The sequence below is a fragment of the Tachypleus tridentatus genome, chromosome 2 (genome assembly GCF_004210375.1).
Source record: "Tachypleus tridentatus isolate NWPU-2018 chromosome 2, ASM421037v1, whole genome shotgun sequence".
NCBI lineage: Eukaryota > Metazoa > Arthropoda > Merostomata > Xiphosura > Limulidae > Tachypleus > Tachypleus tridentatus.
This window is the reverse complement of record NC_134826.1, coordinates 87,261,742-87,528,785: the sequence shown is the minus strand read 5'-3', so window position 1 is coordinate 87,528,785 and position 267,044 is coordinate 87,261,742. Positions and strand designations below refer to the sequence as shown.

At 32.8% G+C, this 267,044-nt stretch overlaps 6 protein-coding genes across 26 annotated transcripts; 4 read left to right on the top strand and 2 right to left on the bottom strand.

Annotated features, from left to right (window-relative positions):
- Nucleotides 1-32,062: 32,062 nt before the first annotated feature.
- On the top strand, nt 32,063-38,741 carry LOC143244428 (glutamate receptor ionotropic, NMDA 2B-like). Its single transcript, XM_076489057.1, has 3 exons — nt 32,063-33,831; nt 35,357-35,526; nt 37,087-38,741. The coding sequence occupies exons 1-3, from the start codon at nt 33,580-33,582 to the stop codon at nt 37,217-37,219; spliced, it is 555 nt and encodes a 184-aa protein (XP_076345172.1). The 5' UTR covers nt 32,063-33,579; the 3' UTR covers nt 37,220-38,741.
- Nucleotides 38,742-50,710: 11,969 nt separating this feature from the next.
- Nucleotides 50,711-89,986, top strand: LOC143244429 (apoptotic protease-activating factor 1-like). 10 transcript variants are annotated; one of them, XM_076489061.1, is made up of 17 exons: nt 50,712-50,971; nt 52,179-52,374; nt 55,101-55,902; nt 56,576-56,814; nt 56,955-57,125; nt 58,143-58,403; nt 59,571-59,746; nt 63,182-63,308; nt 65,717-65,882; nt 66,831-67,000; nt 69,516-70,139; nt 71,120-71,245; nt 75,586-75,708; nt 76,847-76,966; nt 86,457-86,585; nt 88,638-88,766; nt 89,685-89,986. In XM_076489061.1, the coding sequence occupies exons 2-17, from the start codon at nt 52,207-52,209 to the stop codon at nt 89,967-89,969; spliced, it is 3,816 nt and encodes a 1,271-aa protein (XP_076345176.1). In that variant the 5' UTR covers nt 50,712-50,971; nt 52,179-52,206; the 3' UTR covers nt 89,970-89,986. The 10 variants fall into 10 exon arrangements, with proteins under 10 accessions (XP_076345178.1, XP_076345183.1, XP_076345182.1 ...); XM_076489065.1 differs by having other exon boundaries at nt 56,564-56,814; nt 89,566-89,986; XM_076489062.1 differs by having other exon boundaries at nt 50,713-50,971; nt 56,564-56,814; nt 65,717-65,879.
- Nucleotides 85,359-158,076, bottom strand: LOC143244430 (stromal interaction molecule homolog). 4 transcript variants are annotated; one of them, XM_076489072.1, is made up of 14 exons: nt 157,679-158,076; nt 122,854-122,978; nt 121,221-121,335; nt 119,417-119,528; nt 113,598-113,710; nt 111,620-111,791; nt 111,015-111,105; nt 108,776-109,012; nt 107,343-107,443; nt 104,097-104,266; nt 98,995-99,072; nt 97,962-98,153; nt 95,643-95,919; nt 85,359-86,843 (listed from the first exon to the last, which is right to left on the bottom strand). In XM_076489072.1, the coding sequence occupies exons 1-14, from the start codon at nt 157,842-157,844 to the stop codon at nt 86,819-86,821; spliced, it is 1,974 nt and encodes a 657-aa protein (XP_076345187.1). In that variant the 5' UTR covers nt 157,845-158,076; the 3' UTR covers nt 85,359-86,818. The 4 variants fall into 4 exon arrangements, with proteins under 4 accessions (XP_076345187.1, XP_076345185.1, XP_076345184.1 ...); XM_076489070.1 differs by lacking the exon at nt 85,359-86,843 and adding an exon at nt 88,997-89,693; XM_076489069.1 differs by lacking the exon at nt 85,359-86,843 and adding an exon at nt 92,380-93,270.
- A 307-nt stretch (nt 158,077-158,383) lies between these two features.
- On the top strand, nt 158,384-185,524 carry LOC143244427 (steroid receptor RNA activator 1-like). Of its 4 annotated transcripts, none has more exons than XM_076489056.1 (6): nt 158,384-158,482; nt 170,741-170,902; nt 173,176-173,438; nt 174,716-174,824; nt 178,636-178,706; nt 181,259-185,524. In XM_076489056.1, the coding sequence occupies exons 1-6, from the start codon at nt 158,437-158,439 to the stop codon at nt 181,556-181,558; spliced, it is 951 nt and encodes a 316-aa protein (XP_076345171.1). In that variant the 5' UTR covers nt 158,384-158,436; the 3' UTR covers nt 181,559-185,524. The 4 variants fall into 4 exon arrangements, with proteins under 4 accessions (XP_076345171.1, XP_076345169.1, XP_076345170.1 ...); XM_076489054.1 differs by having other exon boundaries at nt 178,636-178,763; XM_076489055.1 differs by having other exon boundaries at nt 173,161-173,438.
- Nucleotides 185,525-187,303: 1,779 nt separating this feature from the next.
- On the top strand, nt 187,304-233,423 carry LOC143244425 (microtubule-associated protein Jupiter-like). 5 transcript variants are annotated; one of them, XM_076489049.1, is made up of 5 exons: nt 187,377-187,492; nt 222,000-222,096; nt 229,372-229,670; nt 231,528-231,617; nt 232,651-233,423. In XM_076489049.1, exons 2-5 carry the CDS (start codon nt 222,035-222,037, stop codon nt 232,752-232,754), a joined length of 555 nt encoding a protein of 184 aa, XP_076345164.1. In that variant the 5' UTR covers nt 187,377-187,492; nt 222,000-222,034; the 3' UTR covers nt 232,755-233,423. The 5 variants fall into 5 exon arrangements, with proteins under 5 accessions (XP_076345165.1, XP_076345164.1, XP_076345167.1 ...); XM_076489052.1 differs by lacking the exon at nt 187,377-187,492 and adding an exon at nt 220,624-220,928 and having other exon boundaries at nt 231,528-231,667; XM_076489048.1 differs by lacking the exon at nt 187,377-187,492 and adding an exon at nt 220,631-220,928.
- Nucleotides 233,424-252,928: 19,505 nt separating this feature from the next.
- LOC143244424 (uncharacterized) lies at nt 252,929-262,001 on the bottom strand. 2 transcript variants are annotated; one of them, XM_076489047.1, is made up of 3 exons: nt 261,659-262,001; nt 259,525-259,669; nt 252,929-256,102 (listed from the first exon to the last, which is right to left on the bottom strand). In XM_076489047.1, exon 3 carries the CDS (start codon nt 255,350-255,352, stop codon nt 254,801-254,803), a length of 552 nt encoding a protein of 183 aa, XP_076345162.1. In that variant the 5' UTR covers nt 255,353-256,102; nt 259,525-259,669; nt 261,659-262,001; the 3' UTR covers nt 252,929-254,800. The 2 variants fall into 2 exon arrangements, with proteins under 2 accessions (XP_076345162.1, XP_076345161.1); XM_076489046.1 differs by having other exon boundaries at nt 252,929-259,669.
- Between the last annotated feature and the right edge of the window lie 5,043 nt (nt 262,002-267,044).

Genomic DNA, 267,044 nt, shown 5'->3' with positions numbered 1-267,044 from the left:
GCTATTACAGACATTTTCCATTATCTACAAGACTACTATTTTTTACAGACATTTTCCATTATCTACAAGACTACTATTTATTACAGACATTTTCCATTATCTACAAGACTACTATTTATTACAGACATTTTCCATTATCTACAAGACTACTATTTATTACAGACATTTTCATTATCTACAAGACTACTATTTATTACAGACATTTTCCATTATCTACAAGACTACTATTTATTACAGACATTTTCCATTATCTACAAGACTACTATTTATTACAGACATTTTCCATTATCTACAAGACTACTATTTATTACAGACATTTTCCATTATCTACAAGACTACTATTTATTACAGACATTTTCCATTATCTACAAGACTACTATTTATTACAGACATTTTCCATTATCTACAAGACTATTATTTATTACAGACATTTTCCATTATCTACAAGACTACTATTTATTACAGACATTTTCCATTATCTACAAGACTACTATTTATTACAGACATTTTCCATTATCTACAAGACTACTATTTATTACAGACATTTTCCATTATCTACAAGACTACTATTTATTACAGACATTTTCCATTATCTACAAGACTACTATTTATTACAGACATTTTCCATTATCTACAAGACTACTATTTATTACAGACATTTTCCATTATCTACAAGACTACTATTTATTACAGACATTTTCCATTATCTACAAGACTACTATTTATTACAGACATTTTCCATTATCTACAAGACTACTATTTATTACAGACATTTTCCATTATCTACAAGACTACTATTTATTACAGACATTTTCCATTATCTACAAGACTACTATTTATTACAGACATTTTCCATTATCTACAAGACTACTATTTATTACAGACATTTTCCATTATCTACAAGACTACTATTTATTACAGACATTTTCCATTATCTACAAGACTACTATTTATTACAGACATTTTCCATTATCTACAAGACTACTATTTATTACAGACATTTTCCATTATCTACAAGACTACTATTTATTACAGACATTTTCCATTATCTACAAGACTACTATTTATTACAGACATTTTCCATTATCTACAAGACTACTATTTATTACAGACATTTTCCATTATCTACAAGACTACTATTTATTACAGACATTTTCCATTATCTACAAGACTACTATTTATTACAGACATTTTCCATTATCTACAAGACTACTATTTATTACAGACATTTTCCATTATCTACAAGACTACTATTTATTACAGACATTTTCCATTATCTACAAGACTACTATTTATTACAGACATTTTCCATTATCTACAAGACTACTATTTATTACAGACATTTTCCATTATCTACAAGACTACTATTTATTACAGACATTTTCCATTATCTACAAGACTACTATTTATTACAGACATTTTCCATTATCTACAAGACTACTATTTATTACAGACATTTTCCATTATCTACAAGACTACTATTTATTACAGACATTTTCCATTATCTACAAGACTACTATTTATTACAGACATTTTCCATTATCTACAAGACTACTATTTATTACAGACATTTTCCATTATCTACAAGACTACTATTTATTACAGACATTTTCCATTATCTACAAGACTACTATTTATTACAGACATTTTCCATTATCTACAAGACTACTATTTATTACAGACATTTTCCATTATCTACAAGACTACTATTTATTACAGACATTTTCCATTATCTACAAGACTACTATTTATTACAGACATTTTCCATTATCTACAAGACTACTATTTATTACAGACATTTTCCATTATCTACAAGACTACTATTTATTACAGACATTTTCCATTATCTACAAGACTACTATTTATTACAGACATTTTCCATTATCTACAAGACTACTATTTATTACAGACATTTTCCATTATCTACAAGACTACTATTTATTACAGACATTTTCCATTATCTACAAGACTACTATTTATTACAGACATTTCCATTATCTACAAGACTACTATTTATTACAGACATTTTCCATTATCTACAAGACTACTATTTATTACAGACATTTTCCATTATCTACAAGACTACTATTTATTACAGACATTTTCCATTATCTACAAGACTACTATTTATTACAGACATTTTCCATTATCTACAAGACTACTATTTATTACAGACATTTTCCATTATCTACAAGACTACTATTTATTACAGACATTTTCCATTATCTACAAGACTACTATTTATTACAGACATTTTCCATTATCTACAAGACTACTATTTATTACAGACATTTTCCATTATCTACAAGACTACTATTTATTACAGACATTTTCCATTATCTACAAGACTACTATTTATTACAGACATTTTCCATTATCTACAAGACTACTATTTATTACAGACATTTTCCATTATCTACAAGACTACTATTTATTACAGACATTTTCCATTATCTACAAGACTACTATTTATTACAGACATTTTCCATTATCTACAAGACTACTATTTATTACAGACATTTTCCATTATCTACAAGACTACTATTTATTACAGACATTTTCCATTATCTACAAGACTACTATTTATTACAGACATTTTCCATTATCTACAAGACTACTATTTATTACAGACATTTTCCATTATCTACAAGACTACTATTTATTACAGACATTTTCCATTATCTACAAGACTACTATTTATTACAGACATTTTCCATTATCTACAAGACTACTATTTATTACAGACATTTTCCATTATCTACAAGACTACTATTTATTACAGACATTTTCCATTATCTACAAGACTACTATTTATTACAGACATTTTCCATTATCTACAAGACTACTATTTATTACAGACATTTTCCATTATCTACAAGACTACTATTTATTACAGACATTTTCCATTATCTACAAGACTACTATTTATTACAGACATTTTCCATTATCTACAAGACTACTATTTATTACAGACATTTTCCATTATCTACAAGACTACTATTTATTACAGACATTTTCCATTATCTACAAGACTACTATTTATTACAGACATTTTCCATTATCTACAAGACTACTATTTATTACAGACATTTTCCATTATCTACAAGACTACTATTTATTACAGACATTTTCCATTATCTACAAGACTACTATTTATTACAGACATTTTCCATTATCTACAAGACTACTATTTATTACAGACATTTTCCATTATCTACAAGACTACTATTTATTACAGACATTTTCCATTATCTACAAGACTACTATTTATTACAGACATTTTCCATTATCTACAAGACTACTATTTATTACAGACATTTTCCATTATCTACAAGACTACTATTTATTACAGACATTTTCCATTATCTACAAGACTACTATTTATTACAGACATTTTCCATTATCTACAAGACTACTATTTATTACAGACATTTTCCATTATCTACAAGACTACTATTTATTACAGACATTTTCCATTATCTACAAGACTACTATTTATTACAGACATTTTCCATTATCTACAAGACTACTATTTATTACAGACATTTTCCATTATCTACAAGACTACTATTTATTACAGACATTTTCCATTATCTACAAGACTACTATTTATTACAGACATTTTCCATTATCTACAAGACTACTATTTATTACAGACATTTTCCATTATCTACAAGACTACTATTTATTACAGACATTTTCCATTATCTACAAGACTACTATTTATTACAGACATTTTCCATTATCTACAAGACTACTATTTATTACAGACATTTTCCATTATCTACAAGACTACTATTTATTACAGACATTTTCCATTATCTACAAGACTACTATTTATTACAGACATTTTCCATTATCTACAAGACTACTATTTATTACAGACATTTTCCATTATCTACAAGACTACTATTTATTACAGACATTTTCCATTATCTACAAGACTACTATTTATTACAGACATTTTCCATTATCTACAAGACTACTATTTATTACAGACATTTTCCATTATCTACAAGACTACTATTTATTACAGACATTTTCCATTATCTACAAGACTACTATTTATTACAGACATTTTCCATTATCTACAAGACTACTATTTATTACAGACATTTTCCATTATCTACAAGACTACTATTTATTACAGACATTTTCCATTATCTACAAGACTACTATTTATTACAGACATTTTCCATTATCTACAAGACTACTATTTATTACAGACATTTTCCATTATCTACAAGACTACTATTTATTACAGACATTTTCCATTATCTACAAGACTACTATTTATTACAGACATTTTCCATTATCTACAAGACTACTATTTATTACAGACATTTTCCATTATCTACAAGACTACTATTTATTACAGACATTTTCCATTATCTACAAGACTACTATTTATTACAGACATTTTCCATTATCTACAAGACTACTATTTATTACAGACATTTTCCATTATCTACAAGACTACTATTTATTACAGACATTTTCCATTATCTACAAGACTACTATTTATTACAGACATTTTCCATTATCTACAAGACTACTATTTATTACAGACATTTTCCATTATCTACAAGACTACTATTTATTACAGACATTTTCCATTATCTACAAGACTACTATTTATTACAGACATTTTCCATTATCTACAAGACTACTATTTATTACAGACATTTTCCATTATCTACAAGACTACTATTTATTACAGACATTTTCCATTATCTACAAGACTACTATTTATTACAGACATTTTCCATTATCTACAAGACTACTATTTATTACAGACATTTTCCATTATCTACAAGACTACTATTTATTACAGACATTTTCCATTATCTACAAGACTACTATTTATTACAGACATTTTCCATTATCTACAAGACTACTATTTATTACAGACATTTTCCATTATCTACAAGACTACTATTTATTACAGACATTTTCCATTATCTACAAGACTACTATTTATTACAGACATTTTCCATTATCTACAAGACTACTATTTATTACAGACATTTTCCATTATCTACAAGACTACTATTTATTACAGACATTTTCCATTATCTACAAGACTACTATTTATTACAGACATTTTCCATTATCTACAAGACTACTATTTATTACAGACATTTTCCATTATCTACAAGACTACTATTTATTACAGACATTTTCCATTATCTACAAGACTACTATTTATTACAGACATTTTCCATTATCTACAAGACTACTATTTATTACAGACATTTTCCATTATCTACAAGACTACTATTTATTACAGACATTTTCCATTATCTACAAGACTACTATTTATTACAGACATTTTCCATTATCTACAAGACTACTATTTATTACAGACATTTTCCATTATCTACAAGACTACTATTTATTACAGACATTTTCCATTATCTACAAGACTACTATTTATTACAGACATTTTCCATTATCTACAAGACTACTATTTATTACAGACATTTTCCATTATCTACAAGACTACTATTTATTACAGACATTTTCCATTATCTACAAGACTACTATTTATTACAGACATTTTCCATTATCTACAAGACTACTATTTATTACAGACATTTTCCATTATCTACAAGACTACTATTTATTACAGACATTTTCCATTATCTACAAGACTACTATTTATTACAGACATTTTCCATTATCTACAAGACTACTATTTATTACAGACATTTTCCATTATCTACAAGACTACTATTTATTACAGACATTTTCCATTATCTACAAGACTACTATTTATTACAGACATTTTCCATTATCTACAAGACTACTATTTATTACAGACATTTTCCATTATCTACAAGACTACTATTTATTACAGACATTTTCCATTATCTACAAGACTACTATTTATTACAGACATTTTCCATTATCTACAAGACTACTATTTATTACAGACATTTTCCATTATCTACAAGACTACTATTTATTACAGACATTTTCCATTATCTACAAGACTGACTACTATTTATTACAGACATTTTCCATTATCTACAAGACTACTATTTATTACAGACATTTTCCATTATCTACAAGACTACTATTTATTACAGACATTTTCCATTATCTACAAGACTACTATTTATTACAGACATTTTCCATTATCTACAAGACTACTATTTATTACAGACATTTTCCATTATCTACAAGACTACTATTTATTACAGACATTTTCCATTATCTACAAGACTACTATTTATTACAGACATTTTCCATTATCTACAAGACTACTATTTATTACAGACATTTTCCATTATCTACAAGACTACTATTTATTACAGACATTTTCCATTATCTACAAGACTACTATTTATTACAGACATTTTCCATTATCTACAAGACTACTATTTATTACAGACATTTTCCATTATCTACAAGACTACTATTTATTACAGACATTTTCCATTATCTACAAGACTACTATTTATTACAGACATTTTCCATTATCTACAAGACTACTATTTATTACAGACATTTTCCATTATCTACAAGACTACTATTTATTACAGACATTTTCCATTATCTACAAGACTACTATTTATTACAGACATTTTCCATTATCTACAAGACTACTATTTATTACAGACATTTTCCATTATCTACAAGACTACTATTTATTACAGACATTTTCCATTATCTACAAGACTACTATTTATTACAGACATTTTCCATTATCTACAAGACTACTATTTATTACAGACATTTTCCATTATCTACAAGACTACTATTTATTACAGACATTTTCCATTATCTACAAGACTACTATTTATTACAGACATTTTCCATTATCTACAAGACTACTATTTATTACAGACATTTTCCATTATCTACAAGACTACTATTTATTACAGACATTTTCCATTATCTACAAGACTACTATTTATTACAGACATTTTCCATTATCTACAAGACTACTATTTATTACAGACATTTTCCATTATCTACAAGACTACTATTTATTACAGACATTTTCCATTATCTACAAGACTACTATTTATTACAGACATTTTCCATTATCTACAAGACTACTATTTATTACAGACATTTTCCATTATCTACAAGACTACTATTTATTACAGACATTTTCCATTATCTACAAGACTACTATTTATTACAGACATTTTCCATTATCTACAAGACTACTATTTATTACAGACATTTTCCATTATCTACAAGACTACTATTTATTACAGACATTTTCCATTATCTACAAGACTACTATTTATTACAGACATTTTCCATTATCTACAAGACTACTATTTATTACAGACATTTTCCATTATCTACAAGACTACTATTTATTACAGACATTTTCCATTATCTACAAGACTACTATTTATTACAGACATTTTCCATTATCTACAAGACTACTATTTATTACAGACATTTTCCATTATCTACAAGACTACTATTTATTACAGACATTTTCCATTATCTACAAGACTACTATTTATTACAGACATTTTCCATTATCTACAAGACTACTATTTATTACAGACATTTTCCATTATCTACAAGACTACTATTTATTACAGACATTTTCCATTATCTACAAGACTACTATTTATTACAGACATTTTCCATTATCTACAAGACTACTATTTATTACAGACATTTTCCATTATCTACAAGACTACTATTTATTACAGACATTTTCCATTATCTACAAGACTACTATTTATTACAGACATTTTCCATTATCTACAAGACTACTATTTATTACAGACATTTTCCATTATCTACAAGACTACTATTTATTACAGACATTTTCCATTATCTACAAGACTACTATTTATTACAGACATTTTCCATTATCTACAAGACTACTATTTATTACAGACATTTTCCATTATCTACAAGACTACTATTTATTACAGACATTTTCCATTATCTACAAGACTACTATTTATTACAGACATTTTCCATTATCTACAAGACTACTATTTATTACAGACATTTTCCATTATCTACAAGACTACTATTTATTACAGACATTTTCCATTATCTACAAGACTACTATTTATTACAGACATTTTCCATTATCTACAAGACTACTATTTATTACAGACATTTTCCATTATCTACAAGACTACTATTTATTACAGACATTTTCCATTATCTACAAGACTACTATTTATTACAGACATTTTCCATTATCTACAAGACTACTATTTATTACAGACATTTTCCATTATCTACAAGACTACTATTTATTACAGACATTTTCCATTATCTACAAGACTACTATTTATTACAGACATTTTCCATTATCTACAAGACTACTATTTATTACAGACATTTTCCATTATCTACAAGACTACTATTTATTACAGACATTTTCCATTATCTACAAGACTACTATTTATTACAGACATTTTCCATTATCTACAAGACTACTATTTATTACAGACATTTTCCATTATCTACAAGACTACTATTTATTACAGACATTTTCCATTATCTACAAGACTACTATTTATTACAGACATTTTCCATTATCTACAAGACTACTATTTATTACAGACATTTTCCATTATCTACAAGACTACTATTTATTACAGACATTTTCCATTATCTACAAGACTACTATTTATTACAGACATTTTCCATTATCTACAAGACTACTATTTATTACAGACATTTTCCATTATCTACAAGACTACTATTTATTACAGACATTTTCCATTATCTACAAGACTACTATTTATTACAGACATTTTCCATTATCTACAAGACTACTATTTATTACAGACATTTTCCATTATCTACAAGACTACTATTTATTACAGACATTTTCCATTATCTACAAGACTACTATTTATTACAGACATTTTCCATTATCTACAAGACTACTATTTATTACAGACATTTTCCATTATCTACAAGACTACTATTTATTACAGACATTTTCCATTATCTACAAGACTACTATTTATTACAGACATTTTCCATTATCTACAAGACTACTATTTATTACAGACATTTTCCATTATCTACAAGACTACTATTTATTACAGACATTTTCCATTATCTACAAGACTACTATTTATTACAGACATTTTCCATTATCTACAAGACTACTATTTATTACAGACATTTTCCATTATCTACAAGACTACTATTTATTACAGACATTTTCCATTATCTACAAGACTACTATTTATTACAGACATTTTCCATTATCTACAAGACTACTATTTATTACAGACATTTTCCATTATCTACAAGACTACTATTTATTACAGACATTTTCCATTATCTACAAGACTACTATTTATTACAGACATTTTCCATTATCTACAAGACTACTATTTATTACAGACATTTTCCATTATCTACAAGACTACTATTTATTACAGACATTTTCCATTATCTACAAGACTACTATTTATTACAGACATTTTCCATTATCTACAAGACTACTATTTATTACAGACATTTTCCATTATCTACAAGACTACTATTTATTACAGACATTTTCCATTATCTACAAGACTACTATTTATTACAGACATTTTCCATTATCTACAAGACTACTATTTATTACAGACATTTTCCATTATCTACAAGACTACTATTTATTACAGACATTTTCCATTATCTACAAGACTACTATTTATTACAGACATTTTCCATTATCTACAAGACTACTATTTATTACAGACATTTTCCATTATCTACAAGACTACTATTTATTACAGACATTTTCCATTATCTACAAGACTACTATTTATTACAGACATTTTCCATTATCTACAAGACTACTATTTATTACAGACATTTTCCATTATCTACAAGACTACTATTTATTACAGACATTTTCCATTATCTACAAGACTACTATTTATTACAGACATTTTCCATTATCTACAAGACTACTATTTATTACAGACATTTTCCATTATCTACAAGACTACTATTTATTACAGACATTTTCCATTATCTACAAGACTACTATTTATTACAGACATTTTCCATTATCTACAAGACTACTATTTATTACAGACAATTTCCATTATTTACAAGACTACTATTTATTACAGACATTTTCCATTATCTACAAGACTACTATTTATTACAGACATTTTCCATTATCTACAAGACTACTATTTATTACAGACATTTTCCATTATCTACAAGACTACTATTTATTACAGACATTTTCCATTATCTACAAGACTACATTTTATTACAGACATTTTCCATTATCTACAAGACTACTATTTATTACAGACATTTTCCATTATCTACAAGACTACTATTTATTACAGACATTTTCCATTATCTACAAGACTACTATTTATTACAGACATTTTCCATTATCTACAAGACTACTATTTATTACAGACATTTTCCATTATCTACAAGACTACTATTTATTACAGACATTTTCCATTATCTACAAGACTACTATTTATTACAGACATTTTCCATTATCTACAAGACTACTATTTATTACAGACATTTTCCATTATCTACAAGACTACTATTTATTACAGACATTTTCCATTATCTACAAGACTACTATTTATTACAGACATTTTCCATTATCTACAAGACTACTATTTATTACAGACATTTTCCATTATCTACAAGACTACTATTTATTACAGACATTTTCCATTATCTACAAGACTACTATTTATTACAGACATTTTCCATTATCTACAAGACTACTATTTATTACAGACATTTTCCATTATCTACAAGACTACTATTTATTACAGACATTTTCCATTATCTACAAGACTACTATTTATTACAGACATTTTCCATTATCTACAAGACTACTATTTATTACAGACATTTTCCATTATCTACAAGACTACTATTTATTACAGACATTTTCCATTATCTACAAGACTACTATTTATTACAGACATTTTCCATTATCTACAAGACTACTATTTATTACAGACATTTTCCATTATCTACAAGACTACTATTTATTACAGACATTTTCCATTATCTACAAGACTACTATTTATTACAGACATTTTCCATTATCTACAAGACTACTATTTATTACAGACATTTTCCATTATCTACAAGACTACTATTTATTACAGACATTTTCCATTATCTACAAGACTACTATTTATTACAGACATTTTCCATTATCTACAAGACTACTATTTATTACAGACATTTTCCATTATCTACAAGACTACTATTTATTACAGACATTTTCCATTATCTACAAGACTACTATTTATTACAGACATTTTCCATTATCTACAAGACTACTATTTATTACAGACATTTTCCATTATCTACAAGACTACTATTTATTACAGACATTTTCCATTATCTACAAGACTACTATTTATTACAGACATTTTCCATTATCTACAAGACTACTATTTATTACAGACATTTTCCATTATCTACAAGACTACTATTTATTACAGACATTTTCCATTATCTACAAGACTACTATTTATTACAGACATTTTCCATTATCTACAAGACTACTATTTATTACAGACATTTTCCATTATCTACAAGACTACTATTTATTACAGACATTTTCCATTATCTACAAGACTACTATTTATTACAGACATTTTCCATTATCTACAAGACTACTATTTATTACAGACATTTTCCATTATCTACAAGACTACTATTTATTACAGACATTTTCCATTATCTACAAGACTACTATTTATTACAGACATTTTCCATTATCTACAAGACTACTATTTATTACAGACATTTTCCATTATCTACAAGACTACTATTTATTACAGACATTTTCCATTATCTACAAGACTACTATTTATTACAGACATTTTCCATTATCTACAAGACTACTATTTATTACAGACATTTTCCATTATCTACAAGACTACTATTTATTACAGACATTTTCCATTATCTACAAGACTACTATTTATTACAGACATTTTCCATTATCTACAAGACTACTATTTATTACAGACATTTTCCATTATCTACAAGACTACTATTTATTACAGACATTTTCCATTATCTACAAGACTACTATTTATTACAGACATTTTCCATTATCTACAAGACTACTATTTATTACAGACATTTTCCATTATCTACAAGACTACTATTTATTACAGACATTTTCCATTATCTACAAGACTACTATTTATTACAGACATTTTCCATTATCTACAAGACTACTATTTATTACAGACATTTTCCATTATCTACAAGACTACTATTTATTACAGACATTTTCCATTATCTACAAGACTACTATTTATTACAGACATTTTCCATTATCTACAAGACTACTATTTATTACAGACATTTTCCATTATCTACAAGACTACTATTTATTACAGACATTTTCCATTATCTACAAGACTACTATTTATTACAGACATTTTCCATTATCTACAAGACTACTATTTATTACAGACATTTTCCATTATCTACAAGACTACTATTTATTACAGACATTTTCCATTATCTACAAGACTACTATTTATTACAGACATTTTCCATTATCTACAAGACTACTATTTATTACAGACATTTTCCATTATCTACAAGACTACTATTTATTACAGACATTTTCCATTATCTACAAGACTACTATTTATTACAGACATTTTCCATTATCTACAAGACTACTATTTATTACAGACATTTTCCATTATCTACAAGACTACTATTTATTACAGACATTTTCCATTATCTACAAGACTACTATTTATTACAGACATTTTCCATTACCTTCAAGACTACCATTTATTACAGACATTTTCCATTATCTACAAGACTACTATTTATTACAGACATTTTCCATTATCTACAAGACTACTATTTATTACAGACATTTTCCATTATCTACAAGACTACTATTTATTACAGACATTTTCCATTATCTACAAGACTACTATTTATTACAGACATTTTCCATTATCTACAAGACTACTATTTATTACAGACATTTTCCATTATCTACAAGACTACTATTTATTACAGACATTTTCCATTATCTACAAGACTACTATTTATTACAGACATTTTCCATTATCTACAAGACTACTATTTATTACAGACATTTTCCATTATCTACAAGACTACTATTTATTACAGACATTTTCCATTATCTACAAGACTACTATTTATTACAGACATTTTCCATTATCTACAAGACTACTATTTATTACAGACATTTTCCATTATCTACAAGACTACTATTTATTACAGACATTTTCCATTATCTACAAGACTACTATTTATTACAGACATTTTCCATTATCTACAAGACTACTATTTATTACAGACATTTTCCATTATCTACAAGACTACTATTTATTACAGACATTTTCCATTATCTACAAGACTACTATTTATTACAGACATTTTCCATTATCTACAAGACTACTATTTATTACAGACATTTTCCATTATCTACAAGACTACTATTTATTACAGACATTTTCCATTATCTACAAGACTACTATTTATTACAGACATTTTCCATTATCTACAAGACTACTATTTATTACAGACATTTTCCATTATCTACAAGACTACTATTTATTACAGACATTTTCCATTATCTACAAGACTACTATTTATTACAGACATTTTCCATTATCTACAAGACTACTATTTATTACAGACATTTTCCATTATCTACAAGACTACTATTTATTACAGACATTTTCCATTATCTACAAGACTACTATTTATTACAGACATTTTCCATTATCTACAAGACTACTATTTATTACAGACATTTTCCATTATCTACAAGACTACTATTTATTACAGACATTTTCCATTATCTACAAGACTACTATTTATTACAGACATTTTCCATTATCTACAAGACTACTATTTATTACAGACATTTTCCATTATCTACAAGACTACTATTTATTACAGACATTTTCCATTATCTACAAGACTACTATTTATTACAGACATTTTCCATTATCTACAAGACTACTATTTATTACAGACATTTTCCATTATCTACAAGACTACTATTTATTACAGACATTTTCCATTATCTACAAGACTACTATTTATTACAGACATTTTCCATTATCTACAAGACTACTATTTATTACAGACATTTTCCATTATCTACAAGACTACTATTTATTACAGACATTTTCCATTATCTACAAGACTACTATTTATTACAGACATTTTCCATTATCTACAAGACTACTATTTATTACAGACATTTTCCATTATCTACAAGACTACTATTTATTACAGACATTTTCCATTATCTACAAGACTACTATTTATTACAGACATTTTCCATTATCTACAAGACTACTATTTATTACAGACATTTTCCATTATCTACAAGACTACTATTTATTACAGACATTTTCCATTATCTACAAGACTACTATTTATTACAGACATTTTCCATTATCTACAAGACTACTATTTATTACAGACATTTTCCATTATCTACAAGACTACTATTTATTACAGACATTTTCCATTATCTACAAGACTACTATTTATTACAGACATTTTCCATTATCTACAAGACTACTATTTATTACAGACATTTTCCATTATCTACAAGACTACTATTTATTACAGACATTTTCCATTATCTACAAGACTACTATTTATTACAGACATTTTCCATTATCTACAAGACTACTATTTATTACAGACATTTTCCATTATCTACAAGACTACTATTTATTACAGACATTTTCCATTATCTACAAGACTACTATTTATTACAGACATTTTCCATTATCTACAAGACTACTATTTATTACAGACATTTTCCATTATCTACAAGACTACTATTTATTACAGACATTTTCCATTATCTACAAGACTACTATTTATTACAGACATTTTCCATTATCTACAAGACTACTATTTATTACAGACATTTTCCATTATCTACAAGACTACTATTTATTACAGACATTTTCCATTATCTACAAGACTACTATTTATTACAGACATTTTCCATTATCTACAAGACTACTATTTATTACAGACATTTTCCATTATCTACTACAAGACTACTATTTATTACAGACATTTTCCATTATCTACAAGACTACTATTTATTACAGACATTTTCCATTATCTACAAGACTACTATTTATTACAGACATTTTCCATTATCTACAAGACTACTATTTATTACAGACATTTTCCATTATCTACAAGACTACTATTTATTACAGACATTTTCCATTATCTACAAGACTACTATTTATTACAGACATTTTCCATTATCTACAAGACTACTATTTATTACAGACATTTTCCATTATCTACAAGACTACTATTTATTACAGACATTTTCCATTATCTACAAGACTACTATTTATTACAGACATTTTCCATTATCTACAAGACTACTATTTATTACAGACATTTTCCATTATCTACAAGACTACTATTTATTACAGACATTTTCCATTATCTACAAGACTACTATTTATTACAGACATTTTCCATTATCTACAAGACTACTATTTATTACAGACATTTTCCATTATCTACAAGACTACTATTTATTACAGACATTTTCCATTATCTACAAGACTACTATTTATTACAGACATTTTCCATTATCTACAAGACTACTATTTATTACAGACATTTTCCATTATCTACAAGACTACTATTTATTACAGACATTTTCCATTATCTACAAGACTACTATTTATTACAGACATTTTCCATTATCTACAAGACTACTATTTATTACAGACATTTTCCATTATCTACAAGACTACTATTTATTACAGACATTTTCCATTATCTACAAGACTACTATTTATTACAGACATTTTACATTATCTACAAGACTACTATTTATTACAGACATTTTCCATTATCTACAAGACTACTATTTATTACAGACATTTTCCATTATCTACAAGACTACTATTTATTACAGACATTTTCCATTATCTACAAGACTACTATTTATTACAGACATTTTCCATTATCTACAAGACTACTATTTATTACAGACATTTTCCATTATCTACAAGACTACTATTTATTACAGACATTTTCCATTATCTACAAGACTACTATTTATTACAGACATTTTCCATTATCTACAAGACTACTATTTATTACAGACATTTTCCATTATCTACAAGACTACTATTTATTACAGACATTTTCCATTATCTACAAGACTACTATTTATTACAGACATTTTCCATTATCTACAAGACTACTATTTATTACAGACATTTTCCATTATCTACAAGACGACATTTTCCATTATCTACAAGACTACTATTTATTACAGACATTTTCCATTATCTACAAGACTACTATTTATTACAGACATTTTCCATTATCTACAAGACTACTATTTATTACAGACATTTTCCATTATCTACAAGACTACTATTTATTACAGACATTTTCCATTATCTACAAGACTACTATTTATTACAGACATTTTCCATTATCTACAAGACTACTATTTATTACAGACATTTTCCATTATCTACAAGACTACTATTTATTACAGACATTTTCCATTATCTACAAGACTACTATTTATTACAGACATTTTCCATTATCTACAAGACTACTATTTATTACAGACATTTTCCATTATCTACAAGACTACTATTTATTACAGACATTTTCCATTATCTACAAGACTACTATTTATTACAGACATTTTCCATTATCTACAAGACTACTATTTATTACAGACATTTTCCATTATCTACAAGACTACTATTTATTACAGACATTTTCCATTATCTACAAGACTACTATTTATTACAGACATTTTCCATTATCTACAAGACTACTAATTATTTATTACAGACATTTTCCATTATCTACAAGACTACTATTTATTACAGACATTTTCCATTATCTACAAGACTACTATTTATTACAGACATTTTCCATTATCTACAAGACTACTATTTATTACAGACATTTTCCATTATCTACAAGACTACTATTTATTACAGACATTTTCCATTATCTACAAGACTACTATTTATTACAGACATTTTCCATTATCTACAAGACTACTATTTATTACAGACATTTTCCATTATCTACAAGACTACTATTTATTACAGACATTTTCCATTATCTACAAGACTACTATTTATTACAGACATTTTCCATTATCTACAAGACTACTATTTATTACAGACATTTTCCATTATCTACAAGACTACTATTTATTACAGACATTTTCCATTATCTACAAGACTACTATTTATTACAGACATTTTCCATTATCTACAAGACTACTATTTATTACAGACATTTTCCATTATCTACAAGACTACTATTTATTACAGACATTTTCCATTATCTACAAGACTACTATTTATTACAGACATTTTCCATTATCTACAAGACTACTATTTATTACAGACATTTTCCATTATCTACAAGACTACTATTTATTACAGACATTTTCCATTATCTACAAGACTACTATTTATTACAGACATTTTCCATTATCTACAAGACTACTATTTATTACAGACATTTTCCATTATCTACAAGACTACTATTTATTACAGACATTTTCCATTATCTACAAGACTACTATTTATTACAGACATTTTCCATTATCTACAAGACTACTATTTATTACAGACATTTTCCATTATCTACAAGACTACTATTTATTACAGACATTTTCCATTATCTACAAGACTACTATTTATTACAGACATTTTCCATTATCTACAAGACTACTATTTATTACAGACATTTTCCATTATCTACAAGACTACTATTTATTACAGACATTTTCCATTATCTACAAGACTACTATTTATTACAGACATTTTCCATTATCTACAAGACTACTATTTATTACAGACATTTTCCATTATCTACAAGACTACTATTTATTACAGACATTTTCCATTATCTACAAGACTACTATTTATTACAGACATTTTCCATTATCTACAAGACTACTATTTATTACAGACATTTTCCATTATCTACAAGACTACTATTTATTACAGACATTTTCCATTATCTACAAGACTACTATTTATTACAGACATTTTCCATTATCTACAAGACTACTATTTATTACAGACATTTTCCATTATCTACAAGACTACTATTTATTACAGACATTTTCCATTATCTACAAGACTACTATTTATTACAGACATTTTCCATTATCTACAAGACTACTATTTATTACAGACATTTTCCATTATCTACAAGACTACTATTTATTACAGACATTTTCCATTATCTACAAGACTACTATTTATTACAGACATTTTCCATTATCTACAAGACTACTATTTATTACAGACATTTTCCATTATCTACAAGACTACTATTTATTACAGACATTTTCCATTATCTACAAGACTACTATTTATTACAGACATTTTCCATTATCTACAAGACTACTATTTATTACAGACATTTTCCATTATCTACAAGACTACTATTTATTACAGACATTTTCCATTATCTACAAGACTACTATTTATTACAGACATTTTCCATTATCTACAAGACTACTATTTATTACAGACATTTTCCATTATCTACAAGACTACTATTTATTACAGACATTTTCCATTATCTACAAGACTACTATTTATTACAGACATTTTCCATTATCTACAAGACTACTATTTATTACAGACATTTTCCATTATCTACAAGACTACTATTTATTACAGACATTTTCCATTATCTACAAGACTACTATTTATTACAGACATTTTCCATTATCTACAAGACTACTATTTATTACAGACATTTTCCATTATCTACAAGACTACTATTTATTACAGACATTTTCCATTATCTACAAGACTACTATTTATTACAGACATTTTCCATTATCTACAAGACTACTATTTATTACAGACATTTTCCATTATCTACAAGACTACTATTTATTACAGACATTTTCCATTATCTACAAGACTACTATTTATTACAGACATTTTCCATTATCTACAAGACTACTATTTATTACAGACATTTTCCATTATCTACAAGACTACTATTTATTACAGACATTTTCCATTATCTACAAGACTACTATTTATTACAGACATTTTCCATTATCTACAAGACTACTATTTATTACAGACATTTTCCATTATCTACAAGACTACTATTTATTACAGACATTTTCCATTATCTACAAGACTACTATTTATTACAGACATTTTCCATTATCTACAAGACTACTATTTATTACAGACATTTTCCATTATCTACAAGACTACTATTTATTACAGACATTTTCCATTATCTACAAGACTACTATTTATTACAGACATTTTCCATTATCTACAAGACTACTATTTATTACAGACATTTTCCATTATCTACAAGACTACTATTTATTACAGACATTTTCCATTATCTACAAGACTACTATTTATTACAGACATTTTCCATTATCTACAAGACTACTATTTATTACAGACATTTTCCATTATCTACAAGACTACTATTTATTACAGACATTTTCCATTATCTACAAGACTACTATTTATTACAGACATTTTCCATTATCTACAAGACTACTATTTATTACAGACATTTTCCATTATCTACAAGACTACTATTTATTACAGACATTTTCCATTATCTACAAGACTACTATTTATTACAGACATTTTCCATTATCTACAAGACTACTATTTATTACAGACATTTTCCATTATCTACAAGACTACTATTTATTACAGACATTTTCCATTATCTACAAGACTACTATTTATTACAGACATTTTCCATTATCTACAAGACTACTATTTATTACAGACATTTTCCATTATCTACAAGACTACTATTTATTACAGACATTTTCCATTATCTACAAGACTACTATTTATTACAGACATTTTCCATTATCTACAAGACTACTATTTATTACAGACATTTTCCATTATCTACAAGACTACTATTTATTACAGACATTTTCCATTATCTACAAGACTACTATTTATTACAGACATTTTCCATTATCTACAAGACTACTATTTATTACAGACATTTTCCATTATCTACAAGACTACTATTTATTACAGACATTTTCCATTATCTACAAGACTACTATTTATTACAGACATTTTCCATTATCTACAAGACTACTATTTATTACAGACATTTTCCATTATCTACAAGACTACTATTTATTACAGACATTTTCCATTATCTACAAGACTACTATTTATTACAGACATTTTCCATTATCTACAAGACTACTATTTATTACAGACATTTTCCATTATCTACAAGACTACTATTTATTACAGACATTTTCCATTATCTACAAGACTACTATTTATTACAGACATTTTCCATTATCTACAAGACTACTATTTATTACAGACATTTTCCATTATCTACAAGACTACTATTTATTACAGACATTTTCCATTATCTACAAGACTACTATTTATTACAGACATTTTCCATTATCTACAAGACTACTATTTATTACAGACATTTTCCATTATCTACAAGACTACTATTTATTACAGACATTTTCCATTATCTACAAGACTACTATTTATTACAGACATTTTCCATTATCTACAAGACTACTATTTATTACAGACATTTTCCATTATCTACAAGACTACTATTTATTACAGACATTTTCCATTATCTACAAGACTACTATTTATTACAGACATTTTCCATTATCTACAAGACTACTATTTATTACAGACATTTTCCATTATCTACAAGACTACTATTTATTACAGACATTTTCCATTATCTACAAGACTACTATTTATTACAGACATTTTCCATTATCTACAAGACTACTATTTATTACAGACATTTTCCATTATCTACAAGACTACTATTTATTACAGACATTTTCCATTATCTACAAGACTACTATTTATTACAGACATTTTCCATTATCTACAAGACTACTATTTATTACAGACATTTTCCATTATCTACAAGACTACTATTTATTACAGACATTTTCCATTATCTACAAGACTACTATTTATTACAGACATTTTCCATTATCTACAAGACTACTATTTATTACAGACATTTTCCATTATCTACAAGACTACTATTTATTACAGACATTTTCCATTATCTACAAGACTACTATTTATTACAGACATTTTCCATTATCTACAAGACTACTATTTATTACAGACATTTTCCATTATCTACAAGACTACTATTTATTACAGACATTTTCCATTATCTACAAGACTACTATTTATTACAGACATTTTCCATTATCTACAAGACTACTATTTATTACAGACATTTTCCATTATCTACAAGACTACTATTTATTACAGACATTTTCCATTATCTACAAGACTACTATTTATTACAGACATTTTCCATTATCTACAAGACTACTATTTATTACAGACATTTTCCATTATCTACAAGACTACTATTTATTACAGACATTTTCCATTATCTACAAGACTACTATTTATTACAGACATTTTCCATTATCTACAAGACTACTATTTATTACAGACATTTTCCATTATCTACAAGACTACTATTTATTACAGACATTTTCCATTATCTACAAGACTACTATTTATTACAGACATTTTCCATTATCTACAAGACTACTATTTATTACAGACATTTTCCATTATCTACAAGACTACTATTTTTTACAGACATTTTCCATTATCTACAAGACTACTATTTATTACAGACATTTTCCATTATCTACAAGACTACTATTTATTACAGACATTTTCCATTATCTACAAGACTACTATTTATTACAGACATTTTCCATTATCTACAAGACTACTATTTATTACAGACATTTTCCATTATCTACAAGACTACTATTTATTACAGACATTTTCCATTATCTACAAGACTACTATTTATTACAGACATTTTCCATTATCTACAAGACTACTATTTATTACAGACATTTTCCATTATCTACAAGACTACTATTTATTACAGACATTTTCCATTATCTACAAGACTACTATTTATTACAGACATTTTCCATTATCTACAAGACTACTATTTATTACAGACATTTTCCATTATCTACAAGACTACTATTTATTACAGACATTTTCCATTATCTACAAGACTACTATTTATTACAGACATTTTCCATTATCTACAAGACTACTATTTATTACAGACATTTTCCATTATCTACAAGACTACTATTTATTACAGACATTTTCCATTATCTACAAGACTACTATTTATTACAGACATTTTCCATTATCTACAAGACTACTATTTATTACAGACATTTTCCATTATCTACAAGACTACTATTTATTACAGACATTTTCCATTATCTACAAGACTACTATTTATTACAGACATTTTCCATTATCTACAAGACTACTATTTATTACAGACATTTTCCATTATCTACAAGACTACTATTTATTACAGACATTTTCCATTATCTACAAGACTACTATTTATTACAGACATTTTCCATTATCTACAAGACTACTATTTATTACAGACATTTTCCATTATCTACAAGACTACTATTTATTACAGACATTTTCCATTATCTACAAGACTACTATTTATTACAGACATTTTCCATTATCTACAAGACTACTATTTATTACAGACATTTTCCATTATCTACAAGACTACTATTTATTACAGACATTTTCCATTATCTACAAGACTACTATTTATTACAGACATTTTCCATTATCTACAAGACTACTATTTATTACAGACATTTTCCATTATCTACAAGACTACTATTTATTACAGACATTTTCCATTATCTACAAGACTACTATTTATTACAGACATTTTCCATTATCTACAAGACTACTATTTATTACAGACATTTTCCATTATCTACAAGACTACTATTTATTACAGACATTTTCCATTATCTACAAGACTACTATTTATTACAGACATTTTCCATTATCTACAAGACTACTATTTATTACAGACATTTTCCATTATCTACAAGACTACTATTTATTACAGACATTTTCCATTATCTACAAGACTACTATTTATTACAGACATTTTCCATTATCTACAAGACTACTATTTATTACAGACATTTTCCATTATCTACAAGACTACTATTTATTACAGACATTTTCCATTATCTACAAGACTACTATTTATTACAGACATTTTCCATTATCTACAAGACTACTATTTATTACAGACATTTTCCATTATCTACAAGACTACTATTTATTACAGACATTTTCCATTATCTACAAGACTACTATTTATTACAGACATTTTCCATTATCTACAAGACTACTATTTATTACAGACATTTTCCATTATCTACAAGACTACTATTTATTACAGACATTTTCCATTATCTACAAGACTACTATTTATTACAGACATTTTCCATTATCTACAAGACTACTATTTATTACAGACATTTTCCATTATCTACAAGACTACTATTTATTACAGACATTTTCCATTATCTACAAGACTACTATTTATTACAGACATTTTCCATTATCTACAAGACTACTATTTATTACAGACATTTTCCATTATCTACAAGACTACTATTTATTACAGACATTTTCCATTATCTACAAGACTACTATTTATTACAGACATTTTCCATTATCTACAAGACTACTATTTATTACAGACATTTTCCATTATCTACAAGACTACTATTTATTACAGACATTTTCCATTATCTACAAGACTACTATTTATTACAGACATTTTCCATTATCTACAAGACTACTATTTATTACAGACATTTTCCATTATCTACAAGACTACTATTTATTACAGACATTTTCCATTATCTACAAGACTACTATTTATTACAGACATTTTCCATTATCTACAAGACTACTATTTATTACAGACATTTTCCATTATCTACAAGACTACTATTTATTACAGACATTTTCCATTATCTACAAGACTACTATTTATTACAGACATTTTCCATTATCTACAAGACTACTATTTATTACAGACATTTTCCATTATCTACAAGACTACTATTTATTACAGACATTTTCCATTATCTACAAGACTACTATTTATTACAGACATTTTCCATTATCTACAAGACTACTATTTATTACAGACATTTTCCATTATCTACAAGACTACTATTTATTACAGACATTTTCCATTATCTACAAGACTACTATTTATTACAGACATTTTCCATTATCTACAAGACTACTATTTATTACAGACATTTTCCATTATCTACAAGACTACTATTTATTACAGACATTTTCCATTATCTACAAGACTACTATTTATTACAGACATTTTCCATTATCTACAAGACTACTATTTATTACAGACATTTTCCATTATCTACAAGACTACTATTTATTACAGACATTTTCCATTATCTACAAGACTACTATTTATTACAGACATTTTCCATTATCTACAAGACTACTATTTATTACAGACATTTTCCATTATCTACAAGACTACTATTTATTACAGACATTTTCCATTATCTACAAGACTACTATTTATTACAGACATTTTCCATTATCTACAAGACTACTATTTATTACAGACATTTTCCATTATCTACAAGACTACTATTTATTACAGACATTTTCCATTATCTACAAGACTACTATTTATTACAGACATTTTCCATTATCTACAAGACTACTATTTATTACAGACATTTTCCATTATCTACAAGACTACTATTTATTACAGACATTTTCCATTATCTACAAGACTACTATTTATTACAGACTTTTTCCATTATCTACAAGACTAGTATTTATTTCAGACATTTTTCATTATCTACAAGACTACTATTTATTACAGACATTTTCCATTATCTACATTTATTACTACATTTTCCATTATTACAGACATTTTCCATTATTTACAAGACTACTATTTATTACAGACATTTTCTATTATCTACAAGACTACTATTTATTACAGACATTTTCCATTATCTACAAGACTACTATTTATTACAGACATTTTCCATTATCTACAAGACTACTATTTATTACAGACATTTTCCATTATCTACAAGACTACTATTTATTACAGACATTTTCCATTATCTACAAGACTACTATTTATTACAGACATTTTCCATTATCTACAAGACTACTATTTATTACAGACATTTTCCATTATCTACAAGACTACTATTTATTACAGACATTTTCCATTATCTACAAGACTACTATTTATTACAGACATTTTCCATTATCTACAAGACTACTATTTATTACAGACATTTTCCATTATCTACAAGACTACTATTTATTACAGACATTTTCCATTATCTACAAGACTACTATTTATTACAGACATTTTCCATTATCTACAAGACTACTATTTATTACAGACATTTTCCATTATCTACAAGACTACTATTTATTACAGACATTTTCCATTATCTACAAGACTACTATTTATTACAGACATTTTCCATTATCTACAAGACTACTATTTATTACAGACATTTTCCATTATCTACAAGACTACTATTTATTACAGACATTTTCCATTATCTACAAGACTACTATTTATTACAGACATTTTCCATTATCTACAAGACTACTATTTATTACAGACATTTTCCATTATCTACAAGACTACTATTTATTACAGACATTTTCCATTATCTACAAGACTACTATTTATTACAGACATTTTCCATTATCTACAAGACTACTATTTATTACAGACATTTTCCATTATCTACAAGACTACTATTTATTACAGACATTTTCCATTATCTACAAGACTACTATTTATTACAGACATTTTCCATTATCTACAAGACTACTATTTATTACAGACATTTTCCATTATCTACAAGACTACTATTTATTACAGACATTTTCCATTATCTACAAGACTACTATTTATTACAGACATTTTCCATTATCTACAAGACTACTATTTATTACAGACATTTTCCATTATCTACAAGACTACTATTTATTACAGACATTTTCCATTATCTACAAGACTACTATTTATTACAGACATTTTCCATTATCTACAAGACTACTATTTATTACAGACATTTTCCATTATCTACAAGACTACTATTTATTACAGACATTTTCCATTATCTACAAGACTACTATTTATTACAGACATTTTCCATTATCTACAAGACTACTATTTATTACAGACATTTTCCATTATCTACAAGACTACTATTTATTACAGACATTTTCCATTATCTACAAGACTACTATTTATTACAGACATTTTCCATTATCTACAAGACTACTATTTATTACAGACATTTTCCATTATCTACAAGACTACTATTTATTACAGACATTTTCCATTATCTACAAGACTACTATTTATTACAGACATTTTCCATTATCTACAAGACTACTATTTATTACAGACATTTTCCATTATCTACAAGACTACTATTTATTACAGACATTTTCCATTATCTACAAGACTACTATTTATTACAGACATTTTCCATTATCTACAAGACTACTATTTATTACAGACATTTTCCATTATCTACAAGACTACTATTTATTACAGACATTTTCCATTATCTACAAGACTACTATTTATTACAGACATTTTCCATTATCTACAAGACTACTATTTATTACAGACATTTTCCATTATCTACAAGACTACTATTTATTACAGACATTTTCCATTATCTACAAGACTACTATTTATTACAGACATTTTCCATTATCTACAAGACTACTATTTATTACAGACATTTTCCATTATCTACAAGACTACTATTTATTACAGACATTTTCCATTATCTACAAGACTACTATTTATTACAGACATTTTCCATTATCTACAAGACTACTATTTATTACAGACATTTTCCATTATCTACAAGACTACTATTTTATTACAGACATTTTCCATTATCTACAAGACTACTATTTATTACAGACATTTTCCATTATCTACAAGACTACTATTTATTACAGACATTTTCCATTATCTACAAGACTACTATTTATTACAGACATTTTCCATTATCTACAAGACTACTATTTATTACAGACATTTTCCATTATCTACAAGACTACTATTTATTACAGACATTTTCCATTATCTACAAGACTACTATTTATTACAGACATTTTCCATTATCTACAAAGACTACTATTTATTACAGACATTTTCCATTATCTACAAGACTACTATTTATTACAGACATTTTCCATTATCTACAAGACTACTATTTATTACAGACATTTTCCATTATCTACAACATTACTATTTATTACAGACATTTTCCATTATCTACAAGACTACTATTTATTACAGACATTTTCCATTATCTACAAGACTACTATTTATTACAGACATTTTCCATTATCTACAAGACTACTATTTATTACAGACATTTTCCATTATCTACAAGACTACTATTTATTACAGACATTTTCCATTATCTACAAGACTACTATTTATTACAGACATTTTCCATTATCTACAAGACTACTATTTATTACAGACATTTTCCATTATCTACAAGACTACTATTTATTACAGACATTTTCCATTATCTACAAGACTACTATTTATTACAGACATTTTCCATTATCTACAAGACTACTATTTATTACAGACATTTTCCATTATCTACAAGACTACTATTTATTACAGACATTTTCCATTATCTACAAGACTACTATTTATTACAGACATTTTCCATTATCTACAAGACTACTATTTATTACAGACATTTTCCATTATCTACAAGACTACTATTTATTACAGACATTTTCCATTATCTTCAAGACTACTACTTTTTACAGACATTTTCCATTATCTACAAGACTACATTTTCCATTATCTACAAGACTAGTATTTATTACAGACATTTTCCATTATCTACAAGACTACTATTTATTACAGACATTTTCCATTATCTACAAGACTACTATTTATTACAGACATTTTCCATTATCTACAAGACTACTATTTATTACAGACATTTTCCATTATCTACAAGACTACTATTTATTACAGACATTTTCCATTATCTACAAGACTACTATTTATTACAGACACATTTTCCATTATCTACAAGACTACTATTTATTACAGACATTTTCCATTATCTACAAGACTACTATTTATTACAGACATTTTCCATTATCTACAAGACTACTATTTATTACAGACATTTTCCATTATCTACAAGACTACTATTTATTACAGACATTTTCCATTATCTACAAGACTACTATTTATTACAGACATTTTCCATTATCTACAAGACTACTATTTATTACAGACATTTTCCATTATCTACAAGACTACTATTTATTACAGACATTTTCCATTATCTACAAGACTACTATTTATTACAGACATTTTCCATTATCTACAAGACTACTATTTATTACAGACATTTTCCATTATCTACAAGACTACTATTTATTACAGACATTTTCCATTATCTACAAGACTACTATTTATTACAGACATTTTCCATTATCTACAAGACTACTATTTATTACAGACATTTTCCATTATCTACAAGACTACTATTTATTACAGACATTTTCCATTATCTACAAGACTACTATTTATTACAGACATTTTCCATTATCTACAAGACTACTATTTATTACAGACATTTTCCATTATCTACAAGACTACTATTTATTACAGACATTTTCCATTATCTACAAGACTACTATTTATTACAGACATTTTCCATTATCTACAAGACTACTATTTATTACAGACATTTTCCATTATCTACAAGACTACTATTTATTACAGACATTTTCCATTATCTACAAGACTACTATTTATTACAGACATTTTCCATTATCTACAAGACTACTATTTATTACAGACATTTTCCATTATCTACAAGACTACTATTTATTACAGACATTTTCCATTATCTACAAGACTACTATTTATTACAGACATTTTCCATTATCTACAAGACTACTATTTATTACAGACATTTTCCATTATCTACAAGACTACTATTTATTACAGACATTTTCCATTATCTACAAGACTACTATTTATTACAGACATTTTCCATTATCTACAAGACTACTATTTATTACAGACATTTTCCATTATCTACAAGACTACTATTTATTACAGACATTTTCCATTATCTACAAGACTACTATTTATTACAGACATTTTCCATTATCTACAAGACTACTATTTATTACAGACATTTTCCATTATCTACAAGACTACTATTTATTACAGACATTTTCCATTATCTACAAGACTACTATTTATTACAGACATTTTCCATTATCTACAAGACTACTATTTATTACAGACATTTTCCATTATCTACAAGACTACTATTTATTACAGACATTTTCCATTATCTACAAGACTACTATTTATTACAGACATTTTCCATTATCTACAAGACTACTATTTATTACAGACATTTTCCATTATCTACAAGACTACTATTTATTACAGACATTTTCCATTATCTACAAGACTACTATTTATTACAGACATTTTCCATTATCTACAAGACTACTATTTATTACAGACATTTTCCATTATCTACAAGACTACTATTTATTACAGACATTTTCCATTATCTACAAGACTACTATTTATTACAGACATTTTCCATTATCTACAAGACTACTATTTATTACAGACATTTTCCATTATCTACAAGACTACTATTTATTACAGACATTTTCCATTATCTACAAGACTACTATTTATTACAGACATTTTCCATTATCTACAAGACTACTATTTATTACAGACATTTTCCATTATCTACAAGACTACTATTTATTACAGACATTTTCCATTATCTACAAGACTACTATTTATTACAGACATTTTCCATTATCTACAAGACTACTATTTATTACAGACATTTTCCATTATCTACAAGACTACTATTTATTACAGACATTTTCCATTATCTACAAGACTACTATTTATTACAGACATTTTCCATTATCTACAAGACTACTATTTATTACAGACATTTTCCATTATCTACAAGACTACTATTTATTACAGACATTTTCCATTATCTACAAGACTACTATTTATTACAGACATTTTCCATTATCTACAAGACTACTATTTATTACAGACATTTTCCATTATCTACAAGACTACTATTTATTACAGACATTTTCCATTATCTACAAGACTACTATTTATTACAGACATTTTCCATTATCTACAAGACTACTATTTATTACAGACATTTTCCATTATCTACAAGACTACTATTTATTACAGACATTTTCCATTATCTACAAGACTACTATTTATTACAGACATTTTCCATTATCTACAAGACTACTATTTATTACAGACATTTTCCATTATCTACAAGACTACTATTTATTACAGACATTTTCCATTATCTACAAGACTACTATTTATTACAGACATTTTCCATTATCTACAAGACTACTATTTATTACAGACATTTTCCATTATCTACAAGACTACTATTTATTACAGACATTTTCCATTATCTACAAGACTACAATTTATTACAGACATTTTCCATTATCTACAAGACTACTATTTATTACAAACATTTTCCATTATCTACAGACTACTATTTATTACAGACATTTTCGTCCTGCCTTTGTCGTGAAATATTTATAAGTCCCGTTTTCATGATGAAATCACTAACGTCACAATAGTAAAATCCATGGTTTGTTAACCTCCTGTAGACATATCACATAACCCTGTGTTACGGTGCTTTTAAAGAAGCAAAACGAACAAGTAAAATTTGAAATGCTCTTTAGGAAAAAATACTTATGCTGCGTGCACGTTACAACATCTCAAAGCAGATACACGTGGATGTTCACGGTAATTAAGCACGATGTATGCACTATTTTCTTGTTTCCTAAACTACTGGTAGGTTTAATGTTTATCTCCTGCTCTCTGTACGATGTGTGTTTCTATATCGTTTGATTTGAAATTATTGAAGCATGAATGTTGAAAAATGGAGACAGCTACACCAGCAAACTCATTTGATCCACAGCCAACTTCTAACTGGAAATTAATCCACGGTTTTCGTCAAACTTCGACCAAGTATTATTTTCAACTGGAACCACCACATTATCGCTGTATGTTTTTTTTAAAGTGAGTTTATAATGGGCTGTAAGAACACCTACGTATTAAATCCTGAAAAAACTTAGATACACGCTGTACAATGTCATTAAGTAAGAGGCACCGCTTGATACTTAATAGATTCGGGGTTCGAGCCGATAGGCGAGGGAATTTCTTTCTCCCTCCTGAATTTTCAAGACATTAACTGAGGATTCAGAGCATGGACACCATGTGCCAGTGCAAATACTATAAATCCAGTTAGTTTTAAAGTTGCAAAGTACCCTTTAAGGTGCGAGATTGCGAAACCGTTTAGTAACAGATAGATTCGGTAACACCTCTCTCTCTGTTTTTAGTTCTCTAGTAGCACTTATTGACTTGTGTACAAATTACTCCGTTCAACACTTTTTTACTTTTTACTTTTTGCGATAGTTGATCAAATCTCCCGAAATTTTATTCTACAAAGAGAACGACGTGCCAATCAATCCGAACATTTTTAATTGGCACCATCTTTACAGGAGAAATAATGCGCTTTTCAAATAACAGTTACGTTTTATTCGATTAATTCTCGAACACAGATAGTTTTCATTTTCCTCCATCCTCGCACGACAGAGTATATCTTTGTTAGATCTTTACGCTTCCCCATTATTTTAATCGAACCTTACATATGCCATCGATAATGAATTGTTCTGTGTTCTTTTTTTTTCCAATGTCGTTTTTATTTTTTTCAAAATACTTCATTAACCGCATTATACAGAAACCGTGGAGACTATTATACTAGGCCTAACTTCCTATATTTAGGCTTTATCAATACCCAGGAATTTATATGTAGGACTCTGTGCCTAATTTTAACAATCGGGAGGAGTACTTTCTCGCATAGTCTACCTTAAGAAATTAGGCCTAGCTGTCTCAATATATGTACATAACGTATGTTACTTTGTTTGTGTGCTTCAACCATTAGTTTTTTACTGTTGTTACTATGATTACTTTGGTTGTACCGGAAAACGATGAAGGAATATAGTTTCGTGATACACCTTTTTGTTTCCTAAAGCATTATATGATAATCACATATATTTACTTCCCCTTTTCTCATCTTTTCAATCAAACAATATTCCAAACTGAGTAGAAATTTATGTTTCAATATTTATTAATAACATTTGACATTCATAAGAGCGGTTTGGTTTCTTTAAAATTTCGTGCAAAGCTACACGAGGGCTACCTGTGCTAACCGTTCTCAACTTAGCAGTGAAAGACAGCTAGTCATCAGTATCCACCAACAATAATTGGATTGAGCGTGACATTATAACACCCCCATGGCTGAAAATACAAGCACCTTTGGAGAGAGGGGACTCGAACCCGCGACTCTCAGACTACTAGTCAAAGACCCTAACTACCTAGCCATACCGAACCTCCTAATAAAGACTTTCAGGGACGTTCTGTTGTTTTCTGTTACTAGAATAGAGTAGCAGCAACCTATCCAGTTCAACCAAATTTTGTTGTTTATTTTAGTTTCTAATTAAGCTCAAAGCTACACAACCTGGTTGTGCCCACCAGGGTATCGAAACACGGTTTCTAGCATTATTAGCCCGCAGACCTACGGCTGCGTCTTGGGAGTACGTTTAGGTTTGTGAGCTGTCTTTAGTTGCCAAAACTAAATAAAAACGTAAGCAGTTCCTCAATAGCACAACACTATGTCTGCAGACCTATAAAAACCGGGTTTCAATACCCGTAGTGGTGCTTAATAACAAAGAGCAACAACAAAACCAAATAACAAGTCGTTCGTTCGTTTATTCATATCTTATATAGAGTACTCATACATTGTAAATGTTCTTAAAAACTGCCTGCCATATAAAAAAGAAAGTAAAACCATACTCGCTTTTTTTGTAACTGATGTAGTTACATTTATCTATTTATGCAGGGGGAACTGAAACAGCTCTAAGTAAGTCATCCTGTGAATGGTGTAATGACATATATTCCAGAGAAAGGCATTATCTACATTTAAGTTAATCGGTTGTTATCTTTTTAAACAAAGCTACATTGGGCTATCTGCTATGCCCACCGCGGAATATCGAACCCCGAATTTTATCGTTATAAAATTTTATCGGAGGTTAGTCAGTTAGTTATTTTGAATTTCGCACAAAGCTACTCGAGGGCTATCTACGCTAGCCGTCCCTAATTTAGTAATGTAAGACTAGAGGGAAGGCAGCTAGTCATCACCACCAACCGCCAACTCTTGAGCTACTCTTTTACCAACGAATATTGGGATTGACCATAACATTATAACGCCCCCACGGCGAAAGGGCGAGTATGTTTGGTGCGACCGGGATTCGAACCCGCGACCCTCAGATTACACAGTCAAACGCCTTAACACACTTGGCCATGCCGGGCCCTCACAGGAGCACCTTACATGTAAGATATTCTGTGATTAGCGTAGTTACGTTTGTCCAAACAAGAGACCTTGATTGCCTACATATGTAAAAACTTTCTCTGATTGGTGCAGTTATGTCTGTCCATGCAGGAGACCTGGACCGCCTCCAGAGATTCTGGCTACAAGGTGTTTGTAAGCCCAGCAAGAACAAACGCAATACCAGCAACCCATTAGATATCAACCAGTTTATGAGTGCTTTCTTATTGCTTGGGTGTGGCGCCGTCTTCACGTTAGTCCTGTTAGGCTTAGAGCACATCTACTTCAAGTATGTACGGCAGCATTTAGCTAAGAAGGACACTGGTGGCTGTTTGGCTCTGGTCAGTTTGGTAAGTACCCAACATTAACTTCGATTTTTATCATCTCATTACCATGGCAATCATTCAGTTCAATTACGTAGTTTTTATTGTCATCCATTTCAGTAACACCTTACAACCAACCATTTTTAATTTTATAATGAATTTGTAGGTCTATAAAAACGTCTTTTGTTTTTTTCTATACACAGAACGCGCAAAGTCGATGAAAAAAAACTTTAAAAGAAGACATGATACAAGTGAAGGAGGAGGTCCAGGTTAAACTAGTCCTCCGAGATCTAAACAGCGACAGTTATAACAAAATACTGTATATTCTCATCTAGGATCTGTTATTCTGGGGTAATATTGTCCGACAAAGAACTTATTTCCCACTAAATCCTATTTCCGGAAATATATATATATTGTACGATAAATCCTTTTATTTTTAATCGGAGATTCGTATTTCCGAAAAATATATTGGTTGAAAAGGAACTAGCTTCCTAACAAATTCTCAACTATAATTTTTAGCACTTATACATTAAATTTCACTATTAATATAATGCAACAGCCAAAAATCTAAATAATTGTGGAAAAATACCAATACGGGGTTTAGTTTGTAATACTAAAACAATATTGAACATGGAAATCACCATATCACGTGACCAGAATAGTTAGTATAAAGTTGTGACGAAGCAGATTGTGTAAGAACTATATTTTGATATTGTTTGGGGTTTCATAGATAGTGTGACGCAACAAAAAAAGTGATCGTTTGGGGGAATAGTATAGGACATTTCTTTTCATTGTAATATAACCATACACTCAGATCATAAAGATGTGTTTATATCAGGCACTTAAAAACCTCAAAACGAGGATATCCATTGTACTCAATTCCATTGAAAAGCATAGGATTGTGGATCAACTTAAGAAGAATAGACCATCCAAAATGAGGTCTAATACAAGTCACACCATAGCCTTGAAAAGTAAGTGCGGCATCTTGTAACAGTCGAGAATCAATGAACGTAAATGTCAACGGCAAAAGCTGTCCATGTTCCACAAGCAACAGTAAGCGACATTAGTCAAAAACTATGTCTGAATAAGCGAAGCAAGTCACGTGTGATTCCACGTCATACCAAAGAAAGGAAAAGCAATATTAGAAAAAACTATATAAATGGTAACTGGAAAAAGTAGCAGTAGTGATACTTTACATAGTGTTTACATACATTGGTAACTGTAAAAGACTCGTGTCATCTTCTACCAGCAAATAGGTTTATACCGATGAAGTTGCTGTCCCGTTGGACTGTTGCGATGGGTACAAGAAAACCATTGCTTAATAAATCAAACGAATTATTAAAAGCATGCAGGAAGGATTGACGTGCTTTAATCTTGACAGCCTTATTGTGAAGTATTGTACGATGGAACCTACACTGTAACAACGATGAGGCTTCAAATCGTTTTAATATAATGTACTTACACCTCTGTAGTCCCCAAATAATTTATTCCCACTCTTTGGCACGAACAACATATATTGGAACATTGTATATTTTTCTCTTTTTGTGTGCAGAGCATGGGTAAGTCGTTAACGTTTAGAGGGGCAGTGTACGAAGCTCAGGACATGCTGAAACGTCATCGATGTAAGGATCCCATCTGTGACACCCAACTATGGAAAGCTCGACATGAGCTAGATATGGTCCGAATCAAGTTGAAACAACTCCAGAAGGAACTGCATCTCAGGCGAGTTATCCAAAAAACCTTGTACAATAGATTAATTTTCAATTAATACTTTAACAACTTTGGTTAAAGCAGTCTTACGAAAGACATGCATCTTGAGTGGATCGTTTTAAAATTCTATTTGAAGCATTTTTATAACAGACATGATTCAGGAGAAACTTCGTTTCAAACATTCCTTATGATTCTGCTTTTAAACAATTGAAGCAGATAGAGGTGTTTCGTTTTCTGTAGAATTATTTAATAACCAATTCTCTTATTTTGCTGTCTTTTGTTTTTCTTTTAATTTAAAGTTCATTAATTATCTATATTTTCTAAAAATGAAAATAGGGTTTATGAAAGTACGAGGGCTGTTCAAAAAAATGGGCGGACTGTTTGAATTGCGCGGCTCCAGTTGGTTCCAGGGGAATCCGCATGGTGTCGCTAGGTTCGCACAGATCAGCTGATTACGACGCCATTTCCCGATTGCAGATATCTTCATTTGTCTATTAGCTACGCGGTTTTAAGTGAAGTGCGATTTTTTGTTTGGCAGATTTCAGAATGAATGACCTGAAGGAGCAACGACTTGCTGTGAAATTTTGTGTTAAACTTGAAAAATCTGCGACTGAAACTTTTTGCTATGCTTAACACGGCTTACGGTGATGTTGCTATGAAGCGTACGGCATGATTCAAGTGGCATGAACGTTTTAAGGATGGTCGACAGTCCATTGAAGATGATGAGCGTCCTGGACGTCCTTCCACGTCAACTGACGACCCACACGTCGATAAAATCAACACCCTGGTGCAAGCAAATCGACGTCTGACTGTCAGGGAGCTTGCTGAAGAGTGTGGAATATCAGTTGGATCTTGTTACGAGATTTTGACCGAAAAATTGAAGATGCACCGCGTTGCTGCGAAATTTGTGCCTCAGAACTCGTGAGTGTTTGGCCAAACACTCGATCACTGTTCTTCCCCACCCCTCCTACTCACCTGACCTTGCTCCTTGCGATTTTTTCTTGTTCCCCAAACTCAAAAGACCCTTGAAAGGAAGAAGATTTGAGACGATTCCCGAGATTAAGGCAAATGCGACGAAGGAGCTGGAGGACATTACAAAAGAAGTGTACCAGGACTGTTTCAACAAGTGGAAACACCGTTGGGATAAGTGTGTGCGTTGGGGAGGAGAGTGTTTTATGACGTCAGTCCGCGTATTTTCTGAACAGACCTCGTATATGCTGCTAACGAGATTCAAGTCAATAAATGATAAGGAAAGCGTTTTATTTCTTCTACTACAAGTTCTACAACTATTTATTATAAATAGTTTTTTCTTCAAATTTGACATCTGTATCTCACAATTTCCTTAGGCCTACCTCACAACGACATCAGTTAATCAAACAACTGCCCTCAATTACATCAGTTTTATCGTTTAAAATTCTGTCATTTCTAGTTAACAACAACACCAGTTACTGTCGCTAAAGTTCCCCTAGGTAAACGTAGATATAGTTTTGTCTTCAATCGCAGCAGTTTTTCATCTTTTACGATTCATTTCGAGCTATTGGATATAATAAAAACTTTTCTCCAATTTTCCAGGACAAGTCCCGTAAATTCTTTAAAACCACGAGACATCACGAGAAATTCCAGAAGCACCAACGAACTCAAGCAGACGAAACTGTATTACAGACCTTTGCGAAGAGAGATTGCTGAATATGAAACAGTAATTTAGAATTGTATTGGCTTTCGTGGGGTCATAATTTGACACATAAACCCGAACAAAACATTGCGTTTGAATTTATGAGAGATAAAGTTTCTCTAAACTTGCTTTAAAGATTAAAGATATGTAGTAATGAAAGCTACGAGCAGTGGTCACGAGCCATGATGAAAATAAGAGCTTTTCAATGGATTATATGAAATTCCACTTTGTATTTTGAGAAAAACTAGTGTATTCCTATTGCATGTTAAATGCTATTTGTTTTTGTCGTGACTGTACAGGTTTGCTCAAATGTCGTAAAAAATGTTATTTTTGCGAGACGTGTAGTCATTTAAAATATTAATAATCTTTTGATGACGTAGAAATTAAATTAACTATAAAGTTCTACACTTGATTATCAAGGTTAAATTTTATATATAAAGATCTGACGCATGTGGTCCACACTTAGCTTCAATTTGCATTCGAAAATCGTTCAGGTGTTACTTTAGAAATATCGACTTACAAAATACTTTCGTAAAACTGCAGTTATATTTGACGTAGGAGAAGTTAGTGAGGTAAAATAATGTATAACATCCTAAGTATGAGAAATGTTCTCATGTCGAAAGGTTGGAATAGCACATTTCCTTACTAACCTCTCCTCCCCTACCAAATCAATAATAAAGTGATCTATACACTCAGTCGCCTAGCAACAGTATCTTTTTGTTGTATTATTCTCGGAGAAGTAGCAAAGATAGAAAATTGTCAAATAGGTATTGTTAACAGTTAACTGTTTTAATTAATATTTCTTCTCAACCTATATATAGTCAAATAGGTGAAATATATATATATATATGGGGTAGTATTGTGACTTACGGTGATGTGTTGTGACTAACTTGTGTTTGTGTAATCATGATATCTTTCATTATTAAAGTACTATAAAAGTAATTACATGGGTAGTTGTAACCCTTCGTCGTAAAAACTATCCATTTTAAAAACTTGTAAACATGTGAACCGTAAGTATTGGAATAAATTGGTTTAATTGATTAAACCAGTCGTTTCTTCCGTGTTGTTTTACAGTGTGCTTTTAGTACATCTGTTAAAATTTGACGCGTGTAATTCTCTTCGTATTTGTAATAACCGTCACGGCAACCGAAAGTGACGCTTTTTGGTTTTGTTTATTTTAAATAATCTGACCTAAGCTTAATATTTCATGGTATTTTGTATTGTAAACATGAAAGCTAATAAGTTAATCAGTCATTCTCTGTAAAAATGTTTACTAGTTTCTACATCATAAAAAGTCTTATTAATAAATATTTGCGTAAATGTTGCGAATATTGATTGTTTGTTTGTTTGTTTGTTTTTCCGATAAGTGTTTGGAAAGAAAATGTAACATGTTTTTACAAGTAAAATTTCGTAACGTTTGACATCGTTGATTGGTTGGTTTGATGTATTATGGCGCAAAGCAACTAGGCTATCTGCACCATTGACATCGTTGAAAGAGAAGCTAGAGCCCATTCAGTAAGCAAACAAGTAAAATAAAATAAAATAAATCAAATAATCCCAGTGTGATGTAGCGTGTGTTTTTCTCGTGTAGGCTCAATTTTTCCAGGTATTGGACAAATTATGACTATTCATAAAAAAAACAAAAAACAGTAAGAAATTATGCAAAATTATGTGGATTATTTGGACAAATAAATAGACTTATTTTTTATGTGTTTAAATTACTGCAGCGTTTAAAATTCACCATAAACTTAAATTTATTTTTCATAACTCGACAGTAAAAACATTATATTCTAAAATCAAGCTGGTTAAAAGCTATAAGAGCGACACCTACTGATTCATTATTTTTACAATTTGTAGTAAAAATTATCGTTAGTTGTATTTATAATAATTTCATCTTCAACTGGTCACGTGGCTCGGCATGGCCAGGTAGGTTAAGATATTCGGCTCGTAATCTGAGGGTCGCGTGTTCGAATCCCTGTCGCACTAAACATATTCGCCCTTTCAGCCGTGGGGGCGTTATAATGTAGCAGTCAATTCCAATATTCATTGGTAAAATAGTAGCTCAAGAGTTGGCCGTTGGTGGTGATGACTAGCTGCCTTCCCTCTAGTCTTGCACTGATAAATTAGGAACAGCTACCGCAGATAACCCTTGTGTAGCTTTGCGCAAAGTTCAAATCATACAAACAAACAAAAACCAACTTGTCATGACGTCATATATTAAATCGTACCGAAACTGGGCTTTTTCGGAAATCCAACGAACAAACTTTAAATGTTGATAATACGTACTTATACATTACGTCTAACATGGTTTTATTACTCTGTTGTAGAACTTCGCTTTCATCGAAATTATACTAGATCCTAAAGGAAAAACAAGTTTAAATGAAATAAAACCAACATTATGAGCTTTCCAACTACGTTAACCCTAACGAGTTGACTATCAGGCCTAACATAACGGACATTTCCTAAGCCTAGAATTAGGTTTAGTTCCATGATTTCTACCAATGTAGGTTTTAATTTTCCAGACTTTTTTTTTTAAGTAAGAGTAGTATTTTTTGTTGTACATTAAATAATCAAAAGTTCACGAAAGATGCGATATTAAATTGGAACTTTTTCGAAATGTAACTTTTCTGTTTCTTGTTAAATGTAACAGAAACAGCCATCCACCAGATGGATCGCCTTGTTGTCATTCTTCGAATATTGTCAACATACAAAAACGTTAGAGGGTTAGCGTTGTTTTTATTGTTTCATATTTTCCGATTCGTCGTTTTATTATAATTGTTAGAAAGCATTTACTACACTTAGTATATTCCCAACTTTTGTTTGTTTGAATACTAAACGGCATCTTATAAACAGAAGAACGACGGCAGCAAAAACGAACATTTGACGCGTATAAGTAGAATGACAAATATTTAATAATTGTACGTTTCGAAATATGTATATTCTACCTTGATAGTCCCAGATGGTTAAAGCACTCGATTCGTAATCTGAGGGTCACGGGTTCAAATTTCCGTCACACAAACATGTTCGCCCTTTCAGCTGTGGGGGCGTTATAACGTTCGGTCAATCCCATTATTCGGTGATAAAAGAGTAGCCCAAGAGTTGGCGGTAGGTGGTGATGACTAGCTGCCACGGCTAGCGCAGATAGCCCTCGTGTAGCTTTGCGTGAAATTCAAAATAAACAAACAAATTAGTCGTAGGTGTAATTGGTGTATTGTTTTGCCAACTTAAGTGACGTTACGGCCACTACACGAACTTATATTTACAAATTCATATTTCTTTACACAAGATATTTCTTACATTAATGACGCCGATCTATACGTGCTTGCCAGTTTCTACAATGAATCTTCATTCACAAATATTCCAGTCGAGGAAACAATATATATAATATTAGAGAAATTTTTATTCAACATCAATGAACGATACATATCGCCGATATTTTGAAGGATTACTTAGCCTTGCCCTCAAAGATAATTATTTTATTTTCAACGGTCAACTATATCACCAATATAGATGGCGATTCACTGTGGTCATCTTTAGGATTGACTCTCGCTGACATATCCCTCCGTTACTATGAGCGTTCTAGGTTAGGCACCTGTCCCGCCCTGTTGTTTTTGTTTGTTTTTTTAATTTCACGCAAAGCTACACGAGGGCTATATGCACTAGCCGTCTCTAATTTTGCAGTGTAAGACTGGAGGGAAGGTAGCTAGTCATCACCACCCACCGCCAACTCTTGGGCTACTCTTTTAGAAACGAAAAGACAAACATGTCTGGTGTGACGGGGATTGGAACCCTCAGATTACGAGTCGAGTGCCTTACCCACCTGGCCATGCCGGTACGTCCTGTTGTATACAGACAGACTGTATAAAAGATATATTGATGATACATATGTTATTACTCTTTCGAATCTACTCCCATCAAACAATTATTGAATTATTTAAATTTGAAAAACTTTAACATTAATTTTACTTGTGAAACTGAAAGAAGAAAGGAAGTTAAATTGTCTTTTCTTGATATCCAAATCAGTTGATTAAATAAGCATTTCGCAACATCTGTTTGTGAGAAGAAGAAACAAGCTTGCATACTCCACTCGACAGTTTTATTTCGAATTCCTTTAAACGTAACCTCACACAGTTTCTCAATAGAACATATTACCTTTGTTCTGACTACTTTTCTCCTCGTACTGAAATAACCACCTTACAGAACATATTAACGAACAACTGCTACCCCCTGAATTTTATTCAAGCCTTAACACACAAGTTCATTTCTCACAAATTTGAACCTCCAAAGTAACCATGTACTGTTGATTGATACCCATTAAGACTGGTCGTTCCTTTTTTAGGTAAACAAAGTTTTAAGTTTCATAGTGATGACACAAATTTTAAGAATAATCAAAAAGCTTTGTCCACAAATTCAGTTACAAATGACATTCAGTTACAAATCATCTTTCAAAATACAAAATATATTCCTACCTAAAGACCTGTTACCTAACCCTATTCATTCTATCGTGTATAAATATACACGTGGTGGCTGTAATGCCACTTACAATGTCTAAACTATACGCCAATTACACTTGGGATCACATAGAAGTATCCAATACTTAACTTCTAATTAGTTAAAGTTTATCTATTATAAATGAACTTTGAAGTTTAATAACACAGCTTCGCTACAATTACATCCGTTCTGAATAACTTGTTTAATATTGTTACAACTGTTGCATCATCCTACATATTCTTGTTTACTTATTTAATAAAATTTTAAGCTTGATAAATTATTGTATCTAATATTTTCCCTGTTGAATATATCTTACTGAGGATGGAATATATGTATTCCGAAATGCCCAATAATCAAATGTTTGTTACTGTACAGAAACGTGTCAAATGTTCCTTCTTACTACCGTTGTTCTAGTGTTCATAATTCGGCTTCGATTCCCGTAGAATACATTTGTTGCTAAATTTCATCTTGCTTGTAAAAAGTGCTAATGTACTAGTATTCCTGGCATCATAATACATGGTTAGTAATGTTTGCCTCATAACTTTCATATAATGATTATAAGGTTTTCATCAACCACCAGATACGTGACCTGAAAATGTTTTTATTTTGTTCTGATTATTAACAAACCTCTGGTTTTTTATTATTTTTTTTTCATCTTATAAATGAAACGGAATGCGGACAAACTTATGACGAAAAGATCACTATTCAAATATTCATTCCTCAAAGTTAGTACTGAGCAAAGGTCCCCCGCTGGGACAGCGGTAAGTCTTTGGATTTACAAGCACAGCAGATGTGGCTTTGTTATAAGAAACCACACATACTAAACGAAGTATAGCTCCCCATTTTTTTTCTAACGTTAAGTATGTTTGCATTTTGGAGTTTGTTTTGAATTTCGCGCAAAGATACACGAGGGGTATCTGCGCTAGCTATCACTAATTTGGCAGTGTAAGACTAGAGGAAAGGTAACTAGTCATCACCACCCACCGCCAACTCTTGGGCTACTTTTTTACCAACGAATAGTGGGATTGACCTTCACGTTAGAATACCCTCGTGGATGAAAGTACGAACACTACTCGTTGATAAAATAGTAGCCCAAGAGTTGGCGGTGGGTGGTGATTACTAGCTGCCTTTCCTCTAGTCTTACGCTACTAAATCAGTGACGTCTAGCGCAGATAGCTGTCGTGTAGCTTTACGCAATATTCAGAAACAAACATATTCCCCCTCCCAAGAATTGTTATTTTGTTTACACTGTTAATGAACCCCAGGTCATTTGTCCATTGTCCACAGATTTAATTAACACCCTTTTCATGCCATGCCCAATTAAATCGTATATTCTAACTAACTTCATTCATCTGTGTTCACCATACAGTTCCGTTTAGCAATCAAACACACATAACCCTATTTTTACCAACCAAACCCTTTTAAACTGTAGCTTGATTGTGTCAAGAATTCAGTAGCCTATCATTGTTTGGCCTTCAAGTTTCTTATTTATTGATGTACAGAAGCTACTTAGGACTTGGTTCGTTATGTATTACGTAACTTTTTAGTTTGTTCATCAGTTATTTTTATTAATATTTTTCTTATAATATTGAAGCTAGTTATCCTGAAGTCTCTCTAATACAGTTGATAGGTTTGATAATTTTGTAGAAATATTAAGTTTGTTGACCGTGGTACTGTGTATATTTTTGTGAAAATATAGTTTTGTATTTACTATAATTTGTTGATATGTTTTTTGTTTTTTTTTTACATTTATCCATGTTATACAGACGTAGTCTACAACCAGTCTAATGTATGTTTTGTAAACACCCAACTTGTCTTCTGGTGAAGCTACTTGGTTCTTACCAGTGAGGTTTCTATGGTAACACTTTTTAACACATTCTGGTTTTTATTTTATTAATATGTGATATCCAGTTTAATTTTAAGTCAAATGTAATATAATACCTTAGAAATTTACTGGTGCTCCTACCTGTAGGACAGTCCTGTCTGAATATTATTATGGTGTTAATTTGCTTGTTTTGTACGATGTTATGAACAACATAACTTGTGCTTTGTTGTCATTAATTTAAATTCTCCACTTATTACAGTACAGTTCTGTTTTGTTTAGTAATGGTTTTATGCTGTTTGTTGCTGCTGTTCGGTTTGGGGGACTCTTTCAGATTACAACATCATCTGTGAACTGCGAACAAAAAACTTTCTCCATCCTCTTGTGTCCTCGTTCTTAAATAACTTTTCTTTTTTCTAATCACTCATTTCGTTTTCTTCCTTCGTCACAACATTTTAGTCCTTCCTATCGACTCCTTTGTTTATCATATTCTCTGACCATCACATTTCATCCTTTATTTCTGTGTTATGTTCATCTTCAGCTTTCCAACCATTCTTCTATTTCCTATAGTCCCTCCTGTTTTCGACATCTCATACATTCCTACTACTATCCATTCTCTATTGACTATCAAGTATCCTTTCTTACATTTTATTTCACTTTCTGTTTCACCGTAACACTAGTTATCTCCGTATAAGTCATTGGTTTATTAATCTGCTTTAACTTCTGAACATGTTGTGAACTTGCTTGCTTGTTTATAAACAATCTGCAGTGAGAAAATAAGTGAAACAGGGTTAATCGAAGTTTAAAATAAGTTTCGAGTGTAATTATAGTTATGTTTTGTGTACAAGCTATCAAAATCTTGCTGTTTGTTAGCTGTGTTTAGGGACTGAACCTCAAATGTCGTGTATGTTTGAGGTCCAGTCCCTAAACACAGCTATTCATTACATGTATCACCATACTAGTTTCTTATTATTGTAGTTAAAGTTTACAGTTTAGTGTGGCGTTATTTAACTTGAAAAGCTTAAAATGCAGATCCAAAAGGCATCCTATCCAGACCCAACGTACTGTATGAACTCATATATACACACATATATCAAGTCTTATGGTGTATAAAGTCTTAGCAAATGAAAGATAATCAACTAGTGAGCAACGTGTGAGATAAGACACAATAATATAACAAATAACCATTATATTATATTTGTATCATCCTTTAATCATTAAGAATGGCTTTACAACAATAAATGTACAAAAGAAAACACAATAAATCCAGTCGAAATGTTATAAACGTTAATCGTGGTGGAAACTCGTAATGGGAGTACTGAGAACAGTGCGGTCAAGACCTGTGTTATTGTTGAGTATAACGAAATTTATGGCGTTCCCTCTTTGTTTTGAATGTATCTGTTTAAGCATATCGGAAATGAAAATGTTATTTACAAATAAAAACTGCTTTCATTTGTGAAACTTTGCCATGTTGTTATATTTCTCGAACTTCCTTCACAACCCTACACCTACCATAGCCCTGAAACAGTTTTAAAACTGGCTGATATTGTCCGATACTCTGGTGGAATTTTATATATCTGTAGTTTAGCACCTACAGTTTAGCTAATGTGTTGGGTATACAACACATTCTTTTGGAGTAAGTTTTATTGTGTTATCTAAACACACTTCTTGTCCCATTTCATGCGGTTTGTAATCTTATAATATTCACATTTATAGTTATTATGTTAAAGGTAATTAATATAAAATCGTCAGAGTTGTCCAATAGGAATAACTATTAAAACAAATTGATAGAAAAACTTAAAATTCCCCCTAACACCGTCTGCATCTTCGTTCTGAGAGATTTTCGAGAACTTGGGTGTTATTGCGCATGTCTCGCAACCTGTGAGTTCGAATCCTCTTCACCAAATAAAGTTATCTGGTCTTGCAAGAAAACTAAGCAGCGGCGCCACTTAAAACTTTTCTTTTGTGGCCTACCTTAAAATAACGATTTGCTGGACTTAACTGAAATATAGAATGTCTGAAGTTGGCGGGTCAGAAAGTTTACGATTTTGGATTTGCGTTTTTAATTGAAGAAGAAGAAAGATAGGATAATTATAAAATGCTAATCACGTGTAGGTTAGTTATTGGCCAATTCAATTACCGAAACCGCTCCTACAGACATTTTATTATGTGATGAAGTCAACGACCAATAAAAACTCCAAATAAACGATCTCAGAATAAAATCAGCCTCCACAAGAAACACAACCTGCAACTCTCAAAATGTTAAAGCAATTAAAAAAAAAACAACCAATTTTGTGGACTTGTTAACACTGCTGTCTTTCCCTTTATTTTTCTCACCAAATTATTATGGACAGTTAGCCCACGCAGATAGCTCTAGATTACCTTTGTTAAACAGATAAAATATAACAGGAAAAAGAACATGAAAGAAAATGGGAATTATGACGTCATCTTTAATGACGGTATTCTTAGCACGAAAGAAAGAGTTTCGTATGTCTTACATGCGAATATTTTTCTATATTTCACGACATCGCTTACCCAGGCATACAATTTTGTTTTTAATTAACCCCTCAGTTAATGAACTTTCACAATGTTTTAACACATTGCTGAATACCAAACTTTCCATTAAAGAAAGCTATTAAAGCAATTAATTTATTTCAAATATTTCCGATCACACTGTTATGGAGAAGACAGTTAAGCTGGCTTACGTTGCAATTCAAACACCGAACTTTAAGGTTTAACTCTTTAAATGTCCCTAAACAGATTTGATGAACTATTTTTGCATTGAATTCTTTGTGGGTCTAATATTTTGCTGGTTACAAAATCTAAAATAACACTTCCAAAAGACAATCGATTTTTCAGTTAATTCTGTTATTACTGATGGTTTCTTTACGTAAAAGTACTGTCAGTATTACATTTAATCGCATCACTATTGAGAGCCTGACATGTCCAAGTGGTTAAAGCGCTAAACTCGTAATCTGAGGGTCGCGGGTTCAAATCCCCGTCCCACCAAACATGCTTACCCTTTCACACGTACAGGCGTTATAAAATAACGGTAAATCCCACTATTCTGGGACAAGAATCAATGCTGAGACACTCTTTGGGTAAGGCCTGGCTTGGCCAGGTGGTTAAGGCACTCGACTCGTAATATGAGGGTCACAGCTTCAAATCCCCGTCGCACCAAACATGCTCGCCCTTTCAGCCGTGGGGGCATTATAATGTGATGGTAAATCCCACTATTCGTTGTTAAAAGAGTTGTTGGGGGATTGATGACTAGCTGCCTTCCCTCTAGTCTTACGCTGCCAAATTAGGGACAACTAGCGCAGATAGCTTTTGTGTTTCTTTGCGCGAAATTTAAAACAAACGTGTCTCCTGTGTAAAAGTACCATCCATATTACCTTTAATTTAGTTTTTAATAACTGGGTCCCCTTATGTAAAAGTTTCATCGATATTACGATCATGACGTCAGAAAACACGTAGGTTCAAGAAGTATTCACGAGCGCTTTCGAAAGGTGGACTTTTCTTTTTCACGAGCAAACTTCAGTGTTAAACGCTTCCATAAAAAAATGAACCAATGTGGGTTCACACCTTGTCTTGGAATTCTACAGAGGATTCATCAGGATCAGGAGACGTGGTCCTGAGGACAGGCAAAGAACTTGTTCACATTTACATCCAGAGGATGGAGGAACCGATTAACTTTCTCCAACTGGGAATCCTGAATATCTTTAGAACTAAAGAGAGATTGGAAATGAAAACAACATTCTCTTAAAATGGCAAAAAAATAATAATTTGTGACTGTACTATCAGGAAAATAAGCCCAGTCAATGTGAGGAGACCTCGATGATTGTCGTACATTACATCACTGAACCATACTCGAATGATTCAATCTGTGAGTGAACAACATCTGACCTGAACAACGCAGCGTAGGGCTAGTCAATATCTGATTGAATGCATTCAACATGTAAATGTTTGGTGTCATCCACACCGTCTCAACGCCGTAGATTAACCATATTGCCCTGTTTATTTGACAACTGACTTTGGAATTGGCAAGCCTTTAATAAACCTACATGGCAAAAATGGTTTCTACACAAATCCTTTAGATTAGCCCACCATTGCACATCATGGCATCATGGACATTGCTTGTACACTTATAATGAAGAAATTAAAAGAGATTTGACTCATCAAGTAGAGAGTTATTCAGTCTTCAGACCCCAGGGCTTCTAGGTTTAGGGGGGAAATTCTCAAAGAACAGGAGAAAAATCCGGTGTCAGAAACAAACCAGGAAGCAAGCTTGCAGATAGGTAAAATCAGTTCAAATGACAGAAAAAAACCACAGCCACTCTAAGTGATCAAAAAAGATGTCCCATACAAACAACCCCAAGCATCTTGCAGATTGAACGAATCTTATATATCTGATGAGGGCTGATAATCCTTTACCAAAAATAATATCATTCATGATTGAAAGGAAACGATCGAAACTGCTAAAGAAAAGCTCGTTGTTCAGAATGTCTATCAGGTGAATAAATGTTTAACAGTCCTCGTAGTTGATTATTTTGTCGCAAAAATAATAAAAGTGGTGAAATTTAATTTTCGAAAAAGTTGTTTTGTAGTTTATACGAATATCTGAAAGTGCCATCTATGCGAACGAAATGTGATATTAATTATTAAAGCCACTTAAAATAGCGATGGAGATTTATTTTTTATTTTTTTAGTTTAAATGTGTTTCAACTCTAACCATTTCACTGTCAAGCATCCTATTTCTTTATTTCTTAAAGGTTCACTTATTTTCCGTCGTGTAATTGTTTTCCCCTCGTTGTTAAATAAACATGTTTAGGTTCTTTTAATACACCTCATTTTCTGCAGATCGTCGACAAAACAACAACAGTATTTTCATGAGAAGACCACTTGTTTATCTAAAGAACGTTACTGACGAGTATTGACTAGAAATACAAAAAAAAATCGTTTGTCAATGTTGATTTCGAAAGACAAGTTACGAATCTATCTCTGGCCTTGTGTCGAAGTGTCATAGTGAAAAATCTTTTGAATAACAAATGAAATGGAAGAATGCTAAAATAAGAACTAATTAGAATACTCACGCCTCGTTAACATATTAGATCTTTAACACTTAACTTTGTCTCAAAATTATCAGATTCAGTCACGTGAGAAGAAAATTAGTAATATATTGTAGTTTCGTGTCGGGCTCGTAATGGCCAGATGCGTTAAGATGTTCGACTCGTAATCCGAGGGTCGCGGGTTCAAATCCCCGTCGCACCAAACATGCTCGCCCTTTCAGCTGTAGGGGCGTTATAATGTAAATCCCACTATTCGTTGGTAAAAGAGTAGCTCAAGAGTTGGCGGTGGATGGTGGTGACTAGCTACCTTCCCTCTAGTATTACACTGCTAAATTAGGGACGGCTAGCACAGATAGCCCTCGAGTTGCTTTGTGCGAAATTCCAAACAAACAAACAAATTATAAAACCTATATTTTCTCTGTAATACTTGCATCTCTATTAACTTACATTTTATTAATTAAGGCATAGTTTAAGTCTCATATGATGAGGTATAACAACTTCTGTACACATTTTCTTTTAACATTCCTCACGTATTGTTATTTGTGCTTGGGATTTTTAATAGCAGATGTAAGCTTTAGCTTGGAATTACGTCCTTAAGATATAGGGGTAGTAAAAATATCACTTTCTTTTCTTACGATACTTATTGAGTAGTGATACCTTCGAGTTTTCATTTCTCCCTGTATTTCTATTATTATTATTAAGAGTTTCTTAACAATGTTAGTGACAATTTCTATAAAATACATTGTCTTTATAATTCAGATAATCCCACTTTGCTATAGAGGAAGCCCATGTTTCACGATTCTTGGTCTCTGGTACTGAAATTATTTAGATATCGTATAATATAATTCGTAGGTCTGTGTAACAGCTGCTATTTTTACAACAGGAAATCATTTTAAAACATATAAAAATCAAATTATAAAGAAGTGAAATTAAAAAAATATCAAACTAATACTGATTTCAAGATAAAATGTGAAGTAAAGGAAAATATCTGTAGATATATATTAATATGTATATAAATAGGCATTAAAGTATTACTCATTCAGTGATGTGAATAATAATAGGTGAAAGGTTGAATATAACCCACACCAGACTGTTTGGGGTAACTGTTCACTTTACACGTCAATATTAATTTCAAAAGACGTAGTTATAAGCCTCCTCGAGGAATGTTGAAATAGCATCTATCAGAAAACTTATGTCTCATTAACCTAGCAGACCTACTATACATTACACATTTTGAACATGTTTGTTGTTTCAAATTTATGAGGTACAGTCACGTGAGAAGATAATTAATATTTTATTTTTGTACTGTGTTACGTAAATAAAACTTCATGATGGACATTTTATCTCATAATGTATTTGGTGCTTACATATGTTGAGACAATATCAACTGTGATTAAGATTAATTGACAATAACTAAGACACTTAATATGATGTAGTTAAAAAATAAATATACTCGTCTTTCTGTCTCGTTTTTTAATTAAAAATTGAAAAAGAAACAGTCTTCCTATGTTGATGGAAGTGAATTAAAAAATTATAAAAGAAACCCTATACTGAATAATATCATTTTATTTCTACTTTCATTACAACTATTTACTCGTGCTATGGTGAAAAAGTTGTTATTTATCAAAATTATTATTTAAAATTACCGTATCGAGGGTTCTTGCCAGCTTATACAACAAAATATGAGTACAATGTGTGCCACTACGTATACGCGTGAAAACAACAAGAAACACCTACAAAACATCTATAAGAAAATATTGCTTACACTTTGACTTTAATAATGACAGGTGTTGTATAATTGTTTGAAACCATCATAATTCAGTGAGAAATGGTAACTCGAATAATATATTGGCTTTCACAGTTATGTCTTAATATTTTTAAAGTTTTTCGTGCCAAAGAGCTCACAAGAATAACTTATTATCATAAATTCAACATATTGAAGTTTCTACGTAAATCTAGCATTATAATTTGTGTAAAAGAGATTTCGAAACACGCATAACCTATATTTTTACACTATATAATACATAAATCTTTATTTTGTGCTTTTTATTTCCTAAGTTATTAACATTTCTGTGACTTGGCAATAACGTAACTAATTTTCAGTGTAAAACAATATTAAAATATAAACAGATGACGCTACTCTTGACAACAAGTATTTGTGACTCATAATTTATCAGAACATGGTTAAAACGTTATTGTATCAACGTGAATGATGAATTCATTGTCTGAACGACCGTATTATCAGTTACGTATGTGATACAACTTATAGATATATAACATTTGTTTCGGGTTTCGAGTTAGAAAAAAATAAATTGTAGTTTTCGTTACTCGCATACAACTACAAGATTATTTTCAGATTACGTTGGACTGTCGAACTTTAAAACTGAAAGTTCCTGTAACAGTGTAAGTTGCAGTATGTATTATAACGTATATTTGCACGATGTATATGGTAATTTTGCTTGACAGTCATTTCATATTGACGTTTATAACAGTTATTATAGTATTACTATTATTAGTATTAGTAGCCACTAGCCAAATAAATTGTGTTGTAAGTCGCAACTTTGTAAATCATAGCTACTAGGTCACATATGTTAAAAGTTTTGGCGTAATAAAAATGAATAACTTAGCAAAAATATATTTAACGCTAGGTGCATATATCTTCTGTTCTAATGATATCAAGTAATATATAGCATTGTTTAGACATTTAGTATAATGAAATTTAGTAGTAACCCAATAGTTCTCAGACCTTGCTTTTTTTTTTTTTTTAAACTGAGGACCAGCTAGTCCAAATCACAAAATATTGTGGACCACCATTTCATGGGCCAATAACTGAGAATTACTAACATATCCTAGTTCATTCCAGAGCTCTTAATCCAACTAAACTAATATTAATTGGCATTTATTTATCCATTCAAGAAAATATTTTAATAATTATGTTAAATGCATTTTATAATACCTTTGAGGTGGGATAACTTCTCAATTTAATATTAAAGTGAATTATAACTGTATTTTATTCTCATATTAATTATTTAGTTCATTCAATACTAATAAACACCAGACAAATTTGTTTTCTAGTATTAGTAATATCTGTTCTAAGGACATTATTGGCAAGGGGAAGAGTTTGACCTTTGTAGTACCTCTTTCAGAATTTATTTTTTATGTAGTGTATGTAATAAATTTAACAAGAGTTTGAAAGAAGGCCTTTAGATTTTTTTAGTTTAGTTCAGTGACTAGGACAGCCACAACAATCAGTTTACTCTACAAGATAATTTAAAGAAACTAAGTCTTAAAACATGTACTTAAGGATGAGATAAAAACAGACCAAATATTTTTGGTCTTTATGTGATTAATTTGCATAAAAGTGACAAAGATTTGACTGAGTTCCGTAATTGAAGTAAAACATGTTTTATTTTTATGCACTTGTGTGAGGCTGGGATTGAACTAGGCTTGTTATATTGGTAAGCCAGTGCTAAACCTTTTAAATTAACAATTTTCTTCCATCGTAACATATCAAATTTAATCACTTTTGGGCTTAAATCATAAATATATACATACGTATCACATGAATGATGTAATGTTACAGCTTTTGTTTTTATTATTTTTGGCCTAGCTATAATGCTGTTTTCATGTGGACTTGAATGTTACAATTTGAAATGTATCTTGTGGTGATGGATTCACAAGAAAAGCATGCTTTATGGAAGGAAAGAGAGACCATATCTGAGGATCTGAGTCCAAAATACATTTTACCCAGTCTTGTTGCTGATGGAATATTCTCTGAAGATGAAAGAAATGTTATTTTAGATGAGGTAATGATGATATGTCAGTAGCTATCAAAGTTTCACATGAAAGAAACTATAAAGCCATTCATATTTCTACTTTCATTATGATTACAGGTCTTATTGTTGTTAGACATGTTGATTAAACCTTAAGGAAAATTTTATTTCAGTTAAAAAATATAAAGCAAGTAAAATATGGAAGTTTTCTCTAGTATAGGTAATTTTCAAACTTACAAATTAGTGGGATAGATTGGGTTGTCTTAAGAAATTTCTTGTGACTGTAGCAAGAAATATTATCCCATAAGTCTATAGGTTGAATTCTGCATGTGGTTGAACAGTCGTTCCACACACAAACAGTTTTATGTGTTCAGGCAGTCAGCTGCAGATTTCAGGAATCATCTAGGTTTTTGTACTATTTTTAGTAACTTTCCCTTGAAGTGATACAGAAATAAGCATTACAAGTAACTTTCCCTTGAAGTTACAGATATAAGCAGAACAACAATTTTTATTTTTAAAAGTTTTATACTTTAATAAATTTTCCATGACAATTTTAAATTAGAATAAATGAAGCCTTAATTAAAGAAAACAGCCAATTTGCATGATTTGAATGTGAACCCTTAAAAAATCAGGGAAAGTAAACAAGCAACAGGAATAAAATATTTTGGGAACTTACTAAATTCATAGACAATATAAAGTGATTTATTTTTTGTACATGTGAATTGTTGCACAACAGACTTCGTGTTTAGGATTAATGCTAGAAATTTATTTAATGCAAAAACATATTAATAATTATTAGGCTAATTTTAGACTAATTTTGTGTTGCCTGTAGGTACACAGGTCACTTCATTATTGAAGAAGGTTCAGTGCATTCTGTAATGAGGCATTTCAATTATTCTCAGTTAGACAAATCTTTCAAGTAATAGAACAAAGGAGTTATAAGATATTCCACTTTGTAAGGTTCATACTGTTCGTAACATGAAATTTAAATCAATTTTCTACAGCTGTTTTGCATAATTCTATATAAATTTGTTTTTAATTTATTTGTTACATTTATTGTGATTTGATATGTTCACTCTCTAGTGTTCAACTTTTTAATGAACAAGAGGGAATCCTCAATAGCTGCAGCACTTGAAATTTGTTTAGGTAGGATTAAAATAATCTATGAACCTTTTTTAATTAACTGGTATTTTTGTATACCGGCAATACCAAGCATTGGGTGTGTGTACACCTGGTCTAATTTTGTTACTTATCAGGATCTCTTCCAGCTTATCCTCAAATGGAAATTATTTTGGGCAGGATTGGAATAAATTAGTCTATCAGACCCTGGGCTTGGTCAATTACATCAGTAGAAAGGGGTTGATCTGAGTCCAAAACTAATTAGATCTGAAGTCAGTTGAGATGATGGGCTTTTGAGTTAAAAGTTTGTACTACAAAAACTCAGAGCCATCCTATGAGTTGCTGTTTCATGGGTAAAAAAGTTAGAAGTATTTTGTTAAAAATTAGGCATGTTGTCTAAGTGACTCTGATACGTTTAATGTTGGTCAAGTGAAAAATATTGTAGAAGGATTAGGTTTTTTGGGCACAGCTGAGTTTAGCATAACGTATGCATTGACATACATGATTACACAGTTATCATTAATGTTTTATGAAGAAAAATGAATTATTTAAATATTTTAGCGTCGGAATTGTTAAAATGAGCAAACATTCATGTGGATAACGTGTCTTCAAACCATGTGAAAAATATGACATGGTACTTAAACAATGATAATTACCAAGTTAGGTACAAGAGTAAAAAGTACAAAATGTATACTTTCCATCAGAGTTAGAATATTAGGTATTTGCAATTTAATCAACTGATTTCCCCATTAATTAGTTAGTCATGTTCTTCAAGCCATGGTACATGCAAGGAAAAAAAAACATTGATGGCAAGAGCTGCCACCCACAAGTCTTCCTGAAAACAGTGAGTAACAGCAAGTTTGGAGGCAGTGGGGATTGAGCCTCAGATCCTCACATTTTGAGCTACCCTTCACCCCAAATTATCAGATCGAACAAACTTGAAGTAAAATAAACAACTTATAAGGCTAAAATTAAAGAGATCATAAATGGTCCACTGTGTAATTTTTTGTGCTTAACAGTGAATATAATAGCAAGTTTTGATCAATTGGTTGGTTGTAATAATTTCAAACAGTATTAACCAAAGTCTTATCTGAATTAATTAATTATTTTTTGTGACAGTCAATTTACTCATAATGTTGATTAAAGTGATTGAGGGTGTATTTCTTCAGTATCAGAAAGGGTAACAATTAGAAATATTAATTCCAGTTAGTTGATTTCTATGTAATTGTGATTTAATCAATTAATTTATGTGACTTTGAGGAACTACTGTTCACTCAGTTAAATCAACCATTTCTGCTGTCTGTACTTAGTTGTTGTTTTATTTATACAGCTTTTACATAAATGACTCTGTGTGTATTCCTTTTATTACTAAACTTTATTTGATGAATTATCTCAAAACACTGCTGGAAGAAAATTTGTTTTTGCTAATACAAGCTAAACCTTTCAATAAAACGTAGTCAATTTGTTTGTTTCAGTTAGTAAAAAACTAAGTAAATTATTCATTTATCTTACGTTTCTTCCTTTGTTTAAATTTATAATAAATACTAACATTCTTTGTCTAATATTAGACTTGGATGGCTAAAAAAAACTGCCTGTAAAAATAGCTCATATATTTTTATTTTATTTTTACAAATGTTTAGGTGAAACGTGAAACACAAACAGCTAAACTTCTGTCACTTCTCTCAAAGAAGGGAAAAAAAGCTTTCAGTAGTTTTATTAAAGCTTTGGAAGATGATGGAGCTTATCCTTGGCTTGCTAAAAAACTCCTTGCTTCAGTTGACAGTGATAAAGTATCAAAGGAATTTGACCAAAGTCTGTGTGATGTATTACGGAAGGGGGGTGTACCATTTCAAATCAATCACCTCCTACCAAGAAAATCCATGGAAGAAGAAATACGACAAGCACTTCAATTGGTGTCTGAAGAGAAAAGGGGATGGGTAGTGATTCATGGCATGATGGGGGCGGGAAAATCCGTCCTTGCTGCAGAGGCCTTACGGAATGAGATACTTCTTTTAAAGTATTTTTCTAATGGGGTTTGGTGGATCCCTGTAGGTAATATAGACTCAGCAGGGCTTCTTGTTAAAATGCAAACACTCTGTGAAAACCTAGATGAAGAGAATCATCCCGTACCTGAGAGTATAGAAAAGGTGACAAATAAGTTGAAAAACCTTCTTCTGAAATCTTGCTACAAAAGAACCCTGTTTGTTCTGGATGATGTATGGAATTCCAGTGTTTTAAAAGCATTTGATGTGGGATGTCCAGTGTTGGTTACAACTAGAAATAATAATATTCTGTTATCAATTAATTCGGGAAGGAAGATTTTTATTGAGGTTGACGAAGGCCTCTCTGTTGATGAAAGCAAAAGCTTGTTGGCCATGTGGGTTAATGCTGATGTAAACAGTTTGCCATCTTCTGTGGACAGAATCTGTGAAAAATGCAAAGGTAAAGAATAAATATTTTTGTTTCCAACATAAGTTAACGTTTATATAAAAAGTATAAGATTTAGAAAATTGTTAGTAATAGTGTATGTCATTATGGATATGCCATACTTATATGTGTTTTCACGGATTTGTTATGTTAATGTGTTGTTATTTTACCATCTTTTTTCATGGATATTGTCTTGTTGTTTATCGATCAATTATAAGTCAGCTGTAACTATTAATAATATGCTTTTGTTGAATAAATTCTGTGAAATTTGTGTTTATGAAATTTAGTTGAATGGAAGTCAACTGCCTGTTGTAGAAACATGCAGAGGATAATGTTTCAAAAGTATTTAATCTTTCATCTTCAGGAAGATTTTCAAAACATTTTCCTAATTTTCTACAACAGGTGTTTGCCATCCATTTAACTAAATTTTATAATAAATACTCTGTCTAAGGAATCTGTCAAAGAATATCTGTCTTTATTTGCATTAAATGGATTAGAAGTACCAGCTCAAGCTTATATATAGTTACAAGATATGATAGTTCAAAGCCAATATTTGCATGAGTTAAAGTACTAGTACTGCAAACTACAGCTTCTTGAAAATTTCAGGATTTTTTTCTCTTAATTTAGTTTTGATTTATTGTTTTTGTAAGTTTTACCTTCAAATTTATTATCTTAGGTTGTCCTTTAGTATTAGTGATGGTTGGCAGTATGATGGCTAAATACGGAAACAAGGAAAGAAGGTGGGAGTATTATCGTCAGTGTTTGGAAGCCAGAAACTTTGATCGTATCCAGGATAACTCGGGAGAGTTAAAGGAAACTTTGTTTGATATCATTGAACTGTGTCTGTCTAACACGATGTCTCCAGAGGAGCGTAACCACTACAATGATTTTGCTTTGTTCATTGATGATGTAATGATCCCCAATAAGGTAAGGTTACATCTTTTAATTACCTTTCCTGGATAGTTTGGAGTGTATTTTGTATTATTTTTTTTAATCTTAAAATCTATTCACATGAAACTAGATAAAGATTGTTGTTCCCCATGCTTTTTTTTTCTTGAAATTTTTAGGTTTTTGAAATACTTTGGGACAAGGATGAGTTTGAAGTGGAAGACATTATGTATAAAATCTGCAATAAGTCCCTAGCTCGAATGGATGAAGATAAAGAGGGTGATAGTTATGTGTACAGTGTACATGACCTTCACCTTGACTATCTCAAGAATGTTTGTAAAGACTTGAAAGTATGTTTAAAGCAGTTTATGTGTTATGTTATTTAGCCTGAGTCATAGTAAGCTAGATATTAGGCCTGAGAGTCATTGAACTAAAACAGATATTAGGCCTAAAAATCATTGTAATAAGCCAGATATCAGGCTTATGAACAAAAATATGAAAGTTTAGGTGTAGCAGAAAATTTTAGGAATATGCTTGATTCAAGCTGGAATTTATTAACAAAAATATGTCAACTTTACAAATAATGAGGTTACTAGATATTACTGTATTAGGCTTTACACACTTATATACCAAAACTGTATGTTCAAAGAATGACTCAAACATGTTAATTGGTTATTCCCCTATGAGTAGTTTATCACATGACCTCAACTGAGCTAAATTCAACTATATCTAGTTATCATTTTTGTTAAAAGCATCAAATAGTCATTAACATCATAGCAATATACTTGTGTTAATATATGCTCACTAAAACTTGAGTGTGAGATGTTTAACAGTATCTGTAATGTTCTAGGTGTTGTAGCTAATGTCGAAAGCTTGCACTCTGTCACCATTTGCTGTTTCTGTAAACTGAAATTACGTCTATAGATATATTAACTGCACATCAATACTGATATTTAATTATCTTGTATATCTTAGTGCATATTGATAAAGTTCAAAGCACAACACAAACAGGTAACTTGTAAATGGTAAGAAACTCCATAATTAATTAACATGTTTGAATAATAAGTCCCCTAGTAGACCAGTGGTAAGTCTACAAGCTTGGTGCTAAAACCTGGGATTCTAGTCCCTGCAATGGACAGAGTGCAAACAGCCCTTGTATAGCTGCTGTTGTTGTTGTTGTTCTCGTAAAGCTACATGAGGGTTATGTGCACCTTGTATAACTTTGGGTTAAAAAGAAAATTAAATAAACATTTAGATAAATAAGGCTGGAATTTCAATTTTATTTACGCCATCTCATTCTTCAAAATCTTTTGTTGTTGTCTATATTATATTTAATAACAAAACTTTTAAAATATCTTTCTTTTAAGGCATTGCATACTAAACTGATTAACAAGTATCTAAAGAAGTGTGAAGAAAATGGCATGAATATTCGCAACTATGGCTTGCTTCCTGTGGATGGGTACATTCATCAGTATATTGGTTATCACATCTACAAAGCTCAGATGTTTCACCTCTTTCCTGAGATATTATTGAATCTGCAATTTATTCAGAAAAAACTACAAATCTGTGGGCCTAGTGTCTTGTTAAATGATTATGTTATATATGGAATTCATTTTAATACTCCAGAGGTGAGTGTTTCTCTCTAGAAAAACCTGAATCTAGTCATGATTAAAACATGCACACCTACACTAGAACATTTATTTAGCATCATTTTTCTTAAATTCATTTATAAATTGGGAAATTAATGATAAAATCATTAAGGTAAATATGAAGTATAATAACAGTACTGCATTAGATCAAGGAAAATTCTTTTGACATAGATTAACTAGCCATTGAAATAGATAACTATCAGAGGAGTACCATCAATATGGTAGTTGAATGGCATCTTTGTATTTGACAAATCTGTTTGTTATTTTTAGAGAATTTGCTTGAAACGTATTTAATAAACTGCATTTGTCTTGAATGTTTTAGGTAATATTATGAAGTGCAGATATTTTGAAGGAAAGTTGTTGAACCAAAACTCTTATTCAAATAGACATTGAATGTTATCCTTATGTTTGACACATTCCACAATTTGTTAACTCAATGCATTTATTATTATTAGGCATAGCATTTCATCCTTGTTTCTAAATAGGAGAACTGTTGAATCATAACATTCATGAAAATGGGTGTTGATGGGTGACCATCATTGGTGTTACTGAGTTAATGAATTAATGTAGGTATTGAGTGGCTTGTCTTTCACTGTTACCCATGTTATTCAAGAAAGTTTAGGCTGTGTTCTCATTAAACTAAATCCTGTATTCATGAATTGAATTCAAAGAATAGTTAGAAATGTAAAGTACAATTTTGAAAATAAAGAACTTGTTGAAAGAGCAATATTTTTGTGATGAGGCTTTCAACTGCTCTAAATGTTGGCATTAATAGAAAAAAAGTCAGCTTATATAGTACATATAGAGAAGCTTTAAATTTTTGAAAATGTTTTTCCAATAACCTGTACATGATTAATTGTATGTGTGTATGTGAAATTTAAAGATTTGTATAAATTTCTAGTAATTGATTTTGATACTTAAGACAATTTTTTATATCATTTCAACAGTCCTTAAAGTCCCTAGTAGAACTGAATTTCTGTAAATAGCTACAAAATAATGAATTCTGCATCTATTATTGGATTTTTAAATGAGGTCTCAGGAAACTAACAACCATGAAATACAGTGTACCAGATGAGCTAGAATTTAGTGATTTAAAATTGTTGTCCAATACTGAAGTATTCTGATGATGCTTTTTTTCTTTTTCAGACCCTGACAGAAAAACAAGACATAGAAAAGTTCATCCGGTGTAACGCACACCATCTCTGTGATAGTACTAAAGACTTTATTCAGTTAGCTCTGTGTCAACCTGAAGAATCAACTGTTTATAAAAAAGCTAGAATATTTGCTGAGAAAAGTGGGAAAAATATATACTTCACCTGGTGGTAAATATGTTGAGAATTTACACTGTTGTTTTTCTCATGTAGATTTGTATAAAATTGTAATTAAAATGCAAGAGTTTTCTAAACACTGTGCTACATTAAATACCTGTTTGTTTAGATGTCAGCTTCATGTATTAAATTACCAATACCCGTGCTCAGTTGAGCCTCCATTTGTGGCGAAAAGGGACTGAAAGTTAAATGGTTGCCAGACTTGATCTGTTCATGTGATTGAGTATTTGTTTAAATTGATCTCTGGTTGGTCTACTTGAGTTCCTTTATCAGCTTTTGTTTAAACTTATTTGGCCAGTTTGTAATTTATCATAACATCAATGACACCAGCAACTGATATGTATATAGATCAGGGGAGCCAAATCAAAGTTCTCATTTATATATCAGTAGGTGTGATAAAACATTATGGTTAGACTATTATGATTGCAACTGTTTCTATTTGACTTGCCAGATGTAGGTTTCCAATGATAAAAAGCCAGATGGGTCTTCAAGTACACTCTGCAGTGATTAATATACAAAACTAGGTTAAATTATTGAAGGATCCGTGAAGTTGTCATGATATACGAAATATTATTTAGTTTAGATATTATCAATTTCTGTATTTTGTGACTGAATATTTTGTTTGTTTAGTTTTGTTCCTAACAAGAGAAAAGCAAATATTTTAAAGTAAATGTTATGACAAGTTTAATTATGTTACTCAGTAAGAGTCTCTTACATTGTGTTTATAACTCATTGGTGTTGAGATTATAGAATGTTGCATGACATTTATTGATGTTGAGGATATATATCAAGCAGATGATTTAATAATAAACATATAAATAGTATGAGATAAGCAGGAAACAGCAGACAAAGAGTCGATGAGAAACAAAGTAAAGTCGGTTAAAACAGATATTCGGACAGAGAAGGAAGGCCTAACAGTTGATATATATTAGAGTGAGGCTAACAGTGTTAAAAGAGATAAGAATTGTTTATTTTTCATCAAAGAGGGTTCTAAAATAATTGAACTACAGGCAGTCTTTCAGACATTGCTGTAACGTATTTAATCAAAGAATCTTTTGGGATTTTACTCCAAATGTCTCTAATACACTCCCATTAAGTTTTTTTGGGAGTAACTTTTGATTTGTGAAGATTTTGATATATAAAATCCCAGATCTGTTCATTTGGATTAAGATTGAGGTTCTTGGGATCCATTGCATCATTTGAATGACTCCAGCAGCTTCTTTCTTGGCTAAGTAATTTCTCTATAGGTTGGATGAGTGGTTGAGGTTATTATTTTGTTAGTAGAATCCTTTATCAATAATACACAAACCGCTTGGTATACCATGTCTGATCATTACCTAATAGTACTTACACTGGTCCATTATTTCATCTATTTTTCAAATATACCCTATTGTCTCAGCAGAAAAACACCCCCAAACCTTCACATTGCCTCCCCCATGCTTCATGGTAGGTACTAATACATTAAGGTAACTATCTTTCACATTTTTTTCTGCCCGGACGTACAACCTACACTTTGAACCAAATATTTCAAACTTGGACTCATATGTCCGTAATACCCTTTTCAAATCAGTAGCAGTCCAGTTTTTGTACTTTTTAGCAGATTTCAGTCTCTTTACAATATTTGGAGATCATAGTAAAGGTTTTTTTTTAACTGCTACACAACCAAATATTCTATTCTTGTTAAGTCTTCTAGATACTGTAGATCTGGACACTTTTCTGTCATTTGGTACATGGTTGTTTATCTCATGTTTGACATCAGTACCAGTCTTCCTTCTGTATCAAAGGCTTCATAAACAAAGATACTTAACATCAGTATCAATGAGTATAGGTGTTCTGCCTTTTTCTTTCATATTTTAAAATTTACTTGTCTTGGTCTCACAATCTAGGGTGTACTTGACAGTGTTTCAAGTCTGCAGTAAATTCTCAAAAAGTCCAACTAGTGCCACATATTGGAATTATAAAGGATAAGTATTCTTACCCTGGTTCATTCAACTGTCAACAGGGATCAACGAAGTATTATCATAGTGTTGTAGTTAACATTCTGTAATGACATGGAAGAATTAACTCCATAAAATAGAAAGACTGACAAAATATTCTCTTATCCTAACACTTTTGTACAGTACTGTATATATTTTCAAAGAAATGAAGTGGGTGCTCTTCATTTGTTTTTCTTGAACTTACTGCCATTAAGTCACAGACACCTACAGTGGAAGAATCCTTAGACCAGTAACAATATGTCCAAATAAATATATGTATTTTTGTTACCACTTAGAAAGTAAGTTTCTAACAGAGGCTATATCCTGAGGAAGTGTTAACATGGTGCCAACAATTAAATATGGTTCTGCTTTACTGTAGGATTTTATAAAACCTAAGATTTCATAGATCATTTGATATAACTTCAGACAGACATAGAACTGATTATGACAATAAGTATCCAACACTTTTATCTTTTAAAAGAAATAGAAAAACTCAATCTTGGACCCTTTTCTACTTCAATAAAAGTTATGTTATTAAAAATATACAGGCTAATAAAATTATTAACTTTTCATAAACAAATACTAGTAGTGTATAGTTCATTTGGTTATGTCATAAAATATTCATTCATAAAATTTATACGTGGTAACAGACAAGTATAATGATAAAGAAACTTATGAAAGGTAAACAATTCCATCTGAGTCTATGGAAATACACAAAGTTAGATAAGGTAATGGGTAATACCAGCAGGTAGGAACATCTTAAATTGAAACATATATTACTGCAATCTTCAAATTTAAAGGTTTTTTGTAATATTTTAAACAATTTAAAAGAAAATATACATTCACAGATGCGAACAGTAATCTAAGGGAACACAGGGGATACCTTAATTGTTTGTAATGGAACAATTCTTTTAAGATAGAACGATGATTCAGAAGCCATATATTGAGTAGTTTTATTGGATTTCCCAGTATTACCAATCTGTAACACTCACGGTTTTTACTGATTTAGTAATAATTTTTGTTATAAATGACACACCATACTGAATAATTTTTAAAAACAAAACTGACAAATAATCCATTTTAAATTAACAAGTACGATGAAATCTTAGATTATTGCCAGAAAGCTTTAAAACCTTCTTTTTTAATGGAATTATGCTTTGTTGGTTGTGGTGTTAAACATTGTAAAAATGTTAAATGACATAAGGGTTGAATTTAGAATTTGAAAATTGAAATTTGTGACCTGCCAGAGATAACTTTTTTCAAAGGAGCTGTTAAACAGTTTTTACAGTCTTTGCCAACGTTTAGTATTTGTCCTAAGAGCTATGTTTAAGCTGACATCTTACAAGCTTCATTTGTAGTTGGTCTGTACTGCTTCTGTATGTCTTGCTTTACATTTGTGTATTTTTTCTTATTTATGATTTTATTTTATTTTTTAACCATCATCATCTTTCAGTAATGTCTCAAGCATCCGCAATTCTGCCAAGCTCTGTACAAAATTACATCTTGGTGCAGTCCATTGTGCTAGGTTCAGTCCTGATGGTACATTTGTGGTTTCTGTTGGTGAAGACAAGATAGTTCGGGTAAGTAAAAATACTCAGAGATACCTAACAAATATATTCCATACCTAAGGTTTAAGAAGAATGAATATAATAACACTATGCAACAAAATTTTTACTTTTTCTTGTTCCCGAGTAGAAAGTGTTATTTTCCAATTGCTTATGCCTAAAGTAAATGGAAAAGATCTATTTTTCTCTTCAAACTTTGCTTTCTGACCTGGGTAATGAAATTTTTAACTTCACCCATTTTCCAGAACATTCCAGGTAGATTCAGTGTTGAGTAGCTGATAGAAAATTTTCTTGAACTTACAAGAACTTTCTAAAATGTTGTAGAACTTATAAGAATTTTCAAGAATCTTTCAGAATTTTCTAGAACTTTCCATAGTAATGTGTACAGGGGCTCATGACTCACGAGGTCAGTTTAGTTCTAGCTGCCTAAGTAAACACACAGACCTATTTGATTTTATCAGAGATGGCATCAAGAAGCTGCAAGCATTCTCCAGAAGCATTCTGCCATGTATGTGGCCAATTTATCAAGACAAGAGTGAAAAAGTACTCTGATAGCATCTGCTAAAATGTGTGAAGCCTACAAGAGATATTTCGGCATGTCTGTCAGGGATCAAGACAAACCCTGGGTCTCCAAGGAGACTTTACCAAGTTTCCCTGTTATCTTTGCCTTTGGGACAGCAGGGACATCGCAGCACACTACAACAGGAAGCTCTGGCTACAATGGACCGAGTTCTCTGTGGAGAGGTACAATATCAAGTGTGAGCCACTGGTGGACCTCCAGAAGGTGTTGTTCCCACCATTGTACATAAAATTGGGTCTTATGAAACAATTTATCACAGCTCTTGATAAGGAGTCTGCAGCCTTCAAGTCTTCTTCTCTAAGCTGTCTGAGGCAAAGGTCAAAGCTGGTGTCTTCGTTGGACCACAAATAAAGAAGATCCTGGAGTACACAGAATTCCCCAAGAAGCTAGGGGCACTTTTGTTGCAGTGGTTTGGGGCTTTTTGGGTAATCACAAGGCCGAAAATTATGTGGAACTGGTTAAGGCTCTGGTGAAGAACTATGGCAAAATGGGCTGCAGGATGTCCCTGAAAGTCCATGTCCTTGATACTCATCTTGATAAATTGAAGGAGAACATGGGAGCAAACTCAGAGGATCAAGGTAATGCTTCCACCAAGATCAAGATATACTGGACTTTAAATGCTGCTACCAAGTTGTGTATAGTAAAAACATGTTGGGAAACTATATTTAGGAGCTGAAACATGAAAATGATTTACATTACAGTCACAAATCTCAAAAAACTACTCACTTCTAAACATTTGTGTTCATTTTTGTACAACTATGGTATAAATACATGTAAATCTTGATTCGAGTTGTTTTATTCAGACCTTATGTAAATGAAAATGTGCAAAATTGTCCATTTTTACATAGAAAATAGGTTGATTTCTAAATTTCATTATCCAGGTCACGTAGTAAAGTTTGAAAGGAATAATGGGCATTTTCTGTACTCTTACAACATAACCAATTACGAAATAACGCATACTATCTAGGAACAAAATTTGTGTTGCACAGTGTAATTAAAGCTTATCGTCTGATATGGAACGTGTTATTTGAATAATTTAATAATAAAAAGTTTCTTTGAGTTTGATTGAGAATGTTTTTTTATAATAATTAAAGTTGAAAGAAGTATAATATCTTTAAGTCTTCAAATAGATTGTATTTGATTTAATTATGCTATTAGGTTTATATTAGATTTTAAAGGATTTAGAAAGAACAGTTTGTTTACAAACTGACTACAGCTTGTGGAAAATTGAACTTCAGTTAGTGGTCTGTCATGAATATATTCATAATACATATTTGTACACAGTTTTATTATTCTTAGGATTTGTGAACCGAAGGAATAAATTAAAACCATTCTACAAACTACCTAAAGTGACTGAACAGTTTAGTTTTTACAGTTCTACCCTGCAACAGAACCTGGTGCTCAACTATGTAAACTTCAGTTTCCAACAAGAATTGTATATATCTCGAAACATATCTCATAATGCCTCATATGAACAGTACTTTTCACAAACTTGTGCAAATTGTTTTAATGAGGCTTTTAAAATTTGAAATTTACACAGGTTAACAGTAATGTCAGGGGACATGCAAAGCAGTTTGCATATTTTAAGACAGTTTTAACATTTATATCTTTCATAACTTGTTGGTGATATTTGTTCGTTACTTATGTTTTTATAACTGTCACGACAGGACAGTTTGACCATTCTTGATTTGGATTTAAAGTTTTCTATAAAATGGCAAGAAACATAACCTCTGTGTACGTATTTACACAAATATCTAGACATTATTATTATGAACTTTAACTATGGTTAAAGATTGTAATTCAGTTCTGAATAAAACTGCAATTTAAAGCTTTTTTATCTCAGGTGTGGGACATCCGGCTGGGATTACAACTTCATTGGTTCCAAGGTCATGAAGGGTCCATAAAATGCTGCTCCATCTCAACCACAGGTTTTAAAATTGCAACTGCTTCTGAAGATAGTACTGTCCGACTTTTCAGGTTAAACTCAAGCATGTTGAGAACTGATGGTAGCAGTACTATTTCCATTAATATGTTTTCCATTACAATGTATCTTTCACTGTTATGTATTGTTGTTATTTTTTTTGTAGAAGCTTACAGAAGATACTCATTATTTTAGGTTGTTAATACATTATATACAGTTGGCTAATCAGATTGTTAATACTTACATTATATATAGTTGGCTAATCAGGCTTTTCAGTGGCATCAAAAAATTTAAGCACTTTCATGAATGATAAGTCAAGCAGTAATTTATTTGTGGCAATTTTTTCAACAATTACTGTTGAAACAAAAAGATGTTAAAAAAACCATTAAAAGTACTGTTTATTTTTAAACATTTCTGGAGCATGTTCAAGTATTCAAGTTTAATTACAGTCATTTTTGGAAGTCGTAGAAATGTGTATGACAAACACAGCACCATTATTGATTTTAATTATGCTTTCACTTTTTGTTCATTCTTGATAGATAAAAGAACTTGGCTCAAATGAATATACAGAATATGTGAAGTACTTAATAAACAAATCGAATTTTGTTTCTCTCATTGTACCCTAATTTTAATTTGTAAATATTTGATAATAAAACTAACATTTTTTTATTTCTAAAACTCTGCATTATTTCTAATATTTGCATTATGAATTGCATACACATTTTGGTAGATTACGTTACCTATTTATGTACATGTAGTAGATCATTGATGAAATTGCATACAAAAATGGCTTTTTTTCCAATATCGTAAAATTGTATTATTAATATAGAGTTTGAACATGAATATGTTTGATTTTGACTCATGTACAGATGTTAACAACACAGTATAAATAAATATATTACTGAGGTTGAATGTGTTTAGTTTGATTTATGTACAAATGTTAGCAACCCATATATATATATATATATATATATATTACTGATACTGATGTGTTTGGTTTTATTTTCTGTAAATGTGTTTCATTTTTATGTTAAAGAAAAAGGAGAGAAAGAACCATTACACAAACGATCATCAAGTAGAAAGAACGTCTTTGAAGAAGATGACAGTTTTTTGGTCTTCAGGGAACATGATGGAGAAGTTAGATGGTGTTCGTTTTCTCCAAGTGATGAACTTGTTGTGTCTGGTGGAGTTGATGGCATTGCCATGGTTAGTACTTCATGGTTTTAAGTTTGATAAATAAAGAAGGTTCTACAAATTTTTATTCTTTAGGCTTTTCTGGCTTACTTATAAAAGCTTCAGGTTTTAATATCCATTTTTATCAGAGTTCTCAGATTTTTATTCAACTGTAGTTCATTCATTTGGTTTTGACTGGGTTGTAAATTATTTTTATTGCTGATCTTAAGAAAATATCATTTACTTTCAAGAAAAAATAATGTTTTCACCAACATCACTTAAACTTATGGTTTTTCTTCTCTATAACATTTTTCTGCATTAGCTCATTTTTTCATCAAAGCTATTTCTTCAAGACTCTTCCAGTTTATGTGATAAGTACATTATGTTCAGTCAATTCATATGGACATGCTTATTATCTTAATATTTTCAAATAATCTGAAACTTGGGAATTTGTTGGTTGCCTGTATTTTGTTTTTCTGTTAAGCATGATTCACATATTGTACAATTAAATCCATCTTTTACCTAACTGTATATTTTGCATTTCTGTCAATGTTTAAATCTCTTTATTTCAAACTATAGTGAACTAAAAACAACATCACCTTACTGTATTGCTCTAAAGAGAAATAGTTCACACCAAGACTATCATCAGTAATGTGATGGAAGAAAGATTTGTTTGTTTTTAAATTTTGTGCAAAGTTGTATGAGGGAAAACTGTAATGGCTATGTCTAATTTTGAAGAGGGCAAGCTAATCAACACTACCCACTACTAATTGTTGGGATATATACTCTTACTTAATTAACGATGAGTTTTCAGTGTCGTTCTTATAACACACGTATGTCCCTAAAATGCAGAGGGGTCATTCCATGTCAAATCATCCAGGGAACTGCAGGTGACCCCCAAAGAATGCCTTGAAAAAATTCGCATGTGCTCATCTACCCATACAATGAAAAACTGCCAAATATTAGATCAATATCTCTAATAGTTTCTGATGTTCAGCCATGTAAAATTCAATTGATTTTTTTTTTATTTTGGGCAGTTGGCTGCTTAAAGCTGCAAGAGTAATTGTGGTAGAAGGCTGAAATTTGTTAAACTGACTGAATTAATCTCACAGAATTCAAAAATGGTCTCAAACCAAGTTTATCTCTCTTAGGATTTTCATAGTGAGGCTGTAAAATCACATGAAAACCCAAAATTGTAAAACACATTGGTTTATTTAATAAGCCATAGCTCTAAGATTTAATATGATACAAAGCTGAATTTTGTTTTCAAATTTCCTATAACATATCAGTTGATAAATCAGCAATTGTTGTAATTAAAAGTCTATTAGTTCTCCTGTAAAAAAATGTGGTTGCATGCAACTTTTTATGATGTAGCTAAAAATAGTCCTACTTTGGGCTAAAGTTTGACCATGTCACCAGTTATTCAGCCTTTTCACCAGTTTTTACCAGAAGTGAATTTTTGTGTAAAACATTAATTGAGTAATACTGAAACAGTCAATAGGACCATGGTTTCCAACATTGACTGCAGAAATAAGATCTCAATATTCCCAAACAACAACTTTTTTTTACAAATATGTAATTCATATAAGTCAATTATTTTATTTAAGCTGCCTGTTAATTTATTATCTTTCACAACCTCGATTTGTTTTTTAGATCATATTCAGAGATGTAAGAATATATGGTAAAAATCTGAAAAGGCTGAATAACTGGTGACATGGTCAAAATGTGGCCTGAAGTAGGGCTATGTTTAGCTAAATCATAAAAAGTTGCATGCAACTAAACTTTTTTACAGATCTAATAGACTTTTCATTACAACAATTGCTGATTTATTAACTGATATAGGAAAGTTGAAAAAAAATTCAGCTTTGTATCATATTAAGTCTTAGAGCTATGGTTTATTACATAAACCAATGTTTTTTTACAATTTTGGGTTTTCAGGTGATTTTACAGCCTCACTGTGCAAATCATAAGAGAGATAAACTTGGTTTGAGACTGTTTTTGAAGTCTGTGAGATGAATTCAGTCAGTGTAGTAAATTTCAGCCTTCTGCCACCATTACTCTTGCAGCTTTAAGCAACCAAAGTTGCCCAAAAATGAATTCGCTAAAAATAAAAAAAAATTAAAATAAATTGAATTTTACAGTGCTGTAAATCAGAAACTATTGGAGATATTGATCTAATATTTGACAGTTTTTTATTGTATGAGTAGATGAGCACATAAATTTTTTCAAGGCATTCTGAAGGGGTCACCTGAAAAATTTTCCAAAATCTGGTTGATTTGACATGGAATGACCCAGAACCCTTTTTGTTTTCTGAAGAAGTGATATATATGAACCTCAGACAGTATACCAATCATTTGACCCTGGAAGAAGAAGCTATGAGGCTTAGACAACCATTACTATATATTGTAAACCTTGTTTTATAATCTTGTCTTATCATAATTTTTTTGCCATTTGGTAGAATTTTTTTAATGTTATTTTAATCAACAGTAACATAATTCAATAAGTTTAGTGTAACAAAACATATTTTTCTGTAATATACGTTTTTCAGGTTTGGTCAGCCATCAACGGAAAAGTTTTCTCGTCACTAACTGGCCATATTTTTCCCATCAATTGTTGTTGTTTTTCTCCTGATGAAAAACATGTAACCACTGCATCTAGTGACCTTGTTGTTCTATGGAACATTTCATCTGGGACACAGTTATTATCATTTCCTCACATGGATCATTCAGTATTATCATGTAGGTTCAGTAATGATGGAAAGCATCTTATCTCAGCTGCAGGCCCATTTATTTGGAAATGGGATCTCATCAGTCAAAAGTTGAAGTGTCAGTACAACAACCTCAGAACTTCCTACTATGTCACATGTTGTGTGTCTTCTCCAGATGAACAGTATCTTGCTGCTGGGACATCTGATTGTGCTGTGGTCATTTGGTCTGCAAGCTCAGACCAGGTAACTGCATCGTTCAAAGGACACGATGAACCGGTGCAAACAGTGGATTATTCCTATGATGGATCTTTGCTGTTGTCTGGATCTGAAGATGGGACAGTTATGGTTTGGGACACATCCCAAAAATTTGATACTTCCATGATTAGTCTGTCAATGGAATTATCGGTTCAATTTCAGGACACCCAACCTGTCATAGCAGTTCCAGACGAAAGCAACAGTATACAAGTAAGAAATTTTGTCATAAGAGTTCTGCTTAGCAGAAGTTTAACAGAATATTCTAACAGAAAAGAAAACCTTTCTAGTAAAGTTGAAGTGTATTGTTACTTAAACTATTGTAAAAATGAATTTTCTTTTCTTATATTAAATGCAAATTAATTGCATTATTTAACAATTATTAATTAGTCGAATTGTTATGAAATGTATATTTCAAGTATTTTCTCACGTTTAATATTCAAAGTGTAGAAAACAATGTTGCTATGGTTACATTTTTTATAAGTTTATCAAGGTTGACAGAGTTAAAGAAAAGTTAACTTGTTCTATTTCTTTCATATCTAATTAATAACGTTTATCAGTATTTAGCCTAAGCTGATTACAAGTTCGATATTTTATGCTAAGTAAACCATGTGTAACTGTTCAGTGTATTTTAAATTCTTTGCATTTAGTTTGTTTTGTTATCATTATTGAACTAACTTGATAACTTCAAAATTCCATCTGAACGGTTCCTCTTTGATCTGTCTAATCTATCTAATTTATTGCATGCTATTGTCAAGTCTCTATGTTGTCTATTACTGTTGCACTATTTTCTCTTTTTTGAGATTATTTTTAATTGAAATTTCTTGTTCTGTAGCTGGATAAGTCTAGAGAAAGCTTGTATAATTCATTAAAGAGGCACTAAGACATTGTTTCTAAAAAATTAGCTTAATCCATGCTGTATTAACTAGGTTGAAAGCTTATTAAAACCCTCTAAAGGTAAATAAAGGGCTATAAATTGACACTTTTTAAGAAATTTTATTACTATAAGTAAAGAAGCCTTGCTTATTTTAAAATAATAAATCTTTTTAAAACTTTTTATTTCATTGTTTAAATTTCTTCTGCCCTAATACATGGTGAAAAGACTAAAACTACATGTTGAATTAAAGATCTTTAATGGTTTATATATTTAAGAGACTGAGCATTAAACATGACAGTTTGAAATCAAAACTTAGGTTATAAAAGGTCGAGAAGGAGTGATGGAATACAAGACTGCCTCTGAAGAAGAAGACATCAGCTGTTGTAGTATTTCCTTAGACTGTAAATATGTAGTTTATGGTACAAAGAAGGGATCAGTGAAAGTAAGTATCTATATGATTGAATATACTGATTGCTTTTGGAAAGGATTTGTAATTAACCTATGTAATATAAGAGAAGAACAAGGTTATAATTTAAAAGTAAATCAAAGAAAATTAAAAAAAAAATCAAAACCAGTGTTACATCTTATAGCTATCATGGTAAATATACTTGATCTTGTACTGTAAGAACACATTTGTTCCATGTGTTTTAAATAAGTAGTTCATATAACTTCTGGTAACAATGAACATACACCAATTGTAGCTACCATCTGTCTGAACAAACCTCTGGCCACTCTGTCTCACATATGTCGATTCTTGTACAATTGTTTGGTTGTCAAAGAAACAGTTGCCATATGGGAAATGAGCGAGTTACAAGCATATATCTTGCTGTGATAAATGAAGTTAAGGTGTGACTGCTTTATGAGCACTGACTAAGTCTTTTAACCCTTGAAGATTGTATTAATTGTCTGTTCTTCTTGTCTTCTGACCCAAAGCAAATAAATAAATAAGTAAAATAATGCCTGATTTTACAGCACATCCATAGTCATATTTTTGTAGTCAGCACAAACAGAATCTACTTAATACATATTGTGTCTAATGGCTACCTTGTGCAGGAATAACATGAAGATAAGCCTTTAGTAATATCTGTGAAGGTCACAAGAGGTTCATCTGCACAAATCAAACATATTCGAAACTAAAACTACTTAAAAGGTGTTAGGTACCATAACTTTTGTTTCATTCTTAATGAACCTGTAATGAAATTTACAAATATTTTAGTTGTCTCAACTGTAAGATATTCCTTCATCAACAGTGGTGAAAACAATTGGTCCATCATACTTTTCACTTAGTGTTTTGTGAGGAACAACACCTTTGCAAATGTTCCAGTTTGAAACCTGACTGCATACATATTTTATCTACTCTAAAGAGACCTGGAATATGTCATGTTTGTCTTTCACTGTGATATACAGTTATCCACTGTCTTGTTTATTTAATACTGCATCTTGGTATTTAAGGGCAGATTCTTTATTTGCTAAAAACATTGTAATATTGTTTGTAGTACATACATAATTAGTATAAACCAGTGGTTTTTAACCTTGTTGGAGGTACTAAACTTTGTAAGTTTCGTACTTGCATTCACTGAACCCTTCGTAATTGGAAAAATAAAATATGATTTTTTCAAATTCAAAACATAAGTAGATATTTTATTAGTGCACAAAATGAACCATGCATCAGTTGCACACAATATCACTGTGTTCAAAGAACAAAACCAAGAAAACATGAATTTCACAAAAAAACAAACACATAACTCAATGAATATTTACTGCAAATCAATGTGACTTTTGCTGTTGCCTTTCAGAAACAAGTTCAGAAATGCGTGGCTTCACCTTGGCAAGTGCCACTTTCATGTCATTTTCTCAACAACGTCTGTTCCTTTTCTTCGTTTTTATGTCTACAATTCTCGAAAAGGATTGCTCACAAAGATATGTTGTAACAAACGGTCAATGTAAATGAAAGTAATTATAGAAAAGAATAAACAGAAATTGCATATTTGTGATATAACCATTCATCTGGTCCACAAATCATGTCATCATTTACAAAATGCATGTTTATACACAGACAAATATAGTTAGCTATACAAGGGACAAAAATAAATTTTATTGTCACAAAATACCAATCAACCCAAATTGCTTTGTTTGTTCTATCCATATTGCCTTCTAGTAATCATGAAAAACTCGCAACATCAGACATGAAAATTAACTTAAAAATATAGCAAAACGATGCATTTATTGATCGATTTATATGGTCTGTCCCAATTTATCATGTCAGAACATGACTTACTGAACTTCAGGATGACCAGATAGATGTATAAAATCATCAGTCATATTCTATCCCGATGACTTAACACAAAACCAAGGTCATTAGTTCACTTAAGACAATTGTAATACTAAGCAAAGATGAAACTACAATGGCAAGAACATTAGCTAAAATGAAAGGTTCTTTTCTTGATGACGAGTTCTTTTATTGTTACCTTAACTGAGAGAGAAGAGGTAGTTCCCTTTTGTAACTTTATTGTCAAAAGGTCCAAATCTATCTGGCACACATTGTAAATTCTCAAAACAACAAAATACTTTAGTCTTAGTTTCAGATGATGGCCATTAAGTGTCTGTGAAATATAAAAGAATATTGATCTTTAGTCCACAAGTGTATTGAAGCTAGTTGTGGCTTTGCAACTATACATTATATGAGTTGTCATTTCTAATAAATCACCACATTTCATTTTTTATAGTCTCTATCAGTTACTTCTGAAGAGTCTTGGAGAAACCTTATTACTTTATTATATATTTTTTTAAATCTTTAATAATCATCTGTTAATCCTGAACAGAGTTCAGCAAGAATTCCATTAATCCTTTTCATATACAGGTCATGGGTCAAAAGCCATGTCATTGTGTTTATTGACTCGCATTCAAAATTTTGTTGAACTTCTATTTTATGTATTCTTTGATAGATTGTTTAAGCAGAGTATTCATGATGAAACTTTTTTAGAATAGATGGCAACTGCCTGTTGTGAAGACACAAGTGTATAGAATGATGTTTTGAAAGTCTTCCGAGGAAATGAAAGATGAAATACTTTCAAAATGTCATCCTCTACACTTGTCTTCACAACAGGCAGTTGCTGTCCATTCTAAAAAGTTACTATTTTATGATTTCTTGCCATTAAGTCTGGTATTAACCTGTAGATTATAATTCAAATGTTCATATTACATAGTTATGTAATTAAAAGTAAATAATAATAATAATAATAAAAAAAAGCACCAAAACATTGATATTTGTGTGTCATGTGGTATGTTGAATGCAGCATTGGTTCAAGTTAGATGTTTTTATATATCAAAATACAAAGCCTATATATTTGTATGAATTAGGAACTCAAATTATTGATATTTATAATAAAATAAGAAGCTCCTGTCTTTTCTGTTTGCTGAGATGTTGCCCACATACTGAATCAGTTTCCCCACTCACCTCTTTACATTTTTGAAAATGGTCCTTAATATATGCTTAATTCTATACATAACATGTGAATAATCAATTAACACCTCAGAATGTCCCCAAAGTGGTATTCTCAGCCATTTTCAAATATATTGGTGTGCTCTCTTTCTTTCGAGACAAACATTCGTGCTGGTAAGTTGTGACTTTAGCCTGTTTAAAATTTCATATTTTTTGGACCCAAATATGGTTTATTAACCAAGTTTGATAAAGTATAAATTAATCCTGTAGTATTGATATAGGAATTTATGATTTTTTTGGTTATTCAAATGTATAGATAAAATCTGAAAAAAATATTTTGTTTCACATTCTCCACCTGCTAAATGTATAATAACTGAAATGTGACTATTTTACAAAGTACTTGTCCACTAAAACAGTCAGTACAAGTCAGTTTGTAAGGGTCAGTTTTATATTCTGGGATATGATAACATAAATATATATACATTGCATTGTTGCTGTTGTTAGTCATTATTAGCCAACAATGACTGAAAGTTCAATGTAATAAAAAAAAAAAATCTATAAATGTATAATGTTATGACATTTAAGCTATTTAGACTAAACATTTGCATACACAAGTTATAATGTGTAGTGTTTTAGAAAGGAAAAAGCATAATTTATATTTATTTCCTAATTTTTTTATGGTGATGAGATTGGTCAAATCTACTGAACATGTGCAGAAATTCTATGGTGAAAATAACAGATAAAATATAAAGATTTTCTTTTAAAAATGTGATAATTATATGAAGGTTATAAAGGTTTCCCTTGTGAAATATGAAGGTTTTCTTATGCATAAAAATATTTTCAGTCTTAAGTTGAAAATTACTCAGCATGTAGGATAAGTCAACATTGGGAAAGAAAAATCTTTAATTAAAAAATCTTAATACTTAATACAAAAACCTGATATTTGTGTTTAAAAGCTTTGTAATGTTTACCAATAACCTTAAGTTTTATTAGCATGTGCATACATTATCAAAATTCATGACATAATTACTCTCATGCATACCTTTGTGTTTTTGAATAGGGTGGATTTCACTCAACCTGTAATGAAAGAATTAAATGGTATTTTTTAAAGTCTGGAAAACTTCCTAAGAGCTTCTAATGGTCATCTGTCAATCATAAAATGCCCATCACATTTCCATTGCTTAATATCTTATATTTGTAAAGTTTATAACTAACATGAATGTTGAAGAACCCATCAGATCTCCATTACTTAATATTTTATTTTTTGAAAAGTTTAAAACAGTAATGTCAATGTGGAAGAACCCTTCAGATCTCCATTACTTTATATTTTATATTTGCAGGTCTTGTGTCGTCCAACAAAAGGTATAAAAAACTTTCATCGCCATAGAAGAGCTGTAAAACATTGCATCTTTACTGAAAAGGGAAATCACTTCATTACTTGCTCAGAAGATTGTACACTTAGGGTGAGTTAACATTGTTTATTATATAGAGAACAAGAAACATTATATAGCATGTTGTATTAAAACAAGATGTAGTTGTCTGGTTTTGTATTTGAACTACTGAAGAAGCTATAATGTTAGAGAATGACAGTAATCCAGTGTTATATCTCTTAAAGAAGGCATGCATTATATCCTTTGGATGTGTTGATTCTGTATTGCTGCTGCTTGTGCAGATTTTGATTGATAGTTTCAAGATGTTTCCTGCAACAATATGTGAGGTAAAACGTTTTAAATAACAGAAGTGTTATGAAACACTCTCTTCAATGGGTATGATGCTATTAAATTGTGGGTGCAGAGAAATGGTGTGAGAATCGGGAACAAGCCTTGTTAAGTACCTTTTTACACTATGTGTATGTAAATGAGCAAAACTTACAAAATATTTATGAACACTACATGAAATACTGTACTTGGTTATCTTAGCTTATATAATACATTTCAAAGGTGTGTGGATCAGCAATCATCAAATCATGAGGGTGCATTTTTATTTTATTTTTTGTACATAAATTATATATATATATTTTATGAAGGTGGGATTCTGTACTGTCATTGCCCTGGTGCTTTACCCAATCTCAAACTGTCTATTTTTCAATTTAGAGTTTTTAATATCTATATTATCAATTTATTTAGTTCAAAAATTAAAAGTAATTCCTTCAAAGGAAGTTTTTTTTTCTTTTCTTTCGGATGAGTTCATAGTTAATAAATTATATTTTTGTGTTTTAGAATATAGAATATCTACTGTATTGAGATATCAACTGTGAGAGAAACTGGAGATAATTCTTAAAATTTGTTAATTTAAAACTATGTTAAAGCTGCCATTTTATGTCTGAGAATAAAAAGAAACAGTACTTTTCCATTCCAGTAGTGATTTGTTTTATTCTTGAACACCAGGGTTCAGCCACCAAGAAATGAAGAAGAAACAGTTGTCAAAATTCTTTCAGCAATGTTAAAAAAACATAATTGTTCAGTTAAAGCTAAAAATCGACCTACGTGGACAGAAATGTGCATGTCTGTCTACAGGTGTAGACTTCTGAATTTTGTTGTTGAATGAATAAGCATGTGTAAGTGTTGGTTACTAATTTCAATTATTCTATATTCAATTTAGGTATGGCAGTTGAGAGGAACATATGTTTCTTGTTTTGGTCACAGTGGTCCAGTTTTAATGTGCAAGGTTTTCAAAAATGACACAATGATACTGTCTTGCTCAGAAGACGGGTGGATTCGGGTGAGTTATCAGTGTGGCCATCTTTCTCGGAAGATGGGTCACTGTGTAAAAAACAGTTCAGATACTCTCTTGCTCAGAAAACAGGTGGATTCAGTTGAGTTATCAAAATGGACATCTTTCTCAGAAAATGGGTCACTGTGTAAGTTATCAGTATAGATACTCTCTTGCTTAGAAGACGGGTGGAATCTAGGAAGTTATTAGAATGGGTATTTTCTTGTTTGCAGACACGAGATCTCATACAGAAAGATATTCTAAAGTACAGTAACTATTCTAACTATTCTAAAATCCAGTTCATGTTAAACCTATGTATCTTGCTTATAAATACATTATGCTGTTTTAGGGTTGTGTATACCATGCATAATTTCAGTTCAGGTGGTAACTATTAATGAGGTTGGTATCAGGTTTGGATGCTCAATATTTCTTTATATAATTACAGTGTTTAACTTATAAGGACTTTTAATGGTTTTGGAAGTCAGTCTCTACAGACAAGTCCATTAGAACCAAGACCACATCCATTTGGCTGTTTCCATGAGTAGATGTATTTTCACTGCTGGTTGCCACAATGGTGAGAGTGTTCATCATGCAATGGGTTTTCAAAACTAATGTTGTTCTTCCAAACCCAAAAACCTGTCTCACTGGTGCAATATTTAATTTTTAAATGAAGACCAAATACAATTGAGCCTGACTTGAGAAAATTTATTTTTTATTAATATCAACAAAGTATTGCCTAAAAATCAATGTAAGGGTGGTCCCATTGAGAGTGTTAGAATGATTGCTTTAAAATATACATATATATTTAAGCTTACCATAATTCTCTAGGTACAAGCATGTTGTATGCATCCAATTTCTAAACTTATTCATATGTCACTGGCCCGGTATGGCCAGGTGGTTAAGGCACTCGACACATAATCTGAGAGTCACGTGTTGGAATCCCCATCACACCAAACGTGCTCACCCTTTCAGCTGTGGGAGCATTATAAAGTGATGGTCAATCCTACTATTCATTAGTAAAAGAGTAGCCCAAGAATTGGCGGTGGGTGGTGATGTCTAGCTGCTTTCCCTCAAGTCTTACTCTGCAAAATTAGGGATGGCTAGTGCAAATAGCCCTTGTGTAGCTTTGTGTGAAATTCAAACCAAACAAACAAATGTTAGTAACTTAGGCATAATTAGTTTATGAATCCGTATGCTGATTAAAATATTGAGTAACATTAATTTATGCTAGGAAGGCCTAAACTAATGGTAAAAATATAACAATAATCTTTTCACAGCCACTTCCAAACAGATAACAAAAAATTAAGATGAAATGAGTTGATATATTATCTTACTGTTTACGAATGTTTTCTTTCAACTTTCATTCTCCTAAGTGAACTCCCAAGTAAGCCTCAAAAAAATGTTCAGGTGGCACCACGTCTAGAAGTCCGGAATTTACGGATTCTACTCATGGTCTTAAAATCCGAAGCCTTTGTGGAATTAGTACCAGGATATATTGTTCAGAGATTTATTTTAACCCTTCCTTTAAAAAATGGGCTACTTTGGGGAAATTATCAGTATTGATACGGTCTTGATCAAAAGATGGGTAGATTATGGTAAGTTGTTAGTATGGATATTGTCTTGATCAAAAGATGGGTAGATTATGGTAAGTTGTTAGTATGGATATTGTCTCGGTCAGGAGATGGGTTAAATTATGGTAAGTTGTTAGTATGGATATTGTCTTGATCAAAAGATGGGTAGATTATGGTCAGTTAGTATGGATATTGTCTTGGTAAGGAGATGGGTGAATTATGGTAAGTTGTTAGTATGGATATTGTCTTGATCAAAAGATGGGTAGATTATGGTAAGTTGTTTGTGTGGATGTTGTTTTGATCAAAAGATGGGTAAATTTTGGTAAGTTATTAGTACAAGTATTGTTTTGATCAGAAGACAGGTAAATATAAGCAAATTGTCTATTGATTTTATTTTGTATTTGAAAGTGACTTATTTCAAAACTTATAAAAGAGGCTAGTTTTTCAATTACACTATGTTATGGTTTTATTTTCAGAATTAAAAATGCAAAACTTCACTGTTTCTTTCACAAAAAAATGTTTGTTAATGATTCCTATTTGTTACTGTTTTGCAGCTTCATATATTTAATCTCATCAAAATTCTCACCACTGTATGAGGATGTTTTAACTGTGTAATGCCAAACATTGGTGTTTTTGTAAATTAATGTTCATGAATAATTTAAAGTTTTCAGAATTAGTTCTTAAGCCGTAATATTTGTATAAATAATGCATAATTTACTTAAATGTATTCTAATTGCAATTCTTTATGTAACCTTTTGTTTTGTTTTTTTCAATTTGCAAAACTAGAATCATTTTCACTTTAACTGTTAAGGTCTTTTATCACTACCAGTTTTTGGTAAAACAGAAGCATTTTTACACCTAAATTTCCAGTCAACACTATTACACACCAAGAAAAAACAAAAGACTGGAGCACTCATCAACTGGTAAAACATATCACTGTTACAGAAGTCGTAACTGCTATTAAAAACACAAAAAACAAAGCCCCTGAAGAAGATGGTATTCAAGCTATCCTCCTAAAACAAGGCACTCAGAGATTATATGAACACCTAACAGCGTTATTTAATCTCTCACTATCAGTTGGATATATCCCCGTTTCTTGGAAGGAAGCAATAATATTAATGTTCCAGAAAGAAGGAAAGCCAGCGAATAAACCAAACAACTACCACCCGATTAGCTTAACCAGTTGTATTGGCAAAGTATTAGAGAGGATAATTAGTAATCGTCTGTCAGTTTACTTAGAAGAAAATTCAAAATTACCAGAAATTCAAAACGGATTTCGAAAAAACCGCCAAACTACAGACCACCTGATTCGACTTACAGAATCAATTACCGACAGCTTCAACAAAAAAGAATGCACTGTAGCTTGCTTTCTCGACATTGAGAAAGCATTTGACACAGTGTGGCATAACGACTTACGACATAGATTGCTTGAAATGGCATTACCCCAGGAAACTATTCGCTGGCTGTCCAACTTCCTGGATAACAGAATGTGTAAAGTAAATGTAAATGGGGCCCACTCAGGGTCCTTTTCACCAAGCAGGAGTCCCGCAGGGAGGGGTTGTTAGCCCTATATTATTTATCATGTGCGTGAGTAATATGCCTCTGTCGGACCTAAATTTAGGTTATGCATCACAGTTCGCTGACAATGTAGCAGTCTGGAAAAGTGCCCCACTCCGTCAATAGCAGCAACGAACCTACAACCAGTCCTAAATAACATCGAAGAATACTGCCAGAAATACAGAATCAAAATTAATATTCCAAAAACCCAAGTCATAGTATTCAGCAGACTGAATAAGCTGAAAAAAGATCCACCAAAACTCTATATGAATGGATCACTTTTACTGACTGCTACTTCTGCTAAATTTCTAGGTCTAACCTATGACTCAAAATTAACGTGGCTACCACATATTAAAAATGTACTGATACGAATCTGGAAAAGAGCAAACTATGCAAGAAGTCTTTCAGGTAAAATCCAAGGAACATCACCAGACAACATACTTAAAATCTACAAAACGTACATTAGACCAACAATAGAATATGCATCACCTGCCTGGAATAACATAGCACCCACACATGTACAGAAACTTCAACATATACAAAATTCTGTACTAACTTCAGCATACAAAGTACCACGTAGCACCTCAACCACATTCATGCACAAGTATGCAAACAATACAATAGCTGAAAGACTCTTGCATAATTCTCTAAAATATTTCAATAAGAATTGGCATAAAAATGACTTAATGTGTGATCTCGACAGATATCACGTACATGATGTAAATGGTCTTAAATACCTCTCCCCTTTTAACATATATTTAAGAAATGTAACACAAGCTGGCCACTATGCACTAGACACTTAGTCCTTGTTTCTTTTTATTTTTATAATTATTATTTTCTTTTTAATCATTATTATTATTATTTTTTTATTATTATTATTATTATTTTTTCTTCTCTTTTTGAATTATTATTCAAGTATTGAATAATAATAATTATTATTACTTTCTTTTCTGTGAGTGTTTGTGTTACTACAAGTAGTAGTAGCATTCTCTCAATCAAGAAAAAGGAGAAAAATACAAAAAAAAAAATATATATGAAAATACAAAAAAAAAAAATTAAATGAAAAACAAAAACAAAAAAAATTTCTTGTTCGTCCATGCATGGACTGAGCCCTGAAATGGACCTGAGTATGATGTTATACTTTTACTCTCACCCAAAGCTTTAATAAAAAAAAAAACCCTAAAGACAGACGCTATAATCGTTCGGGAGGGAGGAAGTGGTCAAATGTACCTGACCCTCCTGGGTATTTAACAACATCAATACCCAAATACCCACACAGTCAAACTACCAGTTTTTGTTAGTCTGTTGTTAACTGTACACGTTTCCCTGTGTACTTTACAATATTGTAGTTTTGTCAAAAGTATGTTCTTTAGATTGTCTTTCTTAAGAAATGCTTTGAGTTCTACTGTTGAAGATTGCCAAATAAGGTGGAATATTTTGCTCTACCATTATGGCTTGTCAAAACTTGTAAACTTTTCAGTAGTAATAATGATGATATTACTCCCCTTGCATGAAGTGAAAATGATTCAGGATGGTTTAACTATAACTAGTTTATATCAAGATGTGCATAAGTTAGAAGTACTTTCTTAACCAACCTGTTTTCAGTATGTCTCCTGTTTTGAAGATAAATATAGTTAGGTGGTTGATGAAAAAAATATTCTCTTCTCTGCTATGTAAACACAAAAGCTATTGTTATTAATGTAGTTACACACTCTGTGTTTACTGTTTTGTTCATATTATAAATAATATGTAATGTAATTTTATAAGATTTGCTTTGGTAAAATTAAAGAAAGACTAGTATATACTGGTAATATGATATACAGATGTTTTTTGGGTTACCTGTCAAATTACTGACTTTCTTTTAAATACGATTACTGCCAGTGGGTCCACATATTGAATCATGTTGAGTATGTTTTTGTTTGTTACAACTCTCACTGCAAGAAAGTGTGTGAAATTACTTACTTCCTGTGTAAAATAAATAAGAGAACTTCATCAATAATTAACAGCCCTCTTGTGGTTTGTAGACTTACAATACTAGAAACCATGATTCGTTACCCATGATGGCCAGAACACAGATAGCCCATTGGGTAGCTTTGTGATTAACTATGAATAAATAAATAGATAGAAGTTAACAGTAGTATTAAATGAAATATTAATAGTATTTTTATTTATATATATTTTTATGTGATATGTAACCATAAAAATTATGAACCAAAAAAACTTCAGGAAAAATGTGTTTAACAGGTTAGTGGGGTCCAGATCACCAGTAATTTTAGGGTTAACATCTTGATGTCAATAGACCACCCTCAAACATCCATATGAACACTTAACCAAAATATTGTTACCTTCATTAATGATCTAACTAATGAAAAGTATTTTTACTTTAATGTAGAATTAACTAAACCAGTGGTGCTTAACCTTGTTGGAGGTACTGAACCCCGGAAGTTTCGTACTTGCATTCACTGAACCCTTCGTAATTGGAAAAATAAAATATAATTTTTTCAAATTCAAAACATAAGTAGATATTTTATTAGTGCACAAAATGAACCATGCATCAGTTGCACACAATATCACTGTGTTCAAAGAACAAAACCAACAAAACATGAATTTCACACAAAAACAAACACAACTCAATGAATATTTACTGCAAATCAATGTGACTTTTGCTGTTGCCTGTCAGAAACAAGTTCAGAAATGCGCGGCTTCACCTTGGCAAGTGACACTCTCATATCATTTTCTCAACAACATCTGTTCCTTTTCTTTGTTTTTATGTCTACAATTCTCGAAAAGGATTGCTCGCAAAGATACGTTGTAACAAACTATATGAGTATCTCTAGGGGTTTCTTAGCAATAAGAGGGTACGCTACACTTTGGTGACACCAAAATGTTGAGAGCGTTCTTGTTCTGAAAAGTTGCTGTTGAACCTGGCTCTGCTGAAGTTTAATGATTTTGTTGAGGTATTCATTGACATTTGCTGTCGCAACACTAAACGTGAACGGCTGTCTCACCCATGCTGGATATGACTCTCTGGTGGGAAAGTATCCATCGAGAGACTTTGCGAGCTCATCTAAGTGCATGGAAATTGCTTGCTTCAGTTCACTGGGTACAGAAATGTCTCCAATTTCAAACACATCTTTGATCTTACTTACACAGTCGTTTAGCAGGGAAAAGTTTGCAAAGTTATCATTCTCTGTTCGTCATTTCCATAACAGAAACTTTTTTTGAAAAGCCTTCAGGTTTTTTCCTCTTCGATGATCTTGACTCCACTGCCCTGCATCTGTTGATTTGATTGAGAGAATTGAAGATATCGGCCAGGTACGCCAAAATGAGAATGAACTCAGATTTTTCGAAGCAATCTGTATGACAATGTTGGTGATCTCACAAAATAGGGCTAATTTCATATGCATGACAAAAACACGATTCAGCACCTTTCCCCAGGATAACCACCAAACGTTATAATGGTACAGAAGTACCTCGAATTCAGAGCCCATTTCATTACACAGCTCTTTGAAGATGCGGTGCTCCAGGGCACTATTTCGCAGAAAGTTCACACAATCCACTACAATTTTAATTCTTCTGCCAGTTTTGAAGGCAAGGTTTTTGTTGCCAATGCATGCCTGTGCAGAACACAGTGCATTACAATGATGTGTGGTGCATCAGCTTTCACCAGCGCACCAAAACCAGAGTTTCGTCCCAGCATGACTGGAGCTCCGTTCAAACAAACTGCAGAAACCATATCCCACAAAAGATCATTGTCTCTGAAGAATTCAACTACAGGTTTCTTCATGTAGGCTGCCTTAGTTGTTGTTGCAAGAGGCTTACAAAATTAAATATCTTTTATCTCGTCGTTCTTCACATAGCACATGAATAAAACAAGCGGCTTAGATTGGAAACTTCGATGGTCTCATCGAATTGAAGGCTGAATTTTGCTGGGCTTGATATCAGATCTGCAACTACTTGAGCCAAGATGCCATTGCTCATGTCATCTATTCTGCTGCTGATGGTGTCATTTGAAAGAGGAATTTGGGATAACTTATTTTCAGCAGCTATTCCCAGCATGTTATTCGCCATCTTCAACGCAGCTGGTTTTACAAGTGCTTCACCAATGATGTGTGGTTTGCCCAGTTCTGCAATCAAGTACGCAACTTCATATGATGCTGTGAGGATCGGTTTGTTGATGGGTACAAAGCCGAGAACAGGTGAAGTAGCCTTTTCATCAAACCTGGCTCTCTTTACCTTGAATTCAGAAAGCATTGTGTTCTTGTATTTCCCATCTCCATGCAGCTTTAGGGAGTGTTCACTTAGTTTTCTGGTGCTAGACTAAAATTGCTGAACTTGGCATTGCAAATCATGCATTGAGGATGCTGACTCCCATCATGTTCCGTTATACACGTGAATCCATATTGTATGTATTCATCTGACCACTTTCTGTTTTTGCTCAACATAGTTAGTATGAAGGGATTGAAAGATCAGAAAAAAATCGCAAATGACGCATGATTACTACAGTTACAAGTTGACTGCTAAGCGCACGAAGTTCCCTGTAGCATGGATATTAAGGCCAAGTGATGTGATGTGATCAGTCACAGCCAATAATGGCCAAGTGGAACATGACATCACGAATCATATGAGTGGGGTGAACGGAACGGACACACACACAGTGTGTGTGTCTTGACCTTCGCTGAGCCCCTGAGACTAACTCACCAAACCCCTGGGATTCGATTGAACCCAGGTTAAGAACCACTGAACTAAACAATATTTTTTTAATTGTCTATTGAAATTTTATATTTGAATCTAAATGAAATATGTAATTTTTAATTATTTTGAAACTATTCATTTCTTCAGTTGTTTACATGAGTTTTATGTGTTCTTATAGATTTCTGTAACTCTTAAATGCATAAATCTTTTTTCATGTTGAGACTCATGGTAACATGTAACAATAAGTTATAGAAATGTTACAGTTCTTTTAATATATCAAATCTAGATAGACATCAGTGACAGACACAATAGATGCATCAGTAAACTTGATACACTGTAAAAGTTGTTGACCTAACTTTTAAAGAAGTTCAAATTAAAAGGCTCATTTCGGAACGGCTGGTATGGGTATTATCACTTTTATTGACAAACATAGAACAACGTTTCAATCTTTCTAGGTTATTTATTTTCAATAAAAATGTTAATACCCATACCAGCTGTTCTGAGATACTTATTTATTTCAAGTGGATTTCTTGTCATCAATGAAAAGGCTCATTTAATGCAAAAAAGTGAAATGGCTATTTATAAAATTTAATTTGCACCTTTATTTGAATAACACACAGCATTCTCATATATACAGTTGGTTACATTTGATATATATTAAATCAAACCTAAATCCTCTTTCTTATCCCAACAGGTAGGGTTAAAATAAACTCTGGCAGAATTTATTTAGATATTCTTTTCCTTGTTGTTGTAGATAATAAATATTTTTTTTTAAATATTAATTGACAATTATCAAGGTAAAGTGAAATGTGCAAAGCAATTTTCAACATTGTGTTCTTGAAAGTTGGAGTGTTTTAATATTGTAGAATGTTATGTTTGTTGTGTTCTTGTAAGTTGAAGTATTCTAATATATTGGAATATGTTTGTTGTGTTCTTTTAAGAATGTTATGTTAAATGTTTTGTTCTTGTAATTTAAGGTATTCTAGTATTATGGAATGTTTAAAAATGAGTTTCAAGTGAACAATTCATTATAAACTGTAATATCTAAAACACAGGTGTTTCAAAAGGTTTTTCACATAATCTGATAAAAAGTCTGAATATATATTTTCATTTTTAATTGTTCTTTGTCATGAAACAAAGTTTGTTTTAATACATTTAAAAATATATTAAAATGTACAATCAACATGTTATTTTGACAATAAAGTTGTTGAATTGTACATAAACTAAAACTGCCTTCTCTCAATATTTTGACCTAAGGATGTTGTCATCTGTGTTTTTAACCCCTTTAATTCTCAATAATCTGCTTCTGATATACATGCTATTCACACTGCATGTACTTATTTTAACAGCAAGTACCACCAAGAATGTTATGTTGCATGTAAGGTTCTTCATTCCAAAAACTTGAAGTGAAATGTGTACATACTCTTGTAACACAACATTCATATCTGAAAGCAAAGTACGTGTTGTTAAAGTGTGATGAAATTGTTTTTGTATAAACTTTGTTTGAAGAGTGTGTGGAAATTAAAATATGTGATTCTTTTATATATATAAATATATATACCTTTGTGTTTAGAGCATTCTGAAGATTTTGTTAGCATTGTATTTGATAAGATAAACAGTTCAGGAAATTTAAAACACTTCTAAATAAAATACTATTTGTTTCTTTGTGATTTCAGATATGGGAATTAGATACCGGCAGATGTTTGATTCGCTGTGATGGCCACAATAAACAGACGGTAACTTCGTGCGATATTTCTCGAGATTGCACATATTTTGCTTCGGCATCTGTAGATAAAACTGTAAAGGTAATCAAATTTTTTCTAAAGCAGAAAGAAAAAGTTCAACAAAAATATTACATTATATATACATGACATTTTTATATCACTTTTCAGCATTAACAAACTATTTTTGTAATTTCAAAATGGTGAGAAAAATGCAAAGTAGTGATTAGGGTGAATGTGGACTAAATTTTCGTATAAGAAAGGTTGGACCTCTTTTTCTTCTTTGGGAGAGGGTGCATTATAGGTGTAACAATCAGCTAATTGGTCTGATCTGAACTTGTTCTAAGGAAAATAATTCTAATTAAAAATTTCTGATAAATTAGCACAGTAGAAACATAAATCACATGAACAGTAATTATATATTTTGTGAGGATGGATTCCCTTTTTTTTTCTATGATTTGGATTTTTTACAACTTGTTACTGTTATCATTTATAATTATTTGTAAAAAATTTTAGTGTTGCATAGTTTGACAAACACAAACTTTCTTTAAAACAGTTAATATATTTTTGACAAATACTAAATATACACAATACATTCACCATATAACTAGTTCATACAGTCACTTACTGTAGACAGATAATGTGAACTACAAGAAAATAGCTTTATACTGTGAGATATGTAAAGAAAAACAAGTCTGAACATGTCTGTTTTAAGGAGTTATTTTTTTGTTCAGTAGTAGCATGACCAAACTGCAATTACTATCATATATTTCAAGTTTATCTCTTAACAAACAAATGATTTCTTTCCACTTTAAAGCTTCTTAAATATAAATGACTTGCATTATTTTAAATAAAAGAAAAGCTATGCATTTTGAAAAGGCCTAACTTATATTTTTATCTTTTGGCTATTGCTATAGTGTGGTTAGCTGGTTTTGAAAAACTTTAAATGACTGGCAATAAAAAACTTTGTAGAAATTGATTTCTCAAACTATTCATTTTTTTAAAAAAAATTGTTTTTTTCAAGGTATCCTTTTTTAAAAATTGTATTTTAATTTTTTATAGAAATTGTTTTCTTAATTCTATCCATTTTTTTTGTTGAAATTGTGTTTTCTTAGGATATCCATTTTTTGTAGAGGAAACAAAATTATGTTAATTTGTTGTTTTTTTGTACTTTTCATGCTACGTAGATTACATTTTCTCAAGCTTTTATTGAATTTTTACTTGAAAGCCGCATAAACTCCTTCCCATAAGTTATCCTGGATTAGACACGTATGGGAAATATCACTTTATACAAAGTTTAAATTATCAGATTGTCAGAGAAAATGATAATTTATTGTTTGGGATATTTCAGGATGAACATTCACATTTGATTTTTTTTTATTGTTATGATAGATAATAGTTTGAGGCTAATGTGGCTACACTTTTAACTCCTTTTAAGCGAGTTTTGGAGTATTTGCATTAAAAAAAATGCACTAAATAGTTTTTTTTTGTTAAACTATATACTTCACACACATTAGTTTCTTATAATATTCTCTGATGTACTTATATTTTGAAGTACTTTCTTTTTGTGTAATTTTTTTTTCACTATTACTAAGTACTGATTTGATAAACATTATGGTCATTTTGATAAATGGTGATTTGTGAAATTTAAAAATAATTGAGCAAAAAATTTTTTATTATAATATTAAGCAGGAACATTTCAAACAAAGCACTTATTTTAACTGGTCACTCATGATGACGTAAAACCCACTTGAAATAAAAGTGTATCTCAGAACAGCTTGTATGGGTATTAACACTTTCATCGATAAGTAGAGAACAACATTTTGACCTTCTTAAGTCATCTTCAGGTTAACAAAGAAAGTTATACCATAACCTATAAACTTATCAGTTACCATTTGACCAAGTGTTTGAAGCCTTGAAAGAGACATGCTAAATACTAAACCAGAAATCTATCGTGACTTAGCTGTAAAAAGAAATTCATCAATTGTTCAGGCCAGTAGGAACACTATTATTTAATGATCAGTAAGGCATCCTCTAACATGTATCATGATACTTCGAGCAGGGCAGTGTTATTTATTTTTTTGGAAAGTACACTATAGAAAGGTATGAAAATGTATTTTGTTTAAATGTTAACAGGTTTGGAAAGAAGACAATGGAAAATTAATTAATGTGAATATAATAGCAAGTAATTCCTGCATAAGGAGCTGCTGTTTCTCGCCTAATGAAAAGTTCCTTGCTTTTGGCGATGATGATGGAGTGGTGCAAGTGAGTAAACTATGTATAATGGGATGAGTACTTGGGCTAGTTCAGTGATGAACTTCAACTTTCTTTGGCTCTGGTGTGTAATTTTGTAGCTCCATAGCAAATTAATGGATTTTGAAATAACTCTTATTTTAAAAAAAATACCAAACTAAATTCTGTATTGTGACCTTTTCTTGTTATCGAAGGCAATAATCAAAGGAAAAAGAAACATTTACAAAATTTATACATGTGGAAAGGATGGTCAGTTATGACCTTAAAAATTTAAAATTTTTTCTTAAGAAGTAACTTTATATGGTAAAGTATTTGTCTGTTATAGACAACAAAGCAAATATGAATTTAGGGGTAACACTTTATTTGCTACATTAATTGTGACCACTCAAAGCCCCTTTCCATTTTGCTTTTTGTTCAAAATTTGGAGGATATGCACTCATTGCTGACTTTGGTTCTGCTGCCGATTGTACCTGTTAAATTGGGGTCCCTTTCTGTCTCAGTTTTTAATTTTTAAGAACATTTACAATATTTATATAAAACAGAGTTTCCACTAACATTTACGAAATATAGTTACAGGTGTCAGTGATTTTTAACTAAAGGTTGATGTAGTGTATATAGTTTAATGATTGAAGGTTGTCACCATTTAATAATCTGGTTAAAGTATTTACTGGTAGTCTACACGTTTCCTTATTTGCTTAGTTTTTACCGTTAGCACTATTTCATTGCATTTTCACTGTAAAAGCTGTTTTAAAGTTCCTTTGAGTAAAGTGAAGGCTTGTGTTTGTCCATAATTCTGTATTTCATCTACAAGATCCTGAAGAATGGATGAAACTTAAGAATCCTAGATGTCAAAGATGCTTACTCAAAACCTGAAAGGGAGACCCCATTTATTTGGTGTTCTGAATATTGTGTTTCTTTCTTCTTCTCCAGCTTGTAAACCTAGATACAGAAGAAAAACAACTGAAGATCTTAGGGTCTCATACTAGTAACTGGGTGAATGATTTGGCCTTCTCTCCTGATTCGAAATTTCTTGTTTCTGTTGCGAATAGCATTAAATGGTGGGACATATCTAAAAATCAACCACTCTTGCAGACCTTTGAAGTGAGAGGCAGCTCTTTACGTTACATCTACCCATCCCCAGACTTTACAATATTTGTGACTATTGACAGTGCTGGTGTACTCTACAACCTTCAACTCATTAAATCATCAGGATGATCCATGTCTAAATGAAACTCCAGGCTTGTTTAGCTTTGTTTTTTTTTAATTTTAATGTGATCAGTGACGTGACCATAATCCAAAGATGTGTATGATATGTTACAAGATTTTTCGTGTAGTTATCACGTTTCTAGGAAAAATAGAAAAAACGATATAAATTTGTGTACAAGTTATTTGTGTCAAAGCTAGTAAGTTTTGAAGTGTGACTCCTGACCTATTTTCACGAGAGCTAAACCACTGGATTATTACTTAATTGTATGATAAGCAAAAATCATTTTCATACGTCAATGTGTACAGGTTCTAAAAAGTGTGTGCTTTAGAAATAATTTACACAATTTGTTTTCATTAATTTGTAATTTCTAGGTAAAGTTCCCGAGTCAGTAATGTTAAACGTACTTTTCTGTTGGAGTCATATAAGTGGTATTATACTCTGTATGATATAAAGTGTATAAATTCTGAGAGAAATGTCTTTACAACTAAAATATATATACACTATACTGAATCTTGAGATTGTTAGACAAAGAGAAATGAACAACAAAAAACACTGTGAAACATACATGTGAGAAGTGGAGAGATGGTTAAAGATTTGCTCTGAGGAAAATAGAAGATTTAGTTGACATTTATACAAATGGTCATCACTGACATTTGGTGAAATCATTTAGCCAAAACACTGACCACAAATTCCTCTCTCTCTTAAATAGGTTACATCCGTTATAGCAGAAGTTACAAATGTGTGAAACGTTATTTTTATATGTTCCATTACATTCTTTGTAAAATGTATAAAGTCACAAACTTTTGGTAGCCAGTGTATGTAATATGGAAGACAACTTCAGTGATGTTTGTTAATGTGTCCTTTATTACACACATTGCGTACGTGTAATGTATTTTGGATGGACTAATCGAGCAAAGGATATTTTTTTGAGAATCTTTAATTTACAGATGTTTATCACCCATTTGTTTCAATATGAAAACCCTGTCAGTTGTGATTAAAAAAACAACAAATTTCTAATTTCCTCCAACATAGTAAGCTATATAACAGAAAAGAATTGAGCTGTTATAACTCTTTCTGTTTGTTTTTTCAAAGTGCTAATGCTGTTTTTTGTTTAGCTGTTATAATTTTATTTTTAAAGTAGAATGAACTACTAATATAAAGTAGTAAATTATTGTACAGAAAACGTTATTTCAACCATGTGTTTCACTTTAAAACCTTCCCACAACAGAATGTATATTAAATTGTATTCCTTGAGTATTAATATGTGTTTACTTCCATAACAGGTGTTATAATACCCATGTTTCTTTTCACTTACTCCTCATATTCTAAATATCATCAGGACAACATTGTGCATCAAAATGCCATTGAAATTGTTTCTCCAGCATATTTCCTTCAATCCATAAAAAGCAGTTTTAGTGACTTGTGTTTCCTTTTTATGGGGAGAAACGTTTGTAAATGTGTTGATAATTTCTGTATTTTATTTCTGCACATTGATAATAACTTGCTTATAGAATGCACTTTTGCTGCTAAATTAATGTGTCATATTTTGTATAAATGTCCAAATATTTGGCAATAGTTTCATTAGATGTGTAACTACTATACTACATGTTAAGCCTAGCTTGTTGGATATGGTTTAATGTAGTGGTTCTCAAGCACTGGTCAACAGGGAGGTTAAGTCTGGTCTCTAAGAAGGTGGGAAACTTTTTTTTTTAAAACACAGCTACTGAAGTATATGGTTTTACTATGTAATATAAGAGTACTTTAAGAAATATAACTGTGAAAAGAAGTCTGAAATCTTGGGAAATACAGTTTTTAACAGAAATCTGTGTGTTTTATATATGTTTTTGCAAAATACATGGTGTCAAATTTTTTGGACATACAAATATTTTTCAATCTTATGTATAAAATTAATTTAAAATTTGACAATATTTCTGAAAACCAGCATTTTCAGACTTGAGAAAATTAATTGGTGTTTGTAAATGGAAATCCAAACAGATTTAGTTAAGTTTCTGTGTAAGTAAAAATGGCTCTGCATGATAGAGAAAAATAAGTTCTATCTTAGTGTAACAGAATAGGTGCTTGCAATTGAGCTGAAATGTCCCATTTTCAGTTTTTTGTGTTATAAATTTGCATCTGAATCCTTTAACTGTTCTCTGATATGCAGTCTTTGTATCGTGTTACTCAAAAGGTTTTATTTTGGCAAAAATAAATGGTATACCTTTTTATGTTGTAGAAAAATGTTAAAATTTAGGGTTGGTTACATCCTAATGAAACATTTTCTCAAAAGAATTTTGCCTTCTGGCAATGGTAACATTCTAGCAGCAAATATTAAAAAACAGAAAAGAATTAGGGTTAATCAGGATCCCTGTTATATATATCTTTATATTCTGTTGTATTTAGTACAGAGAAAATGATAGGTCACATCAAACATTTTTTTTAATTGCCTTCCACATGTACAAAGGCCAGACATTAAAACAAAAACAATATTTACAGTATTAACTTAATAACTATATTTATTTACTTATAACACACATAGGTTTTTCAGAAACTAACAGTGGAAGGTAAATCAATAAAAACAGTCATGATATTGTACAACATTCTAACGTGTGTGTGTGCGTGTGTGTGTATATACGTAGATATACATATTTTTACACCATTATGCTTTTACGGATTTACTATTGAAGACAATATACACAGATAACAATTTTTGTTTTTCTACCTTGCATCATTAAAGTGTTGGAGGCTAATACAGAAACAACTTAACATTATTTTTCCTTATCTCTCTCAGAACCAGAACCCATCATGAACAACATGGTGATAGTTATTGCATTACCAACCAATTTCTCTGTTTACATTTTTCCACCACCAATATTATACAATTGTTATAACCCTCAAAGCATTTTCCTTTTCTTTCCCTTAACATTGAATAAAGATGTTTTTCTTTGCTGTTCCTGAAGACAGTTTCCTTCGTCTGGGGTGCAGTAACTATTGCCCATTAAAGGTTCTTCGTCTGGAATAGCATTTGGAAAGCTAGTGCGAATGTTAGAAATAATAGATGTTGTTTTGCGTCTTCCAATCAAACCGTGATTAGAGGTTTTGCTGTCAACAGTGCATATATCATGGTTATTTGTAGTATTTGAAGATTTATTGTGTTCGGGACTATCCAGATTCGATTCTGACAGAGAAAGTTTTGGAGAAGATGAGTTGGATTCTGTAGGTGAACGATTATTTTCTTGGCTGTAGCTTTTCACTATTTTATAAAGTAATTTCTTTGGTTTGTCTGTTGACTGTGGTGATGTTTCTTGAGAACTGTTGAAACATTTAACAAAAAATTATTTCGTTTTCATTAATTCATCTTTAAGACGGTTTTTGGAATTAAGCACAAAGCTGTACATTTGGCTTTCTGGACTCTGCCCATGAAGGGTATCGAAACCCAGTTTCTAGTGATAGACCTTCTCTAACTGCTAGAAACACTTATCATTGGTAAACCCTCCAGGGGGGGGGTGTATATATATATATATGTATATATATATGCTTTAATATTTATACATGGGTAATTTTAAAACCAATTAACTGTCCTGACTTTATGTTTGCACATAGCATATTTAATTTCTGGAATTTATTTTATACACAGAAGAGTGATAGTTCAGTTCATTTTAAATACATGATTTCAGAGCCTAGTGATTTGTTGCAGAGAATAATATTGACACAATGTAGTTTAAAAACCTTCTAATGGTCTTGAATATTTTTCACAAAATATATTCTATACTAAAAAGGCTAGGGTAGCTATGGATGTGCAAATGTAAACACCTCAGTTTCTGCACATCCTATCTTAAGTCAGGATGATAGTTCTAAAATACTAGTATTAGATACTGTATACATTTACTAAAGAATTCTGGCAAATTTGTTGTTACTACCGACTATCTTTTATTTTTATTGAGTTCAAGGGAGGGATATTATAGAGAAGTCGCAATATTTAAAATGGAGGAATTTTAAAATTAATTTTCAGACTTTTATCAGTTAAGATCACTTTGTATGAGGTGGCTTTTAAAGTACATAACTTGCAGTCTCCTGCTTGCAGGTTTGAATTCTCATTACCAAATATTCTCATCCTTTCACCCATGGTACCATTATAATGTTAAAGTAATTCCCACTATTCATTTGTAAAAGAGTAGCCCAAGAGTTGAAAGTGGTTAGGTTTGTTTTGAATTTTGCACAAAGCTACACGTGGGTTTATTGAGCTACACATCCCTAATTTTGCCCTGTAAAACTAGAGGGAAGGCAGGCAGTCAGTCATCACCACCCACCCCAGCTTTTTTACCAACGAATAGTGGGATTGACCATCAAAGTATAATGCCCCATGGTGAAAAGGGTGAGCATGTTTGTTGTGACAGAGATTTAAACCTGCAACCCTCATATTACAAGTTGAGGGCCTTAATCCCCTGGCCAGGTCAGACCTGTTTGTTTTGAATTTCGTGCAAAGCTAGGGGAGGACTACCTGCACTGGCTGTCCTCAACTTAGCAGTGTCATCACCAGCTGTTGCCACTTCTAGAGTTATTCTTTGCCAACAAATATTTGGATTGACCATCACATTATAATGCCCCTAAAGCTGAAAGGGAGAGTAAGGTTGGTGTGACAAGGATTTGAATTTGCGACCCTCGGATTACGAGTCGAGTGCCTTAACCACTTGGTCAGTGATGAATAGCTGTTTCTCTATAGTCTAGCACTACTACATTAGATTGAATTTTGTGCAAAGATACTAAAGCAATCAGTTAAGATATTGTCAATAAAATCCACGTTTAATGAAGTCATGTTTATTTTGTTTCATTATTGATCTTTCACTGCTAAACAAACCAGCACTCTTCAGAAAACATCACTGCTGTTCCCAACAATTACAATTTTCTTCCGAGCACATTACCTTGTGCACGACTTACTGATTTTTAATTAAGGTCTAGTGAACAAAGGAGATTTACAAAACCCAGTGCTGATTTTATTTTACCCTAATTCTTATTTATAAAACTTTCACCTAGCCCATGGTGGCCAGATTGGTTCAATAACTTGAGTAACCCAAAAAATGGGACAATCTTTACATAGATTTTCTTACTACAACCTTGAAGAGGAAACATCAAGTCTGTTTCACAGCTCCAGTCCAGATTTGTTTCAACTAATGAATCCACAATTTTTATCATCCAACTTTTGAAACAATCTTCTGTTAGTGATGAACCAAAGATAGCCACTAATTACAATATATCTCATGCAGTTATATATCTCTTACCATGTTTTCCTCATTATGATTCTAATAAGATGATGCAGATATGATGTAATAAGTATGAAATGTAGTAATTACAATGATACTCAAGATGTCTACTCATAAATACTGTGTAATTTGCTGGGATTACATGTGTTACACATACAGCATTCTAACTATATATGTGCTCATCACAATATTCAGGGAGAAGACTAAAAAAATTAAAGATATGAGTGAAAATATCATTACAGAAGTTATGTTACTTTACTTTTTAAGACATTTCAAAAAACTAAACAAAACACATTTATATCTCCAATAGTGAAGTTAAGTGTTTTTTTTCTTTTAACAAACAAACACATCTATCCCTATAAGATAGGTGTAATTATATACCAAACATAAAGTCAGTTCCATCTTTTCATGAAACATACATACCTATCCCCAATGGTAAAGCTAGGTCTTTTTTTCTCCGATAATTTTGGGGCAGATATCGAAGAATGCAGAACGGGGCTTTTACTCCATCGACATTCTTCTAGATTTTCATTTTTAGCTACAGGGAGGCAGAACTGATATGAAGTTCCATTTTTTACAAATGCATTGGTGGAAACAGATGTCATGAATTTTGATGTACTTGTCATTGCTGGAGTAGATGGCTGCTCTGAGGTAAAACATGTTTGAGAGTACAAAGGAAGGCCCACACTTGTAACAGTACCTGATGGGAAAATACTGAATGTTCACTACAATTAAAGAGTAAATAGTACTAGAGAATGAACTGATGGATATAACTTTTAGCATTGTATAACAAAAAAAAAAGAGATTATCATATACACCTATTCATAAGTGGCCACTTGTTACAAAGGATATAAAGCTGGAAAAATCAGGTTAAAGAGCAAGTAATACTTAGTATTTGTGATTTCATTACCTGTATAATAGATTCTTTAATTTAAAGATACATTGCTTAAGATATTCTCTAAAATTTAGGAAAATTCCGTAAGTTATCATTGATCCTGATAAGATTATAGAGATGTACATCTTAATGGAAAAGATGTACACACAACAAATAATGTCTTTATGTTAAAAAGAAGGATTATGTGAATAATTATAAACTTTTTGTACAAAAGTAAATGTGTGCAAGTATCTATACATTCTGTTCTAAAAAGGTTCAGAATTGTTAAGAAAGAGAAAGAATAAAAATTAAGAGTGTGATAAGTGTAACAATATCTTAGAGAAACCTTTAAAAAATATTCAGATTTCTGTATTGTTCTTAAGTCTACTTAATTTCCTACAAAATTCCATTGTCCTTCTCAGCATTAGTTTTTGATCTTATCATTTTTCCACAAAACCACAGAATAGTTCTCACATAACTTTATTCGTTCCACGTGGAAATAAACAGTTTATTATTTAAAGATTGCCTGTAGTTATTTTGAAAGTTTAATTTCATTCATAATAGTAGCTGGTCATTTGCTTTGAGACCATAAAAGGAAAGGTCTGTGAGACTAAGTAAAATTTAAAAACCAAAAGAAAAATACCACATGAAACAAAAAATTTGTAGTTTCTTAATAAATATAAACCTATTCACTGGGACTAGTAGACAATTTGTACACAAATCAATAAGAGCATTGTATACTGGCAAAACTATATTGTATGTGTATAATGTTTTTGTTCATGTAGCATATATAGCTTAACACAACAATGGTCAAGGAAGTAGCTAAATTCCTTTCACCCTGAAAATTACTGAACTGGGTCGTTCATCAAGGGTATCACATACACCATCTCCTCAAAAAGCTTATTTTAAAGTGTAACATACAATATAAAAGTGGCAATGATCTTTTTCATTGGAAGTCCAAGCAATACTTTAAGGATACAGCCTTCCTCATTTTCTGATGACCAACAGTACTTTTATAACAAATAAAAAAGCATTATTATTTTATTTATGTAATGTGGTGTTTACTCAGTGTGTACCATTTTCCTGTTACTCATATCTCTTTGACAAACTTATTGTTTTTTTCAGTGCTATATAGTGTCAAGTATTTTTCTCAGCACAGCCTTGCCAACCTAACCTCTTGTTACCTAACAGATTATACTCAATTACTCTAAAGAGAAATCACTGCAATTAAAAATATCACAAGACTACTCAAAATTATATTAATAACAAATATCAATTTAAAAATATTTTTATGTAAAAAGCATTTGACAGTTAAATGATGCTTGCTCACAAAGAACAGGTGAATAAATAACAAAAAACTAGAGAAGGAACATTTACTAGTTAGGTTTTGATGAACCGTTTCTTTAAAGGCTTTATTCTTTTTCAAATATATTTTTGAGATTAATTCAACTCAATAGATACATCTAGTCAGTTTTAAACAAACTCATAAATATCTGATATGACAAGCAAATAAGTTTGTTTTTTTTTGGAATTGCAACTCTTTAAATGCATCAAAATATATCAAGTGAAGAATATGAAAGTTCATTATTTATAAAAAAAATATCAGAAAAATCAATTCCAGAACAGATCACAAAGAGTTTTAACAATAACAAATACTTTCCAGAAATTTGGCAATTTTTTTAAACAGATCTTAATTCAAAAAGAAAACATTTAAAAGAAATATTTTAAGAAAACGTTCTGTTTGTTTATTGGGTTTTGCACAAAGCTGCTTGAAGGCTGTTTATGTTAGTCATCCTTAATTTAGAACTGATATATGTTCCACTTCAATAAATTTCTATCTTACATAAAAAATATATGTATATATTCACCTTCAGAAACTGAGCCATCAGGTGTCAAGAATGCTGAGAGCTGTCCAGCAGACATCAGGGAAGTACTGCTGTCTCGTTTTGTTAACTTGCAAGATGGAAAATTTACCACCAAATGTTCACTTATTGGAGTTACCAAAACTGGTGGAACTGGAGAGAGGAATAATGCTGCCGAATTATGAACCAGCTGGTGGACTGTATGAAAAAAAATTAATAACATATAAAGTGGTCATCAACATGAACAGACGTTACAGATTTCAGTAACATCAGATCTCAATTACAATCACCAAGATATTAACCAGACAGTGCTTAATAAAAGGTTTGGTCATATAACAGAAACATTACTAATTCGACTGGCTAAGAACATTTTGTGTATCTATTTTAAGTACGACTGTACAAAAGCACCCAAAACTTATGATTCTAGGAAAACAGACTTTATACAAGCTATCTTTCAACAAATTTTACACAAAGAATTTTGAACAGTATGGTATTAAAAGAAAAACTAATAACAACACAAATAATCTGTAAATACAGCTAAAAATCAAACTGAAATACATTTTCTTCTACTATCAAATTCTTTAAGAAATAGCCTTAGAACAAATATAGCATGTCAGTATTATCAGTAACTAAAGCTGTATTTATGATACATTTACTCAAACAGCAACTGTTTTGATTTTGTAGTGTATAAACATTACTTTTGTTAAATATATATTACTCACTATCATAATTTAAATGGCCAATCCTTCTCTAATAAATATGCGTTAGTAATTCTAAATTAATGAAAACTTTCTAGGTCATTAGCACTATCAAAACATTTTATGAAAAAAACAATGTTAAGTCTTAACTGGAAAATATCGTTGTACTTGGTATAAAAACTACAGCCTTTTTAGTAGAAGGAAACAGCTGGATCAGAGATAATTTAATCTTAAAATAGAAATAAGTGTGAGTTAAATGCATCTTAAATATATCTGTGTTTTTAAATAGAACCAATTAAAAAACAAAAAAAACTTGTAAGACTGTGATAAATTTATCTCACCTGCTCCAACACCACCTCCAAATGATGAGCTATCTTCGTCTAGAAGTGTAGATTCGCTGCCAGTACGAGTATGTTTACCTGTCAGGAAGAATAAAAAAAATCTATCTAAACAGAATAAGTATGTATTACTGTTCTGAACTTCAGAGGAAAACATCTCACTGGAGTCCATGCTCAGAGTAACTGAAACAACGTTTGTGTCACATTACTTTCTCGTGTTATGAAGGTACTTCAAGACATTTTATGAGGTTTCACAATATACAGGGAGCTGAGTGCACAAAGAGTAAGATGGTAATTCAGCATACTACAAATACAATGTGTAAATGAAAATAAAAATTAAAATCAAAAGTCCCACTTAATGCTATGTAACAAACTTGTAATCTCAAGTTGAAAAACCTACTTCCAGAGTAAAGTTTAATTACCTTTACACCATCATTTATAACTGAGATATATAAAATCTTAGCCTAGGTTTGACTCATATTGCAACTTAAATTGTTTCAAAGTCTCAGTGTTTCAAGGCTACTACTACTATTATGTGTAGAAGAAGAGTGGGGGTAAGTAATGAAACCCCCATTACCATTTTCAGAATTATCAAATATTTCTTTGTGTGTTATTTTAGACTTAATATTTCAACTGTTTGTTACTAATCTTGTGTTTCAGTGTTTTCATGACCAAAATCCTCTAATTAATAAAAGGCAACAATATTAGGAATGTAAGATCAATGAACACACCCTGTAGAGATCTGATCCTCTCCCAGCATCACCTTCCAAATAAATTTAGAAACATCAACCTAATGAAATGTACTGTTGTGTCTTCTAAGTACAACTTATTCTCTTTTGTGTCCTATATCTGTAGTCTGTTTTGTTCCAAACATTTGGTTTAACTGACAGAATTTAACAGTCTTGTAATCAGACCCAACTACATGGAACAGCCTTGAGGATAAACAGTCATAAACACAAGAATTATGGGAAAAACACTTTCAAGCTCTAGACAGGGTGGTTATGAACATTTAATTTTTTTTTTATTATTTTTTTTGTATCACAGTCAAACAGAAAATTATTTTTGGAAGTCAGGAAATGTCTTCTTAAATGCACACTTCACAGCACAAATTATCTGAGTTCCCATCACATTTTGTTGGCAAAACTAACTTAATATGATTCAAAGATTTTTTCTTTTTAAGTTGCTGGAATTCAACTTCACTGCCAGGTTGTATAAAATTAGGAATCTATTCTTGGTTAAAGAATGAATCACTCACAAGGCATGCACATGCCTGGAAGCTTTCTCTACCCAAACAGTTAAAACTGCCCACTACAAAGCATAAAACTATTCAAGATACATTCACCAGTATAGTGATCAATGAACTAAACATTACAAACAAAAAAAAGAAAAGTTGTAACCTGGCTGTTCTTGTAACCATTCCAATTCAAACCCCAAGCAATATTAATCTTTTTGTGAGTTTATTTATAGTTTTTTTTATAACAGAATTAAAAGGATTTAAAGTGGTGATATTACTAGTCTGACATGACATTAATACTATTTTGAAATAATTAAATTTATGACAAACAACAAAAGCCAACACACACGAAACACCAAAATTAACCCCTCAAAATGACTATCTTCTTTTTAATTTGTTAAATTAGCTACACTGTTATGGGTGTAACTGAATTTTTCCCAGGAACTTTCACTCCATATCTATCACTATATTCAGGAGTAACACTAGACTTTCCTTACAACTTCCACTACGTTTCTAGAATTTTAGTTTTGACTACAAATATCAATGTTCTAAGGAAATGTCACTTTTTTTTTTTTTTTCTGGCCAACCCATTTTCTTATAAACTTTCAGCCTGTTTTCAGCACTACTGTAGTGAGTAACACCACTATGTTTGCCACCAGCTTTCATTTCTTTTCTAGTGCTGTAGTCATGATTACAACCACTACATTTCTGAGAAACTTTCACTCTGTTTTTAGTTCTACTGTAATTTGGAAACTAACTTTCTTAAGGGAAATTTCAATCTATGTGTATCACTATAATCTACCATTGGTTTTCAGGAATTTTTATCCTATCTCTAACACTACAGTCACAAATAAAATAACCAATTTCTTTCATAAATGTCATTCTCTTTCTAGCCCTACAGTCTTGGATAAGATAACCACTTTTATTAGGAACCTAGAACTAGAGTCATGGGTAAGATAACCACCATTATCAGGAATCTAGCACTACGGTCATGAGTGAGATAACCACCATTATCAGGAATCTAGCACTGTGGTCATGGGTAAGATAACCACTATTATCAGAAATCAAGAACTACAGTCATGGGTAAAATAACCACTATTATCAGGAATCTGTGACTAAACAAAGAACTAATTATCTAGAACTACAGCAGCAAATAAAGATATTATGTTATAAAGCTTCTTTTCTTCTAATCTTTTTCTTACATGTCCTACATACTACCACTGACCAAGGACCACATTACAATAGAAGTTTTAATATGCTTATTGTGTCCATAAATTAATTATAGTGTTCCATACAGTTAATATATGTAATAGATTTCATGTGTTTATGCTTACAATTATTTAAGGTTGGTAAACTGGTGACCAATTTATGAAGTTCTTCCATGTTGGGAACAACTGCACATATAAGCATTAGTTTTAATTTCAAGTTTCTTGATACATTTTGAGGCCCAAAACCAATCATGTTTCTAGCTTGGAATACAGTAATGTTTGAATGCAAAAATTTAGACTAAATACTGAAAAATGATTTGACTCTAATTCTCTTAGGACATCACAAGCCATGTCTCAAGTTTCTTGTTTATGTCTTAGTCTGTTAAATGTGTGCTCTTAAATAACATTCTACTGATATCATGTTCATTTTCATTGCCAGATCAAAACTTCCAAACCATGTCTCATCAGTGCCATGTTTACTTTTTACACAGTATAATGTAAGCTCTCAAACTATACATCACAAGCAAGGCTTGAAACTAGCAACAGGAGCTGGCAAAAACAAACAGAGGATTCAACCATTTAGCCAAAGATTATAGATACTTACATATTTTTCCCAGTTGATAATCCAGCTATGATTATAAATATTCAGACCAGTTGTAAAGAAATCAAACTTACTACTAAAGACAATAATTTTAAAAAATAGTCAGAAAAATAGCAATTAAAAAACATGTTCAAATCATGTTTCAGTTTTTTCTATTTTTCATTTCATATTAGAAATTTAATCATTTATAGAGAATATAACAAATATGAAAATGAAAACATGAAGCCTCATGGATATTCACATCAGCTGACAACTTATATCTGCTGCAAGCATACAACATACAAATCTTTTTATTCTATTCAGATCACGACTTGAAATGACAATCTAACTTCTTTCAACCTGTTCCATTTATGCACTGAAAATCTAAATTATTTAAAAATATTACATTTTATTTATGTAGTGATGATCTAAGTTCTTTCAAACTTTCATTTCTGTACTGACAATCTAAATTATTTTAAACTGCTTGATCTCTGTACTGACAATCTAACTTCTTTCAAACTGTTCCATTTATGTACTGACAACCTAAATTATTTCAAACTGTTCCATTTATTTCACTGAGAATCTAAATTCTTTTAAAATATTACATTTTATTTATGTAATGACAATCTAAATTATTTTAAACTGTTTCATTTCTCTACTGACAATCTAAATTATTTTAAACTGCTTCATTTCTGTACTGACAATCTAAATTCTTTCAAACTGTTTCACCAATTTCTTGAATGTTTGCTTCCTGATTTTACTGTATACATATATATATATATATATATATATTCTTAAACAATGTAGATCTTATGACTTATTCATGTTTCAAATATTCCCTACTATTTTTCATCATATATAACTCAAACTGTGCTGGACTTACAACATGATGATTTAAGTGCATTTAAAAATTCAATAATGTTAACTGGCAGTAAAATATACCAGTAACACTACGTTTAGTTAAACAACAAATGTAAACATGGAACACCTTGTCGACAACTCTAAGATGGACACCAAAGAAAATAAACATTTTCATGGGAAGTGGAATCAATATACCTTAATAAATGTTAAAACAGAAATAGATTTTTTTTAACTATTGATGCTTCAAGCAACAGCTCTTTTCAGGCCCAGTTAAACTTGAATAAGAGTAGCCAGAAATGTTGCTAGGTAAATTTGGTCATATTTTCATATTGTATTTTTATAGTAATTTTAAAAGAAAGTTGCTATATCCACATGTACAGTAAAAGTAAGTGAACTATCACAAGTGTCATATCCACCACAAAACTTGTCAAATTGCATTTTTATAAATCTCATTACTCGTTTGGGTCACTGAGTGTACTGAGCCAAAGTCAAAGCAACATAAAAGTTGACATGAGGAACAAGGTATGTATGTTAACACTGAATGTCAGAGTTAAAGTTTAAAATGTGGTCTTTGTTTCTTTTATTTTAAAAAGTGAAACTCAAAACATGCTGTACTTTGTATGGTTGTTTCTTCAATTTTAGACCTATGGTCTAAAGTTTTGTTTTTACTGCCACAAAGGTATGTTTTTACTTCAGCAAAACATAACATGTAATCACCCAGTGATAAATATTATATTATAAATATTTTATGAAGATTAGGTTTTAAAACTACACTTACATTTTATGAAAAATCAAAAGAAGGTACATGCAAGAGATACCAGAAACAACAGAAATAGAAACATACAATCTGGGTGAGAAAACCACAAACAGGTATCAAGATACCAGATTAAGTTTTTCATTTTCATCTTGTGCTTCCTATTTGAAACTAGTTTGTTGTGTGTGTGTGTGTGTGTGTGTGTGTGTGTGTGTGTGCACCATGGGATAAAAGTAAACAACTTTTAACATTCAGCAAAGAACTGAAGCTTTCTTTTCTAGTGATAACTTTTATTTTACTGACCTGTATAATATGGGTAACTTTTATTTTACTAACCTGTATAATATGGGTAACTTTTATTTTACTAACGTGTATAATATGGGTAACTTTTATTTTACTGACCTGTATAATATGGGTAACTTTTATTTTACTGACCTGTATAATATGGGTAACTTTTATTTTACTGACCTGTATAATATGGGTAACTAATAAGTCCATTCATACATTCCTTTTGCAGCTTTGACTCTAAGTACTTTAGGCCTGGATTGTGAACAACAGGAAAACCACACAGTTGCTCGATCTGTTGCCACCGATACAACCTCTCCTGGAAATCTTTTGTAACTTCTGATAATGCAGCTCTGGAAACAAGGAGTAACAGAATCTAACAATTAACCCCAGAATACCCCATACAATTCAAATGGCCCCCCCATCAGTGTCTTAAATACATCCACCACATGTTTCTGGATCAACAACTCTGCTGGTTACAGAGTAGCAACTATAAAAGTTATAAAGTCACTTATAAGAAACTTTTAACTGAAACACCATCAGTATCCCATTAGTCACTGCTGAAGTTTCATTTGTATGTTTTTTGTTTTTGTTATCTAGGATATAAATCATTTCATTCATTCTTTTTGACCAGTTCTTTACACAAGATATTGTAATAAGCAAAAAATTATTTGATACATAGACCCCATAAGTAGTAAATGGTATAAAGCATGTTGATAATAGTGAAGGTAATAAAAAGAAAGGTAAAACAATTACCTCTTCTGCACTAACAACTACATCCTTGGTATAAGGCCAAGTAAGCTTAGATTATATATAAAGTTCATTGAAAAACAGATTATGCTATAATAACAAAAATGATTTTAAAATTGCAATTTCTTTCCCATTTGATATAACTTATTTCTAAACACTTGAAAACATCTACAGGTAGATGCGAGACTACAGTCTGTTTAGCTTTCTATACAGTGTCTCAAATAAATAGCATTTTGCACACACAATATCACTCACAAATAATCATTTGCATGAAACAAATTAGAATCTTAAATCCAATGAATTTGTACCAAAAACATGATTTTCAATCATTCAAAACACTATTTGAATTTTGAAATGCATTAATATTTATTTATCTAAAGCAAATTGTATTACTGAACACTTGAAAATGAAGTCACAGTTACTCCTATACTTGACATTATTCAGAGGTTTTTACTAACCAACATGCAGATCAGTCAGTCTATCAACATACACGTTAGTCAATCTGCCAACATACACGTTAGTCAATCTGCCAACATACACGTTAGTCAATCTGCCAACATACACGTTAGTCAATCTACCAACATACAGGTTATTCAATTATTCCTTTCTATTCCAAAATAAAAACTAACAGGAATTTTTAATCTATTTACAGCACAGTCAGAAAGCCAGTTAAACTGTAGTAGTTTTAGGATGTTGCACTGAAGTGTCTCATATTTACTGTGTTCTGAAATGTGTATTTGAAATGATTTTGTACAGAACTAACACAGCATGAAAATAGATTACTGCTAAGGAAGATAATTCTTGTGTTCAAATTTGTGAAACAGGTTTCAGGTAAGTCCCAAATTTCTTTCACATATTTTTTTTAAGAACAGTAACTAAAATGTAAAGAAGATCAGCTTAAGGTGAGCATCTGATGCAACTGTAGCCTAAACAGGTTTCTTTTTACTTTCCACAATGATTGATTGGCTGCAATGTACTTAGCGTCTAGAGAACATTGTAAAGTGCTGAAATGAAGAGGAAAAAGATGTGAAAGGATCAGATAATTAGGGCTGTTTTATAAATAATTACAATTGTCTGTTACGTTCTGCAGTCATTTTAAAATTTATTATTGATTTTATTTTGTATTTTTCAATTTTTCATTTGATTATTTCATTACAAATAGTGTTATGACAAAGAAACTAAAATATAAGATAGACTGTTTTCCTAAAAAGAAGTTCTGACATTTATTTAGGAAGCCACACGGGTTATGAATATTAAATTTAAACCATGAGGATGAAGCATTTTCACTCTTAGCATGAAAATCACCTTTCACTTCATAAAAAATATAGGGACAAATACTTTATTAAAAAGTCTGATATTTTGTACACAGACTTACAATGTTTACAAAGACATTTGTCAAATTTCTTGAAGATGCACTTAATACACTGAGAACTATACTATATATATAGTTTTATGTTTATAAAGTTGACCAAGCGTTAATTATATACGTCTTTAATGATAATGTTTTTTCTTATTTTCTTTAATAACATAATCCCCATTTCAAACATATTATCATATACACATATACTATGGTCTGCACAGCTGTGACAATTGTGTGTTTGTATGACTAGTAAGTACAAATAGCATGTCAAAAAAATCAAGACTTTTCAACTGATACAGAACTGGAAAAAGGTTTGTGTCATATACAGTTTTATTTTGTGTCCATGTCCTAAACAGACTATATTTAAAGTAAAATTACGACAAGCATTTCTCAGGGTGAAGACTGTTTTAGCTATTACACATTCTTTTTACTGTAAACTCAATAAATAACAATGTTATCTTCTTGTGATGTAATAACAATGAACAACTGTTTAACTACAGTATAATAAAGCTTTAAATCAGCACCAAAGAAATTATCAAATTTGAATATTTAATCTGTAATGAAAAACAATTAAGGATTACTTATAACAGCTATAATATATATTAAAAAATAATTTTATTTCTACGAGAAAAATAATATTGAACTTTAAAACAGTTAGGAGCAACCTCCCAGTGGCACAGCAGTATGTTTCTGGACTCACACCTCTAAAAACCGGGTTTTTGATACAGATAACCTACTGTGTAACTTTGTGTTTAGTTCTAAACAAACATATAAACAGTTGGGAGCAAGAAGGAAACTGAAAGAAAAATAGAAACAGTCTGGAGTGCATTTAACATGTCTGTTAACAATGTGTGGTCAACCCTACTATATAGTGCTCAAACATGGCCAATATCTAAAGCAATTGCTAAGAAAGACAGGCATTTGAAATGTGGATCTATAGGAGAGTTCTGAAGATATCTTGGGCAGAACATAAGAAAAACGAATAAGTATTAGAAATTATAAGAACTGAAAAAACGTTTCTATTTTTCTTGATAATTAATAATAGAGTACTTTGGACATACAATTAAAGAAAATGTAAGACAAAGACTTTTGCTGGAAGGAAAAATGAATAGGGAAAGGTAAAAAGGCTGACCAAGGAATATGTGGATGGCACAAAGAAGAGAACAATGGCGCTTCACGATGGTCAACCTGCCTCGAGAAGATGACACATGAAGGACAAAATAAAAGTTTTGTGTTTATATTAGTTTTAAACTATTCAAGTTAATTACAAAAACTGAAAGACATACAAAAACAACTTTATGGAAAAGCAAAGTTCTCACTTAGCTTGAAGAATTCGGTGGTCGATAGCATCAATAGTACTACCATGAGCTATCCTAAAAGCACCAAGTAAGCTAGTCCTCCTCTTTCTTAACTTTTCACACTGAAAAATACAAATAATCAAAAAATATAATAAAAATTTGAAACAATTTTAATCATATTACACTGATAAGTTGGTATATATATATATATATATATATATATATATATATATATACATGTAATAAAAGAGATAAAATTAAATGTACAAAACTCAACTGTTAGCAGCATAGAGATTATTATTAAAAGAAACCTTTACACAAAGAATACAGCTTTGTAATGGATAACTCCACACACTAAATGGGTAATTATTATCAGTTATCTTAAATACAAAAAAACTCCTTTTTTTTTCTCCCTGTAGTTGCATTCAACAGAAGATTGGTCTCATATTATTTTACTAAATCAATTAAATTAAACAGTACTAACTACCTAAGTCTAATAACATACGATACATCATTAAAACTCAATTTTCCGATATAAAATTCATTGGCTCTGTTAATTATTGGTAAAAATGAAATTGTTCCTTGTTCTCAGTTTGTTTCCAAAGGAGAATAAAAAGCCTCTCAGCCCATTTTTAAGAAAAAAATAGTTTGCAACATGAAAATTTGGGTATGTATATGGCCATTGTCAAAAAAAAACAAAGGTTTTCTCCTAATTCCTTTGGCAAACAACCAACTTAAATAAAATCAGAATATTACTGAATCAAAATCAGGTTTATTATGTTTCACAAAGAATAGTTACCAATTTAATCATCTGGCACTTGCTATAAGTGTCATTTAACAACACTGTCCAGAACTTCATATAGTTCACATTTCACTAACTCACTGAAAAATAAGTTAAAATGATATGAATAAAAGTCCTGAAAAATTGGAAATTTTTGTGTTTTAGTGTTTAGAAGATTGAGTTTTGTGTTTCATTGTTTAGAAGATTGAGTTTCGCACAACATTAAAAATACATGTTTGGGTGAAAAATTAAAAACGTTTCACAGGCCATTTTCACAAAAACAGGACCATTATTGAAACTTATGTTTTGATAGATTATAGAAACTCACTGTAATTCCTATCACAAAAATACACATCCATATTACATAAAGAAAAATTGCCAGCCCTGGTGAAACTTGGAAGTAAATAAACAAAGCAGAGAGGGTGATATTATAATCTATGGACACTTGAAGAGAAAATAAAATTGTCTCAAGCACATGTATATAATATAAAGCAACAAATAAGAAGAAGAAACCTTCATCAGAACAAAATGTATGGGAAAATGAAGAAGAGTGCAACATTACAGAAGGCTGGGTAACAAGCAAAGTTTATTAATGAAATATGATTGAGAAGCTTATAGTTTGTCTAACCAGAAGGTTAGAACTGAATTGCTAGTTACTGAATTAAAAATGTACCCCTTCCTTGGCATTGGCTAGATGCTGCTCAGCTCTAACTTTTTTTGCATTATAATGTCGTAGTTCAAGTTCGTGGGTTAGCTGTAGCCAAAGCTGTAGAGCTGGTGGAGGAGACCAGTGGCTTGCTTCTAGTATTTTCTCCGCATGACGTAATTGATCTCGAACCTTTTCTAGTTCTTCCTTCAGTTGCTGAACACTTTCTGGGGCAGTAGTTTCACATTCCACAGTCCTCTCACTCTGGGAAAGAAACCAAAGATTACAGGGATGTTATAGCCATATAATGATAACCAGAAATTTGGATATCTTTGTAGCTTACATGGTTTCCAAAAACACAAAAATAATAAGGGAGCTGTATACTGTTTATCAGCATTTTAATAATGTCCTTTGAAATAATTGTTTAAAAAGTACATTTAAAAAGCCACAGATGTAGTTCCTTCTATGAACTTGATAAAAAAAAATACAGCTGACCTTCACTTCAGATCAATCTTGTATGTGACATTTGCCTGTGTAATAACCAACAAGTACAACTACCATAATAAACAATAAGATTACATTACAAGTACAACTAGTATAATAAAAAATAGAGTATATCACAAGTATAACCAGATACATAATAAATATTAAAAACATATCACAAGATAAATAAACAAAGCTAATTAAACACACCTATCAGTCATAAAGTGTTCTTTCATTCTAATAGTCATTATACTGCATCAAATAATTCTTTTATTTTGCAAGTCATCATTCTTAAGAAGATTATTTTTCACATTGCACTTTACCCCATACAAGAAATTACATATCTCTTTCAACCCAAAATTAACCATATCTAAAAGGTGTTTGTTTTCCAATTCATACAGGGTAGGGTCTTTCATTCCATAACTAAAAATTAAATTTTCATTCTGCAACATAAAAGACCAGAGATTTGTTTCTCTCATTTCATGACTCCAAAAAATAAAAAACAGTATATCATTCCATAACTCAAAAACAGAAACATATTTCTCTCTTTATATAAACTCAACATAATTGAAAAGTATTTTTTTGATTTAAGAATTATCATGCATAAAGGGTGTGACCTTTGACATGTGATTATTATACCCCAAAACTGTCTTCTTTTTTTTTTATGATATAGTTTTGGATGGCTTTAGCATTTAGAGGGATCCACAATGATGTATATATTCAATTAGTACTCAAAGCCCACAGACCTTCAAGACTGTGAAACAGATATTAAGCATTTATACCCATCGAGTTGTTGATATCAGTTGCCAAATTCTGGAGTTTCTGTTAGTTCTGTCCCCAAACCCAATGAACTTCATTTTGTATACCATTTCTGAAGATATTTACAGAGTATCCCATGTTTCATAGAGTTTATCTTCTCTCTGACGTTTTTAATCATATGAAACAAAATAAATCAAAATTCATAAAGTAAAACATGTACTACATAAGTTTTATTTACAATTATTTCAATGGAAAAACTGGTCTAGTCCTTGTAGCAGTTTGTAACAAAGGAGAAACTGTTGTCATTGTAAATTACAATATCTGTTTTATACTAACCAATCATATTCAACGTTTTGAGAAAATTAATCAAACCAATTTTACATGTTAAAAACAAGTGAAACATCAGTGTATCTCATGATGGCTGGTATTAATACTTTTACCAAAATAGAGCAGAAAACAAAGAACGATGTTTTGACCTTCCTAGGTCATTTTCAGGTTAACAAAAAAAAAGGTTAACCTTTCTTGTTTTTTTGTTAACCTGAAGATGTTCTAAAAAAGTCAAAACGTTGTTCTCTGCTTTATTTTGGAAAAAGTGTTAATACCCATACCAGCCATCCTGAGAAACACTTTTACTTCAAATTTGCTTCTCATCATTACGAAGTGAAGCATTAGAAATTAAAAGGCCTAGCCGTTGTGACAGACATAACGTAAACTGTAGATTAAAAGGCCTAGCCGTTGTGACAGACATAACGTAAACTGTAGATTAAAAAGCCTAGCCGACAGACATAACGTAAACTATAGACTTTTTTATCTTGGCTCTTCTTAAGTTATCATTTTGGATTCTAAATCAGAGTTGTTCTCCATCAAGTCACTATCAAAATGGTGTTTCATTTAATACCAGAACTCCTCAGTTGGGTTGGAGAATAAGAGATAAGACTTTAAAAGTTACATGTTAATTGCAAAAATTGACAAAACATTTGATGTTAATAGATAAATTGACTTTTTCATAATGATATTTTCATACCAGATAAATGTCCTTTCCAACCTGCAGTCTTTTCTCTAAGTTCTGTTTTTCAATTGTTACATTCTTCTGTTCTTGTTTTGTCTTGTATAATCTGAAAAACAACAGAAAAAATCACAACAAAAATTTATATTAATGTAACAATTTTATCACAACTTTATTTCATTGCAATACACAATTTAAAAATCCTTATAAATAAGACAGGTTGATGTTTAAAACTTTAAAAGTTAAAGCTGGAATAAGATATTCTTTACAGTCTACTGTTTATTTGTATCCCAAACTGTCTTAATGCAAAATGTCCCATTTTGATAAACAATTATTATTAATTCCTACTAAATGAAAAAACCTATAACCCGAGCAATTTCAAGAGGAGGATCTTTTTACCTAAGGAGCAATCTTTTTGAACTTCTAATTATACACTTCATAATTACTACACCAGTGATAAAAACATTGTACCTGTTCTAAATATTAATCTTACTTCCATAAAAGCTGTGAATAATAACAAAATAAACTTTATCATTAAGTGAACATACAACAAAACTAATTATTCTAAAACGTACAAATTTCTTTGTATATTCTTGGTTCAAGTATAAGATTTAGAAACTTACTCTTCCTGCAACTGAACCAAAGTCTCCTCTGCTTGCTGGAGATTTTGTAAATCACTCATCATTTTATGCAAATGTTTCTGGGAAAACTTATGTTGAACATAAGCAAACCAGCAACCTCCAGTAGCAATAACAAGTGACAGCACCAGCAAGATATCCTTCAGATAATTATAGTCTGTGAAAATTATAAAAACAAAACACTAACTCCACAAGCAGAATCACCTGTAGATAGTTATATTCTGTGAAAATTATAAACACAAAACACTATAACTCCACTAGCAAAATTACCTCTAGTTAGTTATAGCTTAAAAATTACAAAAACAAAACATTATAACTCCACTAGCAGAATAACCTCTAGTTAGATATATTGTGAAAACTATAAAAACAAAACACTACAACTCCACTAGCAGAATTACCTCCAGTTAGTTAGACTGAAAATTATAAAAAAACAAAACACTATAACTCCACTAGCAAAATTACCTCTAGTTAGTTATACTCTGAAAATTATAAAAACAAAACACTATAACTCCACTAGCTGAATTACCTCTAGTTAGTTATAGCCTAAAAATTACAAAAACAAAACATTACAACTCCACTAGCAGAATCACCTCTAGTGAATTATAGCCTGAAAATTATAAAAGCAAAACACTACAACTCCACTAGTAAAACTACGTGTAGTTAATTATAGTCTGAAAATTATAAAAACAAAACACTATAACTCCACTAGCAAAATTACCTCTAGTTAGTTATAGCTTAAAAATTACAAAAACAAAACATTATAACTCCACTAGCAGAATAACCTCTAGTTAGTTATATAGTCTAAAAATTATAAAAACGAAACACTATAACTCCACTAGCAAAATTCTGTGTAAGTAGTCATATTCTGTGAAAATTATAAAAAACAGACACTATAACTCTACTAGAAGAATTATCTCTAGTTAGATATATTGTGAAAACTATAAAAAAAACACTACAACTCCAGTAGCAGAATTACCTCCAGTTAGTTAGACTGAAAATTATAAAAAAAAAAACACTATAACTCCACTAGCAAAATTACCTCTAGTTAGTTATAGCCTAAAAATTACAAAAACAAAACATTACAACTCCACTAGCAGAATCACCTCTAGTGAATTATAGCCTGAAAATTATAAAAGCAAAACACTACAACTCCACTAGCAAAACTACGTGTAGTTAATTATAGTCTGAAAATTATAAAAACAAAACACTATAACTCCACTAGCAAAATTACCTGTCAATAGTTATATTCTGTTGAAATTACAAAAACAAAACTCTATAACTCCACTATCAAAATTACCTCTTGTTAGTTATAATCTGAAAATTATAAAAGCAAAACACAATAACTCCACTAGAAGAATTACCTCTATATAGTTATTCTGAAAATTATAAAAACCAAACACTATAACACCACTAGCAAAATTACCTGTCAATAGTTATATTCTGTTGAAATTACAAAAACAAAACTCTATAACTCCACTAGCAAAATTACCTCTAGTTAGTTATATTCTGTGAAAATTATAAAAACAAAACACTATAACTCCACTAGCATTATTAACTGTCAATAGTTATATTCTGTGAAAATTATAAAAACAAAACTCTATAACTCCACTATCAAAATTACCTCTTGTTAGTTATAGTCTGAAAATTATAAAAACAAAACACTATAACTCCACTAGCTGAATTACTTCTAGATAGTTATAGTCTGTGAAAAATACTATGTATTCCAAACTTAAATTTACAATTCTTTCTGAACAAAATCAATTTAAAAAAGAACAGTAACTGCTGGATGTTACACTTCATTGGTTATCAAGACACACTTGTTTGTTTAAGAGCAAAGATATGTTTGTCCACTGGAGAAATCAAACCTTAGACTTTATCACTGTACGTTCATGAATTTACTACTCTCCCACTGGATGACGTGAAAACATGAAAATTGATATTCACTAACTTCAGATATACTCACAACGAGGAGGACCAAAAAGCACAACATCCATTGCCTTTAGAGCAAGTTTCTGTTTATGAATTGGATCTTTGATTCCAAGTGAAGTCATAAAAAGCTGATCATTTAAAGCCATTCTGAAAAAAAAAAAGAAAACATTTTACAAATATAATAAAAAAAATGAAAAATAACCATTTTATATGATGAAACCTTATAAGAGATGGCTTTGATTTTTAAACATTAGGAGTTGTTCTACTGTGATACTTCCTCTGAATTATAGGTGCACTTTTTAGAAACAAAAAAAGTGAAAATTTTAACATATGTACTTAAACTGTATGATTGTTCTACACTTTTAAGACTACATTATGTTCTACATTTCTCATGAAAACTGTCAATTAAAAAGGACTTCAAGAAATCTTACTGACCTTATAAACCCATTTATCATAAAGAGTTCTTGTATTTCAAGTAAACTTCTTTAAAAGTCAATTAAAGAAGACAGGGAAAAGGACCAAAATGTAAGCTGCAGATGATTGTAATTAAAAATTCAGTTCTGTATAGGAGACCAAAGACAGTATATTGTAGGTCAGTGGTTCTAGAGATTTTCTGAAAATATCAGCTTTTTTTTTCTATCTCAGAAGAACAAAATAGGATTTTATGAAAGATGGAAACTATATTCAAAAGATGTCTTTTTTTTTTTCTTTATCCAATATGGGAACAACTCCACGGACTAGGCATTGTAACACTCAGTAGAAGGGTACTGAGGTTAAATCAGAAGAAATTCTTAAAATATTCTATAAAGCAATTCATCCAAGTACTCTAAAATTTTGAGACAATATGATGTCTCATCAATTATGCCATGTAAGTTGATCTAGCATTTAGTGTTGGCTTCTTTGCTACCTAGATTAGCAGTAACATGAACATGTTCTATGAAATGTTCATGTATTGAATACCAAGGTTTACCTATGTATGTGACCAAACACTGTTCACAACTCATTTCACAGATAGCGTTATTAGGCATGTATTATTCCCTTAAGTCATCAGTCTTAGCAAAGAACTTTGTGGATTCGTGGAATAGGTAAGAATATATTTCAGATTATTACAAGGTTCTTATATGATGGGAATATGGGTCATTCCATGTCAAATCATCCAGGGGGCTGCAGGTGACCCCCACAGAATGCCTTGAAAAAATTCACATGTGCTTATCCACCCATATAATGAAAAACTGCCAAAGATTAGATCAATATCTCTAATAGTTTCTGATTTACAGCCATGTAAAATTTAGTTAATTTCTTTTTACTTTTGGCGAATTCATTTTCTGGAAACTTTAGCTGCTTAAAGCTGCAAGAATAATGGTGGTAGAAGGCTGAAATTTGCTACACTGACTGAATTAATCTCACAGAAGTCAAAAATGGTCTCAAACCAAGTTTATCTCCCTTAGGATTTTCATAGTGAGGCTGTAAAAATCACCTGAAAACCCAAAATCGTAAAAGAACATTGGTTTATGTAATAAGCCATAGCTCTAAGACTTAATATGATACAAAGCTGAATTTGTTTTTAAATTTCCTATAACATATCACTTGATGAATCAGCAATTGTTGTAATTAAAAGTCTATTAGATCTCCTGTAAAAAAATGTAGTTGCATGCAACTTTTTATGATTTAGCTAAAAATTGCCTTACTTCAGGCCACAGTTTGACCATGTCACCAGTTATTCAGCTTTTTCAGATATTTTACCATATATTCTTATATCTCTGAATATGATCCACAAAAAATCAGGATGGTGTTCAACCTACTTTTTGAGTTATAATTTTTTAAAGTATCCTCTGACCATACATTTTTTACTTTAAAAAAATCTCAATTCAGGTGTGTTACTGTGTGATGATCAAAGAAAAGTGCTTTAGAAACAGGGAGCCAAAATGACAGAAACACTGCCTAGAGTGACCCTATAAGCTTAAACGTTGCCTAGAGTTACCCCTTTAGTTTAAAACGTTGCCTAGAGCTACCCCTTTAGCTTAAACATTACCTAGAGAGACTGCTTTTGTTTGTTTACAGAGGGATAAAAGGAATTTAAAGTAACTGTTATTTGGAACAAATCTGACAGAATTTTCAATGACTTCTACAGAGGTCTCACTGGTAGTAAAGAGGGGATTAAACCTTTTAATATTCATAACTGAGTTTTTAGTTCTTCTATCGTGATAGAAAGGTATAAACAGCCAACAGTAAACAAAATTGTACTTGAATTCATCTATAGACCATCTTCATGCAACAAAGTAATTGGTGCTAGTTAGGTATTCTTGTTAAGAACATGAACTTTTTCAAGTCACCAAGTTACAGAAGCTAATGAAGCGTTACATGCACAAACTGTAGGTCCTAGAGAAGTGTTAAATGTATGATCATTTTTATAGTCCATATAGTTTGGGATTTCAACAAAATATCTTAATTATCCAAGAATTGGATGAATATGATTTCACTTTTAAAGTTCTTTGAAATGTCTTCAGCAGTTTTTATCACTTATTTTGTAAAGTCTGGCAAGTTGAAGCACCTAGATGGACAGATCATTGAGACATGCACCTTAACCATTTCACAGTAGGAGGAAGTATTCATTATAACACGTCATTCACTTTCACAATTATGTAACCAATTTCTTTAATTTCACTGACAACTGACCACTTGCTCCTTGAAGGACTGTATTTAGCATCATAATTTTTTAGCAATTTATCAACATCACTATTCATTTCCTTAATATTGTTTACAGTATTACAACATGCTCTGGGAGAAATAAGCTTAAGAAAATCCAAAGATGCAAGAATCCTTCATATTGTTAATGCAGTTAGATATGTTACACAAGAAGAAATATATATTTTGAAAATCTTAACCCTCTCTGTACGCCATCTTTTACTGTGCATGCGACATGGTTTTAGTAACTTGCATTCAAAATTTAATTACTTTTTATTTGCCATATCAATTGGTATAGCATAAAAATGTAGCTAATAATCCATATTTAATAGTATATAAGTTCTTCATTTTATGGGGTATTATTTCTTTAAAAAAATCTTGAATTCCCCGAATATGAAAAATGACATTTTTTGTCAAGGCATTCCCCTCTTCTCTTAATTATTCACCACCCCTCCAATAAGTACAAAATTAAACAAAAATTACTCACTATAAAATCATAATCATTCACACAAGCCAAGCTTCAGTTTTGTTGGGTTACAGAACCATCAAATAAAAAATCAAAACCCTTTTGTCACACCCACCTGTCACATCTTCCATTTTGGTATTTGGTAATAGTTCTGTCATACACTTAAATATGTAATATTTGTAACCAATAGAAAGCCAAGATTTTCATATATCAAATGACTTATTGTATAATGTGTTCTGAACAGATAATCATCAATTTCTTATTTAGTATAAGCTTCATTCCCATGGGAAACATAATGACTACTGCAGATTAATTTGTAAAGGCTCTTGTTGCATTGCTAGAAAACCAGAAAAATTAAGATAGTTATGAGACATTATCTGTTTTTTGCATGTTGTTATTCTATGTACTTTGGTGCATTATTTTATTAAATAAAAATTAGTTATTGTACTACTGTCATTAGTATAAAAAAGTAGGATTAAGACCTGGGTAAGTACTTTATTTCTTGTTTTTGATGTATGTTCTTTAATTATTATTACAATAGTAAATAAAATTTACAAAATAGAAATTTCTTTAGATTAGTTAAGGTTATATCAGGTAAAATAAATAAAAATGTTTTGCGAACAGCTTGTGGGTAATGTAATGCAATAGCATAATGTAAGTTCCATATTCCTCAAGTGATTTACAATTTATCATGGTGTAAGCAGCAGTTAGACACAGTTCAAAGGACAATAAAACAATAACACTGAAGTGTCAATAGATGTATACTGTTTACGAGTTTAAAGCTACTTAGAATGAACAAATGTAGTTTCATGATCTAAATCATTCCAGAAAGAGAAAAGGGTAGTTTTGATTTATTTTTGTTGGTGGTTATGAGGTTGGTCAAATTGACGCACTTTGTATAAAGTTAAAGTAAAGAAAATAACAGATAAAGTATAAACTTTTACTGAAAATAAATGTTTGAAATATATCTAGAAGGTTTTAGAAATTATACAAATAAAATTTGAGATTTTTGAGATGAACAAAACTATTTTTAATTATAATATTAAAATCATTTTACACTCGAAATAGTAAGAAAAAAAAGGTTTGATACATTCACAGAGAAATCTTTTTTTAGCTTTTTATAAATACTTCACTCAAAAAATATGATTTTTGTATGTAAAAGATTTGTAATGCCGATTACTGAAAGTCTACCAAATTTTGTGTAGATATATATTCTATATCAAAGGTTAATAGAATAAAAACCATAATGACTTTAAACAAGTACAAAGTTATCCCAATATCTGTCAATATGACCAAGTTTATATTGAGAGAGTTAATTTGTAAAAGCATTGATGAAGATATGAAATAATACAGAGCTTTCTTCTAACTAAATTGGCCTGAAATAGCAAATTTAGGATGTTTGAAAAAAAAAAACAATTCAGTCCTATGAAAATTTCTTGTTCTCTGGAACTGTAATCCTATAGTTCAACTTAGAATCATCAAAATTACTTAGAGATGTTATTTTCTTCTTTGTTGTCCATGCTAACTTTTTATCTTGTTTTCTATTAATTTTTACTGTCTTTGTATCCTCCTAACTTGATTCAATTAGCAATATTATACATCAACAAGCAGCAACTATATTTATGACATTTCTCCAGCTTTGTTACACTTTATTAGGGTTAGATGTTAGGGTTTTTTACTGTACATGGTATCAATGACATTATGAAGAATATTGTTTTAAAATATGATTTGACAACAGGGAGAGACTTACTAACAATAAGAACATAAACTGGAAGCCATACCAACTGAATTATACCAAAACGTATCACTTGATGACAGTTACACCAATTAAAAAACAATCTGTGCTGTAGTTCTTGTCAGTTTTAAAGTTTGTTGTTGGTATGTGTTTAAAGTGCTGTAAAGAACCTAGACAATGGCAATGAACTTTTTATTAGTTTTAAAAGTTGTTGAGGCTGATTAAAAGGTGAAAACCATATTCCAAGCTACAAACCTGATTTTCAAATGACAGTAACTAAAAAGAATACAAGACGTACTTTCAAGAGGTCTCCAATAGTGTTCTGTTTCAAGAGTAATTGAAATTGAAAATGAAGAGTAACAAATACATTTGTTTCTTGGTTTTAAAGTTCATATGTAATCCTATGTTGTAGCCTACAGAGTGCATAATTCATTTTGTGATTCATTAAGACACATGTTGTCCCCTGCTGGTACAGCAATAAATCTACGGATTTCCAATGCTAAAATCAAGAGCTCAATTCCCCTCAGTGGACACAGCAGATAGCCCAGTGTAGCTTTGCTATTAGAAGACACACATACACAAGCACACAATTCACTGACTTGCAATGTTAAGCATCCCTTAGGTGACATCATTTTAGTGTCTACTTACTAGCTGACAAACAACACCCTACTGTAAAGTGGTGTGAGTGTTTAAAAGAGATGACTCCTTTCATGGAAATAACAATAATAAAATACAACTGGTGCATATTTCAGTGTGCTAAAAGCACTGTTAAAATAATTAATCATTTATCACAATAATAATCAAAACTTCCCACAGAAATTGAAGGAAACTCTTCTGATTCTGATAATGAAAACTGTCATATTAAAAGAAGTACTATTTAATAAATGTTGTAATACAGCAGTTCAAACTAAGAAAATTAGTGTCAATAGATACCCTAATATTAACTCTTAAGTTACAATACTCTCACCTAGGTAGCATTGCACCATTAACAGAGCGTTTCTGAAAATTCTGGATGTACTGAGGAAGATCTACATGACTGATTAACCAATCACCAATGTCTTCTACTGTCCAGTTGTGTACTATGAAAAAACAAGCATATAACTAGTAGCAAAGAAATGGTTAATATATGATTGACTTGAACAAAATTCAAGAATAGTTTTGATAAAGGTTTTTTTTTTGCATATTAAACCTATTTACAAATATATGTCAAATAAAAAAGAAAGACACTTTGTTACTAATGGGGGTTAACACTTAATCCATATCAGTGAAAAACTACAGTAAATGGCACAAATGATTAGCAGTTGTGGTTCTGGGGCCACTCAGGTGTCCTCTTCAGTCTCGGACAAACGCAAGAACGTATCAATCTAGTTTGTCCAACATCAAGACTTCCAATATATTCTTCCACTTACTGTGGTTTCTCTCTAGCTGCTACCCTTGATATTGTGTTCTTTTACAACTAATTTCATATCATTAAATATCAACTTCTTGGTGGATATAATAGATAACTAAAAATTCCAAAGTTTTTTAAAGTTTGAAAAACTGGGAAGTCTATTAAAAACAAAAATCAAACTTTATCTCAGTACATATTTCAAGTATCAAAAATAAAACTAAGCAAAGTCAGGTAATGATGACAATTTATGTACAGAATAAATATATTTGTACTTCACCTTTCAATATGATGCACACAATTTGTAAATACTAAGAAATATAGCTGGAAAAAGGTTGTGGCACTCCAAGTTGTTAATAAGTGCAATACTTATAGTAGTTAATGGGTTAACCCTTAAGCACAACTGATAAAGTAGTCCACCTGGTATGCAAAATGTATCAGACTTGATATCAACCCAAGAAGATAAAAAAATACTGAATTACCATTAAAACATCAGCATGCAACCAGTGGTTTCCCATATCCAAAATTATGGGCCAAGGAAGATAGATACCCATACCAGCCATTCTTAGATACATTTTTATTTCAAATGGGTTTCTCGTCGACAAGAATAGCTTGAATTATTTAAAAGTGCCTAATGAGCAAATGTTAATGGATTAACACGTACTCTACATGCAGGATGTGTTGTTTGTTACTGTGCCAGATTTGTTTTCAAATTTATGCAAAGCTACATGAGGGCTATTTTTGCTAGCTATTCCTAACTCAGTTTGCTTGTTTGTTTTTAATTTCATGCAAAGCTACTCAAGGGCTATCTTCACTAGCCATCCCTAATTTAGCAGTGTAAGACTAGAGGGAAAGCAGCTAGTCATCACAACCAATTCTTGGGCTACTCTTTTACCAACGAATAGTGGGATTGACCATCACATTATACCACTCCCACGACTGAAAGGGCGAGCATGTTTGATGTAACAGGAATTCAAACCTGGGACCCTCAGATTACGAGTCGAATGCCTTAACCCACTTGGCCATGCCGGGCCTCCTAACTTAATAGTGTAAGACTAGAGGCAAGGCAGCTAGTTATCACCACCCACCACCAAACTCTTGGGCCACTCTTTTAACAATGAATAATGTGATTCACAGTCACATTATAAAGCCCTCATGGCTGAGAGGGCAAGCATGTTTGGTGTGATGGGGATTCAAACCCACAACCTTCAGATTACGAGAGTCGAGTGCCCTAAACACTTGGCCATGCTGTGCTGTTACTGTTTCAAGGAAATAAAAAATATATATATTTGTTAGTAGATTGCTTTAATTAGTCCTGAAATTTAAGAATAAAAACTAACATTCTAAGAAACGTTTGCAAGTCTACCTTACAACAGATTATTACCTTCTGATAATTTCCACATTTTCCATAGTTCATCCACACTAATGTACTTGTCATTACCATGGAAACCTTTCTGTCTTTCATAGCCATTTTCATAATGTAGTTCATCTCGTAAAAACTTAAGAAAAAGAGAGTAATTAATAAATTTAACTTGCTCTAAAAAAAGTAGAATCTTAAAGCATGAACTAAATTCATTATATAATTTTATTACTTATATCACAATTGTTAATCATTTAGTTCTTACAACTACCAGAATTATAGCCAATAAACAGAATAAAGCAGTGCTACATAACTCTAAGTTCTATGGTTCTAACTATTTTATTATAATCTCATAATAAAAATATTACTCCAATTTGTGACTGAGATAATAAAAGTATGGTGTTCTCGATAACGAGTTATCGAGATTGAAACAATGTGGTAATATCAGTTATTTACATGTGATTCAGGTAATACAAGAATGGTAATGTTGATGAATGGCTAGCAAATAAGGTAGAAACAGAACAGTGCAAGTGTTATATTGTCATTACCAGTACCTAATATAAAACCAAAACTCTTTACTAACACGATATATTTTTATGTTCCCATCAAGTATAAATATATTTATCCAAATTAATGTGTCACAGGATTTAACAATAATTATCAGAATTTTAATTAGGACATGTTTGAAATCCTAAGTTTCCCTCAGAATTATAGATTTGAAGGCACACTTGGATTTCAGTCACTGTAAGAACAGAATGGCCAACATTTTAGCAAAACAGTAATCACTGGAAAAATTGACAGCATTTCAAACTTTTCAAATTTATTATACTTTAGTTCCATTTGCTGCATACAGCATAAAGTAATATTTACTGAAGTAAACCCAAACATAAAGTTTATTAATAGTCAAAGAATTTTCATGAAATTATAATTTTTTCTTCAAGTTCTTCCCTGCAGTTCATCCAATCAAAATATGTACTTAACTGTTACACAGACAGTTGAGATAATCAAATAGTGTATGTATTTATCTACATTTCAGACATGGTTTTCATTCATGTATCACACAAACATTAAGCCTATTCTCAAAATTTCAGTAACTATTTGTTTTAATAGCTTTTCTCACTCACACCAAACCTTATAGTCTGTCATATTCATTCAGTGTTGCATTCCATTAATACTTACTTGTGTGTTCACATTTTTCTGTTACAATTATATTGTTGTGCATGAAGATAGTGAAATATTATAAATTTTAACATTCCCATTAAAAAACAACACTTACTCCCAACAATAAACCAGAATGGTTCAAATCTGTTTTCTTTGTTGATTTTTTAAGTACAGCCTTCTGTAGTATGTATTTCTTTTACTTGTTTTCTTTCTAAAATGTGGTTTAACTTTCATCATGCTTTGAAGAAAATAATTTTTAAATGTCTTCTACATCCATTTGAAGAGATAAATGCAAACACTTGTTATTAATCTTTGGTAAAAGAATGTAACTCAGACCAATTACGAAGTTACTCATTAACAAACGTGGTCAGGCACTTTCTCAAGGTACCAAAAGAATTGACCTATTTTACTTCAAAATCAATAGAGCAAAACACTCCACCCCTCTACTACATTGATGATGTTAAAAATACACAAAAAAATTAAAAGTCCTTCTTACTTCATCACTCTCTGCAACATCGACACTTCCATTAGCATCATCGTCAAGTTTCTGGTGAAGGGCAATGATGGCTTCAAGTCCAACAATATCAGCACAAGCACCAGGAAGATTGTTGCAGTCAATACCTAATTTATGATAAATACAATCCTCTTTTATAATACTATAACAAATGTGAAACTCAATGAAAGAATTTTCAAACTAAAAAACTAAAATTATAACTCATAATTGAAAAATCTAAGCGTTAATTAGATAAAGAAAAGCTTCGGGTCAATACATTCACACCTGAAACAGTAACACATCCCAAATATTTTAATTTAGAGTACCAGGTGAGATACTCAAGACAGTAATATAACTTTCAGCTGACCTAATGACAGCTTTGAGAAAAGGTTGAATGAATTTTCTCCTGTGGTTAAAAAAAAACCTTTTACCCTTCAATAAAAGTTATTTAATCAGAGTAAAATGATGCAGCAGTACTTAGTACAATGCTTTATTTATTGCACATATTTAACTGGGTGGAATGTTTGATTTGTTTTGAATTCATGCCAAGCTACTCCAGGGCTAACTGCGCTAACCTTCCCTAACTTAGCAGTATAAGACTAGAGGGAAAGCAACTGCACATCACCACCCACCACCAACTCTAAGGCTACTCTTTCACTGAAAAATAGTGGGATTGACTGGCACATTATAATGCCCCCACAGCTGAAAGAGCGAGCATATTTGGTGCGATAGAAATTCAAACCTGTGACCCTCAGATTATGAGTCGAGTGCCTTAACCACCTGGCCATGCCAGGCCTTGAATGGAAGGAAACAATTGAATGATAATTGTAATAATGATCTACTCACAAAGCATAACTTCTTTTGATTTTTACTTTTTTATACTTGCATTCCATCCACTATTTAGTCTAAAATCTTACATGAAAAAATAAAACTTCAAAATCACATGCAATATTAGCTTCCATAAAAAAACAAAAAAAAAAAAAACAAGACTGCCAATTGGGAAACAAAGGTGAGTATGAAATGAAGATGATTACAGGACTGACAAAAACGTAAATCACAAATGATAATATTATCTTCTGTAGATACTGATATTGTATAATATTCTTGGCAAATTACAGAGGGAAACTGGGGGCCACCAAGACTTAACATGCTCTGCATTTGAAATAAACAGGTAGGTAGGTAGGTATTTCATGTTTATTGGCACAAAGCTACTAGGCTATCTGTGCCAAACAAGATATAGTACACTATAATGGGTATATGGAAATGTAGGTAAAAATAAGACCTGCCAGGAAGACTGAAGCATTAAGTTCAAACATGCCATCAGTCACCTGAAGTTGACCTTTCCAGTCCTGGGTTCAGGTCAAAATAAAATTAAGATGTGTGAAAGAAATCATGCTAAAACAGTGTATAGTCCAATAAAAACCTTGAGTTAAAAAAACCAATGGCTCTTAAAAACGTAAAATCATGAGTGAGGCAGCCAGTATCACCTATGACATCGGCTAATGTCAAAGGCAAACCTACCTTAAAAATATGTTTAAAATGGCATCGTCATTCTTGGTTGTAATGATGGCATGATAACAAAATACGTACAATTGTGACCCGAGTGCCACACAGACCACACATTGGTGCATCAATATCAGATAAAAGGAAGTGGTGAGTTAAAAAACTGACCAACGAGTAGCCTAGCCAAAACAACTTCCTCCATTTGATCTTTACAGAAACAACATGGCCAAAGAGCTATAGAAGGATTGACTTGAAAATGCTCATTATTTTGTTGCTCACTCCAGGTCGACTGCCAAATGGTGTATAGTCGGGCTTTGATAATTGGACCATAGTCCATGTATGGAATACGGATGGTGGTGATAGAGCCAGAGCAGATGGACTTTGCTGCTCTGTCAGCTAGCTCATTCCCATGAATACCAACATGACCTGGTATCCAAAAAAACTGGACAGAGATAGACGATAGAGAGAGTTGGGCCAGTTTGTTTTGGATATTGATAAGAATAGGATGGTAACTGACACGGAATGATTTCAAGGCCAATAGACAGCTGAGTGAATCAGTATAGATCATACAATTCATATATTACATAGTTTCAATATGTATCAGGGCAAGAGAAATGACATACAATTCAGCAGTGAACAAAGAAACTGTAGAGGGAATTCTCTGTGCTACAACCAAACTGTAACAAATCACAGCAGAACCTACAATGTCACCTGATTTCAAACCATCCGTATATATGGGAATGGATGGATCATTTGAAAGATGTTCAGCAAATAAAGAGCAATATTTCCAATTGGAAGTACCGGCCTTCCTCAGATTACTCAAAGATAGGTCAGAGTTGGGGATAGTAATTAGCCATGGTGGAAGGGGCCGAACAGTTGATACTGTTATGCTCTTCAAAGATGTATCCAATTTTTCTGATTGTGTCCAAATATGAAAGGCTAAATGGAACAATGACAGATTTTCTATTATAGAAAAGTGTTGCCCACTGATGATGGAAAACATAACCCCAATCAGTATGCTTTGGTAAAGAGTGAAGCATACATAAGAGACAGTTGCAATATACAGAGGGGGTTCATAGGACTCCACATACAGACTTTAGACTGGAGAAGTACAAAAGGCCCCAGTGCAAAGCTGAGGCCCCTGATGGTGGCTAGGATCCAGCATTTTCAGTGCTGAGGTTCTGGCAGAACCATAAACCATAGACCCATGGTCAAGTTTGGATTGAATAAGGGCACGATAAATTTTAAGCATGGAGTATCAATCCACTCCCCAAGAGGTGGAAGAGAAGACACAGAGGATGTTCAGTGCTCTTATACATTTGACACGAAGTTGCTTGTTATGGAAAATAAGGTTTAATTTACAGTCAAATATAAGACCTAAGAACTTTGCCTCAGGGATGACAGGAAGTACAGCATCATCAATACGAAGTTCTGGATCTGAATGAATATCCCGATAGCAGCAGAAATGTAAACAAACAGTTTTAGAGAGAGAAAATTGAAAACCATTTGCTGTGGTCCACTTACGTATATGACTGATTGCAGTTTGTAGCTGCTGCTCAATAAACCTTATTGTGCCCGAATACGAAGACTAAAAGGAACAATGGCAGATACAAAGATCTATTGCAGTAAATGACTGACTGGGTGCATGAAAATAAGTGTAAAAGCCAATATTGAAGAGAGGCAGTTGTGATTCAGGAGCAAATGTTCTACAGCATGATCCCTCACATCAACATTAGAACTACCCCAGAAGGGATTATGCCCGTTAAGATCCCCAAAGATTAAAAATGGGGTTGGCAGCTGCTCAATGAGAGCATCAAGGTCCAAGAAATAATGTTTTCGAGGATTAAAGTACAGAGAGCAAACAATGATGGTACGACCCAAAGAGATATGGATGGCTACACCCTCCAAGGACATATTCAATTACAAGGACCTGGTGAGCACATGTTGATCAACCAGCAGTGCTACTCCCCCATGTCCTTGTCCTACACATGACCTGTCATTTTGGTATAAGGAATATTGTTGAATTTTGACTGTATTAGTAGGTTTTAAAATATCTCTGTAAAGATATTTGGGAAGATAAAAGTCAATCAAATCCTTGATGTCATTCACATTTCATTGAAAACCTTGACAGTTCCACTGGATTAGTGTGGCCATTTTTCTTTATTTTGGAAGAGAATATGGCATGGAGACCTTCTGCTTGCGACCAAGCTTTTTTTCTTCACTGGATGTGGGTCGGTCACTCTCTAGTGGTCCTGCTCTGGATCGAGTAGGCAGGCCGAAATTTGTAGACATACATTCCAGTGACTAAGGACGTGAACAAATGGGATGTCTAATTTTTGGGGTGTAAAGAGAGGAAGACCCCATGGAAACACCTGGACTTGAACAAGGTGAAGTTGGACAATGACTGGAAGATGTGGTAAAGACAAGAGATAGAAGTAGATACTGATTCATTTGGAGGGCACTAGATTAAGATGCACTGTTAAGGATTCTGTAGGAGGCATAGAAAGGTCTGTCTGGACTCCTACTGTAGTAGTGGAATGGTTTACAGCAGCATAAGTCTGAGGTGGAATTGGGAATAGTAATTTCTGAGCCTCTGGGTAAGTAATATTATGAACTGTCTTAAGGGCATTTAGGGCAAGAAGTAAAATAGAAAGGATGTGGGCCATAACAGTTAACACAAAGCAGTTCTAGTTGGCATTTAAAAGCATCATGGTCTTTACAAGCACAACGGGCACATGTGAAGAAACCACAGCAAGGTGTTTTCGAGTAGCCAAATCGTTGATGATGAAAACATCTAGCAAAGTTAAGAATGTAAGGCCATACCTTACAATTCAGATATCCTGCCTTGATTGTGGTAGGAGGACGCAATGTTGTAAATGTTAATATCAGAACATTTATTGACTCCATAATCCCGTCTCTACGAGTAAAAATTCGGCGCACAACTGTAACACCTTGGCTGATGAAACCTGCGAGGATCTCCGACTCTGGAATGGTCTTTAAATCCCTCTCAACTATAATTCCTCTGGAAGAATTCAAAGTAGAATGAGAAGTAACCTCAAAGGGTATATCCCTAATGGCTTTGGACTTCAAGAGGAGTTTGGAATGTTGTGATGAAGCTGTTTCCACTGAAATGTCCCCAATCCATAATTTTTTTACCAATTTAGGTGAGCCAGCAAGCCCTTCTAAATCCTTCTGAATAAAAAATGGAGACATCTAACCTAAGGTTTTTCAATTAAAGAATGTATAATTAAAACCCGTGGGACGGATTCAAGTTGTGAGTTTGACCATACAGAGTCATCAATGCGTGGTCGTTTGCCAGTTGTTTGATTTTTCTCTATGCTGTCATGCTTTTTTTATTTGAGGGGTATCCATAATAAAAAAAAGAATATTTCAGTGCCCACTGACCATAGACCCCTACAAGGCCCAGCATGGCCAAGCGTGTTAAGGTGTGCGACTTGTAATCTGAGGGTCGCGGGTTCGCATCCCAATCCCGCCAAACATGCTCGCCCTTTCAGCCGTGGGGGCGTTATAATGTTACGGTCAATCCCACTATTCGTTGGTAAAAGAGTAGCCCAATAATTGGCGGTTGGTGGTGATGACTAGCTGCCTTCCCTCTAGTCTTACACTGCTAAATTAGAGACGACTAGCACAGATAGCTCTTGAGTAGCTTTGTGCGAAATTCAAAAACAAACAAAAAGACCCCTACGAGGGGACGCACTGCAATCCCATATTGCGTCACTGTAGCGACGCCATGATTTCGTGAGCACTATACCCGAACATCAGTATCAAACATAATGTCCACTACACCTGTAAGACTTTGTAGGAGGCACAGAAAGGTCTGTCTGGACTCCTACTGTAGTTGTTGAATGGATTACGTCATCATAAGTCTGAGGTGGAATTGAGAAGAGTAATTTCCGAGCCTCTGGATAAGTAATATTATGAACTGTCTTGAGACGTTGTACTTCTTTATCTTCCACCAATTTAGGGCAAGAAGTAAAATAGGAAGGATGTGGACCATTACAGTGGACTAGTCTATTGCTCTTTGGGGGACCACCCCAAGACTGCCCGTGTACAGGAATTCAAAGCTAAAGTGGTGTGTTGGAGTTGGACCCCTCAATCACCAGGATCCTCTCCTCCCCTTCACGGGTCACCATGCACGGCAAACATGCAGGTAGATGTTTAGATCCCAGAGGTGGTAAACTGAAAGTACAGAACCTTCTCTGGGAGGTTCCCCTCACCATGTACAGGAATCCACATCGAGGGGTTGAAATAAACAGTAAAAATCTTTTAATCTCTTATACTATATTATACATACAAATATACATGACGCTAGAAAAACACGTAAATTCAATAACTGTTGACAGAAATTAATAAAGGGCCTATAACCCGAGCGTTTTCGAAATGTGGACTTTTCTTCTTACGTTTGCCTCTGAAGAAAGCTTCAATGATGGGTCTGTGGAGCGAAAAAATCGTGTATTATAAAAAAAAATTCGACTTGTTTATGTTTTAAAAGAAACCCTACACTGTAAACATGAGCTTGACGGGAAGATATTGTCTCTTGCATGGCTTCTCCTATTCTTACCTAATAAGAAGTGGGAAAAAAATCCTACCGAGTAGATGTGCATGTATACATAACGTATGTACATTAAAGGTCAGTCGGTTATCGATCTCAAGACGTCACCTCTAAAACTGTGATGAAACAGACTACATGCATAATGCCTCAGTAATTGGTATAAATATTACGAAACAGACAAAACAAGACACGACGGTAACAAAAAATTATGATAAAATAGACTACACAAATTGCCATGGCAAACAGTCTCGAGATCATTATGAAATGGACAATATAAAATGTCATGGCCACTAGTCTCGAGATTATAATAAAACAGACAATATAAAATGACATGGCCACTAGTGGCGAGATTATAATAAAACAGACAATATAAAATTCCATGGTAACTTGTCCTGAGATTACGATAAAACATTGTTCATAAAATACAACGGCAACTAGTCTCGAGATTCTGATAAAACAAGAGTTAACAAAACCATCACTGGAACTAATCTCTTAAATTGAAGAGAAATATTAAACTTGACGTTTGAGAAAATCGACAAAGTGGTGGATTAAGCACTTATCACGAAACAGAACCAAATGTTTTTTAGTTTGTTTATTTCTTAAATACCTTATTTAGGTTTTTAATATAACTAGCGAGAGAGAAGACAATGCCGTGATCATTATATCGACACCTAGAAAAGCAGTTGGGATCTCTGAAAGTATAATTATCAAAGATTTTCGTACTTTCACTTTTAGTACGACGACAAAATATATTTCAATCCCCGTAAAACTTTACTAGTATTAATCATAATAATATTATAGCTCTCATAATACCCGTTACGAAATCTCAAAATAGCACACGCCCTTTAAAAGTTTCATTCGAAAACGGTTATTTTATAAAGTTTAATTCTTTCACTATTGCAAGCTCTGAGCCCCCTGTACTCGTTAACCCTAAAATTACCGAGAAACAGGAAATACTTTGCCTTATTAAAAATAAAAACCTTTTGTTTTCTATATTATTTATCCACCAAATTCACTGTAGAAACAGCAATGTGTTGGTTACTAATATATACAAAAATTGTAACAAAAAAAAACATTTTTGTTTACATTCAAAATTTGGAGAGGTTGTTGTTGTTTTTGGAATTTCGCACAAAGCTACTCGAGGGCTATCTGTGCTAGCCGTCCCTAATTTAGCAGTGTAAGACTAGAGGGAAGGCAGCTATTCATCACCACCCACCGCCAACTCTTGGGCTACTCTTTTACCAACGAATAGTGAGATTGACCGTCACATTATAACGCCCCCACGGCTGGGAGGGCGAGCATGTTTGGCGCGACTCGGGCGCGAACCCGCGACCCTCAGATTACGAAGCGCACGCCTTAACGCGCTAGGCTTGCCGGGCCCATTTGGAGAGGAGGTATTAACACATATTGATAAAAGATCAAGAAAACTCTAAAATAATATATTTTTAATTAAACCAACTTTTTATGTGGAGTAGAAAGGTCGTATTTTCTTAACTGTTACCGAAAAAAAATCCAAGGAATATTGTAATTAATCCCAATAATTACAAAATAAATTAATTAATATGCAAATTTTACTCTTTTACCCACAATTCTTTAGACGACGTGCCGTAACAAGTCAAAATAAAGTTAAGCAGCTCGACGACGATATGAAACAAACCAATAATTTGTAGGGTTAAAGTCACTTCAAATCTCGACTGCCTGATAACGTTAAATAACATGAACCACTTTCAAACAGCGTTTCGAAACTCTTGTTTAGTTCAATTTCGCGCCAAGCATTAGCTGTCACTAATTTTGAAGTAAGGTAGCTAGCTAGTCAACAGTCACCTCTCGTCATATCTTGGGATACTTTTGACCAACGAATAGCGGATTTGATTCAGAAAAGGCAGCCGTTTTCGGCGACGGATTTCGGTTCAGTGACCCAGGATCGAAACTGTCTTGAACCAACTACATAATATAACTAATATTGTAAAATTTATGCGCACTAACTAAATATAAAGGTGTCGTGTTATATATAAGGAAGATAACACATTCACCACGAGATGGTAGCATATATGTACACACAAAAACACACACACTGTAATTTTACTACTTTGAGCAGTGCTAACACGATTTGTGTTCACCAATAAAACTTCAAAATTAAACTGGATCGTTAGTGTTATTTAACTTTGTAGAAAACAGCCTTTTACTGTATTGTCTGGTCATGTGGTCATCGAATATCTAAAAACCAATTAAACACCAATAAGAACTAATGAAGTCAAAAACTTAACTCCTACCTTTGGGTCAGTAATTTTCATTGAAAAAAACAAAAACGTTATGTTGAAACAACATTATATAAGAATTTAGCAACCACATAACTGCTGATAAAGAAAAGAGGTTTCGAGTTGCGCTGACATTAACAAAGGAATTGCGGAGCTCAATTTAGTTTTTGAATTTCACAAAAAACTATGCGAGAGCTATCTCCTCTAGACGTCCCTAATTTAGCAGTGTAAGACTAAAAGGAAGGAAGCTAGTCATCACCACCCATCGTCAAACCTTGGGCTACTCCTTTAAGAACGAGTAATGGGATTGACCATTACATTATTACGCCCCCACGACTGAAAGGGCGAGCAGTTTAATGGGAGAAAGCCCAGGTTGAATTCCCGAATTTCAACTGCCTATATGACAGTTTTAACACAGTGTTATAGGTTATCAAATGATAGGTACATAGATGACAATCCGTAAAGCTCGTCCTACACCACACACTGTTATTTATGGTAATTAAGATATCAGATTTATTTTTTTAGGTAATGAACCAAACGTATCGGTTTGGTTTGTTTTGAATTTCAAGCAAAGCTACACGAAGGTCATCTGCGCTAACCGTCCCAAATGTTGCAGTGTAAGACTAGAGGGAAAACAGCTACTCATCACCACCCACCGCCAACTCTTGCGCTACTCTTTTACCAACGAATAGTGGGATTGACCGTCACATTATAACACCCTCACAGCTGAAAGGGCGAGCATGTTTGATGCGACGGGGCTTCGAACCCGCGACCCTCAGATTACGAGTCGAGTGCCTTAACCACCTAACCATGAGCCGGGCCCAAACGTACTGAAAAAAACAAAATTTTCACACGAAAAAAAACAAAAAAACTCTTGGAATCAATGGCGTTGCGTTGCTGTTTTCTTAGTTCAAAGTTATACTATGGGCTACCTGCATTCTATCCATGGCGGGAAATCAAACCCCGTATTTTAGCGTTGTAAGTCCATAAATTTACCGATGACCCACTGTGGGGTAGGGTACTGATCTAAACCAAGTTATTTGTACAAAGAAAAGACAATAATATTGGTAAATAAGAAATTCCTAAACCATTCAACGTAACGAGCTAAAAACTTTTATTTAGTAAATAACTTTCCATCGAAGTTTCTAGAGTTAACTGTTATTTTCAGGCTTTATAATAATTATGTTACACCGTCACAATCGTTTAGTTCTAACACTATAAACTACATAACTAGATTTCATAACTACATGAACATCCGCAGAAAATGTTCTGTTTCAAGAGAAAATAAAAAAAACAAATATTTTTTATTTCTTCCTTTTGAGGTTCATATTTCATGTCGTGTTGTACCATACATAGTGCACAATTCTTCTCATAATTCATGGCATGCGCACGTTTTACGTACGTCACAAAAATACAAACTTCCACGTCAATCCACCCTCATGTGACGTCGTTTTAGTGTGTCCTGAGTGGATAACAAACAACACAGGTGACTCCCCAAGGCGGCCTTCAGTCCCTCTTTCGGAGAAATAATATAACGCTACATAATTACTCAGTTTAAGTTAATGATCAACGAGAAGCGATACCTTTTACACTCGGCCATCTGTTCGAGAATTACCACGTATAGTTAACATATTCCTTTTGTCAGTACTGTTGCTGTGGTTCCTTTCACTCGCCATGTTTTATGTTTTGTTTTGAGAAAAAGAAATGTGTGTGTCCTACTGTATAACGAACACATCGTATAGAGTTTCCCAAAATACACATTGTATTTTTCTCTCTCTCTTCTTGTAATAACATGCATGATTTATCGTTTTTGGCAAAGAAACAAATCCTTTGCCACTCACATGCGACACAACTCGATTTAGACTGTGTGTATGAGCGCCCTCTAATGTTATTCTACATACAAATATTTCTTTCACTATTATTAATCTATAGCCATAACAACTGAGTTTACCATTATTTATGCTTTTCTTATTTTGTTGGAGTTGATACTTCAGAACATTTTTAGATATTAATAGTTTCCTGATTTATTAATCAACACAAACTTCTGGTGAAATAAATACGACAGTTTTTTTATTTTATTTCAACAAACGTTGTTACATGAGAATTAGTACTCACGGTGTCATGTACGACACAAATGTATATAATCATACTAGTAGGTTCAAAATACCGTTACTGGCGAGAGTTTAAAACTTATACATGGTAGTTACAAAGACACCACAGGTTTTGATACAGACGAATCATAGGATATAAATACTAGGAATTTTGTGCATACGAAAGGATCTTGATCGTGCATTCTGCTGGTTTCTGGAAACGACAGTAGAGACCGAAGCATAAGACGAATTTGCATTTGTATTTTGAATTTCGCGCAAAGCTACTCGAGAGCTATATGCGCTAGCCGTCCCTAATTAATCAGTGTAAGACAAGAGGAAAGGCAGCTAGTCATCACCACCCACCGATAACTCTTGAGCTACTCTTTTACCAACGAATAGTGGGATTGACCATAACATTATAACGTCCCCACGGCTGAAAGGGCGAGCATGTTTGATGCAACGGGGATTCGAACACGCGACCCTCAAATTGCGAGTCGAAAGACTTAACCCACCTGACCATGCCGGGCCAGCACAAGACGAAACAGCCAAAGTCTATCAGTTGTAGTAAAAGATGTTGACACAAAATTACAGTAAGTTTGGAACGTTTGATCGTGTCTGTAGAGCTATTCTGTCAAACTAACAGTACGACCACCAAAAGATGCAGGCCAATTCACAGCTGCTTTAGTTGGCAGGTGTTAAAACACTTCTTTTTCAGCAGCCACCCCCGCTGCCTACTGGTTATGGATATTTCTTATAACGTAGCAACGGATGTCACTGTCTGTGATTTTGAGGATTACCGAGATGTTCGTACTGCAGTGTACTATTGTTGGGATGGGAAGGAATTGACAGTAGCAACAAAGCAGACTGGGGGACAACATTTTATTAAATCAAGTAACAACTGTAAGCAGATTTTTAAAAAAAATCAAAACTTGACACTAAAGTTACTAAAATTTTAGTTTCAATTTATACTAATTCATTATTCTATCAAGCTGGCTGTCACACTGTCCTGTTACGACTAGCCCGCCCCCGCAAGGTTTGTTACTAGTACTTCCAGAAGCCAGTGCACGAGTTGTTGTTACTTATGCACTAACTGAGACCCCATAAAATTAGTCATTTTTAATGTGTGTTTGTGTTTCCTTATAGCAAAGCTACGTCGGGCTATCTGCTGAGCCCATCGAGGGGAATCGAACTCCTGATTTTGCGTTGTAAATCCGAAGACATACCACTGTACTAGCGAGGGGAGTAATTTTTAAAAAGGTATTTCTTTAAATACGGGATTTCTAGAATAAAAAATAATAATCGCAGGCACCGAAATTATGTCCATTTGTTTTAGGCTTAACGTTAGTTAATAACCGCTCCCAACAAAAGTATTTCAAATTTCGTACTTATGAAAATAGCTACTTAATAATTGTTGCAAATCGCTTTACTTTAAAACTATTATCTCAAACGTTCTTTTGTACCACTGTACCACATTTCATGCTAATTACAATATACACAATTCTTAAGCTAGTGATATAAACATTATATTCATATTAGACATCCCTTACTGCCATTTAACCTATTGTTAACTGGCCCGTGATTTACCTGCTCAATTTCAAGCCAATCAGCACGAGACACGTTTCATTCTATTGAAAATTCGCCGAGTCATTTCGAGGAATCCCGAGAAAGTGTTTAGAACGTACTAGACGTAAGTGAAGACGAAGGCCTACTTCCATCGCTTCATTCTGCAACTTACGACTATGGCAATGATTACGTATTTTGTATATATTTAAAACAAGTGTTTAAGTAAATCTTACGAGATTCAACTTTAAGTAGTTAGTCCTAGCTGAGATTAAGTACAACATCTATCGCTTACTGAATGAAATGCGCAGTGATATAGGCGAGATAAAAAGGAGAAATGCCACGAGTTCAAGGAATATGGTATTTAACACTTACTTGCACTTTCTACAAACACGGGCCACATATCACGGCACACTTAAGCCATGCGAATTTGTTCACTGCCTACCTGTACATCACCAAATTTATTACGTATTATACGTGCTTATTGAAATATATAAGTTACGACCCCGGCATCAAGCATCACAATGTAACAATTGTATTTACAATACTTTAAATATGTTTCACAACTTTAATAACGACAAAGTAACATATACAGTTAAAACGAATAATCATCATATCTTAGAAAACCAACAATAAATCTACACATTCAATATCCACGAGAGAGAGAGAGCTATTTAAAATATTTAATGTACTTTCCTGATAACATATAAAAAACAACTCAATTTTGTTAAGTATGAATAATTAAGTTTCTGATCCATAAATCTTACCACCTTCTTGTCTACTGCAATCCGCCAATATACAAACATGATAGTAGCATAGAAAACCAATTACCAGTGATTCAGTCTTTGCTTTTGTCAAAAGTACTCAACATTCAACAATTTGCAACCAATAAAGTTACATCTTGAACAAATATTAAATATTGCGAACCAATAAAAAAGCAACAAAAGATATATATATATAGTGATAGAACTCAGTGTTATATCGAAAACTGAACTAGATGGCGCTTTCTTATTTGCATGTTCAAACAACAACAAAAAACAAAACAAGGAATGTATTAGCCTTTGTCAGAACAACGTGGTCTCTGCCACGTAGTCCGTTTGAAAAGCACGTTCCGAAACACAACGACCACCGTCAAGCAGCTAGTAGCTACGACACTGCTATTCGAGTATGTAACAGAATACTAATCAAATAAGAGCCTTATATGTGTCTCATCATCTGTTTAAAATTAATTTATTCTACAATACTTTACAATTCAAATACGATAAAAAATTCATTAAGATATTAAATATTGAAAATCACACTTCCTTACCTGGCACTCCGTAACAGCTGGGTGACGATAAACATTAACAAGTTACGGTAATTTGACAATAAACCATTCACGGTCACTAAAAGACACTTATGTTACTAGTAGATGTTCATAAACTGATAAGGCCTGGCATGGCCAAGCGCGTAAGGCGTGCGGCTCGTAATCCGAAGGTCGCGGGTTCGCGCCCGCGTCGCGCTAAACATGCTCGCCCTCCCAGCCGTGGGGTGTATAATGTGACGGTCAATCTCACTATTCGTTGGTAAAAGAGTAGCCCAAGAGTTGGCGGTGGGTGGTGACGACTAGCTGCCTTCCCTCTAGTCTTACACTGCTAAATTAGGGACGGCTAGCACAGATAGCCCTCGAGTAGCTTTGTGCGAAATTCCAAAAACAAACAAACAAACAAAACAATCATAAACTGACGCCACCTGCGGTAGCTAAAAGACTAAAGATCTTTGTTCGCGTTTGGTGAATGTACAGTTTGTTTAAGTTTAAGAGAAGCCAATAAATTCCATTATCGATAAGGGTGAGCGTAATGATCTCTGGTAATGATCAAAAGGCTTCGTCGACACAGGATATATATATATAGCATACATATGGCGGTTGGTTGAAATACTTTAAGTTACTTTCTATCATAACTTCTAAGAATTCACATAATAAAGCTTCTTTCTCTCTCTCTCTCTCCTCTTTAGTTTTTATTTTTTAATTGACGTAATTTTAACCTTTTGTTTTGGCTTTTTATTTTTCAGACTATGTTCATTAGTGTACTCAAATTACAGCATTGTACACATCATGTTTTACTCACTACAAAAGAAAAATTTGAAAAAAAAAATAAACTGCTACAGAGACCAAACAAGGTTCTGTTATTTCGTATAAAGTTTGATTGTGATACTTCACGTGGTCGAAACCCGCATGTGAAGCATTCTTTGATAGACAGGCTCAGGCATTGTTCGTGAGGAATCCGTTTAAACTAGAATGTAAAAACACAAGTGCATAGGTTGACGTTTTGAACTACTTCTAGTTTACCCACACTTTATACATATATATAGCAGGGATGGAAAACTGACAATACTTGAGTTCAATTTTTATATTTCGGTTAGGTTTGTTTATTTTGAATTTCGCGCAAAGCTACTCGAGGGCTATCTGCGCTAGTCGTCCCTAATTTAGCAGTGTAAGACTAGAGGGTAGGCACCTAGTCGTCACCACCCACCGCCAACTCTTGGGCTACTCTTACCAACGAATAGTGGAATTGACTGTCATATTATAACACCCCCACGGCTGATTTCGGTTAGAAAACTGAAAAAATAACGATTTCAGTTTCAAGTCTATTATATTTTTTGATTCGAGTTTCTTTATCAATTTCAGTTTTTCAGTTCAATTCAGTTTTGATTTCAGTTCCGGTTTTTCATATTTCTTTAAAATTGTTATTAATTTATTTTGCGGCAGTATACACTCTTTTGATAAGTTGTAGCTTTATCATACATTTGCATTCACACCTAGTTTTCAAATACAATCTTTTCATCTTCATACACTAGTTTCTTGAATTTAATTTTATAAACGCCACACTGAGAAAACCTTTTGTCTTTTTTTTTTAGTTTCCCTTCCCCTATTCACCCTTCGTTTTTCTTCTATTTAATTAAAATACTTTTAAATACACATTTAAGGCGAATCTTTACAAAACCAACATATTTAAAGGAAAACCACTCATTCTTTCAGATAGTCCTCGCGTAGCTTCGCGCGAAATTCAAAACAAACTAAACCATTATTTCAAATACTTTTTTTTTTAATTTAAACTCATTAATATTTTTATTCGTAGTTTTACAAACATATCAAGTCCTAAGATAGGAATAATTTAAAAGGAGTTTCTAATGCAATTCCTTTATTATATAAAACAATACAAGCGTTATATAACAAGCTTACAAGTTGAAATTAGAACAAATAAGATGTTATCAACGTTTTCAGGCAAAAAAATAAGTTTCTTTGGGGACTCAAGATCATTTTAAAAATAGAAAATAACTTTTCTTCTCTGACTTGGGTCACTGGAACAACATGCATAACTACAGTCACTTTGTACAAGTCTTCACTATGTTCTACCATGAAATAATCCGACTGCTTTCTGCTGGAATTCTTTCAGTATTCGCAAAGTCCTTTAGAGCCAAAACAAAGATCTTTTTTGGAGTACTCGAGTTATTCTTGCTCTGTGCAGCCATTCTAAGCATCTTTTACAACTCATCCTCTGATGTACTGGATGCCATCTACTCTTCAAATTCCAAAGTTACTTGAAGTTCAAGATTGGGATTGATTACACATAATTTGCCATTAAGTTTGATCAAATGATATCCTGTTTTGTTTCACTAAATCTAAGATCTACATGTGACGACGCTAATATTGCTTCACTAAGTTCTTTTCTCCTCGCATTCATTGCTTATATGATGTGAGCCAGCAGACATTTGATTTTGTATATTTAACTTTTGCAAACAAACCACACATTATAGAAGTCTCCAGGAGTTAATTTTTCTTTTTGTAACAATACTGTAGCTTTTTTAGCCGGTTCTAATTCTTCCATAATTTCTTGTAATTTCTCCAAAGAGAATGTTTTAAGTCTATTCCAATTATTTCAATAAACTCTTCAACAAACGGTCGGAGTTCCACAAAACGTGAGGTTATATGTCGAGTACCATCTCGTCATCACGTCTATGATAGGCATATAATATTTCTTTATCTTTAAAATAATCATTGTAGCTGGAGTTTGCAGATTTTTAGGCAGTTCTTGTACCTGAGATTTAAAACTTACACACAGTCTTCCATTTAAAGCATCTTTACTGCAAATTGCAAAGTGTGAGCAGCACATTTAACAGAAGTAACTCCGCCTAGTTTAATCTAATCTACTTTAGTTATACCACTTTCATCACTAGCAGTCTCACTTACTTCACCGGTAATCAATTCCACAGTTTTAATCATATTTCTAGCAAGAACCAGCGATTGTGAAACATGAACACACTTCGTTAGTTTTGTAATGTCCCATATTTAAAAAAGGTAATTAACGTTCATTATTCCTCTCTAGCTTTATCTACAAAAAGAAGAAAAAGCGTGACAAGTGTTTCGGTTTAAAGTTATGTCTCCTGCCGGAGCTCGGGAACAGCTATGACAGGGGGCGTTCAGAAAATTCCTTTCTCTTCACCCCGCACTAGAGACTTTTAAATCTTGTTACCTGATGAAGTGACAAACACAAAACATTCAAAATATGTACTGCATTATTGATATCTGATTTAGTGAAATCTATCAGTAAGCAAGCAGAGGCGTAAAAAACCGACGACAAACACCGGGCAGCGAGTATTACAGAGATCCACGACCGACATCGGACTCAGGGTCCATCAGGGCGTCGGGGATCCTTAGATCCTATGCCAATTTTTGATGTGGGGGAAACGAGAGTACCCCGAAAAAAAACCACTTTCACTACTCGGACAACTTATCTACAGATGAGTGCTGAGGGGACTATACATAGCACGGTGAGCAGCTTTTGACAGTTCGGTCGGGTATGGGCGGAGCCCATACGTCAATTACGCCCTCAGTTAGGCCTAGTTGGCTCACTCCACAAAATTTTCTTTGATATATCATGGTCTAATTTGTGACACATTATACTATAAAATGTTATCGAGAGAAATATTTTAATTATCAGTCGTTTTATACAAACACAAAAGAAATAGCCAACATGCCAAAGTAATTGTGTGTGAATGTTTCAATAATAAGAAAAGAACAAGTGAAAATGGAGATTTGTTACTTTCGGTTCCCTAAGGAAAAAAATATAAAAACGCAGTGGATTCATTTTTGCAGACGTAGGGGCCATATCAACATATGACAAAGAATTATTATGCTGACGATATGAAGTCGCGTCTTCTGGGGATCCTAAGTCAAAGAAATAAAAGAAGATTGAAGAAGGATGCAATGCCATTTCTATCCTTATACAAATCTATGTTGGTATTAAGTTAAACGTGTTCATTTGAATAAACAGCTTCATCAAAATTTTATGTAACGAAACGATCTAATGGTGAATTGTCTTAACCAGGCTCCTTTGGATTTCTAACATCCAATCGACTTTTTCAAAGAAAAAATATCGTCAAAGATACCAGCATAGATCCCCTCAATATTGACTGAACAAATACACAACTCCTGTGATGGAATAGAGGCGATAGAGAATCTCTCTCATGATATAAGACAAATATGATACATATGAACGTACTGATGATACATGTTAACAAATGAGTTACTGTTGAATTATACAATCATTATTTACATAATTTTAAACTTCATTTGTCTATATTGGTTACCTTCTTTTTTATTATGCTCTGTAGTGTTACTTATCAATTTCGCCCATATTTAATCTCTATATAATTTTATCTTAAACTTGTGTGTATGTGTGTTTTACTCCTTCAATTTTACTCTAAAAGTGGTTCATCTGAATTAATTTATATCACGATAACTAAGAAATATATATCATTACAAAGAATCCTACATCACACTTAGTTGTCAAGTGTTTTCATCCACTGCACCCAGCAGTACTGCGTCCTAGTTTGAGGAGATCACACACTCCAAAGGGCGCTATTTAGCATTCGAGCGCTGCATCTAAACTGGATCCGAATTGCGTTTGAGCTTAACTCAAAACATATTTTACATATCACTTCATAACACCTCAGATCTATAGAGTAGGTAACTATTTATAACACACTAAAAGTTCATAATTCCATCGATAGACTATACTGAAATGTACTACATTTACAACTGCATCTGGGTTTTAATAATGTCCTATTATTAGGGCATTTTCATTTTTCTCCGTACAATGTTTTATCTTGTCATTTGGAAGTTACAAGAATTATTCACGTTAATAACAGGTAGACCCGACATGACCAGGTGGTTAAGGCGTTGGACTCGTAATCTGAGGGTTGCGAGTTCAAATCTCCGTCACACCCAAACATGCTCGCCCTTTCAGTCGTGGTGGCGTTATAATGTGATGGTCAATCCCACTATTCGTTGTTAAAAGAGGAGCCCAAGAGTTGGCGGTGGGTGGTGATGACTACACCCTTCCCTCTAGTCTTGCACTGCTAAATTATGGACGACTAGAGGGAAGGCAGCTACTCATCACCACCCACCGCCAACTCTTGGGCTATTCTTTTTAACAACGAATAGTGGGATTGACCGTCAAATTATAACACCCTCACAGCTGAAAGGGGCAATCATGTTTGGTGCGACGGGGATTCGAACCTCAGATTACAAGTCGAACGCCTAAACCCTCCTGGACATGCCGGGCCCACCAAATATTTCTTAGAACGTCCAATAAACTCTCTATATCGTTTTAGACTACCTGGTTAAACTTATAGAATATATACCAGGAAAACAGATACTGCGGTACAAATTGTCTGGTGTATAACTAAGGGACGTATATACACTTCTGAATAATAAATTATTGACAGTTACGTATTGAAGATTATTTTTTAAAACCGTGTGTTTTGTTTTTTGTCGTTTCCAACACAGTCCGTGGTTCTCCATCTAGATATATATTCCTAAATTTATTCAGTAAGCCTTTAAAATCACGTCCTTTAACAGCGCGTAAAGACGTAAGTCAGCCTGTCATTCATTTAAAGAGTCTGACGCACTAACGTTCTGTTTTCACGTAATCTGTAAGAGCGTTCCCTTTCCTTATGTCATTGTCTTTCCTGTTTAAAATAAAGTCCGTGAATATTCATTCTAAACAAAAGTTGCTTGAAGGTTCGAACAGTTCATTTTTTTTAAATCAAAATTCAGAACAATACTGATTTATTCATAGAACGACCTGAGATTTAAATTGTAATGAAAACACACACACGTACACACATAAAAAAGTCCAAAAACAATAAAAAATTATACGTATTACTGAAGCCTCAAGCTCATTGGTGTTGAAAAAGCAAACGACAAATATTATTGAACTCACACTCGCTAGATTTCTCAATACGAGATATTCCAATTAGTTTAGACGATGACAAATACACGTTATACTGAATGGTTCGGCATGATTATTTCTTACATAAAAAATAAAATAACAATAAAGTTTGTGTGTGTGTGTGTGTGCAACCAATTTACACCACTTTCGATCTCAAATTCATCCTACGTCAAAACTAATGATTTGTTGGGTTTATCACTAAATACATTTTTTACAAGAAGTAATCGTTTCATTGACTGCGAATTGCTATAGAAACCTGAACAATACTAGCTTTTGATAGCGAGACTGGCTAAGTGCAAATTCAACACTGGCAGGAGATTTAGTGAATATGTGATTTTGAACTACTGTCCAGAGGGATAAAAAGGTCAAACAGCACCATCCCATCAACTTTCTCACCTTTCTAACGCACATCAAGCTTAAAATACGGGAAATATTTTGTGAAATGACACGGATTCGAACCCGGTTCGTCAGCTCGGAAATCTGTGGGGCCAGCCTTTGTTCATAGAGGGAGTAGCACTCACGAATTAAACCTTTCTGTACGAGAAGTGTACCGGTGATATCCCTAATAGTTTTTGCGCTTTCATTGTCGTGTGTCATTACTCATCGTAAAAGTATTTTTTGTTTCTGAATTTCGCGTAAAGCTACACGAGGGCTAACTGCGCTAGTCATCCTAAATTTAGCAGTGTAAGACTAGAGGGAAGGCAGCTAGTCATCACAACCCACCGCCAACTTTTGGGCTATTCTTTTACCAATGAATAGTGGGATTGACCGTCACGTTATAATGCCTACACGGCTGAAAGGGCGAGCATGTTTGGTGTGATGGGGATTCAAACTCACGACCCTCCGATTAGGAGTCGAGTGTCTAAATCACCTGGCCATACCGGGCCACACAAAAATATAGGAAACACCTGGACTATTATTGCATCTTACGTATTTAAACTGAGTTCGTAAGGCCTGGTATGATGCACAAGGTATCACCAGCTCTAACTTTGGGAATTGTAAAGTGAATTACATATTATAACATATTTTTATTCATTTATTTTAGAAGTAGAACAGATGAGTTCGCTGTTACTCTACATTTTTAAAAACAAGGTTTGTCTACAAATGATTAACTTAAAATGAATGGGTCTGCTTGATGTTAGATTGATTTCCAGAAAGTTACATGCAAAGAGGTTTAACTTTGAGTGCGACGGGGATTCGAACTTGCAACCCTCAGATTACAAGTCGAACGCCTTAACCACCTGGCCTCATCGTAAGAGTGGGTTAATGAATAGTATGTAATGAATATATAGTAATATAGTTACTGTTGGTTAAGACTATGTTGCAATAGTTCCATTATACACGACTTAATATTAATTGTTAAATAAATTACATTATAAAAAGTTTGTTGACTGAAACTTAATCAGTAAAAAATGTAAATAAAATTAGATGTTCAAGCAGAATATTTTTAAAGTTGTACATTTGATGTCGATTACTCAGTTTTGTATTAATATAATGCTTTTGCGTTTATTTGGATTTTTTTTGTTACCGGTGTTTCTTTTTTTTGGGTGGGGGGTAAGTCTTATCGCCTCAGGGACTCAAAATCTGATTCTGAATTCCTTTGGTAAACACTAGTCGCACACTCGCATAACATTAAGGACGGTAGTACTCAATGGTAGAGAACGTGATAAAACAAATTGGCTGGCATAATAACCGACCATTTAAAACCACCTTTAAAAGGTTTGAATATTAACAATGACTTTCACATTATTGACTGAGTAAAACTAATGTTTATTGTAGTTATAAATCCACTTAAATCGCTATATATGCATGTTTATGGAGTGAATCGAAATTTCACTGTTTTAATGAATTTTCATAGTAAGTGATTTTTCCAGAAAACGAAATGACGAACCTTATGGCTTTAATTTTTTAACACAACTCTTCCGTGTGGGATCCAGTGATTTGTTTCATGTACCGAATAGGATACTAGTGTATATGTATATATGAACTAGACACAAGATAGCATAAATACTGAAACAAAGTTTCTCTGTAAACGTGGGTGGCGCCTATGTGTACGCAGTACAGTAGTTGTTTACGTACAACAGTTACGAAAAGGACAAAAAAAACACGCTTTACTAAGACGGAGCATCATTGTTAACATATTCTTTCATATGTACAATCAAAATCCACTATTTATTAAACCTCATGCAACGCATGTGGAAAACAAACCAGAACCTTATCATATGGCAGTGAAACTAAAGGTCGTAACGAAAGCCGTCCAAAATCTAGCCTACTGGAATGCACTGGTTATTTATTTAAAGTCCTGCTATCTGTTTTACGATACAGTGCGTTACATAATTTTATTTCAAACTTCTGCATCAATCCAAAATTCCGGTCCAATAATAGCCTATACATAAACAAAATGTGGAAAATACTACAAGTTACTACATGCATTATAAGAAAAACATTATATTTACTACGTTTTGAACTAATGACCTTCGTCCAACTATTAAACGTACACAGAATACATATAAAAACTAGCTAGTATACTCGTCTATTGTGCAGGTGACATAAAAACTTTTATAAGAAAGGATAGGAAATTATGTTTCTATTTTTAGCTTGACACAGTAAACATTAAAAATGTAATAAAAATACATAAAGGTGTCATTACTGAAAAGAAAGACGTACTATTTTATTCAAGTGTTCTATCAGTCATATCGCCCTGTATAAAAATCAAGTTAGGTGCTGACTGATCGAGAAATGTGGAAATCTGTGAAGAACAGATACATACATATAATGACGTTTATTTATATAGGGCATCCCCAATCCCCACTCCCTTCTTGACATTTCTCATGTCATCCTGTATCACTGTCAGGTTTGATGCTGATTGATCAAGAGTTGTGGAAATGCATAAGGAACAGGTGGCTGAAATGTGCAAACAAAAAAGAAAAGCAGCTTTATATATTAGATACACGGACTCAGAAATACCATTCATGGAAAGGGCAGAACGTGAAGCGCGTGCAGATAAGAGAAATAAAAACGTTATATGCACTGGTCTTGTTATACAACTAGTAAACACAAACGGTAATTAAAAAAAGAGCTGGCAGAACCTGGAAGAACATTCGGATGTGTGGGGGGGGGGATACAGAGCTAGAGAATATAACAAAATGGAGAAGTGTGGGGGATACAGAGATAGAGGATATAACAAAATGGAGAAGTGTGGGGGATACAGAGATAGAGGATATAACAAAATGGAGAAGTAGGGGGGATACAGAGATAGAGGATATAACAAAATGGAGAAGTAGGGGATACAGAGATAGAGGATATAACAAAATGGAGAAGTAGGGGATACAGAGATAGAGGATATAACAAAATGGAGAAGTAGGGGGAATACAGAGATAGAGGATATAACAAAATGGAGAAATAGACAATACAGAGATAGATATAACAAAAATGGAGAAGTGTAGGAGATACAGAGAGAGATATAACAAAATGGAGAAGTGGGGGGATACAGAGATAGAGGATATAACAAAATGGAGAAGTGTGGGGGATACAGAGATAGAGGATATAACAAAATGGAGAAGTGTGGGGGATACAGAGATAGAGGATATAACAAAATGGAGAAGTGTGGGGGATACAGAGATAGAGGATATAACAAAATGGAGAAATATAGGGGATACAGAGATAGAGAGATATAACAAAACGGAGAAGTAAGGGGATACAGAGATAGAGGATATAACAAAATGGAGAAGTGTGGGGGATACAGAGATAGAGGATATAACAAAATGGAGAAGTGTGGGGATACAGAGATAGAGGATATAACAAAATGGAGAAGTGTGGGGGATACAGAGATAGAGGATATAACAAAATGGAGAAGTGGGGGGATACAGATAGGATATAATAAAAATGGAGAAGTGAGGGGATACAGAGATAGAGATATAACAAAATGGAGAAGTAGGGGATACAGAGATAGAGATATAACAAAATGGAGAGTGGGGATAGAGAAGAGATAGAGATATAACAAAATGGGAAAGGGATACAGATAGATAGATATAACAAAACGGAGAAGTAGGGATACAGAGATAGAGGATATACAACAAAATGGAGAAAATACAGAATGATAGAGATACAAACAAAAGAAGGGAGATAGAGATGAGAGATATAAAATGGAGAAATGTAGAGGGGATACAGAGATAGAGATATAACAAAATGGAGAAGTGTGGGGATACAGAGATAGAGATATAACAAAACGGGAGAAGTGGGAGATACAGATAGAGAGATAAACAAAATGGAGATGGGGAGATACAGAGATAGAGGATATAACAAAATGGAGAAGTAGGGGATACAGAGATAGAGGATATAACAAAATGGAGAAGTAGGGGATACAGAGATAGAGGATATAACAAAATGGAGAAGTGTGGGGGATACAGAGATAGAGGATATAACAAAACGGAGGAAAGTGTGGATACAGATACAGAGATAGAAAATATAACAAAATGGAGAAGTAGGTGGATACAGAGATAGAGATACAAAATGGAACGGAGAAAGGGGATACAAGACAGATAGAGAGATATAACAAAATGGAGAAGTGGGGATACAGAGATAGAAGATATAACAAAATGGAGAAGTGTAGGGGATACAGAGAGAGAGATATAACAAAATGGAGAGATAGGGGATACAGAGATAGAGGATATAACAAAATGGAGAAGGGATACAGAGATAGAGGATATAACAAAATGGAGAAGTAGGGGGATACAGAGATAGAGGATATAACAAAATGGAGAATGGGGATACAGAGACAGATGGATATAGGGAATACAGAGAGAAAGATAACAAAATGGAAAGAGAGAGACAGATGATATAACAAAATGGAGAAATGGGGAAGAGACAGATGATATAACAAAATGGAGAAGTGTAGGGGATACAGAGATAGAGAGATATAACAAAATGGAGAGAATGTGGGGATACAGAGAGAAGAGATATAACAAAATGGAGAGATAGGGGATACAGAGATAGATGATATAACAAAATGGAGAGTGTGGGGATACAGAGATAGAGATATAACAAAATGAGATACAGAGACAACAAGATAGAGATATAAGAAAATAGAGAAAAAGATAGAGATGACACGTAGAGATAGAGATATAACAAAATGGAGATGAGGGGATACAAGACAGAGATATAACAAAACAAAATGGAGAGATACAAGATAGAGATACAGAGAAGATAGGGGATACAGAGATGAGGATATAACAAAATGGAGAAGTGTGGGGATACAGAGATAGAGGATATAACAAAATGGAAAACGGATAATGGGGATACAGAGATAGAGATATAACAAAATGGAGAAGTGTAGGATACAGAGATAGAGATATAACAAAATGGAGGATACAGAGATAGATATAAACAAAATGATAGAGGAGATAAGAGATAGATGATATAACAAAATGGAGAAGGGAGGGATACAGAGATAGAGGATATAACAAAATGGAGAAGTAGAGATACAGAGATAGATGATATAACAAAATGGAGAAGTGGGGGATACAGAGACAGATGATATAACAAAATGGAGAAATAGGGGATACAGAGATAGAGGATATAACAAAAAATGGAGAAGTGGGGATACAGAGATAGATGATATAACAAAATGGAGAAATGGGGGATACAGAGATGAGAGAGATATAACAAAATGGAGAAGTGTGGGGATACAGATAGAGATATAACAAAATGGAGAAGTGTGAGGGATACAGAGATAGAGATATAACAAAACGGAGAAAGTGGGGATACAGAGATAGAGATATAACAAAATGGAGAAGGGGATACAGAGATAGAAGATATAACAAAATGGAGAATGGGGGATACAGAGAGAGAAAATATAACAAAATGGAGAAGCAGGTGGATACAGAGATAGAGGATATAACAAAACGGAGAAGAAGGGGGGATACAGAGATAGAGATATAACAAAATGGAGAAGTGGGGGACAGAGATAGAGAGATATAACAAAATGGAGAATAGGGGGGATACAGAGATAGAGAGATATAACAAAATGGAGAAGTAGGGGATACAGAGATAGAGATATAACAAAATGGAGAGAAATGGGGATACAGAGATAGAGATATAACAAAATGGAGAGTGTGGGGATACAGAGATAGAGATATAACAAAATGGAGAAGTGTGGGGATAGAGATAGAGATATAACAAAATGGAGAAAGTGTAGGGGATACAAGATAGATGATACAAACAAAATGGAGATAGTAGGGGATACAGAGATAGAGGATATAACAAAATGGAGAAGTGGGGATACAGAGATAGAGGATATAACAAAATGGAGAAGAATGGGGATACAGAGATAGAGGATATAACAAAATGGAGAAGTGGGGGATACAGAGATAGAGGATATAACAAAATGGAGAAGTGTGGGGATACAGAGATAGAGGATATAACAAAATGGAGAGAGGATACAGAGATAGAGATATAACAAAATGGAGAAGTAGGGGATACAGAGATAGAGGATATAACAAAATGGAGAGAAGGGATACAGAGATAGAGGATATAACAAAATGGAGATGTGGGGATACAGAGATAGAGAGATAAGAACAAAATGGAGAAATGGGGGATACAGAGACAGAGGATATAACAAAATGGAGAATGTAGGGGATACAGAGATAGAGATATAACAAAATGGAGAAGTGGAGACAAGAGATAGAGATATAACAAAAAAATGGAAATGGGGATACAGAGATAGAGGATATAACAAAATGGAGAAGTGGGGGGATACAGAGATAGAAAATATAACAAAATGGAGAAGCGGGTGGATACAGAGATAGAGAATATAACAAAATGGAGAAGTGTGGGGGATACAGAGATAGAGAATATAACAAAATGGAAAAGATAAAGAAATTCGTCAAAATGGATATTTTGTCAGAGGAATGGAGGAGGGGGGAAATAGCGATGACATTTGTTAAAATTAAAGTCAGGAAAGATGCGATAAGGAATGAATATTAATTGAAGCTGTACTTACTACAAGAAAAACGTTCATTAATTATGTGTGGCATTGGAGTAGTTTTTCTCAGCCGTATTTGTCAGATGACCCTCGGGTACGGGCACTGGTAGTCACGACCCACCCCCGCATTATCTACACAGGGATGTAAAAGTTAGACATTTCTTGGTACAGTTCACAAAAAAAAGTGTTGTGTGTTTCTTAGACACCGAGAGGGCTCGAAAACATGCTTTAACTAAGAGCACATAGTCATCACCTTAGAAACTTGCTCGCGACTCAACATTTGAAAACAAAATAAAAAACTTCTGTGTTAGAGAATTTAATGTAGCTGTATGTTTGTTCCAGGCCTTTCAGGATCGGAATTGCTGTGTTTGTGTGTGGAGGGGAACTGAGTGTTGTAAACCAAATAGACTTGTATCGTGAACCTCATCATTATCTGGGGAGTTTAAAAGTTTGGGGGCTGAGTGGTCGAAGGTCTTCACGAAATTTGTCATCTTACCTGCTTATATTAAATTCTCAATACGTTCTTTGGTTTGTTTTAGAATTTCGAGCAAAGCTACATCAGAGTTATCTGCGCTAGCCGTCCCTAATATAGCAGTGTAAGACTAGAGGGAAGGCAGATAGTCATCACCACCCACCGCCAACTCTTGGGCTCTTCTTTTACCAACGAATAGTGGAATTCATAGGAACAGTATAATGTCCCCCACAACTGAAATGGCGAATACGTTTGGTGTGATGGAAACTTGAACTCATGACCCTCAGATTACGAGTACAGTGCCTTAACCACCTGGCCATGTCGGACCCACTTCTCAATATGAAACTAAAGTGACTTCATTCGCGCAAACTTACGGAACTCGACAATGTGAGGGAACTATTTAACTCACATTTGATTATACTATTTACTTATTTCTTTCTCTAGCGCTACGTATACATGTCACGTGGAAGGCTAATTCACCTGTCCATCAGTGTGTGTACTATTTACTGCATTCGCTGTGTTAGGTGGAACCAACTGGAGAATCTGTACGTAGGTTAGGTGGGAAGTTTTCTTGAATCCAGTCCCACCCATCAGACCATAAAGGGGTTGATGGCACGAATCTACTTGCTTTACAAAATGCCCCACCACACACAATTCTGACTGAGAAATCGTAGTACATAAAATTATACCCAAGTTCTATTACACAACATGGATTTAACGAACATTTCTCTCTTAGCAATTACAGCTTCCTTTGATAGCAATTTTTTACAACATATTTTCTGCAGTTATTTACCCATGTAAATAATATTTGTTTTGATGAATTTATTTACATTTTACATATTACCAAATCATTAATTTATAGTTTTTTTCTCAATTTGCACGTTCCAGTTTTGTCTCCAACATATGAAGAAGATAAATTCACAAGTTTTTAAAGGGAAGAAAATGGACTTTATTAGTCCATCAAAATGTTCCTTCTAGCTCCCATCTATATGTATTCGTTCAACCTTTTTTTGAAGTTAGTTAAATTTCATGCCTCCACCACCCTTGAAGACAGTTTATTCCAAAAACCAATCAATCTGTTTGAAAAGTAATAGTGTGTAAGTTGCAGACGACTCATACATTGCCAAAATTTGAATTTATGACGTCTGTCCTACTGTTTTCACTACTAAACACAAAATAAGTTTGATGGATCTATCAACATCCTTAAGAATCCTAAACATTTTAATCGAATCCATTCTGAACCTTCCCCTCTTCAGAGAAAACACGTTTAGATATTTGTCTCTCCTCATATGACAATCCCACCATCCCAGATATCATCCTAGTGGCTCTCATCTGAACCTTATCCAATAATTCAATGTGCTTCTTGGGGAAGGGACCCAAACACCTTTGACACAGTATTCTAATTAAGGCCTTACAAGTTTGCATATATTTCTGCTTCAAATTTGTGCTTTTTATTTCTTTAGAATATTCATTTGAACCTGTCAGTTGTTTTTCTTCTGCTTAAGCTATCCTAATTTTTTGCTAAGCTTTCTGGATTTTGTCAGGGTATCCATCTTATTTTACTTTCTGTTACTAAGAAGTTTTCTTTCTAGCACTTTCTGAACTATTTTTAATTCATTCAGAATTTATTTCACAAATGGTGTTAGCAGTTCTCAGTTGTAATGAAAAGTTAAGATATCTTGATGTTGGAACTACGCCATCTTTTAATTTGAATGTTAAATCGGATCTCAAAACCTTGATTTAATCCATGATGAAAGAGCTTGCTGTGAATATGTTCATTGGTAAATACCAACATAAAACCTTAACTCCACTGTCATATGAAAGTCAAGCCTTGTCGCCACTTAACAAATTTGACATCCAATTTTAATACACATTAATTTGAAATATGATGGTATTTTTTCAGATATTGTAGGAACATGTATGATCATTTACTTGAAATATATACAAAATCCCAACTGTATTGGTATTTGAACGCGAGATTATCCGCTTAATGTTCCAGCGCTCTGACAGTTAAGACAATTTGAGCGTTACAAACATACAGTAGCTTTTACACACACGCGCATATACAGATTATTTATTGCATGACAAGCTCAGTATATATAAACAATACTTTATTTCACATAAACAAGTCCTACGTTCTGTTGTGTGAAAGAACTGTATTTCTAACTACCTGGATTTTATTAAATAACTTAAGAATTCTGCCTTGTGTAAATTAGGTAGCTAAACCTAACAAAGGGCACGCGTCTGAATTATAGTAAACAAATCAAGTTTGTATCATAGACGTGTTTTAACTTCCCATATTTCATTCACTAATTACTTATAGGCTTACTGCATTAAATACAGTGGAAGAACTCTTTCTTAAATCAATTACCGACCTACCTCCTTACGTTCTTGGATCATATATAAAAACACGTGTGGTGACTGTGATGCCACTTAGGTTGGCAAAACTATATGCCAATTACACCTGGGTACATACGGAATTATCAATCAAAACTGGTAAAAAACAAAAAGTGTCAAATCCACCAGACTCCACAATTCGCTCACATGGTGAAAACACTAACCACTTCGCCTTGATTACGGATTTCAATCATCTCATTTGGATCATCAAGTACTGAACTTTTAATGAAAGAAAGTTTATTTATTAAAAACGAACTCCCAAATTTAAATAATTTCACGACAACAAAGTCTGTTCTAAACACCTGTACAGCATTATTCTATTATCCATTTGTATCTTAATTTATTCCATACTGTTATGCTGCATTACAATTACTTTTATAGAATATTTAACCTTTATAATATGTCTGTATCTAATAATGTATCATGTTCAATATAGCTTACTGAATATGGAATACGTGTATGTTTAAGTGAACACACGTGTCAAATGTTTGGTTTTGCTGCCGTCGTCCAATTTAAAACGTAATGCGCTCTTAATATGAGAAAAATACTCAATATTTTTTAAAAACTAAAGTTTGTAATTACATTAAATAATAACAGAAGCGACGGACTTATATTAGACTTCCGCACTCAATTTTGTTTTACTTACTTATTAATAGTATGTAAATTGACCTGCCAACCCAATATAGACGTCAACCGATCATATTTAAGGCTTAACAAAATTAACCAGAATTTTAAAAATAAATTATTGCGGAATAAACTTAGATCCAGCATGCTTCATCGTTGGAGTAAAATACTCGATTGCATCTCATTGGATAGACTGATAGATCATACAGGTTAAAGTGACGTCATAATTCGTCTACCCCACCCTCTTCTGGAACTTAAAACCACTTTTTCAGGTGTTACGTGCTTCCAATGAAGCGACCTCCCTAGAACACACGTTTCATCGAACTTAAAGTACATTTCAAATAAAGTTTAAACTAATTTTATTTTTAATATTTTGTCTTTAAAATCCCAGAGTGAAGGTTAATAAACAAACATTTAATTTATAAGCTTAAGTGAAAGTTCTCATTTTTCCTTTTATTCAGATATTAATAATATATTTATGAAAAATATATGGAAGATTACGATACATGGATTTCGTTAACTTCATTTGGGCATTAGGATATGTATTATCCAAAAAACTGGCTGGTAAGTATTGATGTTATGAAAATAGTAATGAGGTATCATTTTTACTGTTATTTTTTACTTCTAAATTAATAATTCATACATTTGAAGTCATGTAGTGTATTTCCAAATTTCAATTGACTGTTTTTGATTTTGAAATATTTTTATTTTACTTTTCTCTACTAAGATCTGATTTAATTAGGACGTCACTCCCCTTTAGTGTGTCACCTTAGGTACTCTTCTAGTGTACATGTTTGCACCCACACACATATTACATTATAAACACATGTAATAAAACATATACACTCAACGGTTTTAGTGTTTGACATACAGTACATCAGGAATGTTTCCACAGTTCAATTTCACTTCATTTTGAAATGATAACGATGGACCATTTGACCCATCTTGAAAACTCCAAACTTCCTAAAGAAACTTCTTCCTGTATCCAACTTTGATCTCTAAAATATTTGCCCAGTCTTCTTTAAGGGCTTTGAAAATTACAATATCTACCACATACGAAGGAAGCTATTGTATAGGTCAAACATTTTATTAGAAAAGTAAAGGTACCTTTACCTGACTTTTCCATCATTTAAATGTATATCATCTCAGCATCATTCTGATACTTTTATAATCTTTAAAATGTATTCATAACCTACATGGGTCATCCTCTTCTGGGAAAACATGTTGACAAAGTACAACCTATTTGTCCTCACATAATAACCTTCAAAACTGGAATTACCTTGGTGGTTCTTGGTTTGGTTTGTTTTAGGACCTTCAGATTATGAGTTGAGGGCCTTAACCATCTGGCCATGCTGGGTCTGGTAGTTCTTTGACCTTTCATAAATAAGATGACAAATATTGAATAAAATATATCACATGAGGCCTAACAAGCCTTATATTATCAAGTCTGAGGAGTTCAAGTTCTTCTTATCTCTCAAATAGTCATAAATCTGTGAAACAAATTACCACCTACAGTGGTAGAATCTGCAATGTTGGAAGAACACAACAAAAGTGATGAACATTTTGGGAATCGGGGGCTGAATTCAGCAAGTAGTTTCTGTTTACTGAGGTAGCTTGAGTTTGTTTTTGAATTTCGTGCAAATCTACTCGAGGGCTATCTGCACTAGCTGTCCCTAATTTAGTTGTGTAAGACTAGAGGGAAGGCAGCTAGTCACCACCCACTGCCAACTCTTGGGCCACTCTTTTACCAATGAATAGTAGGATTGACCATCACATTATAATGCCTCCATGACTGAAAGGGCAAGTGTGTTTGGTGCGACAGGGATTCGAACCCTCGACCCTCAGATTACGAGTCAAACGCCTTGACCCACCTGGCCATTGCCAGGGCAGGTAGGTTCAGAGTCAGGATATTCCTGATGTCTGATAACTCACTATCATTAATGTAAAAATTTAGTTAAATTTTTAAAAAAATTCTAGAAAAATACCTGAAAGGAACTAAAAAAAAACTAATTAAGTTGTTTAAAGACTCACCAGGATATGGAAAAATTAAGTAAAACTGAAAATGTTTTAAAATCATTTGTATTAACTTTTGACCACAATTGTTTTAATTAATTAAGTTATACTCGAGAAGATATAAATGTATATTTATAAATTTTAACTGATGTAAAATGCTTGTGAGTTATTGTGAATTTCCAGATTTTAAACTGTTTAATACTGATGCTTTTCAAACAAGTGGTGTAGTTGAGTTTTATATAAATCAATGAGTAGCAGCCTGTTAGGATGCAAGACAAAAGAGTTCTTGAAATTTGTGCCTCTACACTATAATACGGGGAGAATAAACCTTGCTTCCTTATACCTCTAAGATATCTGTCTAATAATATTAAAATGTATTTTTGGTACAAGCTGATCTTATATCCATTAGTTGTGCTACAGTTCATAACTGGTTCTACATCATTCAACAAGAAAACTACAAACATTCCCTAGAACGCATGCAGGCATTATTTGATTATAAGGAAATTGAACTTTTCATAGAAAACAGACAATTGGGTTAATTCTATAGACTCTGTGCATGTGTAAGAGAATGGTTTTTGATATTATAAATGACCCACTTATAACAGTCGTGGCTAACAAAAAAATGAACACAGTGAAATCTCAACTTTAGTTTTGAAACTTACATACATTGTAATTTCAATATTATAGTTACTGAAATACTATTTTATGTTGTTCACATAAAAGTTGTTTTCCTACAGTACATGTAACTTAAGACTAATAATGCTTTATGTTGCCTCATTTTGGTATTGTTCTTCTGTGAAAAATTGAGACTTAGAGGTCTGGTAAAAAAAACAAAAGTAGTCCCAAAGTTGAATCTACATGAATCACAATAAGGGTGTTCATGGGTTGAAAGCTTTTAACTGGAAACTACTATGGGCTTCCTTCAAACACACAACAGCTATGAAAAACTGTAGGATGAGATCAAGTTTGCTATTAGTTTACAGTCAGTGTCATCATCGTGTGCTATCTTCCTCAGGAAGATTGACTGTCACAGTTCTCCACTTCTGTCTGTTTTGTGATTTTCTCACCAGGTCTTCATGTTTTACTATATTTATGTATGAAAAACAGCTGGTTTGGGTTGAGATTTTTTTTTTTTTATGTAGAGGAGCAAACAACGTTTCAACCTTCTTCAGTCATCGTCAGATTCACATCATATATATTTTACTCTACAAGTGGGTTTTCTCATCATCACTGATCTTTAATATTTGTTTTACACACTGTTGTTTTTCTTCCCCTATTTTTTTTCTTTCTGTTTGCCCCCTTGATGTTGTCTTGTCTCATAATATGGCCGAATTATGTTAGTTTCCTCTTCTTGATGGTTGGTACAACACAACTTTACACATTCACAACATTGAGAACTTCTTTGTTCATTACCTTGTCTGTTTAGGATATTTAAATAATCTTTCTGTACAAATGTTTCCAGTTTGTTAATCAATACTTGTGTCAAGGCCCATATTTCACAGTCATGTAACAAGGTCATGACTCTCTTCCTTGTTTTTACACTTATGTTCTTTGATGTCAAACTTGTTTTACTACTATTAAAGGCACCTCAGTTCTTTTCACTATTTATTGGTTTAGACTAATGATGCAATAATAAAGGAAGGAAAATATTAATTGAGAGAGAGAGAGATTTCTTGAAGTCATTCTACATTAAATGATCAATGGGCTTACCAATTAGTGTTATATCTTTGGTTTCTTCTTAAGCAACAGCAAGGATGTGATTGCAAGTGTTAAACATTTGGGAAAGAGTGATTATTACATTGCTAGGTTCAATGTTATGCTACATGTTGAGGTAAAAAAATAAATTTCATTTCCTAACTTTTAGAATCCAATTATGAGATCATGAGAAAAAAAACTTGTAATTAGAGAATTGGGACAGAAAGTTAAAAACTGATGTGGGAGAAATTTGGGAAATATGAAAAAATATTGTATTATTAATTGAAAGATAGGCATTTCTAGTAAGAGAAAAGAATAACATGGAACTCAAACCTCACTGATTTACCAGAGACAAGAGATGAAAGACAATTTTAACATTGGGAAGAATTCTAGTCCAACAAAAGAAATTTTACAAATTAAGTGAACTTTCACATTATAAATTAAAGTCAACAAGGATTCAACTATGGAAAATCTTGAATTGTGTTTGTTTTTTTCAGATGCCATGTTATCTGTATTATAGAAAGAGCGTGGACTTGACATACATCTTAAAAAGATGTTGATAAGATAGCATACAAAGAAAAAGAAAATTGCATCAGTTAAGGTTGGGGAATAATGATTTAACTGGGTCATAGAGCAGTTTACTGGCAGAAAGTAAAACATTGTTATTAATTAAAGCTAGTCAAATGGTCATCTTTAATTTGTTGGTCATGTTTGAAAAAAAATTTTCTTGAAAATATGTGAAATTAATGTCACTTAAAAATAATTTTTAACCTGTAATCGCATTAATTAATATATTATGTTGTGCTTTTTAATGCAAATCTAACAGATTTAAAATTATTTCAACTACAGTTAACCTCCTTACCAAAAATGAACAACTCACTTGGTTTCAATTGTAATAATATCCCAGATGATTAAAGTTAAAACTTGTAAACAACCACAGTGAAAAAAAAAGTATTAGTTACTTATATCTCTGGAAATTCACAATAAATCATGAAAATTAAATAAAACCTTAAACAAACAAAAACCAATGAAATGTAGAATACATGAAGTGTAATAAAAAAAACTAGTACTCTTATCTGATGTTAATAACTCTTAAAACTGATAGGCTGTTTTCTAATAGTCCAACTGCATGATTGTTAGTTATAATTAAGATGTACAAGTCTAAATTAAAAAATCTCTACTGCAAACCCCTAAACATTTGAAGTTCTAAATTCATATGAATTGGTTCTAATCTTTAAGTTTAATTTCAGCTTTAAAACTACATGGAATCTTCCACAATTTGTAGCTCTAATAAAAGCAAAAAACTTTTTCACTGCGTTAATTTCTATTACAATTACATATTTTTTGTTAACATTTAAAGATATTTGCAATTTCGTTTCATTACCTTTTACATTTGAGTTTTCGGTTTTGGTATAACGAGGTTGCGAATTTCTGTCCTGTTGCTCTCTCGTTAGAACAGCACTCAAAGCCGGCTCTGTTTGTAACAGAAGACGGCAAGTTAAATAGACCATCAGTACATATATTCGACGCTGGATTCTAAACAACACCATCGCGCTCTTTGAATTCTCTCACGAGAAAACTAAACTGCCCTTGGTCATAACTTTTATAGTTTAGTAATTTATATCCATCATGAAACCTACAAGACCACATTTCTTTAAAGTTTATACACTTTAAGTTACAACCACAGTAAAAGTTCCCCCATCACTACTGTTACTACACCTTACGACAATCGCAACTTACCGGACTAGCCAAACCTCCACATCAGTAGTCACACTACACTTCCAACCGTAGTATTAGAGACACCTAGTAGCTGATATTCTCACTGGAACGAACAGATGATTTTCTTATTTATTAACAGCTTTCAAGTAATTTTGATCGTAACAAAGATGACAGTTAAGTTTTAAATTTTAAACCACCTATTTAAGTTTCAATTATATCTAAAATTATTTGCATACTTCATTTTCATGATACATTTTTAAATTTTCAGAAATTTTTTGTACTAAAACTAATGTTAAGAGCCTGATTACTTTTATTTCTTACTACTTGTGACATCTAGTAGCAATTAGTTTGACTATTTCAGAGGCGCAAATATGCTATTTTCTCATTTGTCAACAGTATTCACGTGCCCTTATCGTAGCAAAGATGGCAGCTTCCAGTAGCACTACAGTTACTAGCAGTAGTAGGTCTGGTAAGTTAGAGATTTAAGACACTGATTTAAGAATTAATTTTATTTAGAATGCTTTACATGTTATACTTGTAAATTTTCGGAATATATATATTACCAGTTTTAACATGCTGATAGTCGACCTATTCACTGAATAGGTTGTTTAAATTTGAAAATTTAATATATATAAATATACTGATGACACAAAACAGGTGTGTACTAGTTCCAATGAATTGGAAAAGCCCTGTTATTACGGACAATATGCATTATGATCCACCTTCTTTTTATTTCCGTGACATAGGATGTTAATTCTCATTTGCTAGCATAAACCGTTATTACAAACCACCTAGAGCAGAAAAGGTCTTGGGGGTTGGACGTGTGAAACAAATGGCTAGTTGTTGTACTGTTGATTGAAAGATCCATGGAACACGTGGTTGATTTTATTTTGATGAAGCTTTTGACCATCTGTTTGAACGTGGTACTTAAGCTAAAAGCACCCACTTTTTTATTATTATTATTTGGTACATACCTGTAATATATGCATCTAATCATTTCTAGTGGATAACCTTAGAGTTTAATATAATATATGAATAACAAAAGACAACGTAGTTCATTCAAGACTGTTTTTGCACATCCATGTTAAAGATGGTTCACATTCTAAATATTAGAGTACATGCCCATAAAATATAAAGGTGTCATTCCATGTCAAATCGTCCAGATTTTGGAAAGTTTTTCAGGTGATCCCCTAAGAATGCCTTGAAAAAAATTTGCATGTGCTCATCTACCCATATAATGAAAACTTGCCAAAGATTAGGTCAATATCTCTAATAGTTTCTGATTTACAACCCTGTAAAATTTAATTATTTTTTTTTGGCAAATTCATTTTCAGGCAACTGTGGCTGCTTAAAGCTGCAAGAGTAATGGTATGGTGGTAGAAGGTTGAAATTTGCTACAATAACTAAATTAATCTCACAGAAGTCAAAAATGGTCTCAAATCAAGTTTATCTCTCTTAGGATTTTCATAGTGAGGCTGAAAAATCACATGAAAACCCAAAATTGTAAAAAAAACATTGATTTATTTAATAAGCCATAGCTCTAAGACTTAATATGATACAAAGCTGAATTTTATTTTTAAATTTCCTATAACATATCACTTGATAAATCAGCAATTGTTGTAAATAAAAGTCTATTAGATCTCTTGTAAAAAAATTTAGTTGCATGCAACTTTTTATGATTTAACTAAAAATAGCCCTACTTCAGGCCACAGTTTGACCATATCACCAGTTATTCAGCCTTTTCAGATTTTTACCATATATTCTTACATTTCTGAATATGATCTACAAAAAAATCAGGATGGTGTTCAACCTACTTTTTGATTTATAATTTTTTAAAGTATCCTCTGACCATACATTTTTTACTTTAAAAAAATCTCAATTCAGGTGTGTTACTGTGTGCAAATATATCCATACAATTTTGAAATAATTTATGAACCCCATTGAAATATTCTAATCAGCCTTTACCCTATGTTCTTACATCTTTGAACATGATCTTCAAAAAAATCAAGGTTGTGAAAAATAATAAATTATCAAATTTTAAGTGTCTCTGATATGTACCTTTGGACAAAGGACCACATTCTGGATATTCAGTTCTTTCTTGTCAATCAGTAATCAGTCCTGCAGAATTGTGTAAAGTTTGATCCACTTGAGTGCTATCAAACATGCAAAACTGTGGCAGGTATTAGGTTACATCATAGCTTTATTCCCCACTCTACCAACAAATTTTATATGAGAAGGCTATCAGATGCTGATGTGTACACAGTTGTAACTGTTGGTAGTAGCAATGAAAGTGATGCTGCAGCAGCTCAAATAGGGTCTAATGATAACAATAACAATTATCAGCCAGGGAAATATGTCATGCATATACGATCATGAATGGTATGTGGGAAACATAAAAGATAGATCAGATGGACATTCCGATGTGTTGGTGTCATTTATGAAGAAATCAAGAAACAAACTGTTTTCATGGCCTGCAAGGTCACATAAAGATGAAAGCTGGATTCCTTTCCAACATATTCTTTGTCTGATAAGTGCACCTACCGTGCAAGGCAGTAGTGCTTGCCACTATGTTCTAAGTCAAAGTAATCTCAACATAATTAAACTCGAATTTCAGATATTTATTCAAGCTGTCTGAACAAAGCAATATTTATTTGATGTTGTTAAGGCTAATTTATTGCCAAAGCAGTTTTTGAAACATTTCATTGTCATGATTATTGCAGTTTGGTGTGACTGTAATCTTTCTCAGTTATCCCCTGTTATAGCACTGTGCTTTTTGTGTCTGATTTACCTTTGTATTTATTATATTGTAAATCTTAAACTCAGCCATATCTGCATAACTGTAATGCATACACATTATATTTGCATTGCCATATTTTCTAACTAGTTATGCCAATAAACTTGCTCAGAAATGAATTAATTCTTTCTTGTTTTTTATAACTTCATTATTTAATATCGTGAAAGGCTGGTTAGAATATTTCAGTGGGATTCATAAGATTCTGACAGGTATTTTTCAAAATTGTATGGATATATTTGCACACAGTAACACACCTGAACTGAATTGTTTTTAAATAAAAAACGTATGGTCAGAGGATACTTTAAAAAATTATAACTCAAAAAGTAGGTTGAAAACACCATCCTGATTTTTTTTTGTAGATCATATTCAGAGATGTAAGAATATATGGTAAAATATCTGAAAAAGCTGAATAACTGGTGACATGGTCAAACTATGGCCTAAAGTAGGGCTACTTTTAGTTAAATCATAAAAAGTTGCATGCAACTACATTTTTTTACAGGAGATCTAATAGACTTTTAATTACAACAATTGCTGATTCATCAAGTGATATGTTATAGGAAATTTAAAAACAAAATTCAGCTTTGTATCATATTAAGTCTTAGAGCTATGGCTTATTAAATAAACCAATGTTTTTTTTACTATTTTGGGTTTTCATGTGATTTTACAGCCTCACTATGAAAATCCTAAGAGAGATAAAGTTGGTTTGAGACAATTTTTGAATTCTGTGAGATTAAATCAGTCAGAGTAGCAAATATCGGCCTTCTACCACCATTACTCTTGCAACTTTAAGCAGCCAAAGTTACCCAAAAATGAATTTGCCAAATATAAAAAAAAATTAATTGAATTTTACAGGGCTGTAAATCAGAAAGTATCAGAGATATTGATCTAATTTTTGGTGATTTTTCATTATATGGGTAGATGAGCATGTGAATTTTTTCAAGGCATTCTGTGGAGGTCACCTGCAGCCTCCTGGATGATTTGACATGGAATGACTTAAAGTTCAGTCCTCTCACCAGAAAGATATCAAATTCTGTTTATACTATAACTCATTTTATAAGTCAATCATAGTTTTTAAAAAAATAAAGTTATGTTAACTGTAGCTAAGCTTTTTTTTTTCATCTTATTATCTTTAGAATATAGCACAGAGAAATTGGTAGATTTTATCCTATTGACCCCCTTGGTAATCTTATAAGCTTCAAGAAAATAATATTTAAGATATCTTAATCTATCCCTGTGAGCTTACCCTGTCATCTGTGTAGTTATCCCATTAATTTTTCTTTGAACTCTTTCTAATTTGTCAAGATACTGTGTTAGATAAGGAAACAAAAACTACACACACCTGAATAAGTGAAGCCTAAATCATGATAATTAAATTTTGTGGCTAGTAATACACCCTAAAAATTATATTACTTTTACCAATAGCAACAGAAACTTCTTTGACAACCTGAATGATTATCCATTGTATTTACAAAGCCTTTTCTATAGTCTCACTACTGTGTGAATTACTATCTATATTAAACACACTAGAAATTGTGTGACATAATTAGTTATATTAATTGATTAAAAGCTATTTGCCAGATGTTTGCTTCGGTTACCAACAGATTGAAATCATTCTATGATACCTCGACATTCTCAGTACAGCTTGAAAAACTCAACAGTTTCATGTTATCATCCAACTGTACTAATTATGACCCTGTTGGTAACATCATTGTGTATACATAACATCCACCCATGTGTTTGCTGTGTGTGGCAACCCATGAAGGGGAGGAGAGGATCCTGGTGGTTGAGGGGTCCAACCCTAACACACCACTTTGGCCTTGAATTCCTGTAGATGAGCAGCCTTGGGGTGGCCCTCCTTGGGCTAGGGTCAACCAAGTACCAGTGTTGAATGTTTTTAACAGGTGTTGTGGATATTGTATTTGATGCTAGTGTTTGAGTAATGTGCTCATGAAACCCTGGCATTGCTGCAGTGTCCTTGTTTGACATTGTAGTGCATTTCCTTGTAGGGATCCATGATGGGTAGGATCAGTGGGCACCGAAACTTCCATCTTTTTTTATTATGGATCCTTCAAATCAAAACTTAAATAAAATAATGAAAAAACAGTCCATAGGTAAACGACCACGTCTTAAAGATTCTGAGCAGCAATCTTCAACGTCTGTACCACCTGTTGTACCTTATTTTCTTATCCTACATTCTCTTTCAGACAAACCTTTAGGGCAAATGTCTTTCTTTTTCATTCAGAAGGTACTAGAGGGACTTGCTGGCTCTCTAAAGTCAGTAAAGAAGCTTCGATCTGGAGACATATTGGTGGAAACATCCACATCTCAACACAGTGAACTCCTCTTGCATTCAAAGGCAATTGGGGATATATCTATTGAGGTTACACCTCATGCTACTTTGAATTCATCATGAGGAGTTATTGTTGAGAGGGATTTGAAGAACATCCCAGAGTCAGAGATTCTCACTGGTTTCTCCACCCAAGGAATTTCTGCAGTGAGGCATATCTCCACTTGTAAAGATGGAATTACGATGCTGACCAATATCCTCGTTCTGTCATTTACATCACCACGTCCACCAGCAAACATCAAGGCAGGTTATCTTAATTGTAGGGTATGGCCATACATTCTAAACCCCTTCTGATGTTTCCAGTGTCAGTGATTCGATCACTCAAAGATGTCATGTCATGATTCCTTGACATGTGCTTATTGTGGTGGCAAGGACCATGATGCTTATGAGTGTGAAATGGACCCTCATTGTATCAATTGCAATGGCTCTCACCCATCCTAATTTCATTCTTGCCCTAAATGATTGGAAGAAAAATAGGTGCAGGATAACATTACTTACCATGAAGCTTGAAAGTTGCTGTCCACCATTTCATCTCGGACTATGTTGCTGCACTTCATTCCACAACTACAGTGGGAGTGCAGACAGATCTCTCTGTGCCTCCAAAATAATTGTTCTCAAAACAAATGAAAGTCTTTTGTCCTCCATGGTTAAAAAAAAGTTGAATCAACCTCAATACCCATCTCTGTTCTTTACATATATTCCAACATATTCCAAGATCCACTTCCTTTGGTTCTGGGTACAAACATTTCTTCAGATACATCTTCAGTCACTGGAATCCGCTTCCAACAGCAAAGACCTGCCCAATCAACCCATAGCAGTATCCATAGAGGTCAATAGACCTCCCTCGAATAAAGACAGTAAAGAAAAGAGACATGGTTGTAAACAGAAGGTTTCTCCACCCAATTTGCCTATAAATAAATAAAAATGGCTACCTTGATACAATGGAACTGTTGAGGTTTATGTTCTAATCTGGATGACATCAAAACACTGATTGCTTTCTACCATCTTCTATGTCTTTCCTTACAGGAAACATTTCTGAGACCTGCCGATTTTCTTTGTACAGAAATGATAGGCTGTGTGATGAACGAGTGCATGGAGGGGTGGCACTGTTGATTGATCAGTATGTGCCCACCCTGTTTTTGCCACTCGACACATCTTTGGAGGCCATAGCCATCCGTGTTTCCTTGGGTTGTACCATCACTGTTTGTTCTCTTTAACTGTCATCTGAAGAGACCTAAGATCAATCAGACCTTGATTCTCTCATTGAACAGTTGTCATCTCCCATTTTAATCCTGGAGGACTTTAATGGACATCATCCCATCTGAGGAAGTGCTGATATTGATAGGAGAGGTCATTCCATAGAGAGTATGCTCTCTGATCACAATCTTTCTCTTTTCAGTAATGGTTTTTCTACTTATTTTAATGCACCTAGTCAGTCCTTTACTGCTGTTGATCTCTCAGTTTGCTCCCCTTTATTATTCTCCCATTTTTCATGGAGGGTTGACATTAACCCACAAAGCAGTGATAATTTTCCTATAATTTTGAGAGAGACTGGCTATGGTTGATGCCACCTGACCCGTGTGCCCCAGTGGAAGCTGGATCAAGCAAACTAGCTTTCCTTCACTCTCTCACAGAACTTGATCCTGCCATTGTCTGTAAACCATCAGTAAAAGACTGTGTGGCAGCAGTAACTGACTGTATTATACAAGCAGATGCTCAATGTATTCCTAACACCTCGACACGTTTTCCACGATATCCTTGTCCATGGTGGAATCCTGCCTGCCACATGGCACAAAAGGCTCAAAAATGGGCCTGGGATACTTTTTGTAGGTATCCCACACTCTCACACTGCATCACTTTCCAGCAGGCCCGTGCACATACTCGGTGGATAAGACGTCAAAGCCAGAAGGAATCTTGGATAAAGTTCACAACCAGCATATCTTTTCTCACCAGTTCCAAAGTCATATGGGACAAGATTTGAAATGTCAATGGGTTATATAATTCTGTCCCCCTCTTGATCTTGCTTTCTAATGGCCAGGAAGTAGCTGACACCTGGGGCATCACTGATACTCTAGGTGAAAGCTTTTGCCGGGTGTCTAGCACTTCTACTGCTTCCTCCACCTTCTTAGTCATCTAGACTCGGGCAGAGCAATCACCTCTTTCCTTTTGAGCTGATTGTCTCTATGACTATAATTGTCCCTTTAAACTGATGGAACTCAAACTGGCCCTTCATCGGTCTGGCAGTACATCGGTTGGACCTGATGATGTACACTATGAAATGCTGTGCCACATATCTCTTGCTTCTCTTTTGATTGTTTTAATCAGATCTGGCAGGAGAATGTTTTCCTGATGCCTGACACCTTGCTGTTGTCCTACCTTTCTCTTAGCATGGAAGGATCCCAAGATTCCTTCAAACTACTGTCCAATTTCTTTGACAAGCTGTCTCTGTAAGACCTTAGAGAGGATGGTTAATGCTCGTCTTGTTTGGTTCCTTCAATCAAACAACCTCCTCTTGCCCACTCAGTGGACCACCTGATTTGACTTGTAATATCAATCAGAGAGGCCTTTCTCAAACGACAACATCTTATATTATGAGAAGGCATTTTCCAAGACCTCCATATATATGGGTTACATGGCCATTAACCCATTTTTAAAAATTTTTAATGGACAGGAGATTCCAAGTTTGTGTGAGTTTGACACTTTCCCATTTTTTTCTACAGGAATTTGGAGTCCCTCAGGGCTGTGTTTTGAGTGTCACACTATTCAGTATAAAGATTAACGCCATCACTGAACAACTCCCTCTTACCATTGCAAACGGGCTCTAAGTCGATGACTTTCACATCTCATGTCAGTCATCAACCATAAGGTATATTGAGTGGCAGCTACAGATTGCCCTCAATCATTTACTAAAGTGGACCACAGCAAAGGGCTTTAACTTCTCTATCTCTAAAACTGTCTGCATGCACTTTTGCCGCTAATGGGGTATTCACCCTGATCATGAACTCTATGTTGGTAAAGTTATGCTGCCTGTGGTCCTTGAGACAAAGTTCTTGGGGCTTATCTTTGACTGTAAGCTGACCTGTATACCACACATCAAGCAGCTATGGGTCAAATGTACAAGAGCACTGAACATCCTCCGTGTCCTCTTTTCCACCACTTGGTGAGTGGATTGATGTTCTATGCTAAAGATATATCATGCTCTTATTCAATTGAAACTTGAATATGGATTACTGGTCTATGGCTCTGCCAGGACCTCTGCCTTAAATATGCTGGACCCCATTCATCATCCAGGACTTCGGCTCTGCATCGGGGCCTTCCGCACTTCCCCAGTTCACAGCTTACACACAGAGTCTCATGAATCTTCTTTGCACCTCTGCTGTTCGCAACTGTCTTTACTATATGCTTTGAAACTTCGTTCCTTACCAAAGCATCCCACCTGGGGTTGTGTTTTACTTCCTCAGTGAGCTGTACTTTTTCAGAACAGAAGATCTGCTATTGCTCCTTTTGGCCCTTCATATTCAGGTGCAGTTGGATGAATTTGGTCTGTCCTTGGATAACATTGCAGAATCCACTGGTCAGCCCATCCCACCATGGCTTATTACAGTCCCCAAATGTGATTTATCTTTAAGTTATCTGAGAAAAGCAGACACTCCCAATTGGAAATACTGTCTGCTTTTCTCAGAAATGACATACAGTTCAGCGTTATCCCCTCTACATCTTCTGTGTTTACTGCTGAACTATACGCCATTTCTTTTGTCCTGGATCACATAGAAGCTAAGCAGTACTCAAACAGCACTATTTATACTGACTCACGTAGTTCTCTACTGGCCCTGGAATCACTTCACATTAGTTCACACCCTGTTCTCACCAATATTCAACACCAACTTGTCCATTTCTCTTTAACATCTACTTCTATCCAGTTTTTCTGGATACTGGGCTACATTGGTATTCACGGGACAGTGTTATTGGTGATGGAAATGTTCTTAGTTTTTAAAGGCCATTAATTATTTTAATGCTATTTAAGTTTTTAATTTATACATTAGACCTTTTTTAATGTGATTCCCTTTTAAGAATGAAAGTACATCTAGTTCGACTTGAAATTAGAAAATGTCCATAACATCAAATAACTCAAAACCAGGACTGGAAAGGCCAATTTCAGGTGACTAACACTGCTGTTTGAACTATCTGTTAGTAGTTTGTTTTATCTTAATTTCCTTTTCATGAATTTCACTAAATTCACTTTAATTTTAACTTTTTACCTGATGTTTGGTGCAGATAGCCTAGCTGCTTTGTGCCATAAAACACTAAACCAACCAGCCAACCAACTGATGCTGATGTCTTGGTAGGGTGCTTAACAAGCCCTAGTGTTGTTGCAGAGTCTTTGTTTGACATTTTAGTGCATCCCCTTGTGGGACTCCATGGTGGTTGGGGTTGGTGAACACTGTAATAAAAATTAAATAGTTCATAGGTAAGTAACAACATCTAGAAGACTTTGAATAGCTGTCTTTATGTCACTTTGTGCCTGTACCCCTTTTTTTTTTAATAATGCATTCTTTGTCGGGCAAACCTGTAGGCCAGATGTTTCCCTCTTTTATTCAAAAGGGATTAGGGATATTTGCTGGCTCTCCAAAATCAATCAAGAAACTATGTTCTGCTGACATCCTGGTGGAACCAAATGCACAATGAACTCTTTCTGAATTCAAAAGCCATTGGAAATATACTTTATGAGGTTACTCCTTGTGCTACTTTGAGTTATTCACAAGAAGGGATAGTTGGGAGAGATTTGAAAAACATCCTCGAGTCTGATATCCTAGCTGGTTTCTCCAACAAAGGCATTACTGCTGTGCATTTTATCTCCACTCTCAAGCAACAAATTATGCTGCATACCAATGTTCTCATTTTGAAATTTTCATCACTACGTTTGCTTGCCTTTGTCAAAGCAAGTTATCTGAACTGTAGGGTATGGACTTGTGTTTTTAACCCTCTTTACTGTTTCCAGTGACAGCAGATGAGAAATTCAGAAACATCTTGTTGTGTTTCTTTAATGTGCTTACTGTGATTGGAAAGACCACAATGCCTACAAGTGTCAGTTGAACTCTCTCTGCATCAGCTAAAGTGATTTCCAATCCTCTTACTTTCATTTTTGCCCTAAGTAGATGGAGAAGAAAGAGGTACAGTATTAATAATGTTTCTTATCCAGAAGATCATAAGTTGTCGTCTTGTTCCGTGTCGGACATATACTGCTGTACTAAATTCCACTACTACGGTGTAGCTGCAGACATACTTTCTGTACATCTGTCAGAGTCACCATTTGGGGTGTTGGCTCTACACCGAGGCTTTCTACACTTTTCCAGTCCAAATTTTGTACACTGAATCCCACAAACCTCCTTTTCACCTCCATTGTTTGCAGTATGCTTCTAAACTCCAGTCCTTACCACAGGGTTTGTGTCTTCCTTTCACAGTGAGTTATGCTCTTTTAGAATAGATGTTCTGCTGTTTACCAGACACAGCTGGCTATATTTGGGTCTGTCATTGGATGACATTACTGTTTCTACTGATCAGCACATCCTACCATGACTTACTATCCCCACCTCTAACCTTTCTTTGAGTCATCTGATGAAGGCAGATAATCCTGATTGGAAGTACCATCTTCTCTTTGCTAAACATCTTTTAAACCATCTTTTTATTCCTGTTTATATGGGTGTTTCAAAATCAGGTGTCTGTTGAATCTGCTATGATTTGTTGTGGCTTAGTGGTTGTTCACAGGATCCTCTCTACAGTTTGTGTTCACTGCCAAGTTATGTGCCATTTCTCTTTCTCTGGATCGTGTAGAAGCTATGCAATACACAAATTGTACTATTTACATTAACTCTCTTAGCTCTTTACCAGCCCTGGAATTGCATTACATTAGTTCTCACCCTGTTCTCCTGACGTTCAAAAATGGCTGGTCCATTTTCATTTATTTTCTGCTTCAATCCAACATTTCTGGATACCTGGCCACATCCGTATCCATGGGAACAAACCTACTGACACCATAGCTAAGTCAGTCTGTTCTGATGCTGTTGCAGTTGTGCCTTTCCATAAATGGACTACAATCCTATATTCAAGGCTTGGCTTTGTGCCAGATGGCAGTTGACTAGGTGTTAGCAGTGTGATATCAAGCTTTTCCAGATTGAAAGTAAGTTGTCCTTGCTAGGTAATGCATTATTCACATTTTATAATCTCATCTGATCTTTGTGACACTCAAGTCACAATAATTCACATTTCACTGTTGTGATGTCATTAAGACTAGGAGTAGTGGTACTATTTTAGAAATGTCTTTTCCTTGGATTTACCCCTTATATTAGGCAGTGTCATTGGCAATGGTGGCACCATCCAACTTAATTTTGTTTTTAAATTTTGATGAAGCTTTAAATTTGTAGGCCTGTGTCATTGTTATAAATAAAGTGTTTACAAAAACATTACATTTAACAATAACGCAGGCATACAAATTTAAAACACAAACAGTTTTTATAACATTAATGTTAGAAGTATCACAAATATGTTTTGTATAGAGAATCATGATACAGAATTATCTGGTAAAGTGACTTTGTGGACTTGGATATTTTAACATGAGAAAAAGAAGATAAGGGATTATCTTATTGGAGTTTAAAGCCTCTGATTTCTCTGTGATGTATGCTGGAGATGATAGGAAGACACAAGTTCAAATTGAGAAAAGACTGATTAGGCTTCATTTAAGACAGTTGTTTTTCTAAAGGATGATTGCATTATAGGATGAGTTACCATAGTCTGTAGTGGAAGCCAATGTCTTACAATGTGTTTAAGAGGAAAATTAGTGATTTTCTGAAAATAAATTGACAGTTTTAAATTTTTGCTTGTTTTTAAAGGGTGTTGTTCAAGGATATAATTGAAGGAACAAACAATCCCTTGTTGTCCACATGTTATTGAAAAGGTACAAATGAAAATGTTCATAAAGGCTTGAGTCATATAGTTACATAATGAGCTAAGACAATAAGGTACTACATGAGGTAGTAGTGAGAAAAATGTTAGAATAGGGGATTCTTGGTATAAGACGTTTAAGATTTTAAGAGGTGCTTAGAGTTTTCTGATTATATTCTCTATAGCATATAAAGACTGGAGAGGGTCTAAAGTTTTTCAAAACTGTTAGGAAGTTGTACAATGTTATTATCATTGTCTGTGAACGGTGAGATAAAAAGAAATACAAGCTAAAATACTAGTGGTAACAGGTTGAAGCTATGGAAACCTAACTTTAGACTTGTTCCCTGACAAATAATTGTTTGGTTAGTGTTAATTTGTGGAAAGGTTTGTTTGATGATGGGATTTATGTTGTTAGGTTGAATTATTTTAAAATTTTATTTGGTAGGAATGTGGATATGAAGGGATATTTAAAAATAATTTGAGTTGAAGTACAAGATTATAAATATTAGTGACATATTACTTTGTATGTATTTCTTGGCCAAGAGAGAGAAAACCTCAGTCTACCTTTTGTTACCTTGTCTTTTCTCATGTTCCTACACTGTATATTTCTGTATATGCACATGTATTGATAATAGATTTATTTTTAGGAAACCAAGACCGTGCTTGGAATGATCCACCTATATGTGATTTTAATCAAACTGTACATACAGCACCATCCAAAAGAACTCCACTTAATAAGCGTATATCATATCCTCAGGATGTAAGGACTGTACCAACCACTAGCTTAAATCATAGTCCCATGGGTTTAGGTTGGTTTACATTTTTGTTTCATTTAAAAATGGCTGATATTTCTATGCAAGTTTTAAAGTACCTTCTCCTGGTGATTAAACCAAACTAACATAGTTGGTATTTATAACATTACTTGAGTGACTTATAAAATAATCTCAGCTCAAGGTCTTTAAATTTTTCACTTATTTTTTTATTTTTACAAGTTCTTCCAAGCAATAATTTGTGAATATCAAAACCTCATGGACTTTTTTCTGCATACAATATCATAGGTAGGAACTGTGTGGTACTCAAAAAGCGTTAAAATGCAATTTTACTTTTTTGTCCCTTGACTTGAAGAACCATGGATTTTTTTAATTGTACTTATTAATTAATTAATTGAGATAAACTAAGGTTTTGATCACCAGCTTCTTCTTATTAATTAAAAACATTTGTTCTAAAGTGAATGTCATGCCATGGTTAGTCCATGATCACAAGAAAACCCACTTGTAGAGAAAAATATGTATCTAAAAATGGCTGGTATGGGTAGCAAAAATTTTTATGTAGAGCGAACAACATTTCGACCTTCTTCAGTCATCATCAGGTTCATAAAGAAAGAAAGAGATGACTAACCAATAGCTGACCACATGTTTGAAGGGGGTTGTGTAATTGAGTGTAGGAAGGTATAGGGGTGTGCTTAGATGTTTGATTATATTTATTAATACAGGTATAAAGGTGTTACTTTGTATTGGTTTATTTTGGGCTTGAGTTGTTGTATAAGTAAAGCTTCTTTAATTTTGCATTTATTTTGTAACAAAATATGACATTCCAGTTAATACCAAATTTATTCAAAAATCAGGCACAAAACTAGGGTCTATCCTATGTAAAAACCTCACCAACATTATTTATAAAATACAATGTGATAACTGCCATGACTTCTATATTGGAGAAACAAGTAGAAAAATGGAAACCAGATTCAAAGAACACAAAAAGTCACCTTCACATGTTTTTGAACACTGCAAATCAAATAAACACTACATAACCATAGAAAACTCTCAAACACTAAATAAAGAAACAAACATAAACACAAAATTAAAGAAGCCTTACATGTACAACAATTCAAGCCCAAAATAAACCAATACGAAGGAACGCCTTTATACCTGTATTAATAAATATAATCAAACATCTAAGCATGCTCTCTACCTTCCTACACTCAATTGCACAACCCTCTTCAAACATGTGGTCAGCTATCGGTCAGTTACCTCTTTCTTTTTTTTGTGAACTTGACGATGACCGAAGAAGGTTGAAACGTTGTTCACTCCTCTACATAGAATTTTCTCAACCCATACCAACCAGTTTTACATATATTTGTCATGGTTAGGTTGCAGTACTTGTAGTTTTAATGTATAGTGTGATAGGTATATCAAATCTACCTAATTAAGAAAAAACAACTAAATGTTCATTGTCTTTAATAACTAATGTATCAGCATTAGTTTTGTGATTTGAAAAACTAAAATCTTAACAAAAAAATAGTTTTTTCTATCTACAGTTTTGCACAATAATAAAGTTTTTCTGTATCTAAAGTTCCTTGATGGGACAGTGGGTAGTTTATGGTTTTACAATGCTAAAATCTGGAGCTTATTTGCCTACAGTGGACACAAGAGACAGTCCAGTGTGTCTTTGCTCTAAAATAGAAACAAACATGCTATAGACCAAACATAAAACACACTTTTTTCTTCCTATTTTAATTATGAGAAAGAAAAAATGCTGTAAGCTTTGGCTTCCCAACAAATGTATGAATCTTGACTTTTGATAAATATTCGTTTCAAGTTTTACCTAGGAAATATTAATAATTTTCATCAAAATAACCAAGTTTTTTAATTATTTTGTGTGTTTAATATGGTATTACTTGTGTAAAAGAAATTTAATATTCATTGTCAGAAGTTTCAAATTTAATATTAATTAGTTTTCTGTATGCTTGTAGTTGCTCCAAAGTGTTGGTTTATTAGCATGTAATGCCTGAAGCTTTTGTAATTATACATAAACATCTTGGTCTTAACTGCCTCTCAAGTCTCTTGGCAGTATTCAAGTAATTTGACATTTTTATTATCATACAATAACAGTGAAAAAATAACAATAAGAAAATCTGATAATATTAATTTTCATGTAGGTAACAGATCTTAGAAAACAAAGGACTGTGATATTTATGATATTGAGATAGTGGCTCTTATGACTTCATATGGAATTCTTAGTTATTTTAAACAAATGCATTGTTTTTGTATACTTTCAACAATGTTTTTAGCTATTGTTCCTCAAGGTGAATCAACCAACAGCATAATGCTACTTCCTCCATTATCTGACACTGCAGTGCCACATACGTGTCCTACTATACCTGTACCACTTATAGATGCTGTTATGTCTGTCAAACCTTCCTCAGCATCTGTGGAACCTTCTAACCCTAACTCTGAAACTTGTGATACCAAGGACAATGGCAGGGAAGAATGTACTGTAGAAGAAACATTCCCTTTGTCAATCAGTTTTTTGGAAGAGATATTTCAAAAATGCATGGCAGTGATGAAAGTAAGAGTAAATTTTAGAAAAAAGGTTAAGTTTGTTTGAAATGTGTTTTTAATATAAACTGAAAATCTGTTTCAGTAATTACTAAATAATTATTCAGATGTGATATTACAGCTATCACTTCAGTCATTTTATACCAAATTAACATGCTATTAATAATTTTATAATCTGAGTTTTATATTAGCTAAGTTTTAGTTTCTTAGTTTCAAGGCCCGGCATGGCCAGGTGGGTTAAGGCATTCGACTCCTAATCTGAGGGTCGCAGGTTCAAATCCCCATCACACGAAACATGCTCATCCTTTCAGCCATGGGGGGGCATTATAATGTGACAGTAAATCCCACTATTCATTGGTAAAAGAATAGCCCAAGAGTTGGTGGTGGGTGATGATGACTAACTGCCTTCCTTCTGGTCTTACACTGCTAAATTAGGAACAGCTAGTGCAGATAGCCCTCATGTAGCTTTGTGCAAAATTTAAAAAAAAAAAACAATCTTTGTTTCAAAGCAGAATTTAAAAAAAAATCTTTTTTAGTATTTCTCTGTATTATATGGCACATCCGTACTTTATTACTACTGTTCTTAGATCCACAGTGGCTCACTGATAAGCCTGAAAGCTTATAATTCTAAAAGTTGAATTTTAATACCCATGGTAGACACTGCACAGATAAACCCTTATGTAGTTTTGCTCTTAACAACACACAACACTTGAATTCCTTTACAATTCCTTTTATATTAGTCATTATAGAACTAAAAATGGAAAGTTGTGTGTTTTTATTAAATAGCTTATGAAAGTGCCTTTCCAGCAGGATATGTTTACAACAGCATTTCAACCACACTTTATTTGTTAACATACAGTTGATAGGAATAGTATTGTAAATGATCCAATTCTGCAAACCAGTCTTTGTTCAAAAGGCCATACCAATTTAAATTTAGAACATTAAAATTATTTCAATCCTAACCATATCTTTTATTAAACTTGTTCCTTTAAAAGGTTGCCATTCTTTGCTAGCTTTCACTACGTCATACAGCCAATGGTTTTTTTTTATTACTGCACTCTAATGTCAGTATTATTAGTCCCCCAATAACATCACTGCTGTTTATTTTTTGTTTCTAGTGTTTAGTCTTCACTTTTTACAATATCTTATCTATGAATAAATTTTAATTTGAGAAAATTGCAAGTTTTTTTGTTTTTTTACAGAATTATTTGAAGGTTTCAGTTTTATTACAAAAAAAATTAAGGCTCATTTGTCTTTTGTTAAAACATAATTTATTTTTCTTCATAGAAGCGGACATCAGATGATGTGAGACTCAGACTTGAGCTTCTTAGCTCTGAGTGGAGAGGAAATAAACTAAGTGATGAAGTTAAGAGAAGGACGTATCTTTTAGCAAAAGGTTGTTAAATAGGGTTTCTGATCTTTTTGAAAGCCTTTCCTTTTTATTTGAGTTATTTGTTTATTTTTGTGCAAAATAAAATATCTATAATTTGTTTGTTTGTTTTTCTAATGGACTCAATGATTTTTAAAATGATACTAGTAGAAGTTCTATGATGGTGAATAAAATTAGGTGCTTAATCCCAGCTATTAACATGAGATAACTATGTAAAAAATATCTTAATCTCACATGAAGTTTAACACTAGAAAGTTAATATAATACTGTTACTTAGTAGCATTTCTTGATTGTCTGTATGTCTGTTTTTTTTCATTAACACTGTTGTGCACAGGTAGTGGTCAAAGTTCACATGCTATAACCTCTTGTGGAGTGCCATTCAAAGAAATCTTGTGCATTTGATTTCAGAGTTATCAACTTTCCCACATGGCAAATTTAGCAACAGCTTGCAGTAGAGAAGAGTAAATACCATATACAGTGTACAGGGCTACTGAAAAAACTGAAGATATGCATTTTGGAGATTCTGGACTCTGCACAATATGTTAACTGTATATTGGAGAAAATTATTTCTAATCTTCACATAAACTCACTTTGCACTCCAACTTGTCAAACTGATGTTGTCAGTTCAAAGACATATCTCAAGTAACAATACATTTTTGATACAACTGATTTTTGTATACAACAAATTTTTACATTTTACTAAAAGTTTGCTTGCTGTATTTCACTTAAATACAAATATTAAGTTTAAAACATTATAGTTAACAAATGTTCTCCAATATTGGATCAGTTTTTCCAGTTAATGAGGTAACAATGTCACCCATCACTATACTGTTTCAGTATAAATTTCATGTAAAAAGTCCAGTGGTTCAAGAATCAGAAAGTCATTTTGAACAATTAGAATTATTAACTTAAGTTTTCAATTAATGATCCTATTAGATCACATTATTCAGGTTCTTAATATTGTCTTGCTTACAAATGATATGGTTTGTTATTTAATACTATAGTTTCTTTATCCTCTGGTCATATCCAAATACATTCACACATGTAATTTAAAGAAAGCAAGGGACCTGTTAGTTCATTTAGACCATCACTTTCACTAAAATTTAAAATAAGAACACTAAAAGCTAACCCTTATCATTCAAATTAGTGTACCTGTTGGCCTATGACTCATATTTACAGAATTGCTGTAATACCAGTTCAACACTTGAACTACTATTCTCCACTTTTTAAGTTTAATAATCATTACTACTATAATGAATATTAATTAGTAGGCCTATTTATTTATCTCCTCTAATTTAAATCAATGCCAAGTTTAAGGTCTACTTTTGGGAATCCCAATAAAAGTGTTTTCTCAAAACACCCTAAAAAGTTGAGTGAAAAGTTTAAACTTTGCACAAACTTTGAGGCCAGTATTATTTGTGTGGTAATATTTAGAAGTTATTAAGCCCAACAGCTTAGAAGGGATTTTGGGGAAATCCTAGATTCCTCCAGAGACGGGGTGAAAAAGCTTCATTTATGCATACTGCAGGGCCTAGATGATTTGTTTGGTACTACTTAGAAATTCTTGTGACAGGCAGTTTAAGAGGTACATGACACATGGGCACTGAATCTTATTATTAATAGTTATCAAACCTTCCAGTAAAATTCCTTATATTAGCTTTATCCATGTCATCCAAAGACCTAGTTTCCTCTAAGGAAAATAAAACTGTTTTATCTAAAAATGATTTCTACCTTGCCAAAATTTGTATCTCGAGATGGCTGGTATGAGTATTAAAACTTTTGTTAAAATAAAGGAGAGAACAACATATTTTGACCTTCTTAGGTCAACTTCAAGTTAACAAAAATTACCTAAGAAGGTCAAAATGTTGTTCTCTTCTTTATTTTAATAAAAGTTTTAATACCCATACCAGTCGTCTTGAGATACATTTTTATTTTAAGTGAGTTTCTTGTCATCAAAAATTTGTATTTGTTTCCTATTCTAGTCATTCTCGCCATTAAGTATGAAAAAAAACCTATGATGATTCAGCATTATCAATTGAATGATCTTAAACACATCAATCAGATTCTCTCTAACCTTTCTTTTTTCCAGAGATGACAATTTTGAAGATTTTAACATGTTATCATATAATAACTTTTCCAAGTATCATCCAAGTTGCTGTCTTCTGAACCTGTTGAAAAATCCAATGTCCTTCTTAAAGTAAGACACCTAAGACTGAACACAATACCTCAGATGTGGTCTAATCAGTGATCTATATAATTGAATTATAACATGTTTAGACTTTTATCAATATTTAATTAGATACAGTGCAAACTTTTATTTACCCTGACATTAGCAACAATGCAGTGCTTAGATTGCTTAAGAGACTGATAAACTAAAACAGCAATATTTTTTCTTCCATAGCACTAGTAATGTTATTCCAATGAAAATTATTACATTTTGCTTGCATTACCCTAGACTTGTAATATTTAAAAGTCTTTTGACATTTATTTACACAATTCTCCAAATAATCTAAATCCTTTTGTAAAGCAGTCGCATTTCCCCCTTGTAGCCAGCTGTGCCTAAAACCTCAATGTCATCAGCAAATTTAAATTATATATTGTCCATTTATTCATCTGTGTCATTAATATAAATCAAGAAAGTCATATGTCCCAACACTAGGCCATAGAGTACCCCACTTGTGATACTAATTCACTAACTACTCTCCAGCCCTCTGCTTTTTTCCATAGAATCACTTTTCTATCTGATGAGTCAGCTTTTCTCCCACTACAGTGATGTTTTATTAACGAGACTTTTACTTGGAACTTTGTGAACTGATTTTTGAAGATCTACATAAACTAAATCCACACCCATACCTTCATCTACCTAAGCAGTAACCTCTTTAAATAGTATTAAAATATTAAAGAAGCAAGATTTTCTTCTAGTGAAACAGTACTTACTGTTCAAAAAAAGATTAAACTTTGTTAAATAGCTTGCAAAGCATCTTGTGTCAGACTTTCAAAAACTTTTCCCATCACTGATGTAAAACTAATAGGCATATAATTAATCTGAAAGTAGGAGTTACATTAACTAACTTTCAATAACCTGCAACTACCCACTTTTTAGATTATGTCACATTTTCCTGTGTTTGTTTTTGTTATGTTTCATGATTGATCTACCCCATTAGCATTCCTTGTAAATTTCCTAACTGTGTGCCTCTGATAACTCAATGGTAAGTTTGACAGTTTATAATGCTGAATTTTAGGTTTCAGTACCCACTGTTGGTAGAACAAAGATAACCCATCGTTTAGCTGTGCGATTATCAAAAAACTATCAAATTAGGCTTTTTAATTTTTGAAAGACAAAATATGAGTTTAATAAAATCTTAACGTGTGAATTATTTAGTTTTAATATAAAATATGTTAGTATTAAATATGTGTAGTACATCATGAAACAGAAGAACATATGAAACCACCCAAGATTGTTCTGATCATCTAGCAAACTACTCAAGATAAGATGAAGTATGCATATGTCCCTTGCTGGTATAGCAGTAAGTCTACAGATTTACAACCCTAAAATCAGGGGTTCAATTCCCATCAGTAAACTCAGCAGATAGGCCATTGTGATTTTATTATAAGAAAAACACACACAAGTATGTATGTAATATAATGTTGTTAGGGTTTGCTATGAAAATATCTTGTAAGCTGTCCTTTAAATATATAAATGTTCATATTAAACAAAAATTTTAGTTTAGTAACTTTCTAAGTAATTGTTGGACTGTCTTATCTAATAGTTCATTTAATTTGTTGTAATTTGAAATTCTGCTTCTGTACACTCAAGGTCTGAAAGAAGAAGATTTTCAATTGGCTCACAAAATTCACCTCAGCTTAATGGTAGACCACGTCAGAGAGGTAAACACAATGTACCAGTACTATAAAACTTCATTGTTCAACATTGAAAAACAAAATGTAATTTAGTAACTTTGTTATTTATTGTTCTAGAGAAATTTAAAATGTGTTAAAGTACCAAAGTGGAATTTTTATTTAAGGAAAAAATAGTTTATTAATAGTCTTTATTATTATTATAATCAAATAAATAATTAATATAGGAGTGGATAACATGCTACAGTTTTCAAAATTTACAAGAAGTTATATTCAGATATTGCCTGCAGCTTTATCAATCAGATTAATTTATTTCTTGTGCAATGACTAAAATATAATTATTTTCTATGAAAATTTGACGTGCAAACTGTTATTTTTGTAAAGTAGAAAAAATTAATCAAAAATACCAAAATGCATTATCAAGAAGAACAAAAAACCCACAAAATCTGACGTTTTTTTGGTACAATGAAAGGTAAATCCATTGTTATAAGTTATAGCCAACTAGGTTCTGTAACAAGGTTACAGTCATCAGACATTATCCCTGATGATAATAGTTGTGTTACCAAAATTAGTTGGCTAGAACCAGTCTGTATAAATAATTCATTCTGGTTGCTTGTTCTTGGATTTTCTTACAAATGTATTGATCAATCCTCATATTATTGGAAATGCCTTTGTTTTAGGAGTCTAGGTTTCATATTGACAGAATTACCTATTTAATGTTTAATCAAACTTTCCAGTACAATGATTGTATGTTACATGATGGCTTTGATTTTAAAGTTTATTTTTTATTTGTAAAATATTTCACACAAACACCACTTAACCCACATACAATTTCCTTAAAAATACAATTGCTATGTGTTTTCTCAACTTAATTAGGTCTAAAATACATATAATTATGCTTATAACTTTGTGAACACACATTCATATGTTTCTGCATATTCTGCTCAGTTTGCCTTTATTAAAACTTTGCATTAATTTGGCTTTAGTTTATTTCGTAAACTGTTATAAACACCTTTCAACTACTTTTTATTTTACAACATGTTTCAATCTTTGTTTATGGGAGTTTCTTGTAAAAATGTCATACAGTGAATGTTCATAACTGTTTCATATTCTTTATACTCTTATAGATACCATTACTTTGTTGTTTACTGTTCTATCACATAAAACATACATGTAGTATTATTAAACAAAGTTACACTACATGACATTGTTTGTCTGACCATGTAAAACTTTTTGAAATAAACCACGATTTATCAATTTAACTCATAATATCTGTAAAAAAGTGCAGCTTAAACACTGTTTGTGAAAATGATGGAACAAGGAGCATTCAAGCAAAGGACATGAAAACTACAGTAATTATTTTGCAGGCCGGGCCAATAATAATAATTTTACCTTTCTTTGTGCCAAGAAATGTCAGATTTTCTGTTTTTTACTCTTAATGTATTAGCACATCATGCCTCAAAAAACATGTAGAGGTTTTAATTTTCACACCTGCTCAGTATTTTATATTAAATTTATGTATATGTTTTAATAAAATTACAAACATATTTAAATGTTTTGACACAATGCTCAATAAAGAAAATAAGTCGTTGACTATGTGATAATGCATAGAACTAATAAACAAGTAACTTCATTTACTCAGTGGTTTAGTTTCCACACTTATTCTGTGAATTTGATACTCAGCATGAAAGCTGTGTTAACAAAGACTTTCCTTATTATTTTTACCTCCAGTAATCCTTAGCTACACTGGTTGTTTTGTAAAATAATTGTTCACATGTCATGAAAATATTTAATATATCTATATTTGTTTTTCTAAAACAAAAATGCATAGATAAGCTTTCAAATGGATGTCATCCAAAATGTTAGTTGAAAATGTATTAAAGATTTCATTAGTGAAACTGAAATAGACAATGTTAAATAACTTGTTAGTTCAAAGACTAAAACTTGGAGTGGACTGTCACTAACAGAAGATTTGTTGAGTATATAGTAAATGTTAGTACATACAGACATTCCAACTAAACTAAGCATGTAATCTCAAACTTTTTCTTTAGAACAAGGGATAAAGTTGCTAGTTTTTTTTATGTAGAGTGAAAATGTGTTAAAGATTTTTTAATATACCTTTATTACCACTAGGGACCATATTGAGCTCTTAGACAGGTAAGAGTTAAGTATATTCCAAATACTGTTTCCAGAATATGATTGTTTTTAAACCAAACTGGTAATTTTATCAAGAGTTTATGTTAGGGAACATTTTGATCTTTCATTTCAACTTCTGTTAAAAATTTAACAATTTTTTTATAAATGCTTTTTCTTTTGGATAACCCTGGGTTATGTCAGCTCTCTCCTCTTAATTATATACTTTTTTTTTTGTAGTTCAAGAATGCTTTATCTCATCCGTAACCTAGGCAAGGCAAAATAGAAGTGATTGTTGTAATTTAATACAATGATCATTCTTCACATAAGAGGGAACTTTCAGTGATTTTGTTTCCTACAGTATTTCATTAATGAGAATTATGTAAAGACAGTTTACACAACAATTGTATGATTTTCAGTGCATTTTAAGAGAGATTCTTTTTTTCTAGGTCAGTCATTGGATGGTTGGTGTTAAGCACTTAATTCATGAAGCTCAAAAAGTATTCGCTAACACTGAAGGGAATCGGGAAGAAATATCTCTTGAAGAACAAGAAGCAAAACCAGTGGAACAATTGAAGAGCAAAGAAGAAAATGTTGTGGAACAACCGAAGAGTGAAGAAGAAAATGTTGTGGAACAACCGAAGAGTGAAGAAGAAAATGTTGTGGAACAACCGAAGAGTGAAGAAGAAAATGTTGTGGAACAACCGAAGAGTGAAGAAGAAAATGTTGTGGAACAACCGAAGAGCTAAAGAAGAAAATGTTGTGGAACAACCAAAGAGCAAAGAAGAAAATGTTGTGGAAGAACTGAAGAGTGAAGAAGAAAATGTTGTGGAAAAACTAATGACAGGTACTTCCTGTAGTTAATTAAAAGACAGTTAAATTAAATCTCTTGTGCTATCATATGAGATTCATATTTTAGAACATTATAATGCCAGTTTTATGTATAAAAGGATTGGAAACGTAATGAGTTGTTGAACATTTTTTTTGTTGGTGTAACAAAGTGTTTATCAGTTCCTCTTCCTTATCCAAATTCTCATATTTTCAAGGTTTTTGTTAAAATTATGGTGACTAAACAACAATTAAAATAGAAAAAAAATGTTATTAACTGGAGACTTCAGTAAAAGTAAATTATTATTTTAAATTGGTGTGCCCAAGATCCAGATGATATTTTTGTACCTGCTTATGTACTGCAAGAAGATATCTGATATTAATTTAGTTTCAGTGATATTACTGTGCCACTCAGTAGTTTTTGATTCCAACCAAATGTTTCAGATTAGCTAGGTAAATAAAACTTTGAACAATACAGTCACAAAAAATTAATAGAAGGTTCTGTTTGTAATGATTGTGGAGTTTTATAAGGCTCAAAATTATAAATCTGTAATTGTAATTAATATCTTGATGTACTGATTAGTTATTATCTAAGAAAGACAATTATGATCATTGATGAAAAAGGATAAATTTATAATTTGTAAAGAACTGATAACAGCTTGCAGATATTAAAACTATTATTAATAGAGGTTTGTAGCTGTTGTAATATTTTTCTGTTCTGTTTTTTATTATTATTATTTTTGTACTAATGTGTTTCTTATTGGCTTTTTTTAAATACCACTAAGCCTTTCTCTAAAATACTGGTATGCAGTAGTGCTTCCCTCTTTCTTTAGTTCACACAACTAGAGAAATCTGTCCTGTTGTTTGAGATCCTCTGGTCAGTAATAATATGAAAACTTGGCATACATTTATTCTGTTTGTGATTTTGATGGAACATTCAATGAGCATTCTACCATAATCACAAAAGTAGTGTTTTATTATTTGATTTTTTTTTAAGCTGATTGAAATTGTTGATAAAGTAGTCAATAGGCTGGCCTTCTATACTTCAGTGTATATCATAGTAATATGTTAAAAATGGTTTTGTCCAGACAAAATATTTGAGAATTATATTGAGCTATTATTTTAGAAATACTGTTCACCCTTATCTGATATAAAAGAGAAATTCCTTGAGCAAGACTGTGAAAATGCGAGAACTTGTTGACTTGTACTAAAAGTCTTTGTTGAAAGCAAATTTTTTCTGTATTAAAGTGTTATAGGTGATGACGAATGGTGCACACTTTTTGTGAGCAACATGTTTTTATTTTTATTTACTGGGTATGCCAGCTATAATCATCTACTGTATGATATCAGGTTGGTTATTGGTAAAAAGAATATTTTTATTATAATTCTCAAGGCTTTAGATAAAACTGAACATGTCATGTTTTCCTTACAATTAATCAGTTGATTTTGACAACTGAATAGTCTCATAGTCTTGGGTACAACTCTGAATATGTCATGTTTTCCTTACAATTAATCAGTTTATTTTGACAACTGAATAGTCTCATAGTCTTTGGTACAACTCTGAATATGTCATGTTTTCCTTGCAATTAATCAGTTGATTTTGACAACCGAACAGTCTCATAGTTTTGGGTACAGCTCTGAATGTGTCATGTTTTCCTTACAATTAATCAATTGATTTTGACAACTGAAAAGTCTCATGATTGTTGGTAGAACTGTTAATTTGTTGCTTTTTCTTTATAACCAATTTGTAAAATTTAACATTTAGATATTAATGTTTTGTTGTCCTTACTATTTATCTCTTTTGATACAATTAACATTTATCTTCCAATTTGAGTGATATTTTCAAAGTTTTTAGTACTACACAAAATTTAGTTGGATAATCAAATACTCTAAATTCCTAGTGAATTATGAAAATTTACATTTCTATACAAACTGTTTGCTTTACTATAATTTCATGTTTAATATAAACTTGAGTCAAATAAAATAACGAATTCTCAATTTATTTAGACTACTGTTTGTAATAACACAAATTATTGTACAAGTTTTGTTAGAATGACTGTTTGTTTTTTTTTAATTTGGATGGCTGTTCATAACACTTTTTGGTGCTATTCTTCAAAAGTACAATTTTTTTATTGTTTTTGAAACTTTGTAAATATTTATGATACTGTTTTGTTTGTTTAACTTATAAAACTGTAATGGAACAGATTTCATGTTTTGATGTTCTTGGTAGTTGATTTTACGTCTGTGCTGTTTTAGCCCTACTTCTTATTATAGGCAGGTGCAACCTAACACTGCAGTTAAATTTAAATAAAACAAAGAACATGCTTCATGAAGCACTTTAGACGTGATAATTTAAAGGCACCATTCTGAAATATTAGAAAAAAATATATTCATGTTAACTCCGAATCAGAGCAAGCAAGTACTTAGATCGAAGCTAAAATTCAACCCAGTTAACCCTGATTAAATATACTTTTCTACAAAATAAACTCTAGTACTCGTAATGTGAAAAATATTTTTGGCCATAAAACTTTGTGGATGCTGGTGACCCCTAAATTTATATACTTAATTAACAATGCAAAACAATCTACGTAACAGATGTATAATAAAAAAAATCACATGTAATTAAACATCACAACATAAAGTTCCTATTCTTAAAACAACATTGTTTAAGAGACACAGAATATCCTAGGCATGGTAACTAAATAAGGTTTCAGAAACCTAATTTTGACAACAAAATTAACCAATGTACGTTGAAAATTTTTTCCTGTGTCTGATGATGATAAAAGGTTATACTAAATCTTAAGCCTTGCTTAGAAAGTGATCACACGTTTTACGAATTATCTCCAACCAATCAAAGAAGAATACCAGCTGGTGTAACAAAAACATACTTCTTGTTACATGGTTGCTACAGTTAGTAAGTAATGTTTGTTGTGTTTTTTTTAAACTGTTTTTGAAACATTTCTAGTGTATGATTAATCTTCTGTAAAGCAGGTTCAGGGTGAACCGAAAAACAAGTATTTCATTAATAAACATAAACTATTATTTTCTTTGTTAAAGTAAATGTGATAAACAGGTGTTTTATAATAATATTTTACTAGTAAGTGACCAACTATTACTAACCATTGCTTACAGGTGCGATCCCTAATGAAGGTGTAGATTCAAAATTAAGTATCAAAGAATTAACATATTTTGTTTTTCATCTGGAGCTCTATATAGGTCTTTTATTTGCAAAATATCGTGTGTTCCCGATTTTTTTAACATTTTTATATTCTAAGGTGTTTTAATATTTGAGTAATCACACTTACTAAGAGTGGTGCTAATAGCTTATGAAAAATTCTATGCAAAGCCCATGTTTTAATAAATATTTTTTTTTGTTTGGCCCAGTAACTTGTTTTAACTATAAAACTTCTATGGATAGTATTAATTAAGTTCTCCAGTGGAGCAGCGGTAAGTCGTAGGAATATACAACGCAAAAATCCGGAGTTCAATTTTTCGTCGTGGGGTGTGTGTATTTTTCTAATAGCAAAGCCACATCAGGCTATCTGCTGAGCCCACCGAGGGGAATCGAACCCCTTATTTTAGCGTTGTAAATCCGGAGACATACCGCTGTACTAGCGGGGGCAATAGTTACGGAAATTAATGTTTATTAAAAATTCAAAACAATACAAATGTGTTGTTTTCGTAATGGAATAGAATATGCAATCAAAAACTTTTTTTTTTTTTTGCTTTAAATGTCATGAATTGTATTACAGATGTTCTTACTATAAGCAAATAAATACAAGACCTCGTAGTCAAATATAGTAATGGCCTTTAACTAAAATATTTTCTTAATTACAATTCAAGAAAACTGATGCTGTATCATTTATCAATAAACGTAGTCAGATGTACCCGAATGTGTGAGGCCTAAGTTAATTATTTTCGTATTTATTATAATCCACTAAAGATAAAGTTTTGCAACTATAATAGTTTATAAACAATTACAATCGGCATAAAAAATCCCTTCATCTTGTTCCAAAAAATGTTAAGGTGACACTTGTGATATTGGTTAGTGGCTTTAACGTTTTTTGTAATAGTATTATAACGATTCAAATTATTGTATTAGAGAAAAAATGTTATTTTACAAATAGTTACGTTATTAGCATGACGAATAAATCTGATATTCTCATCATTCTGGTCTTTAAAAAAAAACAGAAAATAGTTTGATTATCTAAGCCGTTTTAGATGGACAGAGGTTGTTTTCTCAGCTGTGTTTGTCAGTAAGATTTCTCTAGAATGATTCGGACGAAAGCTCGTGTGCATTTTGACTATGACCCAAAAAAGACTTGATTAGTTTTGGGGGTCAAAGTCACGAGAAGAAAATGTGTCAACGCAGGGATCGACTTTTACGATATTTTTTGCTTTAAAACTTAGTCAAAAATGATCGAATTTTGATGAAACTTGGCAGAAAAATATAGAATGTTATTCCTCATTGTCATGCGATAAAACAGTTCATGTTCGTTGATAATGATGGGTTTATTTTCTTAATTTTAGAAAGCCGAATATGATCAATACTGCATGATTTACTGAGAGACCCTCTAGTTTATCGTGGTTTTTACACAAGAGAGAAATATTTGAATTTGAACTAATTATATTAAGTATTGTAAAAATGTATGTGATTAAATTACTGAGATTTTATTTGATACAATAGATATCGTTTAACGAAACTGAAGGAAATTTATCTGAGTATTTCGATTTTTGTATTTGGTTTAAAAAGTACGGGAGTTTGGCAAAGTTCGTTTTCCGGTGTCAAAGAAGCAACGCTTACATGACCAATGTCACTAGAAAACTTAGGAATTTTCGTACTACTTCCTCTCTGGGACATTCAAAAACACCTAAAAATAGTGGGAATAAGTCTTAACGAGGCTCGGCATGGCCAGGCGGTTAAGGCACTCGACTCGCAATCTCAGGGTCGCGGGTTCGAATCCCCGTCACATCAAACAGGCTCACCCTTTCAGCCTACTCGAGGGCTATCTGCGTTAGCCGTCCCTAATTTAGCAGTGTAAGGGTAGAGGGAAGGTAGCTAGTTATCACCACCCACCGCCAACTCTTGGGCTACTGTTTTACCAACAAATAGTGGGATTGACCGTCACATTATAACGCCCCCACGGCTGAAAGAGCGAGCATGTTGTGGTGCGACCGGGATTCGAACCCTCGAGTTACGAGTCGAACGACTTAACACGCTTGGCTATGCCGAGCCGCCTATAACGTTAAAAATGATGTTTCGATATTCGCGATCGGCACAAGACACACTGTTTAGCTTTGTACTTAACAACAAACATCCCTGAGATGCAAGTTTTGCTCATTAATATAGTAACAAAAGTTAAATAAAATTTAAAAGTTAACTTTTTCATAAATAAATAATTTCATATTTTTTGTTTTTGTTTCAACCACTGAAAAATTATTTGAAATATTTAGGTGAACTAAATTAATACAAAACTTTTATTGCGCATGCATATAGATTTGCAGTATCATTATTATTATTATTAACAAATAAAATATAATTCATAATTTTACTTCTCAATTAATCTTAAGTTATTGACAATTGTTTAAGTCAAGTGATATTGCAGTTTGTTTTTAATTTAATGAAACTATATTATTTTTTCCCTAGTGGTGAATAAATAAAGCTTTCTTTATTCAGTGTCTGGCGGGCTTCCGAAACAAAGTTGGTTGAAAGTTTTTTCTTTGGTTTGTCGTCTGTTGATGCTTTGTATAGTATATGGGTATTAGTAACCACTAGGAAATTTTATAATTTATCCAGGAATGACTTCAACTGGTTTCTCCGTAGGATTCTGCAACCAAGATAGATCATCGTCAAAGTAAGAATTTAAAAATAAGACTTTAGTAACTAAATCCAAGCCAAGTGGAAGGAGGTTAAGCCTCCTTAAATCTTAACTTCCCTGACACGTATAGAATGTTGTATAGTTTTTGAAATCCTTATCTCGGAAAGTATGGCTACTAGAATTATTCCAAGGATGGAAGGATTAAAATATTTTAACTAGAGAACTAACTGTTAAGAGACGATCTTTTGGAAGATTAAAAAGTTAAATTTCTTGTTTCTTTGCTGTATTCTGAAAACTGGAATAGGCTTAAATTAGGACAGTTTAATTTTTGTAACAGGTTGAATAAACTTGTGGAACAATTTGTCAATATCAGTTTAGTCTTTCACTTTACAAGAGTTTGAGAAGACATATTATTTAGTTTAAATAACCATCTTCTTCCAAACCCTTGTTTATTTAATCTTTTGTTTAGTGTTTTATCTAAAGCTTTCTGAAAATATAAATGAATTAGGTCCACAACCTTTTCATCACCCAGGTCAATAACATTCTTGAGCAAAAAGTAGAAGATTAATAGCACAAGGTTTCTCCTTCATTGGCTTTCAGTTATGTTGTTATGTTTTACTAAACGATTTTTCGAAAATGTATAAGATATAGAATGTTTTCCACTACAAAAGTAAAACTTAAATGGCCTTTAACTGCTAGATTAATTCGTACCACTTACTTTAGAAATAAGATTAACATTAATAACTCTGATCCTCAGGCACTGGGCCACCAAATTTTAACCTACCAAATATGATAGAGTATCATATTTGTTCTTTGACCTCCCTTAATTTTTAAGTAAAACCTTGTTTAGTCCTGGTGCTTTAATATATATCAGTCCTTACTACAAAAGATTAATATCTGCATGACTGAGATCCATTTCGGTATTTTCTGTTGAATGCTCAAGATAAGAAACATTATTAACATAAGACTAGAAAACTCGTTTGAGGTAAACCATTTTTTGTCTTCAACTAAAGTTTTGCCATCAGGTCCCAATTTTAACATTTTCCTCACTATTTATATACCTACAAGTTCCTACAAGTCTTAGACAGTACAGTCAAGTCATCTATTGTTCGTCTATACTCCAGTGAAGGAAATTTAAGTATTTGAATTTCTGCAAATCTTAAGTGTTTCAAAGCGGGTATAATTTGATAGCCATTCTCTTAACTTCTAAGTTCTAGCAAATCACTATCTTTAACAAGATATTTTAAAACTATACAATGCTCCATATGAAGTCTTACCAAAGTTTTGTACAGTGTGTTAATTTTCATATTCTAAAACTATGATATTTTCACTAGTGCTGAACATGCATGAAACTTGCTGAGTGGATTAACCTATATAAAACAGTAGTCTCTTAAGTTCTTTCATGTTAAGGATGCATTTTCCAAAGAGTAAGCCTTGCATGTTAATTTATACATACAGATACAGATAATTTAAGAACAAGGGACTTGTGTTCATTTATGTAACCCTTTAACTAAACTGAACTTTAAAAATGAAAACTTAAGATGATGGTCAGCCCTTATCATTCAAATACTCATTAATCTGTCCTTTAAACTCTTAAATGTCCCCACCGAATTTGAAGGCAATCGATTCCAAAGGCCAACCATCCTGTTAGAAAAAATATATGCTTAGCTGAGAATGACTATTACCCTGCCAAAATTTATACTTGTTTCCTAGTCCTACAATTCTCACCATTAAATCTGAAAAAAAGCTAAATCAACACTATCTATTCCCTTTGCAATTAGAACCACCTCTAACTCTTCTTTTTTCAAAGAGAAAGTTTCATAGATACTAATCTGTTCTTATATGGCAACCTTTCAGTCTTGCATATTGTTCTGGTAGCCCTTCTCTGAACCCTTCCAACAATTCATTGTCCTTCCTAAGGTGAGGAGCTTAAGAATAAATACTGTTTCAGAAGTGGCCTAACCATTGACCTACACAGTTATAACCACAATAAACTTGTACTTAGTATTTTTGTAGATACAACCTAAAATCATATTTGCACTGTCGCTAGCAACAGTGGATTTTTTGGATGGCTTAAGAGATTACTAACTAAATCATTAAAGTCCCTCTGAAATAACTGATAAGGTTACTTTTAACAAAATTATGCTAATAATTCACACGTGACATCCAACATAATTATTGTTATTTATCCTTAAAAGCTTCCATTTATTTGACACATTTACTAAATAATCTGAATTCTTTTGTAACATCACTCAGCCAGGAATAACCTTAATATAGTAAGCAAATGAAAACATTTTATTTATCATTTCTTCATCTATGTCATCGATGTAAATTTAAAAAAGCATGTCCTAACGATGACCCCTGAAGTATTTCACATGCGATAGTAATCCAGTTCGACTGAATTCCATTTACAACAATCTGCTTTCTTCCATCCATCTGTAGTGACAATTTTTAACGAACCTTTTATCTCGCTAGTTATTGTACAGGCGTGAGACTGAATTGTTCGAGAGCAAAATTCTCTATATATGTGTATATATAGTAAAATTTTCAGTTTTAGCTAGTTTTCTGGCTTAGACAGTGAACAAACAATTTCTTAATTATACATAATTTTTGAGCGGAACGTTATACTTGCTTGACTCAAGGGAAGTGGGACGTTTGTGAATAAAGTAATTATACTATTTATGCTATATTTATTAGAATAAGAACAAAAATAGACATTCAAAATACATAGAATCTTAATCAAATTTATTTGAAGAGAAAGTGTCCAATTTCAACTGTTTCGTTTTTTAATGAACTTTCTCATGTGGTTAAAACAGAACAATTCTGCAGACTTTTCATGAAGTTCATTCTCCCCCTTCATTTTTACATATAATTTGATAGCTTTAATGTAACTTAACACTTGTGATGAAGTAAAAATATCTATTTCCTCACTATCTTTTCCATTTTGTTCATCTTCTGAATCTCTCACATCGTTACCATCTTGCGATTCTATTATATAATTTAAATCAGTTTCTGTTAAAACATTCTTGTCAACGTTCACAAAACTTTCCTCGTTCACAGAATCATCTGCATCAATTTTCTCAATCAAAGTTTGGATTTCACTTTAATCGTCATAACAAACAACTTTTAAAAGAAATGAGAATATTTAGTAGCTTTTTTTAAAAATGAGAGTATTAAGTAAATTTCTCTAAATTTTAAAATCAGGGAAGATAGGAATTTATTGTTTTTGTGAGAATTATTTGAAGAGTAGAATTTTACACTTTAAAAGACATGTATTTCTACAAATCATTCATCTAATTTAACTGCAAAAATAATGACGGCAGAAAAAAAGAACAATATATTTGACCAATACTTACTGTAACAAAATGTTCGAGAATTATTAATATTTAAACATATTATTAATGAAATAAGAATTTATTAATAGTTAAAGAAATTATTAATTAAATAAGAGATTAATATTTAATTAAAACATTTTTCCGCCCTAGTCAGGTTCTGATCCTTCTTTTTGATAGATGAGATAGGTTGAAGATAATTTTCCGTCCACGTTACACAGGTTTCGCTATATAGAGGGCCTTTTATAAAAGAAATCTTAAGATGATGCTGCAAAATTTTTATATTTCCGTCTTGTACAGGTTTCCGCTTATGCAGTTTCCAGCTGAGACAGGTTTTACTGTATGTAGAAGAGCCACTATCTGTTGGTAACGTTTAAATTGCGTCAGTGGTGGGTGCTTGAACCTCAGACAGAAGTACAGTACACTTGGTATTCTTTAATTTTTTTCAAATTATTTTCTTTGAGTGAACATGTTTAGTTAGTTCTTTCAAACACCGTGATATTTTAAATTAATATTTGTTGCCAGTGGATTTCAAAAACTGAATGCCGAAATAGCTCTGTGGTCAAAGCGATCAACTTTTAACATGGAAGTCTCACGTTTAAATTCCAATTGTATCGGAATATTGTTTTGTTTGTTTTTTTAATTATAACAAACTAATATATATATTCACAGCAAGATATTTGAATAAGGTAATAGATTAAATCAAATGTATTGAGACGTTGGTTAATTTTCGAACTAAAAGATGACATTTACAATATCAAGCTAATCTAGCTTCACATTTTAATTGATTGAACACCTTTATCGCCATCTATAAAATAAATTTTAAACTAAAATTCTGAACAAACAAAATAGTCCAACAACAGTGCAAGAAAACAAGGGTCGCTTAGAAAGAGAAATATAAGATAGACGGAGAAAATCAAGAAAAGTCTATCAAAATTAGAGTAACTGAAACAATACTAAACTTGTTTTGAAACTAACCAGAAGTCAGTTTGGCATGTTTCATCAGAACAAATCCTTAATATACACGTAATAAGATTGTTTAAAAGCCACGGGAATCATATTCAAGAATGGTGGACGAACAGTACTTAGTTATATGTTCGTGTATGACCAAGGCTGTAAGAATAAAATAAAATCTGTTTAAAATGTTATTAGTAGTTTATCGAAGGATTATACAGGTATGTTTACATTCAAATTTAGGAATCATGAATCACACAGACCAGTTAGAAAAACAAACATTTCTTTACAAGATTTTACTATGACAAAGAATACTCGCAGAATATATAAAGAATTTTAAAAAAAATCTGTTGCAATTTTTTTACGCATCTAGATCCTTTAAAAATCTGAAATTCTTTGTGTTATAAAATAGTGCGGGTTTGGACATTGTTACTTTTTTTAAGGAAGGGTCATATTTTGAAATGGCGCCAATATCGCCTTTAGTTTCTCATGTGATGCTTTTCGAACGTCAGTCATCCTTTTTTTTTTTTTAAGTTACAAATAAAATTGACTGTAAAAGTATTAGTCATTTGTGAATTGAGCGTACCTTAAATTTTGCTGTCAGATTTTACTGTCCGTGGAAGGAAACGAAATCTATATCAATACACTCGCTGGGCGCAGTACACATGGATTATAGTGTGGACGTGCGCTACAACAAATAAAGCCATTATAAATGACCTGTAAAAAAAGTTTTATTTAATAAAAAGACAATTTCAATTTTTTTCGTGTAGAAAAAAACATTCATCAGATGGCACTACTAAAAATTTTACGTCTCCATAAGTCACTTGAAGAAAACATAATGTTTAAATTTAATGTTTTTTGTACATGTTAACATGAAAATGATGTTGAATTATCTATTCCACATCAAACGTCTTCCGTTATGATTCCATCAGTCAATAATTTTACAGCTTTCCTGGCATAGTATCAAGTAAGTTTTGGAAAATATTTTATTTTTTTGTAGTTTCGTAGTGATTACGTATTAGGTTTAAGAACACTCAATGACCATGTGTTTTCACTTATGCAACTTTCCCTATTTCCCACCCAACCTTCCCAAGAAAAAGAGGACTGATAAAATGGGAAACCATTAGTTTTATTTAGTACTAGAACAAATAATCTCAGATTGAGAAGTGAACTTAAACTATTGTCATTGTAACCTGGAGTTATACTTATTGTAAGTTGTCCTAGCAATTTAATAGTCGTGTAATAGCTTAATTATACTTATCATTAGACGTTAGGTTAATTATTGTTAACGCTATGTACTTAACCTAGTTCCTTTTAGGTTTTTTTAAGAATTAGAAGAGAGTATAATAACAGTATTGTAACCACACTATATTTGTCACGTCCATTGTTGACATGTTTCTTTCATTCCGGAACTGATATAGAACAAACACAGTAATGGTAGAGACATTAAGTAGGCCGTGTTTAGCCGCACGTGATATAGAAAAGTATTTAAAACAAGTAAACCACTCGAACTCTTGATTTCCGTTTGATACATTTTTTATATATAACTAGCTGAGGGTTCCTTTTGTTAACCAAACCCTTTATGACCTCATTAGATACTGATTACTTATTTTGTAGAAGTTAATAATTTATTTTATGTAACTTGTTAATTTCTTGTGTCTTTAAATTTAAAGCCAAAAATTTATAAAAGCTGGAATTCTGTCGTATTTTTAGGGACTTTTTTATCCTCTTCTCGGACAGAAAGTCTAAAACAAGATAGGGTTATTCCATGTCAACTCACCCAGAAAAAAGAACTTTTCCTAGTTCATGTCATAGGTTTTTCTTGAAAAAATTCAAGCAAAAACTTCATTTTGCTCTATTCAACCATGCAAAATCCTAAAGTTGCACTACACGACTAAATAAATCAATTCTCATCGGTGGACTCAGCAGATAGCCCAATGTGGCTTTGCTATAAAAACAAACACACCGACACAAATACATCAAAATGAAGTTTTTCCTTGAATTTTTAAAAAAATCTATGACATGAACTGGGAAGCCTAGGTGAGTTGGCATGGAATTATCCAATAACTAATTTTCATCTTCGAACAGTTTCCTGTTACCATAGTAAACATTATGGTAGTCGAGCCAACCAAGTCTGGGTAGTGTGTGGTAAAACGCACAGCGGTTCTCTTTTGTGGTAAGATATATTTGATTTGGACATTGCACAATTTATGCAATATTTTCTCTAGGAAGGGCATCACCCATTAAACATTTAAGTATATCCTAGATTTGAAAAAAGAAAAGTTACCACCAGGTGTTTACTGTAGTAAGTCTCAAGAACGTGAAATACCTATGAAGTCAGTGTTGATAATATGTATTTCTACAGTAAACTTTATTATGTGGTACTAAAACTCGTCGGAAAAGTAAAGATACTTGTATTGTTAATGCGTTGATACGTGGTAAAAGCTAGGAATTCAAAGTCTTAACGAATTTGGTATGTATTTACTATGATTTGTGTGAAGGCCACATATTATATTACTTCGTTTTTTATGCGTGATTTAACGCTAGGAGTACTTCATTGGTAAGGAATCCGAATGCGTGACCCTAAGTATCGGGTTTCGATACCTGTGGTGGGCACAGTGCAGATAGTCTGTTGTAAAGGGCCCGGTACAGTCAGCTGGCTAGGGCGCTTGACTCGTAATCTGAGGGCCGCAGGCTAGAATCCTCGTCCAGCGAAACAAAACATGCTCACCTTTATAGCCATGTGTGCGTTATAGTGGTCGATCAATCCCACTATTTGTTGGTAAAAGAGTAACACAAGAGTTGGCGGTGGGTGGCGATGACTAGCTGCCTTTACACTGTTAAATTAGGGACGGCTAGCGCAGATAGCCCTCGTGTAGCTTTAGGCGCAATTTAAACCAAAACCGTCTCAAAGCTTTGTTATTAACAAAGAAGTCAATATGGTTTTTAATAGGGTTTATATGAAGATCGCACATACGCAATTTTTACCACACGTAATTAAAAAAAGTACAACAGGTTTCTATAGTTGAGCACGATTCGAGAAATTTCCATTAAATACGCGCGCGTGCGATCAACAATCTTTAGCCATTTCTTTGTTCTCACGTTTGGTTAGAAGCATAGCCCGTTGGAATTCAAATTTAATTTAAACGTATCGCTGTAAAGTTTATTTTTGCTGATATGCCTTTTGGATGTTGTTTTAATAACCGAAATAATGACCAGGTAATTCTGACATGTTGTGTTTAACAAAGAAATACCGTGCACAGTGAAACGATGCACGTACCGCGCGTACTCTGGTGTCTGATTAACTCTACTTGAATAATATAATAGGAGCGTTAAAAAACTTACACGATGACTATCTCGAAACTTGTCACTTCACACCGGTCTGCGCGTGAATCACGCTCGTATTATTCACAATTGTAGCGCAGACTATAATAATTTTGCATCTGAGAATACTTCGTAATTATGCCTCAAAGTTGAATAACACATTTTAAGTCCATCCTTCAGTTTTAGGTTTCTTTATCCTCGTGTAAGAACATCCGGCTATTAAAAATATATCCCATCAAAGAGGTATAGTCGAATACATTGTTTCAAAACTTGACTAGGACTAAAATCGGCATATGAACTCATCATATCTGAAGTAGTAACTTGTGTCAGTTTTATTTCTTGCACATAAAATGATGTTTTACAGGTTTATACTTGGTCTTGAAATCAATGCGTTTCGGTTAAAAGCAACGTAAACCGAAAATATGCAAAATAATTACTGGTTTTAAGAATAGAACGAATAAATAAAATATATCTACGAGATCATGAGTCCGTTTTACTTCACAAAATAATACGGCCAGTCAAAGAACGGATTTAGGCATTTACGTCATAATTATGCCGTCATACAAATACACATAAAAATTGACAATTTGGTCGCTCAATAAACTGTTTTTGTTGAAACTTGTGGCTGAAGTTTATTTTTACCCAGTTATTCCCACACAGTTGTATATCCAGATATTTACGTGTTGTTGTTTTTCAGGTAATATCCAGTTAGTAACCCGTGGGGCATTGTTAATTGGTAGGTTTGGTTGAACTGGGGTAATTCTTCCAATCATGTTGCCCATTATATTTATTGTGCCTTGTAATTAATGAGTGCCAATGTTAGAACTTCACCTTAGAAATATACCCTAATCTGAAGATGTGCAAACGGTTTTATTGCAAAACGTAGTTTCTCATTTTAGCTACCACCTCGTCTGCTCTTTGTTGGGATTTTGGTCTTGTAGACCAGGGAGGGTCAGGTTCACTTAAACCTATTCCTCCCCAGCTATCACTTCGCTTCTTCTTTCTGGGTATTTGGGTATGTCTAATTTTTAAATACTCAGGAGGGTCAGGTGCACAAGACCTCTTCCTCCATCCCAAGCTTTCATGTCGGTCGGTTACTAGTAAGAATCTGTTGTTGTTGTGCTTTTGGACCAGAGTATCCCACAGTACTCCGGCCCTTTTCAGGGCAATGTCCATGTATTGCCTTGATTTGCCTTTTTTTTTTCTTTATCCATTTATTATTTGTTTACTTCTATTCCATTTTTATTTTTTATATTTCTATTTGTTTTGTTTTTTTCACTTGTGTATATATATGTGTATATATTCCCTTTTTCCATATATATATTTATCGGAAAAATAAAATAACAAAAAATAAAAGAAAGGAAAGAATAAAATAATGAAAAACATGAAAAATAAATAAAACTAGTTTTACGCGTCTAGTGCCTGGTGGCCAGCTTGATTTATATTTCTTAAATATATATTTATAGGAGAGAAGTACTTAAGACTATGTTCATCATGTACTTAGTATCTGTCGAGATCACACGATAAATCATTTTTATGCAATTTCTTATTAAAATAATTTAGTGCATTATGCAAGAGTCTTACAGATATTGTTTCTATGTTTGTATGAATGTGGATAAAGTACTACTTGGTACTTTATAGGCTGAAGTTAAGATTGAATTTTGTATTTTTTGTAGTTTGTATAATTGTTTTTGTGTTATGTTTATCCAGGCAGGAAATGTGTATTCTATTATAGGTCTAATGTATGTTTTGTAGATTTTTATTATATTATCAGGTGATGTACCTTGATTTTTACCTGAAAGACGTCTTGCACAATTTGCTCTTTTCCAGATTCTAATAAATCAGGACATTGTTTGTATGCTGTATCCACGTTAATTTGGTATCATAAGTTAATCCTAAACATTTATCAGAAGTAGCAGTCTGCAAAAGTGATCCGTTCCATGTACAGGGTGTTCGGAAAGTCACTGTGCACTTATATATTTATTAACAGACATGTTTCAATATAGAATACAGGAGGTAAATATTAATGACAATTATAAACAGTGTTGAAAGTTACCTCCGTTGGCATCAATACAGGCCTGGATTCTTCTTATTTTGTTTCTAAACACCGCTCTCAGTTGCTGGCTTGAAATAGACTGAATGAATGCTGTTATCGCTGCTTTCAAAACTGCACAGTGACTTTCCGAACACCCTGTATAATGTTAGTAGATCTTTTTTTCAGTTTATTTAATCTACTGAATAGTATTACTTGGGTTTTCGGAATATTTATTTTTATTCTGTATTTCTGGCAGTATTCTTCTAAGTTATTCAGGACTGGTTGGAGGTTTGTTGCTACAATTAAAGGAGTGGGGGTACTTTTCCAGACCGCTACATCATCAGCAAATTGTGATGCAAAACCTAAATTTAGGTCCGACAGTGGCATATTACTCACATACATGAAAAATAAGATAGGGCTAACTACCCCTCCCTGCGGGACTCCTGCCTCAGGTGAAAAGGACCCTGAGTGGGCCCCATTCACATCTACTTTACGTTCTATTGTCCACGAAGTTAGATAGCTAGCGAATAATTCCCTGGGGTAAATCCATTTCCCTTAACCGGTGGCGTAATCCGTTATGCCACACCGTAGCTATCACTTAAATCTTAGATTCTTGTTTTTAAAATCCTCGGTGCCGTCTGGATTGGACTCCAACTCGTTGTTGCATAATAATAACAAAGTAAAGTCTGAACCACTGAAACCAACCCCATTCCGTTGTTTACACCGAGTGCAAATTTAGGTGACTTTTAATAGAACTTCCCCCTAGTTTGTTTGTACTTGAGGATATTTTTCAATGCAAGTTTCCTTAGTATTTTATCCGGAGCGAAGTTCCTGGTTATTGTTGTTTTCAACCAGGAATTATACACACACACACACACACACACACACACACACACACACACATATATATATATAGACTTATAAATTAGAAAAATGCGAAGGTGATAAAATAAAGAAATTACACTTTTATAGAAAAAATCACTTGAGTTACTATGGTAATAATTTATTTACTTCGCGAAGTTTCAATTTTTCTCCCCACAACGTTCGTGTAATTGTCCTTAACCAACAGGCTTGCTTCTGGCCTCATAAATAGCGTTTACTTGAAACGATCTTGAAGTAAATAAATTACCATAGTAATATAAATGTCATTTTTGTCTACAAGCCTAATTTCTTTGCATACACTTGTATTCTGTGTTGGAGTAGTCAGAATGTGTCCTAAAGCTAAAAAAAAAATAATCATTGATTCGAACTTGACATCTTAAAGGTATTGGAAGTTTGAGGTTTAAATTATAACAACAGTGAAAAGAATATACACACGAACATAAAATGTATCTTAGTGTCTTTTATTCTTCTTTTTTTTTAAACGATAAATAAGGATACGGTTTTTCTTTCCATAAGACAGGGGAGATGTCCCCCCCACACACACACATTAAATGTCAATTTTTTCCATACAAATTTGAGGGTTTTATATTTAGACAATAACTTTCATGCGGAAAATCTAGGCACCTTTAAAACTGTGTTATTTTAATTATATTAAAACGAAAAAGAGAGTATATCCCCAGGAAGAGAAACTAATACTATAAATTTAATGTAAAAATGTGAAATATCTGAATTAGTGCTATTAGTCAAAGTTGATTTTATACATTAATATTGTTGAATGAAACTGAGATGAGGTCCTATGTGAATAAAAAACACTAGCTACTAAAGAGCCCCCCGTTAGTACAGCGGTAAGTCTACGGGTTTACAATGCTAAAATCAGGGGTTCGATTCCCCTCGGTGGGTTCAGCAAATAGCCCGATGTGGCTTTGCTATCAGAAAACACACAACACACACAGCTACAAAAGAAGGAAAGAAAAGAAACGTTGAAAAAATATATTTGAATGTATATTTCTTTGGGTTTGTTTTCCGAACCCAAGTTAAAAATTATGTTCTTGTTTACAAACAGTCACCGCAGCTGACTTGATAGCCGTTTTCAACTTTCTCTGATATTAATAAATGAAAATGTGAAACGACAAAATAGACCCAAAACTAGTGTTACATGAAACATGTTTATATAATTAGTTTGAAATTACCGCACCCTATCGGAAATGAAAATAATATACACACAAAGACAATGGCTTCTGAAAACATTGGCAATAAAAATATAAAACAATTTAAGAGATAATGAAGAAAAATTATAGTAATAGAAGGTCGATAAACGATGGAAGTTTTTTCGAAGATTAAGTTGTACCTTAGAATGAGAGTGCCACATATACAGACAATTCAGAAAACATTGCGTAAAGTTTTCAATGTGATCTGTATTGGAGACTGCTTCGTAAACTTATTTATTTAATCTAACAAAACCTTGTTCTGAGCTTGCACATATAGAAGAGAGTATGGATAGAAAGTTTAAAGCTTAATTCAACCGGTACAGTCCCACCAAACATACTCGCCATTTCAGCCGTGGGAGCGTTATTATGTGGCGGTCAATCCCACTATTTGTTGGTAAAAGAGTAGCCCAAGAGTTGGCGATGTGTATTGATGATTAACTACCTTCCCTCTAGTCTTACACTGCTAAATTAGGGATGGCTAGCACAGTTAACCCTCGTGTTGCTTTGCCCGAAATTTGGAATAATTACAAACTGACCTGACCTCAAACTATTAACGTATGAAATTAATACCAACCCTTAAAAGACCACATTAACTTCCTTTATCCATTTTTCAACACCTTATTTTTTGTTTTAAGCACATGTCCACTTGTAACGTTTTGATATACACAATTTCTCCATTGGCTTATCAGTAAACATTTTGATTTCAAACGAAAGGTTCCAGTGCCTGCAGTGGTACTTTTCGTCCTTAAATATGTTTGAACTTTAGTTTCAAAAGACTGAAGTTAGTGAACCTGTAGCAGCCAACACGTCAAGCGTTGAAAATGGAAATCACAAAATTTCAGCGGACCGTCAGAGCGCGCAGGATCGGTAACTGCGTGTGTTTAAGGAGCCAGGTACACGTGGTTTAAGATATTCACATTACGTTTTTGTTTTTCCAACGTCTTGTAGAGTTATCGGTTTCTTGCAGTACTCGGTTAGAAAAGCGTATTTTTCTTTTCTTTTTGTGTCAGAAGTTGTCCTTTTTATTATATTTGTTTTGAAATAAAAAAAGTCTCACGCACGAGTGGTTAGTCACCTTGCATGTCTGTTGGCTGTGAAGCATAACATCGTTTACCAAACTCCAACTAGTTTGTTGAATGTGCTGACTTCTGGTAACATATTTACGCTCCAAACATTGTGGTAATTTTTTTGTCCTTGGCTCTTGCTAAAAGTTCAGTTGCGTGGTCGCTTAAGAGGTCTCGAAGACCGGATTTCTTCCATTTTGTTTCTGTTTTCTCTAGTAATTTTCATGCTTTACAATAAAATATTACAACGCGAGAAAGTTTTAGAATACTGAGTAACCTGAAGGAAATTGAGATTGTACGCGAAGGGAACTCAGCAGTGTTTACTTTTGAATTATAAGAGATAGCATCTCGTATATATCTTTAAAGACAATAAGGAAGTGATTTTATTGATGTTTGCTTCGAAATATCGAGAACTTTGTAGGCTTAAGGCAAATGCATTGAAAGATCTGATTGGTTGCTTCTTTTACTCTCTAACATTAACGAATGTTTAGGGCGCTTAACTAGCAATGTCGAATCCACGTCCGATCGAGCATGTTCAACTTTCAACGGAGAGTTATGAAATTACAGTAAATCCCACTATTCGTTAGTATCCCCACACTCAAAATTTATCATCGGATTTATAGATCCACGCCGCCCTGATTTACCCCAAGTCGTACATCGGCCCTTGATTTTGTGATACTTACACATATCGCTGGGCGCATGTTGTCGGCTTTTCGCTCATATTTGCTTGCTTGCTGTCATGATTTTTATTATTTTTTCCTCGGGTTGCTTGATCTAATTCCAAATTCAGGAGTGGGGTGAAGAGAAAATATTTTTCTGAGCACCCCTGGTTATCTCTGTTTCCAAGCAATGGGGGATAGAGATATTCAAACCGAAATACATGTCAGTTTTTTGTTTTGTTTGTTATTCGTTATTAAAGTAGTAGCCTTTATAGTCTTTCACTGTTAAATTAGAAACGACTGGCTCGTGTAATAATTTTATTCTATCATGCATAGTTTGTTTCTGAAAGTCACGCCTCTGATATCGCTACACACTAACACAGGGGTGGGCAACTCCGTGGCCACTGGCCACATGTGGCCAGCTTAAATTTAGGAATCAAATTTTTCAATCATTTACTTTTTTATCGCAAATTTGGTAATCAGCAACTGCACTGCCTCACGTCATCGCTAATGTTGCGCACTTCATCACTGCCACAGACTCCGCCCATATGTAATGTTAGTCTGGTTTAGATGTTTGTAATCGAGTGTGCGTTGTTTTGCATGCACTTGCAAACATTTTTATTGTGCAAATTTCAAGTGTTTAAATATACATATATTTTGTTTTTAATCCCATAATATGGATAAGTGGATACTTCGAAAACGAAAGAATCTAGATGATGAACACTCAGAAAATAAAAACAATTTAAATGATTCTGGCATTACTGCTAAAAAATAGAATGACGCGTGACTGGAAAAACGTGAAACAAGAATTTAACGAAAGTTGGGAGTTGAAATTTGCAGTGATTGAAGCAAATAATAAACCAGTGTGTCTTTTGTGTAACAAAGTTTTTAGGAATAATAAATAAAGTACACAGCCTTAAGCAACACTTTAACAATTTTCACAACGAATTTGATGTAAAATTTCCAGTTGATAGCAAAAATCGTATGAATGAAATTAGCCGTCTGAAAGCATAACTTCATGAGCAAAAGGGAGGCCTAAAAAGATTTTTATCATCGACAGAACTAGTTACGTTAGCTAGCTATAAAGTAGCTTGGATTCTAGCTTAAAAAAGGAATAATTTTCTGATGCTGAACTAGTAAAAGAAATATTGATTGTGGTAATTGAAACTATTGGAAAATTATGATTCAAAAATAAAAGATGATATTCAATAGTCGAAGAATAATTGCTGAATGCTAGAGTTAACGAAAGACAGAAAATCAGTAGCTTGAACAACTAAAAGACTGTTTGTATTTTTCTTTAGCACTAGATGAGTCAACAGATTTTAGTGATACTGCACGGTTGATATTTTGGGCTCGATATGTAACTTTAGATCTTCAAGTGAAGGAGGAAATGCTTGGCCTTTGTGGATTGCGAGATCGAACGTGTGGGAAAAAATATCTTTGAAAAAGGTTTTGAAATGTTAAAAATTTCAATCAGGATTTTAAAAACTGGTTATTGTCACATCAGATGGTGATTCCGCAATGACTGGGGCAAAATCAGGATTTGTTTCTCTTTTGAAGCAGCATTTAATTGAAAATAATGTGAAGTTCACGCCGCCATCTTTCCATTGCATTTTGCATCAGGAAAATTTATGTGCTCAGATGTCTAAAAAGTGATGAATTGAAAAATTTAATGGGCATTGTTGTAAAAATTGTGAAGTGTATTAAAAGCTCTCTCATCCAACGAGTTTGTTGAGTCTTTGAAGAAAAGCAGTGACTACTTTTGAAGATCTTACTGATTTTGCAAATATAAGATGGTTAGTAGAGGAAAAGCCTTGGAATGATTTACTTTCTTATTTCCTCAAATAAGAGAGTATCTTGTTGATAAAGGTAAGATTGAAAATTTCCCTAAACTTGAAACTTTGTCATGGCAGTGTGATTTGCACTTTCTGTGCGATATGATGGCTCATCTGAATAATTTGAATACGAAGCTTCATGGAAGAGGTAAAATACTAAGCGAGCAATCACAGTATATTCACGAATTTCTATCAAAGCTAAACCTCCTTGCAGAACAATTACAAAAGATTGACTTGAGACATTCTGAAAAGTTGAATAGTTTTCTAGAAAATAATGACCATGATTTCTCTGATGCTAAACTGGATCAAAAACCGATCTCAAAAATTTGAATCACGTTTCTTCGAATTTAAAAATTAGAAATTGATATTTGAATTTTTGCATGATACGTTTCAATTTGACTTTGGAATTTTCAGTAAGGAAATTGCATCGTTTTTGTCTTTGGATAAGTGTGGATTTGAAGACGAGATGCTTACCCTGCAAAGTGTAGAGCACGTGAAAGGTAAACAAAAATGTTCTATCAGAGAGATGTGGCTCACTGTTCTGATAAATGAGTTTTCCAAATTTAAAGATAGCAATTTCAAAATTATTTTCAGTGTTTGGATCGCTATTGGTGTGTGTCAACAGTTTCTTCGCTAGATTTTCTCAGTCTAGATACAGATCTCGGCTTATTGACTTAAATTTAGAGGCAGAGCTAAGATGCTCATTGAGCATAGATATTAAGCCAAATTTCAGGAAACTTGTTGATGAAAACCCCCATCAATTTTTACATTGAAGGTTAGTTGAAATGCAATTATTTTGACTAAACTAACATCTTTCAATTTTTATTTATTTATTTTTAATAGTGTAGCTAACGATGTTTTCATTAGCCACAGTTGTGGCTACTATGAAAAATAAGTTTTCCACCCCTGCACTAGCATAATATACCCGCATTAGGTCTGAAGGAAATGGTAGGGCGGCGTGTCAGCAGTAGGTAGGTGGGGGGTGGAAATATATTGAGATAGGCTGACTCGTAATAATGATAAAATGGATAAAGAAAAGGGTGTAAGATTCTTTGGGTAGTATAAATAACCTGGACTCTTTTTTTTTTTCCAGATACACGTAGAAACAGTTCGCCTTATATTAGAAATTTTAAAAACCTACATAACTTTTTGGTTGAACAGTAACATCTTGTGGAAGTTAGGGTAGTTTCTTTACTGTGGTATGTACGTGAAAAAAGGCAAGTTTTAACATAATATATCTAGTGTTTTAAATAAATTTGTTCATTAATCAGTGGAATGAAAGAAATGTACCAGTATCTAAACAACTCATTCTAGACAGGGGAGTTCGAATGTTGGTGTTGAAATATATTGTCTATTTATGGAGCAGCTTGAATGCTACAGGGTTGAGACGTTCATTAGTTTTGACGTAATGTAGAATAATGGGGTTTAAATATTGTTTCTCACCCCACCCTGTTATTTTGTGATACAGCGGTAAGTCAAGTACTTGAAATGCTAAAATCCAGGGTTCGAATCTCCGCGGTGAATACAAGATATAGCCCAATGTGGCACATCTGATGGCTTAGTGGTAACTATGAGGCCTTATAAGACTAAAATTCATAGTTTGTTATCTCTGGTGGACACAGCACAAATAGCCAGCCCGTTGTTTAGATTTACGCTTAGAAGTTAATAGTTGGTAATTACGTTACTTTAAGGGCTCTGTTTAAAAGAAAAACAAGGTTATCACACTTACCTATTTCGATTTCCTTCACGGGAGAGCAAGTGATATCAAATTAATTAGTGTCGGTTTCTTTTTTCCAAGATTTGTGGAAGTAAATACGTCCGTGCACCTTAGTCACCAAAATGGCTAGTGGTCTTTCAAGCCTAAATATTTGGTTCTGGAAAAAAATATGTAAGAGATGGGATTTTGTGTTATTTGTTTATATACATGTGTGTGTTTAGTGAAGGGAGTTTTAAGTAAAAATACATTTTTACTTCAAGTAGGTTTCTCGTCATCACAAGTGTATAGTACAATTCTTAGTTCATATTGTATTGATTTAAAATCTTGGAACAGAGTAAAGAGACTTTAAAAAGATACTTCTGTTCAAGGAACCAGCGATTCCTAGCCTATCTTCTTAGAAAAAAACCTTTTGTTGTTGTTGTTGTTCTATTTACTGGGTCTTTGGGCTGGCGGCAGAACAAGAGTTCAAGGTACCGGAGCCGTCTTATCTTCCCTTATCTGCAACTGTTTTCTAGATCTATCATCTCTGAATATTGTGCTTAACTGTGAATTAGTTGTAAGATGTATTATCAGAAGTTGACGTAATTTGAAAACCAATCTTGGTGTTATTTGGGTGAACCATTCGAGTTGTTGTTGTGGAAATAAATAACTCGTTAGATGCAGTGTGCAATATCACGGTAGGAGTTTGTGTCGGTGTTTTTCAGTACGAAAAGCAGTATTTGCTGCGTCCTAAATCGTGCGTGTTTCATCGGATGACTGCTCTAATTACCCCCTGTCTCCATAGTACTCACTATTTTCAAACGAGTGGGAACTCATGGATCTCTGAACATAGGCGTTGTCTGAAGGACAACGAGGGACGTCCGTTTTCAGTCGCATCAAGTTTTGGTAATATAGTCATCATGCATTGTTTGAAAATCGAATACAACAGTTGAAAAAAGCTTTCTACTGACCATGCGTCAAGGACGCCAGTGTGTCAGTGAAATTATGTGCCAACAGTAACTTACGTTTACTGGTAATTGTACCGGGCGTCGTTGAAAGGAAATGTTGCAATTCACACTAACAGCCAAAAGAAAGGCTGTTTCAAACTATGAATCGGCTTGGTGAGCGATCTCGAAGATACGCTGGCAATTAAGTTTTGGTGTTTTTTGATAATTAGGATTATTTATCTGAAGTTGTACACTGCGGGCTATTATTGCTCTGTCCATTGCTGGTATCGAAACCCGATTTTTATTGTCATAAGCTGAGCGAACAGCGTGCACGTAAAAATTAATACTTCTGTTTTGAAGTAATTGTCTGTAGTTAGATACAAAGCTATACGGTGTGGACTACCCACCACGAGTATCTAAGCCCGGTTTCTAGCGTTGTAAGTCTAAAACCATATCGCTGTGTCACTGGGGAATCATTTTTCTTGAATAATTATTAACAGGTGAGGAGGTAATTGGTAACAGCTTTATTTGAAAAGAAATAAGAAATAGATTTTTAAAAAGCTAAAAAATGAAAAAGTTTAGCTTTGTTTCTTTTGTTGTTTTTTCCTTGTATGTCACAAATTTTAGAGAAACTAGGAAGCACATTTGGGGTTTCAACCCTAGCCTGGTCGCTAACTGTTCTGAAACTGATGATTGGCTGACCTCCAAGTCTTGACGTCACACAAAATATCCAATAGTGGACGCGTGTTCACCAATCAAGCGTGTAAGATATTTTTTAAATATTGGTATCTATTGATGCACGATAAGAAGATACAGATTCGTGATGGGCCAATCATCAGCAGTTGAGACTATTTTTTTTATTTGTTATGCTGTGGTTATAAATCCGCCACAATTTCAACTGGGAGAGAAACAACAACAATGAATCTAAACTTTTTTTTTTTTGTACTTTCTCTCTGATATACACACGTGTGAAATGTGTGAACTTAATTTAAACTAATCTTTTGAATTTCGTCGAAAATGTGATTTATATGCCATAAGAGACTTTAATGTATAAATATCTACGCATACGCGTTAATTCCAAACAATATTACAACTTCATTTAGCGTGTAGTCTATATGCACAGGAAATAACTTACGGAACAATACTAGCGAATCGTATAGTGACATAAAAAATATCCATCCGTTGCTATATGTTTTAAAGGACTTTTCCATTTGTTGATTCTTCGACAGGAATACGAGTGCACGCTTCGCTTCTTTCTTCAATGAACGTGCATATCAGTATATGTTCATAATAAATTCAGTATTGTAATAGTTTGACATCTGGAAACACCTTTTCCTGTCCTTGGGACTTCTTGCCTGGAATTTTTATTTTCGTAAATTTTGTTTTCTTTGTTTATACCATCGGCTAAGAAAATCAGATTTAGTCCCTTGGAGGAATTCGCTTTAAAACGACGCCAACAGCTTACATCTATGTATACAACAACAAAAAACATTTTTCCAAAGTACAATAGTTGTATATTTATTTTTCAAATTTAGTCCGGGAAAAAACGCTTTAACGGTCACGGTATAATTCTGTATGGAATAGATGTGTATAATTTTAACCATCCAACAGCTAACAAACCTAGCTTTGTTGCTTTAATACGTATAAAACAACTGATTCAGTTCTGCAGTTGATTCACTTCCAGATAATCGTTTAAATAAATCGTGAAATTAATTTTTGTTGGCATAGCTAGGTGGACACTCGACTCGTAATTTAAGGGTCGTAGGTTCTAATCCCCGTCACACCAAACTTGGTTGCCCTTTTAGCCATGGGGGCGTATAATGTCACGGTCAATCCCATTGTTTGTTGGTAAAAGAATAGCCCAAAAGTTCGCTGTGAATGGAGTTGCTTTCCCTCTAGACTAACACTGCTAAATTAGGGGCGACTGGTGCGGACAGCCCTCGTGTAGCTTTGTGCGATATTCAAAACAAACCAATTTTTGTTGGTTCCGTAATTAAATTTATAACATACTAATATATATCTTCTAAAGGTTTTTTTCTTGTGCAATATAGACATTTCTTGGTAAGTAATTCAAGGGAAACAATTTTCCTCTATAGAGTTTTCATAATGTTTGCAAAAGAAGATTAAATCAAACAAATAAATGATTGAGATCTAACGTAGAATCCAGGACACGGTCGTCATTCCATCGTTTTTGTTTAGAAATATATAAGTAGAGTTGTAATTTGAGAAACACCTGTAACCTTTTGACAAATTCGACTATCTTTACTGTTAGTAAAATATTTGTGGTTGATATGTTAAACATTATAACAGTGTGCTTTTAAACGATTATTTATTGATTTTGTTTTCAAAACCAAGTGGATGATTTCCTGTAAATAAACATCGTTTGTTTTTTTTTTAAAGTTTCGCACGTGCTCTTCACTTTTCTGGGTTTTGTTAAACAATCGATGCTATTTTTTGACACTTGGTGTGACCAGTTCTTTCCTAATATTTAATTTGGGCCAAGCGTGACCCAGAGATTAATGTGGAGGACAAAACGCCTTGCACTTTCGGGCCGAGGATGGGTTATAAGAGTGGAAGTCAAATCGGTCTAGCAAGAATTGGCTTATTATCTTTCCTCTAGTCTATCAATTCAGAATTAGGTTATGGCTGCAGTACAATTAGCCATCTGTGCAGATATGCGCGAAATTTTCCTAACGAACAATTTTAAAATTCAAGAAATATCGGGATTCTGAACGTAAACTTGAAACTTGGATAGCAAAGCAAAACGTAACAGAAAACAGAGAGCCAAAGTCAACAGCCAATAAGCATCTGGGTCCCCTTTTTTTATATCTGTTAATGTTTATTCCATGTCAGTTTGCCTCCTCCCTGCCCCCAGTGGCACAGTGGTATGTCGGCGAACTTACAATGCTAGAAACCAGGTTTCGATACCCATGATCAGCAAAGCACACATGGTCCATTGTGTAGCTTTGTGCTTAATTATAAAGAAACAAATATACCTACTAAAAAAATCTAATTTAACGTCACCTGAAAACGTGTCCTAATAATCTCTAGTCTGTAACGTTCTTCAATTGCAACGTTTACCTCATGATGATTGGATACTATAGATCGAAACGTTGTTTCCGCATAAAATCAGAACATGTCTAGTGTTAAAGCTGCTGTAAATTTTGAGACCCACTGTTATTACTACAAACATTTCACAAGATGCTCTAGTGCGATGGGCTGGAGGTGGCCTGTTGATAATCTTCTATAGGTGCGGATCTGAAGGTCCAAGGCTCGAACTGGGATATTTGTATACATGTATTCCATACTTTTGCTGTGAACCGTTATAACTGTGATCAGCCGATCACACTGCTTGGTTCAGAAGACTCGCATGGACTGTTTTTACAGGCTGACTTCCCTTATATAATTAGCAGTTCTAGATTAGAGACGGCTGTACCCGAATCTTACACTTCTTTGCCGGGAGGTTGCTAGGGTTTAGCGATTCCAAAAGTGTCTTATCCTTCCCGTAGCTGTAGCTCAGTCTCTCCGTCCAAGGAACAGTGCGAACTATTAAAACTGGCCCTCTTCAGAGATACCACTCAAGTTTTTTGTGGGGCAAACCTCAGCCCCCTAACCAGGAATAGACTGACTCCGACCGTGGTCTCTAATCTGCTCGTATAGTCTAAATACTTTTGTGTGCCACAAGTGGGACTTGTTTTTAGAGCATAAACTGTGTCAATGTCGGCCAAAAAACCCAGTAAGATGAGCTACTTCTTAAGGTTTTGCATTTGTTATAAGCCATGTTTTCAACATTTCATTTTAAAAGGCGGTTAGAGGGCGCATGAGATAAGATCGAGAAACTGATTAATTCCTAAAAATGGATACGTAGCTGAATATTCAGTTAATTATCGCGTCTGTTCTTTTATTCAGTTGCTTAGTCACGTGCGTATCTAACAAAAATAGTTAGGCCTAAATATTGCAATTTATATTGAAACGTATTTGATGTCAGGCTTACACTTAATTGCTAGTGTTGAAACATTGTAAACTTACGCCAAAACTCGTGTACAAATGAAAGTCAGTAGAAAATGGTTATAAAGAGATAAGCTATTTCCTTATTGCCACGTGGACTAGGCTTGGATTATTTTTGCCAAAAAAATTCGAAATATCACCTTACGGCTGACTGATGAGGTAAAATAACATTTAAAAGGAAACTGTGTATTATATTATCATTTGTAAAAATGGGTAGTTAATCCCTGAATATAACATTTCAACACCTATTTTCAGTTTTACTTTTAAAAAATAAGGGGTGGTAGTCCACTCACCCCTCCCACTAGCCTGCAACCATTTTAGTAGACTGTTTTCTTCGTTTGTTTGAATTGGATTTAGTTTGATTTTTATATTTCATAAGGATTCCTAGGGCGTGAAGATATCGGTCATATTTTAAAATAATGATTCCGGAACGCTGTTTATTGGCACCAAAATTGTAACATCTAGGTAAAAATACAGTAGCTTCCCTTAGATACTGGCTCTTGACGTCACGTGGATCGTGAGAACTGAGATTGGTTCGGTCATCGTGTCTCATGTGGACCTTGGAGACTTTAACGAACGACTTCGTTTGTGTTGACTCAGCATTAATACCAATTAATGTAACTGTTTTTTTTTCTACTTTAGAAGATCATTCTTCCTAGACCAGGTGGCTAGGAGGCGCTCGATTCGTAAGCTAAGGGTCACGTGTTCGAATTCCCATTATGACAAACATGCTCTCTCTTTTAGCCGCGTGGACGTTAGGAATTACGGTCAATGCCACTATTCGTTGGTAAAAAGTAGCCCAAGAGTTTGACAGGGGGTGGTAATGACTAGCTGCCCTCCCTTACACCGCTAAATTGGGGATGGCTAGCGCAGATAGTCCTCGTCTAGCTTTGCACGAAATTCCAAAAAACAAACATTTTTCTTAGCTTCATAAACTCGTTTGTACAGGTAACAGAAATTATTTGCTTTCAACCCAGAGGCATATGAGATTGATGACGGGCGTTTCTAAGAAGTTTTTTGAATTAGGGATTCGCTTTTTGAACCTGTTAAGCATTTATTTCACAACATAAGTACAGAGCCAAAAATCTTGTCCGTATTCCTCTGCCTTTGTGTCTCAGCATATGAAGTCCTTTATGTTGATTTAAATGACTAACAAATATTTGTTTGTTCTTTTTCTGAGAGTGTATAATTAGTGGATTTCGTGTGAGTTAAACATATTTCGGTGTTGTAGGCTAGTGTGTCTTGGGGCAGCCACCGTGGAGGGACCTGTTTAGATAATTATTTTGAAAGACGGCCAGATGATCTCTTCTTCCCAGTTTTTCATGCATAATACGGAATTACGCTTCACTACTGTGTGAAATGTTTTGGAATATGATGGACGCAGTGGGTTCAGTAACCCAGGTGAATTGGGTGCACTGCTTCACGTGCCACACCTTGTGACCTTTGCGTGTAAATTTGACGCCGAGGCTTAACTACGTTGCTATTTTACAAGCGGATAACCTACTGTTCAGAAGTGGCCAGAGCTATAGAAAAAATATCTGTATTGATACCACATGATATGCCCTCTGACAGGGGCCAGCATTACAGGATAAGTGCCCCCCTTCCACAATAATATTTTACCTTTTCTTGTGCATATACACATGTAGATAACTTACGTTAGACTTTACAGATTTTAGTGGGTTAGTCGCCACCTTCATTCTCCTGCTCTGATGATGTCATTGTTGGGAAAATGGGATTGCACGTGTTGGGCACCTTCAGATATCTCCTCCAGTAGAAAACGGTTGTTATTTGAGAATATAGCAGTGTAACGTAACACGGAGTAGTTAACGTTGATAAAAGGTTCAGGTGTCACTGTGGTCGTGGGGCATCTGTAGAAGATCCAAATAATGCACACTTTGATGGAACCAACGAATGGCGGAGGTTCCCTAACTGTGGTTAGCAGTAATAAATTTATGAAGTTACCATTTACTGAAAGAGTAACAAATAAAATCAAATGCTAAAGACACTACAAAACTGATATAGTAATATATTTATGAATTCCAAATTAATAATTGTAATTAACATAAATTGAATTATGTAAATTCGTTGTGCGGCTGGCACCATTGCCTGGCGATCGCTAAAAAAAAGACAGATGGACTGACGGATATAAAATAGAAATACAGAAATGAGGTGAGTATTTAGACTGATCCTCGTTTGAACCTGTCAGGTCTAGAAATTCGCAATATTGTTTCAGCAAAGCGTTATTATCTTTCACATTAAAGGAAGCCGTAAGGTTTCTATTAAAAAAAAAAAAAAAAAACTTTCCATATTTATATTTCTTTTCATTATTCTTTTATTAAAACTAGAATCAAGCTGAAGAAATGGTAAAATACTGTTTTTAACGGGAAGTAACCGCCAATACAGTGAAGTTGACGAAATGCAAAGTTCGGGAACCCCCTCAACGTACGGTATAATACATTTTATAGTTATCAACGTTATCGTTCTACCTTGCCCCGTGGTAGAGGTCGTGTGGTGATCTGTAGGAATATATTTTTGAGGTTTTTATTTCTCCACAACGTTTCATCTCTAGTAGTGTTTGTGTGATTTGAGCACAAAGCTATACAATGGGCTATCTGTGCTCTGCCCACCATGGGTATCGAAAAGCAGTTTTTAGCATTGTGAGTTCGTAGATATACCGCTGTGCCACAATAGTAAGACATAATCACGCGGAAAATTCACACGTGCTTGTACTTTAAACATTGTATCTCTCAACTAGCTGTTTCAAAACCTTATACTATTCGCAAGTCTTAGAAACACAAGCAGTGAAGTCTGGCTGTGTTTACATATATTAACCCTGGAATACAGACTTTGGCCTCATTCAAAATTGATGAAGCTTCACATGCCCAGGTTATTACTGTAATTGGATGGAGTGTCAAATCGCCATAACCTTGTTTTCCTGTCGCTCCTTTTTACACTTCCCGGGATTCTTTAGTGCACTGAAGCACCATGGGATATCAGGTACCGTGTTTACTCGCTTATAAGACGGGGATTTTTCCTCGAGATTTCGGGCTCAAATTGGGGGGGCCCGTCTTATAGGCGAGGTCTACAGACATAGAAAATAAATTTAGTTCACTCAGAACTGTGCAGATATTTCAGACAATGAAAATAGGGAAGTGAGCTATCTTGTTATTATTAGATCTGTGATTGTGGAGAACACGGAGGAATGTGACCTCTACGATGATGGATTGTCCGAGGAGCAGTTTTATGAACTGTTTGTAGATAGCGACAACGAATAATTTGAAGGCTTTTGAATTTCATAACTTGCATACTGATTTGCTGTGTTCTATTAAAGTGCAGTTTGCGTAAACTCTTTTAATACTTTGAAGAAATGTGGTTTAAAAGTTAGCATAAACGTACTTTGATACTGAAATATGTTGTGATAAGTTTTGTGCGTTAGATTGTTCTTTGTTATGTGTTTTAAATATGAATATTTATCATACAGTAAATAAAATAGTTGATGAAATTCCATTAAACGCTTGAACACCGAGTTTGGATTTATTCATTTATTTTCACTTTTCTATCTCTTCTATTTCTCTCCTTCTAATCTGATATCGAAATATCGTATACGAAACCCAAAATTAGGTTTCTATTAATTTCCATTTTTTTTTACTTTTCTCTCGTTACCTGCTTTCCTTCCTTCGTCTTATAAACGAGTCTAAACAGAATATCGACAATCTCTCAGGTGAAGTTGGGACCCGTCTTATAAACGAATAAAAACGGTATGTTTGTAGTTAACACAATATTGTTTTTCTCCAATTAGGGTTAGACTTTGGCAGAAGATAACAGTGGTAACTGAAACCGAATAATTTAGAGTAACCTAAAACCGAGTAACAAAACTTTGTATCAGTACACTACAAACGATTCAACTACACACACACACGTTGATGTAGCTGTTTTAGATCGAATTTTAAAACAATGAATTCTAAAACGAAATGTGTTTACTCAAGTAGGCTTAAGAGTGATATGGATCATAAACACTTAAAGATAAACATTAAGTATACAGGAACAAATTTTATTGCATCTGAAAGTCATTCTTAAAGGATGGAGCCATAAAAGAAACAGAACATTGTGAAATCCATTACCTCGAAATAGAATCCTAGACAACTAGAACATCGACTTTTGACTATTTTTTTAATTATTACTTATGATTATTAAGACTGAAAATCTTAAATCCAAGCTGATTTGGTTTCAACCTTGATAAACTTTTATAGATATTATAAAGGTTGAAAGAATTAGAATTGAATTTTTTAATAACAACTAGTTGTGCGTAAAGAAATTTTAAATTAACGAACATGATTTGTGTCTGTGGTTTTGATCAGGAACATAAAATCTCCCTACTTCAAGATATCCTGATTATTCCACATAAATTCAGGATGTTTGTAAATGAAACTCGCTCTGTCGAAGAGCCAGAAACTAGAAGATGTTCGTGTTTAAAAATTGAAATATCGTAGTAAATTATTTAATTATTGCAGAAAATATCTCTAAATATACACGTTCGTGATGTAATTAATTCAAGGATGTGGAAACCTTTCAAGACATGGACGTTAGTATGAAACCTTAGTACAATATTGGGAAGGCTGTTGCCATAGAGTTCAATGTCTGTTAAAATTTCTCAAGTTAAAGGAATATATGTTCAAATAGCAGTTAGAAGAATAAAAGATCAAAGCAGGAAAGAAAATATTTAGAAACGCAATAACGTTTCTGATGAACAAAATTAAAAACGTCTGGAAACTTGGGTAGCTCTACAGACGAGATTGGCGTCTTTCAAGAAAAGTTTTTTCTTAATTTCGCGCAAAGCTACACGAGGGCTATTTGCGCTAGCCGTCCCTAATTTTTGCAGTGTAAGCTAGAGGTAAGGCAGCTAGTCATCACCACCCACCCCCAACTCTTGGGCTAATCTTTTAACAACTAATAATGGGGTTGAATGTCACATTATGACGCCCCCGCTGAAAGGGCTAGAATGTTTGGTATGACGGGGACTCGAACCAGCGACCCTCGGATTACAAGTCGAGTGAACTAAGTAAGAATAATGTTAGAAGACAGTCTGAATTCAGTTATTGGAGAAATATGTCTATGGCAAAATAACTGAAGTGCTCTGTAGTGGCACTCGTTGAAAGACAGGTCTGCACATTGAAGTGCTAGATACAACACAGTGTTATAACGCTTTTTAACGGTGGAAACAAGACAGCTTTATAAGCGTTGGATTACAACTTCACTTCTAAACTTCATTCTCCGTATTACATTACTAACACTTTTGAGTGTTGTGATCAAACGGCCATGATTTGCCTAATACTTGTCTGTAATGATTGTATCTAACACACGAGTTTTATAGAACTATATGACGTTAACAACATTTCTGTTGTATCATACTTAACACTGGTTAGTCCTAGTTCCCAGTCAACTATTATACACACAATTGACTTACTTACGTTTTAAAGATAAGCATATAGTTTGGACATAACTGAACTTTAGCCATATGTATAGTTTACTTTTGTAACCATCCAAAGTATAGACACAACACATACTTGAAGGCAAACGTATCTAGAGTTGTAATTCTAGAATACACTCAAAACGATTGAAATTTGTTCTGCGGGTCCACTTAGCCATCATTAGCTCATCAGTACTGCACTATTAAAATAAGAGTAAATAATCTGTTTGCTTGGGTACATAGTTACTTTTACTTTCGATTATAAGCCTTGGAGTTATTCATTACAGATACTTTATTTCGCGCGAATTAAAGTGAAAAAGATTTTGTTTGTTATGAAAGTTTGACTTTCTTGTTACTACTTGGACTTGTATGATGATATTCACGAGTTAGAGAAGTTGTTGCACATTTATGTGGGGACTGTCCTTTATTATTATCATTACTTTACTGTTTTGAAGGTACCCTACACTCTAGTCCCCCGGTGAAAAAATGTTAAGTCTATGGACATAACAGATAACTCAACATGGCGTTAGTATAAACCAATCTCCAGCTTTGGACTCAGATTCATTCTGTGGTAAACCTCTGGATTTGGAAGCAGGCGAGTCGGGTTCGAATCTCTGCGATGCTGCAAAACACCTCTTCCACGTTAAGTTATATTCTCCTTTTAACAATGACAGTTACTCCCTTAGCGTATACTGTTAGGACTGCCGGAAGGCTGCTCTCTCTCTCTTTAGTCAGTGCTTCAACATTAGGGACAGCAGCCTTAATTGCTTTACCATAAATACAAATATCTTCGACTTTAGCATCTCCAAAAGGTAAAAATTCTGAGCTAGATTTTTATGCAAACGAATTGAAACCTGTATGCGCAGACTGCAGTATATTATTAGAAACTTTTATTAACGTAAATTTTATTAGCTCAATATTTCACTATTACAGTTTAGGAATTATTGATAACCTACAAGTTCGCTAATCCAGTGGGTGGTCGAGTGCTACTGTCTGGGCGGCAAAAAACGTTATTAGCTTAGGCTTAACTACATATGCAGACAGTTTTTTAAAGTATTTTTGTATTGTTGATGTACTCCGTAGCTCAGCGATACATTTGAAGGCAAATAGCGTTGAAAATTAGGACTCGATCACCAAAATTACAGCTTTGAGCTTAATAGATGGAATTTCCTTGCCTAGCTTGCAGTTAGTTTCTTTAATTTTAATAATGAGGGGTTTTCCCAGCTATTGGATATTCTAGTGGAGTTAGATCTACATATGAACTGTAGTTGTGAATTATTTTAAGATTTAAATGTTTGCTTTAACTTCCGAGTCTTTATTTTAATCTGTTTACGTAAGTTATATGGAAAATATTCATAGATATCTTTTGTGACTGGGAACTCTAGTTTTACATAGTGTGTAGTTTCCCCCCACTTGTTCTGTAGGGATGTGGGGTATAGTATACATACGAAATTTACAATAATTGTCAATTTTTTTTTTCGCCTTTCCACCCCATATTTGTTACAAATTCCGTCCATGCTTGGGATGTTTCAACCTATCCGGTTTGATTTTATCCATTTGGTTAATAAACCTATTTTTAGCTCTCATATTTGATTTGACTTTACCATCTTGAGTCCAACTTACACATCGGATTGACTAGTGTGACCGAACTTGATAATAAAATTCTTGATGACGAGAAACGCATCAGAAATACAAATGTATCTCAGAACGGCTGGTATGGGTGTTAACGCTTGTATTGATAAGGAGAGAACAACGTTTCAACCTTCCTACTTTCATATCCAGGTTAAGAAAGAGATAGCTTGAATGTGACCGTTGCCGGACACTTCTTAGGGACGAGAGTATAAACGAGTATACGGGATTGTAGGGGGCGCTGCAGGTGGATTTTAGGTTATTAATTAGTATAGGTATAAAGGTGTTCCTTTATATTGGTTTAAGTTGCTGTATAAGTAGGGCTTCCTTGATTTTGTGTTTGTTTATATTTGTTTCCGTACTTAATATCTGGGAGGTTTCTATAGATATGTTGTGTTTATGTAATTTGCAGTGTTCAAAAACGTGTGAAGGTTTTTTTGGTGTTTTTTTTGTTCTCTAAATCTAGTTTCCATTTTTATGCTTGTTTCTCCAATATAGAAGTCGTGGCAGTTGTTGCATTGTATTTTATAAATTATGTTAGTGTTGTGTTTGTCAATGTAGTTTTTACGTAGTATGGACTTTAGTTTTGTACCTGGTTTTGAATAAATTTGATGTTTACTGGAATGTTGTGTTTTGTTAAGTTTTGTTTTCCAAGTGTTTGTTATTATACTTATACAACAACTAAAACCAAAATCAAATCAATATAAAGGAACACCTCTATACCTATACTAATTGATAACCTAACATCCATCTGCAACGCCCCTACAATCCGTTACCCGTTTATACTCTCGTCTCTAAGACGGTCCGGCAACGGTCACATTCAAACACTCTTTCTTAACCTGAGGATGACCTAGGAAGGTCGAAACGTTGTTCTCTCCTTATCAATAAAAGTGTTAATACCCATACCAGCCGTTCTGAGATATAAACTTTATGATGGTTAAACACGTGTTGGTCGTAGAGAGGACGTTAGAACGTAGTTACAGGGCTCGATAACTACTCCATTCATACCGGCAGCGCTTGCTATAAAATGGCGAGAGCCATCTATTATTATTAAGTTTTGCTTTTACAAAACTTTTTTTTTTTTTGAGCATTTACAAAACATGGTTTGCTTTTGTTGTTGGAAACGTCTGGAAAATCTAAGGCAGATTATTTTGACTAACGAAGAGTTATAGAATGAAAGCAAAATTTGACTTTTGATTGTGGTCTACGTCAAGGGTCGTTCAAGATTGCAAACCATATAATAAGGTGAACTACTTTCAAACCTTTTGGGTCATGTTCGGTCCCCCGCTGGTACAGCGTTAAGTCTACGGATTTACAACTCTAAAATCAGGGGTTCGATTCTCTTCGGTGGGCTCAGCAGATAGTCTGATGTGGCTTTGCTATAAGAAAACACAACACAGGTCTTGTTCGAGTGAAAAATATAATTGAAAGTCCAATAGTAATTTATTTTGGTCAACAGGGGCGCTTTTAAGTTAAAGGTATAACTTTATTTATTTATTTTAGATAATTTATGAATTTACACTTTCAGTTCAAAATTTAGAAACGTTAATTTTTTTAAAAGGAAATCATCCGTGAATGGTTATTGAAACACTCGGAAACGTCACGTTAAATATCCATAAAAGAGTTCTTTAATAACTTAAGATTGCTTTTGCCTTCTTTATCCTTCAATCAGTTAGGAAAAACTTGATTATATTTAATGCACAGGACGTCCTGTATAAACTAATAAACAAAATACTTCACGCAGGTGTAACTTGAGAACAAAAAATTATTATCAAATATTTTTGACACTATTGATAACTTGTACTTTTGTAAATTTGATATATTGATAAAGTAAATAAAAACCTTTGGTAAGAAATTAAACTTTTAGATTGTGTACTGACTTAAGTGGTGTCGTCAAGAGATCCTGCAGTATATCTTAGTGTTTCCCAAAGTGGGAGCCTTGAAGCTTTTTCTGGTGGGCCGCCAAAAATGAGCCGAATTAATTTTAATTGTAAATAGAATTATCGATAAAAAAGTTAAATTTGTTAATTTACAAGATTGCTTCTTATTTTAAATCGAAAATAAAATAATTACATAAAATTACGTCTTTAATTATTTCTCAATCTACAAATTTAACCCAAACATAGATAGCTAATTATCTAGTCATAACACATATAAATTGATAAGAAAAGACAACGTTAAATTACAAACATACAATTTAATAGAAAAAGTACTTCATTGATATCGTTAAAGTTCATTAGTAATAAGTTTTAATTGATAAATCAGTTTGTAAGGCATTTTTTATAAGTTGGGGGTCTCAAAACCTTTTATTCACATCAAAGGGTCCGGTATGGCCAGGTGGTTAGGGTGCTCGACTCTTAATCTAAGGATCGCGAGTTCGAATTCTCGTCACACTAATCATGCTTGCCCTTTCAGCTGTGGGGACGTTATAACGTCACAGTCAATCCTGCTATTCATTGGTAAAAGTAGCTCAAGAGTTGATGGTGGGTGGTGATGACTAGCTTCCTTACTTCTAGTCTTACACTGCTAAATTAGGGATGGCTAGTGCAGATAGCTCTTGTGTAGCCCTAGGCTCGATTGAAACCAAAACCGTCATAAAACTTTGTTCGTAACAAACAAAGAAGCCAGAATGGCCCTTAATGTTTATAGAATATCGCACATGGAATAAAAAAAATACAGAATTTAATATAAAAAAGAGACAAAGAGTTTGAAACCACTGTATCATACAACTAAAAATTGGTTGTACATTTAGATGTCTAAATTTTGTGATCAAGCTAAACCAGGCAGGTTCTTTGTCCATTTTAAATTAATGGAAAGTAAACATTGGTTGTTTACTCGATTAAATTTGTAACAGTTGCTGTATCACTTATTTTTTATATACTACTGTCACAATTTAGTCTGTAATTTAGCAGATAAAATCTGTAAAGTTTGTCAACGATGTGGAACAGGGTCAGACTTTATAGCTCACTAAGCATTGATGGTGTTATAGTCTCTGTGAATGTTCTGGATTGTGATGTATTCAGGTAAAATACTGTTGGATAAAGTTGTCCCTTGTTTTTTGTTTTCTCTTTAAAAATACAAACTTTTTTATATTCTTAATTTTTATTCTAAAATGTCATTAGATTTTTGCTACATTTGTTAGTGACCGGTGGATATTACTGTGAATGACGTAAAGATCGGCTCCACCCCTTCTAAAATAAAGGTTAGACGTTTTGCTTGTTGTATTTTTTCAGGCTCTGGATACGTTAATAGTGCAGTGCAGCTTTTTTAGAAACTGTTTATGTCTCGGAAACCACGTGTAGTAACAAGGAATGCATCGTTTAAGGTTTTCGTGGTCAATACCGATAGCCAATGATAATGTATTTATGTTGATCAAATCTGATATTTAGTATATCACACTAGAAGTCTAGTATTACTGAGGGCCATTCGCTTTAATTTGTGGCGAGAAAATTTTTCTTTTTTCATGGTGCGTTTGTTAGAATGTTATTGAAAAGTTGTTTTCAGTTAACAAACATCCAAGTGTTTGTAATTTTAATTAACTAAAACAGATTACTGCACTAGTTTAATAAGATCAGTGTTCGGAGTACATGACACCATTAAAACTGGTAGAATGATACATGACGATGATGAGAGTCGTGTAACAATGGTAACAACAAGCAAAACTATGGGTATTTTATCAACTTCGACAACAACAACCCGAGTATTCCTTATGTTAATACTGGGCCGATAGTCTACTAGTAAAACAACTCCTAGTAAGGATGGCATGGTCATGTAGGTTTTACTTGTTAGTTCCTGTGTAATCCTTTTGTCCATATAAGCTAGTAAGTTAGTTGTTTATTTATTCAATTTTCGACACAATGTCTTTTTAATTCGAGGCTGTTTGACACGGATATTTGAATCTGTATAATGCTCATCGCAAATTTCCATGCCCTGCCTCTTATATCTGTTATCAAGGACTTTCCGTGTTCACTGATGCGTTGTGTTTAAAGGGACTCGCTCTAAACAATCTACAGTCGAAACCGGCTTGTGGAACTGTAATCCAGTGGCACGAGGAGCACGCGAATTAATCTTGCCCAGCACGAACCAATAGGAACAGCGCTGGTTAGCTCGCTATCAACTGACTAGTAGAGAGGGTGTTTTTTGAGGATTTAGTTCGTCCGGATGCTTAATTGCCTATATATATAAATTTTGTGGCAATCAGTGTGTCTTACTACGTCTTCCTCTCGAGGAGTAAAAGACAGTTGTAAACAGATCAGAAAAATCCCTTTGAAGATCGTATACGGTGAACCTTGTCATAGATCAGACTTTTAAGGTTTCCGAAGCCAGCTTGTTTGCTCACTAGGTTCTGTATTTTAATAACTACAACCGAAACGGCAAGAATTTCGATTAAGCGAGTCTGAAGTGAAGTCGACTTTTTGAAACGCTGTTCCAGGTATTGTGCAAGTTTGATGCATGTCAGTTTTAAAGTTGGTATCATTGTTTGGCCTTTAAACGATTTTGGTCAACTTCTGATCTAATTAAATTTGTAAGATTGCTTCGCTTTTTAATCATATTTTTTACTGCATCCCATCCAATAACTGATGCTTAAGGAAATGAAAAGTTAATTAGAAAAAATCGCATTTTCACCTCTCAAATCACTACAAACTTGAAACATTTAAATGTTAGATTATTAATAACACTTAAAATTAGCAAATGAAATACAGTTATTATCAGTCAGTTAATATTAACATGTGAAGATATATATATATATACATGTTAAGTGCCCGCCATTGGCACAGCGGTATGTCTGTAGACTTAAAATGCTACATACCGAGTTTCAATATCCGTGGTGGGCAGAGCACAAGTAGCCCATTGTGTGGCTTTCTGCTTAACTATAAACAAACAAATTTACTAATTTGTAGAATTAATTTAATTCGCGTTTTGAAGTTTATTTGAATATTTTACGTTTATTATCAATGTATGTAACGAGTGTATGAACACCCGCCTTTTACACCATTCTTCTCAGTAACAACGTGTTTGATACAGGGAACCAGTTAAACATCCATCCACAGAGAACTAACTAAAGTTGAATAACAGAAATACCTTGTGTAGCTGTTGTCCATCATCCATATCAAATAATCATTAGTAATTGGAGAGCTAATACTAGCTCTTCTTTTAACCTTCGAAAAACTAAAATTAATTCAAAACGCTTGAGTGCTATGAAAAGTTGAACCGTTACATGTTGTACTCTCTGAAAGAGCTGTAGCGTTTCTTGGTCGATTTTGTCGTTATCTTATTGCTTCATTTTCATGGTGGTTTACTCTGAAGAATGGCAGGAAGGTTGCGCAACAAGACACTTAACATTTTTCACTCGTTCGTGCCTTATTGTTATTTTCATTAAATCTCCCAATTATAAATATTTAATGTTAAAGAATGAAGTAAAAGAGGTGTGTTTTTTTCAATACCTTAAATTGTTGAAATTAGATACAACTAAAATTAGCTTCTGTCAATCCCTGTCGTGCAGGGTTGGCTTCCTACCAAGGTGTTTAACTTCGAACAATGTCTCCCATCCGGGACTTTTACCATGTGGAGATTGACAAAGTTGGGAGCGGAAAGAAAAGGTAAGGTTTCTTATTGTGTCGTTAATTATGGATGTAATATGATGACAAGAATATTGTGGCCACAAGTGGATTGTTATGACTGAGTTCTGTGCTTTACAAGAAACCTTTACACATATTCTCAGGACTTTCTGGAATACCATAGTTTTGTAAACTCATTCTAGATTAATTAGCTTCACATAGAATTTTATTTAATTGAACTATTCTATTTACAAGATAAATGCCTAGTGGTTAAGGCGCTTGGCTTGTATTCTGCAAGTAGTCGGTTCGAATTCCAATAATCGAACGCGCTCATCTTTTCGGCAGTCGATTCGACATTATGTGACGGTCAGTTCCCAGTTTTTTTTGGTAAAGAAATGTAGCCCAAAGGTTAGTGTTGACTAGCTGTAGTTGTTGTATCTGATATTGCCAGTTTTACCCAGTGAAACATTGTAATCATAAGTATTATACTCATGTATGTCCGACAATAAACGAGTTTCAAACTCCTTAGTAAATGCGTTAATTTGAGTATTGTGTACTTTGTAACAGATTTTAGTTATGGTTAATAATTATGGATGTAACATAAGGTTAAAATATTTCCACCATCCTTGACAGGATTGTTTGGAAGTTTACAGGAACCAAAGACTGTTGTATTAGCGGAACTTCCGGTTTCTTATCATTGGCTGTTGCTCAGTCTTTGGTTTAGTTCCGGTCAGATTCCGCTGCCACCTAACGGAGGGAATTCCAATCAGGCGTGACTGTTGTTTTCTAAGAATTCCACTAATTGTGTAAATCTTCATAGTCAGTGGTGTGTGGAAAAAAAAAACAAAAATAAAAAAACGATATTAGCAGCAATTACACAAATATTTTAATAAAATGGTCAAACAGTTTTTACCGGGCTATGGGTTTGATCGAGAGATATCGATATAGTATCGACGTTGATACTTGAATAAATAAATAAGATTACATATTTTTAAATTTATACTTGACTCCCATATTTTCCACATGCCGCAAGGGGCTAGTATATCTGTAATCTGAGGACGGATGTTTGGAGAACAAAATTATTTTTAAGTGAAGATATCTTTGTGTAAGAAATCGTAAGAACATTAATATAAAACTATTCGTAGATGTTTCATTTTGTTTAAGACATGTTTTTTTAAGTTTCCATATTGTTCAGATGTGAAAAAAAACGTATAATCCGATAGATAATCAGAGGTTGCTTTAACTTAATAGACCTTTAACTTTCTTCCGTATTTTCGAGTATAGATTACACCTCTTAGAGAGCTAAACCCCGAGTTGTGTACAATTTTCAGGTAGCTGGGATTCCAAAGAGTGTTCTAGATTTCTAGTCACGTGTTTTCTTATGGTTTGGCTTGTTTTGAATTTCGCGCAGTCACATGAGGGCTATCCGCGCTAGCCGTCCCTAATTTAGCAGTAAGACTAGAGGGAAGGTACTCATCGCCAGCCACCGCCAACTCTTGGGCTACTTTCACCAACAAATAGTAGGATTGACCGTAACATTATAACGCCCTCACGGCTGAAAGGGCGAGCATATTTAGTCCGACGGGGATTCGAACCCGTGACCCTTGGATTACAAGTCAAGTGTCTTAACCATCTGGCCATGCCGGGCCATTTTCTTATGTTTAATGTCAATTCGTACTTTCCTTTTCATCAGAGAAGTTAAAAACACTGTATGATCATTATGCATACGATGTTGTAATGAACCACTTCTATACTTAGTTTTTATTGCCCGTCCAGGGTTTTTAGAAGGGTGTTATCTTCAGATATTGTTGCTAATGGTATCTTTGCTATGCGTGTTTTTTCTTGTCTATCAAAATGTTTTGTGTGTTTTGAATATTCGTGGAAATATGCTTTGCCCTAACCTTGGAGATTTTCCCTGTATATACGGTTGGTTGGTTACGACTAATTTTTATCAGAATTATTTACTTGATCGTCACATAAAAACGTACCTATACTAAAAAACGGAATTCATTTATCTCGATATAAGAGGGAGTGCCCCCTCTCGCCACCGACGTTTCGCCAATTCTGACAAGCAAGTACACCAGTGATGTCGAGAAACCCACTTGTTGAGAAATTTATATGCAAAAACGGCTCGTTTGGGTTGAGAAAATATTTTACATAGAAGAGCGAACAACGTTTCGACCTTCTTCGGTCATCGTCAGGTTCACCTGACTATGACCAAATCTATGTAAAATATTTTCTCAACCCAAACGAGCCGTTTTTGCATATAAATTTCTCAAGCAAGTACACCCACCGGAAAAAATAAATTTCGTGTACCTGCGCATGCGTGTACAAACATTTATGCAAACGGGTACGTAACTATGGGATCGGTAATTATTTATCTATTAGTAGTAGGTCCTGGCGTTTAAATTAGAAAATTAACTCGTTCGTACCTCGTACATATTAAGGAGGATAAAACTTTAATATGAGGTAAAAAAACTAACAATAAATACAGCACGTTAGTCACATTACTATGATATCAGGACTGTCTATACAAGGACTTCATAAGTAAACTTTCAAACTTAGTACACATCTTAAGTTGACAGACGTATTGGCCAGGTGGTTAGGGCGATTACCTCCCAATCTGAGGATCGTGGGTTCGAATCTCCATCCCACCGAACACGCTCTTCATTTTATAAAGTCACGGTCAATCCCCATATTCGTTAGTAAAAGAGTAGCCCAAGAGTTGGCGGTGGATGACGATGGCTAGCTCCAATTCTTCTAGTCTGTCGCTAGTAAATTAGGAGCGGCTAGCGCAAATAAAGAAACAAACTTGTCAATTCGTTGGTTCTTTTTAGTAGGCTGCTTTATGTTGCTTCGTATGTCCGTCACCAGAGGGAGTGGTTTGATGTTAACACATCACAGAAAAAGCCCTGGCTTCATGACAAATTAACTGATTTCCAACAAGTCGATTTTTTTCTGCTTTAAGTTCAATTACTCATATTTACACAATAATATATAAAGCTGTGGCTTAAATACACAGTTATTGTCTTTCATTTTTGTTAAATGTTTGTGTTATAAATACTATCAGCCAGGGACCTCATGAATGAATGAGACAATTTTAGAAGATACCATCTTTGTTTAGGGTGGCGTTGTGTATTTCCTTTATTTAAACGAGTCCCTCTCATTACAAACTAGTTAATGGCGCTGTGTGTAAGCCTTTGTGTTCCAGAATTGTTCCACTCATTTGAGCGGTATCGTTTCTCGTGGGCTGGTGTAGGAATGTAACCGTTCACTAATTGGTTCCTCAGTTCAACTTTATGATTGTGTGCAGTTGAAGATGCAGAACCACGTATAAGCGTGTGACTGACTTCTAGTCGCCACGTGCTAGCTGAAATTGATTTAAGAACTACATTAAACCACGGACAGCATTACGTGATTGTTAGGACTTGCAAAGCGTCACAGCTACGCATGAAAAACCTGTTAAATGAAGCGTCAACTTTTAAGTCAGTCAGTCTATTGCTGTTTTAATGACCTTGCTAGACACCTGTCGAGATTTGCCAGGGGCGTTAACCCTATTATTAGCATGCCTTAATTGGGCTAGTTACCACCAAAGCTCTAAAAATGTACAACGTTTTGGTTCAAGTGGCCTTTAAAAAATAAAGTACGAAAGTTTGACGTTACCTTAGCAACAATGAACGAGATTTTTTATTGTATTTAACAGTAATAAAATGTTAACACCAAGAAACATTAGTGCTCTTCATAAATTTTGTATTTTTTAGTAACTAGTAGTTTCAAGCAAGAAATAAGTCTAAATATTATTAAAAAATGTTTGGAGAAATCTACTCTTTCCTCTAACTCTGAACTGTGTTTCTTGTCTCTGTGCGTTGCAGAAGATAAGCGCGGGAGATAAACTCACCACGTGATCTCTCACTGTTATTAGCCAGAGATTATCCTTACGTGATTTCAAAATATTCTCTACACTTTAGAGAAAGAAAAAAAAAAAAAGGCAAAACCTACTTTATTCTGGAGGACTGGTCACACTCGATCTATAGTTTCTCTTTAATGTGTAAGAGTTAAACAGAAGATATTGGTATTGCCGTGTTAAAAACTTCGTTCTAAGGAGTATTTCGCCAGTGGCACAGCGATATGTCTGCGGACTCGAACTGCTATAAAAAAAGAAGGGGGGAGGTCTCTCGATACTCTTGCTTGTTTTGTAGTTAAGCACAAAGCTACACAGTGGGCTGTCTGTGCTTAACTACAAAACAAGCAAGAAGGAATATAACGAACACATTAATCTTGATGTAATTAACTCCAAGATTGGCGGCTGAAATTTCGAGTTTGCTTTAGGAAAATTTTTAAGTTTAGATTAGCGGAAAAACACAGATCCTAAACCTCTTAAGTTATGGTAAAACGTGTTACATAGGAGTCTGTAAAATAAACTATTCTAATTTAAAGAGGATTTTGTCCAAAACCAAATTCAACAGATTCCTGTCTAAAGTATCCTAGCATGGCCAGGTGGTTAAGGCGCTCGACTCTCAATCTGAGTGTCGCGTGTTGGAATCCCGTCACACCAAACATGCACGCCTTTTCAGCCCTCTTATAGTTTTGCGCGAAATTCTAAAACAAATAATCTTGGCTAACAGATTAGGAGATTCGGAGTGCTGTGTTGTGTCTTCTAGTGGCACAGCCGTATGAACTTCCAACGCTAGAAACTTAACTACACGCATCAATAATCTCACTTGTACTTGGAAATATTTATTAGTAACTTGTGTAACAAACCGCTTTTTGTTAGAAGAAGCAAGTTTTTAAAACTTTGATAATAAAATCTGAATTTGGTACCCCCTTCCTGTTATGTTTATATCTGGAATTACGTATTATTTGTCGTTGTTGCTCTGTAAACACATTAGTGTTTCCTCAGTGGGACACCGATAAGTTCACAGAATTACTGTGCTAAAATCCGAGGTTGGATTCCACAGCAATTTGGTTTTGTTCTCAAACACTTTAATATTATCCTCTTCTTACTTTCCAACATAAGTTTATTTATTTTGATAACAACCTACTGTTCTAAAGTTTGTCTGTTTAAAAACTTTTATCAGAGGTGAATTGAAAATATTTCAACAATTTTTCGACAGTCCACGTCAGCTCTTTTAAAGGTCTTGATAGTATCGTACTCGCCGCTGGCAACAACACTCAACACGTGTTCCTAAATCTTACGGCTACCTTAGCCAGTGAATTCCACCAAAGAAACCGGGAAGGCCCACGCGCACACATATGAACTGACAATGAATATTAGGCAGGCTCTGTACGTATGTAGTTATATACACGGTCTTAAACTGTATAAATTTCTATAATAGGCCTAATGCTAATAATGTCTTATGAATAATTTATTGGCTGGACTAAACAAACTTGTACATTTATTTGAATATTTGCTTTACACATCTCTTCCTGCATCGTTTTGATCAGGAAATGAGTAAGGTAGTTAAAACAAATCTAATTGGAGTAGGTTATTTAACTGAATATATTGCGGGACAAATTAATTTAAACGTGTAATATAGTTTCATGACCTGTAACACCAAAAATGTAGGTTCTTTTAAAGAATGTGACTGGAAATATTCTAAGAGCTTAATTAACATTATTTCAGACTTAATTTTATTTTGATCTATTTCTTATTGTCATACCTTTATTAAGATTGTTTTGCAGTGTTAGCTTAAAGCTGGCTGAACTGTGTGTTATTATTGGGGTTACGGCCGAAAGTATTGTTAACAACGAAGGTACTCAGCTAAAGAAGTAATGCATTGTGATCTTTATATTTTATAAACGGCGAGATATATTTAGTAGTCTATACTGATGGTTAGGTTGATTTTGAATTTCGTTCTAAATGGATAGTGTAAGTTGACCAGAAATTATTGTTACAGTGTTCATTTAGAACAAAATTCAAAATCAATTATTATAAAAAAATTTTCCTGATGAGTGGTTTAAGATACAGCCAGTAAACATGACCTTCTGTAGAACGCTGTTGGTATAAATTGTTTATAAAAATGAATAACGGAATAAGCTTGGGTATTAGTATTCAAGAAATATTTTATAATGTTTTTAGAAGGAATATTGTGTTAAATTATTCAGTTTAGTTGTACTGTGTTGAAAGCAAAGGCTTGGCTACTTACACATTTTAACAAGTAATTTTATCAGTAACCATTTACCAATTTAAATATACCTGTAATTGTTTTTTGTGCCTTTTTTACAATATTTATTATTCATTATTATAAAAGATAGTTCGTGGGTTATTCTAAATTCTGTATTCATCTAAAATGGTACTAATGTCTTCAGTAGTGTATGTATGATTATAGTCCTGAACCATTTATCGTACATAGGTTTTTTCGTACTTAGTAGCCTAGATACTATAGGTATTCTAGGAATTATCTTCTGCAACAGAGAAAAGTGGTTCTTGTTCAAATACCAGATTTATCACGTGTTAGTAACGTAATTGTGAACGTTTTATTGTTGTTTATTGGCTTTTCATGGATGCCCAACTCAGTTAATAGGTTTTCTGGTGGACGCAGTGAATGCTGCAGAGTAGTTTTTACATTTCAAAAGACTTTTGCATAAGACTCTGATGTTCAAAGAACGCCATTCCTTCCTGCGTGCTTTCTATAAACCATCTAGTCTACAAGAATGAAAAAATTCCCAGTGTTTATTTCAATATCTCCATCTGATTGAGATATGCAATCATCAAACGTATCTATATCTTGGGTACAACTTACACGTGACTTGATTTGCTTAGAATGTATTGTTTCATCAGTTAGGTGTCCTCTCTACCTTTGCTCAATAAGACTTTACAAAATACAACCGGTTTAGGAGATTGAGGTCAGTCTGATAAAGGAATAGATATGATGGCAGCATGGAACCTGGAACAATCTTCTAATTAATTCTACTTAATCTTTAGTAGCAGTTTATGATCATCATCTAATCTTCCATGATGAGGACAATCACGTTTGGATGCAACGAGAAGAAAGTTTGGGGTTGTTAAAACGATCATGGACAAGTTTGTTTTTAAATGATTGTTTTTCGGTTGATTGACGTATTTGAATATCTTTTAAGACTTCGCTTTTCCGTAATTATAACTTTTTAACTGAGAAAAACTGCTTGAAACATTAACTCTCAAACGGCGGCCATCATCAGTTAATGCTGCTGCCTGCAACATTCCTGCTGTTTAAGGGTTAAAAAATATCTTTACTAATTAGCTGAAGTTTCCTTTTTTTTTCTCTCACTTTTTGCCTGTTTTGTAACTGCGCTCGTGTGTATTATGGTATAGTAAATACCTTTTCTTCTGTTAAGGGTCACTAAGCCTCCAGGAGGACCCAGCAGTGATATATTTGGTTCAGTGAATGGTCATGATGAACAAAAATCCCGTCCGTTGAAGAATCGCATGCAGTCAAACATCTTCGGAGCTGGTGACGCTTCTGGTAACTGTTTCACCCCTCAGCGTAGATCTTTTGATGCTGCCAACACTCAGGATAAGCTGTTTGGTAGTGACGTCACAGACACAACACCCAAGAAGGTTGTTAACAGAATGAAATCTAACATATTTACAGGTCCTGAACCAGTAATTAAACCTTATAGTGCTAAGAAATACGGTGAGTCTCGTAATGAAGAGCTTTTCAGTAGTAGATGCAGGTATTTTCATATTTAATATTTTTTGTCACATAATTGTAAAATATGTGTAGTTAAATTGGTAGAGTATTACTACAGTTGTTTAGGCCAAATGTGACGTGTTTATTTCAATATTGATGTTTGTTTTAGTTAAATATATACGTATTTAGAAATGCGTGTGACTTGTACTTTTAAATGTGTATTGCGAAATTCTCGCACATTCACTAACTTTGTAAAAGATTCTCGAGCGTAAGAATCAACATTATGTTTTACGAAACCACTAACGTATCTTCAATATTGTTGGGTCGACTGAAATTTCTAGAACCTGTCATAAACGTTTATAAACAGACTTGCCAAGAGAGAGTATATATTGTTGGTTTGCTTCAGTTGATATACTATAATCCTCGGAAACTATAACTGTGTTTAACGCTTATTAATCGGGAAACTACAGATATTTAACCAGGAACTCTTATAGATTTCGAACGCTATAAAAACATTTAACTTTAGTGAATTCACATAGGACATCAATATTTTTACGAAAACATTTCATAACGTTTGCGGTGAAAAATCAGCTTGTAAACGGCGTGAGACAAGTGAAAAATAGAGCTAACTAGCTTCTTGTTAAGTGAATTGTGTCTACGTTAACTCAGAATTAATTCGCTCATTGCGAACCCTCGGATCAGAAAAAGACTTAATATTATTTGTAAGTTCGTAGATCCCTTGTATGTAAATCATTTATATTAACTTTTTTATAATAACCGTTATCATAAATTGCATTATTGTTTGTATACTAAAATATATTTGTTTTAAGAATGAAAACTGTGTATTAATCTTGTTGGTAAATATAAATTTGAAAGATTTCGAAATTAACTTCTGAATTTAAATTACAATTGAACTTGGTTTCAGTCTATTTGAAATCGTAATACGTAACGTTATAAATTAAGAGGCTCGTATGAGATAAATATCAATACGTGACACTAACATGGTCTGGTAGTCAGAGAACGCTCAACTTGCGATCTGTGAGTCGTGGATCCGAGTCTATCCCCATCAATAAATATGCTCGCCATTTCAGTCGCTGATAGCCTGAGCGTTGGCGGTAAGTGGTGCTAACTAGCTGTCTTCTCTGTGATATACCAGTGCTAAATGAGGGACGGCTAGTAATTCAGAAAGTTATTCTTTAAATGAAATTGATTTAAACATAAATATATATTAAACCGGTTGTTTTTTATTAGCTATAGTATGAAAACATATGACCTAACACTGGGTATCTATGGTGATTAGCCAAAAAAAAACTTGTATCAGTAATATGCAAAAGTATATTCGCTGTAACAATTATTAGAGAATTCATTTTGTAGATGGCGTTGAGTATTGACTTAGTTGCAAGGTAAAACATATTTGTTGTAACAGTAGAAAATTCATACTGTAGATGAGTTGGAGTATTGTGTTTAATATACAAAGTAAAGGAGATATTTTGTAACAATAGAGAATTTGTATTATAAAGGGCGTTGTGTATTGTCTTTAATTACGAAGTAAAACTAGATATTTTGTACCCATTCGACTGGTGCAGTGCAGTCGCTTCTTTGATTTTTAGGTTTCTTATATTTTCTAACAACCACTTTTTTAATACTCTGCATGCTTTAACCTAATTAAAAAAACTATTATTGCTTGCATATATATGTTTAGCATGCTTCTTACATGAAAATGATATACGAAAAAAGAAGAAAATATACATGTGTTGTTATATTTCAAGCATGAAATTTACCTTAACAAAACTCACTTTTTATATTTTGGTTTACGTTATTGAAACATTTGTTGATTTTGCATGTTTGTGTATATTGTAGGCCCTGTTCGTCGTAACCCTATCACGGGCGAAGTTTATGATGATGTGTCTAAAATGAATGGACACACAAATGGACATTTGAATGGAAGAAGTATGTTCTTTAGGAATTTGCAGACATTAATTAAGAGTTAAATAATTAGGGTAATGTTGTCATTTTTTTTTATTTACTTGATCATTGGAAGATACCAGAATACCTAATAACATCTGGGGGAAATGTTAGTAAAACTAAATTAAAACCTCTCATCTAACACGAATGAAGATACCAAAACTGTGCAAAAAAAATATTTGTTTTCTTTTTATTACCTTAAGTTTTCTTCTTTAAAATATTGATTTCTGAACAAACACCGGGACAAATAAACGTAATGTTTACATTTTAGCTTCACGTGTTTCATGAATATATATGTTGTCCTAGGAGGTAGAGATGTTGTAATGAAAGAAATAAAAAAAAGCTTTATTATTCCTACATAAAAAGATGAAGTCATTTGAATCACTTGATTATAATAAATGGAAATCGTTACATTTTGTTATTCGGGTTTTGATTAAAATAATCATGAAAAGCGTATTCAGTGGAACCCCTCAGATTCGGTCACCCCTTGAAAGCGGTCATTCAATCAGTTCCTTTTTTGTTTACATAATCCCTAATTATGTACAGTGAAACCCCTCCAATCAGGCGAGTTTGTCTCACTTTAGAGAGGTTTCACTGTATTCTGAGAACGTTGGAATACCAACAAGTTTTAAACAAACTAAAACGTTTTTAATCCACATACCAGTTGTAGAATTAGGCACAGCCTTAAATATTTTTAGTCATGCTCTAATTTACCATATAATCGTATAATTTGCATGTGTAAATTCCAACAAGTGAAGTGAAAAACGTGTTTAAAAAATCTGGTATATCAGTTAACTATAGTAGAGAAACACCAGTTTCTGTAAATAATCTAGATTTTCTTTCAGAGTGTATCGGGAATTTGGTGCTAGTTTATACGCCTACCATTCTCATCAAGTTCGATGTTGTAATGTTAGGCTTAACGTTTTATGTAACTATAACTCGTGTATTTATAGGTTTTTGTTACTTCTAGTTTAGCTTTAAAAATTAATAGTTTTATTTATTTATTACTTGACATCAGAATTATCAAACTCAACCATAAACAACGGTGATCCAGGTAGTCCGAGCGACCACTTTATTCGTACCAGAATTCCTCCTGGCGGCAAATCTTCTGGAATATTTTGAATCACCCATTCCTGATGTTTTGGCGATGGATAGAAAACTTTGTGACTTCGAAATTTTTTTTTTAAGTTTTCTATTTTTGCTCAATACTCACACGTCCAGCCCAACGTGAAACTTACACCTCCCCTCCCTAAGAAGGCTTTATTTAACAGTGATTTTGACACTTGGCTCGAGTGGTTGTTGTAGATCCCTACTATGCTTAGTTTTAACGCTTTAAACACTTGTAGTAAGAGCAATGTGTTATCCAAATGTTAATCATTTCTAATATATGTATATGCGTGTGTGTGTGTTTCAACATTATATTTTTCTTAGCTTAAACGTTCAGTTATTTGTGACGAATGTTTATATAGTTTGTCGTGCATTTAATCCAGTTAAATATTTGTGTATTCTTTTATTGTTAAATATTATGAGCTGAACTGTCAGACACTTCATTGGAAAGACGATATTTTGGGTGTGTTGTTGTTGTTGTTTTTAATGCTCGTACTTTCATTGTAAAACTTACAAGACTAAACTACCTAAGAAATTACACTTTACCTCGCCAGGTTATATGCCAAACCACAACATTTTAGTTTTCATGCAGCTGACGTCATTGAATATCATAGAGGTCCATTTTGTATTCTAAAAACTTCCAATGTTTCTTTGAAGGAAAATAAACTGTTTGTTTGTAAGAAATGAATTTTTGAAATATTTGGTCATTGTTCGTTTTAATATTCACACGAAGGGGGAATATTTAAGTCCCTAAAGAACATAGCAACTCCTTTTTAAAATGTTTTTTACTTACTACAATAAAGTTCGTGTTTGTTTATTTTATCTAAATTACTTAAGTCATGTGTTCTCTAAGTTTCGTTTCATTCAATAAATAAATTTGTATTAATTCGTAAACAATTTACTATATCGGGATATTTTAAAGCGCGTCTTGTGGTTTCGTTGATGACCGTTAAGTTTTAAAAAACACCAGACGCGTTTCTACCCGTGTAATCTGTTGGGAGATAAATTAAGCTATTTAATCACAAATCGTGGGGTGTAGCGTTAAAGGAAACAATTGAAATTCCACAGTAGCAACCGGAGGCGTAAACGTTACATTTAACACTTTGTTGTTATCAGGCGACTTCCTACGATTTTTCGTGCGTTTATCTGAAAAGACGCGCGTTACATGGCGCACATATAATGATTAGCGTCCAGCTGATTCGAGCCATAGCTTAAAGGCCTCGGGGTTTTGTTGGGTCACGAGATGCCATTGACATGCGATTGTGAACAAAAGCAGCATGTTCTCAGACGTTCAATATACCATCAGAGGACTTTAGTTTTAATAATAGCCTTGAAACCTGCGTCTCTGCGAAGTCGACCATTTTAAAGCAACGTTTTATCTGAATATCTTTGTGGCAGTAGATGTTTAATATAACAAAATACTTTACACAATAATAATGTATCAGGTTTTAAAGAATCGCAAATCTAAAGATTCGTTGTTTGGAATTAACACTTTTACCCCTCCCATCCATCAGTGGCTCAGCGTTACGTCTATGAGCTTTGAATGCTAAAAACCTGGTTTCGATACCCGTGATTAGTACAGCACAGATATTCCATTTAGTAATTTTGTACGTAATGACGTACAAACAATGCTCTTATTCTAATAAAAAAAATTCTATCGCATAAAACCAGATAGATCAACCAATCTTAAGCCACAAGAGGGCCGATTGAAAACCTGCTTAAAGTCCGTTCATTAAAATATTTCATCATGTTCTTCGATTTACGTGGTTAGACCTGAAGTTTATGCCACCAGCGCCATTTGTGGGTGTAGAAACTATATATCATTAAATGTTTTGATCAATGGAGGTTCTTCGTAAAAGTGCAATAATACGTTACATTTAAATATTTTATTTATCCTGAAACCTAAGTACTTTTATGATACTGAGTATTAGACACATAAATCATCCCGACGCCTTTTCATTCATTTAATTAAAAAAAAAAAAACATTGTATAGATTTTTTTTTCCAATGTTAGTATGTATATAACACATGGGTGTCTGTGAACGACTGGCATTCGTTTAACCAGTAAATGTGTGGGGAGCTCTCGTATTAGGTGACAAAGGACATTATATGAACGTGGGGAAGTTAGATTGGAATGATTTCTGTTTAAACAAAATACATAACGCTTCATCTTCTGAACCAGACATTCGCCAAATTACTAGTGGGCCCAGTAGTTTTGTTCGTTACTGATTTCATTGTAATGTAGAAGCCACATAAATTAATTATGGTTAATTAATTACTCTAGTTGCTGCTAGGGTCCTCTATACTTTAGCCAGTTTTTTGTTGTTTTTTTAACAGTAAGTGTTTAACAAGCAAGCATATAAAAATTATTCAATGTATGAAGTCACGCAGTAGTCAACGAATTTGATGGTTAAATCAAGGGCCTTTAAAACAAGCCGAATGTATTCAGAACAAAGTCATTTTCGAATTATTTAACTTCCTTGGCAAATTTCCAGCAGTTGTAAGCGCTAGTAAAATCTTCTTGTAAACTTATTCCAACCTAATAATACGTGTGTGTTTATATAAGACATTAAGAATATTATGCTATTTTTTCTTCTCTCCTTTATTAGTTTTTTTTAGACCGGTTTTGTGACTTCAAGGTTTTACTGAGAATCTATAACAAAAACACAGGAATAACATTTTGCAACTGAACAAAGTAAAATAAACACACGTGTTTTCCGAATGTACAAACATACAAACGCATTGTATACAAGTGCATTATTCATAAAGGAAAGGAAATATGGAAAAATATAATATCAGAATGTTTTCTTCTTCAGATCCACAGTTGAAACCGTACTTTGAATAGTGATAAACAATATCCATGTGCAAGCAGTTTGAACTAGCAAAGTTGATCTATATGTTCAACTTGTGATAAATGAAAAGTTTTGAAAACAAAACCGATCCACTACTCGAACTAAAACCTTTAGTTTTAGGCTTTATCATAAAATCCTTAACCCTAACTAAAGTCGAAACACTTCCCTGATTAAGATTCTCTACTTAATTGAAAAATACTAATTCTTTGGAACGTTGGGTGGCAAATGTTACAAGACTAGGCTGTCTAAAGTCAATTGACTCTTGATGCAATCCAATGACTGCTAATTTGTCACGAAACTAAGTTGAAGTTTTCAAGTAAGAAGAAACTAATGACGTTAAACGTAAAGCAGATCTTGGCCTTAATTAATTATCAACACCAAAAGCGTAAATTATTTTTAAGAAAGAATATTTTTTATAAGATTTCGAGTTTGTAAACCAAGAAAATTTTCACCATCAAGCCTATTTTTTGAAATCAGTTTGATTAGTAATAACTACAGTTTTCTTTTACATGCTGCCATTAAATTATGATATGTGTAAATATAATGACAAAAAATTACTTTGTGATGAAAAACAATCCGATAAATTATCCACCTTATCTCTTCAAAAAGAATAAAAATTATTTTAAAGTGCCACAGTTGAACAGATCCAACAGTAGTTCGCTGCAGACTAGCCATCAGAATGGCTAGTTACAGATAACTGTTAAATAAGATAAAATCACGTTTTATTCTTGATAAACAAAAACAACGTCTCAATCCTTTTAATTTCATTGAAATAGCCCACGAATTAGTAAAATCTTTTTCTGATATTTAAAGTAATTGTTTCTTAGTAAAACTTTAAAAGAACAAGGAGGGTTGGACTCATTTTATTATATCAAGATGGCCTACTTAGCTGTCTTGTTGGAGTAGGTTTTATTACATGGTTTGTAGAGTTTTGTTCTTAATAATTCTCTAAACTAGACGCACTTCTGCAAAGTCCCCGGAAGTGCTCTTTTTTTTAAGAGTTAATAAAACTCAAAATTACGAATAAAATATTTTTATTTCTTTGTTTTGAAGATCATGTGTTGTAACTAGCGCATAATTCTTCTCATGATTCATTGAATGTGCATGTTTTACTGACGTCACGACAACACAAATTGCAACACTGAGTGTTCCTTACGTGACGTGATTTTAGTGTCTACTGACTGACACACAAAACTGCTGTATAGTGTTTAAAACAGGTGACCCATCCAGACGTCCTTCAGCCCCTTTTCAAGAAACTGGTATTACTTTTTACAACTTTTCTCTTTAACACGTTCAGATTTATTATTGTATATTTATTGCCTCTTGAGACATTTTAAAATAAACCTGTGAAGTAGAAAACTAGAAGTAACAGATGTAAAATCATAAATTGATTTCAATTCCATATATAAATTACAGAATTGAAGAAAACAAACACAACTGTACGTTTCACAAATGCTTCACTTATTACACACAGTTTAGACAGTATAGGTTCTGCTAAAACTAAGGTGTAATAAGTGAAACGTTAGCGTCCTTTTTACCATAATTCTTTCACTATGTAATTTCTCTAAATACCAACTATTTTGAGTATTAATTATATATATATATAATACAGAATATCTGGAGTTATGCATTTTAATCCAACATTAGTTTAGAAAATACTATCCTTAAAATTTGTACAAATAATGTGGTTACGTTTCGACAAAGCTTTTTTTGTGCTAACAAGGTAGCATTGAAAGCGCCCTCTAATGTAGGCATTATAAACCTTAACACATAGAGGGGTTAAAAAGTTATCCATACATGCGAGGCGAACTACTTCATTACTTTCAAAAACTCATTTTTATTGTACTTTAAATTAGTAAGTTTTAAGGGTTAGGATAAAACTCGAATTTATTTAACTGAAATATAACATTCGAGGTCTGAACAAGAAATTGAGAGCTCACAACTGAACTTAGGAAGTAAGTCAAATCGGTTCAGTGCTATTTATTAACAACGAATTTGGGTAATGCACAAGCTATCTATATATTGTAAACAAAATACTAATTACAATATAACCACTTCCTGTTAAATCGAGGAAGAAAAACACTTTGATGAAAAATTAAACTAGGCTTAATGACATATTCCAAACTTATATTTTTTAATGAGACATTAATATTTTATTTTACCCTTAGTAAGGAACACCTTCGATTCCATTTAATCTCCCCAATATGGTCCTTACTTTTAGTGTTTTGTAGCAACGGACGTGACTTGGAAATAGAAATACAGTTTGTTTTTTTTCCCTTGGCTCATTTATACAGGGTGTTCGGAAAGTCACTGTGCATTTCTGTAATCATATACATATATAAGCAAAGCCTGTATGTCATTACAGTCAAGTTTAATAAAAAAAATAAAAATAAACTTATATAAATGTCATTCGGTAAATTCATTTATTTAAGGTATTCAAAATAAAAATGGTAATTTTATATGGAAAAATAAGCTCGATGCAAGAAAATTTAACATTTCAATACCAGGATCGCTGTTTTCACAAATAACCCAATTTCTTCATATGCTTGTGAATTGGCTCGTTATCTGATGACACCACCAGGTGTTCACGCTGAATATTAATGTTCTTCCATATTGTAAAGGCTGTAATGGGACTATTTAAACGGGGGAAGGGGTGTACTAAAGCAAGGTTTCCCAAAGATTTTTAACTTGAGGTTCTCCTCTCAGAGGACCCCAGCCATTGATGTAATAGAAATAATAGGCTCTCTGCAATATCCTACTTTCTTTGCAAATTATTGTTGTTTTAAAAAAACACAACACAAACAACGTTGCATAGTTATATTTATTGCAATAAACAAAACTGTCGCTACAAATACTGTTTTATCCTACGTCAGAGAAGTTTTAAAGTGAGTAGTTCTACATGGGATGAGACTCCCACTGACACTGTTTTGTGCTTTACGTATCATAACTTTAATGAAACTTCAGGACGACATTTTAATTCCTCAGTTATTAGCACTGATATTTTTCATTTGAACCAGTGTAAAAACAACCGTTTCCCAGCTCTACCGGAAACAAGACTAAATAAGTTTCACTCTGTTTGTTTTAGGACAAAGCCGTATCGGAACATCTGCAGTGTCCATAGCGAGGAATCTAATACTGGATTTTAGCGTTCTAAATCCGTAAAATGACCACTGATCCACCAGGGAAGAGGTTTAGTCAGAGCAAAGTTTGGAAACTTAGATTTTAATTATACCGTTTACTTCTCTCCATAGCACTTGTGAATATTTTTTTTGCGTTTATTTTATCCCACAAAGCTGATGGTTATAAAAATTGAAAGACCAGGATATAAAGAAATTCAAGGTTTTATTGCAAGACGACATCAATAGCCTTTCTATAACAAGGCTTAACACACAAAATTCTGTAGTGCCAATAATTATTTGTTTGAAAGCTAAATCACATTACTTAAACAACAAAAACAAATTAAAATGAAATCTAATAACCCGTTCACCATCAATAAAATAACAATAATTCCTTCCCTAAACGACCATGTTCCAATTTCGTTTGAAATTTTACGGACTAAAACCGCAGATCGTTATGAATATTAAATAAGTGGATTTGGTTGTATATCTTGTGAGTTCTCGTGGCGTTATCTACTAAACTTTTCAATTTGTTTTTTCCCACGTTGTGTAGACTCATCTTTAAATAAGGCTATGTGCACAAATTTTCGTTAACTTCTAAATTATCGTGCGATAAAGCGCAGTTTGTAAAGCTATTACGTGAAAATGGAATTTCAATTGGCTGTAAGAAACAAAAAAAATAAGTTACAGATAAAAAAAAGAACAGGACAGAAATTAGACCTCTTGAAATGTTTGTTTAATTTTAAGAATTTGTGTGATTGTTGAAAAATAAAACTTGCATAATATTTCATAACAATTTTGAAAGCGATTAGAGAAAGATTAGAAGAAAAACTTGGATAAATGATAATAAATTAGGCCTAAATCCATCGTAACACAGTCTTTACTGCCTAACGAAGGTCGCCTGCTCGAAACATCGCACAAAATAAACTGGAAGCAGTTTTCATACAGATGTGCTAATTTAATCTTTATCATAATTTATCAGAGAAAGACATATACTTACTCCATAGTTTTTAGTGTACAACAATACACTACACAATTAACGATATGTTTTTTACGGTGACGTCATGAGAGGCTTCTGCAGGTAGAATTAGTATTAATCAGAATTGGCGGCAAAGCATATGTTTTCCTCCTATATTTGTTTGTCCACAAGATTTCTCGAAAACGGCCAAATAGATTTGGACGACTTTACAACTGCTGTGTATTTGGATTACGACCCAATTTAAGTAATTAGTTTTTAAAGGGTCAAGATAACGAAAAAAAGGAATTGTGTCTGTTAACATGGGGATTGATTTTTCATGCTACTTTTGCTCTATGACGCAATCACAAGTGATTGGATTTTGATGAAACTAGATGGACATACGTAGAACATTACTCCTCATTGTCCTGTCAAAAATAATCAGTGTCCGTTGATAACGACGGACACTTTTTTTTTTTTTTAGTTTCTGAGAACCAAATATGATCAACATTACAGTATGCGATCTACCGAGTTCTCTTCTAGTTTCACCTGTGACTGGTCGCAACTCTGTATAAATATAAATCACAAAGGCACACAATTTGTTTACAAAATTTTCTCTTTACTCGATAACTCGAAGAACAAACGAAACAAACAGGTGTGTGTGTGTGTGTATTTTATAGTAAAGCCACACTGGTTTATCTGCTGTGTCCATCAAATGGAATCGATCCAAGCAGGTGTTTGTGTGTGTGTTTTATAGCAAAGCAACATTGGGCTATCTGATGTGTCCACCAAAGGGAATCGAACCCATGATTTTAGCGTTGTAAATCTGTAGAATTACCGCTATCCCACAGGGAACACAGAAGGGTTAAGTGTGACTATTAAAACTTTCAATTGGTCATTATTCTAAAATAACTCAAAACAATAAGAAAAGAGACTGCGTTGAAATAGACTTTTCAATTGTTTGGTTAGTTGTTTGCTTAGTTAGGCTATTTGTTCTGTACCCACCAGGGATACTGAAAACCCGATTATTTTTAGTGTCGTAAGCCTACAGACTTTATGGTTATTTGTGTGTGTGTGTAAAGGAAGACTATTCGATGTATGCAGTGACTTTAACAAGTAATGTATCTGATATTTTGAATATATATTTAAAATCATCGTTCAGTAAATGAGTATTAGTTTTTGATCATTTATTAGGTAAAGCAGACATTGTAATGGACTAAGACTTTACATTGAAACCCCAGTCCAGGTACCGAAACGTTGTTGAAATGGACTGAGAGTCTACCTTAAGGCCTTCATCCAGTTACTGAAATGTTGTTATAATGGGCTGAGACTCCACACAAATGGCCCAGTCCAGATATCAAAACGCTGTTGTAATGGACTGAGACTCCACTTTAAGGTCCCTGTCCAGATATTGAAACGTTGTTGTAATGGACTGAGACTCTACGATAAGACCCCAGTCCAGATGCTGAAATGTTGTTTCACCCAAGAAAGAAGACAGGAGAAATCCATTACAAATTTGAACTTTTACGAAAGCTTGTTTAATTTACAGTCCAGGAAACATAATTTATTGGTGAAACATGTCTTTTACACCACATTATGTTAGATTTGGTGAAACAGAACAATGTGGTTTTGCTCTAAAATAAACATAAAATTGGCAAAATAAAATAATAAACTTGTTGCTCAAAACTAGCATGTGATTTTTTGAGCGCAGGAAAACTGCAAAATCTGGCAAGTGTATTGAATTGCTTTTCTAGAAAGCACAAATCTATATTTTATTTGTTGAATTTCACGTGAGAACTGTACAAGCTAACCGTTCTTAATGCAGAAGCGAAAGATTAGAAGAAAAGTCAACGCCACGAATTCTTGAGCTACTCTTGTACCAAGATAAAAAAAGTGGAAATGACCGTTACATTATAACGCCCTCTCGGCTGATAGAGCGAGAACATTCAGTGTTTGGATTCGAACCCGCGATCCAGAGATTGCGTGTCGAGCACCCCAGCCACCAGGCCATGAATATCCTTCTGGTAATATGAGAAAAAAAAAAAAAGAGAGAGAACAGAAAAGTAGCTCAAAAGCGAGATTCACAACAATAACAAGGAAAATAGAACAACAGAAAGTTAGTCCTAACCTTACACAAATGAGAATGTTACACGTACCACGTGTACTTAAAACCGTGTTCTTCAAACTGAAGAAAATTCACTACGTGTACAAAAATACTTTTATTGAATATCTTGACTTCCGGTGTTTTGTTGTTAACATAAAATAACATCATAGAAAACACCTGATAATTTATTAACAATAATAAAATAACTCAAACCACTACGATTAGTGAAAGAAAAAAAAAGGTGGAGTTACTATATTCTTATTTCAGTATATATTGAGCTTAATATGATTCTCACGTGTTCGAGAGGCGCTAACAAAGACATCTTGGCAGTAAGTATGTAACAGTATTGAAATAAGTATAATTTAGTGCCATGGATTTTATTCTCCCTTCATCTTTACAGTACGTTCACTTCTGCGCCTAGTAATCTAGGGTTACCGATAGAGTTCATATGGACTCCACCAGCTTTTTTATACGAAGTTATTGTTTTGTCTGTTTAGTCATCACAACCCATCGCCAACTCTTGGGCTGCTCTTTTACCAACGAATAATGGGATTGGCCGTCACATTATAACGCCCCCACGGCTGAAAGGGCGAGCATGTTTGGCGCGACGGGGATGCGACCCTCAGATTACGAGTCGCACGCCTTAACACGCTCGGCCATGCCGGCCACTGAACTGTTTGTGCAACAAATTAATTTTGGGTCAATGACTTGGTTACAGGATCCCTAATAACATACGTCACATACAAACAAACGAAGCCAAAAATTATATCAACATTACAAATAATAAACTACACCCTTGTGCAAATTAATTGAAACAAAACAGAAAATTACGATTTTTTTCAATTTTTTTGCGTTTTATTTCTGAGAATCCAAAAATTACTCACAAATTAATACATGATATGACCGCCTTCATTTTTCAGAAGATCAATAATCCGCTTTGGTATTGAGTCCACGAGTTGACTGCAATCTTTACTAATTTTTGGATCGCGGTACCACACCTCAATTATGGCCTCAATTAGTTTATCTTTCGTAGTACAGTCTTTTTCTCGAAGTCTTTCTTTAGAAATTGCCCAAACATTTTCAAGTCTGGAGAGTTTCCAGGCCAGTCCAGCACCTTTATTCGCGTTGTAGTCATAAAATTCTTCACAAGTTTCGATGTGTGGTACGGAGCCAGATCTTGCTGAAAAATGCCAAATCCATCTGGAAATCTCTTTTTCAATTCTGGAACGACTATTCTCTGCAAAACTTCGATGTACTGTGGTCTTCGCATCATACCTTCTACGATATGTAAGCTTCCGACGCCATAGTAGCTGTAAAAGCCCCAAAACATCTTCTTCAAGGGATGTTTTACGAACTGATTTATGTTAGATTCTCGAAGTATCTCACCTGGAGATCTGCGAACATGCAGACTTCCTTGACCCTGTACGAAGAAATGAGTCTCGTCACTGAATAACACCTTCCTCCATTGTTCGTGCGTCCAGTTCTTGTATTTCAGACCCCATTGATACCGTTTTTGAGTTGGTAAGAAGTTGTTTTTTGACTGCTCTCCTTGCCCATCTAACGCAATTTCGCCATATATCCCCAAAATAGATCGACTGTACTACAAAGCACAGCAAATGACGCCGTTTGTGTGAAAAAATGACTATTAAAGGAAATCAGCGGGTCCAGCGAGCCTACACCGGCCGCTATGCTGAAAATATTGTAAAATGACCACTTGTTTCAATTAATTTGCACAAGGGTGTAATTGTTGTGGGTGTCTCCTGTGTACCAACCTATGTTTATCAGTTCTTTTCATACGGGTCTTTAGGTGGGGCAGTAGGAAGTCTTTGAATTTACAACGCTAAAATCAGGGATTACCCTCAGCGGACGCTACAGGTAGCTCGATTTGACTCCGTTATAAAAAAACACACACACAGTGTTATAATAACAAAAACATGTGAATTAATAGGTGGCTGACCCCTATCGGCAGTGAAAAGTATGAAAACTAATCGGTAATTCAATAATTAAACAGTAAAAAAATAATTAGTACTAGATGCACCTTCGTGAGTGATGTTGACTACCTGCCTTCTTTGTTTATTACTTTATAATTAGGAACGGTCAGTGCAGATATCGCTCGTGCAGCTTTGAATGAACCCCCAATGAAGAAACAATTATGCATCCTTTTTACCGAAACACCAGTGAAAAAAAGAGAAATGTAATTAGGACTAAGTATTGTTCCTACCCAAGTAGCGCAATTTTCACCTTACGACTTGGGTTTGATTATAAAATTATCTCGTCTGGGATATTTTGCGGGAATTATCGGGACATCTAGTTCGTAGAACACAGCGCAACCTCCATAGCATGGAGACATGTCTCAGAACGATTTGAAAGCTGAATTCCACCGAAACTAAGCACTAATATTATTTACAAACTGAGAAAAGGCGAAGAAAACTTTGGTCGTTAAATGAAAAAAAGAGCCATAATTTATGAAATATACATACAAATAATAAAGTGAGAGGGAAGTTCTGATATTACACGACGTATGCTTGTACATTTCTTGTGTTTTATGGTAATAAATAATTTTTGCCTCGTATCTGGTTTCTAATGTTACTTATTTACAGCTATTTTGAATGCAGTATAACAATCCATCGGTGCAGGGAGAAGTTCTGGAAAAATCAGGCCGCTGTCACCTGATGCTATGAGATTGAATCGTGAGCCATTTTAACTACAAATAGTGTACACACAGAGTGAAATGTACTGAATTGAAAGAAACAAGTTGTGTCTATACACGCCATAAAGAAGTGGTCAAGCCTGACTGATCTTACTGCTTCCTACGGCCCTGCAACCTTTTTTGGGGTGAGTGGGATATCAACAAATGAGGGTTAAGAAAGAAAGTGGTATATAACTTGGTAATATCAGTAATGAGGGTTAAGAAAGAAAGTGGTATATAACTTAGTAATATCAGTAATGAGGGTTAAGAAAGAAAGTGGTATATAACTTAGTAATATCAGTAATGAGGGTTAAGAAAGAAAGTGGTATATAACTTAGTAATATCAGTAATGAGGGTTAAGAAAGAAACTGGTATATAACTTAGCAATATCAGTAATGAGGATTAAGAAAGAAAGTGGTATATAACTTAGGAATATCAGTAATGAGGGTTAAGAAAGAAACTGGTATATAACTTAGCAATATCAGTAATGAGGGTTAAGAAAGAAACTGGTATATAACTTAGTATTATTTATTGATATTTTCTCTCAGTGGGTGACTTATTTTGCATTACAAGTTAGCACAAAACTGCAAAATGGGGTCGAACCTCGAATAATAGCGCTATAAGATTACAAGTATATCGCTGAACCACCACATAACCAAACTAATAATAACAATTACGATACACTATTCGCGTACATAGATGGTGATTCTAAACCTACTGCTGTTGAGTAACAAGTTTTCGCAGCGAACCTCTTATAAACAGTAATACATTTCGTATACAAGTAAAATTGAACTATAATTATTGAAACATAATTTTAAAAGTAGAAAACAGAACCATTTAATTAAAACTAATGAGACTACTCAGCTTGTTTTCAACACAATGCTTTAAAGTTTGACTCAACAGAAGACAGAAAAATAATCTTAGTGGCTCTAGAGAGCTACTTTCTTCTGAAAATCTTTTGGTAAATTAGAAGAAAATTGAAATAGTGGTAACAGTTGATTGATTGATTGATTTAGTGTTTTATGGCACAAAGCAGCTAGGCTATCTGCACCAAACATCCGATAAAAAGGTAAAAATAAACGTAGTGAAATACAGAAAAGGAAATGAAGGTAAAACAAAACATCATTGAAAAACAGAAAAAGCATAAAACCAATGTTGACACCTAATTTACAATGTTAAGAGAGAAAGCAGAGTAAGAGAAGTTGTAAAGGACTTACTCTAGCAAAATGGTAATGATCATAACCCGTCAGGAAGACTAACAGGTAAGTACAAGAACCACCGTCAGTCACTTGAAGTTGGCCTTTCCAGTCCTGGTGTCGAGTTTTTTAATGTTCTGGCCATTTTCCAATGTCAAATTAAACTAGAGAGATTGAGATTCTGAAAAGGGAACCACAATTAAAAAGGTGTAATGAATAAATATCAAACACTTAAATGAGGTTATAAAGATTAATGGCCATTAAAAAACTAAAAACTTTATCAAGGTGGACAGTATCACCACCACCAATAACACTGTCCAATGTTACAGACAAACCCTGGGACAGAACATGTTTAAAATTGTGCTGTCTTTGAGAGTCGTAACGATGGCAAGAAAGTAAAATGTGACTTGTGATCTGAGTGTCACACAAACTACACACTGGTGCATCAGTTCCAAATAAAAGAAAACGATGAGTTAAAAAACTGTGACCAATGCGTAGTCTAGTTAGAACAACTTCCTCCTTCCGAACCTTACGGAAGCTAGACGGCCAAAACCAATATAGGGTTTTATTTGAAAAAGCTTGTTGCCACGTTGCTCACTCCAAGTGGACTGCCAGCTGGCATGGAGCCAAGCCTTGAATACAGGACCATAGTCCATGCACGGAATAGGCACAGTGGTGATAGTGCCAGAGCAGATAGATTTAGCTGCCGTGTCTGAAAGCGCATTCCCGCGAATACCAACGTGGTCTGGTATCCAGAAAAACTGGATAGAAGTAGATGTTAATGAGAAATGGGCCAGTCGGTTTTGAATATCAGCAAGAACAGGGTGTGAACCAACGTGAAGTGATTTCAAGACCAGTATAGAACTAAGCGAGTCAGTATAAATAGTGCAGTCGGAGTACTGCTCAGCTTCAATATGATCCAGGACAAGAGAAATGGCGTACAGTTCAGCAGTGAACACAGAAGCTGCAGAGGGGATTCTGCACGCAACCACCAAACCTCAACAAACCATAGCAGAGCCCACAGAATTACCTGATTTGGAACTATCCGTATCAAGTGGAATGGAATGATTGTTCGAAAGATGTTCAGTAAATAAAAGACGGTACTTCCAATCGGGAGTATCTGCCTTTTTCAGATGACTTAAAGAAAGGTCACATTTGGGGGCTGTAATAAGCCATGGGGGGATGGGCTGACCAGTGAATTCTGCAATGTTATCCAAGGACAGACCCAATTCATTCAATTGCGCCTGGATGCGAAGGTCAAAAGGAGCAATGGCAGAAAACACATCCCCAAGTGGGATGGTTTGGTAAGGAACGAAGTTTCGAAGAATATAGTAAAGACAGTTGCAAACGGCGAAGGTACAGAGAAGGTTCGTGAGATTCCACATATAAGCTCTGAACTGGGGAGGTGCAGAAAGCCCCAGTGCAGAGTCAAAGTCCTTGATGATGAATGGGGTCCAGCATCTTTAAGGCCGAGGGTCTGGCAGAGCCATAGACCATTGATCCATAGTCGAGTTTTGAACGAATAAGAGCACGATATATCTTTAACATAGAACATCGATCCGCTCCTCAACTGGCGGTAGAGAGGACACGGAGGATGTTCAGTGCTCTTGTGCATTTGACCAGTAGCTGCTTTAAGTGTGATATAAAGGTCAGCTTATGGTCAAAGATAAGCCCCAAGAACTTGGTCTCAGGGACCACTGGCAGCAAAACTTCACGGATACGGAGTTCAGGATCAGGGTGAATACCCCGTTGGCGGCAAAAGTGCATGCAAACGGTTTGAGAAAGAGAAAAACTAAAGCCGCTCGTCGTAGTCCACTTCATTACACGATTGAGGGCAGTTTGTAGTTGCCGCTCAATACATCTCATGTTCGACGACTAACACGAGATTTGAAAGTCGTCGACATAGAGCCATTTTGCAACTGTGAGAGAGAGTTGTTCAGTGATGGCATTTATCTTTATACTGAAAAGTGCGACACTCAAAACACAGCCCTGAGGGACCCCAAGTTTCTGTACAAAAGAACGTGAAAGTGTCGAACCCACACGAACTTGGAATCTCCTGTCCATTACAATTTTTTAAATAAACATGAGTAAATGGCCACGTACCCCATATATATTGAGGTCTCGCAAAATGCCATACCTCCATGTTGTGTCATAAGCCTTCTCAATGTCAAAGAATATTGAAACAAGATGTTGGCGTTTGAGAAAGGCTTCTCTGATTGATGTTTCAAGTCGAATTCGGTGGTTCGTGGTGGAGTGCTGTCGTCGGAACCCACACTGGGTGGGCGAGAGGAGGTTGTTTGATTCGAGGAACCAAACAAGACGAGCATTAACCATCCTCTCTAAGGTCTTACAGAGACAGCTCGTCAAAGCAATTAGACGGTAGTTTGAAGGAATCTTGGGATCTTTCCCAGGTTTAGAGAAAGGTAAGATAATAGCCTGGCGCCAGGCATCAGGAAAAACATTTTCCTGCCAGATCCGGTTAAAAACAATTAGAAGAATATTAAGAGAAGCAGGAGAGAGATAGTGCAGCATGTCATAGTGTACATCATCTGATCTAACAGATGTACTGCCAGACCGATAAAGGGCGATTTTCAGTTCCACCAGTGTAAAGGGACAATTATAGTCAAAGAGACAGTCGGTTCGAAAGGAAAGAGGTGAACGCTCTGCCCGAGTTTTGATGGCCAAGAGGGTAGAGAAACAAGAAGTTCTAGATTCCCGGCAAAAGCTTTCACCTAGAGTATCGGCGATGCTCCTGACATCAGCCACCTCTTGGCCATCAGAGAGTAAGATGGAGAGGGGTCAGAATTGTAGTGCCCACTAACCTTTTGAACCCTGTCCCATATGACCTTGGAACTGGTGGTAGAAGATATGCTAGTTGTGAACTTAATCCAAGATTCCTTCTGGCTTTGATGTCTTACCCACCTTGCACTAGAAATGCAATTTTCGTTCTAAACATGCTCTGGAAAGATCACTGGAAGTACAAAAGGATTTATATCTATGTTTTATCGATTATTCTAAAGCCTTTGACAAAGTGAGGCATGGTGACCTATTCGACATGTTGTCAGACCTGAACATCGATGCTAAAGATCTAAGAATCCTTAGAAACCTTTACTGGCAGCAAATGGCAGCTATCAAAATTGAAAATGAATTGAGTGAATATAGACCAATTGAAAGAGGGGTGAGGCAGGGATGTGTATTTTCACCAGATCTTTTTAACTTATACAGTGAAATAATCCTACAAAACATCAATGAGCATCAGGGAGTCAAAGTAGGCGGATGCAATATCAACAACTTGAGCTACGCTGATGACACAATACTCATTGCGGACTCCGAACGAAATCTACAGACTCTCCTTACAACAACAGTAGACGAGAGTGAAGAAAAAGGCTTGCAGTTAAACGCAAAGAAAACAGAGTACATGGTTATCTCAAAACAATCAATTACACCCACATGTAGCATAATCGGTAAGGACGTGAGAATAAAACAAGTCGAAAGCTTCAAATATCTTGGATATACTATAACATCAAATGCAAAGAGTGACACAGAAATAAAGAAAAGAATTGCAATGTCCAAGGATACTCTCAATAAAATGAAGTCCATATTCATAAACAGGAACATAACAAATGTCACTAAAATTAACACCTTGAAATCGTATGTATGGCCTGTTCTCTTATATGGCTGTGAGAGTTGGACACTGAACAAAGATACGGAGAAGAGATTAGAAGCTGCTGAAATGTGGTTTCTTAGAAGGATGCTAAAAATATCATGGACTTAAAGTAAAACAAATGTGGAAGTCATGGAACTGGCAGGATACAAAAGGTCCCTCATGAAAACTATAAGAAAGAGACAAATGGAATTTCTAGGACACATCTGTAGGAAGAATGGGATAAAGAAACAGATGCTATGTGGAAAAATAGAAGGGAGGAAAAGCAGAGGGTGTCAAAGAACTAAATATATCGACAGCCTCAATAACTATGTCACCAAGAACTCAATGAGCAACATCGAGTTGATAAGGTGGATTGACAACAGAGAAGTCTGGCATGCCATGGTCGTTGATGTCTACCGCAGATTTGACACATGAAGAAGAAGACCGCAATATTCTAGAAACAAAAATTAATTTTAAAATGAATTTTCCTATCAAAGTTTTAAGTTATTACAGTTAGGAAACTGTTAATAATTGGAGCATGAAACCCATCAAGTTGTTATCACAGCATGTATTACGGCGCATGGGCTGTTAAACTATACATCACTGGTTGAACTTATATACCATAACACTCGATTTATTTAATTTTTATTTGTCATAACGGGTGATTCGTATAAGTTCAACTAATTAGAAAAAATTCAATTTATTTATCCATTCGCTGAATTTTGGAAGTAGTAGATGTTGTCACATTGTATTTTGATCCATAACCGAGATGTTAGTCAATTTATAGAAATCTTCATTCATCGTTTTAAAATTGAGCTTGAGTTAAAAGCTGAATACTTGAACTTTCGATATTCTAAAGTGAAAAGAAAATATTGGTAGTTTCATACGTAACTTGCTTAATCTTACAAAACTGTTCACCTTGTTATTGAAGTCGTTTTATCACTCTAAACTTAAATTTAATTGAAGTATATAATTTATCTATCCTTTAATTTTAAAGCTTATTTGTTTGTTTTTGAATTTTGCACAAAGCTACACGAAAGCTATCTGCGCTAGCCGTCCCTAATTTAGCAGTGTAAGACTAGAGGGAAGGCAGCTACTCATTACCACCCACCGCCAACTCTTGGGCAACATTTTTAACAACGAATAGTGGGATTTGACAGTCACATTATAACGTCCCCACGGTTGAAAAGGCGAGCATGTTTGGTATGATAGGGATTCGAACCCCCTACCCTCGGATTATAAGTCGAGTGCCTTAACCACCTAGCCATGCCAGGCCTTCAATTAATAAATACTGGAAAAATATTCGCATAACTTTCGTATTGACAAAAAGTAATATATTTATTTATCGTAATTATTTTTCTTAACAAACCAATATGTAAAGCAGAAAATATATTATACTTGTTAACTTGCAGTATTTGTGGATTTACGTATGTGTGTCAAACTCTAACCTATCACATACCAACATTAATTATTTTATGTCCTTCACAACGAAAGAAATGTTAGCAAGATTCAATTGAGATAAATTATTTTTGTTTTCATTGTTTCTCTGAAGTTAAAAATCTGTAGCATAAATTTATAATTATTTTAATACTTTACTTTGATAATAAGAATAACATAATAAAAAACACCCTTTACCTTTATGGACTGAATCAAAATTTTCAGAAAGAAACCACTATGGAAATATAAGCAAAACTAACTTTATCAAAAAATTTCTTCAAATCAGTATTATCTTGTTCTAAATATATTTTCTTGAAAACAATGAAGATAAAAAAGAATTTAGTTTTACAGAACTTTGTTCTAATTTATTCAGTGCTTTTGAAAGTAAAAATTGTATTGGTTCTTTATTTAAAAGATATGTTTTGATCTTAATTGAACTAAAATAAGATTATTTTCCAAATTTTTTACTATTAATTTTAAAAGAGCAATTTATTAACAACAACAGATAAATTACTTAAATACAAATGGATAAAGGCTTTATTACATAATTTCAGTCGATAAAGGTTATAAGTGCATAATATATATGTATATGTAATGCGCCTTTTATAATAATCTTGCTCAGGATATTGTACACGTGTCATCGGCATATTTGATTTAAAAGGAAAGAAAATACGTGAGAATATCCTCTAACATTTTACAGAAAATAAAACTCACAACACATTTTTTTTACAATTTTTGTGACACACTATCTTCAGTGCAAAATAATTACTTCCAAATAATGTTTGTGGTAAAACTAGAACTACTAATTCAAATTTTCGTCGCCATTCGGTGACTCAGTTGCAAGCTTTAGGTGTTTATAAAGGCAAAATTGTGTTCTTTGATAGATTTTTTAGGCAGAGTATTCATGATGAAACTTTGTAGAATGGACGGCAATTGCCTGTTTTGGCGACACAAGTTTAGAGGACGACGTTTCGAAAGTCTTCTGCCTTTCGTCTTTAGGTCAGTGTGTTTAAATGAAATGAAACCTTGGCAGTGGTTTAGTTTAGAGAGAGAGAAGCTTGAGAAATCCTCTCCCTAATAGGGGTGTTCAGAAATGTTGTAGTTCCTCTTCGTCCCCGCTCGTGGAAGATTATTTATCTGTTCGTCGGAGTTTTCCTGTATTTTAATTTGGCTCGTTTGAAGCGATGAAGTGAGGTGGGGTGGTATGAAAATGTCGGGTGAGAACGCAGAGCGAAAGGAAGGCGGTAAAAAAGAAGTGGACAAGTCCGGAGTCCGCCAGCAGAAAAAAAGCAAGTCGCTATGTAGTTACCGAGGTTATGGTTAAATGTTTCGTAGATCAACATAATGGTCGTAGTAGATAATAAGGTTTGTGAATGCCGTATAGTTGTGGTGGGCGTGAGTTGGTCTTTCGTAGGTAAGAATAAAATTTTCTGAAATTGTGTTGGTTTTTGTCATTTGTAGTAGCATTTTGTTAAACTGGTTTTCGTGTGTTTTCGTTGGATTTGTGTTTAGTAGTTTAAATTTGTTTGTATCTGACAAGATGTTCATTTTTTAAATTATTTGTGTTTATTATAACAAAAGCATTACCTTTATCTGCATTTAGAATTTTGATGTTGTTGTCTTGTTTTAAGTTGTTTCTAGAATTAATATTTTTTTGTGCGAGGTTGATTTTTAGATTTCTTTTCTGTGAAATTACGTAGATAGTTTTATGTGAAAATTCTTTGAAAAAGTTGTTTAAGATACTGTTTAGAAGTGTCTATATAGCGTGGGTATTTACTAAATATGTAACATCAGTCGGCTCCTTTTTCAAAGACTATTTTTAACTTTAAATATATTCTTAATCAACTACATCATAAATCTTTAATGGCTAGTTTTGATGTAATCTCCCTCTTCACAGAAGTCCGAACGACTGAAGCCTGTAAGACAGCTTTAGAACTTTATATCCAAGACCCCAAACCATTGATACACACCCCTAGCAACCAATTAGCAACCTTTATAGAATTCACTCACCAAAACTAACTTTATGTTCAATAACCAAAACAACCTACAAATAAATAACCTAAATATAAACACTGCAAATCAAATAAACATAACATAACCATTGTAAACACCTAGATATTAAGTTGGGAAACAAATATAAATTTTGAATTTATTTACAAAAAGAAATAACTGTACAATGAGTCATGACAAAAAAGAACGCGGTATGAACTATGAAAAATATTATACATATATACAAAGTGAAAAAACGTAAGAATTACTCTTAGGTATATAAAGCAAGATAAAAAAACGTAATAATTAAATACATATGAAAAAATAATGGTATATACAAAGAAAAAACAAAAGTAATTAAATATGTATACAATGCAAAAAATAATGAAATATATAAAAGGCACAAAATTACATAAGTACAAGGCAAAAAGTACTAACTAAACATATACAAAGCAAAAAAATTAATAATTAAATAAATACAAAGCAGAGGAAAGTTAATAAGTAAATATATGCAAAAAAAGAAGAAAAATAATTAAGGAAAAATATATATACACATATAAGAGGCGAGAGTGGATATAGGGAACCCAAGTACGACCTGACCCCCCACCAATGCACAGAGAGGCGAGACGTCCGGCCGCCATTGATGGAAAAAGTCCCTCGAACTCAGCCGCTGAAAGTTCTCTTCGAGACGGAGAAACAGCCTATACTTGGCCTTAGCCAGTATCTTAAAGTACGACACCGGTGCCTGTTCGAAAACGAGTTGATTTCGAACAAGCCAGATGACGTATTTAAAGCCAGTCAACGTGAACTGGAACGAAAAGGCCAAGTGGCTGGAAACGGAAACCTGCACGTGGTATAAGATGGTCTCAGCCGTGAGAAATGGGACCTGGAAAAAGCGGGCCACCTTTCCCAGATTTCCACCTACGTTGGACAGAGGACCAACCTGTACATGACAGACTCCACCTGAGTGTGACACAAAGGACACAACTCTGTTGCACAATAGTTCTATAGGAACGTACGCTCCTTCACCGGAAGGATTTTATACAAAACGCGCTAGTTGAAAGCCTAGAGATTGCTATCAAGATGACGCAGCGCGACGCGGCCCAAAATAATGCCCCACGGCAGAGCAGGATGGTGTTGCTCAATCCTGTGGGTACATTCAAGGGCCAGCAGGCGGTAGAGGGAACGGGAGTCCGTCGGAACATCGGCTGAAACGGCACGACATCGTCGTAACGCTGCAGCAGCGTCGACACACCAGGAAGAAGGGTCAAACCACACCGGTGTTTGCAGGCAGTGGAACATCAAAGAGCCTGTGTCCCGTGCTAACCAAGAATCTAATGAGGTGGCAACATGGATGACCCTCCAAGGACAGATAGCAAAAGGTGGTAGACAGTAAGAGAGAAAGACACTGAGCTTGGGCACGTGGTATGCTCAGTCCTCTCCTGCGAGGCAGCAGTGTCAAAGAAAGCCGAGATACAGTCCCAGGCTTGTCACCCCACAGGAAGGTGAAGACATGGGGCTCAATAGTCCGTGCAGTGCAGTTATCTATAAAAAGAACAGTCCCAAGGGGAGTACCCTCCTCATCACTTCTGTTCTGCCAAACAAGTTAGCAGGGCAGTAGTGGTAATCGTGCACTACCGAACTGACACGCTGCACCACCTCTCCCCAGGCAACTTCGGGATATGCGAGAAAACGAACCACAAAGCAACTGACTGGGAAGGAGGTCCAGTCCAGTCCAAATGGGGAGTCGGCAGAGAAGGCCTATTTGCCAAACCACCGAGCCCGAGATTTGGCATAGTTGCACTGGGCAGTGCTGGCCTGAGATTAATGGTGGACAATGGCCAGTGCCAAACCTAAAGATGTCGAGTTCTTAAGGAACAGGTTCATGTTGTCTGCATGAGAAACATATTTGACATTCGTACTGACATCAAGAGGATTTTGAAAGGTTTTGTTGCTAATCACACCAGAAGGTGTGCTAACTGCCCTCTTCAAAACTGAAGAAATAACACTTTTCTTTGGGGTATGATGGTTTGGAGTTTGAGGTGTTCTTCAATTCTGCTCCTATTCCTTACTTCACACTAATGCACACTAATTTCTTGTAGTTTTGTTTGAGCTGCTTCAACATCCATTCTGTCTAACAAAACAACTGGAAAACTAGCCAGCTTTACTCTGTTTAGTGCATTTTCTTGTCTACCACATAGATTTGGAGAATCGTTTTCAACACATGTGTTTCTTGAACTTTTTGCTCTTGATAACCGTCTTTGGGAAGAAACTAGCTTTGCTGCTTCCACAGTTTTCTTAATTGAATTCATTAAGTTACTTTTTGGTGTGTGAATTCTGGAAACAGTGTATGGGGTGGCTAGCTCGGCAGGATTAATGACTGGCTGAGGTATGTTACCTTTCTCAGATGCTCTCTTCGAGTTTCTCTGCCTTAAAGCATTTTCAATATTCCTTTTTTCTTGTTTTTCCTCCTCTTGCTGTTGTTCAAAGCAACGAAGATCGAATTCAATCTCGTTGGCAAGTTGTTTGTCTGCTGACATTTTTTTTTTTTTACTTCTGGTTTCTTTCTGATTCATTGACCAGCAATGAAAATATTTCCAAGCTAAAAACCCTATAATTAACCTTAGCATGTCGTACCAACCTATGCAGCCATTCAACCATTTCAGCAAATGATACAGTAGGAAAACATTTCAGTATCTCTATACAAGCTTTGGCTACTTTACATCTGAAGTCTGATATATCAACAACTTTGGTACACAAGTGTTGGAAAAGAACTCTCACATCCTTCAATGAAGCTTCTTGGTTCTTCTTCATAAGGTAACAAATAAAATTAACAGCGTTATCTTTAACTATTTGCTGGGCTCGAGGGATAGATTGACTTCCCGTAACTGTCAACATCAGGATGTTTGGTAGAAGGTATTTCATAACAGTGAGATTCAACAGCTCAACATCTCCATGCAGAGGCTGACAAAGATGTTTCAAACCGATAAAAGCTAACAGTGAAATATCTTGTCTCTTCTTTCGAGTATTTTCAATCTGATGATGACTGTCAAAGAACAAACATTTTCAGTTTCTATTTTTGTCCGTTCTGTTAACTGCTGGATAACATGTTTAATGAGATGTATATTAAATTTCGGAGTAAAGCCTTCCAATAAGGTAGTAAAATCAGAAAGTGCATTGGATAAGATACTGATTAATTTCTGAACCTCTTCAAGAGACAGGTCAGTTGTCTGCAGAACAACAGGAAAGTTGTTATCTCTAACGTACTGTGACGATCTTCTATCCAAGTCCAAATATGCTGGGATAGGGTTCCAGGTTGAATAAATACCATATTACTTATCTCATTTCTGTCAGACTTACTTGGATGGCAAAACAAAAACCTACAGAGATAATAATAGTATAGTTGTTAATTATTTTGTTGTGAAACGTTTTCATATAAATACATCTTTAATAATTGGTTTTTAAACATTTGTATTTGTAGCAACAGTGTTAACAATAGATCACTGGTATTTAGTACTTAGTATTTATTTTCAGGCCATAAGTATAAATACAGTGGTTTTAGATCAGTGTAACAGTTATGTGTTCATGTTTCATTAGATGTAATGTGTGGGTTTTATTTAGGAACTTAATACTGACATATACTTTTAATTTTACTTATTCTATGATATTATTGTCTTTAAGGATAATTTAATTAAATGGTAAGGTTTGTTTTGAATTTCGTGCAAAGCTACTCAAGGGCTATCTGCGCTAGCCATCACTAATTTAGCAGTGTAAGACTAGAGGGAAGGCGGCTAGTCATCACCACCCACCGCCAACTCTTGTGCTACTCTTTTACCAACGAATTGTGGCTCAGCGGTATGTCTGCGGACTTACAACGCTAAAAACCGGGTTTCGATACCCGTGGTGGGCAGGGCACAGATAGCCCATTGTGTAGCTTTGTGCTTAATTCAAAACAACAACAAATACATATATAATACGATTATTAATAAAAAGGGTAAGAGAAGTCCCAGTTTCAAATCTTCAATTATTAGCGGGTCAACGATGACCGACGGTCATGCATATTTTGTTCTGTAATGTGCTAAACTTTCGTCACCTGCGTAAAACAAACAACCTACTGACCAAATTCAATGTTTCATAATCTCTCATCTGGGTTATGACCACTCATCAAACCATCAAGACAATATATATAGACATGAATCGTTGTACGATTTATCATTGTTACAGCGTTCTCTCTACCCAAATAAACTTCATCCAAGAATATCTAACTAGCCTTGTTCGCCTATGTAAGTAAAGTTAAACACGAATATGAAATAGCCTGAAAATATAGTTTCCCGACACAGAAACAAAATGCTTGAAAATATAGATCGCGTTAACCAATTAAAATCTCTCTTACATCAAATTATCTTATTCTCGTTAATGATTCGACAGTTACAAATGATAAAAACTGATGTTTTGTCCCAGTACTCTTTATCATTTTCTATAAGTAAGGATTTCCCAAACTGACAATTCATAATTCTAACAAATGAATCATAATGGTTATATTGAATGTTGTTCAAGTGTTTTTGGTATAAAAAATAATAACAATGCACTGAATCTTTTTCTCTTTTTTGCCACTACATGAACTGTCCTTAAAGGGAGGTTCAAGAATTGATGGTGGGTTTTATTCACTAAATAAAATATGTTTGTGTGTGGGTTTAATCTTAACAAGGGGGTATCTGCGACAGGCCCACAATAGCTATTCTACAAACTTTATTTTTTAGCTCAAAAAGTAAAACTAATGAAGAGAAGTTTAAAAACGTTAAAATAAAATCTTTTCAAATACGATGTAAAACGCTTAATCCGTCTCTGATTTGAAAACCAATTAATGATTCAAGTAACTTTTACTTAAGTTTGAAATAAAAGAAAATGCCGATTGGTACAAGATTAAATAGCGTCTAAACTAGCTTTGTCTTGATATCTGTTTTGGTTTTGAATTTCGGGCAAAGTTACTCGAGGGCTATCTGCGCTAGCCGTCCCTAATTTAGCAGTATAAGACTAGAGGGAAGGCAGCTAGTTATCACCACCCACTGACAACTCTTGGCCTCCTATTTTACTAACAAATAGTGGGATTGACCATCACATTATAATGCCCCACAGCTAAAAGGGCAAGAACGTTTGGTGTAACAGGGATTTGAACCGGCAACTTTCAGATTACGAGTCAAGTGTCTTAACCATCTGGCTATGTCGGGCCACTGATATCTGGTAAGGAACCTGCTAGGTTGAATAATTAATATTAAAATACAATAACAGTAACTTTTACATAAGGTAAATTTTGACTTTTAATAATTTCATCCTTTCGACCTTTGGTAAGGCATAATCATCAGTTAGAAATAGTTGTTACTGTATTTTGAAATTATCTGTTTCCTTATTTTCTGAGATATTATGTCATGATACTTGCCAGGTTAGTTTTGTTTTCCCTGTAATGAATTAACTACAAAATAATAAGTTGAATACATAATCCTTTTATCTTTCGTTAAATTCGAACCTACGAAATATATTAATAAACTAGATATTTGGTGAAACGACCTCTAACGTGTTTTCTTTCAACAGCAGATAAAAGCAAAATGAAGAGTAAGAAAAATATTTTTTCAAGTTCATACGTCATGCTGTGTTGTATCGTACAGTTTATAATTCTTTTCGTGATTTATGGCATGTGCACGTTACACTAACGTCACGACAGTACAAATTACAACGTTAAGTACCCCTTATATGGCATCATTTTAGTGTTTACTGACTGAGAGACAGATAGATAACACCCTACAGTATAATAGTGCAAATGGTTAAAACAGAAGATCACCAAAGGCTCTCTTACACCGCAATAATAGTAAAAAAGAGCCGCCGTGTATTCGGAGAGCGGTTGAGAATTGATATCATGTGATTAGTATCCTCCGGTGTAGGGTGAAGTGAGTGGGGTTTGATACGTCACGTGGGGAGAAAACAGTTGTAGTTAAAGTACAGATTGTTGTTTTTCTTTTATATTAACATGGATTAAAAGTTAAAGTATCCAATTAGTGTCATGCCACACGGATGTTGGTAAAAAAAACATAAAACACCGCATGGTTATAAAAAAAAGTTGTGTCTCTTAGTGTCTAAAATTTCAGCCAAAATGTAGATAAATCCAGTAAGTAATTTCAATTGAAAATATCAGTATAAATCTATTCAGAGACATTCCAGAAGGGTTTGTAAAATTATGAACTCTCGACCTTTAACATATTTCTGTTTAAACGTATGATAGTCTAAAACAAAAAACACAAACTAAATATCCATTGTAAGTTAGAGTTCATCTCCCTCTACACATACAATCTCATAAGAAGTTTTTTTCCAGATCACTAGTGCCCCGATAAAGTTCATGATAATAATACCATTTTGTGGATCAGATAATAATTGTGGTACAAAGAACACTTTTATGTAATAACTTGACCACTAACAAAATATCTTCATTTCACCAGGTAAAATACATCTAAATAGTCAGTACGACTTCCAGTTGTATCAGAAAAGTACAGAAAACAAACCCAACATTCTCTGTAAAGCCACTTACCCACAAAGTTTTAGTGTTTAACCGTCATCTAAGAAAAATGATTATTCAGTCGTATGTGGTCAGAAACGTAGGTTTTTGAAAGCTGTAAGGCCATGGCCTAACCACTTGTTAATAGCTACAATTAATGAATTAAAATTTGCTTCTTGTAATACAATACATTACGTTGTATATACGCAATATAAAAATTCAGTATCCTGCTAAAATCATAAAAAACCAGATACTTACAGATCGTCACACACTGGTTACCTTAGTGTGACATGATCGTCTAGATCTTCAAAATGACGAAACAAAATATTTCTCCACTTCACGAGAAACAGATTTTCGTAAACGGTGGAGAAACTTCTTCAGAGAATTTTTCGATTTTTTGTCACTGAAATAGAAACAATAATTACAAATACTGAATTTGTTTTGGTACATTTACACAAAGTGAATTTCATCAGAGAAGATCTATAGATCTATATTTATTTATATAAACTGTATTATATTGATAAATCCTGGCATTAGGTTTAGTGGCTAATAACTTTGATAACATTGACAAATGTCACGATTCACGAATTTAAACAAGTTCAAACATAAAAAAAAATATTGTTCAATCAATTTGACAGTATGAGCAATGTCTCAACAACTACTAGATCTGCCGTATACCAGCTAAACTGAAGAGTCCTAATATTACATGAAATACTTCGATAACACAGGTTTTAGTATATGTGATGTAGTTTACAACTTGAAGTTCGTCCTGTGAAATTAAACGTGCTAGAATATTTACATGTTGGCATAAATATCGACTAAATATTCAATGTGTATTTGAGGGTCACGTAAAATACGTCACCAAATTTGTCTTCCTGATTTTCAAATACAAGAACAAAAGGTTCAGATAAAATTATAATTGAAATTCGACGCTTAGAAAGTATTGAAAACAAAGATGACATGAAAGGTTGCGTTAAGCTGGCCCGGCATGACCATGTGAGTAGGGCCCTGGACTCGTAATCTGAGAGTCGCGAGTTCGAATCCCCGTCACATCAAACATTCCCGCCCTTTCACCCGTCAATCCCACTATTCTTTGATTGAAGAGTAGCCCAAAAGTTAGCGGTGTGTGGTGATGACAAGCTGCCTTTCCTTTAGTCATCCGCTGCTATATTAATGACAGTTAGAGCAGATGGCTTTCCTGTAGCTTTACGCGAAATTCAAAACAACCAAACAATTATAACACCATGACTACTTGATAGTAACTAATACACAAAACAAACAAACAATTATAACACCATGACTGTTTGATACAACTTATACACAAAACAAACAAACAACTATAACACCATGACTGTTTGATAGTAACTAATACACATCACTGATGTATGTTCTTCAAATCTATCAATATATATGTTCACTATGGTGATTGAAAGACAACTATAAAGAAAAATATATAATATACATTAACTGATACACATATTGTTCAAACCGAACGTGTCCTATTTGATTTACAAAACATATGGAAACGTCTTTCTAGTTTCAAAATGTTTATTCAGTACTTCACCAGCTTTCGTAACTTCGTAAATGCTACATTTGGCTAGGTTGTTTTGAATTTTGTACAACGCTACATGTGGGTTATCTGCGCTAATTGTCCTTAACTTAGGAGTTATAGACTAGAAAAAGAAGACATATAATCAACACCACCCAATGTTGACAACTGGGTTACACTTTTACCAACAAATAGTGAGACTGATCATCATATTATATGAGCTGAACGGCAAATAACAACAACTGTAATGTAACGTGTTAAACTTTAGCGTCATTATAATATTACAGTAGTATATTAATACACTGGATAACTGGCACGTTTAACTGAAAGGATTCTTGTTCTATTAAATCAACATAAAAAAGTTTCATTATAGGATAACAATTTTAAATTAGATTCTAGATCAGGGTAAGAGAGGAAGAAATAAAAATGAAAACACCAATTTTATTGTAAATTAGTTGATTGGCTATTACGTAAAACTAACACCAACAATTAGTATTTAAATGTAAATTATTTTGTTTACTGTAAGTGTCAGTTAACAAATTCGAGTTTAATTATGTAGTTTTAAACTACACACCTTCCTGGGACATAAGCCGTTTACAAGTTAGAAACATTTAATCATTATAAAAATCGTAAATACCATTACAAACATTCATAATAAGAAATCAGTTTAAAAATCATGATAATAAACATTAAATAGATTGAAGTATTTCTAAACTGTTAGACAGTTAAACCAATTAGCTGTAAACTTGAAGGTTAATAACATTACAGTTAGAAGTTCGATACTTTTGGATGGTTTTCCACCTGACAGTAAACAAATTTTACCAATAGAAAATTTGTGCTTACCATGCTACAAGTACCATAAGTGGTAATCCCACCTTGAAAAATATCAACGGAAGCGTAAGTAACATTATTACCATGGTACCTAAAATGAAAACAATAATATAATTGTTTAACACTTTTATTGTTACTGAACCACTCTTTCTATATAAAGTGTTGATAGAATTATTTGTTTAGAAAACGAGTATTTTATAATAAAGACATTTCAAATTGCACCAGTTTGGTAATATTTAACTACAGCAACCACACTTTAAATCCTGTGTATTTGGAGAACGTATCATTCAAATCTTTACGAATGCTAAACGTGTTTTTGAAAAACAGACGAAAAATTGGAAAAAATTAGAAAGAAACGATCATAAAAACAACAGAAAAATGACAAGAAGTTTAACAAATCAAAGAGAAAATATATAAATAAACGTAACTGATAAAGAACATATAAACTAAAACTAGTCAAACCCCTTTAAAAAACATAAAATCTAATCAGGGATACTAAATAATAAAAATATAGCAAAATAGAAGAAACAGGCCACGTGTCAAATACCCGAACTTCATATTAAACTAATACTGTAAGTTTCTTCACTCGCTATATAAGAAGTGAACATTATCGAATTACATAAATAACATGAGTTGTTAATGACCATGAAAAGAAGTTGTAAAGTTATTTAAGAGTTAAGCATTTGCAATAATAAAATATCAAAATAATTTCTATATAAAGACTTTCATAGTGTTTTTTTAAAAGTGTCTGATAAAACTTACCTCTACATGCATCCAGTAAGCAAGCTCCAAGATATACTTGTTTGTTTTACGAATTTCGTGCAAGCTGCACGATGGCTATTTGCGCTAGCCGTCCCTAATTTAGCAGTGTAAGACTAGAGGGAAGGCAACTAGTCATCACCACCCACCGCCAACTCTTGGGCTACTCTTTTACCAACGAATAGTGGGATTGACCGTAACGTTATAACGCCCCATAGCTGAAAGGACGAGCATGTTTGGTGCGACGGGAATTTGAACACGCGACCCTCAGATTACGAGACAAACGCCTTAACCACCTGGCCACACCGGGCATTCCAGACGAGCATGTTTGGTGCGACGGGAATTTGAACCCGCGACCCTCAGATTACGAGACAAACGCCTTAACCACCTGGCCACACCGGGCATTCCAGGATTTGTATGTTGACCTTTCGGACAGGACCAACAGTTATATGATCCAAAGTAGTTGCTGTAATGATTTTTAGGACACCGGACACGTTCCTTTGGATCGTCGCTTTTGAAGCAGCCAGGTGAAGATGGATCTTAGAAAAGGAACAGTTCGTAAAGTACATATCTAACAGGGTCTTAAATACCAAAATGTTGATAAAAAGAAGTGAACTAAATTGTGTAACGAAGTTACAATTGACAATAAAGCACAGATAGCCCACTGTGTAGCTTTGTGCTTAATTCAAAATAGCAACAGCAACCTACTGTAAATATAATGCTGTGAAAAAGAAAATAATACTGATAATGAAACGCGAGTACAATAATAACAACAATAAAAACCTGTTTAAAGAGAAATAAAGTATTATAACTGTACTAAATACAAAAATCAAACTATTAATTACAAATAAAATAAATAATAAAAATCAGAACTATTAAAGAATGTGTTTCATGACATAACAGTATAAACAGAAGAAAGTAAATGAATCTGTCAATATCAAATAAATGTTTCTGCTTTAAAATGTTTAAAGGGAGTAAAAATAAAACGAATCAAACAACGTTTCTCATTTTAAAAGTCGATCTATTGTAATGTGTATAATATTATATAATGTACAGTATTTGATGTATTCCTGTACTCATCATTAGCAACCTGAAATAACTTAAATATATCAACAACATGGAACTATATCATCATAGTTGTTGTGGTGAACTAGTTGTGAAGTTCTCTCTTCCTTACTAACGTTAAATATAAATAAAGGAAGAATCCACGAAAGTCTTAGATACTTAATACCATTTAGTAATGATGAGTAGTTAACTCTGTGAATATTACAAGACCTGCAAACTTAAACTTCATTAATGTTTAAATTTATTTAGAAAGTTTAAGAGTTTACACAAGTGAAATCTGATGTGTTTGTAACAAAGACTTTTTTTGTTTGTGCAAAACTTTGTATTTACGAATGAGTATACAACATCAAGAGTTAGTTTGTTTTAAAGTGAGAGTCAGTAATCATGGAGGTGAAACATTGTCCTGAATCTGAGTGTTCTCATCCATCAAAATAAAATTGGGTCCAGTGATACTAGTGAAAGGGTTACTGAAACCTGACATAAGGCATAATATTCAGAGTACCATTCGTAATGATATACAGGTTTGAACGTCCATAGAAGATGATCATAAGTGAACCATATTTTCAACTTGTCGTTATTAATAATGCATTCTAGTTAATGTAATATTATAAATATTGATCTGGTAATGAAAGGCTGGTATACAATTATACGTTTAATAGTAATAATCATAAAGAACATTTGTATGAAAGTCTAATGATGGTTTTTACTGCAACACTTCCTTCTGTCATAAATAATACAGAAAACTGATTGTGTTGCTTTGTGCTAAAACCAACAAACAAAATAAAAGAGATCAAAACTTATCTACTAAAGAAAGATTATGATCGGGTTTTTGTTGTTCTGTTGTTGTTTTAAACAGATAGTCGAATTCTCCATCTTTACTATTTTTATCCAAAGCCATGAAATGATTTAGTTCGTTGTAAATCACATCCGTACTTTACTTACTTTGGAAATGGATCTCTGAACTTTAGCTGCAGTAAGATGAAATTTGAATAGTGATTCAAGTAGCCTCGAGTAGCTTTGTGCGAAATTCCAAAACAAAACAAACAAACTAATGAAAGAACAAGTACAAACTTGTTATGATTTACTGAAGTCTAAAACCTCGTTACTGATGAAAGAACAAGTACAAACTTGTTATGATCTACTGAAGTCTAAACCTCGTTACTAATGAAAGAACATGTACAAACTAGTTATGATCTACTGAAGTCTAAAACCTCGTAACAAATGAAAGAACAAGTACAAACTTGTTATGATCTACTGAAGTCTAAACCTCGTTACTAATGAAAGAACATGTACAAACTAGTTATGATCTACTAAAGTCTAAAACCTCGTTACTAATGAAAGAACAAGTACAAATTTGTTATGATCTACTGAAGTCTAAAACCTCGTTACTAATGAAAGAACAAGTACAAACTAGTTATGATCTACTGAAGTCTAAAACCTCGTTACTAATGAAAGAACAAGTACAAACTTGTTATGCTCCACTGAAGTCTAAAACCTCGTAACAAATGAAAGAACAAGTACAAACTTGTTATGATCTACTGAAATCTAAACCTCGTTACTAATGAAAGAACAAGTACAAACTAGTTATGATCTACTGAAGTCTAAAACCTCGTTACTAATGAAAGAACAAGTACAAACTAGTTATGATCTACTGAAGTCTAAAACCTCGTTGCTAATGAAAGAACAAGTACAAACTAGTTATGATCTACTGAAGTCTAAAACCTCGTTACTAATGAAAGAACAAGTACAAACTTGTTATGCTCTACTGAAGTCTAAAACCTCGTTACTAATGAAAGAACAAGTACAAACTTGTTATGATCTACTGAAGTCTAAACCTCGTTACTAATGAAAGAACAAGTACAAACTAGTTATGATCTACTGAAGTCTAAAACATCGTTACTAATGAAAGAACAAGTACAAACTAGTTATGATCCACTGAAGTCTAAAACCTCGTTAGTTATGAAAGAACAAGTACAAACTTGTTATGATCTACTGAAATCTAAAACGTCTTTACTGTTCATGGAACATGTACAGGCTATTATTAGAAGATTTTCGTCTTCCATAGATCATAACTAGCCTGTACATTTTCCTTCATTAGTAAAGACATACTATTGACCTGACAAAACTTAGATTAAATGTGGATACATTTCATGTTTAAAACTACTCAAAATCTATATATAAAGAAAAATCTTGTTTCATTATTGATTTTAAAATTAAAGTTTTTGTTAATCTTTGTATATGTATTGAAATGCTTTATAGTGTGAATAAAATGTATATTACCACTTGTCGATTTTAAATACAATAAACCTATTGAATTTTTTGTCTGCAGTCATAAGTTTTATTAATAATTTAAAACTGCAAATAAAGTGTTAAGTTATTATTGTTTTTCTTTAGAATATTAAAAACTTCAAACTATGAAGTTTTAAAATCTCTAGGGAAACTATTCATGATTTATTACTTAAAACTCGTGAAAATTTATTTCCTCCTATTTAATTTACCAATGGAAACAGTACTTTCTTGAATACTTCAATATTAAATGAAATTTAACTACGTTGCTTAAGTTAAGCTTAGATATATCTTTCGTTTTGGCTTTAAAAGATAAATTACGAAACTGCAAGAAACATTTACAATTACTTCTATTGAGAAAACAGAGAATAATTTCGACTTCGTTTGAAAAGTTTTTCAGCCCAAATCTTTTTCAGTGAAATTAATAATCTTTTTGTTCAAAAATTATAATATTTTAATGGATTTGTTTCAAGATTATAAAACAAAATTAAATATGTTGAGTTGATGAATATTTTTAAACTTCCATTGTTTCGTGCAATTCGAAAATTACATAAAATATTAACTGAATTCAGACTTATAAATTCTGCAAAATTTTTATTGAAACCTACTGACTATAGATGTTTTGAACTAAAAACAAAACTAAATTAGTGGTAATGTAACTTATTTTTAAATTTTTTTCACTGAACTAGTAACTTATTCGTTATTAATTTTTTACATCAACACCTTTTTAAAACTAAAATAGCTTTAAATTATTTAAGTCGTTTTCCATTTATTAACAAAACAATTTTTCGAGGATGATAGTAATCGCAATTATATATATATATACACACTCACACAATTATAACTGAAAACAATTTGAATATATATCAGTGTATATTTTTACCTAGTTTTTGTATTTTCAATAAGTGCATTGAATTCAATGATACCGTTATAAACAACAAATTGTTTAGTTAACAGAAACCAGTTATTCTACCAATATTGTTAACCTTCAAATAGTTCATTACGAATTATTTTTTCATTATTATAACAACCTTTAAAACTTATCTTTTACTTATGTTACATAATTTATTTTCATTAATCATCTAGATTTCATAGATATATTTTCATTAATTTATTGAAGCGACTTAGAAATTACGATATTAGAAGACAAATAATACATTGCAGCGCCATCTAGTGGGTACAACCATTAAAATCCATAAACATTTCACACTTGGATATTAAACATTCAGACAATTAGGAAAATAACCATTTCTTTATAATGGAATACACTTTAATCAAAAGTACTATT

Coding starts and splice junctions, on each gene's coding strand:
- LOC143244428 (XM_076489057.1), top strand. CDS start 33,580: ATGTCTGTCCATGCAGGAGACCTGGACCGCCTCCAGAGATTCTGGCTA. Junction 33,832..35,356: donor GTTTGGCTCTGGTCAGTTTG/GTAAGTACCCAA, acceptor TTTTGTGTGCAG/AGCATGGGTAAGTCGTTAAC. Junction 35,527..37,086: donor CAGAAGGAACTGCATCTCAG/GCGAGTTATCCA, acceptor CCAATTTTCCAG/GACAAGTCCCGTAAATTCTT.
- LOC143244429 (XM_076489058.1), top strand. CDS start 52,207: ATGTTACAATTTGAAATGTATCTTGTGGTGATGGATTCACAAGAAAAG. Junction 59,747..63,181: donor AATATATACTTCACCTGGTG/GTAAATATGTTG, acceptor ATCATCTTTCAG/TAATGTCTCAAGCATCCGCA. Junction 70,140..71,119: donor ACGAAAGCAACAGTATACAA/GTAAGAAATTTT, acceptor ATCAAAACTTAG/GTTATAAAAGGTCGAGAAGG.
- LOC143244430 (XM_076489069.1), bottom strand. CDS start 157,844: ATGGTGTTGTTTAGAATCCAGCGTCGAATATATGTACTGATGGTCTAT. Junction 107,444..108,775: donor TAGCCAATGCCAAGGAAGGG/GTACATTTTTAA, acceptor TGTATTTTTCAG/TGTGAAAAGTTAAGAAAGAG. Junction 98,154..98,994: donor TGGAGGTGGTGTTGGAGCAG/GTGAGATAAATT, acceptor TTTTTCATACAG/TCCACCAGCTGGTTCATAAT.
- LOC143244427 (XM_076489053.1), top strand. CDS start 158,437: ATGGCAGCTTCCAGTAGCACTACAGTTACTAGCAGTAGTAGGTCTG. Junction 158,483..170,740: donor TACTAGCAGTAGTAGGTCTG/GTAAGTTAGAGA, acceptor ATTTATTTTTAG/GAAACCAAGACCGTGCTTGG. Junction 173,439..174,715: donor AATGCATGGCAGTGATGAAA/GTAAGAGTAAAT, acceptor TTTTCTTCATAG/AAGCGGACATCAGATGATGT.
- LOC143244425 (XM_076489049.1), top strand. CDS start 222,035: ATGTCTCCCATCCGGGACTTTTACCATGTGGAGATTGACAAAGTTGGG. Junction 222,097..229,371: donor GTTGGGAGCGGAAAGAAAAG/GTAAGGTTTCTT, acceptor TCTTCTGTTAAG/GGTCACTAAGCCTCCAGGAG. Junction 231,618..232,650: donor TGGACATTTGAATGGAAGAA/GTATGTTCTTTA, acceptor ACTTGACATCAG/AATTATCAAACTCAACCATA.
- LOC143244424 (XM_076489046.1), bottom strand. CDS start 255,352: ATGCTAAGGTTAATTATAGGGTTTTTAGCTTGGAAATATTTTCATTGC.